Source organism: Pseudophryne corroboree, chromosome 6 (assembly GCF_028390025.1).
Source record: "Pseudophryne corroboree isolate aPseCor3 chromosome 6, aPseCor3.hap2, whole genome shotgun sequence".
NCBI classification, from domain to species: domain Eukaryota; kingdom Metazoa; phylum Chordata; class Amphibia; order Anura; family Myobatrachidae; genus Pseudophryne; species Pseudophryne corroboree.
This window is the reverse complement of record NC_086449.1, coordinates 285476878-285765235: the sequence shown is the minus strand read 5'-3', so window position 1 is coordinate 285765235 and position 288358 is coordinate 285476878. Positions and strand designations below refer to the sequence as shown.

At 46.8% G+C, this 288358-nt stretch overlaps 1 protein-coding gene across 1 annotated transcript; it reads left to right on the top strand.

Moving 5' to 3' along the window:
* The first annotated feature begins 112550 nt into the window (after positions 1-112550).
* Positions 112551-281740, top strand: ATOSA (atos homolog A). Its single transcript, XM_063926106.1, has 12 exons — positions 112551-113464; positions 200925-201109; positions 212181-212383; positions 214387-214512; positions 216532-218002; positions 219601-219717; positions 222529-222608; positions 223858-223963; positions 236718-236876; positions 237397-237465; positions 272505-272701; positions 281158-281740. Exons 1-12 carry the CDS (start codon positions 113416-113418, stop codon positions 281309-281311), a joined length of 2916 nt encoding a protein of 971 aa, XP_063782176.1. The 5' UTR covers positions 112551-113415; the 3' UTR covers positions 281312-281740.
* The last annotated feature ends 6618 nt before the right edge of the window (positions 281741-288358 follow it).

Sequence of the window (288358 nt, the reverse complement as noted above, 5' to 3'; positions counted from 1 at the left end):
GGTTTGGAACACTAGAGCACAACACACAAGAGTATAATATGGACTCTGCAGTACAACACAGGGTGGAGCGGTTTAGAACACTGGAAACAGCACAGAGGAGTGAGTGTACAGGCATCAAACGCAGTCAGAGAATCAGCAGGACAACAAGGTAACAAATATTTAAAACTACTCTGTCAGATGAGCTAGTTTAAATAGTCTGGGCCAGATGCATCATCGCTTGGAAAGTGATAAACTGGAGAGTGAAAAAGTACCAGCCAATCAGCTCCTAACTGACATTTTTCAAACAGGGCCTGTGACATGGCAGTTAGGACCTGATTGGCTGGTACTTTTTCACTGCCCATTTTATCACTCTCTAAGCGATGATGCATCTAGCCCTCTGTGTACTAGACAGTGAGAATGTAAGTGGCTGCAGGCCCAGGTACTTGATGGTGTTGTGCAGCTGCTGCTTCTCTCTCTGCTATTCTACTCCTCTCAGCGTCCTCACATATCCATGCAGTGACTTTGGTGAGGTGTCTGGCAATCGGATCCATGATAAATTGCATTTTGCGGATGTAAATGAGGCAGTTTTATAGCAGAGCGCACCCATTATGAGTTAATGCGTGCAGGCAATGTTTGCATAATTTTGCAACTAGGATGAAAAATTGCGCACCTTATTTAAGGAGGTGGATTGCATCTGTGTGAGGGTGTGTGGTCTTTTGTTGGTAGGAGAGAGAGAGCACATCAAAGCCAGTTTTTAACACCCACGATGCCGAGATACAGTTTTTTGGTCCAGCCACAAAACTCGGAAAGGTAGGTTCATGTTGAACCATGGGCAGAGCCGGCCATAGGCATAGGCAAACTAGGCAATTGCCTTGGGCATTTGATATGCCTAGGGGCATCAGCAGCTTCTGCTGATTAAAATGATAAGCAGCATGCCTATATTCTGTGTGTAGCATTTTATATGCAGATACAGCCACAGTCTCACACAGTATATAGGCATGCTGCATATCATTTTAATCAGCAGAAGCTGCTTGTGCATCCTAGCCACATAGCAATGCAAATACGTTTCATTTTCATTAAAAATAAGGTGCTTAACGTTAGCATTGAGGCAAGATTTATGAGGACACATCTGTATCCAAGCAGAGGCAGAGGTCACAGTGTTAGTGGCAGTGTGAGTGCTGTGTGCATGTGAGTGGGTTGGTTGTGCAGTAGTGTTCGGAATATGTGTAAGGAGCATTATGTGTGTCATGTAAAAATGCATTAATAATGTGCAACATATGTGTAAGGGGCACTATGTGTGTCATTATGTGTATAACGACATTAATAATGTGCGGCATATGTGTAACAGGGTACTACTGTATGTGTGTCATGTGTATAGAGGCACTAATAATGTGCAGCAAATGTGTAGGGGTCACTATGTGTGTCATTATGTGCATAAGGGCATTAATAATGTGCGGCATATGTGTAAGGGACATTATGTCTAAAAGGGCATTAATAAAGGTTGTCATAATGTGTAAAGGCATATTATGTTTATAAGGACATTAATAATGTGTCTCATGTGTAAGGGGCATTACTGTGTGGATTTATGTGTATAAATGCATTACTAATGTGTGGCATTATGTGTATAAGGTGCTCTACTATGTGGCCTGGCGTATAGAAAGGGCACTACTGTGTCATCTAATGTGAATAAGGAGCAATAGGGTGTGGTGTAATGTGAATAAGGAGCAATTCAGTATGATGTAATGTGAATAAGGGGCTCTACTGTGAGGAGTAACGTTTATAAGGTAAAGTGATACTACTGTGCGATGTAATATGAATGTGAATAAAGTTACAGTACTGTGTGGCGTAATTGGAATTGGGGTTACTATTGTGTGGCAATGCCCCTTGTCAGCAAAAACACCCCCCTATTGGGCTGTGCGCCAATTGTGCGAACTGTTCCTATTTAAAATATAGGGGGTACAAACACCAAAACAAGGACTGCTATGGGTGAGGGGTGATGGTGCTGAGAAAGAGGTGCAAGGTCAGAGGCGGAACTAACGGTGGTGCTAGGGGGCACCAGCCAAAATCTTGCCTAGGGCATCATATTGGTTAGGGCCGGCTCTGACCATGGGCCACTTATTAACATAAAATGGATGAGTACTGTCTGTTTCAACCATCCATGGTCATCCATTGCATACTGTTACTGATGGTCACTTGCTAAATCAACATCGATGTAAACCAGAAATAGGGACTCCATCTCTTGAATGAACTCCATTTGTATGAGCTATTTCATAATTCAGCATCATGCTGCATACGTCTAATTTGGTTAACAACGGGATCCATGATGATGCCATGTGTCAGAAGCGGACCCACAAAGGCTATATGCTTGTGACATGTTCAATTTTGAATTTTAGTTTATTTACTAATACTTATATATGCTTTATCTCCATAATGAACATCTGGAGTGTACAGTTGAAAAGCAAACTACAAAATCAAATTTTCTGATTTTACAGTTTGCACTTGCATACATTCGCAAACCGAAATGTGTACGAAATGTGTTTTCATTCACATGGCCTACTTTACGTACACAGCAGTATCATGGGTTTAACACATACACTATGGGGGTTATTCCAAGTTGATCGCAGCAGCAAGAAAGTTAGCAATTGGGCAAAACCATGTGCACTGCAGGGGAGGCAGATATAACATTTGCAGAGAGAGTTAGATTTGGGTGGGTTATTTTATTTCTGTGCAGGGTAAATACTGGCTGCTTTATTTTTACACTGCAAATTAGATTGCAGATTGAACACACCACACCCAAATCTAACTCTCTCTGCAAATGTTATATCTGCCCCCCTGCAGTGCACATGGTTTTGCCCAATTGCTAAAAAAAATTGCTGCTGCGATCAACTTGGAATTACCCCCCATGTGCACTGCCAATTGCCTCAATAAAGTTGATTTCAATTTTTCAGCATCATAAAGTATCTGTCCAATCAACAGCAGCCAGACTATATAAATACTGGCAATTTAGGTCAATACGCCATAGGCACAATGCAAGCTGCCGCATTTACGGTCAGGGAGATAATGCTCCCAACTGCAGTAATGGACCGCCGCATGGGCCGCACGGGCTCCTATGTGCCTAACGCTATAAAGTGTGCAGCCTACGCGGAGGTCCGTCGCAAGATCCGCGTGCGGATGGGCACAAGGTGGTACATCATGCAGCTCGAACGGTGATGGTCCACCCTCCGCCGCCACCAGCTGGAATTGTTGGGACACCTACGTGAGTGGATACACGCATGCAAGTAAATATATGCACCCGTTTTGCATACTGTAGCATTCCCATGTGAATGTGCATACTGTAGCATTCCCGCGTGAGTGTGCTCAGGCATTAGTGTGTTTATTTTGCATGTGTACATAGGGAGATAAAGGCCCTCATTCCGAGTTGATCGCTCGCTAACTACTTTTAGCAGCCGTGCAAACGCATAGTCGCCACCCACGGGGGACTGTATTTTTGCTTTGCAGAAGTGCGAACGCATGTGCAGCCGCGCAGCAACAAACACATTTTGTGCAGAACAAGACCAGCCCTGTAGTTACTTATTTTGTGCCATGATTGCTGCGATGAGTGACACGGTAATGACGTCAGATACCCACCCAGCAAACACCCGGCCATGCCTGCGTTTTTCCAAACACTCCCAGAAAATGGTCAGTTGCCACCCAGAAACTCCCACTTCCTGTTAATCTCCTTACGTTTGGCTGTGCGATTGGAATCATCGCTAGAACCAGTGCAAAACCTCAAAGGACTTTGTACCAGTACGATGCACATGCGCATTACAGTGCATATGCATGCGCAGATTAGCCATTTTTTTCACTGATCGCTATGCAGCGAACAACGGCAGCTAACGATCAACTCGGAATGACCCCCAAAGTGTCAACTTTGTAATATAAAGAATTATCTGTTCTGTTGTTATTTGTTTGTTCTTAATATTATTATTATTATTATTATTATTATTATTATTAATAGTATTATTGCTAATAGTATTATTCTTAGTAATTTTTTTTTGTGTTTTTACTAGACCAAGCATGTGCGGCATCCATTTTGAATGTTAGCATTTTGACTGAGTGAGGATTTAAAAATGATGATGCACATATTTGATAAAAATTTATAGTAAAGTACATTTAAATATTTCTTAATAATGTTTACGTAACACATGAATGTTACAGGAAAATTAAAACTGTGTTCCTCTCTCCTTAGGCAGAACACAATGATATCAAGGCATCCAAGATGAAGGCCCCTTGACTCCACCATCCCCCTTCCAAAACCCCTCCCTCTCTCCACCTTAACCCCCATCCCCCTCTCAAAACCAGGCCCGGCGCTACCCGCTCAGCGAAGGGATGCAGTGCAGGGAGGCGCTGGTGTAGAGATGTGCCCTGTGGGCACATCTGTGGTGTTGTCCCTAGCTGGGGACAGCGCTGGGGCAGCTTGTCTGTCCCCAGCGCTGGGTGCGTAACGGCGGGTGTCCGGTGCAGGGGTTACCCTTTTCCCTGCACCGGACCAGAGGCATTTGAATGTTGGCGCCCTCCGGGAGCCAATCGCGGCTCCCCGAGCGGCAGCCAATCAGAGAGGGACGCGGCGAGCCAATCGGAGCTCGCCGCGTCATAGGCCCCGCCCCCGGCGTCTGACATCAGACGCCGGGCGGGAGCCAAGGTCTCGGCGCGCGAGGGAGAGGAAAGAAGACACCGCCGGGAGAAGACGCCGGGCCGCGCCGAAGAGCGGTGAAGAGGTCCTGAGGCCGCGGAAGAGGCCAGAAGACGCCAGGCCCCTTGAAGAAGATGTCCAGCGGCGGCTGGACGCAGAGAAGAGTCGGAGGCGCCGCTGGCCAGGACGGGTCAGCGGCAGAAGACGGTGCCGGAGACCCCGGATTAGGTGAGGCCTCAGTGAGGCTATCCGTCCCCCTCCCCTCTTCCTCCCCCGACCACCAGGGACGGGCATTAGGCCCGAGGGCACAAGTCAGGCACTAGGCCTGTGGCACAGGTAGGAGATTGGAAGCCTTTTTTTTTATTAGGTGGTTTGGGCATTAGGCCCAAGCCACCCTCTCCCGGTGGCACCAGTTAGGCGGGCAGTAGGCCCGGGGGCATATCAGGCAATAGGCCTGTGCGGCATTAGAGGGCGCTAGGCCCTAGTGTAATTTGGCAGTAGGTACATATAAGGTGACCCTGGGCACAAGGCCCAGGTCACCCAACGGGCAGCAAGTTAGGCGGGCGCTAGGCCCGTGGGCGAAGTCAGGCCTTCGGCCTGTGTGCAGTTAGGGGGGCGCTAGGCCCAGCGAATCAGTGTTTCCCCGAGGTGAGTACAGGTGGCCCTGGGCGCTAGGCCCAGGCCACCCTGAGGTATTTAGGTGGGTAGGCCGTGCGGCGCCCACCCCCTTCCAGCGGCAGGTAGGGATTTAAAGGGACAACACCGTGTGATCTTGTATTCCGATATTGTGATGTATGTTGTTACCGTGCAGGGCAAAGTGTCTGTGTTTAAGTTTGTGCATAGTTTTGTTGCACCACACCCACAGAGCTAGTTTGAGGGCTCTGCCGTTGTAGTTAGTATAGGGTGTGACACTAGGTTAGAGTTAGGCCCTGCACGGCTGTTTCTCTTTGCCTCCTTACAGGGACCTGTAAGTGGAGAAGATCGGAGTGCAAGACTTGTGACGGTGAGTAGCATCCGTGTACGTTTGTCCCTTGTCTGTCCCCGAGCGCCGGAGTCAGGATTGCTCACGGACGTGAGAATCCCTTTCATCACACTACGTGCGAGAGCGCGAGTGTGTGAAAGCTGGGTGGCTGAGGCTTTGTGCCAGTGATGACCTTTCACCCAACCGGTGAAGGTCGCGGTCACCCCTGGGGTATCCCCAGTTCCAGTGGAAGAAGGGTCGATACCCCCTTTAAGGTAAACCATTCTCTCCTCAGCTCGGTCGTCGGTCAGCTCCGAGAGGGAATCGCCGTGTCCGGATCCGATTGAAGATTTCCAGGTCCGTCGAGGGTTCCGGTACCTGAAGGTGAGAGAGAGAGCGGCGCCTGGTGAGTACCGAGTCTACACCTGCACGGCAGCAGGCACCACACAGCAGCCGCACCTCTCACACTGGGACGGATAGGCGCTTCCCCTGCTCTGCATCCCTTCCCTGCTGCGCCGTCCTGTCCCCCCTCCTGCTGCTGCTGCTGCCAGTGCTGTGTCTGTCACTGTATGACAGGCACTGGCACCTGCAGCATGAAAAGCCTCCTCCCTCCCCTCACCTGTGCTGTGTGACAGCGCCGAGTACGGGACAGAAGGGGGCGGAGCTACACGGGACTGAGGGGGGCGTGGCAAAACGGTCCAGAAGGGGCGGAGCTACACGGACCAGGCTGCTGTACAGAGGGAGACTGGCTTAGGTAAGTGGAGGGTGAGAGAGAAGTGTGTGTGTGTGTATATGGTGGGTGTGTATGTGTGTGTATATATGTGTGAAGTGTGTGTGTGTGTGTGTGTGTGTGTGTGTGTGTGTGTGTGAGGTATGTCTGTGCGCGCGCTTTATGGAAGCTACTACTGGGGGGGCATTACGTATAACGACGCTACTACTGGGGGGGGGGGGGGCATTACATGTAAGAACGCTACTACAACTGGGGGGGGCATTACGTATAAGGACGCTACTACTACTGGGGGGGGCATTACGTATAAGGACGCTACTACTACTGGGGAGGGGCATTACGTATAAGGACGCTATTACTACAGGGGTGCACTACGTATAAGGACGCTACTACTACTGGGGGGGGGGCATTACGTATAAGGACGCTACTACTACTGGGGTGCACTACGTATAAGGACGCTACTACTACTGTGGGGGGCATTACGTATAAGAACGCTACTACTACTGGGGAGGGGCATTACGTATAAGGACACTATTACTACAGGGGTGCACTACGTATAAGGACGCTACTACTACTGGGGGGGGCATTACGTATAAGGACGATACTACTACTGGGGTGCACTACGTATAAGGACGCTACTACTACTGGGGGGGGGCATTACATATAAGGACGATACTACTACTTGGGGGCATTATGTATAAGGACGCTACTATTACTGGGAGAGCATTACGTATAACAATGCTACTACTGCGCGGAGCATTATGTATAAGGACGGTACTACTACTGGGGGCGCATTACGTATAAGAACGCTACTACTACTGGGAGGGCATTACGTATAAGGACGCTACTACTACTGGGGGGACATTACGTATAAGGACGCTACTACTACTGGGGGTGCACTACGTATAAGGACACTACTACTACTGGGGGGGCATTACGTATAAGGACGCTACTACTTCTAGGGGGGAATTACGTATAAGGACGCTTCTACTACTGGGGGTGCACTACGTATAAGGACGCTACTACTACTGGGGGGTATTACGTATAAGGACGCGTCTACTACTGAGGGTGCACTACGTATAAGGACGCTACTACTACTGGGGGGCATTATGTATAAGGATGCTACTACTACTGGGGGGCATTATGTATAAGGACACTACTACTACGGGAGGGGGCATTATGTATAAGGATGCTACTACTACTGGTGGGGATTATGTGTAAGGATGCTACTACTACTGGGGGGGCATTATGTATAAGGACACTACTACTACTGGGGGGGCATTATGTATAAGGACGCTACTACTACTGGGGGGGCATTATGTATAAGGACACTACTACTACTGGGCGGCATTATGTATAAGGATGCTACTATTACTGGGGTGCATTACATATAAGGACGCTACTACTACGTGTGGGGCATTACGTATAAGATTAATAAGATTGTGCTACATTGTGGCGTAATTTTAAATGGGGGTACTATTGTGTGGCCATGCCCCTTACTTGTGAGACCACACCCCTTTTCCCGGCGCGCGCCAAAGGAATATGGGAGGGTGCAAATTTATAGTTTGCAGGGGGGCGCCGAACACCCTAGCACCAGCCCTGCTCAAAACCCCTCACTTTCTCCACCTTAAGCCCCAGCCCCCTCCCAAAACCCCTCCCCCTCTCCACCTCAACCCTCATCCCCCTCCCAATCTCCATATTCACCTCCATCCCCCTTCCAAAACCACTTCCCCTCCAGCCCTCCAACGAGGAATGATAAAGAGGTGCAACAGGTTGGAGTGAATGGGGTAAGTAAGCACAATAATGCTAATTACAGGTTGAGTATCCCATATCCAAATATTCCGAAATACAGAATATTCCGAAATACGGAATTTTTCGAGTGAGAGTGAGATAGTGCAACCTTTGTTTTCTGATGGCTCAATGTACACAAACTTTGTTTAATACACAAAGTTATTCAAAATATTGTATTAAATGACCTTCAGGCTGTGTGTATTAGGTGTATATGAAACATAAATGAATTGTGTGAATGTACACGCACTTTGTTCAGTGCACAAAATTATTAAAAATATTGATTAAAATGACCTTCAGGCTGTGTGTATAAGGTGTATATGTAACATAAATGCATTCTGTGCTTAGACTTGGGTCCCATCACCATGATATCTCATAATGGTATGCAATTATTCCAAAATACGGAAAAATCCGATATCCAAAATTCTTCTGGTCCCAAGCATTTTGGATAAGGGATACTCAACCTGTATTATTATTATTATTATTATTTTTTATTATTTACAGTTTGTTATATAGCACAGCATATTCTGTTGCACTTTACAATTGGAAAAAACAGTGATAAGACAAACTGGGTAATAAAACAAAGACATACACATCTGACTAGATTGCTTCGAAATTAGCTGAATATCACTCCGTGTGTAGGGGTCCCGTCCCGGCGACAGCGATGCGCGGTCCCACTCGCCGCTATCGCCGGTGCTAGATTGGCCTGCATGCAGGCACAATCTAGCAGGTCGCTCATTTCATCGCTGGGTGAAATGAGTGGCCCCCCATGTCCGTCCCCCACCCTCCCTTCGCTCAGCTCAGCGGAGGGAGAGATGTGTAGTATACTGAGCAGTCTGTGCTAGATCACTCAGCACACATCTCTGGGGAAATCTCCCTGTCAGTATGGCCCTTTAGAGATAGGAAGGCCCTGCTTGCAGTTTACAATCCATACCTCCCAACTTTGCTGTTTTGTGGAGCGGGACACAAAGGGGTGTGGCCTATGAAAAGGGGGCGTGGCTTCGCGGGAGGACCCGCGATCGGGAGCCATGCCCCCGTTTTCGTCACTGAGGGGGCATGCCCAGCGCTCTGTGAGCCGCTGGCATGCTCCCTCTCCCTCTGACTCCACTGAATAGATGCTGTGCGCATGCACACAGCGTCTATTCACCGCTGCTCTGCTAAGCAGAGCAGCGATTGACAGAGCCTCCCAACTGACCCCCCCACCGCGGGACACTGTGGCCCGCGGGTGGGACAGCGGGACAGTCCCCAAAAAACGGGACTGTCCCGCGAAAATCGGGACAGTTGGGAGGTATGCAATCTATGGGGAATTAGGAATGCCACACAATGATAGGGACTATCTATAGCATAGCGGTCGTACCAGATTGCAAAGATAGTCCTGATGGGATGTAATTAGATATGAGTGTTTCTGAAGCTAACATGGGCGGTTCAGGAATTTGATAGGCTTGACTGAAGAGGTGAGTTTTCAGGGAACGCTTGAAAGTTTGGAGGCTAGAGGAGAGTCTTATTGTGCATGGGAGAGCATTCCACAGGGTGGGTGCTTACCGAAAAAAGTCCTGCAATTGTGAATGGGAGCGAGTGATCCGTGCAGATGAGAAATGCAGATCGTGTGCAAAGCAGAGAGGTCGAGTTGGGTGATATTTTGAGATAAGCGAAGAGATATATGTTGGTGTAGTTTGGTTAATAGCTTTATATGTGAGTAGAAGTATTTTAAACTGAATATGGTAGAATATGGACAACCAATGGAGGGACTGACAGAGTGGATCTGCAGATGCTGAACGTCTTGCTAGGAAGAATAGCCTCACAGCTGCATTCAAAATGGATTGTAGTGGTGAGAGTCTTTTCTTGGGAAGACCGGTCAGGAGACTATTACAATAATCAATGTGGGAGATAATGATGCATGGATTACAGTTTTTGCTGTGTCTTGTGTAAGATATGGTCATATTTTGGATATGTTTTTTAGATGCATGTAACATGATTTAGAGACAGAGTGAATGTGTGATACAAATGACAGTTCAGAGTCAGGATGACACCTAAGCAGCGCACTTGTGAAGTTTATTTTTTTCTTTCCTCCAATATTTCATTCTGATTTCAAATACTGATATTTTTCTCAATATTCCACTTTTTACAGGCACTGAAGTTGGAGATCGAAAAGCTGCAATCCTGGAATCAATGGGGGACCAGACAAGGGCCCTGCTGGGTAAAATTGTTCATCTAAAAAATTTATTTAAATAATGTAATATATATTTCTCTAACGTCCTAGAGGATGCTGGGGACTCCGTAAGGACCATGGGGAATAGACGGGCTCCGCAGGAGATAAGGCACTTTAAGAAAGGTTTGGATTCTGGGTGTGCACTGGCTCCTCCCTCTATGTCCCTCCTCCAGACCTCAGTTTTACACTGTGCCCAGAGGATGAAGGGCGCACTGCAGGGAGCTCTCTTGAGTTCTTTGCTACAGAAAGCATTTTTGTTTGGATTTTTACTTTTTTCACAGGGAGCACTGCTGGCAACAGGCTCCCTGCATCGAGGGACTGAGGAGAGAAGGGCAGACCTACTTAACTGATAGGATCTGCTTCCTCGGCTACTGGACACCATTAGCTTCAGAGGGGGTGAACACAGGTTCGTCCTGGGCGTCCACCCCGGAGCCACGCCGCCGTTCTCCTCACAGAGCCAGAAGAACAGAAGCAAGAAGACGTCTCAGGCGGCAGAAGCCTTCAGCTTCACAGAGGTAACGCACAGCACTGCAGCTGTGCGTCATTGCTCCACATCACCTCACACACTCCGGTCACTGTATGGGTGCAGGGCGCAGGGGGGGGCGCCCTGGGCAGCAATAATAACACCTCTTAGATGGCAAATAGGTATATACATGTACAGCTGGGCACTGTACATGTATATAATTGAGCCCCCGCCATTTTACACGATTTTGAGCGGGACAGAAGCCCGCAGCCGAGGGGGCGGGGCTTCTCCCTCAGCACTCACCAGCGCCATTTCTCTCTCCACAGAACGCTGAGAGGAAGCTCCCCGTACTCTCCCCTGTTTACACACAGTGAAGGGAGTTTAAAAAGAGAGGGGGGGGCACATAATTGGCGGATAAAGTATAATACAGCGCTGCTGGGGAAAAGCATTCTGTGTTGGTCTCCAGGTTGTTGCGCTGGGGTGTGTGCTGGCATACTCTCTCTCTGTCTCTCCAAAGGGCCTTTCAGGGGATACTGTCTTCAGAAAAAGTTTCCCTGGGTGTGTGCAGTGTGTCGGTACGTGTGTGTCGACATGTTTGATGAGGAAGGCTCGCTTAATGTGGAGGGGAAGTGCTTGAATGTCAGGTCGCCGTCGGCAATGCCGACACCGGACTGGGTGGATATGCTGAATGTCTTGAATGCAAATGTGAATCTCCTGCATAAAAGGTTAGACAAAGCTGAAGCTAGCGATCAGTCAGGTAGCCAGTCCGTGCCTGTCCCTGTGGTGCCAGGACCTTCAGGGTCTCAAAAGCGCCCCATATCCCAGGTCGCTGACACAGAGACCGACACAGATACTGACTCTAGTGTCGACTATGAGGATGCAAAATTACAGCCGAAGGTGGCAAAAGGTATTAGGTATATGATTATTGCCATAAAAGAGGTTTTGCATATCACGGAGGAACCCCCTGTCCCTGACACGAGGGTTCACATGTATAAAGGGAAAAAGCCTGAGGTCACGTTTCCGTCGTCATTTGAGCTAAGCGAATTATGCGAAAAGGCTTGGGAATCTCTGGATAGGAGACTCCATGTTCCCAAAAGGATTCTCATGGCGTATCCTTTTCCACAGAAGGATCGGATACGATGGGAATCTGCGCCTAAAGTAGACAAGGCGCTGACACGCTTATCCAAGAAGGTGGCACTGCCTTCTCCGGATACTGCTTCCCTCAAGGATCCTGCTGATCGCAAGCAGGAAATTACCATGAAGCACATTTACACACATTCAGAACTATAGTTAGGCCGGCCATGGCGTCGGCCTGCGTTTGTAGTGCTGTCGTGGCATGGGCAGACTCCTTATCTACGGAGATGGACACCTTAGATAGGGATACCATTCTAATGACCATGGAGCATATCAGAGATGCTGCCTTGTATATGAGGGATGCTCAGAAAGACATTTGTTTACTAAGCTCTAGAATAAACGCTATGTCTATTTCTGCTAGGCGGCTCTTGTGGACCCAACAGTGGACGGGAGACGCCGACTCAAAGCGGCATATGGAGTCATTGCCTTACAAGGGGGAGGAGTTGTTTGGAGAAGGCCTCTCGGACCTAGTCTCTACTGCTACGGTCGGTAAATCGAATTTTTTACCTTAAGTTCCCCCGCAGCATTCTAAGAAGGTACCACATTATCAAATGCAGTCCTTTCGTTCCAATAAAAACAAGAAGGTACGAGGATCGTCCTTCGTTGCCAGAGGTAAAGGCAAGGGAAAAAAGCTGCACTCAGCTAGTTTCCAGGAGCAGAAGTCCTCCCCTACTTCCGCAAAGTCCACAGCATGACGCTGGGGCTTTCCAGGGGGGGGTCAGTTCAAGTGGGGGCACGTCTTCGTCTTTTCAGCCACGTCTGGGTTCAATCACAGGTGGATCCCTGGGCAATAGAGATTGTTTCCCAGGGATACAGACTGGAATTTGAAGACATGCCCCCTCGCCGGTTTTTCAAATCGGCTCTGCCGGCTTCCCCGTCAGAGAGGGAGCTAGTGTTAGCGGCAATTCACAAATTGTACATTCAACAGGTGATAATCAAGGTTCCTCATCTCCAGTAAGGAGAGGGTTATTATTCATCCCTGTTTGTGGTACCGAAACCGGATGGTTCGGTCAGACCCATTCTAAATCTAAAATCCCTGAACCTGTACTTGAAGAGGTTCAAGTTCAAAATGGAATCGCTCAGAATGGTCATCGCCAGCCTGGAGGGAGGGGATTGGATGGTGTCCCTGGACATAAAGGATGCGTACCTTCATGTTCCGATTTCCCCCCCTCACCAGGCGTTTCTGAGATTTGCAGTACAGAATTGTCACTACCAGTTTCAGACGTTGCCGTTTGGTCTTTCCACTGCCCCGAGAATTTTCACCAAGGTAATGGCGGAAATGATGGTGCTCCTGCGCAAGCAGGGAGTCACAATTATCCCGTACTTGGACGATCTCCTTATAAAGGCGAGATCTCGGGAGAAGTTGCTGGACAGCGTGTCTCTGTCCGTGAAGACGTTGCAGATGCACGGCTGGATTCTCAATTTACCGAAATCCCAGCTAGTACCTGCAACGCGTCTGACCTTTTTGGGCCTGATTCTAGACACAGACCAAAAAATAGTTTTTCTTCCGGTGGAGTAGGCTCAGGAGCTCATAGCCCTGGTCAGGAACCTTTTAAAGCCAAAAAAGGTTTTGGTGCATCAGTGCACAAAGGTTCTGGGGAAGATGGTGGCTTCATACGAGGCCATCCACTTCGGCAGGTTCCATGCGAGGACTTTCCAATGGGACCTATTGGACAAATGGGCCGGGTCCCATTTACAGATGCAGAAACGGATCACCCTGTTTCCCAGGGTCAGGGTATCTCGCCTGTGGTGGCTGCACAGTGCTCACCTCCTAGAGGGTCGCAGGTTCGGCATTCAGGACTGGATCCTGGTGACCACGGACGCGAGCCTCTGAGGTTGGGGGGCTGTCGCACTGGGAAGAAATTTCCAAGGTCTCTGGTCAAGCCTAGAGACTTGTCTCCACATCAATGTCCTGGAGTTAAGGGCCATTTACAACGCCCTACGCCAGGCGGAGGAGTGGCTTCAGAACAAACCAGGTTCTGATTCAGTCGGACAATATCACGGCAGTGGCTCCAGGATTCTACGCTGGGCGGAAGGCCATGTAAGCGCACTATCAGCAGTGTTCATCCCGGGGGTGGACAACTGGGAGGCGGACTTCCTCAGCAGGCACGACCTGCATCCGGGAGAGTGGGGACTTCATCAAGAAGTCTTCACACAGATCGTGGATCGGTGGGGACTGCCTCAAATAGACATGATGGCGTCCCGTCTCAACAAAAAGCTAAAGAGGTATTGCGCCAGGTCAAGAGACCCTCAGGCGGTAGCGGTAGACGCTCTGATGACACCATGGGTGTACAGATCGGTCTATGTGTTTCCTCCTCTGCCTCTCATACCCAAGGTGTTGAGATTAATAAGACTAAGAAGGGTCAGAACAATTCTCATTGTTCCAGATTGGCCAAGGAGGACTTGGTATCCGGATCTGCAAGAGTTGCTCACAGAAGATCCGTGGCCTCTTCCTCTAAGGCAGGACCTGCTGCAGCAGGGGCCCTGTCTGTTCCAAGACTTACCGCGGCTGCGTTTGACGGCATGGCGGTTGAACGCCGGATCCTAGCTGAAAAAGGGATTCCGGAGGAGGTCATTCCTACCCTGATCAAGGCTAGGAAGGACGTGACATCGAAACATTATCACCGTATATGGCGGAAATATGTTTCTTGGTGTGAGGCCAGGGCTGCTCCTACGGAGGAGTTCCATTTGGTCCGTCTGCTTCACTTCCTTCAAATGGGAGTGAATTTGGGCCTAAAATTAGGGTCCATAAAGGTCCAAATTTCGGCCTTATCCATTTTCTTTCAAAAAGAATTGGCTTCTCTTCCTGAAGTACAGACTTTTGTGAAGGGAGTGCTGCATATTCAGCCTCCCTTTGTACCTCCGGTGGCGCCTTGGGATCTTAACGTGGTATTAAGTTTCCTCAAGTCACCTTGGTTTGAACCACTCAAAACAGTGGAGTTGAAATACCTCACTTGGAAAGTGGTCATGTTGTTGGCCTTAGCTTCTGCAAGGCGTGTTTCGGAATTAGCGGCTTTATCATATAAAAGCCCATACCTGATTTTTCACATGGATAGGGCAGAGTTGAGGACTCGTCCTCAATTTCTGCCCAAGGTGGTCTCATCTTTTCATATGAACCAACCTATTGTCGTGCCTGTGGCTACACGGGACTTGGAGGACTCCGAGTCTCTGGATGTGGTCAGGGCTTTGAAGATTTACGTGACCAGAACAGCTAGGATCAGGAAGACTGAAGCTCTGTTTGTTCTGTATGCGGCCAACAAGGTTGGCGCTCCTGCTTCAAAGCAGACTATTGCTCGCTGGATCTGTAACACGATTCAGCAGGCGCATTCTTCGGCAGGATTGCCATTGCCTAAATCGGTTAAGGCCCATTCCACTTGGAAGGTGGGCTCTTCTTGGGCGGCTGCCCGGGGGGTCTCGGCACTACAACTGTGCCGAGCTGCTACTTGGTCGGGGTCAAACACCTTTGCAAAGTTCTATAAGTTTGATACCCTGGCTGAGGAGGACCTCCTGTTTGCCCAATCGGTGCTGCAGAGTCATCCGCACTCTCCCGCCCGTTTGGGAGCTTTGGTATAATCCCCATGGTCCTTACGGAGTCCCCAGCATCCTCTAGGACGTTAGAGAATATAGGATTTTACTTACCGGTAAATCTATTTCTCGTAGTCCGTAGAGGATGCTGGGCGCCCGTCCCAAGTGCGGACTTCTTCTGCAAGACTTGTATATAGTTATTGCTTACATAAGGGTTATGTTATAGTTGGTCGGTCTTGAACCGAGGCTATGTTACTTGTTCATACTGTTAACTGGGTAGTTTATCACAAGTTATACGGTGTGATTGGTGTGGCTGGTATGAATCTCGCCCTTAGGTTACATAAATCCTTTCCTTGTACTGTTGATATCCTCTGGGCACAGTTTCTCTAACTGAGGTCTGGAGGAAGGACATAGAGGGAGGAGCCAGTGCACACCCAGAATCCAAAGCTTTCTTAAAGTGCCCTATCTCCTGCGGAGCCCGTCTATTCCCCATGGTCCTTACGGAGTCCCCAGCATCCTCTACGGACTACGAGAAATAGATTTACCGGTTAGTAAAATCCTATTTTTTCTCTCTATCTTATCTATGTCATCTATCCTCTATCTATCTATTTATCTATCTATCTATCTATCTATCTATCTATCTATTTCTCTAATTGATTTATGTATCTTTCCATATCTGTTTCTCATTTGAATATGCTGAAGTATAGTTATCTCCTCTTAAGTATAGTTGCCTCCTCTTTTGTGTAGTGTAGTATTTTTATACAAGCGTGCGATGTGGGATCGCTAAGAATCACATATGAGCATGCGAATGCATACTGTAGAGATCAGGTCTGAATTAGGCCCAAAGGTCTTTAGTTTGGCACATGATGTGCCCTGCTCTGACAACAGCATTATAGAAATAAGTCACTCATAAAAGTCATCCTTCTGCTATTAATATATAGATAAATTATAGAATCTGTTTATCATAATGTGACGATAGAACATATTTTGTATTGCTGCTTATCTCAGTGATAGAATATATTCTATTTCCACAATTGATCATTAAAATTCTGGATGGTAGTAATGAGGACTTACTGTACCACCAGCCAGTCTTGGGGCCTTCTGTGGATGGGCTTTCAGTTCCAATATTGTAGAACTTGAATTAACAAGTTTAACAGAAAATAGTGAAAATAGAAAAAAAAATATTTATGTAAAGAAATTTACTTTTGGGGGAAAAAAATGCTTTATTCAATTAAATAAAGCATTTTCTTCTTTACCACTCCCTGCAATAAAAAAATAAAAATAAAAAAAAGATAGCCACAATGTATGTATGACAGCAATAATAATTTTATAGACTTTTCTATGCTTTGTATAGGGAAGTTATTGTCAACCAAAGTTATCACCAGCGATAACCGGTGATAGCTTTTGATGACTGCGGGACTTGTTAAATAGCAAGAAGCCATATCTACTGTGAAAACAATTTTTTTTTTCTGGATTTGCTGCTCTTCTAACTGTACTAATAGACCCCTAAGTTTGCCTAAGCATGATCAGTGGTGCCAAGAGGGGGAGGGGAGAAGCTACTATTTACCTGGGCCCAGGCCTGATGGAGGGGCCCACAGGGGGCCCAAGTCCCGTCCCCCCCTTACCTGACAGCAGCAGCACTTACAGCTCTTCTCCTCAGCCCAGCACATGCTCTGTGTGCTGGTCTGTAGTGTGGCCGGGGAGGCACTTAGAGTACAATTTTTTATTTTTATTTTTCTAAGTTGCCAAGGTCACACCTACCATGAATAGGCCACACCCCCTGAAAAGTACCTGGGCCCAGCCAGGGTCTCAACTGCACGGAGTATGATCCCATTAAGAAGTAAAAACAGCTGATTTGGAAATATAAGCGCTATAACATAGCTCATTAGATATTGTCAATTTCTCTCCAGACATGGGAGGATAAAAATTCTAGCATTATATTGAAAATATTTGACAGTAAACCACTAATAAAATGACTAACAAACAAAATAGGGCTCCTAAAGTTCACTTCCCTATATGAAGAAATGTTAGACTGCATGGGTTGGGTGGGTAAAGATTTGTCATCCACAATAAGAGTCTGTAAACAATAAATGTCATGTGTAGGAACATCCTGAATAACAGATTCATAATTTAGACAAATGATTATGAAAGCAGAAGCGACAGGACAAAAACACTTGTAGGACTTTATAATACAATATAACTAGGACTAAAAGTTTTCAGTTATTATAATGGGAACATGAACTCACTAAGGTTAGTATTTAGCAATCAAGTAATTTTGTGTGAAAGCCCCTAAAAGACAGCTGTTTTCAGGGGATAACTGTGACCTTTAAGCATTCCCAGGTTGTATGAACGGGATTTCAATTCTGATAGCAAAAGTAGCCTCCATAGGTATTTAAAGGGACTGCTACACTGTCAAATTCACAAAGCCTTGGTAGGTAACACCATGTTTAGATAGCGGTAGACATAGGACAATACTAACTCATATGCAGTCTGACTCCAGTCAGGTGAACAAATCATCCAATTACATTTTCTTTCTGTAGCAAACAGGCTATTTAAACGTGCTCAGCTGGCAATCTAGTGCCAGATCTAGAAAAAAAATCTTAGTGGTACTTGGTATGCGTGCCTGCGGTGCGCATGTGTAAAAAATGGGTGTGACCACATGCCACAAGGGGCATGTCCACTCAAATTGGGGGCATCTAAATTACAAGCCATCAGTTTCTCGTCACTCTAGGAGCATTCCTTTCCATTCCGTTCCAAATGCACCTTATTGTGCATTTGGAATGCATATGGTGCATATGGTGGTTTCTCGCAACAGTGAACTTCTGAAGAAATTGATCCTCCCTGCGCAGACAGTGTGTTTAATCGATATTCTCTATTCATGTAGGAAATCCAGTGCTGAAAGTAGGGTGGTACGGGTTGGTATGGAGTACAATTAAGAAATATGGTGGTGGTACGCAGTACCACCAACCCACCGCTAGGGCATAATTTATAAGGGGCATTTTTGTAAAATGGTGTCAGTGGCATAACTGTGTGGGGCATAATAAGTAATAGGCATTGCGGTGTGTGGTATAATATGTAATAGGCATTACTGTGTGTGGCATAATGTGTAATGGGTGTTACGTGTCTGGCATAATGTGTAATGGGCATTACAATGTGTGGCATAATGTGTAATAAGCATTATGGCGTGTGGCATAATGTGTAATAAGCATTACGGTGTTTGGCATAATGTGTAAGGGGCATTACGGTGTGTGGCATATTGTGGCCATATACCCTATTGTCATGTAGCCACTCCCCTAATTTCATGTGACCACGCCCATTTTTACCATCAGTACCACTAAGAAAAAAATTCTACTTGCACCACTGAGATCACATGGTCCGGAAGATGCCTGTTTATGAGGAATATAACCAAGGTCATCGTCATACAACAGAGGTTCAACCACAATTATGCCACCTGTCACCTCCTCCCTACTGCATCTCTCAGCCACACCATCATCTGCCGTCTGCATCTCTCAGCCACACCATCATCTTCCCCCATGTATGTTTCAGCCATGCCATCATCCTCCCATGCATCTCTCAGCCATGTCCCCACCCCACTCCATGACTCTCAGCCACACCATCATCTCTTCGTCGTCTGCCCAGTGCAGCCTAACCCTAAACTCTCGGCAATCTGACAGGTTGAACCATGGCACTTACAGTGGGCATTGTGGTGTCAGTATTATGATTGTCAATATAGCAAGTATCGATTTAACATGGTAATGTTACCAGTCTTAGAAGACATGTCCTGACTGGTTATGATTATCAATCTTCTGCCATTGTCACTGTTACCATTGCTGAGTCTACCATTGTCACTAATGTTGCTGCTAATTCCTCTACTGAACGTTATTACTGAATGTCATTTTTGAATTCCATCACCGATTGCTGTATCACTGTGTTATTGTTCAGCTAATCTTTTGCAAAAAAAAACAAATTTCATTGTCTTAGCAAATGCTATTTGTATTTTTCTGTTACAGTCACCTCAGCCAATTTATCTCTGCTGACAGAGTGCTTTTTCTTTTCTCCTTATTTACATAATTACTGGGCTTCCATTTATCAAAGTGCCAAGTGTTTTTCCTTTTCATCTGGTGTGTGAGTCTTCTGCAGTCATTTATTTTAAGTTGGGCCGGGGTTTCCCAAAACAACCAGTTCTAGAGATTGCCACAATCTGCAACCCCTTTTAGAGAACAGGTTTCGGATGGAGGCAGGTTGAGTCCTAACCACGAAAATCTAACACCTTCCCAGTGGCAAACACAGGATTTCTAGATGGGGTTTCCAAATGCAATCCACAATCTCCCACTCTACGAAACAAGGAATACTGTATTAATATTTAACACTATAGATTGCCTATAATATTGGCTGTATCAAACATATTTAAATAATATAAACAAGTGGTCAGGAAAAGGTTAAACATACTGTAATAAATACACAAACATAATAGAACCGGTACTGCACTTTCTAAGCACACATTCTCCCACCTCATGGTAAGGCTTCTGTCTCTTCTTCCTGGTAACAACTCTCCAGTCCACTGCAATGATTGAGGACTGAGAACCACACACACAGACTGGGCATGTGCAGCAGCTCTGCTCTGTCCCTAACACTGCATGATGTGGTAGCAGCTCTAATAATCATATTACAGGTTGAGTATCCCATATCCAAATATTCCGAAATACGTAATATTCCGAAATACGGACTTTTTTGAGTGAGAGTGAGATAGTGAAACCTTTGTTTTCTGATGGCTCAATGTACACAAACTTTGTTTAATACACAAAGTTATTAAAAATATTGTATTAAATGACTTTCAGGCTGTGTGTATAAGGTGTATATGAAACATAAATGAATTGTGTGAATGTACACACACTTTGTTTAATGCGCAAAGTTATAAAAAATATTGGCTAAAATTACCTTCAGGCTGTGTGTATAAGGTGTATATGAAACGTAAATGCATTCTGTGCTTAGATTTAGGTCCCATCACCATGATATCTCATTATGGTATGCAATTATTCCAAAATACGGAAAAATCCCATATCCAAAATACCCCTGGTCCCGAGCATTTTGGATAAGGGAGACTCAACCTGTATATACCATTGCTATTGTCCTAATTTGAGCCACTTGCCAAGAGGAAGGGGTTTCCCCCCCCCCCCCCCCCCCTGCATTTGCCTATGCTTCCAGATATGCTGAAGTACCCGGTGATGCAAGGGCTACTGTACATACAGTATATGGAATACAAAATGCCTTGTAGCATCATAATCAATAATTCTAGATAATTGAGTTCTCATCAGAAAACTCTGACTGCCCTTATCAACATGTATGAGCTCATTAGCTAACATGTTAATGGCAGGGAGCCCCTTTTTATTGCATTACCCACCACATGTGACCAGCATTAGACCTGGAAGTCATGTGCACATCAGTTGTACATCTGAACATAATGCATACATTATTTGAACAGGGGTACTAGGAATAGCCGATCCACAAGATACTGTAGTTCACACTAGTGTACAGGGATTTCAAAAAGTCCCTCCGCAGGGACTGTGTACTAAGCAAGTCTCCCTGCAGAGAATGTGTACTAAGTAAAATTATAACAATTGTTTTTAAACACTGTGATTTCCCCTTTTATTTGTCCCTTTCTGGTCCCTATGGCTGCAGAGGAGATCAGAAGCCAGAGACAGCGCTCACTGTGGAGGGAGTTTTTGAACTCCTTGTATATGCTGATGGGCCACCAAGGCAGAATGCTTTCAAAACAAATTCCCTTTAAGCAAATATAAAAGTGGATTTTGCTTATGCCTCATGGTACATAAAAAAAATATAATCTGACGCATTTGCATTGTGAGAGTCAGTCCCTTATAAAACTAAGGGCTCTATTTAGTAAAAACTGTGAAAAAAAGGTTGCTTGTGTTTGCGGCATATTTCAAAAGTATTTTTGAGCTATTTAGTTAAACGTTGATGTTGGTACAGACCTTGCACTGAACAGCACCGAAGGAAGATGGGAGAGAGAGAGGAGACTGCTGCGCTCTTCCCTCCCCAGCACAGCACACGCTGCTGCAGACTGACAAGGGAGACCTACTGCTCCCATGCATTACAGGCCAGTGGCAGGTTAGGTGTTACATGCTAATTGTCTCCAAGCCCCGTTGTTAATTTTAGGAAAAATCACTGGGACTTGCCCTGGCACCTCGGCGACATCCCCCTGGAGGACTAATTTCCCCGAAGTTTACAATCAGCGTAATTAGGGCCTTAGTCAGAGATGGATGCAGCCGCTGCATTTGGATGCAGCGGCCACGTTCATCGGGTCTGCGCTGGCCATAGTGCACATGCGTGACCTTTCACCATGCAATTGCAGGCTGGAAGGATGCGATCGCATAGCGATTGACAGCCGCAGACGTCGGGAACGGCTCCGCATTGTTTAGTGGGCATGGTCCGGCCAACAAAGGCGCGTCCAGACTGTTTTCCGGGGCTGCGTGACATCATAAGCAACCGCTCTGAGAGAAAAGATGGCGACGGACCACCTACCAGCGCAGCTAGGCTGCGCAGGCTGGGGCCGACCTCAAATCGGTGCATTCACAATAAAACTGCGAAGCATCACGGGGCGGCGCAACACACATGCTGAGCGGCCCTGCCCTGTGCTGGGGCGGCACCCAGCATGTGAGTAGATGGACGCAGATCTTGCTACGGAAGAAAGTTCTGCATCCATTTCTGAATAACCCCCTTAGGAATTATTCACCTTCCAAAGTAGTGTCGCATCCTCGAGTGTGTGTTAGTGCATGATTGTGTGTGTGACCCCCGTTGTGTGTGTGACCCCCCCACCACCACCACCACCCTCAATCCCATGTAGAGGCAGCAGCTGGGAGAACTACATCTCCCAGCAGTCTGTAAGCATTCCAGCAGCCCCCTCCCCAGTGTAAAGATGGAGAGGAGACTACTGGGAGCCACGGGGACCACCGGACAGTTGAATATCATTTTAAATTTTTTTTTTTTACTCTCACCACCAGGTTTTCAGCTCTGATAACCCTGCAGCCATTTTTTGGGGGGGAGGGGAAGGGGGGAAGACGGGGAGGGGGGGGGGATACCACGGGTTTCAGGAGCATGTATACCCACTGGAATCCAAAATTGGTGCAAGGTAGTAGGTACACAAGGTTTTGTACCTCACTAAATCTTGTGCCCAACTGAATTCCCCCTATGTGTGCTGGTGTAGTGCAGTGTAACCCTGTGTGTGCTGGAGCAGTGTGGTGCAACCCTGTGTGCTGGTGCAGTGTGACATATTTGGCAACCGGGCTGGGTCCTTCATATATAATCACAGTATTTTGGGGGTATATGTATATACAAAATGGTGTATATGTTTATTGGGGGTTATGCGTGTGTATACAGAAGGATATATGTATATACAGAAGGGATGTATATACACAGTACATTGGTAGTATGGCGTTATGTGCATGGACTCATTGTTAAGTAGCTGCAAGTCCAGCAGAGAAAGCTGCCCCGAGCGACTGCGGCAGGCACTGAGCAGGCTATGGTGCGCTATAGGAAGGGAGAAGCAGGTCAGGGGACACAGGATTTGGGCAGCACGGGCGGCAGGCCTTTAGATTTTGAATCACAGCTACATGCACACACACAATGCGCATTAGTACACATTAATGTGTGTTATGGTGTTAACATTTGGAAAATCCTCTTCCCCATGAATAGCATAGCTCAGTGGTTCTCAAACTGTGTGCCGTAGCACCCTGGAGTGCCTCGGGACACTTGCAGGGGTGCCTTGGATTGGTGGTTCAGGACAAATTCTAATTATTTATGGTTAATGTAATAGGCAAAACCAGAGCTAGGGGCTGTCAGTCATAAAATATGTGGACAAACAGAATCAAATATTATCCCTCACCACATGACTGAACCTAAGAATGAAATATAAACACAATTAATTTAATTTAATATTTCTTTATACATTTCTCAGTAAGAAACTTTTGGCCTTGGGGTACCGTGAAAAAAATGCTGATACTCTAGAGTTCCGTGATTTAAAAAGATTTGGTAACCACTGGCATAGCTAATCACTTTCCAATTTGATACCCATCGGGTCTGTGTGTGTGTGTGTGTGTGTGTGTGTGTGGGTGGGGGGGGGGGGGGGGTGTCAAGCAGAGGTAAGTAAACATCTCTTAAGGGAAGAGAAAACTTAGCCAGATCGTCAACTTTATGCATTTTACGTCTCTATAAACACGGAGAAGAGAAGAAACACCTTTTGTCGAGCTGGAGAAAAGAGTTTTTTTTATATTTAGTAAACAGATGGGTAATCATGCCTAAAGGTGCATACACACGGAGAGATTTTGGCTATGAGAGATTTTGACTAACTTTTCCCTTGAACTGGCAGTAGGAGATTTTGACTAACTTTACCAGAGATTTTGTCTAACTATGCAAGAGATTTTGGCTATGGGAGATTTTGACTATCTCATTTAAATAAGGGGATGAGTGTCATATATAGGACGATTTTACAGGGTGGCTGGTATTTAAATAGCTGAAAGTTAAAAAAAAAATTTGCGTGGGGTCCCCCCTCCTATGTAAAACCAGCCTCGGGCTCTTTGAGCCAGTCCTGGTTGTTAAAATACAGAGGAAAAAATGAGTAGGGTTCCCCCATATTTAGACAACCAGCACCGGGCTCTGCGTCCGGTCCTGGTTTAAAAATACGGGGGACAAAAGACATAGGGGTCCCCCGTATTTTCCAAACCAGCACCGGGCTCCACTAGCCAGGGAGATAATGCCACAGCCGGGGGACACTTTTATATTGGTCCCTGCGGCCGTGCCATTACCCCCCCAACTAGTCACCCCTGGCCGGGGTACACTGGAGGAGTGAGGACCCCTTAAATCAAGGAGTCCCCCCCTCCAGCCACCCAAGGGCCAGGGGTGAAGCCCGAGGCTGTCCCCCCCATCCGTGGCCCGGTGGATGGGAGGCTGATAGCCTTTGAATAGTAATATTGTTCTTTACAGGAGGCCTACAGGTCCCAGCAAGCCTGCCCCAGCATGTTGGCACTTGGAGAACCACAAGTGCCAGCATGCCCGGACATAAAGGGCCCGCTGGCACCTGTAGTCCACCTGTAAAGAAAATATAAAAAAAAAACACAACACATTCTTTTAAAAATCCTTTATTAAACTGGGTCTTCACCTGGGGGCGGCGGCCTTTAAGCTCTTTTGCATGGCCGCCGCCTTCCCAGGGCTTCCGGCGTCTTCACCTGGGGGGGCGCCACCTCCCCAGGGCTTCTGGGGTCTTGCTCCGGCGTCTTCACCTGGTGGGCGGCGGCTGCTAAGCTCTTTTGCATAGCCGCCGCCCATCCAGGACTTCCACGACGTCTTCACCTGGGAGGCGGCGGCCTTTAAGCTCTTTTGCATGGCCGCCGCCTTCCCAGGACTTCCAGCATCTTCACCTGGTGGGCGGCGGCTGCTAAGCTCTTTTGCATAGCCGCCGCCCATCCAGGACTTCCACGGCGTCTTCAGGAGCTCTTCTCCGCTCCTCCTCCGCCGTCGGACTGACAGCCGCTGCCTCGCGCTGACTTATATAAGTCAGCGGGAGGGGGCGGGGCGATGACGCGGCGAGCCGTGATTGGCTCGCGGCGGCCATCTTGAATTTCAAAAATGACGCTGAGGCGCCATTTTTGAAACTGGTACCGCTCCGCTGCCAAACTCTGCAATAGAAAGGTAAATTTCCCCCGCCCGCACCGCTGCCGCAACCCGCCGCACCGCCACCGCAACCCACCGCCGCCGCAACCCGCCGTCGCCCACACCGCCACCGCAACCCGCCGCCGCCCGCACCGCCGCCACAACCCGCCGCCACAACCCACCGCCGCCTGCACATCGCTATCGCTGGGAAAAATCGCTGGCCTCTTAAAGTGTTAGCGATTTTGACTAACTTTTGCAGCGACATAGCCAAAATTGACTTGCCTGCACTGACTATTTTTCCCAGCGATAGCGACCTAGCGGGGACGCGCATCGCTATCGCTGGCTGTGTACACACGGAGCGATCTGCACTAACTTTCTGAGCGATTTTGACTATATAGTCAAAATCGCTCAGTTATATCGCTCCGTGTGTATGCACCTTTAGACTGTTTAAACACAGCGTTGTGGAAACAACTGTCAGAAGAAAGTGTGGTTAGGGTTAACTGTCTCTATAGCATCTACATGTTGAGACATGTCTGTGATCAACCCCAACATGTCAAATACGCATATTGACAATATGTGACACCTATTTTATACTCTTTAGAAGCTACATAATGGCTGTTAATTTGTTTATCAGTTGTATCTTTAAATGTCCCATGCATGTAATGTACTTTAAGTAAGTTATGTAAGGGGGAAATGAATCAAAGCTAATAGATACTTAAAGTGGAGTAATAGTAGCCCATACCATCCAGTGTCCCTTTAGCATTTAAATACATATACATATACATTTTAAATACAACACAATGTGGATACACCCTCTGCCCATATGCCTCTGGTGATGACACGAATGGCAGTATAAATTGTAGCTCAGATAGGAAGTGGACAGCCTTTATTTCCAGCTCCTTACCCTGATCTGCAATTTACAGTATACTACTCAGTGACGTGCGGTGGGGTGAGGCAGGTGAGGCAGAGCCTTTCCTGTCATACTAACGTTTGTGCCAGAGTTTTGACTGTATAGTACTCTGGTACTAGCCAATGACTCCTGAGCTATTTAGCTCACCGCACGATTACTACTACTCATCAACAGCAGCTTTTCAGAAAATGTATTTCACACTGTGTCCCATAAGCAAATTTGGAATAATATGTGCTTATTGAATACAAGAGGAAAATATTTTCCCAGTGATTTCTGCGGCGCTGCTGCTTCGCCTCTGGTCTCCGGAGGGTATTACAAATAATAGGTGCAAGGTGTGCAGTGTAGGCCCCCCTGGACCCCAGGACCCATGTGCACCGCACACACTGCACCCATCATAAATACGACAGTGGTACTATAACATATAGCCCACCAAGAATGTTTGTAATCTGGCTGGACCATTATGCATTAGGTAGCATCTATCCTTCTGAATCAATTCCTATTTCCTTATAGATTGTAATCTTGTGAGAAGGGCCTTCCTACCTCTATGTCTGTTATTACCCATTTTTGTTATAATACTGTGTTTTCCTAAATGTAACGTACAATGGAATGTGCTGCACTATCAGGGGTGCATCAGAGAGTAGGAGTCCTGTGTGCAGTCTCCGTCTGGGCCCCTCCTCTCTAGCCGGCAAAGCAATGGACTCTAATCATTAGGGTCACTAGGAGACCCTAGCACTGTCCCAGTATTTAGTGCACAAGCTCAGGTCTCCAGGGAAATATTGCGGTGGCGATTTTCCTATGATTTTCCTACTGCACATGTGTGAAACATCAGGAATATGGCCACGGCACTATTTTCCCAGTTTTTCTGCAGCACTGCTGTTGCCGATGTTGGACTCCAGAGGGTAAGTACAGGTTGAGTATCCCATATCCAAATATTCCGAAATACGGAATATTCCGAAATACAGAATTTTTTGAGTGAGAGTGAGATAGTGAAATCTTTGTTTTCTAATGGCTCAATGTACACAAACTTTGTTTAATACACAGTTATTCAAAATATTGTATTAAATGACCTTCAGGCTGTGTGTATAAGCTGTATATGAAATATAAATGAATTGTGTGTATGTGCACACACGTTGTTTAATGCACAAAGTTATTTAAAATATTCTATTAAATGACCTTCAGGCTGTGTGTATAAGGTATATATGAAATATAAATGAATTGTGTGTATGTACACACACTTTGTTTCATGCACAAAGTTATTAAAAATATTGGCTAAAATGACCTTCAGGCTGTGTGTATAAGGTGTATATGAAATATAAATGCATTCTGTGCTTAGACTTGGGTCCTATCACCATGATATCTCATTATGGTATGCAATTATTCCAAAATACGGAAAAATCCCATATCCAAAATACCTCTGGTCCGAAGCATTTTGGATAAGGGAGACTCAACCTGTATTGGAAAAATGGGTGCGGGATGCCCCCATGGCACACACTGCACCCATTATAGATACGCTAGTGTGTGTTATATAAAAAACTGTTAATAAATAAAAGAAACTATATTTTAATTATAAATCAAATAAATTAGCTATATCCCATATGGTTTTCAAACAGACTAATATGTATTCATAACTTTGGTTTTATTTATGACAGTATTTCAAGTCTGCTGTCATGAAAATAAATGAGTCATGTAGCATCTGTCACAATTTGGAATTGCTTATGTCTCACAGTCCTGTATAACCAGGCTTTTAGCATTTGTCTAAGAGCTGTGAAATATGTCTTTTAATGTGTGTGATGGATAGAGTAAAAATCCTGGTTTATGCCTTACTTTCTAATGAAGCTTCATTTTACCTTCAAATATAAATAGTTCAACAATTGTGTTTAGCCATTTTACTGTAAATGGTTAATATTAAAACTTATGTGATGCACAAAGTAAGAAGAATTGTAGTGCTCTAATAAACTTGCATGTAATGCTGGGGAACCATTGTTAGTGTTAGTGGATGCGGTGCGACTCAAGGCAGACGCAGGTCCCGGCCGTTGCCAGGTGACCGGGATGCTGCGTCTCTTCCAGCTGCCGGAGCTTCCGGGTCCCGCCTTGCGCTTAACAATGCTGCCGCAGGGGTGCCTGGGAGCCGCCAGGTGATTGGCAACGGGGATGACGGAGGAAGACGGCGTTCCCCGTTGCTGGGTAATCAGTGAGCGCTGTGTGTGGATGTGCAGCAGGGTAGCTGCATGGTGTTATTCATCAAGACCCCTCAGTTTTTGTTGGTGCAGTCACCAGTTATATTCCTTTCCTGTACACTCCTTAAAGGCTAGTTATAGTTCATCCTTCTGGTGTGAAACTGCCATCCCTGTGTACACTTGAATCTCTGCAATATCCAGCCCTGTCCAGAACTATGTGTGCCGCAGCATCAGGTTCAGTGTGGGCAGGGCCGTTGCAAGGTCTCCCAGCACCCTAGGCAATTCATCAGCAACCCCCCCCCCAAAAAAAATAATATAATTATTATATATATATATATATATATATATATATATATATATATATCAGAGGCGTAACTAGGGATTTTGGAGCCCAGGGCAATATCATTAAAACGAAGGTTAAAATCATGCGCGCGCGCTCCGGAAGAGGGGCCGTGGCCACTAAACAGGGGGCATGTCCCTCGGTGTAGTAATACCCCTTATACTCTCTAGTACTGGTGCCCCTTTCACCTTGTAACACACTGAATGAGCAGACATTCACCTTGTAGCACACTGAATGAGCCGACATTCACCTTGTAGCACACTGAATGAGCCAAAATTCACATTGTAGCACACTGAATGAGCCGAAATTCACATTGTAGCACACTGAATGAGCCGAAATTCACATTGTAGCACACTGAATGAGCCGAAATTCACATTGTAGCACACTGACTGAGCCAAAATTCACCTTGTAGCACACTGAATGAGCCGACATTCACATTGTAGCACACTGAATGAGCCGACATTCACATTATAGCACACTGAATGAGCCGAAATTCACATTGTAGCACACTGAATGAGCCGACATTCACATTGTAGCACACTGAATGAACCGAAATTCACCTTGTAGCACACTGAATGAGCCAAAATTCACCTTGTAGCACACTGAATGAGCCGACATTCACATTGTAGCACACTGAATGAGCCGAAATTCACCTTGTAGCACACTGAATGAGCCGACATTCACATTGTAGCACACTGAATGAGCCGACATTCACATTATAGCACACTGAATGAACCGAAATTCACCTTGTAGCACACTGAATGAGCCAAAATTCACATTGTAGCACACTGAATGAGCCGAAATTCACCTTGTAGCACACTGAATGAGCCGACATTCACATTGTAGCACACTGAATGAGCCGACATTCACATTGTAGTACACTGAATGAACCGAAATTCACCTTGTAGCACACTGAATGAGCCAACATTCACCTTGTAGCACACTGAATGAGCCGACATTCACATTGTAGCACACTGAATGAGCCGAAATTCACCTTGTAGCACACTGAATGAGCCGACATTCACATTGTAGCACACTGAATGAGCCGACATTCACATTATAGCACACTGAATGAGCCGACATTCACATTGTAGCACACTGAATGAGCCGACATTCACATTATAGCACACTGAATGAGCCGAAATTCACCTTGTAGGACACAGTGTGAACTGAAATTCACATTCTAGGCCTGAAGAGAGATGAGGCATTAAGAGGGAGAGAGGAGGGGGGCTTGGCATGAGGAGAAAGAGGCATATGGGGGGAGAGAGCGCAAGGGAGAGAGGCAATGGGGAGAGATTTCAGCAGAGGAGAGGTGCTCTGGACAGCAGTTACACATCCAGACTGTACCTTCAGGTGGGGAGGCAGCTCTGTGGTGTCACATGCTGGGCGATCCGGTATTTGCAGTGCTCAAATGTTTCTGGACCCCGCAGCCCAGCAAAACATTATGCGGCCATGGGGGGGGGATATAAAATAAGCGGGAGGAGACGCAGAATGCAGGAGGAGGCAATGCGGGAGATTAACGGGGATAGGCAGAGTTGCGCAGCGGCTGATCCAGGAGTCCAGGACAGACTCTTCAGACTTATACTGTCCTGGACTCCTGGATCAGCCGCTGCGCAACTCTGCCTATCCCCGTGAAGTGAAGAGGAGCCGAGCCCGCTTGCCTGTGTACAGCTCCGGGAGCGTGACGCTGTCACTGCGGTCACGCTCCCAGCACCAGCACACACATGACGGAGGCAGCATAGTGCGCCAGCGCGGTGCGGCGCTATAGTAACGGGCGGCAATAGCGGGGGCGGGCGGTGTCGGATGTGCCTTTCCTCCCTGGGTGAATGTGCCGCCCCCGGACATCGGGGCGGGTATGATAAGGGAGGGGGAGTTAGCGACGCAGGCGCAGCAGTGAAGGAGCAAGAGGAAAGACACTGGTGAGCCGGGACGCGGTGGCCTTACATTTTTTTTTTTTAACTCAGCACCGCCCTTAAAGTGCCGGCGCCCATAGGCAGCTGCCTAAAGCTGCCTAGTGGTAGCGCCGGCCCTGAGTGTGGGTCTTCCCACAGAGTATACTTATCTTTTCCTTGTCCTTAGCGCTCTGTCTTTCTAATTGTTACCCCTGATTACTTGTTTGCATTTCACTAACAACAGTACCATACATTACCATATTGTCTTTCTCATTATCCACTGCTTTCTTTCCTACTGTACTCTGCATTGCACCTCTTTAATCATTATCTTTGTTGTAGTACCTGTAGTCTGCCCCCCAGAACTTTTCTAGTCTTTAGTTCTTTTCTTTCTGTCCTCCTCTTTTCTACCAACAGGAATCTCTGGTCCTCTCGGGGGTAAGCTCGTACTGTCGCCAGTGGCATAAGTCCTGGCAGCATTCTAGTACCGGTTGGCATGTCTGGCCTTATGGGAAGGACGGCTGTTATTTATGTATTATTTATTAACAGTTTCTTATCTAGCGCAGCAAATTCCGTTGCGCTTGGACAAACTATAGGGAATTAGGCATTGATACTCAAGGACAGGCTCTATCAATTGCATATTTGTCAACCGCACATGCTGGTGTACTCTCTTACAGCCAGGTGTCCACATGCTGGTGTACTCTCTTACAGCCAGGTGTCCAGGGTTACTGTCCAGAAGATTGGCGTCCTTCCAACTCATCATCCTCAGTCTACCAAGATCTCCTTGTCAGTCAGCTGACACTCCGCCTCACATCACCATCAGCGGCTTCCTCAGTTTTTATCAACTGAGGAAGCCGCTGATGGTGATGTGAGGCGGAGAAACGCATATTGAACAGTGTCAGCAGATACACGGATTCACTTTATCCCCGCAAGCCCACATGGAACTACACTTGGATCTCCAGATAAGGCTCGATTGAAAGGAATTTAGCTACCAGAGCCGGGAGCCCTATTGACCAATACAGTTTCTCCATGGACGGTGAAATGGGTAAAGTTGCTCCATACTTTTAAAAATAAATACATACATGGCCAAGCACTAAATGTGCGATTAACTTTTCCTGCTTTGGAATAGAGGTTACAAACACCTCAGCAATACACACACTGTTAAAACTCATTTCTGCGAGTAAAGACTCCAACGTGTCCCAGCTGAATCTACTAATTAAAACTGGGGTTAAAATGGAATAAAATAGTGACTCTATTACCACACAGCAAGAATCTTTGCAGCATGGACATTGCAATGTTATTTTAAACTATATAAAGTTAAAGAAATTTGGCATTATAACTAGAATAATTGGAGTCTTCATATGTGCATTTTATTGTATATAACTGCATAGTCAGCAAAAATTACTTTGTTGCAGATTGAAAAGAGAATTATAAACTTTTCTGGTCCACAAAGACTGGTTGGATACAATTGAATTCAACTAAGGTAGCAATTAAATGTAACAGTCTCTGAGGACCAGAAAGGAGGGATATTTACATGGTATCCATAGAAAAATCTATTAACAAAAAAAATTTGGATTTTGGTACCTACCGGTAAATCCTTTTCTCGTAGTCCGTAGAGGATGCTGGGGTCCACATTAGTACTATGGGGTATAGACGGGTCCACCAGGAGCCATTGGCACTTTAAGAGTGTGGGCTGGCTCCTCCCTCTAAGCCCCTCCTACCAGACAGTCTAGAAACTGTGCCCGAGGAGACGACATACTTTGAGAGAAGGACTTAACACATAGTGGTGAGATTCATACCAGCTCACACATACCAGGCACGTCAAGACAACTAGCTTGAACTATACCGCAATGGCTGAAACATTACTTACCAAGTAACAATGCAGTACTCAACTAAATGAAGTGGTACTGAACCAAATAACAACAGCAGGAAAACAAAGCGCTGGGCGGGTGCCCAGCATCCTCTATGGACTACAAGAAAAGGATTTACCGGTAGGTACCAAAATCCTATTTTCTCTTAAGTCCTAGAGGATGCTGGGGTCCACATTAGTACCATGGGGATGTACCAAAGCTCCCAGAACGGAAGGGAGAGCGCGGAGGCTCCTGCAGAACTGATTGACCGAACTTCAGATCATCAGAGGCCAAAGTATCGAACCTGTAGAACTTTGCAAACGTGTTCGACCCCAACCAAGTTGCCGCTCGGCAAAGTTGTACTGCCCAGACACCCTGGGCAGCCGCCCAGGAAGATCCCACCTTACGAGAAGAGTGGGCCTTAACAGATTTTGAACATGGCAGTCCTGCCGTAGAATAGGCATACTGGATAGTGAACCTAATCCAGTGAGAAATCGACTGCTTAGTAGCAGGATACCCAATTTTCTTGGGAACGTAGAGGACAAACAGAGAGTCCAACTTCCTGTGACGAGAGGTTCTCTTCACATAAATCTTCAGAGCCATTGCGACATCCAAGGACTTTGAAGTAATTGAGGAGTCAGTAGCCACTGGCACCACAATAGGTTGGTTGATATGAAATGCCGACACAACCTTTGGAAGGAACTGCCGACGAGTCCGGAGCTCCGCTCTATCCTCATGGAAGATCAAGTAAGGGCTTTTGCATGACAAAGCCCCCAGCTCAGAGACACACCTAGCAGAAGCTAAGGCCAACAAAGTGACCGCCTTCCATGTAAGAAATTTGAGCTCCACCTCCTGTAGAGGCTCAAACAATCCAACTGGAGAAACTGCAACACCACGTTAAGGTTCCATGGCGCCGTAGGCAGTACAAAGGGAGGTTGGATATGCAGAATTCCCTTCAAAAAGGTCTGAACCTTAGGGAGGGCAGCCAATTGCTTCTGAAAGAAAATAGACAGGGCTGAAATCTGGACCTTTACAGATCCCAATCTCAGCCCCATATCCACTCCTGCCTGCAGGAAGAGGAGGAAACATCCCAGTTGAAATTCCACCGCAGAAAACTTCTTGGACTCACACCAAGAGACATATTTCTTCTAAATACGATGGTAAAGTTTAGACGTTACCCCTTTCCTAGCCTGTATGAAGGTAGGAATCACTTCTTTCGGAATACCCTTTCCGAGCAAGAATCAGGCACTCAACTTCCATACCGTCAAACGTAGCCACGGTACGTCTTCATAGGCGAATGGCTCCTGCTGCAACAGGTCCTCTCGAAGAGGAAGAGGCCTCGGCTCTTCTCGCAGTAGATTCAGAAGGTCCGCGTACCAAGCCCTTTTTGGCCAGTCTGTTGGCAATGAGAATCGCGTGAACCCTTGTTCTCCTTATGAGCTTTAGGATTCTTGGGATCAGTGGGAGAGGTGGAAACACGTACACTGACTGGAACACCCACGGTGACACCAGGGCGTCCACTGCCACTGCCTGTGGGTCCCTCGACCTGGAACAATAACGCCGAAGCTTCTTGTTGAGACGAGAGGCCATTATGTCTATTTGGGGTAGGCCCCAAAGATCTGTTACCTCCTTGAACACCTCCAGATGGAGACCCCACTCTCCCGGATGGAGATCGTGTCTGCTGAGGAAGTCTGCTTCCCAGTTGTCTACTCCCGGAATGAAGATGGCTGACAGTGCCAGCACGTGCTTTTCCGTCCAGAGGAGTATTCTTGTGACCTCTGACATTGCCGCTCTGCTCTACGTTCCGCCCTGTCGGTTTATGTAAGCCACTGTCGTTACGTTGTCCGACTGCACTTGAATGGCCCAGTTTTTTAGAAGAGGGGCTGCCTGAAGAAGACCATTGTAGACGGCTCTTAGTTCCAGAATGTTGATGGGCAGGCCGGCTTCCAGACTTGACCACCGTCATTGGAAGGTCACCCCTTGAGTGACAGCTCCCCAGCCCAGGAGGCTCACATCCATTGTTAGCAGGACCCAGTCCTGAATCCCGAACCTGTGGCCTTCCAGGAGGTGAGGCAATTGGAGCCACCAGAGGAGTGAAATCCTTGACCTTGGTGACAGACGAATTCTCTGATGCATGTGGAGGTGAGATCCCGACCAGTTGCCCAGGAGGTCCAGTTGGAAGGTCCGAGCATGAAACCTCCCGTACTGGAGAGCCTCGTAAGAGGCCACCATCTTTCCCAATAGGCGAATGCATTGATGTACCGACACCCGGGCTGGCTTCAAGACATCCCGGACCATGGATTGGATCACCAACGCCTTGTCCCGCGGAAGAAATACTCGCTGCACTTCCGTATCTAGGATTATTCCCAGAAATGACAATCTCTGGGTTGGTTCCAAATGTGACTTTGGAAAATTCAGAATCCACCCGTGACTCTGAAGCAGCCGCCTTGTGAGAACAATGGACTGCAACAGCTTCTCCCTGGAGGGTGCTTTTATCAGGAGATCGTCCAGCTAAGGAATGATGTTCACACCCTGCTTGCGGAGTAGCATCATCATTTCCGCCATCACCTTGGTAAACTGTGCTGTTGAGATGCCGAATGGCAGGGCCTGGAACTGAAAATGACAGTCCAGCAATGCGAAGCGGAGATAAGCCTGATGCGGCAGCCAGATCGGAATGTGAAGGTACGCATCCTTGATATCCAGTGATACCAGGAATTCCCCCTCTTCCAGACCTGATATCACCGCCCTGAGAGACTACATCTTGAACTTGAACTCCTTTAGAAAGGGGTTCAATGATTTTAGGTTCAGAATGGGCCTGACCGAACCATACGGTTTTGGTACCACAAAAAGGTTCGAATAATAACCCTTTGTCAGCATGTGCGGTGATACCGGCACAATTACTTGTGCCTCCTCCAGCTTTTGGACAGTGTCTTGAAGCACTGTGCTGTCCTCCAACAGAGTTGGTAAGACCGACTTGAAAAAACGATGAGGGAGACTTTGAAATTCCAGCCTGTATCCCTGAGATACAATATCTACCGCCCAGTGATCCAGGCCGGACGATACCCAGACATGACTGAACTGTCTGAGTCTCGCTCCCACAGGCCCCACCTCCGGGCCTTCCTGTCCACCGTCATGCGGAGGACTTTGGGGTACATGAAGCAGGCTTTTGTTCTTGGGAACCTGCGGCAGCAGGCTTCTTGGATTCAACCTTACCTCCTTTGAAGAAGATATTGGATGATTTGGCCTTTCTGCACTTGTTGGGACGAAACGACTGCTGCATAGCTGAGGAGAAGGATTTCTTCGGAGCAGGCGCTGCTGAGGGAAGATACGGAGACTTACCCACTGTAGCGGTTGATATCCACGCGTCTAGGGCTTCCCCAAAGAGAGCCTGGCCTGTATAGGGTAGCGACTCCATGCTTTTTCTGTATTCCGCGTCGGCCGACCACTGGCGGAGCCACAGTCCCTGACGAGCTGCAACAGACATGGAAGAAATTCCCGCAGCCATGGAACCCAGGTCTTTCATGGATTCTACCATAAAACCTGCAGAATCATGACTATTGCGTAAATACAGTGCAAACGTCATCCCTATCCATCGTATCCAAATCCTCCATTAAAGGAGCCGACCCCTTCACTATTGCCTTTGCAATCCATGCACTAGCAATAGTGGGACGCAATATGGCCCCTAAAGCAGTGTACACTGATTTCAGAGTATTATCAATTTTCCTATCTGCCGACTCCTTTTAGGCGGTAGATCCCGGTACCGGTAAAACCACCTTCTTTGAGAGTCTGGATACAGATGCATCAACAATCGGCGGGTTTTCCCACTTTTTCCTAACCTCCTCAGGGAAAGGAAAAGCTACCAGAATCCTCTTGGGGATCTGAAACTTCTTTTCAGGATTCACCCAGGCCTTTTCAAATATAGCATTCAGCTCCTTTGACGCAGGGAAGGTTAGCGAGGCTTTCTTGTTTTCAGTGAAGAAAGCCTCCTCAACCTGCTCAGGTGTGGTATCATTAACATTTAACACATCCCTGATAGCCTCTATCAACAATTGCATCCCCCTTGCAAGAGATGCGGACCCCCGCAATACATCCCTATCACCATCTGTAGTGTCAGAATCGGTATCCGTGTCGTCTTGTGTTACCTGCACAAGCGCACGTTTGTGGGGGTATATAGAGGGGTGACCTGAGGTACCTGACAAAGGCCACACAGCCATAGAGGACTGCAATACCTGGGTTGCAGATTCATTACTGGCAAGTGGCAACCCTGTCAGAAATCTGAGAAATCCAAGTTTTGATAGAGGAAAACCACTCTGGTTCCCTTGCTGGAATCTGTGCTAAACCAGTGCTGACCTGATTACATGGAATGGGATCATCCTGGGGGGATAAATCCTCTGCAGCATATGACACTGTATCCCTGGACATTGCTGCAGGTGACCACCAAACACACCACACACACACACAGGTTGGGGTAAGACAGAGTTTCCCCCCCAAGAATGGCAAGAGAGAGACAGAGATTGGAGCCAACCCACACCAGCGCTTTTTTTACAAGTAGAAACCCCTTATCTGCGCTGACTTGTGCTCCTTAATAGGATACACAGTCAATATATCGGCCTCCTCATCCCTTCTACAACCCCCTGGTACCGTAATACAGTAATCTGGAGCTGCTGTGGAAGGACCAGAATCTTCCTTCAGCTACTGCATACAGGAAAATGGCGCTGGAACGCTGCAGGGTCTGCTCTGAGGAGAAGCTCAGCCCCCTTCATGGCGCCATCTTCCCGCTCTTCAGAAGTTCAAACTGGCCTGAGGAGTTGTGCTGGCTGGGATCCCTGGACCCCGACAGGCTTGCCGACCAGTGTGAGGGGGTAGGCGCTGGCCCAGGGCGCCCCTCACAGCGCCGCACAGTGTACCATTAATACCGCGCTCCATCCCCTGTTGCCGCCATCTTCACACCAGCCCCCCGCTTGCTAGGTGACTATCTCACCACATGCTTCAGCTTTGTAAGGGGTCGGCGGCATGCTGCTGGGGTGAGCGGTTCCCCTGCGGCGGAGACCGATCAGCCCCTCTGGAGCTCAGTGTCCAGTCAGCGGAGTCAGTGGCTCAGACCCCGCAGGGCGGACGCTGCTCCCCCCTTAGTCCCACGCTGCAGGGAGGCTGTTGCAAGCAGCCTCCCTGTAAAATAAAAAACTCTAAACTTCTTTAGGAAAGCTCAGGAGAGCTCCCCTAGCTGTGACCGGCTCCTCCGGGCACATTTTCTAAACTGAGTCCGGTAGGAGGGGCATAGAGGGAGGAGCCAGCCCACACTCTTAAACTCTTAAAGTGCCAATGGCTCCTGGTGAACCCGTCTATACCCCATGGTACTAATGTGGACCCCAGCATCCTCTAGGACGTAAGAGAAATGTGTTTTTAAATTATTCTGCTGATCTGATGTCTTTGAATTTTATTTTATCTATGATATTAAAACTGAAGCAAAACTATTTTTTTTTTTCTTCATCTATACATACAGAGTGTCAGTGCTTTCAAAATTCTATTCTCTTTTCACTTCTTATTGGCTGGTTTGTGTGATGATACTTGGTTCTCCCCAGTATGTATATGCACCGGATCGTCTCGTGTGTAGGGACCACCCGATATGTCGGCCCTCGGTCGCATCGGCGATACACAACGTACCGTGTGTGGGGGCCTTTAGTTAACAAACAAACAGTTAATATACAAATACTATAATTATTATATATTTGAGGTAACACCTCTAGATAGTTCGTGTATTTTGACTATAGTATTTGAGAAAGCCATACTAAAGAGGGGGGCTCCATTGTGTGTTTGGGGTAATATTGGATATGGTGATTTAGGGCTCAAGACAGTGATGGAAAAATCTAGACATCCATTTCGCAATCACCACGAGGCAGTGGTGTTTAGTGTGTTCAGCTGGTGAAAAATTCCATTGCGCTGGTGGAGGCCGCGTGCAGCCGTAGCAGGGGTGTATAAGGTGGAGCCTCCGCTGCCCAGACCAGTCTGCAGTTCACACTTGAGACCTCACCTCTTTGGACCCGAGCCACAAAGAGCGGTAAATAGAGCTGTAAACTAGCGGCTGGGTCACAGGTGGCGTTAAGCTTATAAGGACATTTTAGATTTGAATTTGGACACACCCCTCTCACATCTACAGACTGCTACACATTAGAGCAATGTATATCCTACAATCCAACATGAATACACACTTGCCAATGTGGGATGGGGGGGGGGGGGGGGGTGTATGGAGTGATAGAGGATGCCATGCAGTGACGATTGCCCCATAACATTGTGCAGCTACAATCAATCTGTCCTCTGTTGTTTAGTCATATCTGTATGCTTTGCTGGCTGCTGGGAACAAAAATTGTAGATTGATTATACTGTTGACAACAGTCTAAATCAGGGACGTACGGTGAGGTAAATGGTTCAGGAGGCACTGGTTAGTACCAGAGCCAGATGTACATACAAGCCAAAGGGTTAATGTGGGCATTATACACAGGTGCAGCAGTATATGCTAGATGAGTATTGATTAGAGATGTGCAGAAAAGATAGGCAGGGGAGGCACTGGGGGCAGCTGTCAGCATTCTCGTGGGCCAGGATCCCAGCATCAGTATTCTAAATGCCGTGATCCCGAACACCGGGATATTAACTACATCCTTATGGCATAATGGTTAGCATTATTGTCTCACAGAACAGAGATTATGGGGGGAATCTGTTTACCTGTGAACAGCTCATAAGTAAACTTTGAGTTCAATTGCTAAACAGGGAGTAGATTTAATAACGCTCGTAAAGCAGGCATGGTGGTTCCAGATTTTATCATTTTCTAGAATGCAATAGAGAAATGATAGCTAGAATTTAGAAAAATCTACCTCTAAGACCTAAGAAATTGGGCGTGCCCTGGTACTGAGGGGTGTGGCGGCTTCACCCTCTCACAGACTATTCTACTACAGTGCATAGTCTGTGCACAGTGGCGCTGTGTGTGGTTGTGATAATGTACTCTTGCACTCTCAGGTACCTAAACAGGGTATCCGGACTCAAGGTCAACACCAATTAGGTCGACACCCATTGGTCAACAGTGGATAGGTTGACACTAGAAATAGGTCGACACTGCCATTATGTCGACATGAACAAGGTCGACATAAAAAAGGTCGACATGGGTTTTTCAGGGTTTTATTCTTTTCATTTTTTGAACTTTTTCATACTTTACGATCCAGGTGGACTACGATTGGGAACTGTAACCTGTGCCGAGCACAGTGGTAGCAGAGCAAGGCACCTTTACCGCAGCATGGCGAGCGAAGCGAGCCATGCAAGGGGACGCGGTGCATTAATTGGGGTTCCCTGTCACTTGACGAAGAAAACAACACCAAAAAATAGGATTTTAATTACCTACCGGTAAATCCTTTTCTCGTAGTCCGTAGAGGATACTGGGGTTCCATTTAGTACCATGGGGTATAGACGGGACCACTAGGAGCTATGGGCACTTTAAGAATTTAATAGTGTGGGCTGGCTCCTCCCTCTATGCCCTTCCTACCAGACTCAGTCTAGGAAACCGTGCCCGAGGAGATGGACATACTTTGAGAGATGGATATAAAGGATAGTGGTGAGATTCCGAACCAGCACACACAAACCAGAAGAAAGCTATGCAAACCCAACTTTAAACAGGAACAGCAACTGCTGAACCAACAATACTTAACCAAGTTACAGTGCAGGAAGAACGAAGCACCTGGCAGGCACCCAGTATCCTCTACAGACTACGAGAAAAGGATTTACCGGTAGGTAATTAAAATCCTATTTTCTCTTACGTCCTAGAGGATACTGGGGTTCCATTAGGTACCATGGGGATGTACCAAAGCTCCCAAACCGGGTGGAAGAGTGCTGAGGTTCCTGCAGAACCGATTGACCAAACTTAAGGTCCTCAGAGGCCAAATTATCAAACTTGTAGAACTTAGCAAACGTGTTTGAACCAGACCAAATAGCTACCTGATCCAGCCGTGAAACATAGCCGCGGTAAGTCCTTATAGAGAACGGGCCCTGTTGCAGAAGATCCTTGCGAAGAGGTAGAGGTCACGGATCTTCGAGGAGCATCTCCAGAAGGTCTGCGTACCAGGCTCTTCTTGGCCAGTCCGGAGCAATGAGTATTGCTTGAACCTTTTCTCTTTTTATTCTTTTTAGAATTTTTGGGATCAGAGGAAGTGGAGGAAACACGTGTACCATCCGATAGACCCATGGAGTTGTCAGAGCATTCACTGCCCCTGCCTGTGGGTCTATCAACCTGGAACAATACCGCTTGAGCTTCTTGTTGAGATGAGAGGCCATCATGTCGATCTGTGGATATCCCCATCGACGTGTCAAGAACCTGTACACTTCTGGGTGAAGGCCCCACTCCCCCGGTGCAGGTCGTGTCTGCTGAGGAAGTCTGCTACCCAGTTGTGTAGACACCACAGAAGGGAGATCCTGGCTTTTGGTGACAGACGGATCCTCAGGTGCATGTGAAGATGCGATCCGGACCATTTGTCCAACAGATCGAGCTGGAAGGCTCTTGCGTGAAACCTTCCGTATTGAATCGCCTCATAAGAGGCCACCATTTTCCCCAGAAGGCAAATGCATAAATGCACCGATATCCGGCTTGGCTTCAGGACATCCTGAACCATCGACTGGATTACCAAGGAACACTTTCTGCGACTCCGTGTCCAGTATCATTCCCAGGAATGGAAGCCACCATGTTGGCTCTAGGTGAGATTTCGGAAAGGTTTAGAATCCACCCGTGATCCTGGAGAAGTTTGGTTGAGAGACCAATGCTGTCCAGCAACCTCTCCCTGGATGGTGCCTTTATCAGAAGATCATCCAGGTACGGAATTATAGTCACTCCCTGTTTGCGGAGTAGAAACATCATCTCTACCAATACTTTGGTGAACACCCTTGGTGTCGTGGAGAGACCAAATAGCAGGGCCTTGAACTGTTAGTGATAGTCCTACAGTGTAAACCGAAGATAAGCCTGATGAGGCGGCCAGACTGGAATGTGAAGGTACACATCCTTGATATCCAGAGACATTAGGAATTCCCCTTCCTCCAGACCTGAGACCATCACTCCCAGAGACTCCATCTTGAACTTGAACACTCTTAAGAATGGGTTCAAGGACTTGAGGTTCAGAATCGGCCGTACCGAACCGTCCGGTTTCGGTACTACAAACAAGTTGGAATAGTGCCCCTTGCTTTGTAGATGAGGTGGAACTGAAACAATGACGTGGGTCTCTACCAGTTTTCGGATGGCATGCTGTAAAGTTATACTTGCCTCTTGTGAAACTTGTAAGCCTGATTCGATGAATCTGTGAGGTGGGAGCTCTTGGAACTCCAGTCTGCAGCCCTGGGACATAAGATCTACGACAGACAGGGGAGGGGGGGGGGGGGGGTTGCAAATCCCGCAGCTAAACATGTGTTTGCAAACTTGTGTGACTAATTCTCTGAATTTCTATTACCAGATAGGTTCAGGTATGGTTACAGGTAATTTTTAGTGTGCTGGGGGGAAATTCAGGGGTGGATTTTGTTTGTCTGTGACCCATCCCCCTTTCTAGCACCTGATATATAATTATCTCCAGGAATGACTGAGCAACTGTCATTGTTTGTCTGCTTAAATAAGATCTATGACCCAGGGGTGCCGGCACGAACTTGACCAGATGTGAATTTTAGTCAGGCTCCCACCTGACAGCCTTCCAGGCATCGCGGTCCACCATCATGCTGAAGGCTTTGAGGAATCAGAGCCTGAGCTCTGTTCCTGAGTACCTACAGTTGCTGGTTTGCGTGGTTTACCTCTTGCGCATCTGGAGGCCGTAGAAGCACCTCTGGATTCGCCCTTAAACTTGGTCATCCGAAAGGACGGTATATTTGAATCTGCATAAGCTTTTCTGGCTGGGGGAGCTGCGGAAGGAAGATACGTAAACTTACTCGCAGTAGCTTTGGAGATCCATTTGTCTAGTTCATCTCCAAACAAGGCCTCTCCTGTGAATGGTAGGCCTCCCACACCTTTCCTGGAGTCCGCATCAGCAGTCCACTGGCGTAGCCACAAGCTCCTGCGTCCTGACACTGCCATAGCGGTGGTGCGTGCATTAAGCTTTCACCATTAGGCTTTCACCATAAAGTTTGCAGAGTCCTGTATATGCTGCAGGAGTAAAACAAGATCCCCCCTAGACAAGGAATCTAATTCCTCAGTTAGGTTACCTGACCATTTAGCAATGGCTTTTGTGATCCACGCATACAATAGTGGGTCTCTGGTCCACCAGAGCAGATGTGTACAGTGATTTGAGTGTAGTCTCAATATTACGATCAGCCCTGTCTTTTAGGGAGGCTGCACCAGGGACAGGCAATACAGTTTTTCGTGACAGCCTAGAGACTGATGCGTCCACTATCGGTGGATTTTCCCATTTTGTTCTATCCTCCAAAGGAAAACGAAAAGATGAGAGCAACCTTTTAGGGATCTGAAATTTCTTATTGGGATTAACCCTCGGTTCTTCAAACAGGGTATTCAATTCCTTTAACACAGGAAAAGTGACTGATGACTTCTTTTTTACATTAAAATAAGATTCCTCAGTCTCCTCTGACACCTTATCAGGAATTTGCAGAACATCTCTGCTAGCCTCAATAAGAGCCTCTATTCCCTGTGACAGAGTAATATCCACCCCCCTCCTTTTTTCATGTCAACCATGTTCATGTCGACCTAATGGCCATGTCGACCTATTTCTAGTGTCGACCTATCTACTGTCGACCAATGGGTGTCAACCTAATTGATGTCGACCCTGGATCCCATACCCCCTAAACAGGCCCAGCTCCTTGTCCCTGACATCTCCCCACACATACATACACTTTCTCCCCCCCCCCCCCCCCCCTCCCCTACTAAAAGGTTAATTGTATTCTGACAAAATTAACTTGTGTGTGTATCATACTTGCCTACTCTCCTGGAAGTTGCGGGAAGCTCATGATTTTTGGGGTAGCCCCCGCACCCTCGGAAGAGCAGGTAGATATCCCGCATCCCGTCCGCACACTAGTAAAACGGAAGGATGGTGAGATAATCACCGGCATTCGTGTAATTTTAGCCACGCCCCTTCCCGTGGTCCTGCAAAACGCAGCATTTTCCCATTTTCTTGATGAAGTCAGCCCCTCCCCCACGAAGTTCCCTGCAGCGTCTCCTCTCCTGGTGTCTACCAGTAAGTATGGTGTATATATATGTGTACACTTGTTTGTAATTCAGACTGTAAGCTACAGTGGGACAGGGACTGATGTCAATGACAAATATTCTCTGCACAGCATTGAGTAAATGATGATGATGGTAATAATAAGAGCAATGAAGCCTGTGTGTATCCCTAAAGCGGAGTACAAACTAGACAATATAGTGGACAATGTGCCTGATATTGTCTAGTGTGTATGCACAATGTTACTGATGATGCATGCTCCCACATCGACATCGCCCGTTGGACGTACATGCAGGTCAGTTTGCAGCATGGCCACCCCCACCATCGTTGTTCATCATATGCACTTGCTGATGCCGGCCAGCCACTGCCGATATCACTGGCTACACACATTGTCTAGTATGTAACCAGCATAAGAAAAACAGTTCATTAAAAATGATACAACTGTCATAGAGAATTTATAGACAATGGAACACAATGTAGGTAAAAATGACACATTCATGCTACATTGTTATGGGGGGGTCATTCCGAGTTGATCGCTCGCTTGCTATTTTTGTATCACTGCGATCAGATAGTCGCCGCCTATAGGGAAGTGTATTTTCGCTTTGCAAGAGCTCTGCAAAAACATTTTGTGCAGTTTCTGAGCAGGTCTGAACTTACTCAGCCCTTGCGATCACTTCAGCCTGTCTGGTCCTGGAACTGGCGTCAGACACCCGCCCTGCAAATGCTTGGACACGCCTGTGTTTTTTCCAAACACTCCCAGAAAACGGTCAGTTGACACCCAGAAACGCCTTCTTCCTGTCAATCTTCTTGCGATCGGCTGTGCGAATGGATTCTTTGTTAAATCCATCGCTCAGCAATGATCCGCTTTCTACCCGTACGACGCGCCTGCGCATTGCGGTGCATACGCATGCGCAGTAGCGACCTGATCGCTGCGCTGCGAAAAACAGCAGCGTGCAATAAGGTCGGAATGACCCACTATATTTGTTTGTTTTTTTGTTTGGTCTACAACTGGAAGAAAATAAATCTGCTGTAAACTTTTGGATACAGTGTATACCAGGACCATATCAAACCATGTTTTGCTTTAAGGCATTGTTCAAATTAACCAGATTAATTATAGGTTATTTGTTTATATATAATACAACCATTTATTTTGCCCATCAGCATCATCTTAAATTCCAGTCTAATTGCACCCTTCCTGTGAAACAGCCAACAGAGATGATAATAACATCAATGAATACACATACCTTAATATTTTGTTGTTGTTCAAAATAGATAGCACGCTGCACACCCTGACCTAGAGCCAACATTCTTCTTTTGTGTACTGTGTCTAGAACTTAAACTCGCTGAGATACATGGAAATTGGTGCTTGACAGTTATTTTTATAACACAGCTGTAACATTGGTAAGTGAAAAACATAAAATAAATTAATTGTTTCTCTTCTAAAGGATTATCTGCAAGTTTTGTTTTCTTATCTGGTTACAACTTTTTTATGCAGAATACTTTGGTACAGTCTAGAGCAGAGATTTTCAACCTTTCCTGACTCGCGGCACGCCTAACAAGACTTTAAAATTCCCACGGCACGCTATCAGTTACCCATGGGGGGGGGGGGGGAACACATTAGTCCCCACAGATATCAAATACATTGGCCTCAACATTTATCAAACACACTGCCCCCCACACACACACACACACACACACACACACACACACAGTAATGGTACACACACTGCCCCCCTCACAGCCCCCACAGTAATGGCACACACACACACTGCCCCCTCCTCCCCTGTAATAGTATAGTACTCACAGCCCCACTGTAATGTCAGTCCGAAGTCCTGTATATCTGAGCTGTAGTAGGATTAGGATGAGCACAGCAGTGCAGGGCAGTCCGCACGCTGCAGCATACACCAGCACCAAGCGCGGGCGGGAATGAGACGTAGCATGAGTGACCAATCAGCACGTCACCATAGGTCACGGACTGGGCAGCAAGAGAGCTGACTGTGCTGCCCGTGCACGACGGCAGGAGAAGGATCCATGTATCTTTGGCGGGCGGCGGAGCACTGTCGGTGGGCGGCGGAGCACTGTGCAGGGCATCTCTGGTGGCCGGTGAGCCGCGCGAGCGGCAGGCTGCGGCACACCTGACAACCGCTGGCGGCACACTAGTGTGCCGCGGCACACCGGTTGAAAAACGCTGGTCTAGAGATTAACTCAAAACTGCTCAATGTCAATGTTTCAATTGACTGGTACTGCTACAACACTGTAACAACATCAATAATCAAAATGTGAAAACCACAGTGGCGCTTAAATCTATATACAATCATGAAATAACAAAATACTTCCCTTGTGTTACAGAGCAGGAACTACACAGGTAACACTCTGGTAGGTGGCAAATTTCCACATTGGTATTGCTTCAAACCAGAGTAGGGGTGTGAACACACGGGGGTATATTTACTAAAATTCGTATTTTTCTGAATTAGGTTAAAGTTCAAACACGAATGACATTGAATGTGTGAATTTGCAACTTTTTGAATTTTTTACGCCTCATTTACTATGCTGTCGTATTCTGCATTTTTGAGTTTTCCAATGTCGATGTCATTCGTATTTTCGGCCAGTGTTTTACGGGAGTGAATAGTAAAACACTGCCGTATTAACACAATGAATCTCGGCCGGATCTGTGAGATCCGTGCAGGGCTTCATTGTGCCCCTTTAAAAAAATAAAATAAAGTGTTAAAAATCAAGAAAAAAATTGCGTGGGGTCCCCCCTCCTAAGCAAAACCAGCCTCGGGCTCTTTGAGCCGGTCCTGGTTGAAAAAATATGGGGGGAAAATTGACAGGGGTTCCCCCATATTTAAACAACCAGCACCAGGCTCTGCGCCTGGTCCTGGAGCAAAAAATATACGGAGGACAAAAAGCGTAGGGGTCACCCATATTTTTTGAACCAGCATCGGGCTCCACTAGTCAGAGAGACAATGCCACAGCTGGGGGACACTTTTATATTGGTCCCTGCGGCCCTGGCATTAAATCACTAACTAGTCACCCCTGGTCGGGGTACCCTGGAGGAGTGGGAACCCCTTAAATCAAGGGGTCCCCCCCTCCAGCCACCCAAGGGCCAGGGGTGAAGCCCGAGGCTGTCCCCCCCATCCAAGGGCGGCGGATGGGGGGCTGATAGCCAAGTGTAAAAAATAAGATTTTACTTACCGATAAATCTATTTCTCGTAGTCCGTAGTGGATGCTGGGGACTCCGTCAGGACCATGGGGAATAGCGGCTCCGCAGGAGACAGGGCACAAAAGTAAAAGCTTTAGGATCAGGTGGTGTGCACTGGCTCCTCCCACTATGACCCTCCTCCAAGCCTCAGTTAGGATACTGTGCCCGGACGAGCGTACACAATAAGGAAGGATTTTGAATCCCGGGTAAGACTCATACCAGCCACACCAATCACACTGTACAACCTGTGATCTGAACCCAGTTAACAGCATGATAACAGCGGAGCCTCTGAAAAGATGGCTCACAACAATAATAACCCGATTTTTGTAACAATAACTATGTACAAGTATTGCAGACAATCCGCACTTGGGATGGGCGCCCAGCATCCACTACGGACTACGAGAAATAGATTTATCGGTAAGTAAAATCTTATTTTCTCTGACGTCCTAGTGGATGCTGGGGACTCCGTCAGGACCATGGGGATTATACCAAAGCTCCCAAACGGGCGGGAGAGTGCGGATGACTCTGCAGCACCGAATGAGAGAACTCCAGGTCCTCTTTAGCCAGGGTATCAAATTTGTAGAATTTTACAAACGTGTTCTCCCCCGACCACGTAGCTGTAATGCCGAGACCCCTCGGGCAGCCGCCCAGGATGAGCCCACCTTCCTTGTGGAATGGGCCTTGACAGATTTAGGCTGTGGCATGCCTGCCACAGAATGTGCAAGTTGAAATGTGCTACAAATCCAACGAGCAATCGTCTGCTTAGAAGCAAGAGCACCCAGTTTGTTGGGTGCATACAGGATAACAGCGAGTCAGTTTTCCTGACTCCAGCCGTCCTGGAAACCTATATTTTCAGGGCCCTGACAACATCTAGCAACTTGGAGTCCTCCAAGTCCCTAGTAGCCGCAGGTACCACAATAAGCTGGTTCAGGTGAAACGCTGACACCACCTTAGGAAGAAACTGGGGACGAGTCCGCAGCTCTGCCCTGTCCGAATGGACAATCAGATATGGCTTTTGTGAGACAAAGCCGCCAATTCTGACACTCGCCTGGCCGAGGCCAGGGCCAACAGCATGGTCACTTTTCATGTGAGATATTTCAAATCCACAGATTTGAGCGGTTTAAAATGTGATTTGAGGAATCCCAGAACTACATTGAGATCCCACAGTGCCACTGGAGGCACAAAAAGGGGGTTGTATATGCAATACTCCCTTGACAAACTTCTGGACTTCAGGAACTGAAGCCAATTCTTTCTGGAAGAAAATTGACAGGGCCGAAATTTGAACCTTAATGGACCCCAATTTGAGGCCCATAGACACTCCTGTTTGCAGGAAATGCAGGAATCGACCGAGTTGAAATTTCTTCGTGGGGCCTTCCTGGCCTCACACCACGCAACATATTTTCGCCACATGTGGTGATAATGTTTTGCGGTCACCTCCTTCCTGGCTTTGACCAGGGTAGGAATGACCTCTTCCGGAATGCCTTTTTCCCTTAGGATCTGGCGTTCCACCGCCATGCCGTCAAACGCAGCCGCGGTAAGTCTTGGAACAGACCTGGTACTTGCTGAAGCAAGTCCCTTCTTAGCGGCAGAGGCCATGAGTCCTCTGTGAGCATTTCTTGAAGTTCCAGGTGCCACGTCCTTCTTGGCCAATCCGGAGCCACGAGTATAGTTCTTACTCCTCTACGTCTTATAATTCTCAGTACCTTGGTTATGAGAAGCAGAGGAGGGAACACATACACCGACTGGTACACCCACGGTGTTACCAGAACGTCCACCGATATTGCTTGAGGGTCTCTTGACCTGGCGCAATACCTGTCCAGTTTTTTGTTCAGGCGGGACGCCATCATGTCCACCTTTGGTCTTTCCCAACGGTTCACAATCATGTGGAATACTTCCCGATGAAGTCCCCACTCTCCCGGGTGGAGGTCGTGCCTGCTGAGGAAGTCTGCTTCCCAGTTGTCCACTCCCGGAATGAACACTGCTGACAGTGCTATCACATGATTTTTCGCCCAGCGAAGAATCCTTGCAGTTTCTGCCATTGCCCTCCTGCTTCTTGTGCCGCCCTGTCTGTTTACGTGGGCGACTGCCGTGATGTTGTCCCACTGGATCAATACCGGCTGACCTTGAAGCAGAGGTCTTGCTAAGCTTAGAACATTGTAAATTGCCCTTAGCTCCAGTATATTTATGTGGAGAGAAGTCTCCAGACTTGATCACACTCCCTGGAAATTTTTTCCCTGTGTGACTGCTCCCCAGCCTCTCAGGCTGGCATCCGTGGTCACCAGGACCCAGTCCTGAATGCCGAGTCTGCGGCCCTTTAGTAGATGAGCACTCTGCAGCCACCGCAGAAGAAACACCCTTGTCCTTGGAGACAGGGTTATCCGCTGATGCATCTGAAGATGCGATCCGGACCATTTTTCCAGCAGATCCCACTGAAAAGTTCTTGCGTGAAATCTACCGAATGGAATCGCTTCGTAAGAAGCCACCATTTTCCCCAGGACCCTTGTGCAATGATGCACTGACACTTTTCCTGGTTTTAGGAGGTTCCCGACTAGCTCGGATAACTCCCTGGCTTTCTTCTCCGGGAGAAACACCTTTTTCTGGACTGTGTCCAGAATCATCCCTAGGAACAGCAGACGTGTCGTCGGAAACAGCTGCGGTTTTGGAATATTTAGAATCCACCCGTGCTGTCGTAGAACTACTTGAGATAGTGCTACTCCGACCTCCAACTGTTCTCTGGACCTTGCCCCTATCAGGAGATCGTCCATTTTCTTTGAAGAAGAATCATCATTTCGGCCATTACCTTGGTAAGGACCCGGGGTGCCGTGGACAATCCAACCGGCAGCGTCTGAAACTGATAGTGACAGTTCTGTACCACGAACCTGAGGTACCCTTGGTGAGAAGGGCAAATTGGGACATGGAGGTAAGCATCCCTGATGTCCCGGGACACCATATAGTCCCCTTCTTCCTGGTTCGCTATCACTGCTCTGAGTGACTCCATCTTGATTTGAACCTTTGTATGTAAGTGTTCAACTATTTCAGATTTAGAATAGGTCTCACCGAGCCGTCTGGCTTCAGTACCACAATATAGTGTGGAATAATACCCCTTTCCTTGTTGTAGGAGGGGTACTTTGATGATCACCTGCTGGGAATACAGCTTGTGAATTGTTTCCACTACTGCCTCCCTGTCGGAGGGAGACGTTGGTAAAGCAGACTTCAGGAACCTGCGAGGGGGAGACGTCTCGAATTTCCAATCTGTACCCCTGGGATACTACTTGTAGGATCCAGGGGTCCACTTGCGAGTGAGCCCACTGCGTGCTGAAACTCTTGAGACGACCCCCCCCCACCGCACCTGAGTCCGCTTGTACGGCCCCAGCGTCATGCTGAGGACTTGGCAGAAGCGGTGGAGGGCTTCTGTTTCTGGGAATGGGCTGCCTGCTGCAGTCTTCTTCCCTTTCCTCTATCCCATGGCAGATATGACTGGCCTTTTGCCCGCTTGCTCTTATGGGGACGAAAGGACTGAGGCTGAAAAGACGTTGTCTTTTTCTCCTTTATACGGCAATACTTCCATGTGCCGTTTGGAATCTGTATCACCTGACCACTGTCGTGTCCATAAACAACTTCTGGCAGATATGGACATCGCACTTACTCTTGATGCCAGAGTGCAAATATCCCTCTGTGCATCTCGCATATATAGAAATGCATCCTTTAAATGCTCTATAGTCAATAAAATACTGTCCCTGTCAAGGGTATCAATATTTTCAGTCAGGGAATCCGACCAAGCCACCCCAGCGCTGCACATCCAGGCTGAGGCGATCGCTGGTCGCAGTATAACACCAGTATGTGTGTATATACTTTTTAGGATATTTTCCAGCCTCCTATCAGCTGGCTCCTTGAGGGCGGCCCTATCTGGAGACGGTACCGCCACTTGTTTTGATAAGCGTGTGAGCGCCTTATCCACCCTAAGGGGTGTTTCCCAACGCGCCCTAACTTCTGGCGGGAAAGGGTATACCGCCAATAATTTTCTATCGGGGGAAACCCACGCATCATCACACACTTCATTTAATTTATCTGATTCAGGAAAAACTACAGGTAGTTTTTTCACACTCCACATAATACCCTTTTTTGTGGTACTTGTAGTATCAGAAATATGTAACACCTCCTTCATTGCCCTTAACAAGTAACGTGTGGCCCTAAAGGAAAATACGTTTGTTTCTTCACCGTCGACACTGGAGTCAGTGTCCGTGTCTGTGTCGACCGACTGAGGTAAAAGGACGTTTTAACGCCCTTGACGGTGTTTGAGACGCCTGGACAGGTACTAATTGGTTTGCCGGCCGTCTCATGTCATCAACCGACCTTGCAGCGTGTTGACATTATCACGTAATTCCTTAAATAAGCCATCCATTCCGGTGTCGACTCCCTAGAGAGTGACATCACCATTACAGGCAATTGCTCCGCCTCCTCACCAACATCGTCCTCATACATGTCGACACACACGTACCGACACACAGCACACACACAGGGAATGCTCTGATAGAGGACAGGACCCCACTAGCCCTTTGGGGAGACAGAGGGAGAGTTTGCCAGCACACACCAAAAACGCTATAATTATACAGGGACAACCTTTATATAAGTATTTTTCCCTTATAGCATTTTAATATATATATAGTCATATCGCCAAATAAGTGCCCCCCCTCTCTGTTTTAACCCTGTTTCTGTAGTGCAGTGCAGGGGAGAGCCTGGGAGCCTTCCCACCAGCATTTCTGTGAGGGAAAATGGCGTTGTGTGCTGAGGCGAATAGGCCCCGCCCCCTTTTCGGCGGGCTTCTTCTCCCGTTTTTCTGAGACCTGGCAGGGGTTAAATACATCCATATAGCCCCCAGGGGCTATATGTGATGTATTTTTAGCCAGAATAAGGTACTATCATTGCTGCCCAGGGCGCCCCCCCCAGCGCCCTGCACCCTCAGTGACCGCTGCTACGAAGTGTGCTGACAACAATGGCGCACAGCTGCAGTGCTGTGCGCTACCTTATGAAGACTGAAAAGTCTTCTGCCGCCGGTTTCTGGACCTCTTCACTTTTCGGCATCTGCAAGGGGGTCGGCGGCGCGGCTCCGGGACGAACCCCAGGGTGAGACCTGTGTTCCGACTCCCTCTGGAGCTAATGGTGTCCAGTAGCCTAAGAAGCCAATCCATCCTGCACGCAGGTGAGTTCACTTCTCTCCCCTAAGTCCCTCGATGCAGTGAGCCTGTTGCCAGCAGGACTCACTGAAAATAAAAAACCTAACAAAACTTTTACTCTAAGCAGCTCTTTAGGAGAGCCACCTAGATTGCACCCTTCTCGGCCGGGCACAAAAATCTAACTGAGGCTTGGAGGAGGGTCATAGGGGGAGGAGCCAGTGCACACCACCTGATCCTAAAGCTTTTACTTTTGTGCCCTGTCTCCTGCGGAGCCGCTATTCCCCATGGTCCTGACGGAGTCCCCAGCATCCACTAGGACGTCAGAGAAATAAAGAATATTGTTTTTTGTAGTAAAATTCCAAGTCCCAGCAAGCCTCCCCCGCAAGCCGGTACTTGGAGAACCACAAGTACCAGCATGCGGGGGAAGAAACGGGCCCACTGGTACCTGTAGTTCTACTGCAAAAAAATAACCAAATAAAAACAGTACACACACAATGATAGTAAAACTTTATTACATACATGCATACTGGCACACACACACATACTTACCTATGTTGACACGAAGCAGTCGGTCCTCTTCTCCAAGTAGAATCCACGGGTTACCTCACCTGTCAATAAAATTATACTCACAACAATCCAGTATAGATCGGTCCTCTTCTACTTGTAATCCTCGTACTTGGCAAAACAATAAAACGCAAAACCCGGACCACGCACTGAAAGGGGTCCCATGTTTACACATGGGACCCCTTTCCCCGACTGCCGGGACCCCCCGTGACTCCTGTCAAAGAGGGTCCCTTCAGCAAATCAGGGAGCGCCACATCTTGGCACTCTCCTGATTGGCTGTGCGCTCCTGAGCAGACAGTCAGGCAGCGCACGGCAGAGATACAATGTAGCGCATAGGCGCTACATTGTATCCAATGGTGGGAACACTGCGGTCAGCGGTAGACCACAAGAGTGACCTCACATAACCTCGCGGTCTACCGCTGACCGCAAAGTTCCCACCATTGGATACAATGTAGCGCCTATGCGCTACATTCTATCTCTGCCGTGCGCTGCCTGACTGCAGCCCTGGCAACAGGGACCGATATAAAAGTGTCCCCCGGCTGAGGCATTATCTCTCTGACTAGTGGAGCCCGGTGCTGGTTCAAAAAATATGGGGGACCCCTACGCTTTTTGTCCCCCGTATTTTTTGCACCAGGACCAGGCGCAGAGCCCAGTGCTGGTTGTTTAAATATGGGGGAACCCCTGTCAATTTTTTCCCCATATTTTTTCAACCTGGACCGGCTCAAAGAGCCTGAGACTGGTTTTGCTTAGGAGGGGGGACCCCACGCAATTTTTTTTTCAGATTTTAAACACTTTCCCACCCCTTCTCACTGATAAACATGCACGGATCTCACAGATCCGTGCATTACTATCAGAACACGGTAAAAAAAAAAAGCAGGTCTGTTTTAAAACTGCTTTTTTTTACGATTTGTAATTTTTTCACGGCAGTGTTTGGCTATTGCTGGCAGTGTTTGTGAAATAGAATTTTTAGTATATTACCGAGTTCTATACCTAAACAGCCGCGTTTGACCAATGGTGTATTCATTCGTATTTTTTTTCTTTGACTACCAAAAAAATACGAATGCCCTCATCACTGCCGAGATTTGAGTTTAGTAAATTCCCGAGATGACACTTTGAAGAAAAAACACCAAATCGGTCAAAATTGGGAGCTTCGTAAATATACCCCACGGTGAGATATTTACTTTTGATTTTGACTATATAGTCACCTTGCGATCCCAATTCGATCCCGATGCTCGGTCCCGCTAGGTCGGCATCGCAAGAAAAGATAGACTGTGCAGGAAAGTCAATCCTTGCTAGATCGGTGTACTATTTAGTTAATCTCACATGTCAATTACACCTCACATAAGCCAAAATCTCACATAAGCCAAAATCATAAGCACACATAGGGGGTAATTCCAAGTTGATCGCAGCAGGAAATTTTTTAGCAGTTGGGCAAAACCATGGGGGGTCATTCCGAGTTGTTCGCTCGCAAGCTGCTTTTAGCAGCTTTGCACACGCTAAGCCGCCGCCTACTGGGAGTGAATCTTAGCTTCTTAAAATTGCGAACGAAAGATTCGCAATATTGCGATAAGACATCTCTGTGCAGTTTCTGAGTAAATCGAGACTTACAGTAGAACAAGAAAAAAGGCTGTATTGTCGGTGCACAAAAGGAAGAGTGACCTGATACTCACATCCACCTCAATATTCATAAAATTTAACTTTTAATATTCTTGAATTAAAACAGTGTGACATTGACTAACACACAAACTACAGGTATAGGCGAAACATAGAGGTTAAAATTTAGACATATACAAAACATTGAATAAGTGCATGAAAGAAGTAAATGTGATTAAAGATTTAAAAATATGTGTCCGCGTGTTTATTCTAATGCCCTATTGGGTATATTATTGTTCTTAGTTTGAACCAGTGAGTTAATTTATTTGATTATCAGTAATTCATCTCTTGGATCACTTATTCATATGGCACCTGCCATGATTGTCCCACTCATGTACTGATGTTCTGGCTGACAATATGAATCAGTTTCGCTCAGCCGGTAATCGTATGCTGCTTGTCATATTCCCAGCAGTCTCATCTAAGTGCTAATAGTGCTAATGATACAGTATGCAGTTATCCACACTGTATAATTCCTCTGGAGGATGGTATCCTTTATTAAATATTACTTTGTTATACAGCCACTCGTATAAGATTTATTGCTAATATGTAAAATACCCAGGTATGATATCAATTTATTTGGTTACCAATAATTTATCTCATGGTTTACTAATTCATATATCATGTGCCGTACTTGTCCCGCTTATGTAATAATGACGGCGGCTTGGCAGTATGATTGGGCTTTTCTCAACCTGTGATCATATATTGATTAACATATTTCCAGCACTCTCAAGAGGGAGTTAATAGTACTAATAATATACAGTTATCAATAACACTAGGATTCTTTGTGGACATGTGAGATGTATGGGTCAGATATCCAACCCTTATAGATTATAATGCTTATCAGCTCAAGTGGGCTGATGATAATAGTAGCATGTACAATTAATAAATTGAATGTAAGAGATAAATATCTCTTCCACTCCTCAGTGTTAATATATTCAGATTTATGACAAATTGCTGTGTTGGTCAGCTATTCACAATTATACAGTATATCCCTGGAGGGCAGGTATGTTCGAAAGTAGGGATTAAATATCTATCATCATTGCCACCACTGAGAATATAAACATATCTGATTTACTTAATAATGCCAGTTTTGTTATTATGATTTGTATAATCTCTGTGGCATCAGTGTGTTTGCTGTGTGGTTACATAAGTTGATACTGAGGTATTTCTTATATTTGTATTTGCCAGATTGTATCATATATGTTTCAATGTGGCTACTGAGCAGCTGTGGGAAATAGCTTTGAAACAATGTTACATGTTTATCTTATAGATTGAATCACAGAAACCTCACACTACTCCCAGGTTGCTGACATGAATATGCACCACACGTCTGCTGAATTAACTCAGCCTGTATCTTCCTGATATAAAATGTGAAAGTATATAGCACTTAATATAACAATTTATCAAATCGGTTTGTCTGAGTAATCGCAGTGCAGATCCCTAGTGTTGATTACACTCGTCTGCCATTAGTACTTCACCAGAGGGAGAAGTATCAAAGACCGAGTGGTCCGCACGGACATCACAGAGTTCCGCCCTACTTCAATGGACAAGTCCTCCTTTTTGAAGAAATCTCCCGGGTGTTATAAGTGCCCTAAGTGCACGACGTGCTCGTACATGCTTACTGGAACGTCCTTTCAACATCCACATCAACCCCGGTCCTTTAAATTAAGATATTCCTTGTCGTGTACCTCCACCCACATTATATACATTATCAAATGCCCATGCAATTTATTCTATGTGGGGAAAACAATAAGGACACTCAGGGAGAGAATGGCCCTGCACCGGTCGGCCATTAAACAGGCCCTTAGTGGAAAGGGCTCGGACCAGCCAGTGGCGAAGCACTTCGTGGACAAGGGACATAAGCTGAATGACCTCAGACAAATGGTCATTGACCATGTTCCACTGAATAGAAGAGGTGGGAACAGAAATGGCTTGCTGTTGAAACTTGAGGCCAAATGGATTTTCCAGTTGAACACGATCAGCCCCAATGGTCTCAACGAGATAATGCCATGGAATGTATTCCTATGAGTGATGAGGGATCTGTCGAAGTAGTTACACCTGGCTAATTTATGTCTTTCTCTGGCAACATTGTTCAGGACCATTTATTATAAATAACATTGTTTAGGTTCTTTTCTACCATCTTTTCTCCTTTTACCTATGGCGGGTTTCAGCCGGGGGCAAGCCCGTCCTATCTTCATACATCACATCTCACTGTTAGCTACGCGTTTCTTTCCATTGATACATGGCCACTTTGACACTTCACCCAACCTACACTTCTCTAACTGCCAGCACTGTCAGACTCCCATTAACGAGACAGACCCCATTCCCTCCCCCATTTTGTCTTCCCTTTTCCCCACCCCCTACAGGTCCTCACTTTCACAACACCCAGCAGTTTCATTGCACATGGCTCATAGGCTGTCATACCGCATTTAGTCCATCATGACCTCCCTAACACACTTTCAGGTTCACATTCAACACTGTCTCATGCACTATCAGACACAGCCCCCCTCATTCAATGACACCGGACACATCTTACATCTTTTCTGTTTCATGTCATATTTTCATACACACTTTCATACACAGTCTCACGTCACGAACGGGCTCCCTTCGGTTTGATCATTCCGCTAAGGTATCACAACTATCTGACAACTGTTATACAACAAGTGTCAAAAATGTCTAGAATGCTTAGTGATCATTGGGGCACTGTAACTATGTTTCACTGTGTTTTTTTCCAGCGCGCGCTGACGCGCACTCTGTTACCCCGGTTACCATGGCTACACGGCGCCACATCATCAGGCCGCGCCAGCAGTATGCCCACACCGGAGCCAGAGGACGCGGCGGCGGGCGGCGCTTCCTTCACGGCGGGCTTCTTCTTAGGTATATAGGTAAGTGATGCTTCACTTGTTTTCACTTCTGTTCACCTTGACAAAGGGGCGTGTGAGCCCCGAAACATTGGTGGTGTTTGTGTGAATACACATTGTTTTTCAGTAAAGACTCCGAGTGCCGCAGATTCTTTTCATTGATAGACACTTCCCGCTACTGGAGGCACCGGAGCAGTATCTCCTGATGAAAGAGGAGTGCCGGTCCAATAACCAAGGTATATATATATATATATATATATATATGCTCTTTGTGTACTTTTATGTACTTTGACCTCTGCCAGAGTATACTGATACTGGTGACGCTGAGACACGCTGCTGGCCGGAGTGTGAATCGGCGCAAGTTCCAGGAGGAGGAGGAGAACAAGGTGCAGGACGGATTACTGAATGTGAAGTGGGTGCTGGTGAAGACTCGGGTGAGGACACCTGAGGTGCCGGAAGCCGGGTGCACCTCAGCTTGCGGGACAGAGGTGCAGTGAGCAAGAGCAACTGCAAGTGAAGAATATGTTGGAGACAGAAGGTGAAGCGGTGCCGCAGTAGAGGTCTCCCGCAGATAGGATAAGTATTAGCCTTACTAGTTTTTCTTCTTTTCTCTCTCTCCCCTTGTCCTTGAATTAGCAATTTCTGTTCTGCTGTTAATATTGTTTCTCTTCATAGCTAGGCCATTGTACAATATCATATTGCATAGTTTGTATTGCTTGTATTGTTCTTCAGAAGGTAAAAGGGAGTTAGTGTCAATAAAATGGGTGGGTCTGTGATTGAGAATCTCACTCAGTGCATGTCGTGCAAGGTGTATGCGCACCTGGAGCAACCAGCCCACTGTGAATACATTTGCGCGAGGTGTGTGCGAACGGTTGCTCTGGAAGCCCAGGTAACTGATCCAGAGCAAACCGTTACACGGCTGAGGTATATTCACAATCTCGAGCAAAGCTTAGATAGAACTGTGGAGGAGTTGCAGTGGGGGACACAGGTAGATAACAAGATTTATGGTAAGAACTTACCGTTGTTAAATCTCTTTCTGCGAGTGGTCCTCATGGAATTCGTTCATTAGGTTCTATGCCTTCGATACCGCCGCTTCCGAGGATGCTTCCTTTGGATGCCGGGTTCTTGTACCCGCTACAGTGCGTCCCCTCCCATAAGGAACTGTTTTAGGACATCCCCGATGTGAATCCTTGTGGAGCCCAATCTACCCCGCACCAGAAAATTAGATTTATGGTACGTACTTACCGTTGTTATATTTCTTTCTGCGAGGTACACTGGGCTCCACAAGGCGCCCACCCTGACGCACTTAGCTTCTTTTGGTTGGTATTGGCATAGCCGCTGACACTCTCTCCTGCGGTGAGTGTGTGGTGTAAATGGCTACAAGCGATTGTCTTCTCTGGCACCTGCTACTGCATTGGGCTGGTTAATGAAACTGAGCTCCTGTGCATGAGGGCGGGGTTATAGAGGAGGCGGCGCTGTGCATCTTGGGAACAGTCAAAAGCTTTGAGCCGGTTGGTGCCTCGGATCAAGATCCTACTCTACACCCCGATGTGAATCCTTGTGGAGCCCAGTGTACCCGCAGCAGAAAAACAGGATTTTAATACCTACCGTTAAATCCTTTTCTCCTAGTCCGTAGAGGATGCTGGGGTCCACTTCATGACCATGGGGTATAGACGGTTCCACAGGAGCCATGGGCACTCTTAAGACTTTTCAATGGGTGTGAACTGGCTTCTCCCTCTATGCCCCTCCTCCAGACCTCAGTTATAGGAACTGTGCCCAGGGAGATGGACATTTCGAGGAAAGAATTTACTTTAAACTAGTGGTGAGATACATACCAGCTCATACCTCAACCATGCCGCACAACATGGCATTCAACAGAACACACGCCAACAGGCATGCATCAATTACAGCAACATGCTGAAACTAATATAACACAACTTGTGTAACTCTAATAACAAAACTGCAGGTAAAGTACGCACTGGGACGGGCACCCAGCATCCTCTACGGACTAGGAAAAAAGGATTTACTGGTAGGTATTAAAATCCTGTTTTCTCATACGTCCTAGAGGATGCTAGGGTCCACTTCATGACCATGGGCTTTATACCAAAGCTCCAGTACGGGCGGGATAATGCGGATGACCCTGCAGCACCAATTGACCGAACTTGAGGTCTTCATCGGCCAAGGTGTCAAACTTGTAGAATTTTGCAAATGTGTTTGACTCCGACCAAGTAGCTGCTCGGCAAAGTTGCAATGCCGAGACCCCCCCGGGCAGCCGGCCAGGATGAGCCCACCGTCCTAGTGGAATGGGCCTTCACCGACGTCAGTAACGGCAATCCAGCCGTAGTATGAGCGTGCTGAATCGTACTTCTGATGCAACGTGCAATAGTCTGCTTGGAAGCAGGACACCAAATCTTGTTGGGAGCATACAGGACAAACAAAAACTCTGTTTTCCGTATTCGAGCTGTTCTAGTGACATAAATCTTCAAAGCCCTAACCACATCTAGAGACTTTGACTCAGTGAACGTGTCAGTAACTACTGGCACCACAATAGGTTGGTTTATGTGGAAAGATGAAACCACCTTTGGAGAAAAATGTTGACGAGTTCTCAACTCTGCCCTATCTTCATGGAAGATCAGGTAAGGTCTCTTGTGAGACAAGGCCCCCAATTCAGACACCCGCCGTGCGGATGCCAATGCCAAAAGCATCACCACTTTCCAAGTGAGAAACTTCAACTCTATCTCTTGTAGAGGCTCAAACCAATCCGATTGAAGGAACTGCAACACCATATTAAGGTCCCATGGTGCCACTGGAGGCACAAATGGAGGCTGGATGTGCAGAACCCCATTCACGAAGGTCTGAACCTCTGGAAGAGAGGCCAATTGTTTGTGGAAGAACACTGACAAGGCCGAAATCTGGACCTTGATTGACCCCAATCGGAGGCCCGCCTCCACACCAGCCTGCGGAAAATGGAGAAAACGTCCCAACTGAAACTCTTCCGTAGGAGCCTTCTTGGATTCACACCAAGACACATATTTTCTCCAAATACGGTGGTAATGTTTAGACGTTACTCCTTTCCTGGCCTGAATAAGGGTGGGGATGACTTCCTTGGGAATACCCTTTCGGGCTAGCATCTGGCGCTCAACAGCCATGCCGTCAAACGTAACCGCGGTAAGTCTTGATACACGCACGTCTCCTGCTGCAGCAGGTCCTCGCGAAGAGGAAGAGGCCGAGGATCTTCTATGAGCAACTCCTGAAGATCTGGGTACCAAGCCCTCCTTGGCCAGCCTCTGGTAATGAAGACTGCTCGAACTCTTGTTCTCCTTATAATCCTGAGCACTTTTGGGATCAGCGGAAGTGGAGGGAAGACATACACCAACCGGAACACCCACTGAGCCACTAGAGCATCCACTGCTATTGCTTGAGGGTCTCTCGACCTGGAACAATATTTCTGAAGCTTCTTGTTGAGACGAGAAGCCATCATGTCTACTTGAGGAACTCCCCCAAAGACTTGTCACCTCTGCAAAGACTTCTTGGTGGAGGCCCCACTCTCCTGGATGGAGATCGTGTCTGCTGAGGAAGTTTGCTTCCCAGTTGTCTACTCCCAGAATGAAAATTGCTGACAGAGCTCTTACATGTCTTTCTGCCCAGAGGAGAATCCTTGTCACCTCTGCCATTGCCGCACTGCTTTTCGTTCCGCCCTGCCTGTTTATGTATGCGACTGCTGTTACATTGTCCGACTGAATCTGCCCGGGATGATCTTGAAGAAGATGTACCGCTTGTTGAAGGCCATTGTAAATTACTCTCAATTCCAGCATGTTTATGTGAAGGCAGGCTTCCTGACTTGACCATTTTCCTTGGAAGCTTTCCCCCTGAGTGACAGCTCCCCAGCCTCGGAGACTTGCATCCGTTGCTACCAGGACCCAGTCCTGAATCCCGAACCTGCGTCCCTCTAGTAGGTGAGAACTGTGTAGTCACCACAGGAGCGAAATCCTGGCTTTTGACGACAGGATTATCTTCCGGTGCATGTGTAGGTGGGATCCCGACCACTTGTCACACAGGTCCCACCGGAATACCCTGGCATGGAACCTGCCAAACTGTATGGCCTCGTAGGCCGCCACCATCTTCCCCAAAAACCGAATGCACTGATGGATCGACACACTTGATGGTTTCAATATCTGTTTTACCATTTTCTGGATTTCCAGAGTCTTTTCCACCGGAAGAAATACTCTCTGAACTTCTGTGTCCAGAAACATCCCAAGAAAAGACAATCTTGTCGTCGGTTCCAACTGTGAATTTGAATAATTTATGATCCAACCATGTTGTTGGAGTATTGACAGGGAGAGTGTGAAGTTTTGTAACAACTGCTCCCTGGATCTCGCCTTTATCAGGAGATCGTCTAGATAAGGAATTATATTGACTCCTTTTTGACGCAGGAGAACCATCATCTCCGCCATCACCTTGGTGAATACCCTCGGCGCCGTGGGGAGACCGAAAGGTAACGTTTGGAATTGGTAATGGCAATCCTGAATCGCGAATCTCAGATAAGCCTGGTGAGGAGGATAAATGGGAACATGCAGGTAAGCATCCTTTATGTCTACAGACACCATGTAGTCCCCCTCCTCCAGACTGGAAATTACTGCCCTCAGTGATTCCATTTTGAACTTGAATCGTTTCAAGTAGAGATTCAGATTTTTTAGGTTTAGGATCGGTTTGACCGAGCCGTCCGGCTTCGGAACTACAAAAAGGCTTGAATAAAACCCCTTCCCTTGTTGTGACAAAGGCACCAGGACTATGACCTGATCCTGAAATAATTTTTTTGATTGCCACTGTTACTGCTTTCCTTCCTGGAAGAGAAGCTGGCAAGGTCGATTTGAAAAATCGGCATGGGGGAACGTCTTGAAACTCCAGCTTGTATCCCTGGGACACTATTTGCAACACCCAAGGATCCAGGCCAGACAGAATCCAACCTTGGCTGAACAGTTTGAGACGTGCCCACACAACCGAGCGGCCTCCCACAAAGGAGCCCCAGCGTCATGCTGAAGATTTGGCAGAAGTAGGGGTAGACTTCTGCTCCTGGGAACCTGAAGCCGCTGTGGACTTCTTTCCCTTTCGCCTTCCCCTACCTGCAAAGAAGGGGGAACCTCTCGCTTTTTTGTATTTATTGGGCCGAAAGGACTGCATGTGCGGGTGATATGTCTTTTTTGCCGGTGCAGGCGCAGAGGGCAAAAATGTCGACTTACCTGTGGTAGCCACTGAGGCTAACGCATCCAGTCCATCGCCAAATAAGGCCTCACCTTTATATGGGAGAGCCTCCATATTTCTTTTGGAATCTGCATCCGCGTTCCACTGGCGAATCCACAATGCCCGCCGAGCCGATACTGCCATGGTAGCAGCTTGTGAGCTCAAGAGTCCAATATCTTTCATCGCTTCTAGCATGTATGCGGCAGCGTCTTTGATATTCCCTAACTTAAGGAGTATCTGACACGCTTTCTGACCATTTTTCAATAGCGCGACTCACCCACGCGCAAGCAATTGTGGGCCTGAGCAGCGTACCATTGGCAACATAAATGGATTTCAATGTAGTTTCCATCTTTCGGTCTGCCGGCTCTTTTAGTGAAGCCGTGCCAGGTGCAGGGAGAATTACCTTCTTTGTCAACCTGGACAGTGCACTGTCTAACACAGGGGGTGACTCCCATTTTTTCCTGTCCTCCACCGGGAAAGGATAAACTATCTGAATTCTCTTGGGAATACGAAATTTCTTTTCGGGATTCACCAACATCCCTTCAAAAAGAGTATTAAGCTCGTGGGAAGGAGGGAAAGTGACTTTAGATTTATTTTCTTTATAGAAATAGGCCTTCTCCTGAGGTACAGGAGTGGCTTCCGTGACTTCCAGAACTTCCCTTATAGCTACAATCATATATTGTATATTTTTTGCCAATTTATGATCTATTTCTCTGGAGTCACTATCGTCGACACAAGAATCAGTGTCCGTGTTGGTATCAGTATTCACAATATTCGCAAATGGTATTTTATGTGACCCAGAGGGGTCGCCTGCGGATGGAAGAACAGAGCCCTGAAAAATCACATCCTCCACAGATTTTCTCAAGCACTCAGCATGAGATTCAGACTTATCTAATCTCTTAATATGATGCATACTATCACGTATTTCTTTCACCCATGCAGGCTCTTGGTGTGCCGGCAGCGCCACCACATTACACTTCTGTGTCCCTAAAATGGTTTCCTCCGGGGAGGAACTCCCTGCCTCTGACATGTCTTACACACGTGTACAACACACACGCACACTGGGACTTATAGGGGACAGACCCACAGTAAAATCTGTCAGAGGGACACAGTTTAGGAGCAGCCAGTTCACAACCCCAGTGCCAGTATCTAATTCCTGTGAACACAGAATGCCCACTGACATGCAGCGCTTTTTACACAGTAAAACACACTTGTAAAGCACCAAATTCGCTTGTGCCCCCCCTGTTTTGCACCCTGATACTTGTAGTCAGAAGTGAAGGAGGACCAGCGATGTCTCTGCAGCCTGAGTAGAGAGAAAATGGCGCTGAGCAGTGTGCTGGCTGCCTGAGGAAGAAGCTCCGCCCCCACAATGGCACGTTTTTACCTCAGAAAACTTTTCTTAATATTTATACTGGTGGGGGGTAGGGCTGTGCCTGGGCATCTTATGCCCCCTTTTTGACAGTTTATAGAGGTGTTTTTGCTGCCCTGGGTGCCCCCGCCCTACACCCTAAAGTGCCTGTGTATGTGGGCAGCAATGGCGCGCTGCGCTCTCGCCAGCCGCGCTGTACCTCAGCCGTCACTTTTCTTGAGAGAAGATCTGTCTTCTTCTACTCACCTGTCTTCTGACTTCTGGCTCTGTGAGTGAGCATCTAGACACGGCTAGCGTTCAGTTCCCTTCAGGAGCTAATGGTGTCCTGTCAGCCAGAAGCAGAGCCATGAAACTCTTCAGGAAGTTGGTTCCTACTTCTGCCCCCTCAGTCCCATGAAGCAGGGAGACTGTTGCCAGCAGTTCTCCCTGAAAATAAAAAACCTAACATAAGTCTTTTCAGAGAAGCTCAGTAGAGCTCCCCTGGAGTGCATCCAGTCTGCCTGGGCACATTTCTAAAACTGAGGTCTGGAGGAGGGGCATAGAGGGAGGAGCCAGTTCACACCCATTGAAAAGTCTTAAGAGTGCCCATGGCTCCTGTGGAACCGTCTATACCCCATGGTCATGAAGTGGACCCCAGCATCCTCTAGGACGTATGGGAAATAGGACTTTGGTTACCTACCGGTAAATCCTTTTCTCGTAGTCCGTAGAGGATGCTGGTGTCCATATTAGTACCATGGGGTATAGACGGGTCCACCAGGAGCTATTGGCACTTTAAGAGTTGGAGAGTGTGGGCTGGCTTCTCCCTCTATGCCCCTCCTACCAGACTCAGTCTAGAAACTGTGCCCGAGGAGACGGACATCTTCGAGAGAAGGATTTAACACAGATAGTGGCGAGATTCATACCAGCTCACACATACAAGGCACATCAAGCTAACTAGCTTGAAAAACTCAGCAACTGCTGAAACATTACTTACCAAGTAACAATGCAGTACATAACTGTACAAAGTTGTACTGAACCAGATAACGGTTGCAGGAAAACGAAACGCTGGGCAGGCGCCCAGCATCCTCTATGGACTACGAGAAAAGGATTTACCGGTAGGTAACCAAAATCCTATTTTCTCTTACGTCCCAGAGGATGCTGGGGTCCACATTAGTACCGTAGGGATGTACCAAAGCTCCCAGAACAGGAGGGAGAGCGCGGAGGCTCCTGCAGAACAGATTGACTGAACTTCAGATCATCAGAGGCCAGAGTATCGAACTTGAAGAACTTGATGAAGAGAAGGATTTCTTTGGAGCAGGTGCAGCTGAGGGAAGGAACAGAGACTTACCCGCTGTAGCCGTGGATATCCACGCATCCAAAGCTTCCCCAAAGAGAGCCTGACCTGTGCATTCCGCGTCGGCCGACCACTGGCGCAGCCCCAGTACCCGACGAGCTGAAACAGACATGGAAGAGATCCCCCCAGTCGTGGAACCCAGGTCTTTCATGGAGTCTACCATAAAACTTGCTGAATCGTGAATGTTACGCAAAAACAATTCAACATCACCCTTATCCATTGTATCCAAATCCTCAAGTAAGGTGCCTGACCATTTTACTATAGCTTTTGCAATCCATGCACTAGCAATAGTGGGACGTAATATGGCCCCCGAAGCGGTGTACTTTGTTTTAAGTTTTTATAATTTTTTCGATCAGCCGGCTCCTTTAAGGCGGTAGATCCCGGAACAGGTAAAACCACACACAGATGCGTCAACAATTGGCGGGCTTTCCCATTTTTTCCTATCCTCCTCAGGGAAAGGAAATGCCACCTGGACCCTTTTAGGGATCTGAATTTTTTTTCTCACGGTTTTCCCATGCTTTCTCAAATATAGCATTTAATTCCTTTGACGCAGGGAAGGTTAGCGAGGCTTTCTTATTTTTAGTGAAAAAAGCCTCCTCATCCTGCTCAGGTGTTGTATCACTAATATTCAATACATCCCTGATAGCCTCTCTCATTAATTGCACCCCCTTTGCAAGAGAGGCAGACCCCCGCAACACATCCCCAGTACCGTCTGTGGTATCAGAATCGGTATCCGTGTCATCTTGCATGACATGAACTAGCGCACGTTTGTGGGGGTATATAGTGGAGCATCCTGAGCTACCAGAATCCGGCCATACTGCCATAGAGTTCTGTAATACCTGGGTTGCAGATTCATTACTTGCAACCCTATCTGAAATCTGAGAAATCCAAGATTTGATAGAGGAAAACCACTCAGGTTCCCTTGCTGGAATCTGTGCTAAACCAGTGCTATCCTGATTACATGGAATGGGATCATCCTGGGAGGACATATCCTCCGCAGCATATGACACAGTGTCCCTGGACATAGCTAAAGGAGACCACAAAACACCCCACACACACACACACACACACACACACACACACACACACACACGGGAGGGCAGACAGAGTTTCACCCCCAAGAATGGTAAGAGAGACACAGAGATTGGAGCCAACCCACACACAGCGCTTTTGACTGTGCACCTTGAAAGGGTTTGTTGAACCCGAAACGCGTTGGAGAAGTCACGGTGAAGGACGGAGGACGGAGGAGCCCTGCCAGTGCATGCAAACGCTGACACGCTCGGGAATTAAAAGCCGCACGGGGAAATCAAGCCGAAGCGGCCAGAGCAGCAGCAAAGACGGGACCTGTTACAACTGCGGCGGCCGGACAGGCTGGAACATCAAGCCGCAAGAGGTACAGTTAGGGACAGTAGGGAAAGTATTACCCGCATATAGAGACTTTCCATAACAACCCGGATAAACACTGCTAATTATACCGCTAATTATCTCCGTTCTACCAATTAATTACAAAAGAGCTGTAACATTCAAAATAACCATTTTCTTTTTTAACAGGTATGTGCGTTCTACACATAATATATATACACAAGCGCTCCTAATTATCGTTTTGTCATGTGCACCTTAACAGGATACACAGTCGTATTGCAGCCTCCCCCCTCTTCTACAACCCCCTGGTACCGTGAGAGATAGCTGGAGTTGCTGTGGAGGGACCTTCTTTTTCCTGATTAGCGCTGTGCAGGCAGGATATTAGCCCTGAATGCTGCTTGGTCCGCTCTGAGGAGAAGCTTCGCCCCCAAAATGGCGCTGTCTTCCTGCTCTTCATCTGATTATACTGGCCGGAGGATTGATGCTGGCTGCGATCCTGGGACTCCGACAGGCTTTGTGACCAGTGTAGGGTGTAAGCGCTGGCCCAGGGCGCCCCTCAACGCGCCGCACCATGTACAGCTGAGCCATCGCACTCCTACCCTGCTGCCGCCATCTCCACACCAGCCCCCCGCTTCCAAGGGGGGTCGGTGTCTTACTCGCCACAATCTTCAGCTCTGTAAGGGGGTGGCGGCATGCTGCTGGGGTGAGCGATCCCCTGTGGCGGGGAGCGATGTATCCCCTCAGGAGCTCAGTGTCCTGTCAGCGGAGTAAGTGGCTCAGACCCCGCAGGGCGGACACTACTCCCCCCCTTAGTCCCACGCTGCAGGGAGGCTGTTGCCAGCAGCCTCCCTGTAAAATAAAAAACTCTAAAATAACTTTTTACTAGAAAAGCTCTGTAGAGCTCCCCTAGCTGTGACCGGCTCCTCCGGGCACATTTTCTAAACTGAGTCTGGTAGGAGGGTCATAGAGAGAGGAGCCAGCCCACACTGTTAAACTCTTAAAGTGCCAATGGCTCCTGGTAGACCCATCTATATCCCTTGGTACTAAAATGGACCCCAGCATCCTCTAGGACGTAAGAGAAATGGGATGTTTTAAAAGCACTGCTCGATAATTACACTCGTAAATTTATTCCCATGGGCAGCAAACAAAGGAGTAATAATTCCAAACCAATGTGGCTCAACAAAAATATTAAAGAATGAATGGCCAAAAAGAGGCGAGCATTCAAAAAGTATAAAGAGGATGGGAGGAGCGGCTAAAGTAGAAATGGAAAAGCTAAAAGCAAAGGAAAGTACATCAAACCCCAACATTTTTTTTTAAATACATCAACAGTAAAAGATTGAAGAAGGAGAGTATAGGCCCCTAAAAGGACAAGCTGGGAGTCTTAAGCAAACACGATAATGACATAGCGGATAACTTAAATTAGTTTTTTTCATCTGTATTTACAAGAGAGGACCAAATGCAGGGATTAACACAAAATGTTAGCAACGATAATGCTAGTCTATGACCGATTAAAAATAATTAATAATAATAAGTCACCTGGTCCAGATGGAATTCACCCAAGGGTTCTTAGGGAGCTACACTCTGAACTAGCAAGACCGCTATTTTTGATCTTCAAAGATCCACTTACATCAGGTATGGTTCCCAAAGACTGGCGTATAGCAGAAGTAGTCCCGATATTCAAAAAAGGAAGTAAATCTGTACCGGGTAACTATAGACCAGTTAGTCTTACATCTGTAGTGGGGAAAGTACTGGAAGGTATTATAAGGGATAGTATACAGAAGTTCCTTGAAGCCAATAAGGTTATTAATAGGAACCAACATGGATTTGTGAAGGATAGATCATGTCAAACAAACTTACTAGGCTTTTATGAAACAGTTAGCGCGAACCTAGATAAGGGTAAGGGGGTGGATGTAATCTTTTTAGACTTTTCTAAAGCTTTCGACACAGTACCACACATGATACTTAAGTTACAAGTAAGTAAGTATAAGTTACAAGAACTGGGGCTAGAGAGCATATATGCACTTAGGTTAGAAATTGGTTAGATAATAGGGAGCAGCGAGTTGTGGTTAATGGAACTTTTTTAAATTGGACTGAAGTACTGAGTGGTGTGCCACAGGGGTCTGTACTTGGACCACTATTATTCAACATTTTCATAAATGACCTAGCAGTAGGTCTGGAGAGCATGGTGTCAATTTTTGCAGACGATACCAAACTGTGTAAGGTTATAAATTCGGAGGGAGATGCTGTGTCTCTTTAGAATGACTTATTTAAACTGGAAACATGGTCAGCAAAATGGGGAATGAGGTTCAATACAGACAAGTGTAAGGTAATGCACTTTGGTAGCAAAAACACAAATACCAACTACATACAAAATGGGGTAAAATTAGGGGTTTCTGTGCTGGAAAATGACTTGGGTGTTCACATAGATAACAAAGTTTAGTAGCAGACCCAAAGTAGGATTGCAGCAAAGAAGGCAAAAAAGGTATTAGCATGCATAAAGCGCGGAAGTGATGCAAGGGATGAAAGTGTTATACTCCCATTATATAAATCACTAGTAAGGCCACATCTTGAATACTCTACACAATTTTGGGCACCATACTACACAAAGGATATCCTGGAACTAGAAAAGGTTCAGAGGAGGGCTACCTAGCTGATTAAGGGAATGGAGACACTGGATTATGAGGAAAGACTTCCGAGGCTAGGCATGTTTACACTGGAAAAGAGGAGATTAAAAGGGGACATGATTAACATTTACAAATATATAAGGGGACAATACACAGAGCTTGCAGGGGATCTGTTTTTGGTAAGATCAACTCAGAGGACATGTGGTCATCTGCTTAGGTTAGAAGAGAGGAGATTTCGCACACAGAGGCGAAAAGGTTTTTTCACAGTAAGGACAATACGTGTTTGGAATTCCCTGCCAGATAGAGTATTAATGGCGGACTCGGTCGATGCTTTTAAGAATGGGCTAGATAAATTTCTAATGGATAAGGATATACAGGGTTATGGTGGGTAGGTCACACACTATAATAATAATAATAATAAAAAAAAAAATATATATATATATATATATATATATATATATATAGATAGATAGATAGATAGATAGATAGATAGATAGATAGATAAAAATAGTCCTAAAAATAATACAGCGTAGGACCCTCCAAATAGGTTGAACTCAATGGACAAATTGTCTTTTTTCAACCTTAGAAAATAGGATTTTGGTACCTACCGGTAAATCCTTTTCTCTTAGTCCGTAGAGGATGCTGGGGACTCCAAAAGGACCATGGGGTGTAGACGGATTCGCAGGAGCTTGGGCACACTATAAAAACTTAAACTGGGTGTGAACTGGCTCCTCCCTCTATGCCCTTCCTCCAGACCTCAGTTAGAAAACTGTGCCCAGGAGAGATGGACATTTCGAGGAAAGAATTTATTTTTATATATAAACACGGTGAGTGTCCTACCAGCTCACACCTCAAACACACCGTAGAACGTGGCATTCAGTAGAATACCAGCCCACGGCATGAACAAAACACAGCCACATGCTGAGAGAATATGTAACACAAACCGTGTGTCCACATAAGCAAAAATAAGACCCCGCATGCCTTGGCATGAAAAACAGTAGCAACCGCCTGACAGAGAAGACACACCACCAGGGTGTAACCAAAACAATAACTGCAGACACCGTACGCACTGGGACGGGCGCCCAGCATCCTCTACGGACTAAGAGAAAAGGATTTACCGGTAGGTACCAAAATCCTATTTTCTCATACGTCCTAGAGGATGCTGGGGACTCCAAAAGGACCATGGGGATTATATCAAAGCTCCAAAACAGGCGGGAGAGTGCGGACGACTCTGCAGCACCGAATGAGCCAACAAAAGGTCCCCAAAAATCAGGGTATCAAACTTGTAGAGCATAGCAAAAGCGTTTGATCCCGACTAATAATCCGCTCGGCAAAGTTGAACCGCCGAGAGTCCTCGGGCAACCGCCCAAGAAGAGCCCATCTTACCATCAGAATGGGCTTCCACTGACTTCGGTAACGGCAATCCAGCCGTAGAACAAACATGCCAAATCGTATCACAGATTCAGCGTGTAACATACTGCATACTGCAGTCGCCCCAAGCATGCTGGGAGCATACCGGACAAACAGAGCCTCTGTTCCTCCAAACTGAGCCAAATTGGCGACCTAAATATTCAAATCCCCGGTAACACTGAGAGACTTTGAATCAGCTAATGCCTAAGTAACCACCGGCATCAAAATAGACTGATTTCTGCGAAACCCAGAAACCACTCTTTGGCAGAACTACAATCCAAGTTCACAATTCCTCTCTATCCACATGGAAGATCAAGGCTCTTGTAAGACAAAACCACCACTTCCGACTAGTGATGTGCACCGGACATTTTTCGGGTTTTGTGTTTTGGTTTTGGATTCGGTTCCGCGGCCGTGTTTTGGATTCGGACGCGTTTTGGCAAAAACTCACTGAAAATTTTTTGTCGGATTCGGGTGTGTTTTGGACCCTAAAAAACTGCTTAAATCATAGAATTTGGGGGTCATTTTGATCCCATAGTATTATTAACCTCAATAACCATAATTTCCACTCATTTCCAGTCTATTCTGAACACCTCACAATATTATTTTTAGTCCTAAAATTTGCACCGAGGTCGCTGGATGGCTAAGCTAAGCGACACAAGTGGCCGACACAAACACCTGGCCCATCTAGGAGTGGCACTGCAGTGTCAGGCATGATGGCACTTCAAAAAAATAGTCCCCAAACAGCACATGATGCAAAGAAAAAAAGAGGCGCACCAAGGTCGCTGTGTGACTAAGCTAAGCGACACAAGTGGCCGACACAAACACCTGGCCCATCTAGGAGTGGCACTGCAGTGTCAGGCAGGATGGCACTTCAAAAAAATTGTCCCCAAACAGCACATGATGCAAAGAAAAAAAGAGGTGCACCAAGGTCGCTGTGTGACTAAGCTAAGCGACACAAGTGGCCGACACAAAGACCTGGCCCATCTAGGAGTGGCACTGCAGTGTCAGGCAGGATGGCACTTGAAAAAAATTGTCCCCAAACAGCACATGATGCAAAGAAAAATGAAAGAAAAAAGAGGTGCAAGATGGAATTGTCCTTGGGCCCTCCCACCCACCCTTATGTTGTATAAACACAAACAGGACATGCACACTTTAACGAACCCATCATTTCAGCGACAGGGTCTGCCACACGACTGTGACTGAAATGACTGGTTGGTTTGGGCCCCCACCAAAAAAAGAAGCAATCAATCTCTCCTTGCACAAACTGGCTCTACAGAGGCAAGATGTCCACCTCATCATCATCCTCCGATTCCTCACCCCTTTCACTGTGTACATCCCCCTCCTCACAGATTATTAATTCGTCCCCACTGGAATCCACCATCTCAGGTCCCTGTGTACTTTGTGGAGGCAATTGCTGCTGGTGAATGTCTCCACGGAGGAATTGATTATGAATCATTTTGATGAACATCATCTTCTCCACATTTTCTGGAAGTAACCTCGTACGCCGATTGCTGACAAGGTGAGCGGCTGCACTAAACACTCTTTCGGAGTACACACTGGAGGGAGGGCAACTTAGGTAGAATAAAGCCAGTTTGTGCAAGGGCCTCCAAATTGCCTCTCTTTCCTGCCAGTATACGTACGGACTGTCTGACGTGCCTAATTGGATGCGGTCACTCATATAATCCTCCACCATTCTTTCAATGGTGAGAAAATCATATGAAGTGACAGTAGACGACATGTCAGTAATCGTTGGCAGGTCCTTCAGTCCGGACCAGATGTCAGCACTCGCTCCAGACTGCCCTGCATCACCGCCAGCGGGTGGGCTCGGAATTCTTAGCCTTTTCCTCGCACCCCCAGTTGCGGGAGAATGTGAAGGAGGAGATGTTGACGGGTCACGTTCCGCTTGACTTGACAATTTTCTCACCAGCAGGTCTTTGAACCTCTGCAGACTTGTGTCTGCCGGAAAGAGAGATACAACGTAGGTTTTAAATCTAGGATCGAGTACGGTGGCCAAAATGTAGTGCTCTGATTTCAACAGATTGACCACCCGTGAATCCTGGTTAAGCGAATTAAGGGCTCCATCCACAAGTCCCACATGCCTAGCGGAATCGCTCTGTTTTAGCTCCTCCTTCAATGTCTCCAGCTTCTTCTGCAAAAGCCTGATGAGGGGAATGACCTGACTCAGGCTGGCAGTGTCTGAACTGACTTCACGTGTGGCAAGTTCAAAGGGTTGCAGAACCTTGCACAACGTTGAAATCATTCTCCACTGCGCTTGAGTCAGGTGCATTCCCCCTCCTTTGCCTATATCGTGGCCAGATGTATAGGCTTGAATGGCCTTTTGCTACTCCTCCATCCTCTGAAGCATATAGAGGGTTGAATTCCACCTCGTTACCACCTCTTGCTTCAGATGATGGCAGGGCAGGTTCAGGATTGTTTGGTGGTGCTCCAGTCTTCTGTACGCGGTGGCTGAATGCCGAAAGTGGCCCGCAATTCTTCGGGCCACCGACAGCATCTCTTGCAAGCCCCTGTCGTTTTTTAAATAATTCTGCACCACCAAATTCAATGTATGTGCAAAACATGGGACGTGCTGGAATTTGCCCAGATGTAATGCACGCACAATATTGCTGGCGTTGTCCGATGTCACAAATCCCCAGGAGAGTCCAATTGGGGTAAGCCATTCTGCGATGATCTTCCTCAGTTTCCGTAAGAGGTTGTCAGCTGTGTGCCTCTTCTGGAAAGCGGTGATACAAAGCGTAGCCTGCCTAGGAATGAGTTGGCGTTTGCGAGATGCTGCTACTGGTGCCGCCGCTGCTGTTCTTGCTGCGGGAGGCAATACATCTACCCAGTGGGCTGTCACAGTCATATAGTCCTGAGTCTGCCCTGCTCCACTTGTCCACATGTCCGTGGTTAAGTGGACATTGGGTACAACTGCATTTTTTAGGACACTGGTGAGTCTTTTTCTGAGGTCTGTGTACATTTTCGGTATCGCCTGCCTAGAGAAATGTAACCTAGATGGTATTTGGTATCGGGGACACAGTACCTCAATCAAGTCTCTAGTTGCCTCTGAATTAACGGTGGATACCGAAACCACGTTTCTCACCGCCCAGGCTGCCAAGGCCTGAGTTATCTGCTTTGCAGCAAGATGACTGCTGTGATATTTCATCTTCCTCGCAAAGGACTGTTGGACAGTCAATTGCTTACTGGCAGTAGTACAAGTGGTCTTCCGACTTCCCCTCTGGGATGACGATCGACTCCCAGCAGCTACAACAGCAGCGCCAGCAGCAGTAGGCGTTACACTCAAGGATGCATCGGAGGAATCCCAGGCAGGAGAGGACTCGTCAGACTTGCCAGTGACATGGCCTGCAGGACTATTGGCTTTCCTGGGTAAGGAGGAAATTGACACTGAGGGAGTTGGTGGTGTGGTTTGCAGGAGCCTGGTTACAAGAGGAAGGGATTTAGTGGTCAGTGGACTGCTTCCGCTGTCACCCAAAGTTTTTGAACTTGTCACTGACTTATGATGAATGCGCTGCAGGTGACGTATAAGGGAGGATGTTCCGAGGTGGTTAACGTCCTTACCCCTACTTATTACAGCTTGACAAAGGCAACACACGGCTTGACACCTGTTGTCCGCATTTGTGTTGAAATAATTCCACACCGAAGAGCTGATTTTTTTTGTATTTTGACCAGGCATGTCAATGGCCATATTCGTCCCACGGACAACAGGTGTCTCCCCGGGTGCCTGACTTAAACAAACCACCTCACCATCAGAATCCTCCTTGTCAATTTCCTCCCCAGCGCCAGCAACACCCATATCCTCATCCTGGTGTACTTCAACAGTGACATCTTCAATTTGACTATCAGGAACTGGACTGCGGGTGCTCCTTCCAGCACTTGCAGGGGGCGGGCAAATGGTGGAAGGCGCAAGCTCTTCCCGTCCAGTGTTGGGAAGGTCAGGCATCGCAACCGACACAATTGGACTCTCCTTGGGTATTTGTGATTTAGAAGAACGCACAGTTCTTTGCTGTGCTTTTGCCAGCTTAAGTCTTTTCATTTTTCTAGCGAGAGGATGAGTGCTTCCATCCTCATGTGAAGCTGAACCACTAGCCATGAACATAGGCCAGGGCCTCAGCCGTTCCTTGCCACTCCGTGTCGTAAATGGCATATTGGCAAGTTTACGCTTCTCCTCAGACGCTTTTAATTTTGATTTTTGGGTCATTTTACTGAACTTTTGTTTTTTGGATTTTACATGCTCTCTACTATGACATTGTGCATCGGCCTTGGCAGACGACGTTGATGGCATTTTATCGTCTCGGCCATGACTAGTGGCAGCAGCTTCAGCACGAGGTGGAAGTGGATCTTGATCTTTCCCTATTTTAACCTCCACATTTTTTTCTCCATATTTTAATGTGTGGAATTATATGCCAGTATCAATAGCAATGGCCTACTACTATATATACTGTGCACAACTAAAATGCACCACAGGTATAGAATGTAGATGGATAGTATACTTAATGACGACACAGAGGTAGGTACAGCAGTGGCCTTCCGTACCGTACTGCTATATATAGTATACTGGTGGTCACTGTGTCAGCAAACTGCAAAACTAAAATGCACCACAGGTATAGAATGTAGATGGATTGTATACTTAATGACGACACAGAGGTAGGTACAGCAGTGGCCTTCCGTACTGTACTGCTATATATAGTATACTGGTGGTCACTGTGTCAGCAAACTGCAAAACTAAAATGCACCACAGGTATAGAATGTAGATGGATAGTATACTTAATGACGACACAGAGGTAGGTACAGCAGTGGCCTTCCGTACCGTACTGCTATATATAGTATACTGGTGGTCACTGTGTCAGCAAACTGCAAAACTAAAATGCACCACAGGTATAGAATGTAGATGGACAGTATACTTAATGATGACACAGAGGTAGGTACAGCAGTGGCCTTCCGTACCGTACTGCTATATATAGTATACTGGTGGTCACTGTGTCAGCAAAACTCTGCACTGTACTCCTCCTATATAATATTATACTGGTGGTCCTGACTCCCCAGTCCCCACAATAAAGCAGCACACTGAGCACAGATATGGAGTGTTTTTCAGGCAGACAACGTATAATGGTGGTCACTGTCAGCAAAACTCTGCACTGTACTCCTCCTATATAATATTAATTATACTGGTGGTCCCCAGTCCCCACATTAAAATAAAGCAGCACACTGAGCACAGATATGGAGTGTTTTTCAGGCAGACAACGTATACTGGTGGTCACTGTCAGCAAAACTCTGCACTGTACTCCTGCTATATAATACAGCTGCTCCCCAGTCCCCACAATTAAGCAGTGTGAGCACAGATATATAAGCAGCACACTGAGCACAGATATGGAGCATTTTTTTCAGGCATAGAACGGATAACTGGTGGTCACTGATCAGCAAAACTCTGCACTGTACTCCTCCTATATTATACAGCTGCTCCCCAGTCCTCCCCACAATGAATTAAGCAAAAATGCACAATCAAATTCAACAATAACGGAGAGGACGCCAGCCACGTCCTCTCCCTAATATTTGCAATGCACGAGTGAAAATGGCGGCGACGCGCGGCTGCTTATATAGAATCCGAATCTCGCGAGAATCCGACAGCGGGATGATGACGTTCGGGCGCGCTCGGGTTACCCAAGCCATACGGGAGAATCCGAGTATGGCTCGGACCCGTGTAAAAAGGGTTAGTGATGAGCGGGTTCGGTTTCCGAGAAACCAAACCCGCTCATCACTACTTCCGACACCCGCCTTGCGGACGCCAAAGCCAATAGCATGACCACTTTCCAAGAGAGATTTTTTTTTTTTTTTAAAGAAAATAATAAGGCCATACCGCCCCAAAATGGAGCCTAACTGTAGGCCTGCATCCACACCGGCTTGTAAAGTATGGATAAGAACGACCTAGCTGAAAGTCTTCCATAGGAACCATCCTGGATTCACACCAAGAGTTACGCCAAGTACGGCGGTAAGGCTTTGCCGTTACGTCTTTCCAAGCCTGACACATTGAGGAAATGACTTCACTGGGAACATCCTTCCGGCTTAGGATATGGCATTCAACCGCCACGCCGTCAGACGCAGTCGCGGTAAGTGTTGATACACGTCCTGATCTAGTTGTAACAGTTCCTCACGTAAAGGAAGAGGGCAGGAATCTTCCATGAGCAAATCATGAAAAACTGGATAGCAAACCCTCCTTGGCTAGATCGGATCTAAGAGGATCGCCTGAACCTTTGTTCTTCTTACGTTTATCACCTTCAGAAAAATGAAAGAGGAGAGGCCACATAGACCGACTAAAAAACACCCACGGTGTCACGAGGGTGTCCACTGCTATAGCCTGAGTGTCCCTTGACCTGAAACAATATCCCTGAGGCCTCTCGTTGAAGCGAGCCGCCAACATGACCAATTGCGACCCTCCACAAAAAGTTGTCACGGCTGTGAAAACTCCTCGATGATGACTGAAATTCTCCCGGATGGAGATCGCGTCAGCAGAGGAAATCTATTTCTCCTTCAATTACCTCCGGAACGAATACTGCTAATATAGTGTTTACTAGACTTTCCGCCCAACGCAAAACTGTGCATCTTCTGCCATTGCCGCTTTACTCCTTGTTCCGTCATAGCGGCTTACTTACGCCACTGCTTGCAAGTGGTCTGGCAGAACCAACATGGGCCGAACACGAAGAATACGTTCGTCGAAAATAGCTCTTAAACCAAGAAAGCTTATTACAGACGAGCTTTCCAACTTAACCTTATCTTCTGGAAATACGACCCTTGCCAGGACTGCTCCCCAGCCTCGGAGATCTGTATGCACGGACACCAGGATCTAAACTTGGAACCCGAACCTTCATCCCTCTAAAAAGAGAGAACCGAGTAGACACCACAGGAGTGATGTCATGGCCTTTAGGATTATATTCCGGTGCATGTGCAGGTGAGACCCGGACCACAATTCCAACTGGCCCCTAGAAAGCCACTCTGGCAGTAGACCTGCTCACCAAAAAAGGCCTCGTAGGGCGCACCCATCTGTTTTAGTAACAGAACATATTGATGAAGTGTCACAGCAAAGCTGATCCAACTCTGGATCCTCAGACCTCTTTCCACAGGAAAAACACCGAACATTAACCGGTCAGTATTTACTCTGAAACCCACCTCCGACAACTGTGTCGATGGAAACAACAGCCAATCCCTGTGACGAAGAACAGTCAGAGAGAAACAACGATTTGCACCTCCATACAGGGACAACCGGACAATGTCCTGAACCTGACGCACCTCTGTATGACGTAGCGTACAACCTCCCCTTCCAGAGGGGAGCGGCAAGATCTATTATAAAAAACAGTAAGGGGAACAACCGTAACTCAGAATGCTACCCTTTTGGATTCTACAAATAACTCACAGGTCCTAGTCTATTCCTGGACTAACTGAAATTAGTAGACGAGTGCTCACTGGAGTGGGAACTAGCCAGATAGACTCAGCAACAAGTGGTGGATGCGTTGGAAACAGAAAACGACATCCACTTCTGCGAACCCAACAAGGCTGCAGAACTCTTACCTTTCAACATTCCACTGTCTGCACAGAAAAGGAAAAATGAACGGTATCGAACCGGTTAAACGACTGCATCCCACAAAAGAATGCGTCACCAACCTTTGTGAAGGATGCTAACTCACGAAGTTAGACTTACCAGTTGTAGCCGCCGAGAGTGACTGAACAGAGGGCTCACCAAACAGCTGTATACCTCCCTCGAGAATCTCTCGGAGACAACCTCAGCATTTACCCGGCTACACCTCCTGCTGTCACGCGGCAGCCTGCTGCAATGTTATAAAGTAGAATCAACATAAGCAAGCTTACCCACTCTGGGTAGGGTAATTCTATCGGATGCCCCCCCGAATACAACACTCCCTCATGTGCATGCAATGCAAATAAGGTTAAAGTATAGAAATAAAATAACACTTAGCTTCCTGTGTATGATCCCTTTGCGACCGGGCTCTGCGTCGACCAGGAGTTGACTGCCGTAATGTTCTCTCCACGTCGGGAAGAGAATAATATTCGGACTCCTTGAGAGGATCGAAAACCAACTCGTCACGGCCAATCTAGAGCTTAATCAACAGAGCGATCAGCACATGAGAAGAATACCATTATTTCAGCATTCATGGATATACATAATCTAATACACAATAAAACACACATATCCTAACCATGCATATATAAACATATATCTACATATATATACATATAGATATAACCTATACGCAAGTGGATTGTACAGACCCGTCAGATCCCTAGTGACAGTAATGTGTTGTGAATGTGTATGACCATGTACTGACGTGCCCCCGATGTGGATCTACCAGGAACGTTATGGTCGACAGAAACTGAGTAAATGTCGACAGCAAGGAATAGTAAACGGGCAAAAAATAATAATAATCTTGGAACCCCGAGGAGCCTGAGGGAAGCATACATATACAATCTCAATAACACTCCCCCCACATATACCTATAAATATATATATATATATACACAAATACAGGTACAAGGCAATATCAGCCTGTTCATTTTTTTACCCAGGAAATACCGTTGATGCCGACAGGGCATCCACAAACAACTGTGTCTCCCCTAGCGTGTTTACTTGTATTTAAGCACACAAAACCAACCAGCTAATACTTAATTTTTTTTTTAATCAAGTACCGCCAAGCGTCGGCGAAGCCGACAGTTATCCCCACAGGAGCTTGTGACAAAGCCCTCACACCTGTCGACATATGTCGACTAACCGATAGTGGGTAAATAAACAGGGAAACAGTGAATTTATGTATCATAACAAGGATTATGCGTCCATTATTAAACATAATGCTATATGACACCCATATAACATTAAAACACTGTGCCCCCCCTCCTTCTTACTATACAGTAAATCTTGGTGGGGACCTGAGGAAAATGGTGCCGACTCCTCTGTAAGGGCTAAACTCCGCCCCCTCCCGGCGCGCTCAAGCCCGCTCAAACATATATACCTATATAACCTTAAATTGAGCTGGGGCTTATATACAGGGATTAACCCCCTGAATATACCTCTATATGTCCAAAGCGCAGCCCAGGGCGTCCCCCCCGCGTCCCGCACCCACGGAAACCGTTTGGTGTGTGGGAGCGATGGAGCGCAGCGCGCACACTGCGGTGCCCTGGCGGGGTGAAGACACCCGGTGTCCGGGTATATTCCCCGCCCGGGATTATTCAAGAATTGCTGCCCAGGGCACTCCCCCCCAGCGCCCTGCACCCATGGAGCTGGTGGCTGAGGAGAAAAGGCGCGCAGAGCGCTACAACACGCTGGCGGGGGTCCGGGACATGGAGCCCCGGCCCCGCCAGCTTAACCATTCACAATTACCTGCGATATGCTGCCCAGGGCGCTCCCCCCCAGTGCCCTGCACCCGTGAGAGCCGGCGGCGGGGAAGAAACGGCGCGTAGTGCGCTACACATGCTGGCGGGCGCCCGGGACACGGAGCCCCGGCACCGCCAGAGTCACACAGAGACCTGTAAACTGTCTGCCCAGGGCGCTCCCCCCCCCCCCCAGCGCCCTGCACCCGTGGGAGCCGGCGGCGGGGAGGTAATGGCGCGCAGCGCGCAGTTATATGCTGGCGGGGGTAAGAGCCACGGTGCTCAGGCACCCAAATGCTTTTATGCCAGCCATAAAAAGAAATCCGCAAGCTGCTGCCCAGGGCGCTCCCCCCCCAGCGCCCTGCACCCTGTGAGTGCGTTGGTGTGTGGGAGCATGGAGCGCAACCCGACCGCTGTACCTCCGTTACTGAAGTCTTCTGCTGTCACTGAAGTCTTCTGTTCTTCACATACTCACCCGGCTTCTTTTTTCTGGCTTCTGTGAGGGGGGTGACGGCGTGGCTCCGGGAACAAGCAGCTAGGCGCACCAAGTGATCGAACCCTCTGGAGCTAATGGTGTCCAGTAGCCGAGAAGCAGAGCCCTTGAACTAAGAAGAAGTAGGTCTGACTTCTCTCCCCTCAGTCCCACGATGCAGAGAGCCTGTAGCCAGCAGGTCTTCCTGAAAATAAAAAACCTAACATAAAGTCTTTTAGAGAAACTCAGGAGAGCTCCCCTAGTGTGTGACCCATCACTCCTGGGCACAAAGTCTAACTGGAGGAGGAGGGGCATAGAGGGAGGAGCCAGTTCACACCCAGTTTAAGTCTTTATAGTGTGCCCAAGCTCCTGCGGCTCCGTCTATACCCCATGGTCCTTTTGGAGTCCCCAGCATCCTCTAGGACGTATGAGAAACTATGTAACTATAGGTTATATATATATATATATATATATAGAAATAGAAAAATTACTGCGCCACTTGTGTTCACCAACGTTAAATAGACCTGAATATAGATGTAAACAATATTGATCTGACACTCCCTAGAAATTTAAAAGGGCATCTGCTTACCCCCTAACAGGGATGGCGGTTCCCTGTATAAGAGAATTCAATATAGTTGGGGGGGGAGGGGGTTTAGCGACCAATGGTGTCTAAAAAAGTCACACTTTAGGTGAATAATTTAAGAATAAAATACAATTTATTAATGTGTATAATTTAAAATGACAAAAACTTTTTCTAAAAAATGGGATAAAAACTATACATACAGAAATATAAAATACCAGTTAAAAGTGAATAAATAGTAAAAAGATTCCTTAACTTGGTATGTAGTCACTGCCAGATAGCCCAACGCGTTTCGTCCTTAAGACTTCATCAAGGGGTGTTGGCAGACTGGGACCAAGCATCTATTTATACCAATACTAATCTGATGTCAATTATGACATCATTTCCTGTTGATACCACATGATATTTTGTGACAGACTAAGAACTAGTCTAGTTTTAACTGGTATTTTATATTTCTGTATGTATAGTTTTTCTCCCATTTTTTAGAAAAAGTTTTTGTCATTTTAAATTATACACATTAATAAATTGTATTTTATTCTTAAATTATTCACCTAAAGTGTGACTTTTTTAGACACCATTGGTCGCTAAACCCCCTCCCCCCCCAACTATATATATATATATATATATATATATATATATATATAAAATTATATACAATATATATTATGTACAAGTGTCATACCCAGGATTAGAACCCATGACCTATTACACTGGAAGCAGACACCTTACTGGGAAAGCCTGAGAATTCTAACTGTATGAAGTTACTTGTAATTGTCAGAGAAGTAACTTCATATTGTTAGAATTCTCACATTTTCTATACAGGAGCAAATAGCTCCATCAGTTAGGTGCCTGCTTCCAGTGTAATAGGTTGTGGGTTCTAATCCTGGGTATGACACTTTTAAAATGTGCATCTATAATAAAGAGGGTGTGACTTCTAAGGTGCAGGGACTAGTGAGGGGGAAGTTGGCCATGGAAGAGATAGCGAGGGCTGTCAATTAACTTAATTGAATGGTGTTGCTGAACACAGAACAGGTGGAGAGGTGTCCCCCTACAGAGCAGGAGCCCAGCGACAGCCGACTCCGTTGCCTCCCCCAGTTACGCCTCTGCTCCAACCACCTCTCTCTCACACTCATACCCAGCCCACTCCCTCTTATATACATGTACCCCAGCTACCTCTCTCTAGCACATATATGTGTCTTTCCCAGCCACCTCCCTCTCACACATATATGCTCCTGTCGCTGCAACTTCCATCTTACATACAAACTCTAGGGTGCCATGATTAAAAAAAGTTTGAGAACCATTGCCCCAGCCACCTTCCTCTCAAACATATATGCTCCTGCCCTGCCAAAACTACCTTCTTCTCACACATATACCCCTGCTCCATCCACCTCCCTCTCACGCACATATACCCGAGCTACCTCCCTCTCACACATATAGATACCGTAGCCCTGCCTCAGCGCTGTCAGATGGAGTTTCCCAGTGTGCTACTTTGTCTGCCATGATCCGCAGTCATAATGTTGCCTTCTCCCTGACTTATGTTAAATGTGATGCTTCTTTGTGTTCCTACGTATTTGTTCATCCATTATGTCGGAGTGTTTTTTTTTCTGTTTGTTTATTGGTTCTTCCATGGTGACGCCAATTTTGTTGAGGACGTTTCTATTGAGATATCTTCATTCACAGCTGCAGAGACGGGACCCCTATGTCCCTGGGCCCAGTACTGCAGTCCCCCCATTATGGCGGCCCTGTATATTAGGGATCGTTTTTTTGCCAAAAGCTAATTAACATACCAATATAGTGTGTGGGAGGAAACTGGAGCATCTGGGGGAAATAAGCAAACATAGGGAGAATATACAAGTGCCACACAGATAGGACATTGGTCGGGAATTGAACTCATGACATCAGTGTTGTGAAGCAGTAATGTTAACCACCTGGTTTTGCAGTTGTTACGAACAGGAAGAGGCACATGTGCCTAGTACCGGGGCCGGTGCTAGGGTGTTCGGCGCTCCCCTGCAAACTATAATTTTGCGCCCCCATCCCCAATTATCAGAGTGTGCTAGGGTCAGGGATACAGGAGAGACTCCCTTCCTCCCCATCAGGGCCAGCTGTAGACCTTGTTGTGCCCAAGTGAACGTTTCTTTTGGTGCCCCCTATTCAAAACAGGGATAGTGCGCGCCAAAGGGGCGCAGCAAAAATATAGGGGTGTGGCCACAGAATAGTACCAATTCACATTACACAGCACAGTAGTGTTTGTCAGTCACATTACACCACACAGTATTACCCCTTATACACGCCAGGTAAAGCCCATTATACACGTTATGCCAAGTAGAGCCCCTTTTGCACATTATGCCAGGAAGCCACTTATACACACTGTGCCGGGTAGCCCCTTATACACACTGTACCAGGTAGAGCTCTATAGAGAGTGAATGTTTGTGTGTATATGTGTACGTGTGTTTGTGTGCCGCTGCCTGTGTCCCTGCACTCACCATCCTGCACTTAAAACAGCCACTGCCCCATCCCAATTATCAGAGTGTGCTGGGGGCAGGGTCACATGACAGAACCCCTCATCCTCAAGTACAGTATTGGAGTGTACAGGGCTCAGTGACAAAGGACTGGTCAACTACAAACACACTACCACTCACCCCAATTATCAGAGTCTGCAAGAAGTCGGTGGCTTCCTCTTATGGGTGATCAGTGGGGCAGACAGTGGACAGGCATAGGGTTGATGCCATGGGCTGGGTGAAGGGGCAAACATGGCCTCTTGCTCCAGCAGGTCCTGGAGGTTGGTGTCAGGGTTTTGGAGAGCCAGGACATAAAGGTGCAGTAGTGCCGATCAGGAACTCTTTGGTGGCAGAGCTAAGAACACGCTGCTTCTCCTCGGCCGTGGGTGTATGCTCCAGCAAGGGGATGCTAAACTCCAGAGGGGGAGGGGGGGGGGGTGGAGGGGTTCCAATGGCTGCGGTTCCTTGCTGCCAGCGTTACTGCTGCCTGAATGTGACAGTCGCTGTGTAATGCTGGACCTGAGCAGGGGGATGATAAACGCTGGAGAGGGGTGGTTTGCTAACTGCCACTGCTGCCAAAGTGTGACAGGCGCTGGCAGCAGTAAGCATCAGCAAGAGCAAGATCACAGAGCGGGCAGATCGCCTCTCCAACCCGGCGCCTCCCTGCTTTGCAGACCTTGCTGAGCGGGTAGCGCCGGGCCAGCCTAGTACATTGCAATAATGACTTTGCATTTTAAATTAATTTCAGGGACAGCTTATGATCTTTAGAGATGTGCGGCTGGCACTTTTTGTGTTTTGGTTCTAATTCCACTTTCGTGTTTTGGTTTTGGCTTGGTTTTGCCAAAACCACCCTTTCGTGTTTTGGTTTCGGATCTGGATGATTTTGAAAAAAAACAAACATAAAAATGGCTAAAGTCACAGAATTTGGGGGTGATTTTGATCCTACGATATTATTAACCTCAATAACATTTATTTCCACTCATTTCCAGTCTATTCTGAACACCTCACAATATTGTTTTTAGGCCAAAAGGTTGTACCGAGGTGGCTGTATGACTAAGCTAAGCGACACAAGTGTGCGGCACAAACACCTGGTCCATCTATGAGTGGCATTGCAGTGTCAGACACGATGGCAGATATAAAAAAAAGGCCCCAAACAGTACATGATGCAAAGAAGAAGAATAGGTGCAATGAGGTAGCTGTATGACTAAGCCAAGCGACACAAGTGTGCGGCACAAACTCCTGGCCCTCTAGGAGTGGCACTGCAGTGTCAGACAGGATGGCACTTTTAAAAAACTAGGCCCCAAACAGCACCTCATGCAAAGATGTAGAAGAGGTGCAATGAGGTAGCTGTATGACTAAGCCAAGCGACACAAACAATTGGCCCATCTAGGAGTGGCACTGCAGTGGCAGACAGGAGGGCAGATATCCAAAAAAAAGGCCCCAAACAGCACATGATGCAAAGAAGAAAAAGAGGTGCACCGAGGGTTGCTGTATGACTAAGCTAAGCGACACAACCACCTGGCCCATCTAGTAGTGTCACGCAGTGGCTGAATGTCGAAAGTGGGCCGCAATTGTTCGGTCCACTGACAGCGTCTCCTGCACGTCCCTGTCATTTTTCAAAAATTCTGCAATTGGTGGACTTATACGGCAGTACCCCAGGACTAATACAGCAGTACCCCTGGACTCATACGGCAGTGTCAGACAGGATGGCACTTTTAAAAAACTAGGTCCCAAACAGCACCTCATGCAAAGATGTCGAAGAGGTGCAATGAGGTAGCTGTAGGACTAAGCCAAGCGACACAAACAATTCCAACTGGAATTATATGTCTAAATCACTGGAATTAAATGGCAAAATCACTGGAATTATACGTCCAAATCATTGGAATTATACTGCAAAATCACTGGAATTATACTGCAAAATAACTGGAATTATACGTCCAAATCACTGGAATTATACGTAAAAATCACTGGAATTATACGTAAAACTCACTGGAATTATACGGCAAAATCACTGGAATTAAATGTCAAAATCACTGAAATTAAATGGCAATATCACTGGAATTAAACGGCAAAATCACTGCAATTATACGTCCAAATCACTGAAATTATACGGAAAAATCACTGGAATTGAATGGCAGTACCACTGGACATATACCGAAGTGTCAGACAGGACGGCACTTTAAAAAAATAGTCCCCAAACAGCACATGATGCAAAGAAGAAAAAGAGGTGCAAGATGGATTTGTCCTTGGGCCCACCCATGGCACCCATATGTTGTATAAACAGGACATGCACACTTTAACAAACCAATCATTTCAGCGACAGGGTCTGCCACACGACTGTGGCTGAAATAAGTGGTTTGTTTGGGCCCCCACCAAAAAAGAAGCAATCATCTTCTCCACATTTTGTGGAAGTAACCTCCTACGCTGATCGCTGACAAGGTTACCGGCTGCACTAAACACTCTTTCGGGGTACACACTAGAGGGGAGGGCAACTTAGGTAAAATAAAGCCAGTTTGTGCAAGGGCATCCAAATTGCCTATTTTTCCTGCCAGTATACATACGAACTGTCTGACATGCCTACTTGGATGCTGTCACTCATATAATCCTCCACCATTCTTTCAATGGTGACAGAATCATATGCAGTGACAGTAGACATGTCAGTAATCGTTGGCAGGTCCTTCAGTCCGGACCAGATGTCAGCTTTTGCTCCTGACTGCCCTGCATCACTGCCAGCGGGTGGGCTAGGAAATCTTATCCTTTTCCTTGCAGCCCCAGTGGTGGGAGAAATTGAAGGAGGAGCTGTTGACGGGTCACATTCCGCTTGAGTTGACAATTTACTCACCAGCAGGTCTTTGCACCTCTGCACACTTGTGTCTGCCGGAAAGAAAGGCTTTAAACCTAGGATCGAGCACGGTGGCCAAAATGTAGTGCTCTTATTTCAACAGATTAACCACCCTTGAATCCTGGCAAAGCGAATGAAGGGCTCCATCCCCAAGTCCCACATATTTAGCAGAATCGCTCTGTCTTAGCTCCTCCTTTAATTTCTCCAGCTGCTTCTGCAAAAGCCTGATGAGGGGAATGACCTGACTCAAGCTGGCAGTGTCTGAACTGACTTCACGTGTGGCAAGTTCGAAGGGTTAGAGAACCTTGCACAATACGGAAATCATTCTCCACTGCGCTTGAGTCAGGTGCATTCCCCCTCCTTTGCCTATATCGTATTTGGATGTATAGGCTTAAATGGCCTTTTGCTGCTCCTCCATCCTCTGAAGCATATAGAGTGTTGAATTCCACCTCGTTACCACCTCTTGCTTCAGTTGATGGCAGGGCAGGTTCAGGACTGTCTGCTGGTGCTACAGTCTTCGGTACACAGTGGCAGAATGTCGAAAATGACCCGCAATTTTTCCGGCCACCGACAGCATCTCCTGTACACCCCTGTCATTTTTCAAAAAAATCTGCACCACCAAATTAATTGTATGTGCAAAACATTTGCCCAGTTGTAATGCATGCACAATATTGGTGGCGTTGTCCGATATCACAAATCCCCAGGAGAGTCTAAGTGGGGTAAGCCAATGCGCGATGATGTCCCTCAGTTTCCGTAAGAGGTTGTCAGCAGTGTGCCTCTAACGGAAAGCGGTGATACAGAGCGTAGCCTGCCTGGAAACGAGTTTGGATTTGCGAGATGCTGCTACTGGTGCCGTTGCTGCGGGAGGCAATACATCTACCCAGTGGGCTGTCACAGTCATATAGTCCTTAGCCTGCCCTGTTCCGCTTGTCCACATGTCCGTGGTTAAGTGGACACTGGATACAACCGCATTTTTTAGGACACTGGTGACACTTTTTCTGACGTCTGTACATTCTCTGTATCGCCTGCCTAGTGAAGTGGAACCTAGATGGGATTTGGTATCGGGGACACAATACCTCCATCCAGTGGCGTACTGTGGGAGGCAGTGGAGTCGGCTGCCGCCGGGCTCCTGGCCACAAGGGGGCACATCTCCTCCCCTGCCTGACGATCGCTCGCTTCTATTGCAGACGGAGGAGCTGTGTCAGTGACACGGAAGCTGCCTCCTGTGTATACACTGGCACTGGCTGCAGCTAGGGGGAGCTCCAGAGCGCAGTTCCTCCCGGGCCCTGCCAGTTAAGCAAGCCAGCCCGGAGAAGCTCTCTACTCCTCTGTCAGTCTCATGGTAGCCAAAGGTAGGCACTGTGTGGGGGGTGGGGGAGAGGTGTAGTTGGGGGTGCTGGGGGGGGGGGGCTTTAATAAATGTTGGAAGCACTGTGTTTTGTGTGTGCATGTTTTTAAGTGAGGTGTGTGTGTGTGTGTGTGTGTGTGTGTTTTTAAAGAAAGTTGTGTGTTCAAGTAAAAGAGGCATGTTTGTGAGAGGCATGTGTGTGTGTGAGTGGCATGTGTGTGAGAGGCATGTGTGTGTGTGTGAAAGTGAGAGGCATGTGTGTGTGTAAGTGAGTGTCATGTGTGTGAGAGGCATGTGTGTGTGTGTGTGTGTGTGTGTGTGTGTGTGTGTGTGTGTGTAAGTGAGTGGCATGTGTGTGTGTGTGTGTGTGTGTGTGTGTGTGTGTATGTGTGTGTGTAAGTGAGAGGTATGTGTGTGAGAGGCAAGGATTAAAGGAGGCACAACCTGGTCCTGGTACACGCTACCTTACAAATATATGGAGGGGTGTCTGTTTCTGAATGTGTGTGTGTGAGAGGCATGTGTGTGTGTGTGTGTGTGTGTGTGTGTGTGTGTGTGTGTGTGTGTGTGTGTGTGTAAGGCATGTGTCTGTGTAAGTGAAAGCGGCGTGTGTGTTTTTAAGTGGAGGCATGTGTGTGTGTGTGTGTGTGTGTGTGTGTGTGTGTGTGTGTGTGTGTGTGTGTGTGAATGCGGCGTGTGTGTGTGTTTTTAAGTGAAGGAGGCGTGTGTGTGTGTGTGTGTGTGTGTGTGTGTGTGTGGAAGAAGCATGTGTGTTTTTACGTGAAAGCAGCGTGTGTTTTTAAGTGAATGAGGCGTTTGTGTATTTTTTTATATATATCTAGTGTTCACGCTAGGTGTCTTTCACAGGGCGCTGCGCCCTGCCCCTTTTTTAGACAGCTGAATCCCGCCACGGCCCGTTTTTGTGCGCCCTGCCGCCCCGCTGTTTGCTGCCCGCCGGACCTCGCCACGCCGCCGGACCCAGCCGTGCGCCGCACGACCGGGTAAGCACATGAGAGTCCCCCACGGCCCGCCCCACCCATCCGTAGCTGTCAGCCGCCACTGTCTCAGCCTTGCGCTGACACAGTGACAGACAGCATCTCCCCTCCTCTGCGAGACTATAGGTCTGTTCATGATCTGGTGTGACAGGAGGGCTGGGTTTGCCTCTCTCGCCGAGGCAAACCCAGCCCTCCTGTGTATGAATGTTTAAAAGGACTCGGAGACACCAGGGAGGATCAGCAGGTCGCCATCTTTAATGCAGCACCGCAAGTGTGGCGGTGATCAGCGCTCCCCCTCTGTGTCCTGGGCTAAATTTACCTTGTAAGTACTACAGTTGTAAACTTCAATCTCAGTGCTCTCTACCTGGTGCAATGTGTCTCGGTGCTCTCTACCTGGTGCAGTGTGTCTCAGTGCTCTCTGCCTGGTGCAGTGTGTCTCAGTGCTCTCTGCCTGGTGCAATGTGTCTCAGTGCTCTCTGCCTGGTGCAATGTGTCTCAGTGCTCTCTACCTGGTGCAATGTGTCTCAGTGCTCTCTACCTGGTGCAATGTGTCTCAGTGCTCTCTACCTGGTGCAATGTGTCTCAGTGCTCTACCTGGTGCAGTGTGCCTCAGTGCTCTCTACCTGGTGCAGTGTGCCTCAGTGCTCTCTACCTGGTGCAGTGTGCCTCAGTGCTCTGCCTGGTGCAATGTGTATAATGTGCTCTATCTGGCGCAGTGTGCCTCAGTGCTCTCTACCTGGTGCAGTGTGCCTCAGTGCTCTCTACCTGGTGCAGTGTGCCTCAGTGCTCTGCCTGGTGCAATATGTATAACGTGCTCTACCTGGCGCAGTGTGTATAGAAGGTTCTACCTGGTGCAATGTCTATTAGGTGCACTACTGTGTGGTGTAATGTGAATTGCCACTATTATGTGGCCACGCCCCTTCCCCATGAAACATTGGGGGTCATTCCGAGTTGTTCGCTCGCAAGCGGATTTTAGTAGATTTGCTCATGCTAAGCCGCCGCCTACTGGGAGTGAATCTTAGCATCTTAAAATTGCGAACGATGTATTCGCAATATTGCGATTACACACCTCGTAGCAGTTTCTGAGTAGCTTCGGACTTACTCGGCATCTGCGATCATTTCAGTGCTTGTCGTTCCTGGTTTGACGTCACAAACACACCCAGCGTTCGCCCAGACACTCCCCCGTTTCTCCGGCCACTCCTGCGTTTTTTCCGGAAACGGTAGCGTTTTTTTCCCACACGCCCATAAAACGGCCTGTTTCCGCCCAGTAACACCCATTTCCTGTCAATCACATTACGATCGCCAGAACGATGAAAAAGCCGTGAGTAAAATTCCTAACTGCATAGCAAATTTACTTGGCGCAGTCGCAGTGCGGACATTGCGCATGCGCATTAAGCGGAAAATCGCTGCGATGCGAAGATTTTTACCGAGCGAACAACTCGGAATGACCCCCATTGCCCCTAAATTTTTGCTGCGCGCCTTCGGCGCGCACTGTCCGTGCTTTAGCCTATACGAATGGGAGCACCAAGCATTATAGTATGTACCTAAGTTTACCTATCTAACTTAAAAATGTGCCCTCCTGAATGAAAAATGTGCCCTCCCCGTGATCAGCACCCTGCCCTAAAAAAATCCTAGAGTGAACACTAATTATATCGGCACACCGCTGCGCCAAAGCATCTCCATCAACTGGCGGGTGAGGGAGCACTGTAGGTTTACTATAAAGGTATGCTGGAGTTTGTTTTATTGTAATGACTGACTTGGAGTGCATCCACTTTCTATGTGTATCTATATTACTATTGGGAAAGGTACCTGAGCACGCTGCTACTGTTCACCCGGAGTTCCGGATAGCTACATATGGTATGTGTGTGTATATGTAGGGGGGCACCAACATTTATCATGCCTCCGGGTGACTGGGACGAACTTACGCCACTGCCTCCATCAATTGTCTAAATCCCACTGCACTAATGGTGGATACCGGACACATGTCTAACACCAACATAAGTGTCAAGGCCTCAGTTATCCACTTTGCAATAGGATGACTGCTGTCATATTTCATCTTCCTCACAAAGGACTGTTGGACAGTCAATTGCTAAGTTGAAGTAGTACAAGTGGTCTTCCGATTTTCCCTCTGGGATGACGATCGACTCCCAGCAGCAACAACAGCAGTGGCAGCAACAGCAGGCGTACCACTCAAGGATCCTCCGGAGGAATCCCGGTTAGGAGAGGACTCACCAGTTTTGCCAGGGATATGGCCTGTAGGACTACTGACGTTCATGGCTGAGGAGGAAGTTGACATTGAGGGAGTTGGTGGTGTGGCTTACAGGAGATTGGGTACAAGAGGAAGAAGGGATTTAGGTGTCAGTGGACTGCTTACGCTCTTACCCAAAGTTTCACAACTTGACACTGACTTCTGATGAATGCGATGCAGGTGACATATAAGGGAGGATGTACCTAGGTGGTTAACATCCTTACCCCTACTTATTACAGATTGCTTGACACCTGTTGTCCGGATTTGTGGAGAAATAATTGCACACCAAAGAGGTGGCTTTTTTGGTATTTTGGCCAGGGATCACAATGGGCTTCTTCATCCCACGGACAACAGGTGTCTCCCCCGGTGCCTCATTTAAATAAACCACATCACCATCAGAATCCTCATCATCAACTTCCTACTCAGCGCCAGCATCACCCATATCCTCATCCTGGTGTATTTCAACAGTGACATCTTCAATTTTAATATCAGAAACTGGACTGTGGGTGCTCCTTCCAGCACTTGCAGGTGGCGTGCAAATGGTGGAAGGAGCCACCTCTTCCAGTCCAGTGTTGGGAAGGTCAGGCACCGCAACTGCCGACACACTTGGACTCATGGATTTGTGATACCATCTCACAACGCACAGTTCTTTTCTGTGCTTTTTCCAGCTTAACTCTTTTAATTTTTCTAGCGAGAGGATGAGGGCTTCCATCATCATGTGAAGCTGAACCACTAGTCATGAACATAGGCCAGGGCCTTCGCCGTTCCTTGCCACTCTGTGTCGTAAATGGCATATTGGCAAGTTTACGTTTCTCCTCAGACCATTTAAATTTCTTTTTTTGGGGTCTTTTTACTGAACTTTGGCTTTTATATGCCCTCTACTATCACATTGGGCATCGACCTTGGCGGACGACGTTGATGGCATTTCATCATCTATGTCATGGCTAGAGGCAGCAGCTTCAGCACTAGGAAGAAGTGGTTTTTGATCTTTCCCTATTTTATCCTCCAAATTTTTGTTCTCCATTCTTTTTCTGGAGTTATATAACACAATATGTGGCACAGGAGCACTGGACAAATGGCAGCAGAGTATATCACTGTGACTGCCTGGTCACTGGAATGACTGATGGTTGATGCACAGGACACTACCACTGGTCTGATGCAGGACAACACAGCGACACTGTAAGGGACTTATTATTATACAGAAGCACTGGACATATGGCAGCAGAGTACTCCACTGTGACTGCCTGGTCACTGGAATGACTGATGGCTGATGCACAGGACACTACCACTGGTCTGATGCAGGACAACACAGCAACACTGTAAGGGACTTGTTATTATTATACAGCAGCACTGGACATATGGCAGTAGAGTATACCACTGTGACTGAAGCGGAAATATATATATCAAGTATATATACAGGCGCTGTGATGGGTGGCTTGTCCTAGCAGCTGTATGGATAAGGGGTAGTCAAGCCCTTTTAAAGACAAGGTAAATAAAGAAAAAATAAGATTTTACTTACCGATAAATCTATTTCTCGTAGTCCGTAGTGGATGCTGGGACTCCGTCAGGACCATGGGGATTAGCGGCTCCGCAGGAGACAGGGCACAAAAATAAAAGCTTTAGGACTAGGTGGTGTGCACTGGCTCCTCCCCCTATGACCCTCCTCCAAGCCTCAGTTAGGATACTGTGCCCGGACGAGCGTACACAATAAGGAAGGATTTTGAATCCCGGGTAAGACTCATACCAGCCACACCAATCACACCGTACAACTTGTGATCTGAACCCAGTTAACAGTATGACAAACGTAGGAGCCTCTGAACAGACGGCTCACAACAATAACAACCCGATTTTTTTGTAACAATAACTATGTACAAGTATTGCAGACAATCCGCACTTGGGATGGGCGCCCAGCATCCACTACGGACTACGAGAAATAGATTTATCGGTAAGTAAAATCTTATTTTCTCTGACGTCCTAGTGGATGCTGGGACTCCGTCAGGACCATGGGGATTATACCAAAGCTCCCAAACGGGCGGGAGAGTGCGGATGACTCTGCAGCACCGAATGAGAGAACTCCAGGTCCTCTTTAGCCAGGGTATCAAATTTGTAGAATTTTACAAACGTGTTCTCCCCCGACCACGTAGCTGCTCGGCAGAGTTGTAATGCCGAGACCCCTCGGGCAGCCGCCCAAGATGAGCCCACCTTCCTTGTGGAATGGGCCTTGATAGATTTAGGCTGTGGCAGGCCTGCCACAGAATGTGCAAGTTGAATTGTGCTACAAATTCAACGAGCAATCGTCTGCTTAGAAGCAGGAGCACCCAGCTTGTTGGGTGCATACAGTATAAACAGCGAGTCAGATTTTCTGACTCCAGCCGTCCTTGAAATATATATTTTCAATGCCCTGACAACGTCCAGCAACTTGGAATCCTCCAAATCGCTAGTAGCCGCAGGCACCACAATAGGCTGGTTCAGGTGAAACGCTGAAACCACCTTAGGCAGAAACTGAGGACGCGTCCGCAGTTCTGCCCTGTCCGAATGGAAAATCAGATATGGGCTTTTATACGATAAAGCCGCCAATTCTGACACTCTCCTGGCTGAAGCCAGGGCCAGTAGCATGGTTACTTTCCATGTAAGATATTTCAAATCCACCGATTTGAGTGGCTCAAACCAATGGGATTTGAGAAAATCCAAAACTACATTAAGATCCCACGGAGCCACTGGGGGCACAACCGGGGGCTGTATATGTAGTACTCCTTTTACAAAAGTCTGGACTTCAGGAACTGAAGCCAATTCTTTCTGGAAGAAAATCGACAGGGCCAAAATTTGAACCTTAATGGACCCTAATTTGAGGCCCATAGACAATCCTGTTTGCAGGAAATGTAGGAATCGACCCAGTTGAAATTCCTCCGTCGGGGCCTTCCTGGCCTCACACCACGCAACATATTTTCTCCAAATGCGGTGATAATGTTGTGCAGTCACCTCCTTCCTGGCTTTTACCAGGGTAGGGATGACCTCTTCCGGAATGCCTTTTTCCCTTAGAATTCGGCGTTCAACCGCCATGCCGTCAAACGCAGCCGCGGTAAGTCTTGGAATAGACACGGTCCCTGCTGAAGCAGGTCCCGTCTTAGAGGTAGAGGCCACGGATCTTCCGTGAGCATCTCCTGAAGTTCCGGGTACCAAGTTCTTCTTGGCCAATCCGGAGCCACGAGTATCGTTCTTACTCCCCTTTGCCGTATAATTCTCAGTACTTTTGGTATGAGAGGCAGAGGAGGAAACACATACACTGACTGGAGCACCCACGGTGTTACCAGAGCGTCCACAGCTATTGCCTGAGGGTCTCTTGACCTGGCGCAATACCTGTCCAGTTTTTTGTTGAGGCGGGACGCCATCATATCCACCTTTGGTTTTTCCCAACGGTTCACAATCATGTGGAAGACTTCTGGATGAAGTCCCCACTCTCCCGGGTGTAGATCGTGTCTGCTGAGGAAGTCCGCTTCCCAGTTGTCCACTCCCGGAATGAACACTGCTGACAGTGCTATCACATGATCTTCCGCCCAGCGAAGAATCCTTGCAGCTTCTGCCATTGCCCTCCTGCTTCTTGTGCCGCCCTGTCTGTTTACGTGGGCGACTGCCGTGATGTTGTCCGACTGGATCAACACCGGCTGACCCTGAAGCAGGGGTTTTGCCAGGCTTAGAGCATTGTAAATCGCTCTTAGCTCCAGTATATTTATGTGAAGAGACATCTCCAGGCTTGACCACACTCCCTGGAAGTTTCTTCCCTGTGTGACCGCTCCCCAGCCTCTCAGACTGGCATCCGTGGTCACCAGGACCCAGTCCTGTATACCGAATCTGCGGCCCTCTAACAGATGAGCACTCTGCAACCACCACAGAAGAGACACCCTTGTCCGTGGAGACAAAGTTATCCGCTGATGCATCTGCAGATGCGATCCGGACCATTTGTCCAGCAGATCCCACTGAAAAGTTCGTGCGTGGAATCTGCCGAATGGAATCGCTTCGTAAGAAGCCACCATTTTTCCCAGGACTCTTGTGCATTGATGCACAGACACTTTTCCTGGTTTTAGGAGGTTCCTGACAAGTTCGGATAACTCCCTGGCTTTCTCCTCCGGAAGAAACACCTTTTTCTGAACCGTGTCCAGAATCATTCCCAGGAACAGCAGACGTGTCGTCGGGGTCAATTGAGATTTTGGAAAATTCAGAATCCACCCGTGCTGTTGCAGCACTACTTGGGTTAGTGCTACTACGTCCCCCAGCTGTTCTCTGGACCTTGCCCTTATCAGGAGATCGTCCAAGTAAGGGATAATTAATACGCCTTTTCTTCGCAGAAGAAACATCATTTCGGCCATTACCTTGGTAAAGACCCGAGGTGCCGTGGACAATCCAAACGGCAGCGTCTGAAACTGATAATGACAGTTTTGCACCACGAACCTGAGGTACCCTTGATGTGAAGGGCAAATTGGGACATGCAGGTAAGCATCCTTGATGTCCAGGGACACCATAAAGTCCCCTTCTTCCAGATTCGCTATCACTGCTCTGAGTGACTCCATCTTGAACTTGAATTTTTGTATGTACAGGTTCAAAGATTTCAGATTTAGAATAGGTCTTACCGAGCCGTCCGGCTTCGGTACCACAAATAGTGTGGAATAATACCCCTTTCCCTGTTGTAGGAGGGGTACCTTGACTATCACCTGCTGAGAATACAGCTTGTGAATGGCTTCCAATACCGTCGCCCTGTCTGAGGGAGACGTTGGCAGAGCAGACTTTAGGAACCGGCGAGGGGGAGACTTCTCGAATTCCAACCTGTAACCCTGAGATACTACCTGCAGGATCCAGGGGTCCACCTGTGAGTGAGCCCACTGTGCGCTGAAATTCTTGAGTCGACCCCCCACCGCCCCTGAGTCCGCTTGTAAAGCCCCAACGTCATGCTGAGGGCTTTGCAGAAGCCGGGGAGGGCTTCTGCTCCTGGGAGGGAGCTGCTTGGTGCACTCTCTTACCCTTTCCTTTGCCTCGGGGCAGATATGACTGTCCTTTTGCCCGCTTGTTCTTATAGGAACGAAAGGACTGCGGCTGAAAAGACGGTGTCTTTTTCTGTTGGGAGGGGACCTGAGGTAAAAAGGTGGATTTCCCGGCTGTTGCCGTGGCCACCAAATCCGATAGACCGACCCCAAATAATTCCTCCCCTTTATACGGCAATACTTCCATATGCCGTTTGGAATCCGCATCACCTGACCACTGTCGCGTCCATAAACTTCTTCTGGCAGATATGGACATCGCACTTACTCTCGATGCCAGAGTGCAAATATCCCTCTGAGCATCTCGCATATAAAGAAAAGCATCCTTTAATTGCTCTATAGTCAATAAAATACTGTCCCTATCCAGGGTATCAATATTTTCAGTCAGGGAATCCGACCAAACCACCCCAGCACTGCACATCCATGCAGAGGCGATGGCTGGTCGCAGTATAACACCAGTATGAGTGTATATACTTTTCAGGGTAGTTTCCAGCCTCCTATCAGCTGGATCCTTGAGGGCGGCCGTTTCAGGAGACGGTAACGCCACTTGTTTTGATAAGCGTGTGAGTGCCTTATCCACCCTAGGGGGTGTTTCCCAGCGCGCCCTAACCTCTGGCGGGAAAGGATATAATGCCAATAACTTCTTTGAAATTAGCAGTTTTCTATCGGGGTTAACCCACGCTTCATCACACACTTCATTCAATTCCTCTGATTCAGGAATAACTACAGGTAGTTTTTTCAGACCCCACATAATACCCCTTTTTGTGGTACTTGCAGTATCAGAGATATGCAAAGCCTCCTTCATTGCCGTGATCATATAACGTGTGGCCCTACTGGAAAATACGTTTGTTTCTTCACCGTCGACACAAGATTCGGTGTCCGTGTCTGGGTCTGTGTCGACCGACTGAGGTAAAGGGCGTTTTACAGCCCCTGACGGTGTCTGAGACGCCTGGACAGGTACTAACTGGTTTGCCGGCCGTCTCATGTCGTCAACTGATTTTTGTAACGTGCTGACATTATCACGTAATTCCATAAACAAAGCCATCCATTCCGGTGTCGACTCCCTAGGGGGTGACATCACCATTACCGGCAATTGCTCCGCCTCCACACCAACATCGTCCTCATACATGTCGACACACACGTACCGACACACAGCAGACACACAGGGAATGCTCTTATCGAAGACAGGACCCCACTAGCCCTTTGGGGAGACAGAGGGAGAGTTTGCCAGCACACACCCAAGCGCTATAAATATATAGGAGCAACCCTACAGAAGTGTTGTTTCCTTTATAGCAGCTTAATATAACAATATCGCCAAAAAAGTGCCCCCCCTCTCTGTTTTTTTACCCTGTTTTTGTAGTGCAGTGCAGGGGAGAGTCCTGGGAGCCTTCCTCGCAGCGGAGCTGTGCAGGAAAATGGCGCTGTGTGCTGAGGAGATAGGCCCCGCCCCCTATTTCGGCGGGCTCTTCTCCCGGTGTTTGTGAGACCTGGCAGGGGTTAAATACATCCATATAGCCCCAGGGGCTATATGTGATGTATTTTTAGCCAGAACAAGGTATTATCATTGCTGCCCAGGGCGCCCCCCCCCAGCGCCCTGCACCCTCAGTGACCGCTGGTGTGAAGTGTGCTGACAACAATGGCGCACAGCTGCAGTGCTGTGCGCTACCTCATGAAGACTGAAAAGTCTTCTGCCGCCGGTTTCTGGACCTCTTCACTTTTCGGCATCTGCAAGGGGGTCGACGGCGCGGCTCCGGGACCGGACTCCATGGCTGGGCCTGTGTTCGATCCCTCTGGAGCTAATGGTGTCCAGTAGCCTAAGAAGCCAATCCATCCTGCACGCAGGTGAGTTCACTTCTTCTCCCCTAAGTCCCTCGTTGCAGTGAGCCTGTTGCCAGCAGGACTCACTGAAAATAAAAAACCTCATAACTTTTTCTAAGCAGCTCTTTAGGAGAGCCACCTAGATTGCACCCTGCTCGGACGGGCACAAAAACCTAACTGAGGCTTGGAGGAGGGTCATAGGGGGAGGAGCCAGTGCACACCACCTAGTCCTAAAGCTTTTATTTTTGTGCCCTGTCTCCTGCGGAGCCGCTAATCCCCATGGTCCTGACGGAGTCCCAGCATCCACTAGGACGTCAGAGAAATATATATAAGCTTTTTTAAATTAACATTAAATACATATTGCTTAGATCTTACTGTGTCAATTAGCGCTGTATATTTTTCTTTATATACCACTGTGACTGCCTGAAATTGATATCTGGTCACTGGAATGACTGATGGCTGATGCACAGGACACTACCACTGGTCTGATGCAGGACAACACAGCAACACTGTAAGGGACTTGTTGTTATTATTATACAGCAGTACTGGACATATGGCAGTAGAGTATACCACTGTGACTGCCTGGTCACTGGAATGACTGATGGCTGATGCACAGGACTGATGCAGGACAACACAGCAACACTGTAAGGGACTTGTTATTATTATACAGCAGCACTGGACATATGAAAGCAGAGTATACCACTGTGACTGCCTGGTCACTGGAATGACTGATGGCTGATGCACAGGACTGATGCAGGACAACACAGCAACACTGTAAGGGACTTGTTATTATACAGCAGCACTGGACATATGGCAGTAGAGTATACCACTGTGACTGCCTGGTCACTGGAATGACTGATGGCTGATGCACAGGACACTACCACTGGACTGATGCAGCACAATACACCACCACTGAACTGATGCAGCACAACACAGCAACAATGGACCAGACATATGCAGCAGCAAGAGGACACAACCACTGTGACTGGACAAATGCTGCACAAGACACGGACACTGAGAGAACGGAGACACATCCTCTCTCTACACTCTCCAATGCCGGAGTGAATATGGCGGGGATGCACGGCTCCTTATATGGAATCCAAATCCCGCGAGAATCCAACAGTGGGATGATGACATTTTGCCTCGTTCTGGTTTCCGAGTCAGGCGGGAAAACCTGAGCCTGACTCGGATCCGTTCTCGAGTAGCGAAGTTCAGTATGGCTCGGTTCTTAGAGAACTGAACACACTCAACTCTAATGATCGTGCAGAGGAATCTGTACCCTCTGTGCAATTAACTTTTTCCATTGATCACAGGGCCTAATACAGAGTTGATTGCAGCAGCAAATTTGTTAGCAGTTGGGCAAAATCATGGGGGTCATTACGAGTTGTTCGCTCGTTATTTTTTTCTCGCAACAGAGCGATTAGTCGCTAATGCGCATGCGCAATGTCCACAGTGCGACTGCGCCAAGTAAATTTGCTATGCAGTTAGGTATTTTACTCACGGCATTACAAGGTTTTTTCTTCGTTCTGGTGATCGTTGTGTGATTGACAGGAAGTGGGTGTTTCTGGGCGGAAACTGGCCGTTTTATGGGAGTGTGTGAAAAAACGCTACCGTTTCTGGGAAAAACGCGGGAGTGGCTGGAGAAACGGAGGAGTGTCTGGGCGAACGCTGGGTGTGTTTGTGACGTCAAACCAGGAACGACAAGCACTGAACTGATTGCACTGGAAGAGTAAGTCTCGAGCTACTCAGAAACTGCACAGAGAAGTCTTTTCGCAATATTGCGAATCTTTCGTTCGCAATTTTGATAAGCTAAGATTCACTCCCAGTAGGCGGCGGCTTAGCGTGTGCAAAGCTGCTAAAAGCAGCTTGCGAGCGAACAACTCGGAATGAGGGCCCAAGGGGGTCATTCCGAGTTGTTCGCTCGGTAAAAATCTTCGCATCGCAGCGATTTTCCGCTTAATGCGCATGCGCAATGTCCGCACTGCGACTGCGCCAAGTAAATTTGCTATGCAGTTAGGAATTTTACTCACGGCTTTTTCATCGTTCTGGCGATCGTAATGTGATTGACAGGAAATGGGTGTTACTGGGCGGAAACAGGCCGTTTTATGGGCGTGTGGGAAAAAACGCTACCGTTTCCGGAAAAAACGCAGGAGTGGCCGGAGAAACGGGGGAGTGTCTGGGCGAACGCTGGGTGTGTTTGTGACGTCAAACCAGGAACGACAAGCACTGAAATGATCGCAGATGCCGAGTAAGTCTGGAGCTACTCAGAAACTGCTACGAGGTGTGTAATCGCAATATTGCGAATACATCGTTCGCAATTTTAAGATGCTAAGATTCACTCCCAGTAGGCGGCGGGTTAGCATGAGCAAATCTGCTAAAATCCGCTTGCGAGCGAACAACTCGGAATGACCCCCCATGTGCACTGCAGGGGGGGTAGATATAACATGTGCAGAGAGAGTTAGATTTGGGTGGGGTGTGTTCAAACTGAAATCTAAACTGCAGTGTGAAAATAAAGCAGCCAGTATTTACCCTGCACAGAAACAAAATAACCCACCCAAATCTAATCTCTCTGCAAATGTTATATCTGCCACACCTGCACTGCACATGGGCCCTCATTCCGAGTCGTTCGCTCGGTAATTTTCTTCGCATCGCAGCGTTTTTCTGCTTAGTACGCATGCGCAATGTTCGCATTGCGACTGCGCCAAGTAAATTTGCTTTGAAGATAGTATTTTTACTCACGGCTTTTTCTTCGCTCAGGCGATCGTAGTGTGATTGACAGGAAATGGGTGTTACTGGGCGGAAACACGGCGTTTTATGGGCGTGTGGATAAAAACGCTACCGTTTCCGGAAAAAACGCGGGAGTGGCTGGAGAAACGGAGGAGTGTCTGGGCGAACGCTGGGTGTGTTTGTGACGTCAAACCAGGAACGACAAGCACTGAACTGATCGCAGATGCCGAGTAAGTCTGAAGCTACTCTGAAACTGCTAAGTAGTTTGTAATCGCAATATTGCGAATACATCGTTCGCAATTTTAAGAAGCTAAGATTCACTCCCAGTAGGCGGCGGCTTAGCGTGTGTAACTCTGCTAAAATCGCCTTGCGAGCGAACAACTCGGAATGAGGGCCATGGTTTTGCCCAACTGCTAACAAATTTGCTGCTGCGATCAACTCTGAATTAGGCCCACAACCTCAAAACCTGAGACTGTGCCTGCAGATGAGGGGTTGTAAGCAAATAGGGGACTGATGCTCCTCAAATCACAGGCACAAATTGTGTTCATTACATAAACCACGATTTGCAAAGCTGCAACTAGTTGAAGATGCATGCCAGTAAGCAGAAGTTACATATGCTTCTGGCTAATGCCAAGCGCACTTCACAGACACTTATGGCTCACTTGCATCCAGGTTTTTAGCCATTTGTTTTATGTATATTCACTATTATGCATGAATTAAACTTATAAAAATAACATATGTAATACAGCAGAAGCAATGACCCATTTTGCACATGGGAAACAATAAATACACTCTGCGTAATATCATAAATAAGATTTTAAACCTACCGGTAAATCTTTTTCTCGTAGTCCGTAGAGGATGCTGGGGACTCCGTAAGGACCATGGGGATAGACGGGCTCCGCAGGAGACATGGGCACTTTTAGAAAGACTTTGGATCTGGGTGTGCACTGGCTCCTCCCTCTATGCCCCTCCTCCAGACCTCAGTTAGAGAAACTGTGCCCAGAGGAGACGGACAGTACGAGGAAAGGATTTTAGTTAATCCAAGGGCAAGATTCATACCAGCCACACCAATCACACCGTATAACTTGTGATATACTATCTAGTATGAAAAAACAACATAGCATCGGTCCAAAACCGATGAAACTATAACATAACCCTTATGTAAGCAATAACTATATACAAGTCTTGCAGAAGTAGTCCGCACTTGGGACGGGCGCCCAGCTTCCTCTACGGACTACGAGAAAAAGATTTACCGGTAGGTTTAAAATCTTATTTTCTCTAACGTCCTAGAGGATGCTGGGGACTCCGTAAGGACCATGGGGATTATACCAAAGCTCCCAAACGGGCGGGAGAGTGCGGATGACTCTGCAGCACCGATTGAGCAAACAGGAGGTCCTCCTCAGCCAGGGTATCAAACTTATAGAAATTTGCAAAGGTGTTTGACCCCGACCAAGTAGCAGCTCGGCACAGCTGTAGTGCCGAGACCCCTCGGGCAGCCGCCTAAGAAGAGCCCACCTTCCTAGTGGAATGGGCCTTAACCGATTTTGGTAACGGCAATCCTGCCGTAGAATGCGCCTGCTGAATCGTGTTACAGATCCAGCGAGCAATAGTCTGCTTTGAAGCGGGAGCGCCAACCTTGTTGGCTGCATACAGGACAAACAGTGCTTCTGTCTTCCTGACTCTAGCCGTTCTGGCCACGTAAATTTTCAAAGCCCTGACCACATCAAGGGACTCGGAATCCTCCAAGTCACACGTAGCCACAGGCACGACAATAGGTTGGTTCATATGAAAAGATGAGACCACTTTAGGTAGGAATTGAGGACGAGTCCGCAATTCCGCCCTATCCATATGGAAAACCAGATAGGGGCTTTTATGTGATAAAGCCGCTAATTCCGAAACTTGCCTAGCCGAAGCCAAGGCTAACAACATGACCACCTTCCAAGTGAGATATTTCAACTCCACCGTTTTAAGTGGTTCAAACCTATGTGACTTAAGGAAACTTATCACCACGTTAAGGTCCCGAGGCGCCACCGGAGGTACAAAAGGAGGCTGAATATGCAGTACTCCCTTCACAAACGTCTGTACTTCTGGGAGAGAGGCCAATTCCTTTTGAAAGAAAATGGATAAGGCCGAAATCTGAACCTTAATAGATCCTAATTTTAGGCCCAAATCCACTCCAGTTTGTAGGAAGGGAAGAAAACGGCCCAGATGGAATTCTTCCGTAGGAGCATTCCTGGCCTCACACCAAGAAACATATTTTCGCCATATTCGGTGATAATGTTTTGATGTCACGTCCTTCCTAGCCTTTATTAGTGTAGGAATGACCTCATCCGGAATACCTTTTTCCGCTAGGATCCGGCGTTCAACCGCCATGCCGTCAAACGCAGCCGCGGTAAGTCTTGGAACAGACAGGGCCCCTGTTGCAACAGGTCCTGTCTTAGAGGAAGAGGCCACGGATCTTCTGTGAGCATCTCCTGCAGATCCGGATACCAGGCCCTTCGTGGCCAATCTGGAACAATGAGGATTGTTCTCACTCCTCTTTTTCTTATTATTCTCAACACCTTGGGTATTAGAGGAAGAGGAGGAAATACATAGACCGACCGGAACACCCACGGTGTCACTAGGGCGTCCACAGCTACCGCCTGAGGGTCTCTTGACCTGGCGCAATACCTTTGTAGCTTTTTGTTGAGACGGGACGCCATCATGTCTATTTGGGGCAGTTCCCACTGACTTGCAATCTGCGCGAAGACTTCCTGATGAAGTCCCCACTCTCCTGGATGTAGGTTGTGTCTGCTGTGGAAGTCTGCTTCCCAGTTGTCCAATCCCGGAATGAACACTGCTGACAGTGCGCTTACATGATTCTCCGCCCAGCGAAGAATTCTGGTGGCTTCCGCCATCGCCACTCTGCTCCTTGTACCGCCTTGGCGGTTTACATGAGCTACTGCGGTGACGTTGACTGACTGGATCAGAACTGGTTGGTCGCGAAGTAATGCCTCCACTTGACGTAGGGCATTGTATATGGCCCTCAGTTCCAGGATGTTGATGTGGAGTCAAGTCTCTAGACTTGACCAAAGACCTTGGAAATTTCTTCCCTGTGTGACTGCTCCCCAACCTCGGAGGCTCGCAGCCACCACAGGAGAGATACCCTGACTCTGGGGGACAGGGTGATCCGCTGATGAAATTGTAGATGTGACCCGGACCACTTATCCAGTAGGTCCCACTGGAAAGCCTCGCATGGAACCTGCCGAAGGGAATGGCTTCGTATGATAGAAACATAGAATTTGACGGCAGATAAGAACCACTTGGCCCATCTAGTCTGCCCATTTTTTTTATCCTTTAGGTAATCGCAACCCTCTTTGAACCTTAATTCCTTGTAATGATATTCACATGCCTATCCCAAGCATGTTTAAACTGCTCCACAGTCTTAGCCTCTACCACCTCTGATGGGAGGCTATTCCACTTATCCACTACCCCTTCTGTGAAATAATTTTTCCTTAAATTTCCCCTGGACCTGCCTCCCTCCAGTTTCAGTGTATGTCCTCGAGTTCTAATACTTCTCGTCCTTTGAAAAATGTTTCCCTCCTGAACTTTGTTAAAACCTTTGGTATATTTGAAGGTTTCTATCATGTCTCACCTTTCCCTTCTCTCCTCCATGCCACCATCTTTCCCAGGACTCGAGTGCAGTGATGCACTGACACCTGTTTTGACTTCAATAAGTTCCTGACCAGAGTCAAGAGTTCTTGAGCTTTTTCTGTCGGAAGAAAAACCCTTTTCTGGTCTGGAATATTGAGAATCCAGCCGTGTTGCTGTAACACCTTCAGTGAAAGTGATACGCTGTTCAGCAACTTCTCCCGTGATCTCGCTTTTATGAGGAGATCGTCCAAGTATGGGATAATTGTGACACCCTGCTTGCGCAGGAGCACCATTATTTCCGCCATTACCTTGGTGAAAATCCTCGGGGCCGTGGAAAGCCCAAACGGCAACGTCTGAAATTGGTAATGACAATCCTGTACCGCAAATCTCAGGTACGCCTGATAAGGAGGATATATGGGAACATGCAGGTATGCATCCTTTATGTCCAGAAATACCATAAAATCTCCCCCTTCCAGGCTGGCGATGACCGCTCTGAGAGATTCCATTTTGAACTTGAACCGTTTTAAGTAAAGGTTCAGGGATTTTAAATTCAAAATGGGTCTGACCGAACTATCCGGTTTCGGGACCACAAACAGAGTTGAGTAGTATCCCTTCCCTCTTTGAAGCAGGGGAAACTCGACCACCACTTGTTGAAGACACAATTTGTGAATCGCATGTAACACTATCTCCCTTTCTAGGGAAGAAGTCGGTAGTGCCGATTTGAAAAACCGGCGAGGGGGCACCTCTTCGAATTCCAGCTTGTATCCCTGAGAAACAATTTCTATTGCCCAGGGATCCACCTGTGAGTGAACCCAAATGTGTCTGAAAAGTCGAAGATGTGCCCCCACTGGAGCGGACTCCCTCAGGGGAGCCCCAGCGTCATGCAGTGGATTTTGCAGAGGCCGGGGAGGACTTCTGTTCCTGGGAACTAGCTGTGTTGTGCAGCTTTTTCCCTCTGCCCTTACCTCTGGCAAGAAAGGACGATCCACGTACTCTTTTACTTTTATTTGAACGAAAGGACTGCATTTGATAATGAGGCACTTTCTTAGGTTGTGAGGGAACATAAGGCAAACAATTCGATTTACTTGCCGTAGCTGTGGAGACGAGGTCCGAGAGGCCTTCTCCAAATAATTCCTCACCCTTGTAAGGTAAAAACTCCATATGCCTCTTTGAGTCGGCATCACCTGTCCACTGTTGGGTCCATAAGACTCGCCTAGCAGAAATAGACATAGCGTTTATTCTGGAACTTAGTAAACTAATGTCTCTTTGAGCATCCCTCATATATAAGACAGCATCTTTTATATGCCATTGGGTCATTAAAATGGTATCCTTATCAAGGGTCTCAATTTCCGCTGATAAGTAATCTGTCCATGCTGCTACAGCACTACAAACCCAGGCCGACGCAATTGCCGGTCTGAGTATCGTACCAGAATGTGTGTAAATGGACTTCAAGGTAACCTCCTGCTTGCGGTCAGCAAGATCCTTGAGGGTAGCCGTATCTTGGGATGGCAGCGCTATCTTTTTTGATAAGCGTGTCAATGCTTTGTCTACCCTAGGGGAGGATTCCCACCGTATTCTGTCCTTTGGCGGGAAAGGATACGCCATAAGAATCCTTTTGGGAATCTGCAGTTTTTTGTCTGGAGTTTCCCAAGCTTTTTCGCATCATTCGTTCAGCTCATGTGAGGATGGAAAGGTGACCTCAGGCTTCTTTCCTTTATACATGTGTACCCTCGTGTCAGGGACAGGGGGTTCCTCTGTGATATGCAAAACATCTTTTATTGCAATAATCATATATCGAATACATTTAGCCAGTTTTGGCTGTAATTTTGCATCATCGTAGTCGACACTGGAGTCTGAATCCGCGTCGGTATCTGTGTCAACTATTTGGGATAGTGTGCGCTTCTGAGACCCCGAAGGTCCCGGCGACATTGGGACAGACATGGTTTGACTTCCTGACTGTTCCCTAGCCTCAGCTTTGTCTAATCTTTTGTGCAATAAATTTACATTAGCACTTAAGACATTCCACATATACATCCAGTCAGGTATCGGCGCTACCGACGGAGACCTTACATTCATACACTCCCCCGCCTCCTTAGGTGAGCCTTCAACCTCAGACATGTCGACACACGCATACCGACACACCACACACACACACACACACACACACACACACACACACACACACACAGGGAAGCTCTTTTCTGAAGACAGGTTCCCCACCAGGCCCTTTGGAGAGACAGAGAGAGAGAGTATGCCAGCACACACCCCAGCGCTATATGACCCAGGAAAAACACGGAATGCTTACCCAGTAGCGCCTTTATGTATGTATATGCGCCAATTATGTGCCTCCCCCCTTCCTCTTGAAAACCCTCTGTCACCGTAAGCAGGGGAGAGTCCGGGGAGCTTCCTCTCAGCGCTGTGCTGTGGAGAAAATGGCGCTGGTGAGTGCTGAGGGAGAAGCCCCGTCCCCTCGGCGGCGGGCTTCTGTCCCGCTCAAAATTCTTAAAAACATGGCGGGGGCTCTTTATGTACATGTACAGTGCCCAACTGTACATGTATATATGTACTTTTGCCACAGGAGAGGTTTATAATGCTGCCCAGGGCGCCCCCCCTGCACCCTTAGTGACAGATGTGTGTGAGGTGAATGGGAGCAATGGCGCACAGCTTCACTGCTGTGCGTTACCTCTATGAAGATCAAGAAGTCTTCTGCCGCCTCTGAAGTCTTCTTTTCTTCTCATACTCACCCGGCTTCTATCTCCCGGCTCTGCGAGGAGGACGGCGGCGCGGCTCTGGGACGGACGGCGAGGGTGAGACCTGCGTACCAATCCCTCTGGAGCTAATGGTGTCCAGTAGCCTAAGAAACAGAGCCTTGAAACTCAGAGAAGTAGGTCTGTGTCCCTCTCCTCAGTCCCTCGATGCAGGGAGTCTGTTGCCAGCAGGCTCCCTGAAAATAAAAAACCTAACTAAAATACTTTCTGACAGGAAACTCAGGAGAGCTCCCTGAAAGCACCCAGTCTCCACTGGGCACAGTATCAAAACTGAGGTCTGGAGGAGGGGCATAGAGGGAGGAGCCAGTGCACAGCCAGATCCAAAGTCTTTCTTAAAGTGCCCATGTCTCCTGCGGAGCCCGTCTATCCCCATGGTCCTTACAGAGTCCCCAGCATCCTCTAGGACGTTAGAGAAATCAGTTTTAATGCAATGTCCGCCAACAAGATGTAGTTATGTGACCGGCGGTCTCACATTACCTCCCCTACATCCCGCCCCCTCACTAGCCCGACGGTTGGCAGCCGACCACCAGGGACTACTCCCATTCCCCGCTAGTGGCTTCTTGCACTCGCACACACCAATTACAACTGGTTATACACAGTGGCAGCTGCAGCTCAGACCACATATAGCAAGGGGGGGGGGGGTTAAATCTTGGATATAAGCTTTATAGCATACCTCCCAACTTTGAATGTTCCTAAATCGGGACACTCCGCGCGTCCCGAAAAGGGGCGTGGCCTCGTATGGGAGGGGCGTGGCTACAACCGAGTGGGCGTGGTCACACGCCGTGGGTCCGTTTTAGTCATTTTGGGGGCGTGCCCAGCGCTCCCTGAGCAGCTGGGCAGCCCCCGGCTCACTCCCTGCACTGAATAGATGCTGTGCGCGTGCGCACAGCATTTATTTAGAGATCACTTGCTGCTTTGCAGAGCAGAGCAGCGGGTGATCAAAGCCTCCCCAACTGCCCCCCCGCCCGCGGGACACTGTGACCCGCGGGAGGGACAGTGGGACAGTGTCTGAATAGCGGGACTGTCCCGCTGAAATCGGGACAGTTGGGAGGTATGTTTATAGTACTTGCACTGTTGTAAAACGTGTGCTGGGTGTCCTCAGGGATCAGCAGCGCCGCCGTGTGCATAACAGCTACCATTGCACTTCCTGGGATAGAGTTCTCAGCTTCTCCTTTCTGTATAGCCTGACCCCAGACTACTGTTAAACACAGCGGTGTTGCTGATCCCCAGGGCCAGCCAGCCGCACATGTCTTATAACCAACAGTAAAGGTACTGTAAAGCTTAGAAATGAGTATTAGCCTGTCCCTCCCCCCCTCCCCATATATGGTCTGAGCTGCAACTCCCAGGCAGCAACAACCACTGGTTATACGGGATCAGTATGTGATACTGCCGCAAGGAATGCCGAATGTCAGGATACCGACATTGCCAACCCGTGCGCCAGTATGCCGGCAGGGGAAACGAGTGCACCTTTGATCGCCACAGGTTCTATTCTCCCTATATGGGTGTCTACAACTCTATGGGGAATCACCTACCCCACCGGTGTTCCGGCGGTGGTATAGTACCCCAGTCGGGATCCCGGTGTCGGTATTGCGACAGCCGGGATCCTGACGGGCGGTATGTTAACCGCATACTGGTTATACAGTAGAAACAAAGGCGTTTTGCATATAGTGTTTGTGTGTGTGCATACCCTCCAACTGTACTTTTTGGGCTGGTACAGTAGCGTATTTTTATGGTCTGTAATGACAAAAAAAGGGGCTTTGTAGCGGGTGCAGTGTCTCCATATTTATTTTGATTTATATAGCAGCGCTGCGGGCCACGCTCCATTTTCCTGTGGCTATGCCGCCTTTCCTCATTTGTACCGGTGTCTAGCTAGGAGATGTTGGAGGGTATATGTGTGTGTGTGTAGAAGCAGGCTCACATCGCAACGGCATCATTTATGCCTAACCAACAAAGAAAGCACCAGTAAGTGTGTGGTCGGGACATTTGCAAACAATCATAAGTGGATCTCTAGTGCTGGTGACGATCATCATCATCATCATCAATATAAAATTACAACTGTCCCTGACCACCTGCAAATACAGTTTTACATGCATATATGTGTTTCCCAGTCTACATGTGTTCAGGATTGAGCACACATGCCCATACTTTACATGGCCTCTGTTAAAAAACACTGCCATCCTGGCGCAGGCAATATTACACAATCTGCATAAGTATGCTCCACTTGTTCTGGGCAAGTGCTGAGTGAATTCACGCAAGATACACTACACCAACTGGCTTAGTACTCACCCTGAAACAGGCCCTATGTTTAAATAATAAATTGTCTAAAATCTGCACCTCCTTCACAAAGTACTTCTGTGTGCGACATACATCCCAAGATTAACTACATAAGAGTTGGAGGCTTATATCATTCTTATTCTAAGTGATCAGACACACACAGAACCTTAGGAGAAACACATAGGGTTATATTCAATTGATGTTGGATCCTTTCCGACGGAAAGGATCCGACATCTTTTTTAAAGTCGTATTGACATTGTCAGAAACGGGGCTAAAACCTGTCGGATTTGGCAGTGGAATCCGACAAAACACGTGGATCCGTCGAACCACGTGTTTTCCAACAAGTCGGAATTCCCGATTTATCGGAAAAAAGCCAGCCCCATTGAATAGGTCGGAACACCTTCCTACCTAAAAAAGTCGGAAACTGACGTCTTTCCGACAAGACGGCAGTTTTCGACTACAATTGAATACACCCCATAGAAGCACATTATTGGGCTAATTCTGAGATGCATGCAAGGCTTAATGCACTTGCATCTTGCAGAATACTAGGCATGCACCAAAGAAAGAAATCAGCTTATGTGCATGTGTCTGATAAGCAGAGGCAGAACTCTGGGAGGCAACGGAGTCATCTGCCGCCGGGCTCCTGCTCTGAAGGGGGGCACCTCTCCTCCCATTCTGTGACACCATTGTATTAAGTTAATTGATATCTGTCGCTGTCTTTTCAGTGGCCGACTTCCTCACTGGTCCCTGCACCTTACAAATCACACCCTCTTTATTATACTGAATATACATATTTTACAAGGGTCACACCCAGGATTAGATACCATGACCTATTACACTGGAAGTAGTCACCTTACTGATGAAGCTGTTTGCTCCTGTATAGGAAATATGAGAATCTTAACTATATGAAGATACTTCTCTGACAATTACACGTAACTTTATATAGTTAGAATTCTCATGATTCCTGTACAGGAGCAAATAGCTCCATCAGTAAAGTGTCTGCTGTCAGTGTAACAGGTCATGGGTGCTAATCCTGGGTATGACTGCTAAGAATTGTGTGATTTAAAATAAAAGACAAATAAATGTATAAATACAGTATATACTTTTTTTCAGAACACTACACACACACACACACACACACACACACACACACACACACACACACACACACACACATTTATCTTAATATAGGAAATAGGGGGGTCACCAATATTTATCTTGCCTCCGGGCAACTGGGACGAACTTACGCCACTGCTGATAAGGTATTCGGAAAGGAATGGAGATTGCTAGTGTGTACAGATTGAGCCTTCTGGTGCCCACACACAGTGCGATTCTCGCATGCTATATGATCATTTTAGTTCAAATAGCATTGCGTCTAGTTCAAATCGCACTGTGTGTATTGTCCCTTGCGATGCGATGCGTGCTCCCGTCTAGTCCATATCTCAAGGCAAAATAGTATGTGCAGGCAGGTATTTTTGTACTACATTGTATATAGGCCCTCATTCCGAGTTGATCGCTCGCTAGCTGCTTTTAGCAGCAGTGCAAACGCTAGGCCGCCGCCCTCTGGGAGTGTATCTTAGCTTAGCAGAAGTGCGAACGAAAGATTAGCAGAACTGTACAGGAAAAATGTCATGCCGTTTCTGAGTAGCTCCAGACCTACTCCTATCTTGCGATGACTGCAGTCTGTTTAGTTCCTGGTTTGACGTCACAAACACGCCCTGCGTTCGTCCAACCACTCCCCCGTTTCTCCAGCCACTCCTGCGTTTTTTCCTGGCATGCCTGCGTTTTTTAGCACACTCCCTGAAAACGCTGAGTTGCCACCCAGAAACACCCACTTCCTGTCAATCATACTACGAACACTCGAGCGACTGAAAAACGTCGCTCGAGCTTCTGTAGAACTGCAAACTTTTGTGTGAAAGTACTTAGCGCATGCGCATAAATGCCGTTTTTTCAACTGATCGCTGCGCTGCGAAAACGGCAGCGAGCGATCAACTCGGAATAAGGGCCATAGGCCCTCATTCCGAGTTGTTCGCTCGCTAGCTGCTTTTAGCAGCATTGCACACGCTAAGCCGCCGCCCTCTGGGAGTGTATCTTAGCTTAGCAGAATTGCGAACGAAAGATTCGCAGAATTGAGAATAGACATTTCTTAGCAGTTTCTGAGTAGCTCGACACTTACTCTGCCACTGCGATCAGTTCAGTCAGTTTCGGTTTGACGTCACAAACACACCCAGCGTTCGCCCAGACACTCCCCCATTTCTCCAGCCACTCCTGCGTTTTTCCCAGAAACGGCAGCGTTTTTCCGCACACACCCATAAAACGGCCAGTTTCCACCCAGAAACACCCACTTCCTGTCAATCACACTCCGATCACCAGAACGATGAAAAATCCTTGTTATGCCGTGAGTAAAATACCTAACTTTTGTGTAAAATAACTAAGCGCATGCGCTCTGCGAACCTTGCGCATGCGCAGTAAGCGACTAATCGCAATATACCGAAACTCGGCAACGAGCGAACAACTCGGAATGAGGGCCATAGTACATAGTAGTGTATTCAAAATTGGATGTAGTTCAAATAGCATACCCTACTTAGTCCAAACCACATAGCACACATTATATAGGCTCAAATCGCACCCAGCACAAATAGCACCATGTGTGGGCCCCATTCCATTGACGGACCACACTAGCGGTGAAATGTGTATTTATTGGCAGTAACTGGACAACACCCATGCGGTAGTATGGAACTCTTTTGTGGGAGTATTGGCTAACTTTGGCGCTCATAGCTGTGATTTGGTAAGCATACACACTAATAGGCCGCTCGGTATGTCTGTGCAGACATCACAACTGGGCAGCCATATGAATTTGCCTGTCCAGCTATGATGTCAGTACCTGCAGCCAGTATAGAGGGTCAGTGGGTCACCCGTAAACACAGCAAGACGAGATATAGTAGCATTGGCTGTGCTGCTGGGCCGGTCTGATAGGTCTGTGAGCAACGCTATTCACAGACATGTCGGGGTGCACTTACCCGCCGATGACCTACAGATATATCGCCCGTTCAATGGATGGGCCGATATATTAAATATTTGTCAGCATGTGCCCAGCCTAAGGGAGAAATGTACTAAGCAGTGATATGCATGGAGAAATGCGCCAGTGGAGAAGTTGCCCATGGCAACTTCTCAGCTGCTCTGTATATTTAAAGTATGCATATTATACATGTTACTTCAATGTTGATAGGTTGCCATGGGCAACTTCTCCACTGGCTCACTTCTCCACTCTTTTCCCCCTAAGTGCAGGTACTAATGATGACGGCTGTAGACAGATGTAAGGTGGGCGCTTCTATCACCATAATGTCATAGGCAAGCATCCATGAGCAGAGAATTGGCTACGGTCAGAAGCAGCCCCTGAAGCTGTATTATTACAATGAAGCACTGTCTGGCTAGGTATAGCAGCTGAGAGATGGCAGCTTCCACCCAGTGCCCACAGGCAGGTGTCACTCTGTACGTGCCGGAGCCTCTGCACCTCCTCAGCTAGCGCCGCACTCCTCGCCGTGATCACCCCTTACTGCGCCCTTCCCCAGCATCGCCGCCGGCAGCACTAACACCTGACGGTTCTCACGGTCCGGTTACCACGGCAACCTCAGGGCTCTCGGCTGAGTCTCAGTGCCAGAGGAAGTGACGCCAGGGGATTGGCTGTTGTTGGGACACGTGACCCGTCGGGCCGCAGTACAGACAGTGTTGTGACAGTCGGGTGAGAGGAGCTGGGCGGTGGGGGCGCCGAGCCAGGGTGACAGGAACCGCGGCAGCCGCGCAGGGAGTCCCGGGCAGACACTCAGCCTCCGACCAGTGAGCACGTTGATGAGTGCAGCCTCCCGAGTGCCCCCCAGCTGCCCATGTCCCAGCGGGGCTCTGATGGTTTGGGCGGTCGCGCAGCACACTGAAGCCGGGGGTAGAGGAGGACAGTGCCGCGGAGGGGAGATGGAGCCCTGGGACAGCGTGCGGCAGAGCCTCGGTTACATGTAGCGGGCGGGGGTATGACGAGGAGCGGGGTGACGATGCTGTAATACCAGTCGGGGAGAGGGAGGATGGCCGTGGGATTAGCTCGGGAGGTCAGTGAGTGACTGCTGCTGCTGAGGGGAGCGGGGGCCGCGCACGGTGCCGGGAGCGGGGGGGAGGCAGCGGATCAGCCCCCAGTGACCCCGCGGCGGCTGCGACCTTGCTGATCGCATATTGATTAACCGAAGTGACAACAATGTGTCAGCTGTGAGCCGGGGGAGGGGTCAGCTGTGTGGATGGCACGGAGGAGACGTGGCTGCCTGGCGGTGACCCGATCCGGGTGACTCACCCGCTGATCACACAGCCCGCGGGCTTTCCTCCCAGTCTGTGTGTGTGAGAGGATGGTGAGAGCAGCCTTGAGTGTATAAATAGACAGTGCCAGGAGAGGGCCGGCCGGGCATCGTCCCCATTACCCTCTCCGGGCAGCCAGGTGTGAGGGGCATCGGTGAGGAGGCCGGTCCCCGGTGAAGAGACCTCGTCAGTCACTCATGAGACCCTCTCCCTGTGGGACAGACGGCAAGATGAAGCCAGACAGAGGTAACCTCACTGCTGTGTCTGATACCCCCCTTACCCCTGTCTGTGCCCCCTTCCCCCCTCAGCAGTACCCACACACAGCACAGGAGCCCCAGGCGTGTCATCCCCTGCCTGTTGGGTGTAGTAGTTCAAATGGTTCACGTGAAACAGCTTCTGTGCTACTTACCTGTCTGCACCCAACTGGGCAGTTCCAGACCCACAGTGGCCTGAGGAGTAACCTGGCACCTGTGGCTAGGAGATGGCACACATCGCCCTGTATATGTCTGGGCAGTGGGTTTGTCTGCTCAGGTGCATTTATCCATAGCCAACCATAAGATAGTAGGGAACAGCTATTTTCTTTGTGTCTTCCCTGGCACAGGCAGTAAGGTTCGCTAATTCATTGCAACATTCTGGAGCTGTGTGGTTCCAGGTGCTCAGCTGTGAGAAGGGATTAGCTTCCTTTCCTTCAACAGGATTAAACTCCTGGTATGAGGTCAAATATATTTTGCTTTAAAGGAAATATGTAGCTAGATCATATTAGAGAGTATAGCATTTAAGCAGCTATTTACATTTCTATTGGCATGTCTTATATTATTAGACTTGCCTCAAATGCTTGTGTTCTTGATTTCCCCCCTTCACTCCCTCCAGTTGTTTCACATATTTAAAACACATCTACATATAAAGCTGAATCCTTTACTGTCTCAGTACAATATTGTTTAGTAATGAAGCCATGTGCAACCCTCTTAATTGTCTTTGTCTTGTAAATGGGGTGCCTTTTGTAGCTGTTGTTTGTCTCTGGCACTGATAGAAACCAAATGTATTTGCCTATTGCACCACTTAAACACTAGGACTTGTGACTTCATTGTTTGTTTAAAGATGTTATTTTGACTTAAATACGTCTATTTTTAAGATGTTGCTTACATTACATTACTTAGAATTGAAGACTGTTTTGAATCCTCTATCTGGAGAGGCCTGCAGTACAATGGTGCCAGAAGGCTCTATAAATTTCGAAACGGGTTGTATTTATTTATTTGTTTTTCTTCTGCTGTGTGAGAACAGCGCTGACCAAACATACTGCAAGATCAGTGTCAGACTTTATTTTGTGGGACACATCCAAATGATTATTTTTTGCCAGTCCTCCCTGTGGCTGCAGTCGAGTTCCAGGTTGTACAGAACAGTAAAGCTCTTCTTTATGGGGCGTCGGGTTACTTCACACTGAGACTTCAGGCAACTAAGAGTTAAGCAAATGAATAGCTGAGCTGGCAGGTTGTGTAGTATTCTGAGGAGCAGCTGATCTGTACAAAAGCAAGCTTGTCTTGAGTGGCAATGTCGAATCTAGATCACATTACAGTAGTTAAAAGTTGTGTATCAACACAATCTCACAATCCATAAATAACCCAGCTGCCTAGATTTACATTGGAGTGTCTTGTGTGACAATAGAGCATTAAATGGACTTATAAAGCAGTAAAGACAGATGCCCTTTGTAGCAGTTTGGTTAAGTCATTGTGTGCCAGCAGAGCCACTGAAGCAACAGTATATGACTTGCACGATAGTTTTTGTTTTTCTTTACCGGTTTACAACATAGTTTATATCTATTTTTTTTATTTAGTCGTGTGGCATATTAACCTGTGCAAATGTGTTTTGCAACAGTATAATAGCCCACATTTTCTGCATTCACAACCAGACCTGTAAGGGCATACACATATAATTACCTCAATTATTTAATTATAGGACATCAGATGTACATGGCATGGCACAATATAAATTAATGAGTAACTGACATTTAATTGAGTTAGACCTTACTAACATCCCTTATTTGGTGTAATATATTTGTACATGCCTGACAGTAACAACAGTAAGTTGTATGTTTGGTTCGATTTGCAGCTTTTTTGGGGTATGTGGAAAAACAGCCTAGCGTTTCCTCTAGACTTATTTAGAGTAGCTTATAAATAGTGTAGGTCTATAAATATTCAGGGTAATATGACCAGAACATGTACACTTCTTGACCTAATAATTCTGGCCTGTGGTCAGAGTGTTTTGTTGTTTTACCTTGGCTTACCTTGTCCTGGTGTTGTTAGAGTTACGCAATTTATGTGCCCTGTTGATTTAAACATGAGCTCTTTGTGTAGATCCGTTGTTTCTGCATTACAATCTCGTATGAAAGCTTTTCAAAAGCTTTTTTGTGAGTCATGTACCAAACTCTCTCTCTTCCCTTCTTATACAGGATCCCCTTGGCTCTCCTACTCTCTTCCCTATCAGACCGTATCGTGTTCCTTAAGTTCGTAGCCTAGATATTATCCTTGACTCCCCTATCTCCACTCACTGCTTGCCGCTTCCAGTAGCTCTAGAATTGGACCATATCTCCTTACCAATAATGCCTCCAAACGGTCATCCCATCACCCCCACCTCGGAAGTATCACTGGTCATAACCAGGGAGCATGGACCCTGGTTAGATAACTCAGGTTGGCCCATGTACACCAACACAATACCTGGGTTTTCCCCTGAGAAAGGGCTATTACATTGCAGGTCACCTGCAGTTTCCAAAACAAGTGCAGTCTCCTTTAACTGTTAATACATTCATAGAAACAGATTCAGATTTGTATTTATGGCTTAAAATAAACGACTCCAATCTCTGAAATGACCTTTAGTTATTCTGAGGGTATAGCACATGCCTTTTCTGTAGGCAGAAATTTATAAAAGGCCACTATACTGCCCCCCTTATCAAAGGTCTTGCATTTCTCAATCAAACACAATAGTAATATACTGTACAATTAGCATTAATTCCATTATTTCACCATAATCTTTCTGTGCATCACATTCCAAGGTCCTCTACAAATGACAATGATGGAGATAAATGAAATATACAATGATCATATAGAAACATATGTACAAAGACAGAATAAGAAAGTGCTGGTCAGAGCTCACAGCCTAAAGGACAACTAGAAACTTTGAAGCGAGGCATAGTAGTTGATACTGAGTTCCACACTGCGACCGCTTTAGCATCTTTAGCTATAGTCGCGTATGCAGCTATATCTTTAATGCTAATATAAGCCCTTTCCCTGGTGTACAAGTGTGCATCTGAATATGTGAGGCCTGAGTCACCCACTTTGACCATCATTAAGATGCTGTAATACCGCCTGATGCGTCTTTAGGCGCAACCAACGGCCTCATCTATGGAAGGTGCAATTTCCCATCTGAGTACAGCCTTCAATGTGAGTGGTTAATCATCTGTGTACACAACCACTTCAGCCACACTCCCATAACACACCATAAGGCAGTTTATCTCAGTGGAACTGCTTAGCCATCTCCCTGTCACATTCCAAGAACGGCTGGTACATTTTCAAGGCATTTCTGAGATTGTGCGTCTTCCTGACATCTACAACTCTGTGTGTATGAACTCTGGACACATGTACAGCGTGGCCTAGATTCATGTGCAGTAGCAAAAAAATTGCTCATCTGAATTCCAACATCAGCATAGCGTGGTACAGTAAGTACATTTCTGCAGCGGGGTACACTGTGTTCCACAGGATGTAGAGTTGGATCTTGATCCAGAGGCACCAACAGGCTAAAGCTTTGACTGTTCCCAGGATGCATTGCATGGCCTCCTCTATAACCCCGCCTCCGGACACTGGAGCTCAGTTTGTAAGTTGGTGCCCACTTAACGGGGGTGGGGGCTGCGCTAGGCAGTCCTGAAAAGAGCTTTTTAGAAGACTTCAAGGGCCGCAGCACTTTCTATGTCATTATGACATGCTGTACTGTGGCTCCATCACCTCCCCAGCAGCGCTGCATACTCCCGCGGCCGGTTCCCGGGTACTTGCAGCGGAGGTTTCCCCCGGTCCACAGGCACACCACCGCTGATGCTCTTCAGGATCACGTGGCTGCACATCAGGGAGGAGGTAAGAGGGTCCCCCAGGTGGGACCCGCCGGTAAATCGCGATCCGGTCACGATCCTAGGAGACGGAGCGCGCCGCTGGCGTGGACACTGTACTGCACAGGGACCCCACTATATGCACCAGGACAGGGAGCACAGGTCGGATTTTAAAAAATCCGTTTTACATAGGTTCCACAGTACCAGGTGGTGAGGACCAGCATAGGGGATAAGGCGCTGCCCTGTAGCCCCTCCACCAGCTCCGGGCACCATCTACTGCTGGTGTTCCCGCCCTGGAGCTGCATTTCACTCTCCCTCACTCCCTGACAGATTTTGGCGCCATTTTTACACAAGTAGCTGCGGCTGATCTCCGGGACTGCAGGGCAGTGTCTCCTCTGTAAATCCGCCTGCCTCATCAGCGCTGTGAATTTATAGTCATTTAAGTATTCTACATGTTATTTTAGACAGTGTTAGTTAAGAACAAGTGTACTTCTACCTGTATATTTAGTACAAGTGTTCTGAGATATTCATCCAGTATCTACTGCGCATTGTTTTTTTTTTTTTTATATATATATATATATATATATATATATATATATATATATATATGTGTTTTACTTGTCTAGTGCAGTTTTATTGTTTATCTGAAATAACTCCTGCATTGTACCTGTGACTGAGTGTGCCTGTAGCTGCTGTGTGGATTTCATTCTGTGTATCACACTTATTGCTATCACTATATTCTGTACCCTTGGGGGCTAGGTTCGTCAGGGTCTTATGTATAGTGCTACACAGTATATACTGTCTTGTGTTTTTTACTGTGTAATTCAGTCACCTCATACCGCTTTAATTCTCTGTTTGTGTCCTGTATTTACTGTCACATACATCAGGGGGTTATTTGCAGGTGTTGCTTGTCTGGCTATGTTGTACTGTTACGCTCTAAGGCTACATTCCCTATAATGTCTGCCACACAGGGCGGGAGATCCGCGGATGCTTCTGCATCATGCAGTGCTTGCACCACAGATTTACCCGAGGGGGAACTTTTAGCTGATGGTTCAGGTACTGGGTGCCATACATCTCCCAATCGGCCCACAGCGCCTGTGGCCAATCAGGAACCACCTTGGGCAGCGTTCTCAAGTATGCTGAATACACTGGTGACACGTCTTACGCCCCCTGTGGGGCCTCCTGTGCCCTTGCAGCCACATATTGTCCCTGTGGTTAATCCGCCCTGGGCGGACACTCTGTCTACCCAGATACAACAATTAAATCAATCTTTGGTTAGACAAAAGTCTACCCCACACCCATCTGGGGTCAAGGGGTCATCAAAGTGGGCCGCTTCCTCCTCACAAACCACTAATATTTTAGATAATTCTTCTGATGAGGATGTGGAATATACTGATCCGTCAGACACTGATACAGTCACTTCTGACGAGGAACCTACAACTCAAGTTGATGTTCCTTATCTAGTGGAGGCTATTAAGCTGATTCTACAAATTGATGATGAGGTAGATCCCACAACTCCGTCTAAGAAACCTGATAAGTTCAAACGTCAGAAGGTTATAAAAGTAGTCTTTCGACATGGTAGAGTGCGCTCAATTTCATTCCCGCCCTCTGCAGAGGTTAATCCTTTCCAAATGGGATGGCCTGCCTCATCGGATCAGGTCTCAAATGATCTCCATGACTCCGGAGGTTCGTCTGTCACTGAGCTGGTGGCTACAGGACCAACAGTTGAGCGGGGGGCCGACCCGTCTGGATCCCCAACTGGGTCCTACTGACTACGGACACCAGTCTGCGGGGTTGGGGCGCGGTGCTAGTGCAACACTCTCCAGGGTCAGTGGACCAAGGACGAATCTCTCCTCCCGATAAACATTCTGGAATTGCGGCCAGTGTTCAATGCTTTGAATCTTGCCTTGCCTCAGGTACAGAACAGACCTGTTCACGTACAATCAGACAACGCCACCACGGTGGCATACATAAATGATCAAGGCGGCACTTGAAGCCGCATGGCAATGATGTGCAAAAATCCTTCATTGGGTGGAACGCCATCTGCCAGCAATATCGGCAGTGTTCATTCCCGGAGTCCTCAACTGGGAAGCGGATTTCCTCAGTAGTCAGGCAGTGCACGCCGGAGAGTGGAGTCTTCATCAGGAAGTCTTTCAACTCCTAGTGGACAAGTGGGGCCTACCAGATGTAGACCTGATGGCGTCTCGACACAATCACAAGGTTCTGGTCTTCGGATCAAGGACAAGGGATCCTCAAGCAGCGTTCGTGGGCACACTGCCAATTCCATGGACCTTTTAGCTGCCATACGTGTACCCTCCAGTGTCACTCCTGCCCAGGGTACTGCGGAAATTCAAGCAAGAAGGAGGAATACTACTTCTAGTCGCTCCAGAGTGGCCCAGACGGCATTGGTTCTCAGACCTGCAGGGTCTATCGATCGAACGTCCTCTTCTACTTCAACGCCCAGACCTCACTGTTCAGGGCCCTTGTGTCTATCCAGACCTGACCAGGCTGGCTTTGACGGCGTGGCTCTTGAAGCTTCACTCCTGAGGGAGGATAAACGAAGGATTCTCAGGGGCGGTTATCCAAATTGTGCTGAAGGCCCGCAAACCGGCTTCTGCACAGATTTATTACAGGGTCTGGAATTCTTACTTCACCTGGTGTGCTGCTAAGAATTACGACGCATACAGTTTCAGAACTTCCAGACTTTTGGCTTTTCTGCAACAAGGCCTGGACTTAGGCCTTTGTTTGGCCTCCCTCAAGGTTTATATTTCTGCCTTGACGGTGTGGTTTCAGAGGAAGATTGCGTCTATTCCTGACGTTCATACCTTCACTCAAGGCGTTTTACGGATCCAGCCTCTCTATGTCCCTCCTGTGGCTCCATGGGTTCTGTCTGTTGTCTTGAATGCCCTACAAGAGTCTCCAATTTGAACCTCTTGAATCTGTGGACCTTAAATATCATACGCTTAAGGTCGTGTTTCCGCTGGCTATTGCCTCTGCTAGGAGGGTGTCGGACTTAGGAGCTTTGTTCTGTCATCCGCCCTTTCTGATTTTTCACCGTGACTGGGCAGTTCTCTGAACTCGCCCTGGTTATTTGCCTAAGGTGGTGTCATCTTTTCACCTTAACCAGGAGATGGTGGTTCCGGCTTTTATCTTTTCTGGTTTGTCCTCCAAAGAGCGGTCTTTGGATGTGGTACGGGCTCTCCGTATTTACGTGGAGAGGACTGCCTCTCTCAGGAGGTCCGATACCCTTTTTATACTTTTTGGTTTTCACAAACGTGGCTGGCCTGCAAATAAGCAAACCTTGGCCAGATGGATTAGAATGGTGATTGCACAAGCATATGCACAGGCTGGTCTTCCAGCTCCTGCTGCTATCAAAGCCCATTCTACTCAGTCTGTTGGACCTTCTTGGGCGACACGCAGTGGCGCGTTCGCTGAACAATTGTGCAAGGCGGCTATGTGGTCCTCGGTGAACACGTTCATTAAGTTTTATGCCTTTGATACTACCACCTCCCAGGATGCATCCTTTGGACGCCAGGTTCTTGTGCTCGCTACGGTGCATCCCCTCGCATGAGAAACTGCTTTAGGACATCCCTGATGTATTCCCTGTGGAACACAGTGTACCCCGCTGCAGAAAAGGAGATTTATGGTAGACTTACCATTGTGAAATCTCTTTCTGCGAGGTACACTGGGTTCCACAGGGCGCCCACCCTGACGCACTTGGCTTCTTTGGGGTTGTATAGCATTAGCCGCTAGTCCCTTCTCCTGTTGTGAGAATGTGGTTCTAGGTGACTAACATCTGCTGTCTCTTTTACATGCTACTGCATTGGACTAGTTATCGAAACTGAGCTCCAGTGTCCGGAGGCGGGGTTATAGAGGAGGCCATGCAATGCATCCTGGGAACAGTCAAAGCTTTAGCCTGTTGGTGCCTCTGGATCAAGATCCAACTCTACACCCCAATGTATTCCCTGTGGAACCTAGTGTACCTCGCAGAAAGAGATTTAACTATGGTAAGTCTACCATAAATCTCCTTATCAATATTAATATGACGGCAACTTTATTTACAAATGCAGTAGAAATATATTGCTATTAATAGATATAATACCAGTGTTTTTATAATGTTGTTAAAAGTAGGTACTTTGTTTATAGAAAAGTCTTGACATACGTTTGATGCACTCCCTCCATGGGCCATTTATTTCACCTTTATATTCCCTGGGCTAACTCTATTTCCACTGTGGGCAGAGGTATCTGCTCTGCAAAAAAATTGCCCTAAATAATATAAATCTGCCACTTTGCATAAAACCACCTGCAGGCAATAACATTACAACGCATCATACTTGGTAGATCTGATGTAAATAGCTGTAACCCATACTGTTAAAAAATGCATATTTGGTCGAATGGTCCATAAGTAACCATGTCAAACTTAATAATGTCAACAGATTCACAATGCCGACATCTGAAATGTTGACCGTTTCAGGATGCCATCAGGAGGGTGAGGGTTAGGCTGCGGGGGAAAGTTAGACATAGGGAGAGGAATACTCACCGGAATGCTGCGCCATCTGAGGTCTGCACGGGAAGTAACTGTCACATCGCCGTCTGGACCCAAAAGAAGACGCTGGAGCTTGCGAGGGGAGATAAGCCACTAGACCACCAAGGATGGTTTGTTGACGGTTCTTGTCAACATATCCAGGTCAACATGCTGTGTGTCAACCGATCATACCACACCCAAAGAAATGACCCATATTGCTTTGTCTAAGTAATCTTTCTACCTAGAAATGTTGGAATCCCTGGTTGCAATGGAGTATGGTTGCTTATCACTGCTCCAGAAAAACCAGATCATTACAATTTGTTCAGTGACCTAGTTACTCAGCACCTTTGCCAAACACCTTTGGAATTGTGTTCATGTGGGCAGCTTAAAATAAGACTGCAACCACAATTTTTGTAAGCAAAACTTGTTCCTGAGTGCTCAATGGTTTCGGTGGAACTCTTCATAGTGACTGTGTCTAGTCCCTTTATGCTGTGCCAACATGGTTCAATGGCATTGATAACCCTGGATCTGCATAACATTACATTGCCTGCAACCGGATGTACTGTGGGCATCCCAGGAATAAGAAGTTTGTGGCTCTGTTACCAGGAGGAGTGAGTGGGTTCTTGTTGATATTATTTGGGTAGAGATCCATTTAAAGGGAATTCCAGCTAACTTGTATGTTTGCTTTTTTTCTGCGTGTGTCTCTTTATTTTGTTGACATCTTGTGATCTTAATTAATACCACACCACATCCAGCACACTTAAGTGAGATGAACACATTTCCTCCCCCTTACTTAGAGTCTGAACTGTTTCTTTTCCACCAGCCTGCAAATTTAACATATACCTACTGCAAGTAGTATGGGTGTCTTTTATTTTTTGTAATTTTTTTTTGAATTTGTAATTTTTTAATCTTTAAGGATCTTTACTAATTGAATGCAGTATTCTGTGGATATCTTAGTAGATGAAGTGTTCCCTTAACTAAAGGCATAGTGCATGAAACACTGTGTTCACTTTGACAGATGACTGTGCTTGCATAACAAGTCAGAAAAGTTTGATAACGGCTTCGTGTAAATGTGCTCACTGTTCTGCTTCTGGTTTACCAAAGTTCTGACTGTGCTAACAGATCATTTGTTTGTGACGTCAGTAACTGCAATGCACAGCAGTGGCCAGTAGGTCACTGATTATGACCGGTGTTACAATCAGTGGCGCAAGTAGAAATTTTTGTCCCCCAAGCCAAAACATTCTCTGGTGCCCTTCGACCCATAACTGCCACTAGTAAAGTGATGAATCTGGCGCATGTGTGTCGCAAAAGGGGGCGTAGCCTTGTGGAAATAGGTGTGGCTTAGCTTAAAGGGGCGTGGCATTGCAGGAAAAGACTACCTTATACCCCAGTTTTGCAACCTGCACGCCCAGACGTTGGCAACCATAATAATAATTATAAAAATAAATATAAATAATCCTGTTTCATGCCCCTTACATTATTTCTTATTTTTCCTCCTTATAGTAATGCCCAGTATACATTATGCCACATACTGCAATGGACCTTAGACATTATGCCACACACCATAATGCCCATTACACAATATGCCACACACCATAATGCCCATTACACAATATGCCACACGCCATAATGCCCCTGACACATTATGCCACACACCGTAATGCCTATGATATGCCACGCATCGCAATGTCCGTTATACATTGTGCTACACACTGCAATGCCCCTGCGACATTATAGCACATGCAATGCCTGTGATACAGTACACCACACACCGTCATGCCTGTTACACATACGTAATGCCCGTTATACCTTATGCCACGCATCGCAATGTCTGAGATACATTATGCCACACCGCAATGCCCATTACACATTAAGCCCTACAGTAAGGATTCTAATTACTTTTAAATTACCTGCTCGTTGCCAGGGGTTTCATGCTCTTGTTTCCATGCACGGTGCTAAGGGTTTTCATGCTCAGGGTGTCATGCTCTTTGCCAGGGGTTTCATGCGCTAGGTGTTATGCTTGTTGCTAGGGTATCATGTGCTGGGTGTCAAGCTCGTTGCTAGGGGTTTCATGCACTGGGTGTCATGCTCATTGCTAAGGGGTAATGCTTGTTGCCAGGGATTTCATGAGCTGGGTGTTATGCTTGTTACTAGGGGGTAATGCTTGTTGCTAGGGCTGTGCCAGATGTTGCTAGGGCAGTGCCAGATCTCCATCCCCCCCACAGTGCCAGATAAAAATATGCCCCCATAGTGGCAGAAACACATATGCCCCCAGTGCCAAATATGCCCCCCCAGGGCCAGCTACACACCCTCCCCCCTGCTGCTGTGCTGTCCAGGAAGGAGGGTAGTGGTACAGTCCAGGGAGGAGCCAGAGGGCACAGCGCGCATCTCTCCTGTGTCTCCGGTGGCGTGTCTGTCAAATGAAGTGCCGGTTTGTGAGCTAATCAGAGCTTGCGGACCGGCAGCTGCGGCTCCTGATTTGCTGTCAGTCCGCGAGCTCTGATTGGCTCACAAACCGGCACTTCATTTGACACACACAGCCGCCTTCGGAGACCCAGGAGGGACACAGGAGAGGCGGGCGCTGCGCCCTCCAGCTCCTTCCCGCACTCGCAGCATAGCGGCAATCAGTGGCGGTGCCCCCACAGCCCTGCGCCTCCAAGCCTCCGCAGTGGCTGCAGGGGATGGTAGTTACGCCACTGGTTTCAATTTGGTTTTGTGCTCACCCTGATCTGTGCAGAAAAATAGAACATTGCGAGGCTGTTTTCAGCAGAACGATGTTAGGGGCATTTGCCCTGGCCCACCAATAGAGGGGGACACACACAATTAAATTACCTGGTAATGGAGTCTGGATTGGAGAGACCTAAAAGAGGTCCTATTTCAACCTTCTGAGGCCGAATTCGCCATTGCATGCAGTTTGCGCACAATGTGCTATTCAAGTAATTGAGAGATTATTTGCAAGTGTGAAAAGGTCTGAAAACCTCTATGGCACATACATTACATAGAGTGTACGCACAGACATGCTGTTGCATTCAGGTCAGACGGTATCAGAAATGTGGTGGAAAAGTGATGGGTATTCCAGGGCGGTGGCTGGGCGCTGGCTAGAGGTGCATGCAAAAATGAGCCGTTCAGTGGGCTGCTTATGGGAGTATCGTTGGCATGTCAATACAAACAGCTGCATTCACAGATGCACAGGCATAAGAGAGCATGGTCAGACGGAGAAAATGTACCTGGCATGTGGTGGCATATAAGGATGCACCAAGCGGTATTACAGGTGCAAAAAGTGGGTGTCTCTGTCCTTGCACATTCGGCCACACTGATGTACACAAGGGAAGGAGTTTGTAAGCCATTTGCATAAACTCGCAGATGGGTCACCACCAATGAACGCTGCTGCGTTGGCTTTTTTGTGCGAATCACAATCAGTCCTCTAATGTTTCAGGAAAACAAAAGACCCCTTGTTTTAAAGAGGTAGCTGTTTCAATGAGTTTGAACGTATTAACTCGGTGTTAGGATTTCATTCTTAATCACAAGTCTTATCATTAACCAAATCATAAATCTGAACCTACTGTACTGGATGTTTAAGCTATGAACAAACATTAACTCCTACCAAGCTTTTCACTGCTTTCTGGGGGGGAAAAAAAAGAAGAAAACTTGATGCCCTTTACTTTTGGTTGACAGTTGTTAATTCTGCATAATGTCTTTCAAAAGGGGCCTTGTGACTACTCATTTCTTAAGCTGGGCCTGGTTTGGATGTAATCAGCTTGCAGTTCGGCAGTAGCTGAGCCGAATCTACCAAATTCAGTTGAAATTATTATATATTACTGGGTGCAAAACATCCTTCATCAGCTTCATGAAAGGTCTCTATGCAGCCAATGGGGCCATTTGAAAGTTGAGGTCTACAAACATCAACCAAGAACCATTAATGAACTAAAGGATGCTATACGGCAAAAAATGAAAATATCCTATTCAAAACCAATTGAAAATAAACTGGATTACATTATGTACTAAAATTTTGCCATGTATGTATAGATGCGTGTATGTATAGGTGTGTGTTTGTGTATATATCCACCTTCCTAGAAAGAATTTGCATACAGTACTTTTAGATATATCAGACTCTATAAAATGAGTGGAACGCCCTTGCTTGTTTTGGAATCACTGCAGTTTTTGTACAATTACTGAAGCATGGGGTGCAGTGTACCTGTTCAATGATAACTCCACCATTTATTTCATCAATATTTACACAATTCTGCCCCCACGTTTGGGAAATAATGGCCTCTCCTGTTAGTTGAGAGCATTATTGCTTTGAAACTTGATTGCTGTTGGGTAAGTGAACTAGTCTATGGTAATACAGTAGGTCTCTATGGACATACAGATATGGCTTTAGTAATGGGGTTGGTTGTCTACACTGCAGTTTCACTTGCTATGTATTGAGGGCAGATTTGGTTTGAATGGAATGAACAATAAGTGGAATTACTCTTTTAAAAACTTTAGACTGTGCATATTTCTCACTGCAAGCTCTATCAGGGACCTGTTAAAACTTGTTTGCTCATACATAAATAAAAAATTAACTAACCCGTAAAAAGGTATTAAGGTGCTCTCTTTGATTTAATTAATCATGTCTCTCCCCACTTGTACTTGGTAATGGATCAATGGGTCAACATGGATTAGGTCGACATTTAATAGTTCGGTCACTATTGGCCGACATCAACCTGGTCTACACTTTAAAATGGTAGACAAGGAACATGTCGACACACAAAAAGGTTGACATGACATTTTTACACATCTTTGGTTTCGTTTTTTGCGTGACGTGACCAGGAACCCCAATTAGTGGACCACGTCCCTTTTGCTGCTGGCAGGTTACTATTCCCAATCGTAGTCCCACATGGATGGTAAAGTATGAAAAAGTCATGTCAACCTTTTCCTGTGTTGACCGTGTCAGTGTCAACCAATAGTGGTCAAACAATTCATGTTGACCTACCATCCGGATACCCTTGTACTTCATGTAGTTAGGATAAAACTCCTAGATCCATTATGTCATATTTAAATTACAAGTTTGATATTATCCTACACATTTTACTTGCCATTTGAATGTCTTTGTGTTGTGTTTGCAGTGTCGGACTGGGGCATGTAGGGCCCAACGGGGGGATGCAGTAGTAGGGGCCCATGTTAGGGGTGTGGCCTGTCACCTCATTGGTTTGACTAACCATTAGAGAGTGCAACGTCTGGGCCCCTTCATTAATATACAGTAAATTCATCTGCTGCATGCATGATAATGTACCAGATTAATAACAGCAATGCACTGTAGAAAATACACCATAGTCCAGTATAAGGTAACATATGTATAATGTATAATTCAAGCGCACAGTCTGGAACCTGATCCTTAGAGCAGAAGGTGGCCCCCCAGGCAGTAGGGCCCACCGGTGGTTTCCCCTGTACCCCTGTGGGCCAGTCCAAGCCTGTGTGTTTGCATGTGTTGGGTATTTACAGGTTGTGCATGTTTAGCTTCTTTTGTAATTCAGGTCTCCTGTGGGAGAATGCACCATAAAATCCTGTGGGAGAATGCACCATAAAATAGATTTTATTTTTTTTGCATCCCTATTTTTAAACTTAATATCTGTCATCTTGTTACTAACTCTCAAATTCCTTATTTCGGTGGTTCCCAAACTGGGTGATGTAGCATTTGCAGGTGGTACCATGGGTTGGTGGTTCAAGACCAAATGGGGTAGATGTATTAAACCTGGAGAAGTAATAAAGAGAAAAGTGATAACACACCAGCCAGTCAGATGTAATTTTTCAGACCCAGCCTGTTACTTGACAGTTAGGAGCTGATTGACTGGTGCGTTAACACCTTCCATTTTATCACTTCTCCAGGCTTAATACATCTGTTCCTTTATTTATGGTCTATGTTATAGGTAAAACCAGAGCTGGCGGCTGCCAATCATACATTATGTGGACAAACAGAAGTGTTAACTCTGTCTACTACCACTTAACTGAACTGAAGGATGAACTGCAAGCACAGTTTTCAGAATTTAATACTTTTTACGGAATTTCGCAATAAACTTTTGGTTTAGGGTAGCCATAAAAGAAGTGCTGATACTCTAGGGCGCCATGATTCAAGAAAGTTTGTGAATCGCTGCCCTAAATCTTCATACCTCAGCCACCACTTTCTGGCTACAATGGTCTCTCTCCATGACCGCCAACTAGAAGCACATACTGGCTATGGACAGCTAAGTTATGCCTTCATGTTAAAGTTCACTAGTGGAGGAGTCCAGCGCACACATGCTATCTCTCACAACAGATCACCCTTAATTGTAAGGGGGGAATTTGTTTTCCCGGGCGCTCAAAGTGATGGGCACCCGTTGGAACAATTAATTTGGCGCCCATTACTTTGCACATTTCTTTTCGCCACCTTAGTAGTTTGCGAGAAGAAATGTCTCCCGCAGCTAATGGGCACCCAATCAGAGCACACTGTAAAACAATTGAATTTTCCCTTAAGAGTCTTTTCATACTAGGATGAAGGATGCGACCGCAAGGTGATTGACAGCGCCGGTCGACATGGCGTTTGGAGGGTACGGTCCGGACAATGCAGGCGCGTCCGGACCATTTTTGGGGCGGCTGTGTGATGTCATACAGCCCCTCCCAAAAAAATCAAAGGGTGCTGGACCCCCTGACAGCACAGCCAGGCTGTGCAGGCAGGGCTCATCCTCTAGTTAATGTGTTCCCAATTTAATTGTGAACACATCGTGTGTTGGCGCCACTCGCGTGCTGGACGGCCTTGCCCTGTGCCGGGTGGCCTCAAGCATGAGAGTAGATGGACGCACATCTTGCTGTGGAAGCAAGATCTGCGTCTATCTACGAATAACCCCCAATACTTGTTAATATCATATTCCACTTAATATGTAAATGTTTGGTATACCTTCACAATGTTGACAGTGAGGATTAGGCTGCGATGAGGGTTAGGATCATCAATACTCACCACTGCTACATACTGTACATCATCACTCTCCATATGCGGTGTGTCGACACTCAACATGTTAAGATTCATGTGTCAACAATGTGTTGAGAAATTATATCACTACCAAATCCTATATAATAAAATGCTAACGCGGCTCCTCACCTCTATGGAGGGAATTAGTGATTTGCGCACCGGCGGCCACTAGATGGCGTCTAACTGAGCAGTTCAAGCTGTGCTCCGTTCAGGCGCACACAGCCTCTGTTGCTGACATTACTGTTATGATGATCTGTCATTTTGACAAGGATTTTCAATTGAGTTTAGTCTCTAGCCCCCATACACACTAGACGAGAAAGTAGAAGATATCACTCAGAAGGGCCAATCTGAGCGAGATCTTTTACAATTTTGTCTAGTGTGTACACTCAATGTCATTAACGATGCGTGCTCCCGGGCATCGTTAACGATCTCCTCCCTTGTCTGAACATATACAGATGAGTGAGGTCCTCAGCGTCGTGCCCCGCTCCCCTGCCGTTGCTCCCTTCCCCGCTGGCATTGGCAAGTGTGTATGCACTTGCCGGTGCCGGGTCCCCGCCGTCGCCGATATCTGCATCGGCGGGAACTTGATTAGTGTGTATAGTCCTTTAGTCACTTACTTAAAATTGTAGCTGGTTTATAGTCACATTTTAGTCTTTATATTTTGCTTTGTTTAGACTAGATGTAGTCAGTGGGTCTCAGTTTTCATTTTAGTTTAATTTTAGTCAATGTTTTAGTCATAACTTTTGCAAACATTTTAATTATACTGTAATGGATTTTGCTGAAGAATATTTCTCTAAAATTCTCTTGAGATGTTTTCATAACTTAGTGTTTAATAATCTAGGCTCAGTAGGCTGAGAATGTGTTACATACTGAGTCTGACTTACAACACCCATATGTCCTATACAAATTGATGTATTAAAGACCCTATTCAGCGTCGGTTGTAGTTTTGCTAAAATAGAAAAACTGCAACTTCTATCACTTGCTTGCTGGGGGCTCCCCAGCATGCAAATGGCCACCAGTGATGTGATCGCAATTCAGTTGCATCACTGAATTAGGAATGGCCCACCCCCTGCCTGGGCAGCCTAGCTACTAAGCCAGGCACAGAGCATCCATGTTTCCCATCGCAGCGGCCGAGTGTGATGTCACGCGGCCGCGCCCCGAAAAATACCTGTTTTTGCTGCAACGCCGCATCCCCACCCCGACCTCCCCACGAACGCCTCTACCTGTCAATCAGGAATTTGCATTACTGAGATGTGATTGCATCTCCATGCACGCGTGCGCACCACAAACAAGTGCAATACACAATCCTATTTCCTTAACAGTAGGTCATATTTATTTTCTGCAGATATCTAGAACACATAATTGTACTTTAAAATGCTAAAACTCCAGTATACTTCCAGTATTAATTTTATGAAGGATTTTACATCTAGTTTATAGTATTACTGGCTCTTTTATTTTTGTGTGTGTTTTATGCTTTGTCTTAGTAAAGATTTAGTCAGTGGATCTCAGTTTAACATTTTAGTTTAACTTTAGTCTTATTTTAGTCCTGAAATAAGCTGCAGAATACTTTTAGTCCAAATTTTTGTCAACAAAATTAACACTGACTGAAGTGATGACATTTATTACGCAGTGCTTGTAAATATATTCTTACAAGAGTTTAACAGGGACATAATGTATACTCCTAGTTGTAGACAGTGGGAATATTGGAAGTTATACTTTGATTTTCTCTTATAAAAGCCGTATACTTACAGCCTTTATAGAAAATAAAGATCTTACATTTACAGTTAAAGTAAAAATTACCTACAAGTGCTTTCGTGGCAAACCGAATATCAACAAAAACTTTTACTTCCCTTGAAGGTTTATAGTGAAGGAAAATACAGAGTTCACCGGAGGAGAAACACAAACACCACACTGACTGCCTAAGTAGCAGGAAACCATAGAAACCTCTTTATAGCAAGGAGGGTTTAAGGATAAGGCCTGGCCAATCACATTCCAGATTCTGTTGCTATGCACATTTTTTCTCCCCTCTCTTTACCTCCTTTGTGAAAAGCAAATGTCTAGAGCAGCACTTGGTGAAAACGTTCTACAAGCTGCATTTGGACCTTACAGATAGTGCTTGTGTAGCCACTTACAGCAGGACACTTGTTCTACAGTGTTGTGTACTATGGAAACTAAGGGCTGCATAACAAAGGTGTGTAATGAATAGACACTAGGTGATCTCCTCTTTGTTTGATTACAGAAGTGTATTTATTAACTCCTTATAAACCATTGCTCTGTATAAGAGTTTTAGAATTATTATGTATCTTGTTACTTTTGTGTGTGCTTTCAGAATTGATTACAACAGGCATACATCATATGCTTCTGTTGGTGTACAGTAAACAGATGACTTTAATATGGTAAACAATTTGCCATCTTTGTCCTAGTATACCACATAAATGGCTACATATTATTACTCTATTATGAATAAAGGCTATTGACAACAACATGCCATAGGCTGCCATATATAATTAACACTTTGAAAACTAGATGAATTCTCATTTTGTTTGTACTGCATAGGAAGGGTAGTCTGCTTGCTGAAATATATTATAGACGTTTATTTATACAGGACCTACATATTTCACAGCATACAGTAGCTCAGATTAATGATTGGAACGTAACCATATTAAAACACTATGCATTCAGGCTTCGCCCCAAGAGAGCTTACAATCTAAAGTGATCGTGCTTGTAGAATTTCAGGCTGCCTGGAATAGATTTGTCCAAGGCTCATAAAGATTAATATTACCCAGGAATAATAATGTACAGGCTGTGTATGAAAAATGTGAGGGGCTGATTGGTTGGTAGTTTATCTGTCTCCACACTCCAAGGCTTAGTACATCTGCCCCTTAAATATTAAATTAGCAGCATTGTTGATGATAGCGAGGTGCCAGACTAATGGTCAGGACGCCATTCTCTCGCGACCGCTAAAATTGCAGATATGTCCTCACACCCAATTAGTTGTAAGCCTCCATTATGCCTTGAAATTGTGGGTTTTTGTATGCAGCAGTATGGTACTGTGAACAAAAATATGCAATTTTGGGGCTTCTGATAGTGCGGCATAAGTCTGCGCTCACTTTACGAGCCAGCTCACTGCTTATTGACCCCCTAATTTGCGATGTTGGCGTACCTTAATTATTGTTGTATGTACCTCGCCAATAATTGCATATAATTTTTTTTTGCTTTTGCTGTTGGATATGCCTTCAACAGATCTGCCAGGGCAAAGCGGTCACCATACCACTAGTAGGGACGTCACAATGCCGACGTTGGAATCCCAACTAGCTGGGAAATACCGATAACACAACACCCATAGAGGGAGAATAAATCCTGTGGCGAGCGCAGCGTGGCGAGCGCAGCGAGCCTGCAAGGCACGCCTGTGGTCGGAATCCTGCTGTCTGTATACTGATGGCCTGGGATCCCGCCTGCTGGGTTTACATACTGATCCCCTGCTAGGGTCTACAAATGGCTGCATTAGTTACTGCAGGTGGCATGCAGAGCAGCTTGATCACCATCCCTTTTTTTTTTACAATATAGACCATGTGCTCACACAGAACTTTTATATTTTGCATCAAGTACAAAGAAAGCGACCGACGTGTATATTTTGTAGTGCGCTACAATATATGATCTCACTGTCTTTTTTTTTTTTTTTTTTTTTTTTGGGGGGGGGGGGGGTGGCAGCGAATGTGATGAGAGGGAGACTGTATGGGGAAGAACTTTGCGTCTGCAAAAGAACGTTTATTCTGCACCAGCTCCTAGCTTTGGGTCTCTCCCTATTTTTTAGTGGTACCCGATTTGCATCTCCGTGTTTCACTTATGCAGAGGAGGACTTTACCAGTCACACGGAGCATTGTAATAAAAAGCTTTACACAGACAATTGCCACATGTAATAGAAACAGCTCTGCTGTCTCCTTAACTAATTTATGCCTTAAACGGAGTGTAAACAGAGCAATATGTCTAATATATCTATATATCTATATAAACAAATCTATTTTTAGCATCAATAATGTTTATTAAAATTTTCAGAAGGTGGGAGTACTGAAGAAAAAGGGAAGGGGAGGATATAAGGAATCACATTGACACTGGATTATCTGTTTTCTATATGGATTTTGTCAATCAACCATACATTTAAAGTATACAATATATATGATTGAGACAAAATAGCCAAATCATCAATCACTAGAGATTGCTTTTAAGGTACTGTGTGTAACAAGGCAGCACTCTTCCCATCAGACACATTCCTGCCACTCGCTTTACTAACGGTGAGGGGGCAGCGGAGGAGTATGGGATGCTTAAAGTTTCCATTTGAAAAGCATATTGAGTTTTGCAAAATGATTTTATGTTTGGAAGGAGGAGACTGACCATTCCAAATTTGCGAAATAGCGTCGTTAACGGCAATCAGAATATGACCCAACATATACCAATCATGCTTAGGTAGGTTTGAAGAGTAGACAGGAAGAAGGGCCAATGAGGGTGACATTCGGAATTTAACATTAAAGACTTAAAACAACTATGCAGACACCCATCGCCACAAGGACTGTATCATGGTACACCTACCCCCCCCCCCCCCCCCCCCCCCCAAAAAAAAAGGGAGAAAGAAAAAACATGAAGAATGTCCCCTAATTCTGGACAATTCAACCAACAATTTTTTTGATTGGAAAAGCCATATTGTAGGAAGCTTAGCTAGAGGAGAGTATAGCATGTAAAGTAATATGAATTGCATCTGTAAGTGATTGTAAAATTTAGTTTGTGGGCAGTAAGGTACATTGATTCCCATGACTGGGTTGTCTTTGTTACCTGAAGTGTTAAAGGGTAAATGTACCCTCTAAATATGGGGGGAAGAGTGGGGGAAGACCCAATGAGCAGGTTACCTTTAGCATACTGGAAATCCAATGGCTTGCATGTAAATAGGTAAACAATTCACTGGGGGGATGTGGGGGGGGGGGGGGGTGTAGATGGTATTGAGCCTGGAGTTGAGGGAAGGGGACTATAGAGTTAGCTCAGAGAATCAGGAACTCAAGAAATATTACATGTCTACCAGATAGGGATGTGAGAGGGCTTCTAGGGAGGCTGGTAAGAAGAGGCGTTTAGATGATGACAATTTATTGTTCCACATCCTGTGTGAATCTACAAATGCTTTAGGAATAGTGGACTTTAAAGGGTGGAATTGTGTAGGGGTCCAAATCAACTCAAGCATTGGAAATGTACTACCGGTGCCCTTTCTAGATTAACTCTGGGTTTTGAGTTGGGAGGTAACGCCCAATCAATGATTTGCTACACCAAGCATGCAGTATGATACAGTGACTGGTTAGAAACTGTCACCCCTCCTTAATTTTTGGACATGGTTAGGCAATGATAGGCCATTCATGGACTTTTGCCATTGCAGATATTGGTCAAACTTAATTTGTGCACCTGGCCTAGGTAATGTTTAGGGACCCTGATAGGGGATAGTGTAAAACAAATACATTTCGGTAAGACCATAATTTTAAAAGCTGGTAATCTGTCCAACCAAGAGACCTCAAAGCCCAACCAATTCTAAAATAATTTACGCGATAACCGCTATTTCTCTAACGTCCTAGTGGATGCTGGGGACTCCGTAAGGACCATGGGGAATAGACGGGCTCCGCAGGAGACTGGGCACTCTAAAGAAAGATTTAGTACTATCTGGTGTGCACTGGCTCCTCCCTCTATGCCCCTCCTCCAGACCTCAGTTAGAATCTGTGCCCGGACAGAGCTGGGTGCTCCTAGTGGGCTCTCCTGAGCTTGCTAATAAGAAAGTATTTTAGTTAGGTTTTTTATTTTCAGAGAGCTTCTGCTGGCAACAGACTCTCTGATACGTGGGACTGAGGGGAGAGAAGCAAACCTACTTACTGCGGCTAGGTTGCGCTTCTTAGGCTACTGGACACCATTAGCTCCAGAGGGATCGAACACAGGACCTGACCTTGTCGTCCGTTCCCGGAGCCGCGCCGCCGTCCCCCTCGCAGAGCCAGAAGACAGAAGCCGGCAGAAGCGGAGAAGACATAGAAATCGGCGGCAGAAGACTCCTGTCTTCACATGAGGTAGCGCACAGCACTGCAGCTGTGCGCCATTGCGCCCACACTAACCCACACACACCGGACACTGTAGGGCGCAGGGAGGGGGCGCCCTGGGCAGCAATTGATACCTCCTGGCGAAAGCTGCATATAGACAGTTGGACACTGTTATATGTATGAGCCCCCGCCATTTATTTTACAAAAAATCGCGGGACAGAAGCCCGCCGCTGAGGGGGCGGGGCCTTCTTCCTCAGCACTCACCAGCGCCATTTTCCTTCCACAGCTCCGCTGAGAGGAAGCTCCCTAGGCTCTCCCCTGCAGAATCACGGTAGAAGGGTAAAAAAGAGGGGGGGGGGGGGCACATAAATTTAGGCGCATTAATCATAATACAGCAGCTACTGGGTAAACACTAAGTTACTGTGTAATCCCTGGGTTATATAGCGCTGGGGTGTGTGCTGGCATACTCTCTCTCTGTCTCTCCAAAGGGCCTTGTGGGGGTCCTGTCCTCATTTAGAGCTTCCCCTATGTGTGTGGTGTGTCGGTACGCGTGTGTCGACATGTTTGACGAAGAGGGCTATGTGGAGGTAGAGCAAGTGCAGTTGACTGACGTGTCGCCGCCGACGGTACCGACACCTGATTGGATGGATATGTGGAAGGTGTTAAATGATAATGTAAACTCCTTACATAAAAGGTTGGATAAAGCTGATACCTCGGGCCAGTCAGGGTCTCAACCCATGCCTGATCCTACAGCGCAGAGGCCCTCAGTGTCTCAAAAGCGCCCACTATCCAAAATGGTTGACACAGATGTCAAACACGGATTCTGACTCCAGTGTCGACGACGATGATGCAAAATTGCAACCGAAAATGACAAAAGCTATACGTTACATGATTATAGCGATGAAGGATGTTTTACACATATCCGAGGTAAACCCTGTCCCTGACAAGAGGGTTTATATGTATGGGGAGAAAAATCAAGAGGTGACTTTTCCCCCTTCACATGAGTTAAATGAGTTATGTGAAAGAGCGTGGGATTCCCCAGATAAGAAAGTCCTGATTTCCAAAAGGTTACTTATGGCGTACCCTTTCCCGCCAGAGGACAGGGTGCACTGGGAATCCTCCCCTAGGGTAGATAAAGCTCTCACACGCTTATCTAAGAAGGTGGCCCTGCCGTCGCAGGATACGGCCACCCTAAAGGATCCTGCAGATAGAAAACAGGAAATAATAATAATAATAATAATAATAATTTTATTTATATAGCGCTCTTTCTCCAACAGGACTCAAGGCACTTTACAGACATCAAAAACAATACACATGATACAGAGGATTTAAGTAATACAGCAATAGATAAGCCACACAGACATAAAAGAAAACCTTAAGCACACAGAAAGCATAATGCAGGATTGGTGTAGGCATTTTGGGTAATAACTTCCAAGGGTTGTGTATACCACCCTCACAGGTACCAAGTGCGGCAGCCATCTTGGGCGCTCAGCGTAGGATTACCCAGGGTGGAATAGTCTACCCCTAGAAGAGATGACACAAAATGGGGGTGATTTCAGAGTCCTACAGTTTAGAGTAGGGTTCCAACAAAACCACAAGGTCCATGTATTTTTCATCCCATCCCCAAGTGTACCATATGGGGCAGCCATGTTGGGCGCACTTTGAAGGTTACACTGTGGGAGGTGAGCCATACAAGGGCCAAGTTCATATATGGGAAAACTGATGCTTATGTCGTAGTATGTACCCTGCATGTAGGGCACAATGGAAAGGTGTGCAATCAGTGGAGGTTAACATTACAGGAAAAACACATGGTGGGGTGGAAGCGAGCTATTAAAGGGGGAAAAAAAAAAAAGTATCCTGAAATCTGTTTATACACATTCAGGGACTCTACTGAGGCCGGCAATTGCATCGGCGTGGATGTGTAGTGCTGTAGCAGCGTGGACAGATAATCTGTCTGAGGAAATGGATACCTTCGACAGGGATACCATTATGCTGACCCTGGGGCATATAAAAGACACTGTCCTATATATGAGGGATGCCCAGAGGGACATTTGCCTACTGGGCTCTAGAATTAATGCAATGTCAATTTCTGCCAGGAGGGTCCTGTGGACTCGGCAGTGGACAGGTGATGCCGACTCCAAAAAACACATGGAGGTGTTACCTTACAAGGGTGAGGAATTGTTTGGGGACGGTCTCTCGGACCTGGTTTCCACAGCTACTGCTGGGAAGTCAAACTTTTTGCCATATATTCCCTCACAACCTAAGAAAGCACCGTATTACCAAATGCAGTCCTTTCGCGCACAAAGAAGCAAGAAGGTCAGAGGTGCTTCCTTTCTTGCTAGAGGCAGGGGTAGAGGAAAAAAGCTGCACCTTACAGCTAGTTCCCAGGAACAGAAGTCCTCCCCGGCTTCCACTAAATCCACCGCATGACGCTGAGGCTCCACGGGTGGAGCCAGGAGCGGTGGGGGCGCGTCTCCGACATTTCAGCCACCAGTGGGTTCGCTCACAGGTGGATCCCTGGGCTATACAGATTGTGTCTCAGGGATACAAGCTGGAATTCGAGGTGATGCCCCCTCAACGTTACCTAAAATCGGCCCTGCCAGCTTCCCCCATAGAAAGGGAAGTAGTGGTAGCGGCAATTCACAAGCTATTTCTCCAGCAGGTGGTGGTAAAGGTTCCCCTTCTTCAACAGGGAAAGGGATACTATTCCACAATGTTTGTGGTACCGAAACCGGACGGTTCGGTCAGACCTATATTAAATTTAAAGTCCCTGAACATTTATCTGAAAAGATTCAAGTTCAAAATGGAATCGCTCAGAGCGGTCATTGCAAGCCTGGAAGAGGGTGATTTTATGGTGTCTCTGGACATCAAGGATGCTTACTTGCATGTCCCCATTTATCCGCCTCATCAGGAGTACCTCAGATTTGTGGTACAGGACTGTCATTACCAATTCCAGACGTTGCCGTTTGGGCTCTCCACGGCACCGAGAATATTTACCAAGGTAATGGCAGAAATGATGGTGATCCTGAGAAAGCAAGAAGTCACAGTTATCCCATACTTGGATGATCTCCTCATAAAGGCGAGGTCGAGGGAGCAGTTGCAGATCAGCGTAGCGCACTCTCAGGAAGTGTTGCAACAGCATGGCTGGATTCTGAATATCCCAAAGTCGCAGCTGATTCCTACGACGCGTCTGCCCTTTCTGGGCATGATTCTGGACACAGACCAGAAGAAGGTGTTTCTCCCGACGGAGAAGGCTCAAGAGCTTGTGACTCTAGTCAGAGACCTCTTAAAACCGAAACAGGTGTCGGTGCATCACTGCACGCGAGTCCTGGGAAAGATGGTGGCATCGTACGAAGCCATTCCCTTCGGCAGGTTCCATGCGAGGATCTTTCAATGGGATCTGTTGGACAAATGGTCCGGATCGCATCTTCAGATGCATCGGCTGATCGCCCTGTCCCCCAGGGCCAGGGTGTCTCTTCTGTGGTGGCTGCAGAGTGCTCACCTTCTCGAGGGTCGTAGGTTCGGCATACAGGACTGGGTCCTGGTGACCACGGATGCGAGCCTCCGAGGGTGGGGGGCAGTCACTCAGGGAAGAAACTTCCAAGGGTTGTGGTCAAGTCAGGAGGCTTGTCTGCACATAAATATCCTGGAACTAAGGGCCATATTCAACGCCCTGAGCCAAGCAGAGCCCCTGCTTCGCAAACAACCGGTGCTGATTCAGTCAGACAACATCACCGCGGTGGCTCATGTAAACCGCCAGGGCGGCACAAGAAGCAGAGTCGCGATGGCGGAAGCCACCAGGATTCTTCGGTGGGCGGAGAATCACGTGCAAGCACTGTCAGCAGTGTTCATTCCGGGGGTGGACAACTGGGAAGCAGACTTCCTCAGCAGGCACGACCTTCACCCGGGAGAGTGGGGACTTCATCACGAAGTCTTCATTCAAATTACAAATTGATGGGAACTGCCACAGGTAGACATGATGGCGTCCCGTCTCAACAAAAAGCTACAACGGTATTGCGCCAGGTCAAGAGACCCTCAGGCGATAGCTGTGGACGCCCTGGTAACACCGTGGGTGTTCCAGTCGGTCTATGTGTTTCCTCCTCTTCCTCTCATACCCAAGGTGCTGAGAATCGTAAGAAGAAGAGGAGTGAGAACAATACTCATTGTTCCGAATTGGCCAAGAAGGTCTTGGTACCCGGAACTGCAAGAAATGCTCACAGAGGACCCATGGCCTCTGCCTCTCAGACAGGACCTGTTGCAATAGGGGCCCTGCCTGTTCCAGGACTTACCGCGGCTGCATTTGACGGCATGGCAGTTGAACGCCGGATCCTAGCGGAGAAAGGCATTCCGGAGGAAGTTATTCCTACGCTGATAAAGGCTAGGAAGGACGTGACCGCAAAGCATTATCACCGCATATGGCGAAAATATGTTGCTTGGTGTGAGGCCAGGAAGGCCCCTACAGAGGAATTCCAACTGGGCAGATTTCTGCACTTTCTACAGTCTGGAGTGACTATGGGCTTGAAGTTGGGATCCATAAAGGTCCAGATTTCGGCCCTATCCATTTTCTTTCAAAAGGAACTAGCGTCTCTTCCTGAAGTTCAGACGTTTGTTAAGGGAGTGCTGCATATTCAGCCCCCTTTTGTGCCACCAGTGGCACCTTGGGATCTCAACGTGGTATTGGGTTTCCTGAAATCCCACTGGTTTGAACCACTTAAGACCGTGGAGCTAAAGTATCTCACGTGGAAGGTGGTCATGCTATTGGCCTTAGCTTCGGCTAGGCGTGTGTCAGAATTGGCGGCTTTGTCATGTAAAAGCCCCTATCTGGTTTTTCATATGGACAGGGCAGAATTGCGGACTCGTCTCCAATTTCTGCCAAAGGTGGTGTCATCTTTTCATTTGAACCAACCTATTGTAGTGCCTGCGGCTACTCGTGACTTGGAGGATTCCAGGTTACTAGATGTAGTCAGGGCTTTGAAGGTTTATGTAGCCAGAACGGCTGGAGTCAGGAAAACTGACTCGCTGTTTATCCTGTATGCCCCCAACAAGTTGGGTGCTCCTGCTTCAAAGCAAACCGTTGCCCGCTGGATCTGTAACACGATTCAGCAGGCTCATTCTGCGGCTGGATTGCCGCATCCAAAATCAGTGAAAGCCCATTCCACAAGGAAGGTGGGCTCTTCTTGGGCGGCTGCCCGAGGGGTCTCTGCTTTACAGCTTTGCCGAGCTGCTACTTGGTCGGGTTCAAACACATTTGCAAAATTCTACAAGTTTGATACCCTAGCTGAGGAGGACCTTGAGTTTGCCCATTCGGTGCTGCAGAGTCATCCGCACTCTCCCGCCCGTTTGGGAGCTTTGGTATAATCCCCATGGTCCTTACGGAGTCCCCAGCATCCACTAGGATGTTAGAGAAAATAAGATTTTACTCACCGGTAAATCTATTTCTCGTAGTCCGTAGTGGATGCTGGGCGCCCGTCCCTAGTGCGGACTTTCTGCAATACGTGTATATAGTTATTGCTTGATAATGGGTTATGTTATGTTGGCATCCATTGTTGATGCCCTGTTGTTGTTCATACTGTTGACTGGATAAGTGTATCACAAGTTATACGGTGTTATTGGTGTGGCTGGTATGAGTCTTACCCGGGATTCCAAAATCCTTTCCTTATAATGTCTGCTCTTCCGGGCACAGTTTCCTTAACTGAGGTCTGGAGGAGGGGCATAGAGGGAGGAGCCAGTGCACACCGGATAGTACTAAATCTTTCTTTAGAGTGCCCAGACTCCTGCGGAGCCCGTCTATTCCCCATGGTCCTTACGGAGTCCCCAGCATCCACTACGGACTACGAGAAATAGATTTACCGGTGAGTAAAATCTTATTTTTGTTTGTGATATGGATACCACAATAATACCCCTTTCAGACAAAAATGTCTGAAAGTCCCGGCAATTACCTGGCATTTCAGTGCCGCGTAGTTTTGCCGGCATCTACCTGACCCTCCCCCCCCCCCCCCCCTTTCACACAGACATGCAAAGTACCGGGTCGAGAATTTCGACCCGGTAATTTGCAGATCAACACGGGTATTTTGTCTGTGGGAAAGAGTCAACCTGTGTCATAATTCCCGTGTCTCCGACCCTGGTAAATTCCAGGGTCCAAGTCCCGGGATTTACAACTTGGGTTGACCCTTTCACACAGAAAAAGGACCTGTGCGTTTCATGAAATTACCAGGTGGAACTGCTTCACCTGGTAATTGAATTTTCTGTCTGAAAGGGATATTAAGGAAAAAGTCAGTCTTCAAGTGATATCTGTAGCAAGATTTTAGTTGAGACAATGGCTCGCTTGATATGCTAAAAGGTAAGGCATCTGTGTAGTTAGTGTTTAATTTATACAAGGAGCAATACTATAGTTATCAATGATTTAGTACAGGGCAGGCACAGAAGTATCCAGGCTGGTAACGGATAAGAGAACATCGTCAGCAAATTGACATACTTATGAGCAGATGAGGCCACAGTAATAACTGGAAAAGACTCCAGGTGCTGTTTAGTAGCGACAAAGGGCTCATTTGCCTAAAATATACAATAGGGGCCAGTAAAGTGGGGGGTTTTCCCTTGCTTAGGTATTGTTATAATCGGGAACTGGACTACGGGTTGACATACATTAGGTCGATACACATATGGTCGACACACTCTTTTTTTTGTTTGGACTTTTTCCATCCTTGACTATCTTTGTCACACATCATACCTTTAGTAACCTTGTGGCGAGCAGAGCGAGACACTGTGCCAGAAGGGGTGAGCACAGTGAACACGCAAGGGGACTCTTTTCTACAAATGGTGGTCTTAGATGAAAAAAACTATCCTCACCAACCCCAAAAATGCAAAAGAAAAAAAGGATCAACCATTGTCATGTCGGCCTTTTGTCCATGTTGACCTTTCATATGTTGACCTTATACCTGTTGACCATATGGGGCGACCTAATGAATGTAGATGATATTTCTCTAACGTCCTAGTGGATGCTGGGGACTCCGTCAGGACCATGGGGAATAGCGGCTCCGCAGGAGACGGCACAAAAGCAAGCTTTTAGGATCACATGGTGTGTACTGGCTCCTCCCCCTATGACCCTCCTCCAAGCCTCAGTTAGGTTTTTGTGCCCGTCCGAGCAGGGTGCAATCTAGGTGGCTCTCCTAAAGAGCTGCTTAGAAAAAGTTTTTAGGTTTATTATTTTCAGTGAGTCCTGCTGGCAACAGGCTCACTGCATCGAGGGACTTAGGGGAGAGATTTTCAACTCACCTGCGTGCAGGATGGATTGGAGTCTTAGGCTACTGGACATAGCTTCAGAGGGAGTCGGAACACAGGTCACCCTGGGGTTCGTCCCGGAGCCGCGCCGCCGATCCCCCTTACAGATGCTGAAGATCGAGGGTCCGGAAACAGGCGGCAGAAGGCTCTTCAGCCTTCATGAAGGTAGCGCACAGCACTGCAGCTGTGCGCCATTGTTGCTACACACTTCACACTGAACGGTCACGGAGGGTGCAGGGCGCTGCTGGGGGCGCCCTGGGCAGCAATATTTAATACCTTTGATGGCAAAGAATACATCACATATAGCCATTGAGGCTATATGTATGTATTTAACCCAGGCCAGATATCTCAAAACCCGGGAGAAAAGCCCGCCGAAAAGGGGGCGGGGCTTATTCTCCTCAGCACACAGCGCCATTTTCCTGCTCCGCTCCGCTGTGAGGAAGGCTCCCAGGACTCTCCCCTGCACTGCACTACAGAAACAGGGTAACAAAGAGAAGGGGGGCATATTTTGTCGATATTTATATATTTAAAGCGCATATAACAAAAACAACACCTTTTAGGGTTGTTTATATACATTTTATAGCGCTTTTGGTGTGTGCTGGCAAACTCTCCCTCTGTCTCCCCAAAGGGCTAGTGGGGTCCTGTCTTCGAAGCATTCCCTGTGTGTCTGCTGTGTGTCGGTACGTGTGTGTCGACATGTATGAGGACGATGTTGGTGTGGAGGCGGAGCAATTGCCGGTAATGGTGATGTCACCCCCTAGGGAGTCGACACCGGAATGGATGGCTTTAATTATGGAATTACGTGATAATGTTAGTACATTACAAAAGTCAGTTGACGAAATGAGACGGCCGGAAAACCAGTTAGTACCTGCTCAGGCGTCTCAGACACCGTCAGGGGCTGTAAAACGTCCCTTACCTCAGTCAGTCGACACAGGTACCGACACAGATGAATCTAGTGTCGACGGTGATGAAACAAACGTATTTTCCAATAGGGCCACACGTTATATGATCACGGCAATGAAGGAGGCTTTGCAGATCTCTGATACTGCAGGTACCTCAAAAAGGGGTATTATGTGGGGGGTGAAAAAACTACCTGTAGCTTTTCCAGAATCAGAGGAATTGAATGACGTGTGTGATGAAGCGTGGGTTAACCCAGATAGAAAACTGCTAATTTCTAAGAAGTTATTGGCATTATACCCTTTCCCACCAGAGGTTAGGGCGCGCTGGGAAACACCCCCTAGGGTGGATAAAGCGCTCACACGTTTATCAAAACAAGTGGCGTTGCCGTCTCCAGATACGACCGCCCTCAAGGATCCAGCAGATAGGAGGCTGGAAACTACCCTGAAGAGTATATACACGCATACTGGTGTTATACTCCGACCAGCAATAGCCTCAGCCTGGATGTGCAGTGCTGGGGTAGTGTGGTTGGATTCCCTGACTGAAAATATTGATACCCTGGATAGGGACAGTATTTTATTGACTCTAGAGCAATTAAAGGATGCGTTTCTTTATATGCGAGATGCTCAGAGGGATGTTTGCACTCTGGCATCGAGAGTAAGTGCGATGTCCATATCTGCCAGAAGAAGTTTATGGACGCGACAGTGGTCAGGTGATGCGGATTCCAAAAGGCATATGGAAGTATTGCCATATAAAGGAGAGGAATTATTTGGGGTTGGTCTATCGGATCTGGTGGCCACGGCAACTGCCGGCAAATCCACTTTTTTACCTCAGACCCCCTCCCAACAGAAAAAGACACCGTCTTTTCAGCCGCAGTCCTTTCGCTCCTATAAAAACAAGCGGGCAAAAGGACAGTCTTATCTGCCACGAGGCAGAGGAAAGGGTAAGAGAGGGCAGCAAGCAGCCCCTGCCCAGGACCAGAAGCCCGCCCCGGGTTCTATAAAGCCATCAGCATGACGCTGGGGCTTTACAAGCGGACTCAGGAGCGGTGGGGGGTCGACTAAAGATTTTCAGCAATCAGTGGGCTCGCTCACAGGTGGACCCGTGGATCCTGCAGATAGTATCTCAGGGTTACATGTTGGAATTCGAAAGATCTCCCCCTCGCCGTTTCCTAAAGTCTGCTTTACCAACGTCTCCCTCAGAAAGGGCGACGGTATTGGAAGCCATTCACAAGCTGTATTCTCAGCAGGTGATAGTCAAGGTACCCTTCCTACAACAGGGAAAGGGGTATTATTCCACACTATTTGTGGTACCGAAGCCGGACGGTTCGGTAAGACCTATTCTAAATCTGAAATCCTTGAACCTGTACATACAGAAATTCAAGTTCAAGATGGAGTCACTAAGAGCAGTGATAGCGAATCTGGAAGAAGGGGACTTCATGGTGTCCCTGGACATAAAAGATGCTTATCTGCATGTCCCAATTTACCCCTCACACCAAGGGTATCTCAGGTTCGTGATACAAGACTGTCATTATCAGTTTCAAACGCTGCCGTTTGGGTTGTCCACGGCACCTCGGGTCTTTACCAAGGTAATGACCGAAATGATGGTTCTTCTACGAAGAAAAGGCGTATTAATTATCCCTTACTTGGACGATCTCCTGATAAGGGCAAAGTCCAGAGAACAGCTGGAAGTCGGTGTAGCACTAACCCAAGTAGTGCTTCAACAACACGGGTGGATTCTGAATCTTCCAAAATCTCAATTGTCCCCGACAACACGTCTGCTGTTCCTGGGAATGATTCTGGACACGGTTCAGAAAAAGGTGTTTCTCCCGGAGGAGAAAGCAAGGGAGTTATCCGAACTTGTCAGGAACCTCCTAAAACCAGGAAATGTGTCAGTACATCAATGCACAAGAGTCCTGGGAAAGATGGTGGCTTCTTACGAAGCAATTCCATTCGGCAGATTCCATGCACGAATATTTCAGTGGGATCTGCTGGACAAATGGTCCGGATCGCATCTGCACATGCATCAGCGGATAACACTGTCACCAAGGACAAGGTTGTCTCTCCTGTGGTGGTTGCAGAGTGCCCATCTGTTAGAGGGCCGCAGGTTCGGCATACAGGACTGGGTCCTGGTGACTACGGATGCCAGCCTACGGGGCTGGGGAGCAGTCACACAGGGAAGAAACTTCCAGGGTGTATGGTCAAACCTGGAGACGTCTCTTCACATAAATATACTAGAGCTAAGAGCAATCTACAATGCTCTAAGCTTGGCGAAACCGCTGCTTCAGGGTCAGCCGGTGTTGATCCAGTCGGACAACATCACGGCAGTCGCCCACGTAAACAGACAAGGCGGCACGAGAAGCAGAAGAGCAATGACAGAAGCTGCAAGGATTCTTCGCTGGGCGGAAAATCATGTCATAGCACTGTCAGCAGTGTTCATCCCGGGAGTGGACAACTGGGAAGCAGACTTCCTCAGCAGACACGACCTTCACCCGGGAGAGTGGGGACTTCATCCGGAAGTTTTCCACATGATTGTGAACCATTGGGAAAAACCAAAGGTGGACATGATGGCGTCTCGCCTCAACAAAAAACTGGACAGATATTGCGCCAGGTCAAGAGACCCTCAGGCAATAGCTGTGGACGCTCTGGTAACACCGTGGGTGTACCAGTCAGTGTATGTGTTTCCTCCTCTGCCTCTCATACCAAAGGTACTGAGAATTATACGGAAAAGGGGAGTAAGAACAATACTAGTGGCTCCGGATTGGCCAAGAAGAACTTGGTATCCGGAACTTCAAGAGATGCTCACGGAAGATCCGTGGCCTCTACCTCTAAGAAGGGATCTGCTTCAGCAGGGACCTTGTATGTTCCAAGACTTACCGCGACTGCGTTTGACGGCATGGCGGTTGAACGCCGGATTCTAAAAGAAAAGGGCATTCCAGAGGAAGTTATTCCTACCTTGATTAAAGCTAGGAAGGAAGTGACCGCACAACATTATCACCGCATTTGGAGAAAATATGTTGCGTGGTGTGAGGCCAAGAAGGCCCCAACGGAAGAATTTCAATTGGGTCGATTCCTACATTTCCTGCAGGCAGGATTGTCTATGGGCCTCAAATTGGGGTCTATTAAAGTTCAAATTTCGGCCTTATCAATCTTCTTCCAGAAAGAATTGGCTTCAGTGCCTGAAGTACAAACTTTTGTCAAGGGTGTACTACATATACAACCCCCAATTGTGCCTCCAGTGGCACCGTGGGATCTAAACGTAGTTTTGGAATTTCTCAAATCTCATTGGTTTGAGCCTCTCAAATCGGTAGATTTGAAGTATCTTACATGGAAAGTAACCATGCTATTGGCCCTGGCTTCAGCCAGGAGAGTTTCAGAGTTGGCGGCTTTATCGTACAAAAGCCCATATCTGATTTTCCATTCGGACAGGGCAGAACTGCGGACACGTCCTCATTTTCTCCCTAAGGTGGTTTCGGCTTTTCACTTGAACCAGCCTATTGTGGTGCCTGCGGCTACTAGCGACTTGGAGGACTCCAAGTTACTGGACGTTGTCAGAGCATTGAAAATATATATTTCAAGGACAGCTGGAGTCAGAAAATCTGACTCGTTGTTTATCTTGTATGCACCCAACAAGATGGGTGCTCCTGCGTCTAAGCAGACGATTGCTCGTTGGATCTGTAGCACAATTCAACTTGCACATTCTGTGGCAGGCCTGCCACAGCCTAAAACTGTAAAAGCCCACTCCACAAGGAAGGTGGGCTCATCTTGGGCGGCTGCCCGAGGGGTCTCGGCATTACAACTTTGCCGAGCAGCTACGTGGTCAGGGGAGAACACGTTTGTAAAATTTTACAAATTTGATACTCTGGCTAAAGAGGACTTGGAGTTCTCTCATTCGGTGCTGCAGAGTCATCCGCACTCTCCCGCCCGTTTGGGAGCTTTGGTATAATCCCCATGGTCCTGACGGAGTCCCCAGCATCCACTAGGACGTTAGAGAAAATAAGAATTTACTTACCGATAATTCTATTTCTCGTAGTCCGTAGTGGATGCTGGGCGCCCATCCCAAGTGCGGATTGTCTGCATTACTTGTACATAGTTATTGTTACAAAAATCGGGTTATTATTGTTGTGAGCCATCTTTTTTAAGAGGCTACTTCTTTGTTATCATACTGTTAACTGGGTTCAGATCACAAGTTGTACGGTGTGATTGGTGTGGCTGGTATGAGTCTTACCCGGGATTCAAGATCCTTCCTTATTGTGTACGCTCGTCCGGGCACAGTACCTAACTGAGGCTTGGAGGAGGGTCATAGGGGGAGGAGCCAGTACACACCATGTGATCCTAAAAGCTTGCTTTTGTGCCCTGTCTCCTGCGGAGCCGCTATTCCCCATGGTCCTGACGGAGTCCCCAGCATCCACTACGGACTACGAGAAATAGAATTATCGGTAAGTAAATTCTTATTATACCACACCCTTTATAATCTGGGCTTCTAATGTTTCAGCAGAGAAAGAAGCCCCGTCCAGTAACAAAGTTAAAAAGGTATGTAAGTGTGGGAAATTTCAGTTGCAATGTGTTTTGTAGAAAGAATTTGTGAAAACATCCAGGCCAGATGCCTTAGCTATAAGAAGTGATTTAAATCCCAATGAGAATATCTTGTTCTGATCATGGGACATTAAGGTAGTCCAAGACATCAGATTGTCTGAGGCCCTCTAGTAAAGCAGGAATTGAACAAGCAGTCAGCTGAGGAGTAACAGTGTCTTAACGCAAATTATAGTGTGCAAATACATCTGCTATGGCTGACTGGTTAAGTCATTTCTCCCCTTCAGGTGTTAGGATATAATTCTATTCCTAATCTGAGGCTTGAGTAATTTACGAGCTAAGAATTTCCCTTATATATTGCCTGGATTGTAAAACTTCTGCTGATGCTTCCTCTGGGCACATCTCATGAAGGCTGTAAACAATTTTTGTAATTGATTTTTAATGGACACCAGTTCCCTTTTGAGGAGGCGAGATGGTCTAGCACAGTTCAGCCATTCAACCTGCTCTAGTCACTGGTCTAAATCAGACTGTAGCTGAAGTTATTGCCTGGAGCCAGTCTGGATAGCTACACCACGTAACACCACCTTAAGGGCGCACCAGTATATGGTGACAGATGTATCTGCAGAGAAATTTGTAGCTTGATAGAAGGTAATAGTGTCTGCCATTGCCCTGTACACCTCTGGAGATGACATCAAACACTCAGGGAATGCCACGAAATGCACACTCCAACAGGTGGAATACAGGAGGAGAGAAGTGCAGCAGTTTATTACCAGAAACCTTCCCGGGAAGGTGTTGGACTGTGCTCGTGCTGGATTTTTTGCGATTTTATATGATGTGTATACTTTTTATAAAGACTTTTTTTTTAACCGCCTGCTGTGGATATTGCTTTTACTGGGGACACGAAGAAGATCTGCTAAAGATACCATATATGAATGCGAGGCAGAATTTGAATGTAATGGTGTGTACACAAGGTGAGATTTTCTCTTACGTCCTAACGGATGCTGGGGTCCACATTAGTACCATGGGGTATAGACGGGTCCGCTAGGAGCCATTGGCACGTTGAGAGTTTGAGAGTGTGGACTGGCTCCTCCCTCTATGCCCCTCCTACCAGACTCAGTTTAGAAAATGTGCCCAGAGGAGCCGGTCACAGCTAGGGGAGCTCCATACCGGTAGTAGTTTTTCTAGTTTTAAATTATTAGAGTTAGGCACAGGGAGGCTGCTGGCAACAGCCTCCCTGCTTCGTGGGACTTAGGGGGGAAGGGGGGGGGGGGAGTAGTGTCCAACCCTGAGATGTTAATGGCCACTATCTCCGCTGACAGGACACTGAGCTCCTGAGGGTGATGATCGTTAGCCGCCCCAGGCGACCACTCACTCCCACAGCATGCCGCCACTCCCTTGCAGAGCCAGAAGATTGAGGTGTCGAGTGAGTCACCGGCGCCCCGACAAGCGGGGAGCCGGTGTGAAGATGGCGGCAACAGGGTAGGAGCGCAGTACTAACTGTGCTTCGGAGGCTCAGCGTTACATCAGTGCGGCGTCAGTGGGGCGCCCTGAGCCAGCGACGAAATACCCTACACTGGTCACTACTGGGCTTTCAGGGACCACGGTAATATTGATTGCCACAAAACCTCCGGCCAGTATAAAATTCAAAAGTGCGGGAAGACGCGCCATCAGCAAGGGGGTGGAGCTTCTCCTCAGAGCGGACCCAGTGGCGTTCAGTGCCATTTTCCTCCATGCAGTTCCAGTGACAGAGACGCTGACAGGGGAGTGCTGTCCCTCCACATGGCTCCAGCTATCATGTGCGGTACCAGGGGGTTGTAGAAGGGGGGGAGGCTGTGTATATTACTGTGTAGTCGATTAGGTACACAGTCAGCACCAGGTATTTCTGTTATTACCTAAGTAAAGCGCTGTGGGTGTGCTGGCTCCAAGCTCTGTGTTTCTCTGAAGGTACTTGGTGGGGAAACTGTGTGTCTGACATTTTCCTGTGTGTGTGGATGTATGTTTTTTCACATAGCCATGTCCAGGGATTCTGTGTCTTATGCTGCGGAGGACATTTCTTCTTCTGAGGAATCCATTCCATGTACCCAAGATTGCAATGTCTTGTCCCAGATCCCTGTTAATGAGCCAGAATGGCTGACTTCTATTAAGGGCTAGGGTAGCTCATACTGACACTGAAACTCAGGTTTTAAAGAGTTCTATGGCTGTTTGGTCAGGTTCTGCTCCTATATCTTATAAATCCTCTAACATATACCCACAGAAACGTGCACTTGCCCAGATTATGCAAGATGACATGGATACCGACTTTGACACGGCAGACGGTGATGGGGATGTGCTGAGGTGGGCGGCATCTCTGGCTATGAGGGTGCAGCTCATGATTGAGGCCATGAAAGATGTATTAAACATTGCTGATACACCACCTGAGCAGGTTGAGGAGGCTTTCTTCACAGATAATAAGAAAGCCTCGCTAACCTTCCCTGCGTCAAAAGAATTAAACGCTTTATTTGAAAAATCCTGGGAAACCCCGGAGAAAAAAAAATCCAGATCCAAAAAAGTTTTCTGATTGCTTTTCCCTTCCCTGAGGAGGATAGGAAACAATGGGAAAACCCACCCATAGTTGACGCATCTGTCTCCAGACTGTCTAAAAAGGTTGTTTTACCTGTCCCTGGATCTACCGCGTTAAAAGAACCGGCTGATTGTAAAATTGACACTACACTCAAATCCATATACACTGCTTCAGGGGTGGCATTAAGGCCTGCTATTGCCTGTGCATGGATTTCTAAAGCTATAGTAAAGTGGTCAGGCACGTTACTTGAAGATTCAAATAAATTGGATAAAAGTGACGTTGAATTGTTTTTACGTAACATTCAGGATTCTGCAGGATTTATGGTGGAATCCATGAAAGACCTGGGTTCGATGGCTGCAGGGATATCTTCCATGTCTGTCTCGGCTCGCAGGGGATTTTGGCTGCGCCAGTGGTCTGCAGACGCGGAATCCAGGAGAAGTGTGGAGAACCTACCCTACACAGGTCAGGCTCTATTTGGGGAAGCGTTGGATGCATGGATCTCCACAGCAACCGCTGGTAAGTCACCCTTTCTTCCTTCAGCTACGCCTTCTACGAAGAAACCCTTTTCTTCATCTGCATCGCAGTCCTTTCGGCCCGCTAAAACAAAAAAGTCCAAGCACCCTACCACCTTTTTTAGAGGTGGTCGTGCAAAATCCAAAAAACCTGCATCTGCGGGCTCCCAGGACCAGTAGCCTGTGTCTGGTACCTCAAAATTCTCAGCATGACGGTGGACCGCACAGCCTGGAAGACGGATTGGTGGGTGCGAGACTCAGACGTTTCAGCCACATCTGGGTGTCGTCCGGCCAGTACAAGATATTGTGTCCCAGGGGTACAGACTGGAGTTTCAAGAACTTCCTCCTCACCGATTCTTCAAATCAGGCTTGACAGCATTGCTGACAGACAGGGCTATCCTACAGGAAGCCATCCAAGAGTTGGATAAGTCACAGGTCATTATCCCAGTTCCATCTCGTATGCAAAACAAGGGTTACTATTCAAACCTGTTAGTGGTACCGAAACCGTATGGTTCGGTCAGACCGATTTTGAACTTGAAATCGTTAAACCCTTACCTGAGGTAGTTCAAATTCAAAATGGGATCTCTGAGAGCGGTGATCTCAGGGCTGGAGGAGGGAGAGTTTCTGGTGTCCTTGGACATCAAGGATGCGTACCTCCACATTCTGATTTGGTCGCCACATCAGGCTTATCTCAGATTCGCACTGTTAGACAGTCACTATCAGTTCCAGGCACTGCCATTCAGTCTCTCCACGGCACCGAGGGTGTTCACCAAGGTGATGGCAGAGATGATGGTTCTCCTCCGCAGACAGGGAGTGAATATAATTCCATATCTGGACGATCTGCTGATAAAGGCATCGCCCAGGGAGAAGTTGTATCAGTCCATTGCTCTGCTAAAACATCTACTCCGGGAACACGGTTGGATCCTGAACCTTCCAAAGTCACATTTGGAGCAGACAAGGAGATTGTCTTTCTTGGGCATGATCCTCGACACGGAAGTGCGGAGGGTATTTCTACCGGTGGAGAAAGCATTGGTGATACAATCAATGGTCCGGGATGTCCTGAAGCCAGCCCGGGTATCTGTTCATCAGTGCATTCGCCTTCTGGGGAAGATGGTTGCCTCCTATGAGGCTCTTCAGTACGGAAGATTTCATGCACGGCCCTTTCAACTGGATCTCCTAGACAAGTGGTCTGTATTTCACCTACACATGCACCAGAGGATACGTCTGTCGCCGAAAGCAAAGATTTCACTCCTCTGGTGGCTGCAAATGCCTCACCTTCTGGAGGGTCGTAGGTTCGGGATTCAGGACTGGATCCTTCTAACCACGGATGTAAGCCTCAGGGGTTGGGGTGCAGTCACTCAGGGGGAAACCTTCCAAGGAAGGTGGTCAAGTCTGGAATCCTTTCTTCCAATAAACATTCTGGAACTCCTTCAAGCGGCGCACCTTCTGCGACATCGGGCCATTCAAGTACAGTCGGACAATGTAACGACGGTGGCCTACATAAACCGATGGAGGGATAAAGAGCAGGGCTGCTATGTCAGAGGTAACAAGAATCCTTCTCTGGGCAGAAGAGCACACAGTGGCGTTGTCAGCAATATTCCTTCCAGGAGTGGACAACTGGGAAGCGGACTTCCTCGGCAGGCACGATCTCCTTCCAGGAGAATGGGGCCTTCATTCAGAGGTGTTCACAGACGTGACCAGTCACTGGGGCGTGCCTCAAATAGACATGATGGCCTCACGTCTCGACAAGAAACTTTGGAGGTACTGTTCCAGTTTGAGAGACCCACAAGCAGTGGCTGTGGATGCCCTGGTAACTCCGTGGGTGTTCAGGTCAGTGTATGTGTTCCCTCCACTTCCACTTATTCTAAGAATTTTAAAACTTATAAAGAGATCAAGGGTTCAGGCAATTCCGATTGCTCCGGACTGGCCAAGGCGAGCTTGGTAGGTGGATCTTCTGGATTTACTGATGGAGGATTCAAGGCCCCTTCCTCTTCGCGAGGGTCTTCTGCAACAGGGGCCGTTCGCTTATCAAGACCTATCACGGCTACGTTTGACGGCATGGAGGTTGAACGCCAGATCTTAGCCCGGAAGGGTATTCCGAGAGAGGTTATTCCTACCCTGATATAGGCTAGGAAAGGAGTAACGTCTAAACATTATCATCGCATTTGGAAAAAATGTGTCTGTGTGTGAATCCAAGACGTTTCCTATGGTGGAGTTTCAACTTGGGCGGTTTCTCCTCTTCCGGCAAACAGAGGTGGATATGGGCCTGAGGTTGGGATCCCTTAAGGTCCAGATTTCAGCTTTATCCATTTTCTTCCAGAAACAATTGGCTACCATCCCTGAGGTTCAGACTTTTCTGAAAGGGGTTCTGCACATCCAACCTCCCTTTGTGGTGCCGATGGCACCCTGAGATCTTAACATGGTGTTGCATTTCCTGCAATTGGATTCGTTTGAGCCTTTACAGGAGGCTGAGGTCAAGTTTCTCACGTGGAAGGCTGTCACTTTGTTGACCTTAACTTCTGCTCGACGGGTGTCGCAATTGGGGGCTATGTCCTGTAATAGCCCCTACTTAATCTTCCATGAAGATAGAGCTGAGCTCAGGACGCTTCAGCAGTTGCTTCCAAAGGTTGTGTCGGCTTTTCATATCAAACAACCTATTGTGGTGCCAGTAGCTACTGACTCCTCAATTGCAGCAAAGTCCTTGGATGTTGTGAGGGCTTTGAAGGTCTATGTGAAGAGGACTGCCGTCACAGAAAATCGGACTCTCTGTTTGTCCTGTATGATCCCAAAAGACTTGGGTGTCCTGCTTCTAAGCAGACGCTCTCTCGCTGGATCAGGTTCACTATCCAGCATGCGTATTCTACGGCAGGATTGTCATGTCCAACATCTGTTAGGGCCCACTCTACTCGTAAGGTGGGTTCTTCCTGGGCGGCTGCCCGGGGTGCCTCTGCTTTGCAGCTTTGCCGAGTGGCTACTTGGTCTGGGTTGAATACGTTTGCTAAGTTTTACAAGTTCGATACTTTGGCCTCTGAGGACCTGAAGTTTGGTCATTCAGTTCTGTAGGAGCCTCCGCGCTCTTCCTCCTGGGAGCTTTGGTACATCCCCCATGGTACTAATGTGGACCCCAGCATCCTCTAGGACGTAAGAGAAAATAGGATTTTAATTTACCTACCGGTAAATCCTTTTCTCCTAGTCCGTAGAGGATGCTGGGCGCCCGCCAATCGCTTCGTGATCCTGCAGTGGTTACTTAGTTCAGTACTGTTACTGGTTAAGTAATCTTGTTCAGCCGTTGCTGAGTTTTCAAGCTGGTTAGCTTGGTTTGCCTTGTATGTGTGAATCTCGCCACTATCTGTGTAATATCCTTCTCTCGAAGTTGTCCGTCTCCTCGTGCACAGTTTCTAGACTGAGTCTGGTAGGAGGGGCATAGAGGGAGGAGCCAGCCCACACACTCAAACTCATAAAGTGCCAATGGCTCCTAGTGGACCCGTCTATACCCCATGGTACTAATGTGGACCCCAGCATCCTCTACGCACTACGAGAAAAGGCTTTACCGGTAGGTAATTAAAATCCTATTTTTTCTTACGATTTTGACTATATAGTCAAAATCGTAAGGAAAGTTAGTGCAGATCGCAAGGTGAAAGTCACCTTGCGATGCCGATGCGCGGTCGGCATCGCAAGCCTAGATAGACTGTGCAGGCAAGTCAATTTTGACTATCTCATAGTAAAGATAGTGACAATTGACACTTAGCCAAAATCGCACATAGTCAGTATCGCAAGCACAGTCATTATGTGCTTGCGATACCAACCTAGCTTCTATCGCATAGAGAGAATCAGGGTTATCCCAAATCTCACCATATGTACACACCTTAAGTGTTCTCGTGTGTATATGTTAAGCTGCTACACAGTGTATTGTGACGGGGTGTATTCCAACCAGTATCAGAGGGTGAAAAGATACGTTTAGGGTTCTATGGGTGAGAATTTAAAAGTATGTTTGTTTTTAAAAGATAAAGAGTTTTCAAGGTGTATCAGTAAAGGAAGTCCTTTGCTATGAATTCTGACATATTGGTGCAGCGCTATCTTCATTGACTTTCTCCATTTGAAGTGTGCTACCAAGTGAACTTTTCAAAAGGTGTTTTGGGAAAGAAGTCCCTGAACGTGAATTTTTATACTTTGGGTGCAGCGCAAATGTCCTCTGACTTTCGTATTTAAATTGTATTATAAGGTTTTATGTGGGTATTACCTTCTGTCAGTGATTTGCAGCAGTACCCATATAGCGCGGATACTCAGAAATTTTCTCTTGCTGCTACTTATGTGCCAGTCGGCTAACCATTTGATGCCAGCTTCAATTTCTGGAAGAAATTATATATGAGGTAGAATCAAAGTGCACCAGTAGCTTGACCGGGAAACCTCAACGGTAAGAGGTGAGAGATATCTTCTCAAAGAGCAGCAGCGATGGAATGGAACGGATCTCATTTGGCTAAGGTGTACGTGGTCAAATTTAGAAAGTGCCCTCTGCTTGTCTGGCCGCTCTTAGGATACTTTCTCTTACGTCCTAGAGGATGCTGGGGACTCCGTAAGGACCATGGGGTTTAGACGGGCTCTGCAGGAGACATGGGCACTCTAAAGACTTTAGATGGGTGTGCGCTGGCTCCTCCCTCTATGCCCCTCCTCCAGACCTCAGTTGGATCCTGTGCCCAGAGGAGACTGGATGCACTGCAGGGGAGCTCTATGGAGTTTCTCTAAAAAAGACTTTTTTTAGGTTTTTTATTTTCAGGGAGCACTGCTGGCAACATCGTGCATCGTGGGACTGAGGGGAGAGAAGCAGACCTACTTAAATGATAGGCTCTGCTTCTTAGGCTACTGGACACCATTAGCTCCAGAGGGTCAGAACACAGGTCTCATCCTCGTTGTCCGTCCCGGAGCCGCACCGCCGTCCTCCTCACAGAGCCGGAAGATAGAAGCCGGGTGAGTATAAGAAGAAAGAAGACTTCAAAGGCGGCAGAAGACTTCTGATCTTTACTGAGGTACCGCGCAGTAAGGGTGCAGGGCGCAAGGGGGGGGGGGGCCCTGGGCAGCAATTATAAACTTCTAGGGACACTGGCATATATATATATATATATATATATATATATATACATATATACACATACTGCGGAGGCAGTATATTACAGAAACCCCGCCAGTATAAAGATTTGAGCAGGACCGAAGCCCACCGTGGGGGCGGAGCTTGATCCTCCAGCACTAACCAGCGCCATTTTCTCCACAGCACGCTGCAGAGAAGCTGGCTTCCTGGACTCTCCCCTGCTGAACACAAGTACAGAGGGCACAAAAGAGGGGGGGGGCACATTTATTTGGCGCAGTGAGTGTAATATATATATAGGCGCTGTACTGACTGGGATTTTATTCCAGTGTCCGGTGGCGCTGGGTGTGTGCTGGCATACTCTCTCCTGTCTCTCCAAAGGGCCTTATTGGGGGACTGTCTCCATATAGATATATCCCTGAGTGTGTGGGAGTGTTGGTACGTGTGTGTCGGCATGTCTGAAGCAGAATGCTCATCTAAGGAGGAGGTAGGGCAGATGATTGTGGTGTCTCCGTCGGCGACGCCGACACCTGATTGGTTGGATATGTGGAATGTTTTAAATGCAAATGTGTCGTTATTACATAAGAGATTGGACAAAGCAGAGTCCAGGGAAGGAACAGAGAGTCGATCCATGGCTTTGGCTGTGTCACAGGGCCCTTCAGGGTCTCAGAAACGTCCCCTGTCCCACGTAGCAGACACTGATACCGACACGGATTCTGACTCCAGTGTCGACTACGATGATGCGAGGTTACACCCAAGGGTGGCCAAAAGTATTCATTATATGATTATTGCAATAAAAGATGTTTTGCATATCACAGATGACCCCTCTGTCCCTGACACGAGGGTACACATGGTTAATGAAAAGAAACCTGAGGTAACCTTTCCCTCATCTCATGAGCTGAACGCTTTATTTGAAAAAGCTTGGGAAACTCCAGACAAGAAACTGCAGATTCCCAAGAGAATTCTTATGGCGTACCATCTCCCCGCGCAGGACAGGTTACGGTGGGAATCCTTGCCCAGATTGGACAAGGCTTTAACGCGCTTGTCCAAAAAGGTGGCGCTACCATCTCCGGACACGGCAGCCCTCAAGGATCCTGCTGATCGCAGACAGGAAACTACCTTAAAATCAATTTATACACATACGGGTTCCTTGCTCAGACCGGCAGTAGCGTCGGCATGGGTATGTAGCGCAGTAGCAGCATGGGCAGATAATTTGTCATCTGACATTGACACCCTAGATAGGGATAGCATTTTATTGACCTTAGGTCACATTAAAGACGCAGCCTTATATATGAGAGACGCTGCGAGAGACGTTGGGCTGTTAGGTTCAAGAGCCAACGCCATGGCTATTTCTGCTAGGCGAGCTCTGTGGACCCGCCAATGGATGGGTGATGCCGACTCAAAGAGACATATGGAAGTTTTACCTTACAAGGGAGAGGTTTTATTTGGGGAAGGTCTCGCGGACCTGGTTTCCACAGCTACCGCGGGTAAATCTTCTTTTTTGCCTTATGTTCCCCCACAGCAAAAGAAAACACCACAATATCAGATGCAGTCCTTTCGGTCGCATAAGTCCAGAAGAGGTCGGGGCTCTTCCTTCCTCGCCAGAGGTAAGGGTAGAGGGAAAAGAATGCCTGCTACGGCTAGTTCCCAGGAGCAGAAGTCCTCCCCGGCTTCGACTAAATCTACCGCATGACGCTGGGTCTCCACTGAGGGAGTCCGCGCCGGTGGGGGCACGTCTTCGACTCTTCAGCCAGGTCTGGGTTCTGTCAGACGTGGATCCTTGGGTGATGGAAATTATATCCCAAGGCTACAAACTGGAATTCGAAGAGGTGCCTCCTCGCCGATTTTTCAAGTCGGCTTTGCCAGCTTCTCCCCCAGAGAGGGAAATAGTTTTAGCTGCAATTCAAAAGCTGTATCAACAGCAAGTGATTATCAAGGTTCCCCTAGTCCAGCAGGGGAAAGGGTACTATTCAACCCTGTGTGTGGTCCTGAAACCGGATGGCTCGGTCAGACCCATTCTGAATCTAAAATCCCTAAACCTGTACTTGAAAAAGTTCAAATTCAAGATGGAATCGCTGCGGGCAGTTATCTCCAGCCTGGAAGGGGGGGATTTTATGGTGTCACTAGACATAAAGGATGCATGGGCTTTCCACGGCCCGAGGATTTTCACCAAGGTAATGGCAGAAATGATGGTGGCCCTGCGCAGGCAGGGAGTCACAATTATCCCGTACTTGGACGATCTCCTGATAAAAGCGAGATCGAGAGATCAATTGCTGAAAAGCGTGTCGCTCTCCTTGAGAGTGCTGCAGCAGCACGGCTGGATTCTAAATCTGCCAAAGTCACAGTTGATTCCAACGACTGGGCTATCTTTCTTAGGCATGATTCTGGACACTGAACAGAAGAGGGTGTTTCTCCCAATGGGAAAATCCCAGGAACTCCAGAACATGGTCAGAGACCTTCTAAAACCAAAAAGAGTGTCAGTCCATCAATGCACTCGAGTACTGGGAAAAATGGTGGCGGCCTACGAGGCCATCCCCTTCGGCAGGTTCCATGCGAGGACATTTCAGTGGGACCTTCTGGACAAGTGGTCGGGGTCCGATCTACAAATACATCAGAAAATAAGCCTGTCCCCCAGGGCCAGGGTGTCTCTCCTGTGGTGGCTGCAGAGTGCTCACCTTCTCGAGGGTCGCAGGTTCGGTATTCAAGACTGGGTTCTGGTGACCACGGACGCGAGCCCCCGAGGATGGGGAGCAGTCGCACAAGGAAGAAATTTTCAGGGACTATGGTCAAGCCAGGAGGCTTGTCTACACATCAACGTACTGGAATTGAGGGACATATACAACGGCCTACGACAAGCGGAGAATCTTCTTCGCGACCTACCGGTTCTGATTCATCAGACAACGTCACAGCCGTGGCTCATGTAAACCGCCAAGGCGGGACAAGGAGCAGAGTGGCAATGGCGGAAGCCACCAGGATCTTCGCTGGGCGGAAAATCACATAAGCGCTCTGTCAGCAGTCTTCATACCGGGAGTGGACAACTGGGAAGCAGACTTCCTCAGCAGACACGATCTCCATCCAGGAGAGTGGGGACTTCATCAAGAAGTTTTTGCGGAGATAACAAGTCATTGGGGACTTCCTCAAATAGACATGATGGCGTCACACCTCAACAAGAAGCTTCGGAGGTATTGTCAGGTCAAGGGACCCTCAGGCAGTAGCAGTGGATGCCATGGTGACACCATGGGTGTTTCAGTCGGTCTATGTGTTCCCTCCTCTTCCGCTCATCTCAAAAATATTGAGAATCATAAGACGAAAAAGAGTGCAGACGATACTCATTGTTCCAGGTTGGCCTCGAAGGGCCTGGTATTCAGATCTTCAGGAAATGCTCACAAAAGATCCATTGCCTCTTCCTCTCAGGGAGGACCTGTTGCAGCAGGGGCACCGCGTGTTCCAAGACTTACCGCGGTTACGTTTGAAGGCATGGCGGTTGAACACCAAATCCTAGCTGGGAAAGGTATTCCGGAGGAAGTCATCCCTACTCTGATAAAGGCTAGGAAGGAGGTGACGGCGAAACATTATCACCGTATCTGGAGGAAGTATGTATCTTGGTGTGAAGCCAAGAATGCTCCTACGGAAGATTTCCATCTGGGCCGTTTTCTCCACTTTCTACAGACAGGAGTGGATATGGGCCTAAAGTTAGGCTCCATTAAGGTACAGATTTCGGCCCTATCAATTTTCTTTCAGAATTCATTCTCTCCCAGAAGTCCAGACTTTTGTAAAGTGAGTGCTGCACATCCAGCCTCCTTTTGTGCCCCCAGTGGCACCATGGGACCTTAACGTGGTGTTACAGTTACTAAAATCTCACTGGTTTGAACCTCTTCAAATGGTTGAATTAAAATTTCTCACTTGGAAGGTGGTCATGTTGTTGGCCATGGCATCTGCAAGGCGGGTGTCCGAATTGGCGGCTTTATCTCACAAAAGCCCCTATCTGATTTTCCATGTGGATAGAGCAGAGTTGAGGACTCGTCCTCAATTTTTGCCTAAGGTGGTTTCATCGTTTCATATGAACCAACCTATTGTGGTACCTGTGGCTACGGGTGACTTGGAGTATTCCAAGTCCCTTGATGTGGTCAGGGCCTTAAAAATTTATGTAGCCAGGACGGCTAGGGTTAGGAAAACAGAGGCACTGTTTGTCCTGTATGCAGCCAACAAGCTTGGCGCTCCTGCTTGTAAGCAGACTATTGCTCGCTGGATCTGTAACACGATTCAGCAGGCTCATTCTACGGCTGGATTGCCATTACCAAATTCGTAAAGGCCCATTCCACTAGGAAGGTGGGCTCTTCTTGGGCGGCTGCCCGAGGCGTCTCGGCATTACAGCTTTGCCGAGTGGCGACTTGGTCGGGTTCAAATACTTTTGCAAAATTCTACAAGTTTGATACCCTGGCTGATGAGGACCTCATGTTTGCTCAATCGGTGCTGCAGAGTCATCCGCACTCTCCCGCCCGGTCTGGAGCTTTGGTATAATCCCCATGGTCCTTACGGAGTCCCCAGCATCCTCTAGGACGTAAGAGAAAATAAGATTTTAAACCTACCGGTAAATCTTTTTCTCCTAGTCCGTAGAGGATGCTGGGCGCCCGTCCCAGTGCAGACATATTTCTGCAAGGCTTGAATATAGTTATTGCTTACATAAGGGTTATGTTACAGTTATGATCAGTCTTTGGCTGATGCTGTTTTGTTCATACTGTTAACTGGTTGCGTATATTCCATGTTATACGGTGTGGATGGTGTGGGCTGTTATGAATCTTGCCCTTAGATTAACAAAAATCCTTTCTTCGTACTGTCCGTCTCCTCTGGGCACAGTTCTTTAACTGAGGTCTGGAGGAGGGGCATAGAGGGAGGAGCCAGTGCACACCCATCTAAAGTCTTTAGAGTGCCCATGTTTCCTGCGGAGCCCGTCTATACCCCATGGTCCTTACGGAGTCCCCAGCATCCTCTACGGACTAGGAGAAAAAGATTTACAGGTAGGTTTAAAATCTTTTTTTCTTTACTGTAGAAGAAATTAACTGACATCAAAGTATCTCTGGGATAGTTGCCTATCCCGACTTTCGACCTTGGTAAGCAGTGAACACAATCAGGCAGAAGATCCTGTGTTGTAGTTGAGGGCAGAAGCTTTTTAAACAACTTGAACTTAAAATTCCACATTACAGACTGAATCAGGGATGGCTTAAATTTTTATGTTATTCCACCCAATCTATCTTCCAAGTCCGCCATTTTCTCACAGGGAAGACTCTTTATATTGGAGCTCATATTGGGCTGTGAGTAGATGAGCTTCTACGTCTGTCCATGGGCCCACAAGTTCGTTAACCACTTGCCTGGCATGGTCGAATCATTTCTGACCACACCGGGCAGTGTTTTATCTGATCTGGTCGCAAAAGATGCAACCAGTCAGATACATTGTGTGGGCAGTTGCAGGAAGAGACCTTCCCGCTGCTGCTGCTCTCAGAGGGACCTTCCGGTCCTTCTGCTACCCTGCGCCCTCCCCCAGCATCTGCCGCGTGGCCAGTCACTACTGATCGGTCATGGCCCCCCACCCAGCGGCTGCAAACATTAGAAGCCACTGGGGAAATGTAAATTAATCCCCCCCCCCCCCTCCCCAAGCCCTCCCATTGTGTACCTGGTGGCTGCTTAGATGGAGATCAACGTCACGATGTTCTGATGGTGATGATCCGATGTTTAAAAAAAATACAATATTTAATAAATATAAAAAAAAACATGAAAATATCTTTTTTTTTTTTTTTTTAATAAAATCATTTTGGATGAGTTTAAAAACATGATCTTCACCTAATTCACTTATAAAACCCCCCAAAAAGAAATGTAAATTTCAGAAAAATAAAATTGTCAGTCACTTAAGTGGTTAAGGAGAGCCTGCACTGATGTTTCCATATCAGCCAGCATATCCGCTCGGAAGGCTGCAAGCATTTGAAACATCGTCTGGGTGGTTAGTGAAGCACCAGGATCCAGGTCCAAACCCATGTCTGCAGGAGCTTTTAGGGAACTGGGTAGCAGGTGTAGGAGCCAACCTGGATGTTGGTGAAGATGGCCCACCTTGCTTGAGAACTGGGATAGCGGGAATGAACAGGAAACCGAATCTTAGAATTTTCCCCCAACTTTGACGGCATTCTAGCAGGTTATGTGATCAGATGATAAACGTGGGTGAAAAGTTCAGGAGGCGGCGAGGACTGGATGTGGGTAATATAGGTTATTGCATGGATGAGAGTGGTATTATTAAAGGAGAGCTGCAAAGTGGAGGTGGGCACTAGTTGAAAGAGACAAATTGTATGAGGAGAAGTCCTACAGGATATAGTCTCCTTTAACACATTCCAAGGGAATAAGCTGCAATATGTATCACTGATATGGAAGTGCGGGCCCCCCTGTAGTAAAGGAGCGTGGGAAAAACATGCGTATGAAACCCCATAGAACCACCACAAGTTGGCAAGCCCCAGATCAAAATATTACAATTAGTAATGCAGCCATCAGCCAAGGTAATGAGCAGGCCAAGAGCTAGCATAGCTGGTATGAGACCAAGGTGGTGTGTGCCCTGTTTATTCCAAGGTAATGAGCAGGCCAAGAGCTAGCATAGCTGGTATGAGACCAAGGTGGTGTGTGCCCTGTTTATTTGGATCTCAGAGCACAAATACTAGTGAGAGGGATCCCAGCAGGTCTAGTGGATAGGTGCACAAATACAGGGGGCCATTGGAAGGTCTGACTCCTGCTGCTACCGCAATCACCTCTAGTTGCAGTGATGTCAGTCCCATCTCGAGGCCACGGCTTCCCTTTGGGTAGTAGGCCCTGGTTCCGAAAGCACTCTGATCGGTCCACGGAGGAAACCCAGTGGGCCATAGAAATGATAGGGGCACTGCATGTAGAGACTGGGGATGGGGAAGCTTCACAGCAGTGGCTAAAAGTGAGGCTGAAGGAGCTTGGTGGAGAAGCGTCCTTTCAGATTGCATGCCAGATCATGCCCCTAAATTAAGCAGTCATTTATGAGACTAGCGGAGCTTATTTTGTTGTAAGAGGACAGTCATTGATTTGACTATTACCATTTTGCACAGTGTTCATGTGAACACTTTTCCACACTTCTGGTTTGTGGAGCCATGCACCTGGATGCGCATGGGAGGGACCATCTAAAAGCAGCGGAGCAAATTATATATGTTTGTGGCACACCTTGGGTGTGTAATACTCCTTTCAGACACAACCTGTGCCAGGGATGTTGCTAGGACAAAATGGGCCCTAGCTTCTTGTGAAAGGATCAGCCCGGGTTGTGTGTTCCGGGATCTCTAGCCTGTTGTTCCTGGGACTGATCCGGCTCGACTGCGGTGTGAAAGGGAGGACCCGGGATACTCTGCCCAGTTTCATTAATGTCTGTGTAACAGTAACCTGGGTCGACCCTATTCACACCGACACATAACCCGGGTTGGCCAGGCAATATCAGACCTGAAATCCCTGGTACTTGCTTCGGTGTGAAATGGTCTGAAATGGTTATCAGCACTGCTTGAAACCATGTTGATTATCTTGGATGAGAACTGGATTTAGGTCTGAAAGTGGAATCAGTAGAGTTTGGTATACAATAAACCATATTATTGACCCCACATGAACTGTGCCTCTAATGATTGCAGTTATACATGCTATTCTGTTTTTTACAGAGCAATGCATTTTGGACAAAATATCATTGAAATATGTCGTACCTTGTATATATTTCCTAAGGAGACTTCTAAAGTATTGTATTTCTGGACATTTATTTATTTATTAACAGTTTCTTATATAGCGCAGCATATTCCGTTGCGCTTTACAATTAGAACATACAATAGGACATACATGTACAGTAAAATTACAACATGAAACACTGCAGTCTCTTGGCATGCATGTTATTATTGTTGCACGCACAAGGATTCCTGCTGACAAAAGTTTCAGAGCATCTAATGTATTCACTCTGCCACCTTTACAGCAGGGCATGTTATTCTACCTCTTTGTGATAGCTATATTCTGTAATCTCCATTAACAATACAGCAGCAGTGCTTTTCCTGACAAGTGCTATTATGTGGGACTGGAACAAAGTTATTCATGTAGGGTTCCTGTTTCCTTCCTAGCAGACAGGTGAGTTGTAACCAAATCAAGTGAGAAAAAAAGCAAAGCAAACATTAGCACTTGAAAATTGAGCTAGACACAGAAATAACCCAGAAAATAATATGTACTGTAGCATAAATAAATGGGGTAGGATGTGGTGGAAGTAGTTGGATGTACCAATAGAAAAGAGAGCAGTTTCTTTAAAATATGCTCATTAAATGAAAGATTTTTTTTATTTTTTTATTCTTTTTTTATTTTTTTGATGATGGGGATAATACAGGTTGAGTATCCCTTATCCAAAATGCTTGGGACCAGAGGTATTTTGGATATCGGATTTTTCCGTATTTTGGAATAATTGCATACCATATTGAGATATCATGATGATGGGACCTAAGTCTAAGCACAGAATACATTTATGTTTCATATACACCTTATATACACAGCCTGAAGGTAATTTTAGCCAATATTTTTATAACTTGGTGCATTAAACAAAGTGTGTCTACATTCACACAATTCATTTATATTTCATATACACCTTATACACACAGCCTGAAGGTCATTTAATACAATATTTTTAATAACTTTGTGTATTAAACAAAGTTTGTGTACATAGAGCCATCAAAAAACAAAGGTTTCACTATCTCACTCTCACTCAAAAAAGTCTGTATTTCGGAATATTTGGATATGGGATACTCAACCTGTAGTAACAAATGAAGATGCATATAAAAAGTTGGTGTGAATATGTCACTTAAAGAAAATTGCCTTAAATAAATTCTAGGAATCAGATGATTCTCTGCCAGTTGCCTGCTCATTAGAAACTAGGCAATAGAGAAACATACATGAATGCAGCCTATGATCTCAGTGCTACTAAAATGGGATGCAGTCAGTATACCGGCTGCCGGCATCCCGGTGTGCAAGAGACCAACACCGGAATCCAGAGAGCCAGTGAAATACTGACACATGGAATGCTGACACACACTCGGTATTCCCACACGGTTGGTGGGTCCACAGCACCAACCGAGTGGGAATAGAACTTGTGGCGAGCAAAGCGAGCCGCCAGGCCCGATGCGTGGCGAGTACAGTGAGCCCGCGAGGGAATTCTCTGCCGGCAGACGGGATGCTGGCTGTCACTATAAGGACTGCCGGGATATCGTATGTATTACAGTAAAATGCATGTAAAGTGGTTTGACTCTATGAACCATTGTTCTGATGTCACCATGCTAACAGCCGCTTTTACTACCATTTATTAACCTTCCAGTGTTTTTAATGGATTGTGTCCTATGTTTTGTTTTTAGTTTACCATGGCATACTCATTGGGAAAGCCTACACAGGGCTGTTTCTAGCCAATTTGGCTCCCAATGCGAGATTTTAAAATGCGCCTCCCCATGACATAAAAAAATGTGCCCCCCCCCCCACACACACACCTAGATAAAAAAAAAAAACTTGCGCGCGCACTCGGCAAGGGGGCGTGGCCTCATCTAAATGGGTGTGGCCTCGTCTGAAAAGACTACCTCACAATCCAGTTTTTGACCCTGCTCCAACAGATCACGACCACCACAGGAAAAAAAAATTCTACCATATTAAGCCCCACACAGTAATGCCCCCTGCACCATATTATACCACACACCGCAATGCCCTTGATACATTAAATCCCCACACTACGGCAGGCAAGAGTCCCCATTTCACACATTATGGCAGGTGTCCCCATTTTTCACATTGAGAGAGAGAGAGAGAATACTTACAGAGGCGATTACCGCTCTTCGGCCCGCCTCACCAGTCACTCCTCGCGCCGGCCTTTCCCTCTTCCTAACTTGGATCCCCCTCTGTACTCCGCTCGGGGGGGGGGGGGGGGGGGGAGTTTCGCGGAGTGACGGGGTTGCGTCGTGACGTAACGACGCAACCGCGTCATTCCGTGAAACTCCGCCCCCCCGAGCGGGTTACTCGGAGAAATAGGAGGGGGAAGCAGGGAGCCACAGTTAGTGCCGCGGCGGGCGCCCAGTGTGGTTGCACCTCTCGCCTGCCCCAAGAAACGGCCCTGAGCCTACACTGAGTTCTTAATTGTTAGTGTTTACATATTTGTGCTTGGCATGCATATTTAGTAGTGTTATCCGCTAATATAGTGCGACTGGGTATGTGGCCTAATAGTGTTGATTGTTAAACAGGTGCTGCTATCATAACTTGATGGCTCAGTGGAGTGTTTTTGAAAATTCTGCACAATGTGTTTCAAGATGGGTATCCCTTTTTCAAGATCCAACTTGAGAAATGGATACTTATCCCGAAACGTGTTGTGTGGAGCTTTTATAAGGACCTCCCTTCCACCCTAGCCACCAACAGGGACTTGCTTTTTCATCAGACAGTGAATCAGGTCTTTTTCGCTTGCTTTTTTTAAACATGCTTCAACTTCAGCATAACTCTTGTAGGAGACGGGGGGGGAACTTTGGAGGCGACTTTTGTATTTGAAGTTTTCATTTGTTGTTGATCTTGTGTGGGCATTTATGTACTGTGTTTAATAAATTGCCTTAACAGGTATATGCAAAGTACACTTTATTATTCCACATGCTATTATATAAGTCAGTGGAGACCAGTTTGGGGAGACCGCTGAAAGGTTGTACAATTAGGCACATCTTTAATTTTATTCCTGTAAGAATAATACCATAAGGGGGACCTTTGGAATCTCTCCCCTCTTCTTGGAGAAGGGACATTAAATACCCATCTCTATTTTCATCTGAATTTTGCACAAAAAGGGAACTTTATCCAAATGTGTTACATTATGTTTGTTATTATTTCTTTTTGTATCTATCTATGAGACTACATATTCTGGATAACTCGGTGCCAGACCACTCTTTGGGGGTCATTCAGACCCAATCGCTGCTGTGCGTTTTCACTCAGCAGCGATCGGGTATGAACTGCGCATGCGTGTGCAATGCGCAGGCGCGAGATCCCCCCCCCCAGCGACGGGGAGCGCAGGACAGCGACGAGATGGCCGAAGAAAGTGATCGCACCGGCGATCACAAAAAGATTGACAGGTAGAGGCCGTTTGTGGGTGTCAACTGACGCAGGCGTGTCCAGCCGTTTTGAAGGGAGGGTTCCTGACATCAGCTCCGGGCCGGATCTTCTCACTGGAAGAGTAAGTCCAGAGCTATGCAGAGACTGCACAAACTTTTGTTTGTGCAACTCTGTGCACATGCATTTGCACCCCTGCACAGCGATTACCCTCTCCCCCTGTAGGCGGCGACTACCTGGTCGCAACAGTGCAAACAACGCCTGCTTGCGACCAGGTCTGAATTAGGCCCTTTGTCCAGTACAGTATATGAAGTAAGGTGATTCACTTCTACGCAGTTTGGTGCTTTGCATATCATTCTCTGGTGTATTATGCATGTTGGTTTCCACACTATGTAGTTTCTGTTTGAGGTTAGATGGCTGTCGACAGCCATCGGTAGGTATCATGGGGGTAATTCTGAGTTGATCGCAGCAGCAACTTTGTTAGCAATTGGGCAAAACCATGTGCACTGCAGGGGAGTTAGATATAACATGTGCAGAGAGAGATAGATTTGGGTGGGGTGTGTTCAATTTTGCAATCTAAATTGCAGTGTAAAAATAAAGCAGCCAGTATTTAACCCACCCAAATCTAACTCTCTCTGCAAATGTTATATCAGCCCCCCTACAGTGCACATGGTTTTGCCCAACTGCTAAAAAATTTCCTGCTGCGATCAACTTGGAATTACCCCCCATGTTGGCTGTTGTGCTAATAGATGTGTATAGTTTGCCTCCAGCAAAGTCTTCTAATGATTTCTATTTCTTTTGAACACTTCGTAGAAAGCTCATAATGTAAGCAGTACATGTTTCATGTATAGCTGCAATCTACTTTGCATATGGCATACAATTCACAAGTGAGCCTAATTTTTGGCTTAATTCATACCTGAAAGGTGCAAATTCAAGTTGCATTTCTTCACAAAACACTTAACCTGTCATTACTGCCATTTATGTACTTTAGTAAGAGCCCAGTACTTATGACAGTAAGTTCTCCCATAGAACGAGCATTGTGCTGATCCGTCTGAAATTCGCTATACTTTGTAGTCTGAAGTCCAAACCTTTGGTGCACTCTGATGTTTACCGAAACTATGTAAGTATCTTCAACAGGGCCGAATCTAGACCTTGTGGCGCCCAGGGTGGAAAAAAATAGGGGCGTGGCTTCATGGAGAAGGGGTGTGGTCAGTTATGCCCTCAGTAGTTGTGCCCCCTGTAGCTGTGCCCACAGTAGTATTGCCTCCCTGTAGAGTTGTGCCCCCAGTAGTATTGCCCCCAGTACTGTGCCCCCTCTAGAGTTGTGCCCCCTAGTTGTGCCGCTTACAAAAAAAAAAATATAAATTAATACTCACAATCCCCGCTCCTGCTTCCTGACCGCTGCTGCCCTCCGTCTCCGGCGCCACTCCTCGGATCTATGGAAGAGGATTTTTGCCCGGAAGGCGGCGCCCCGGGCAAAAATCCTGCTTTCCCGTAGCAAGATCCGCTACTGATCTTCAACTAATTGGAGGGAGTTGGCGGTGTAATTAACAGTTAGCTCTAGTTCCATAGAGCCTGATTTGATACATTTAATGAATTCACCTTCTAACGTTAGTGGTTACAGGTCTGACATATACAGTTTGTGGCATTTAATTCCCTGGATTTTGTTTAATTTGCTTAATATCTCATTGCTATACATAACCAGTGTGCAATTTCCATATGCTATACCTGGTATAATGTAAATCTGTGAATCATGAAGAAGTGCTCATACCTTGTTGAATATCATTACGCAAACTAGATGGAACTGGAATGTACTGTAAATACTGCTCTGTGCTGATTACTTAGCAGGATTAGAGATGTTGCTGAAGGTGAAATTGGATGTATAACCTCTGGCATTAGTACCCAGCACTGTTTTGTTAATCAGAGAGACTGGGAAGTGTTCTTGACTAAAGGTCTAAGACCACAATGCTATGATGGTTGCAGCTCTATTATTTGTATATTTGGGATATTGTGTCTAAAATGCTGTTATGTGAAGCTTTGGCTTCTGTCCTTGGCTCAGTGATAAAGGGAATCCACAGCTGCTTTCGGCTCATCAGGTCTAAATGAATGGCTTCTGTGAAATGTGCAAGACCAGAGGACTACAGAGCCCTGTGTGAATACATTTAGCTGTGTCTTTCTTTATTTTTTGTGGGGGGAAGGGGGGGGGGTTATATCTACATGCCTGTGTTTTGACAGATTAAGAATTATTATTTTCTGGTTTCTCAATATCCACAGTAACATAACATACCTCTGAACATGACCCTCTCCAGGAGGGACGCAATGCTCTGCTCCTGGACTTCCCTCTTAATTTATGATTGCCATCACCTGTGCTGTAAAGGGGGGTACTCACGGAGCGATAATCTAAGCAATCTGACTAGATTGCTTAGAATTTAAGCATTATCGCTCCGTGTTTACCCCCTACAGTGATAGCGATGTGCAGCCCCGCGCATCGCTATCGCTGGTGCTAGATTGGCCTGCATGCAGGCCAATCTAGCGGGTCGCTCACTTCACCTGCTGGGTGAAATGAGCGCCCCCCCTCCCCCCGTCTCCCCCCGCATGCTCAGCACAGATCGCGCATGCTGAGCGGCGGGAGAGTGTGTGCTGAGCGGTTCGCTCAGCACACATCTCTCCCACATCGGCCCGTCTATATGGGCCTTTACACCTTTCTTATCCATTACCCTGTTCAACACAGGTGGCGGCAATCACAAATTAAGAGAAAAGTCCAGAAGCAGAGCATTGTGTCCCTCCTGGAGAGGGTCATGTTGGGTGGTATGGCATAATCCATTTAGTGTTGGCAAATCTCTAATGTGGCTGCATAATAATGATTCATATAAATAGTTAAAGGAGTGGTTACTCAAATGCCTATGTACTGGCAGCTTGGGAATATACAAGCCCATATTGTGTATGCCAGCAAGTCGGTCCTTGTTGCCCAATAGCTGGAGGTGTAGGTTCCACAGCTCTGGTCTAGGCACCTTTTGTTGTACATTCTGCATTTGAGCTGTACAGATGCACTTAGCTGCTGAACAGTGCAAAACACCTCCCCCAAACATTCTTCTCAATTTACTCAATGGTTTGATTCGGGTGGTATTCAGTATGCCTGCTGTTGGGATCCCGGTGCTCAGTATACTGGCGCCAGAATCCCGAAAGTCTGCTTACCGACAACTATTCTCCCTCTTGGGGGTCCACGACCCCCCTGGAGGGAGAATAAATAGTGTGGCGCGCGTATCGCTCCACCATGCCCGAAGCGAGCCCGCAAGGGGCTCTTTTGCGCTCGCCCAGCTGTCGGTATGCCGGCGGTCAGGATCCCGACGTCTGTATGCTGTCCGCCGAGATCCCGACTGCCGGAATACCATACTGCACCCGTTTGATTCATCTGATCCTGATTTGTCCAGTTTAGTGTAAAGTATAACAAACTTATGCTGGGCATACACTGTTCAATTTTTGGCCCGATTAGCCAATAAACATCTGATCTGGGTGATATTTGAACCTGATTATCGGTCTGTTATACATGCGGAATTGTCTAGTATGTCCAATAGATCTGATAATCTGTCAGTCCCATTTGGAAAACATTTCCTCTGTCCATTCACTGGGGAGGAATGGGGAAAGTTGAATAAATACCATATTTTCCTGATTACCAGTGTTGATCTCCTGTTAAACAGTGATACATAGTGACAGATGTGTACTAGTTAGCTAAGTGAAACAACTTGAATGTTTATAAATAATGAAGTATGTCCACCATTTTCAATCTCTCTGCAACAAATTATAATGTTGGGAGGGGTTTTTCTATAACTTGGCAGAAAGAGTGTGATGGGAGTGGCAGGGCTTCTGTAACTGGGAGGGGTGTAGTATGGTATGCTGACGCCGGGATCCCAACAGCCGGCAAGCTGAATACCACCCACTGGGAGTGCAGAGTTTTATTTAGAGGGTACTTCTGTAGTTGTACTGGCAGAGTTTAATTGAGAGTGCTGTTTCCCTGCCTGGGCAGTCGCTGGTTGAGTGATTTTCTTTGCGTACTTGCTGCACACAAGTACTCTGTGTGGACTTGTTATTCATACACTGTAATGGTGTCACAGTAAAGGAGCATGCACACTAGAAGATATTTTCCAGCGATTTAAGTGATAACAGCGCTTTTGAACGATCTATCGTTCAAATCATCTGGTGTGCACACAAAGAATAATGGGGCAGATGTATTAACCTGGAGAAGGCATAAGGTAGTGATAAACCAGTGATATGTGCAAGGTGATAAAGGCACCAGCCAATCAGTTCCAATATGTAAATTAACAGTTAGGATCTGATTGGCTGGTGCCTTTATCACCTTGCACATATCACAGGTTTATCACTTCCTTATGCCTTCTCCAGGTTAATACATCTGCCCCAATGAATGATGCGCGCACCAGCACTCGTTTGAAGCAGGCTGTTAGTCATCCATGCATGTAGCTCAATCTTCAGTGCATCGCTGGTGAAATCGCTCATATTGGTATTTGTGTACGCAACAAACAATGGGGCAGATTTATTAAGCTCAGTGAAGTGATAAAGTGGAAGGTGATAAAGGACCAGCCAATCAGATCCTAACTTCCATGTTACAGACTGGGTTTGAAAAACGACAGTTAGGAGCTGACTGGCTGGTGCGTTATCACCTTCCACTTTATCACTTCACCAGGCTTAATAAATCTGCTCCAGTGTCCAGTATGAGCGATTTGACCAATGTCACTCCCAGGACCGTATGCAATCAATTTGCCGGCTGTCGGGATCCCGGCGGTCAGGATACCGATGCCGGAATCCTGACGGCTTACAATGCCGACAGCCGGAATCCCGGCGCACAGGGGCTATTCCCACTCGTGGGTGTCCACTACACCCGTAGAGTCAGTATAGAACCTGTGGCGAGTGCAGCGAGCCACCAAGCCTGCAAGGGGACTCTTAGTGCTCGCCCCGCTGCCAGCATTCCGGCGGGTGGGATGCCGCTGTCGGGATCTTAACAGCCGGCATCCCGCCCGCCGGTAAATGATATGTAACCCTCCAGGGACCCTCCCAGGTTCCATTTTGCACAGCACCTTGCGGACCAGAGCAGAAACGCAACGCAGTCAGCAGCTCCAAGTTTACACTGCCCCACCAAAGCAAATGTTCTACTAAAGTTCACACTGCCCCACCAATGTATTAAACCCACTGATGTGTGCACTGGCCACCACTAATTATAGGTCACTGTAATGTCACATACAAGCTTCACAAACGATTCCCAGCAAATCGTTCGTTATTCAGATTGTTTGTATAGTGTGTGTACACTCAATATCGTTTGTCAGGGACTCCGGGAAGTTCAAAGGAAATCTTCCAAATTGTTAATCTTTCAAGTCTTCTAGTATGTATGGGCCTAAAGGGCCATATACACTTAAAGATGTAACTGAACGATATAAACGCTCTCGTTCATTAATGAACGAGAACTCGTTCATATCGTTAAGTGTGTAGGCACCAACGAAGAACAATTCGCAGCCCCGCGCTCGTTCATCGTTGGTGCCGGGTCGCTTATGCATGCAAGCCAATATGGACAATCTCGTCCATATTAGTTTGTGCTGCTATGGAGCCAGGTGACGGGGGAAGTGAAGAAACTTCACTCCCCCAATCACTTCTCCCCCGCTGCCTGTCGGCCGTCGGGCACATCGCTGTGTGTGTAGGGCCCTTCACACACAGAGCCAGCCCTGACTAATTTGGTTTCCGTGGAATTTTAAAAAATGTGCAGTCTATCACTTGGGAGGCCTCCTGGAGCAATATATAGTCTATGCTTTATATTATGACCTTCTCCTAAAGTTGATGGAGTAGCGAGTTAATACTGTATTAATAGTCTCAGTGGCATGTCTGTTTTGGGGGTTTAGTAGTGGTCCTTCTAAGGTATTTTGAATAAAAAGCTCCTCTGAACCCATCACCTACATGTTCATGTGTGTTTCCACTTTTAAGGTGGATAGAAATGGAACCACCATAGCTTATCATTGGAGAGTAGAAGCCAGTAACCTGTCAACTTGTCTGATTGTGTAACGGCTAGCCTGCTCAAGTTTCTTGCGTTCCAAGCGAAACACTGCAAACAACTGCAGCGAAGTAGTATATCAGTGTAATGTACTGATACCTTTGCTGTCCATACTGTAATGAATTGCACAGCTTGGGGGGTTACATGAGAAAATAATAGACGCTGTCATATCTCTATGCAGTTCTTTTTCCCCAGCATTTTTCTGTGCTTGCTGTTAGAGAAACACTCTTGTGGATGAGTACAAAGCTAAACGTAACCGAGGGATGATGGTAAATAAATGGAATATAGGTCTTTGCATCAAAGTAATTATATGGTGGACGGGCGGTGCTGGACTGTACATCCTAATTCTAGGCATAAAGAGAGATGCTACCATGCTGAGGCTTGTAGTGCCACACAGAAAAACAAGATAATGTAGGCGTACTCTCTAAACACTAAGGGGTTTATTTACTAAAGTGTGTGTTTTTAGAAGTGGAGTTGTTGCCCATAGTAACCAATGAGATTCTACTTCTCATTTATCTAACACCTTTAGAATCTGATTTGTTGCTATGGGCAACATCTCCACGTCTAAAAACCTGCACTTTACCAAAGTTCTGAGGGGTATATTTACTAATCAGAACAGTTGTAATAAATTCTGCAATATAACATGTAGAAAAATTGAGGTTCATAGAATAATTTTTATCACCTACCACGACCCAGTGATCTCATCAGATGGGTCCCCCCGCTCCAGCACACCCAAACTGCCCCAAAGCAGACTAGTGAGAAGCAGTAGTTAAAGTGTTAAAAGGTGTTACATTAGTAAGAAGTAGCAGCTATGTGCAAAACTGTCCCATAGGTGAGAAGTAATAATTAGGGTGTAAAAAGTGTTACATCAGTAAAAAGCAATTTAGGTGCTAAAAAATACTATATTAAGGGCGGTATTCAATTCTTTTCACCCCCTTCCACACCCGTTCTGTTTCTGCTGTCTGGCGTGGTATAATCATTTCAGCTTGCTACACCTGGGGTAGCGAGGGCGCCCAACCCTTTACGCAGCTAAACCTGATTACTATGGGCACGATATGCCTGATAACGATGATCACTTTAGAAAGGAGATTGGGTGTGATATAACATTTGAATATCGCCCTAAGTGTTACAATATGATGTAGCAGTTTGTTCCCTCTGTGGGGGAGCACAGATACGATTCTTCTCCGCCTGTGGCATGATGGTCTTTGCCTTGCTCCCATAGGTCAGTGTGCTGCAGTAGTCATCTGTAGGACTGACGTGTGCCCCCATGACCCTCCTACTTTTGACACTCGGCGCACCCTTTAACAGCCAGGTCAGCTTGCTGTCGCAAAAATATATGTGGCTGCCTGGTGTGTCACGCAGCGCCATCGTGCATATTCTGAGTGCAAGAAGGATATGGTCGATGTAACTTCCTTCTTCCATGGTCTGGCCGCTGTTCTTAGTCTGGCCCGCCCGCTCTGATCCGGCCAGGGCAGCCTTGTACTGCCTGGTTGTGCGCATGCCATTACTGACCATTTGCTTCATTGTGACCTGTAGCACTGCATGGGATTGTGATGAATACTTACTAGCAGCCGTGGCTGCTTCCAGATGCCACTTATTCCCCTTCTGGCGATGCGTGCTCCCTTGGGTTGTCAGCGACATCCTCCGTCTACCCTACATGCTGGCTGACAGGGGATGTCGTTAGCGAAGGACATGCTGCCAAATGCAGCACGGCCACCGCCGTCACTCTATTGGCAACTGTGTATGCACTTGCTGATGCCGGGTCCCGTCGCTGGCGATGTCATGGGGTAACACACATAGGGGTATATGCAATTGCGGGCGAATTGCGGCAATTTTTTGCCCGTTTTTTAATTCAACACAATTCGACCGTCGATTTGACATATTCAATAAAAAAACGGATTCGACAGTCCCGCTGTCGAAAAACGGCTGATTTGACGGATTTTGATTAGATTTTTAAAAATGGTAAAAAAAATGGTAAAAAAACCTGGAAAAAAATTGCGTGGGGTCCCTCCTCCTAAGCATAACCAGCCTTAGGCTCTTTGAGCCGGTCTTGGTTGCCAAAATACGGGAAAAAAATGACAGGGGATCCCCCGTATTTTAACAACCAGCACCGGGCACTGCGCCTGGTCCTGGTGCAAAAAATACAGGGGACAAAAAGAGTAGGGGTCCCCCCGTATTTTTTGGACCAGCACCGGGCTCCACTAGCTGGACAGATAATGCCACAGCCGGGGGTCACTTTTATACAGCGCCCTGTGGCCGTGGCATTAAATACCCAACTAGTCACCCCTGGCCGGGGTACCCTGGAGGAGTGGGGACCCCTTCAATCAAGGGGACCCCCCCCAGCCACCCAAGGGCCAGGGGTGAAGCCCGAGGCTGTCCCCCCCCCATCCAAGGGCTGCGGATGGGGGGCTGATAGCCTTGAGTAAAATGTAAGAATATTGTTTTTTGCAGAAGAACTACAAGTCCCAGCAAGCCTCCCCCTGCAAGTCGGTACTTGGAGAACCATAAGTACCAGTATGCGGGGGGGAAACGTGCCCGCTGGTACCTGTAGTTCTACTGCAAAAAAAATACCCAAATAAAAACAGGACACAGACACCGTGATAATACAACTTTATTTCACACATGCCGACACATACATACTTACCTATGTTGACACGCCGACTCTGGCCACGTCTCCGTCTGTCGACGTCCGGGGTACCTGAAAATAAAATTATACTCGCCTAAATCCAGTGTCCTGTGATATATGTAATCCACGTACTTGGCAAAACAAAAAAACGCATACCCGCTCCAGGCGGACTGAAAGGGGTCCCATGTTTACACATTGGACCCCTTTCCCCGAATGCAGAGACCCCCCCGTGACTCCTGTCACAGAGAGTCTTTTCAGCCAATCAGGTAGCGCCACGTCGTAGCACTCTCCTGATTGGCTGTATGCGCGTCTGAGCTGTCAGACAGCGCATCGCACAGCCCCCTCCATTATCTTCAATGGTGGGAACTTTGCGGTCAGCGGCTGAACGCGGGTAACGCCACCGCTGACCGCAAAGTTCCCACCATTGAAACTAATGGAGGGAGCTGTGCGATGCGCTGTCTGCCAGCTCAGACGTGCAAAGCCAATCAGGAGAGTGCCACGAAGTGGCGCTTCCTGATTGACTGAAGGGACCTTTCTGTGACAGGAGTCACGGGGGGTCTCTGCATTCGGGGAAAGGGGTCCCATGTGTAAACATGGGACCCCTTTCAGTCCGTCTGGTTCGGGTTAATGCGTTTTGTTTTGTTTTTTGCCAAGTACGTGGATTACAATAAAAGAACCGGACACTGGATCAGGTGAGTATAATTTTATTTTCAGGTACCCCGGACGTCGACATTGGAGACGAGCCCAGAGTCGGCGTGTCAACATAGGTAAGTATGTGTGTCGGAATGTATGTAATAAAGTTATACTTTCACGGTGTCTGTGTCCTGTTTTTATTTGGGTATTTTTTTTGCAGTAGAACTACAGGTACCAGCGGGCCCGTTTCCCCCCGCATGCTGGTACTTGTGGTTCTCCAAGTACCGGCTTGCGGGGGAGGCTTGCTGGGACTTGTAGTTCTTCTGCAAAAAAACAATATTCTTCCATTTTCAACAAGGCTATCAGCCCCCCATCCGCAGCCCTTGGATGGGGGGGACAGCCTCGGGCTTCACCCCTGGCCCTTGGGTGGCTGGGGGGGGGGGACCCCTTGATTGAAGGGGTCCCCACTCCTCCAGGGTACCCCGACCAGGGGTGACTAGTTGGGTATTTAATGCCACAGTCGCAGGGCGCTGTATAAAAGTGACCCCCGGCTGTGGCATTATCTGTCCAGCTAGTGGAGCCTGGTGCTGGCCCAAAAAATACGGGGGACCCCTACTCTTTTTGTCCCCCGTATTTTTTTGCACCAGGACCAGGCGCAGAGCCCGGTGCTGGTTGTTAAAATACGGGGGATCCCCTGTCATTTTTTTTCCCGTACTATTTTGGCAACCAGGACCGGCTCAAAGAGCCCGAGGCTGGTTATGCTTAGGAGGGGGGACCCCACGCAATTTTTTTTCTGTTTTTTTACACCATTCCATTTTAAAAAAAATTACTGTCTAAAAGCACTGTTGTCAAATTTACAATCTTCAATTGAATATACTTTTGTCGAAATGCCGCATTTGTACCATTGCAGAAATGTCGAATTTGACAAATGTCGAATTTCAAAAAGTCGAATTTGGAATGGCCGTTTTTTTGGCGAAAAGTACTGTATTGCATTGTCAAATATTTTTTTTTTGGCGAAAATGTCCCGTTTTTCAACATTTTCGGGAATTTGACCGCAATTGCATATACCCCATCGTCTAGTGTGTACCCAGCATTAGTCTCTATGCAGTTAAATGGAGGAATGCGCAGAGCGACCTGTGAAATAATGAAACATTGCTTAAATACAATATATTACAGATGGAGCCAGTGGTAATACCACAATGCAGTAGTAAACACTCAAATTGCAGCTACATTATGGAAACACAGGCATATTTTCAATTTTACAGACAGAACATATTAACTCCATATACAAAATATTATAGAAGATCCCTAGATGTTGGTGAAGGCACGGTCTTAGGGGGATCCTCTCCTTCTGCACCTTAGCTATAATCTTGCTTGGTGGAGGTGGTCAGGGATTTTTACAATATTGAGCTATTAAACTTTTAGTAGTTATCAGTATATGACCTACCACATAGTTTTGTTTCAGAATATCTACGGGATAGGCTAGAATTGATGGCTAACCTTGACACTCCAGCTGTTGTTGAACTACACATCCCAGCATGACCTGCATCAGTTTTAGCAAAGCCAGGTAGCAAAACTGTAGCAGGGCATGCTGGGATGTGTAGTTCAATAACAGCTGGAGTGTCAAGGTTAGCCATCACTGGGCTAGATGCATAGCAGTTAACAGAGAGGGTTGTATTATATAATCATTAACTTTAGAAATTCATTTCTCTATCGTCCTAAGTGGATGCTGGGGTTCCTGAAAGGACCATGGGGAATAGCGGCTCCGCAGGAGACAGGGCACAAAAAAGTAAAGCTTTACTAGGTCAGGTGGTGTGCACTGGCTCCTCCCCCTATGACCCTCCTCCAGACTCCAGTTAGATTTTGTGCCCGAACGAGAAGGGTGCAATCTAGGTGGCTCTCCCAAAGAGCTGCTTAGAGAAAGTTTAGTTTAGGTTTTTTTCTTTACAGTGAGTCCTGCTGGCAACAGGATCACTGCAACGTGGGACTTAGGGGGAAAGTAGTAAACTCACCTGCATGCAGAGTGGATTTGCTGCTTGGCTACTGGACACCATTAGCTCCAGAGGGATCGAACACAGGCCCAGCCGTGGAGTCCGGTCCCGGAGCCGCGCCGCCGACCCCCTTGCAGATGCTGAAGCGTGAAGAGGTCCGGAAACCGGCGGCTGAAGACTCCTCAGTCTTCATAAGGTAGCGCACAGCACTGCAGCTGTGCGCCATTTTCCTCTCAGCACACTTCACTGGGCAGTCACTGAGGGTGCAGAGCGCTGGGGGGGGGCGCTCTGAGAGGCAAATATAAACCTTATACAAGGCTAAAAATACCTCACATATAGCCCATAGGGGCTATATGGAGATATTTAACCCCTGCCTGACTGGAAAAATAGCGGGAGAAGAACCCGCCGAAAAAGGGGCGGGGCCTATCTCCTCAGCACACGGCGCCATTTTCTGTCACAGCTCCGCTGGTCAGAACGGCTCCCAGGTCTCTCCCCTGCACTGCACTACAGAAACAGGGTAAAACAGAGAGGGGGGGCACATTAATGGCTATATATATATATATTAAAGCAGCTATAAGGGAGCACTTAATATAAGGATATCCCTTGTATATATAGCGCTTTGTGGTGTGTGCTGGCAGACTCTCCCTCTGTCTCCCCAAAAGGGCTAGTGGGTCCTGTCTTCATTAGAGCATTCCCTGTGAGTTTGCGGTGTGTGTCGGTACGTGGTGTCGACATGTATGAGGACGATATTGGTGTGGAGGCGGAGCAATTGCCAAATATGCAGATGTCACCCCCCAGGGGGTCGACACCAGAATGGATGCCTTTATTTGTGGAATTACGTGATGGTTTATCTTCCCTTAAACAGTCAGTTGAGGACATGAGGCGGCCGGACAATCAATTAATGCCTGTCCAGGCGCCTCAAACACCGTCAGGGGCTGTAAAACGCCCTTTGCCTCAGTCGGTCGACACAGACCCAGACACGGGCACTGATTCCAGTGACGACGGTAGAAATTCAAACGTATTTTCCAGTAGGGCCACACGTTATATGATTTTGGCAATGAAGGAGACGTTACATTTAGCTGATACTACAGATACCGTAAAACAGGGTATTATGTATGGTGTGAAAAAACTACAAACAGTTTTTCCTGAATCAGAAGAATTAAATGACGTGTGTGATGAAGCGTGGGTTGCTCCTGATAAAAAGTTGATAATTTCAAAAAAGTTATTGGCATTATACCCTTTCCCGCCAGAGGTTAGGGCGCGCTGGGAAACACCCCCTAAGGTGGACAAGGCGCTCACACGCTTATCCAAACAAGTGGCGTTACCCTCTCCTGAGACGGCCGCACTTAAGGATCCATCAGATAGAAAGATGGAAGTTATTCAAAAGAATATATACACACATGCAGGTGTTATACTACGACCAGCTATAGCAACTGCCTGGATGTGCAGTGCTGGAGTAGTTTGGTCAGAATCCCTGATTGAAAATATTGATACCCTAGATAGGGACAATGTTTTACTGTCGTTAGAACAAATAAAGGATGCATTTATCTATATGCGTGATGCACAGAGGGATATTTGCACACTGGCATCTCGGGTGAGTGCTATGTCCATTTCAGCCAGAAGAGCCTTATGGACACGACAGTGGACAGGCGATGCGGATTCAAAACGTCACATGGAGGTTTTGCCGTATAAAGGGGAGGAGTTATTTGGAGTTGGTCTATCAGACTTGGTGGCCACGGCTACTGCCGGGAAATCCACTTTTTTACCTCAAGTCACTCCCCAACAGAGAAAGGCACCGACCTTTCAACCGCAGCCTTTTCGCTCCTACAAAAATAAGAGAGCAAAGGGCTTGTCGTACCTGCCACGAGGCAGAGGAAGAGGGAAGAGACACCAACAGGCAGCTCCTTCCCAGGAACAGAAGCCCTCCCCGGCTCCTGCAAAAACCTCAGCATGACGCTGGGGCCTCTCAAGCGGACTCGGGGACAGTGGGGGGCCGTCTCAAAAATTACAGCGCGCAGTGGGCTCACTCGCAGGTAGACCCCTGGATCCTGCAGATAATATCTCAGGGGTACAGGTTGGAATTAGAGACGGATCCTCCTCATCGTTTCCTGAAGTCTGCCTTACCAACCGTCTCTTCCGAAAGGGAGAGGGTGTTGGAAGCCATTCACAAGCTGTACGCTCAGCAGGTGATAGTCAAAGTACCCCTATTACAACAAGGAAAGGGGTATTATTCCACTCTATTTGTGGTACCGAAGCCGGATGGCTCGGTAAGGCCTATTCTAAATCTGAAGTCCTTGAACCTCTACATAAAAAAGTTCAAGTTCAAGATGGAGTCACTCAGAGCAGTGATAGCGAACCTGGAAGAAGGGGACTTTATGGTATCCTTGGACATCAAGGATGCGTATCTACACGTTCCGATTTACCCCGCACACCAGGGGTACCTCAGGTTCATTGTTCAAAACTGTCACTATCAGTTTCAGACGCTGCCGTTCGGATTGTCCACGGCGCCTCGGGTCTTTACCAAGGTAATGGCCGAGATGATGATTCTTCTTCGAAGAAAAGGCGTATTAGTTATCCCATACTTGGACGATCTCCTAATAAGGGCAAGGTCCAGAGAACAGCTGGAGACAGCTTTAGCACTATCTCAAGAGGTGCTAAGACAACACGGGTGGATTCTGAATATTCCAAAATCCCATTTAATCCCGACAACTCGTCTGCTGTTCCTAGGAATGATTCTGGACACGGTTCAGAAAAAGGTTTTCCTTCCAGAGGAAAAAGCCAAGGAGTTATCCGATCTGGTCAGGAACCTCCTAAAACCAGGAAAAGTGTCAGTACATCAATGCACAAGAGTCCTGGGAAAAATGGTGGCTTCTTACGAAGCAATTCCATTCGGCAGATTCCATGCAAGAATATTCCAAAGGGATCTGTTGGACAAATGGTCAGGGTCGCATCTGCAGATGCACCTGCGAATAACCCTGTCACCAAAGACAAGGGTGTCACTTCTGTGGTGGTTGCAGAAGGCTCACCTATTAGAAGGCCGCAGATTCGGCATTCAGGATTGGATCCTGGTGACCACGGACGCCAGCCTGAGAGGCTGGGGAGCAGTCACACAAGGAAGAAACTTCCAGGGAGTATGGACGAGTCTGGAAAAGTCTCTTCACATAAACATTCTGGAACTAAGAGCAATCTACAATGCTCTAAGCCAGGCGGAACTTCTCCTGCAAGGAAAGCCGGTGTTGATTCAGTCGGACAACATCACGGCGGTCGCCCATGTAAACAGGCAGGGCGGCACAAGAAGCAGGAGTGCAATGGCAGAAGCTGCCAAGATTCTTCGCTGGGCGGAGAATCACGTGATAGCACTGTCAGCAGTGTTCATCCCGGGCGTGGACAACTGGGAAGCAGACTTCCTCAGCAGACACGATCTTCATCCGGGAGAGTGGGGTCTACATCCAGAAGTCTTCAACATGTTAATAGACCGTTGGGAAAGACCAATTGTAGACATGATGGCGTCTCGCCTCAACAAGAAACTGGACAAATATTGCGCCAGGTCAAGAGATCCACAGGCAATAGCTGTGGACGCACTGGTAACTCCTTGGGTGTACCAGTCAGTGTATGTGTTTCCTCCTCTGCCGCTCATACCAAAGGTATTGAAGATCATACGGCAAAGAAGAGTAAGAACAATACTAGTGGTTCCGGATTGGCCGAGAAGGACTTGGTATCCGGAACTTCAAGAGATGCTCACGGACGAACCGTGGCCTCTACCTCTGAGAAGGGACCTGCTACAGCAGGGTCCCTGTCTTTTTCAAGACTTACCGCGGCTGCGTTTGACGGCATGGCGGTTGAACGCCAGATCCTAAAAGGGAAAGGCATTCCAGAAGAAGTCATTCCTACCTTGATTAAGGCACGGAAGGAAGTCACCGTGAAACATTATCACCGCATTTGGCGAAAATATGTAGCGGGGTGCGAGGATCGGAGGGTTCCGACGGAGGAATTCCAACTGGGTCGTTTCCTACATTTCCTGCAATCAGGATTATCTATGGGTCTCAAATTGGGATCCATTAAGGTTCAAATTTCGGCCCTGTCAATATTCTTCCAAAAAGAATTGGCCTCTGTCCCTGAGGTCCAGACTTTTGTCAAGGGAGTACTGCATATACAGCCTCCTGTGGTGCCTCCGGTGGCACCGTGGGATCTAAATGTAGTTTTAGATTTCCTCAAATCCCATTGGTTTGAACCATTGAAAAAGGTGGATTTGAAATATCTCACATTGAAAGTGACTATGTTACTAGCCCTGGCCTCTGCCAGGAGAGTATCTGAATTGGCGGCTTTATCTTATAAAAGTCCTTATCTAATCTTCCATTCGGATAGGGCAGAACTGCGGACTCGTCCGCATTTTCTCCCTAAAGTGGTATCAGCATTTCATCTGAACCAACCTATTGTGGTGCCTGCGGCCACTAGCGACTTGGAGGACTCCAAGTTGTTGGACGTTGTCAGAGCCTTAAAAATATACATTGCAAGGACGGCTGGAGTCAGAAAATCTGACTCGCTGTTTATATTGTATGCACCCAACAAGTTGGGCGCACCTGCTTCTAAGCAGTCGATTGCTCGTTGGATTTGTAACACAATTCAACTTGCACATTCTGTGGCAGGCCTGCCACAGCCTAAAACTGTAAAAGCCCACTCCACAAGGAAGGTGGGCTCATCTTGGGCGGCTGCCCGAGGGGTCTCGGCATTACAACTCTGCCGAGCAGCTACGTGGTCGGGGGAGAACACGTTTGTAAAATTTTACAAATTTGATACCCTGGCAAAGGAGGACCTGGAGTTCTCTCATTCGGTGCTGCAGAGTCATCCGCACTCTCCCGCCCGTTTGGGAGCTTTGGTATAATCCCCATGGTCCTTTCAGGAACCCCAGCATCCACTTAGGACGATAGAGAAAATAAGAATTTACTTACCGATAATTCTATTTCTCGGAGTCCGTAGTGGATGCTGGGCGCCCATCCCAAGTGCGGATTATCTGCAATACTTGTACATAGTTATTGTTAACTAATTCGGGTTATTGTTAAGGAGCCATCTTTAAGAGGCCCTTTCTGTTGTCATACTGTTAACTGGGTTTAGATCACAAGTTGTACGGTGTGATTGGTGTGGCTGGTATGAGTCTTACCCGGGATTCAAAATGCCTCCCTTATTGTGTATGCTCGTCCGGGCACAGTACCTAACTGGAGTCTGGAGGAGGGTCATAGGGGGAGGAGCCAGTGCACACCACCTGACCTAGTAAAGCTTTACTTTTTTGTGCCCTGTCTCCTGCGGAGCCGCTATTCCCCATGGTCCTTTCAGGAACCCCAGCATCCACTACGGACTCCGAGAAATAGAATTATCGGTAAGTAAATTCTTATTTTAAACACCTTATACCATAGTTGTTGGACACATTGACAAGACCAAAATATATGAAATATGTCGCCATGGACTGTTCCTCCAACAAAATTTGGATTGTGATGGTCACATCTTAAAAAAAAATTAGTGGAGTAAGGAACAATCTATGGAGTAGTTTAAATTGTAATTCAGTGTAATTACAACATTTAGAAATAAAATGTGCATTGAGATAAATTGTTTCCAATTGTTTAATTGTAGATGTAGTAACACTTTTGCACTTTGCTGCTATTTCTTTCTAATGTAACACCTTTTAATACTTTAACTGCTACTTCTCAGTGAGATACCTTGGCGCAGTTGGGTTGTGCTGGCCCGGGGGTCCCATGGTCTGGATTTTAACGTGAATATTAGGGACCCACCTGATGATATCACCTGGCCGTGGTAGGTGGGCCCTATTTTTGTCCACAAGTGATGCTAAAAACCTCAATTTTACTATGTTAGATTGCAGAGTGTGGCGCTGCATGTAATGATACCATCGCAAAGTGATTAAGTGATTGACTGGAAGTGACTGTTTGGGGGAGTAAACATGGAGTTAGTGGGGAGTGGTCGTAAGATCGCAGGCGTGTCATGGCCATTTTCAGGATATGTGTCTGACATAAGCTGCAAGCTTTAGCATATAAAAGCATGGCGCATGCATGACTACTGCCACGTCCAGTCTGCATAGCCATAGACCTACTCAAGCAGTCGATGTTTCCCTTTCTTGCATATAAGCTGCATATGTGTACACAATCGCAAATGAGTTGCAGTCGCTCCAGTGGGTATCTCTCAATTTCTGGGTGGCAGCAGAGCCGGCCTTAACCAATATGATGCCCTAGGCAAGATTTTGGCTGGTGCCCCCTAGCACCACCGCTGGTTCTGCCTCTGACCTTGCACCTCTTTCCCAGCACCATCACCCCTCACCCATAGCAGTCCTTGTACCCCCTATATTTTAAATAGGAACAGTTTGCACATTTGACGCACAGCCCAAAAAGGGTAATCTTCTTGCTGGGAAGGGGCATGGCCACACAATAGTAACCCCAATTCCAATTACGCCACACAGTACTGCAACTTTATTCACATATTATCTTGCGATAGTGTTCATAATTCATATTACATCCCACAGTAGTATCACTTTACCTTATAAACGTTACTCCTCACAGTAGAGCCCCTTATTCATATTACATCACACTAAATTTCTCCTTATTCACATTACACCACACCTTATTGCTCTTTATTCACATTAGACGACACAGTAGTGCCCTTTCTATACGCAACGCCACATAGTAGAGCACCTTATACACATAATACCACACATTAGTAATGTATTTATACACATAATTCCACACAGTAATGCCCCTTACACATATGAGACACATTATTAATGTCCTTATAAACATAATGCACCTTACACATTATGACAACCTTTATTAATGCCCTTTTACACATAATGTCCCTTACACATATGCCACACATTATTAATGCCCCTATACACATAATGACACACATAGTGCCCCCTACACATTTGCTGCACATTATTAGTGCCCCTATACACATAATGACACACATACAGTAGTACCCTGTTACACATATGCCGCACATTATTAATGTCCTTATACACATAATGACACACATAGTGCCCCCTACACATTTGCTGCACATTATTAGTGCAACTATACACATAATGACACACATTCCGTAGTATCCTGTTACACATATGCCGCACATTATTAATGCCCTTATACACATAATGACACACATAGTGCCCCCTACACATTTGCTGCACATTATTAGTGCCCCTATACACATAATGACACACATACAGTAGTACCCTGTTACACATATGCCTCACATTATTAATGCCTTTATACACATAATGACACGCATAGTGGCCTTTTACACATATGTTGCACATTATTAATGCATTTTTACATGACACACATAATACTCCTTACACATATTCTGAACACTACTGCACAACCACCCCACTCACATGCACATAGCACTCACACTTCCACTAACACTGTGACCTTTGCCTCTGCTTGGATACAGATGTGTCCTCATAAATATTGCCTCAATGCTAACGTCGGGCACCTTTTTTTTAATGAAGATGCATCTTATTTGCATTGCTGTGTGGCTAGGATGCACAAGCAGCTTCTGCTGATTAAACTGATATGCAGCATGCCAATATACTGTGTGAGACTGTGGCTGTATCTGCACATGAAATGCTACACCCAGAATATAGGCATGCTGCATATCATTTTAATCAGCAGAAGCTGCTGATGCCCCTAGGCATATCAAATGCCCTAGGCAATTGCCTAGTTTGCCTATGCCTATGGCCGGCTCTGGGTGGCAGCTTCACTTGCCAATATCAGCAATTGCATTGCAGAGAAAACCGCACTTGCAGCTGCATTTGTGTACTTCTATGAATCAGGCCCAGAGTTCATACATCCAGCTTGTAAAGGTTTTTCCTTCTGGTTTATTACAGACCAGAAGCAAGTTATCGCTTCCTTTTGTTCTGCTGGAGACAATTGCAGTACAAGTTAAATAATTCATTGAAGCCGAATCATAATAGTGGTAGTATGACCATATGCAAAGGTCGCATGTTCTGTTTCTGGTATATTGCATCATATGGAACGTACTTAAGTGTACCCGGATATAGTGAGGATTTATTTTTGTAAGATGTTCCCATCTATAATGAAATTGTGAGGTATGTCACTGAACAGGTAACTGGTTCATGGTGTCCGTATTAATAATGAGTTTTTCCACAATAAATGACTAGGCAATTTTCAGGGGAGATATTATGAAAGGCTTATGTTATTTATCTTCCTTTCTGTAACGCTCCATTTTAATTTCCAGATCCTCTTTGCTGTTAACTGTGTGTTTTACTTGGTAAATACCTCAGGGAATAAAATGATTGGATGAGTGGATTAATTACTTCACTGCCAATCCATCTGTAGTATCCACAATTATAGACTCTAGCCCTGACTGCGTTCTAATCTTCACTGGAGAATTAGTATAACCTTTTGAGGTTAATACCTGTTTGCCCTGTTTTTAACTAAATTTCCTTACATGGTGGAGCTAGTATTACCATAAACTCCTTCCTATCAGCAACCAACATTTTCCATTGAGATTATTTGTGCAAGTAAAGTTATAATGTATATCTTCAGTGTCTTGTATGGGATCCGTATACTGTACTATACTCTAATACAGCGAACATATGTAAACAACACTATATAATGTCTCAATTAGCTGTGCACTGCTAGAAGTATGTATATATATGTATGTGTATAATATATATTTTGCACAATTATGGATGACATACCTTGTAGTGTAGGCAATACAACGATCAAAAGCTAGTGTAAGGGTATACTAGCAGGCTGTGTTGTGGTATACTGCACCGAGTTCATCACATGCTTCATCAAACTCACTAGAGCACTATGGCAAGTGATACTGCATAAAGAACCATCTGTTTTCAGACTAAACCTGTTCTGTCTGTATGTGAAAGCTCTTACAGCTTTGTAAAGGAAGAGTTAACCCTGAGGCAAATGTTTAGCAGGCCCTGGAGTAACAGATGGGTTAAACAAGCACATACATGATTTTATATATTCAGCGTGTGCGTGTGTGTGTATATATGTGTATGTATGTATATATGTATATATATATATATATATATATATATATATATATATATATATACATGTACGTATGTGTGTGTGTACTAATTTCTCTAACGCCCTAAGTGGATGCTGGGGACTCCGTAAGGACCATGGGGATTAGCGGCTCCGCAGGAGACTGGGCACAACTATAAAGAAAGCTTTTAGACTACTGGTGTGCACTGGCTCCTCCCACTAAGACCCTCCTCCAGACCTCAGTTAGATTCTTGTGCCCGGCCAAGCTGGATGCACACTAGGGGCTCTCCTGAGCACCTAGAAAGAAAGTATATTTAGGTTTTTTTATTTTCAGTGAGATCTGCTGGCAACAGACTCACTGCAGCGAGGGACTAAGGGGAGAAGAAGCGAACCTACCTAACAGGTGGTAGTTTGGGCTTCTTAGGCTACTGGACACCATTAGCTCCAGAGGGATCGACCGCAGGACCCGACCTTGGTGTTCGTTCCCGGAGCCGCGCCGCCGTCCCCCTTACAGAGCCAGAAGCACGAAGAAGGTCCGGAAAATCGGTGGCAGAAGACTTCAGTCTTCACCAAGGTAGCGCACAGCACTGCAGCTGTGCGCCATTGCTCCTCATGTACACCTCATACTTCGGTCACTGATGGGTGCAGGGCGCTGGGGGGGGGCTCCCTGAGGGCAATAAATAACACCTTGGCTGGCAAAATATACATCATATATAGTCCCAGAGGCTATATAGATGTAAAATTACCCCTGCCAGTATCACAGAAAAAGCGGGAGAAAGTCCACCGAAAAGGGGGCGGGGCTTCTCCCTCAGCACACTGGCGCCATTTTTCCCTCACAGTTCCGCTGGAAGGAAGCTCCCTGGCTCTCCCCTGCAGTCTGAGAATACTACAGAAGGGTAAAAAAGAGAGGGGGGGCACTAAATTTAGGCGCGGTATAGATATATATATGTAATATATATAAAAAAGCAGCTATAGGGAAAACACTCATTGATAGTGGGATCCCAGTGTTATATAGCGCTCTGGTGTGTGCTGGCATACTCTCTCTCTGTCTCCCCAAAGGGCTTTGTGGGGTCCTGTCCTCTGTCAGAGCATTCCCTGTGTGTTTGCGGTGTGTCGGTACGGCTGTGTCGACATGTTTGATGAGGAGGCTTATGTGGAGGCGGAGCAGATGCCTGTAAATGTGATGTCACCCCCTGCGGGGTCGACACCTGAGTGGATGGTGCTGTGGAAGGAATTACGTGATAGTGTCGACTCCTTACATAAAAGGTTTGACGACATACCTAATGTGGGACAGCCGGCATCTCAGCCTGTGCCTGCCCAGGCGTCTCAAAAACCATCAGGGCCTCTAAAACGCCCGCTACCTCAGATAGTTGACACAGATGTCGACACGGATACTGACTCCAGTGTCGACGACGAAGAGACTAATGTAACTTCCAGTAGGGCCACACGTTACATGATTGAGGCAATGAAAAATGTGTTGCACATTTCTGATGTTACCCCCGGTACCACAAAAAAGGGTATAATGTTTGGAAAGAAAAAACTACCAGTAGCTTTTCCTCCATCTGAAGAGTTAAATGAAGTGTGTGAAGAAGCGTGGGCTTCCCCTGATAAAAAGATGGTAATTTCTAAGAGATTACTAATGGCGTACCCTTTCCCGCCAGAGGATAGGTCACGCTGGGAAACATCCCCTAGGGTGGATAAAGCGCTCACACGCTTGTCAAAGAAGGTGGCACTACCGTCTCCGGATACGGCCGCCCTGAAGGAATCTGCTGATAGAAAGCAGGAGGCTATCCTGAAATCTATATATACACACACAGGTGTGATACTGAAACCGGCTATAGCTTCAGCCTGGATGTGCAGCGCTGCTGCTGCGTGGTCAGATTCCCTGTCAGAAAATATAGATACCCTAGACAGGGACACTATTTTGCTGAACGTAGAGCATATAAAAGACGCACTTTTATACATGAGGGATGCACAGAGGGATATTTGCCGGCTGGCATCCAAAATTAGTGCAATGTCCATTTCTGCCAGGAGAGGGTTATGGACTCTGCAGTGGACAGGTGATGCAGATTCCAAACGACACATGGAAGTTCTGCCTTATAAGGGTGAGGAATTGTTCGGGGATGGTCTCTCGGACCTCGTTTCCACATCAACAGCTGGGAAGTCTACATTTTTGCCCCATGTTACCTCACAACCAAAGAAAGCACCGTATTATTAGGTACAGTCCTTTCGGCCCAATAGGGGCAAGCGGGTTAAAGGTGCGTCCTTTCTGCCCAGAGGCAGAGGTAGAGGGAAAAAGCTGCAGCATACAGCCAGTTCCCAGGAGCAAAAGTCCTCCCCCGCTTCTTCTAAGTCCACAGCATGACGCTGGGGCTCCACAGGCAGAGCCAGGTACGGTGGGGGCCCGTCTCAAGCATTTCAGCAATCAGTGGGCTCGCTCACGGGTGGATCCCTGGATCCTTCAAATAGTATCTCAGGGGTACAAACTGGAATTCGAGACTTCTCCCCCCCGCCGTTTCCTCAAATCTGCCTTGCCAACCACTCCCTCAGGCAGGGAGGCAGTGTTACAGGCAATTCAAAAGCTGTATTCACAACAAGTGATAGTAAAGGTGCCCCTACTTCAACAAGGAAGGGGTTACTATTCCACAATGTTTGTGGTACCGAAACCGGACGGTTCGGTGAGACCCATTTTAAATTTGAAATCCTTGAACACGTATATCAAAAAATTCAAGTTCAAGATGGAATCGCTCAGGGCGGTTATTGCAAGCCTGGACGAGGGAGATTACATGGTATCGCTGGACATCAAGGATGCTTACCTACATGTCCCCATTTACCATCCTCACCAGGAGTACCTCAGGTTTGTGGTACAAGATTGTCATTACCAATTCCAGACGTTGCCGTTCGGTCTCTCCACGGCTCAGAGGGTCTTTACCAAGGTTATGGCGGAAATGATGATACTCCTTCGAAGGAAGGGAGTTTTAATTATCCCGTACTTGGACGATCTCCTGATAAAGGCGAGGTCCAGAGAGCAGTTGTTGGTAGGGGTAGCACTATCTCGGGAAGTGCTACAACAGCACGGCTGGATTCTAAACATTCCAAAGTCACAGCTGGTCCCTACGACACGCCTGCTGTTCCTAGGGATGGTTCTGGACACAGAACAGAGAAAAGTGTTTCTCCCGGAGGAGAAGGCCAAGGAGCTGTCATCTCTAGTCAGAGGCCTCCTAAAACCAAAACAGGTGTCGGTGCATCACTGCACGCGGATCCTGGGAAAAATGGTAGCTTCCTACGAAGCGATTCCATTCGGCAGGTTTCATGCAAGAACCTTTCAGTGGGACCTGTTGGACAAGTGGTCCGGATCGCATCTTCAGATGCATCGTCTGATAACCCTGTCTCCAAGGACAAGGGTGTCTCTGCTGTGGTGGCTGCAGAGTGCTCATCTTCAAGAGGGCCGCAGATTCGGCATACAGGACTGGGTCCTGGTGACCACGGATGCCAGCCTTCGAGGCTGGGGAGCAGTCACACAGGGAAGAAACTTCCAAGGACTATGGTCAAGTCAGGAGACTTCCCTGCACATAAATATTCTGGAACTAAGGGCCATTTACAATGCCCTAAGTCAGGCAAAACCCCTGCTTCAAAACCAGCCGGTACTGATCCAGTCAGACAACATCACGGCAGTCGCCCATGTAAATCGACAGGGCGGCACAAGAAGCAGGACGGCAATGGCAGAAGCCACAAGGATTCTCCGATGGGCGGAAAATCACGTGTTAGCACTGTCAGCAGTGTTCATTCCGGGAGTGGACAACTGGGAAGCAGACTTCCTCAGCAGGCACGACCTCCACCCGGGAGAGTGGGGACTTCATCCAGAAGTCTTTCAAATGATTGTAAACCAGTGGGAAAAACCACAGGTGGACATGATGGCGTCCCGCCTAAACAACAAGCTAGAAAAATATTGCGCCAGGTCAAGAGACCCGCAGGCGATAGCTGTGGACGCTCTGGTAACACCGTGGGTGTACCGATCGGTTTAGGTGTTCCCTCCTCTTCCTCTCATACCAAAGGTACTGAGGATAATAAGGAGAAGAGGAGTAAGAACTATACTCATTGTTCCGGATTGGCCAAGAAGAGCGTGGTATCCGGAACTTCAAGAAATGATGTCAGAGGACCCATGGCCTCTACCGCTCAGACAGGACCTGCTGCAGCAGGGGCCCTGTCTGTTCCAAGACTTACCGCGGCTGCGTTTGACGGCATGGTGGTTGAACACCGGATCCTGAAGGAAAAGGGCATTCCGGAGGAAGTCATTCCTACGCTGATAAAAGCTAGGAAAGAAGTAACCGCGAACCATTATCACCGCATATGGCGAAAATATGTTGCGTGGTGTGAGGCCAGGAAGGCCCCAACGGAAGAATTTCAGCTGGGCCGGTTCCTGCACTTCCTACAGTCAGGGGTGACTATGGGCCTTAAATTGGGTTCCATTAAGGTCCAGATTTTGGCTCTATCGATTTTCTTCCAGAGAGAATTGGCTTCACTACCTGAAGTTCAGACTTTTGTTAAGGGAGTGCTGCATATTCAGCCCCCTTTTGTGCCTCCAGTGGCACCTTGGGATCTCAACGTGGTGTTGGATTTCCTAAAGTCACATTGGTTTGAGCCACTGAAAACCGTGGATTTAAAATATCTCACGTGGAAAGTGGTCATGTTGTTGGCCTTGGCTTCGGCCAGGCGTGTTTCAGAATTGGCGGCTTTGTCATGTAAAAGCCCTTATCTGATTTTCCATATGGATAGGGCAGAATTGAGGACTCGTCCCCAGTTTCTCCCCAAAGTGGTATCAGCTTTTCATCTGAACCAACCTATCGTGGTGCCTGCGGCAACGAATGACTTGGAGGCTTCCAAGTTGTTGGATGTAGTCAGGGCCCTAAAATTTTATGTTTCCAGGACAGCTGGAGTCAGGAAGACTGACTCGCTTTTTATCCTGTATGCGCCCAACAAGTTGGGTGCACCTGCTTCTAAGCAGACTATTGCTCGCTGGATCTGTAGTACGATTCAGCTTGCACATTCTGCGGCTGGACTGCCGCATCCTAAATCAGTAAAAGCCCATTCCACGAGGAAGGTGGGCTCTTCTTGGGCGGCTGCCCGAGGGGTCTCGGCTCTTCAACTTTGCCGAGCTGCTACTTGGTCAGGGGCAAACACGTTTGCTAAATTCTACAAATTTGATACCCTGGCTGAGGAGGACCTTGAGTTCTCTCATTCGGTGCTACAGAGTCATCCGCACTCTCCCGCCCGTTTGGGAGCTTTGGTATAATCCCCATGGTCCTTACGGAGTCCCCAGCATCCACTTAGGACGTTAGAGAAAATAAGAATTTACTCACCGGTAATTCTATTTCTCATAGTCCGTAGTGGATGCTGGGCGCCCATCCCAAGTGCGGATTGTCTGCAATACTTGTATATAGTTATTGCTTAACTAAAGGGTTATTGTTGAGCTATCTGTTGAGAGGCTCAGTTGTTATCATGCTGTTAACTGGGTATTGTATCACGAGTTATACGGTGTGATTGGTGTGGCTGGTATGAGTCTTACCCGGGATTCAAAATCCTTCCTAATTGTGTCAGCTCTTCCGGGCACAGTATCCTAACTGAGGTCTGGAGGAGGGTCTTAGTGGGAGGAGCCAGTGCACACCAGTAGTCTAAAAGCTTTCTTTATAGTTGTGCCCAGTCTCCTGCGGAGCCGCTAATCCCCATGGTCCTTATGGAGTCCCCAGCATCCACTACGGACTGAGAAATAGAATTACCGGTGAGTAAATTCTTATTTTTTGTTGGAAGCCAATTAACCTACCAGTATATTTTTGGTTTGTGGGAGGAAACCGGTGTACCCAGAGGAAACCAATGCAAGTACCCGGAGATTATACAAACTCCACACAGTTAGGGCCATGGTGGGAATCGAACACATGACCTCAGTGCTGTGAGGCAGTAATGCTAACCATAACACCATACGTACTGCTATATATATATATATATATATATATATATATAACTGTTAGCGTAGTATGAGTGTTATGAAATGTCTTCTTACTGTCGCTAATATACCGTACATGCAACACATTCTTAAATTGCTTTTGTCATTTGATCGATTGCATCCATCGGATGTAAAATTACCCATGAAAACAATAAGCTTTTCTTATTCCATGTCACTCGATTAATTTATTTTTGCCAATCTCTGCTTTCATTCAGCAACCACGGCAGTTTGCGGCAGCTCTAAACCTTGCATATAGTAGAATACTGGAACAGGAAATTTCATCCATGTAAAAATGCTGGTTTTAATTACCTAGTTAAACTCTAACTGCTATATATTTAAGGTTTCCTTTTGCTTCTGCGCAGTGCCTTACTTAATAAGAGACCCTCCACCGGATTTGTGCCACAGGTAGCCATTTCTCTAGATTTCTTTATTGGGTGTTGGTAGCCTTTTCGCATTGTTTGTCAAAACATCGGTTTCATGAGCCATAAACATTTAAATAAATAAGTACAGTTTACAGATCATAGTGCACTTCTACTGTGACTGAGCTACAATGGATAATGTCATAGATCTTTGCTTTATCACAGTCAGAATTACCAGTGGTTTGGAAGGGATAGGTAGAATGACTTGCAGCTTTCCCATTGCTTTGTTTAGTTATAACACCAACCATAGAAACAAAGCTGGCCTTTCCTATGCTTACTCATAACACTGAGATACCACCAGACACTCTCATCTACTGTACATCTGTGGCCCTCCAAACTGCTCAGCATTTCCAAATCTTTGTTACAGGAGGGTTCGGAACAGCAGAGATACAAGTTAGGGGTTTGTAGTGTTCATATTTCCATTTGTCCTTTGTAAAATAACTGTATGCTTTTGCAGACGTAAAAGATGATTGTTTTTAATAGATAACTAAAGACTTCAGCCCTCACTGAACAGTGTTTGCTAGATACAGAATAGTTTGTGATCTGTTTATGACTTGTAATAATAAACAGACGTTTTCACCATGGGAGAAAATATTCTATGAAGACATAATGTTGATATACTAAATTGAAGTTGCCCTCTAATCTTCGGAGATCGAGGCGACTTTCTTTGGAGCGCTTGTAACTAATTGTAGGGATAACAGGCTATTTCTTTTTACTAAAGGATTTGGTGGCTGCAATTACCTTTCCTAACACCTAATGGATCTATTAGACTTGGGGTATAAGAATATTTGTGATGCAGCCATCACAGCAGAACTGTCCCCCGTTATTGTCTATAACCCATCTGGTTTGAATGTTGTGTTTTTATGTCCACTGTATAAGTATGATTAAGCGCCTGTGCTTCTTGTTAGGGATTTACTTTGTTCTGAGTTTTCTCTCCACCAGCTGGTCCCAGCGTTGTGCCAGCTCACGATTGGTTTAGCAGTCTGACACAGACTGCAGCCTACACCACTGGCAATTCTCCCAGCAAATACATGATCATGTTGGCATGATAAATATCAAGCAGTGTAATCAACCTGTAGAGTGATTTGTTTCTTATGTCAAGTTGTGTGTGTTTATTTACTTTTAAGATTTTTATGACGCAAAAAAGGTTTTCTATGCACCTCCATTTATCCGGGTAGCAGTTAAGGGATCCGCTAAATATCCTTTATCTCTTGTTCCACCACATTTGATCCCAATGTCACTCAAGTCCCCAGTTTGGAAAAGACTATAAAGAAGCAGCCGATCAGCCTTTATGTCTGCAACAGGTTTATCTCCCAGACTCGCACGGTAAATTATTCAGACAGATGTTTAGGTCTAAAGGCCCGTTTTCGCGGGCCGATGTGGGAGAGATGTGTGCTGAGCGAACTGCTCAGCACACATCTCTCCCACCGCTCAGCACAGCGCGATGTGTGCTGAGCAGCGTGCGGGGGGAGACTGGGGGGCCGCTCATTTCGCCCAGCGGGTGAAGTGAGCGACCTGCTAGATTGGCCTGCATGGCAGGCCAATCTAGCACCAGCGATAGCGATGCGCGGGGCTGCGCATCGCTATCGCTGTGGGGGCTACACACGGAGCGATCATGCTTAAAATCTAAGCAATCTAGTCAGATTGCTTAGATTATCGCTCCGTGAGTACCCCCCTTTAACTTCAACCTTATCAGGGTTTTACCATATATATCATAAAGGTCAGGGGGGGGGGGGTTATTCAGAGATGGATGCAGATTTTGCTCCTGCAGCGAAATCTGCGTCCATATACTCACATGCTGGTGGCCGCCCAGCACAGGGCAAAGCTGCCCAGCATGTGTCGCGCTGCCACGCGATACGTTCGCAATTTAATTGGGAACACATTGAATAGAGGTAGAACCTTGCCTATGCAACCTGGCTGTGTAGGCAGGAGCAGTGCCGCCATGTTTCTATACTCTGGAAACGCAGGCGACGTCATAGGTCGGCCCCAAAAATGGCCATGACACACCTGCGTTTCCTGATCTCCACCCCTTAACGCTGCGTCACCGCCCCCTGGATGTCTGTTGCCTGTCAGTCATCATGTGATTGCATCTGGGTCACGCACGCTCACAATAACTGGTGCGCCTGCGCAGACCCTATGGACGCAGCTGTGTCCAACTCTAAATAATGGAAAGTGATAGGCGCAAAACACATATAAATGAGTCCTTACATCTGATATAGATGAATGTAAGAGAGTCCCCTTGTAATCCCTTTAGAGAGTGTTTGTAGATGTCCTCTGTAACGTCCTCCAAAGTGTAGTCTCTTATCTCAAGACAAAAAGCAAATCATAGGGCAGACCAATTTGGAAAAGACGGGACAACAAATTTATTTCACAGAACACTCACAGTAGGTAAAAGAATACAAGGCATATAACCACACGCAAAGGTGGGTATCAGGGTGCTAACAGCTGGAAAAACGAATTACCCTCCCAAGAAGAAACACTGGAGAGTCTGGACTTCTACAGCGTATCAGAAGGAAAAAAGGTCATCCAAGGAAGACAGCTCCACTTCTCCACACCTGCATTCTCCACCACCAGCATTAAGCTAGTGGTACCAGGTGTGGAGAAGTGGAGCTGTCTTCCTTGGATGACCTTTTTTCCTTCTGATACGCTGTAGAAGTCCGGACTCTCCAGTGTTTCTTCTTGGGAGGGTAATTAGTTTTTCCAGCTGTCAGCACCCTGATACCCATCTTTGCGTGTGGTTATATGCCTTGTATTCTTTTACCTACTGTGAGTGTTCTGTGAAATAAATTTGTTGTCCCGTCTTTTCCAAATTGGTCTGCCTTATGATTTGCTTTTTGTCTTGAGATAAGAGACTACACTTTGGAGGACGTTACAGAGGACATCTACAAACACTCTCTAAAGGGATTACAAGGGGACTCTCTTACATTCATCTATATCAGATGTAAGGACTCATTTATATGTGTTTTGCGCCTATCACTTTCCAATTCCTTGTGCACCAATTATTTGTGGAATTTTTGTGAAAGGTTCCAGTGTTAGTGGTCGGCTGCACACACATTATTGGCAGCGCATGGTGTTTTAATTTGTTTTTTCAACTCTGAATAATGCACAATGTGAAAATGGTTTTATGACCCATTATGTACTATGTGGTACATAGTAGGACAGTCCTGTTCTTTCAGGATTAAAGTATGAAGTGTGGTAATTGCATGAAACTCAGTTTAGTGAGTGTTTTGTCATCATTTGTGATTTAATGAAACATTCTGTAGTAATTCAGAGTTATGCTCACTGTACAGAAAGGTTGTCCTGAAAAGCCTTAGACTAAGCAATGTTACATTGTACAGCTGTAGGTCTATGTGTAATACAGTATGCCAGCCACCATGCCAGCTGTTGCTTCATCTACTGCCTAGTGTCATGATTCAGACCGGAGCTTGTACAGTAACAAAGGTGTCTCTGTAGATTGCTTATGAAGTCCTCTGATTCATAAAGAAACAAATTATTCTTTCAGTACAGATTACATTTACCAGGTTTAGAGAAATACTTTTTTGCCAGGTCATTAAGTGTTTGTGTCGGTGTGTGAGTAACATAGATGTAGCTTTTGTAGCAGCAGTTTTGAGATTTTTTTTTTTTTCTTCTTATCCTTTTTGGTTAGTGCAATGTTAGTGCTTTTTGTTTATTAGATTCATTTTTTAATTTGTCTATTTATGATCACATTTTCTCATGCACCCTGTTTTAACTTATTATAGGTTCTGTCAGCTGTTTTCCTTGCTGCTTTACAACAGGTGTGCTTCGTGGCTGCCTCACCTTTTTAAAGCGAAGTTGCTGTGAGCTTTAAACCAAGTAGCATACCTAAAGTTTAATACCAATGTGATATTTTTATGGTAATTATTTTGAGCAATAAAGTAGGACCTGCAGTAAAGTGGGGTCCCCTGTAGGGGGCTGCAGTCTTAAATGCATTGAATACATGAACTAATAACCCCACTGTTTATTATTGTTAGTTATGATAGTCCGTGCAGAGCCTCTGTGATTTATATTCAACAATCTGGCCACACACTGTGTTGCACCCCAAATCTAGTAATGGTGAGTGCCTTGGATTAGTGCTTTATATAGATAGTTCTCTACTTCTCCAAGGATACTGGATGTCGGGAGCGTAGCCAGACCTTTGTGGGCCCCATAGCAACATTTTGAGGGGGGCCCCTGTCCCAGTGCTTTAGAGAGACAGCTCACATGCCCCTTAGTAGTGCCCTTGTTCATTTTCTGAACCATAGTACTGCCTTCGTTAATGTTATGCCTCATAGTAGCGCCCAAATTTATTTTATGAAACAAAGTAGTTTCCTAGTTCACATTATGGCAGATGTATTAACCTGGAGAAGGCATAAGGAAGTGATAAACCAGTGATATGTGCAAGGTGATCAATGCACCAGCCAATCAGCTCCTGTTAATTTGCATATTGGAGCTGATTGGCTGGTTCGTTTATCACCTTGCACTTATCACTGGTTTGTCACTTCCTTATTCCTTCTCCAAGTTAATACATCTGCCCATTGTATGGCTGCCAGTACACATGCAACACAATACCCCCCAATTCATGTTATGACTATCACGTTAGTGTCCAAAGTTCATATTATGCCACATTACAGTGCCCCCAGTTCATTTTGTACCACATCACAATAAGCCGGTCTAGGGGCATAACTAGATTTATTGTAGACCCAAGGTCAACATTTGTAAAGGTCCCTATGTACCACCCAAAGGTGAAAATGTGTATAACACATGTAACTTTGACAGGGAGGGCCCCTCTCTGCTCTGGGCCCCATAGCACCTGCACTGCCTGTACCTATGTTAGCTATTCCCTTGCTGGACATTTGTAGAATGCCTGGATCTCCTAGCAACTTCTCTGTACAGATATACAGTGGTGGCCAAAATTGCGGACACTTTCTGAAATTGTAATGTTTTTCAACTTCGAATGCTTATAAAAACTGTTACACCTCATGCAGTGCAGTGATTAATATATCAAATGAAAGGAAATGTAATGCTGAATTCAACACAATAAACAGAGATCAAATATTTACATTACAAGGGAAGTTATGCAGTGAAAACAACACTTAGGGTGAAAATCCGTGTGTACTTATGATGTCACTGTCCTATCAGTATTTCGTTGGGTATCCTTTATTTTTCAAGACCGCAGCACAGCGACGTTGCAATGAGCCAACCAATGTTTGGAGCTCTTCCTTCTTTATTATGTGGTGCCATGAGACAATTATAGCCTCAATTAATTATCTTTTATTGAATGGACGCCACGGATGTACCAGTTTTTTCAAACGGAACCACAAATGTTCTATGGGGTTCAGGTCTGGGCTGTTTCCTGGCCATTCCAGCACTTGTATGTCATTCTCTGTGAACCACTGTTTGCATATCCATGCAGTGTGGCAGGGAGCTGAATCCTGCTGGAAAAAAATGGGGCATTATCTGGAAAAAGATCCCTGATAGATGGTAGAGGTTTTCGTTGTAGGATGATGTCAATGTACTTTCTGCTGTTCAGTGTGCCAGCTATGACATGAAGGCGGCCTACAGCATCTGCTGTCATACATGCCCAGATCATAACACTTGTAGGATTCTTTGTCGTTTGAATGCAATATGGATGTACCTCTTCCCCCATGCAACGTCTCACATATTTTCTCCTATCACTACCAGATATCGATATCTTAGTTTCGTCACTCCATATCACTTGTTTCCACTGACCTTCTGTCCATGCATTGTGTTCTTTTGCCCATTGTATTAGTATCTGCCGCTGCTTTTTATTCAGGAATGTTTTTTTCACGGGGATCCTAGCTTTTAGGCCAACCTCCGTTAGTCTTCTCCGTACTTTTCTTGCCCTGACAAAAACACCAGTTGCACTCAGTTCACTGCTAATGGCCGCAGGTGACATCCATCTGTCCCTGATGCAAATTCTGTCCTTTTCTTCCCATAATAAAGCGGGCCACACACATCTAAGGATTTCCAGCCAACCAATTAGTTGGCATGAAAATTTGGTAATGTATGTGAGCAAGTGACAGTCGTCCATTTGCTTCCAAATCCTGGAAAATGGTCATTTAAACAAATCTGTAAAATGAAATGTCTGAATGACCTACACTGACAGATTTTTTTTTCCCAACCAGCCAAAAAGATATATCTTTTTTTAGATGTATGGCCGTCTCAAGTCTCCAGCAGCTGCATTTTTATTTGCCTTATTTTAACATAATTCCTTCTTGTCTGTTATCAAATAAGGACCACAGGGCTAGTTTTCATAATTCTTTGTAAACTGCCTATCTACTTGTTTAATGTGGGCACACATATTTAGGTTGGGTTGTTTGGCCTATTTGCTGACCAGAGCAATTTCCATTTTGGACCGACACAAGAGTTTGGCAGTTAAACCAAACTGTCGTATCCCCTAGGCCTATAGTAGTGCAGTCGGAAGATGGCATAACCCGCCATGTTACCAATCTGATTGCATTTTGGAGCAGAAAGGTTTGAAATCCAGAAAAATGTCCCTCTTTGGTGGTCAGTGGGGCCACACTTGGGGATATTGGTCTACTTTGTTCTAGAGCTACTAAACAGCCCAACAAATGTGTGTTTTGCTTTTACTATGTGATATCAATGGCTGTCTCCATCTTCGTGCTCTTCCTTTTGTAGTGTTAAAGAACCGCTAAACAAGTAGTACAAATTGTATTTCATAAAGAGCATCTACTACTATCAAAAATAAGTGTAATAGTAGCAGTAAGGTATTTAGGATGAATATGGTGCTATTGTATGTGTATAGCACCATCTCTTAGTTTAATCCATATTAATGTAATTTGTGGCTAACAAAAATATTTTACAGTAAAATGGAGATGAAGTGCAGACAATGCTTGCAACATGCCCTTGTGCCACTGTGAGTTTGCCTCTAAATTGTACGTTTTAGCTAGTAGCCCTATAGTCTTGTGTATTAAACTACCATAAGTACTGCTGATGTGTGCACTACTTCACTCAGAGTTGAATCAGTCCCTATGTTTTCTGTATATGCTACAGGAGTTTGGTGCTTACTGCAGAAGCTCCTTATATGTTCTGGCCAAAAGGCTCTCCCTACTGCTAGGTGTGATCTTGGTTCACTTTTAAAACCCTGTGTTCTGTTCATTCATGTATATCTAATGCCAGGATTTTATATTAGGATACTCTTGCAGTACAAAAGCGTTTTGTATAAAATGATATTTCATGAATGGAAAAGTTCTGCTTTGTTACTGTTGCAGATATTTTCCCTGTTCATTTCCAGTTCTGATGTTTTTGAATAATGTGATTTTTTGTAGACTCTTTGGACGAGTTCTTTGAGTATGAGGCGGAGGATTTCCTGGTGTACCTTGCTTTACTGATTACAGAAGGTCGCACGCCTGAGCATTCAGTGAAAGGCAGGACAGAAGGTCTCCACTGTCCTCCAGCACAGTCTTGTCAATCCGAACCCAGTAAGCATGAATGCAGTGATAAGTTGGCACAGGTGAGTGTGTAATATCTCACTACTCTTATAGTAAAGTATTGTAGCGAATCTTGTTATACAGGTTGAGTATCCCTTATCCAAAATGCTTGGGACCAGAGGTATTTTGGATATGGGATTTTTCCGTATTTTGGAATAAATGCATACCATAATGAGATATCATGGTGATGTTACCCAAAACTAAGCACAGAATGCATTTATGTTACAAATACACCTCATACACACAGCCTGAAGGTAATTTTAGCCATTATTTTTTATAACTTTGAGCATTAAACAAAGTGTGTGTACATTCACACAATTAATTTATGTTTCATATACACCTTATACACACAGCCTGAAGGTCATTTAATACAATATTTTGAATAACTTTGTGTATTAAACAAAGTTTGTGTACATTGAGCCATCAAAAAACAAAGGTTTCACTATCTCACTCAAAAAAGTCCGTATTTCGGAATATTCCGTATTTCGGAATATTTGGATATGGGATACTCAACCTGTATTAGCTTACCCTGGGCATCTGCTACATCTATTACTTGTCTGCTCAGTTACACAGGGAATAATTGTTTTCCACAAGAGCTGTCATTGTGATTGTATTTGAGTTGTGGGTTTATTTTTTTGCATTTGGTGCCTCAGTTTAGAAAGATAAATCCCCGACATAACTACTAATGTCCATCTTATTACAAAGACAGTAGTTATCCTGGGTTTTTGTGACTATAGTATGCCCTCATTTTCAGCCATTTGTACATTTTTTTAATATATATATTTAGTGACTTGTCTAATCTTTAATATAAATGTAAAGGATATTTAAGTTATTCAATAGACTGTAAGTCACCACAACATCTACTGTCGTCAATAAAAAAACAAAAACAGTGCAGCCTCCTAGTTTAAATTTTAGGATACCAAGGGATAACTGCCCTCTTGGGCCTGAGATACATATCAGGCCAGTCTGCTGCTCTGTATGATTCTCATTGCTGGGAATGTCCCACCAGTGGGTTTCAGTATGTTTTGTTGATGGTTGAAATGTTGACGGTAATCATATTGACTACATATGTCGACAGGTACTCCATGTTGACAGAGTACATGCCAACATGCTCATGGTGTTGACACAGTCAGTTTGCAAGATGTCGACATTTTAAAAGCGGAGTTTTACATCCATGTCTAGCATCCTTGGATGTTGGCACATGGAAAGTGTAAAACCTAGTAAATGTGTGGACAGAGGACCAGGGTGTGCCTTACACAGCTGCTAGGATGAGACACCCTACCACACCGCCCAGGAGAAGGTACTCGCTGATTTGGTTGATGAGCAGAAATTCAGTCTGGGACCAGATGCTGGAACCAGAATAAGCCGAGTGAGTAATCTGCTTAGGTTCTGGGTAGCCTACATTTTTTGAGTGTTGTGGAGAACCAGCAAAGTGTCAGTTTTCTGAACGTTGAAAGTCCCTTATTTATGTGCACATAAAATAAAGGAAAAAAAAGTTAAAACAATCCCTTATCAGAGCTGGCCAAGGCAGCTCCATAGAAAACCTGCAGAAAACTAGAGTGGGGGAAGGAATTTCAATCCTCATAGTTTACCTATTAATTGCCCTGCATCTGTGCCCACAGCACAGCTCATGGTAACAGTGTCCCCCAGATACGATGAAGGAGATGGAGTTATTTCTAAATGGTGCACTGACCATTGTATTGTGTAATAAAACTTAACTTTAATTGGTATAAATTGAAAATGGTAAAAGGAAGCAAAACATTACATGGAAAAGTGATTCAAAATAGGGAAAATACAGTATGTGAAATTTGTGATTTAGATGTGTTTGTCCAAATGGTCAATTATCTTTGGGGAATCATCAGATTGTTACTGAAAATGTAAATATTGTTGTAATTCACTAATGATTTTTTATGTTTTTGTTTTAATAAATAATTTTAAGCAATCCACCAGTTTTTAATATTCCGTCTACTTATTCAAGTGAAAATGTCTAGATATGATAATATAAGGAATGCATTTTCTCTAACGTCCTAGTGGATGCTGGGGACTCCGTAAGGACCATGGGGAATAGACGGGCTCCGCAGGAGACATGGGCACTTTAAGAAAGAATTTGTATTCTGGTGTGCTCTGGCTCCTCCCTCTATGTCCCTCCTCCAGACCTCAGTTTGAATCTGTGCCCGGACGAGCTGGGTGCTGTTCAGTGAGCTCTCCTGAGCTTGCTGTAAGAAAGTATTTTGTTAGGTTTTTTATTTTCAGGGAGCTCTGCTGGCAACAGACTCCCTGCATCGTGGGACTGAGGGGAGAGAAGCAGCCCTACTCTCTGCAGATAGGTCCTGCTTCTTAGGCTACTGGACACCATTAGCTCCAGAGGGATCGTACACAGGATCTCATCCTCGTCGTCCGATCCCGGAGCCGCGCCGCCGTCCCCCTCGCAGAGCCGGAAGACAGAAGCCGGGTGAAAGAAGCAAGAAGACTTCGAAATCGGCGGTAGAAGACTCCAGTCTTCACTAAGGTAGCGCACAGCACTGCAGCTGTGCGCCATTGCTCCCACATACTCCAGTCACTGTAGGGTGCAGGGCGCAGGGGGGGGCGCCCTGGGCAGCAATTAGGACCTCTTGGCAAAAGTTTGACATATATACAGTTGGGCACTGTATATATGTATGAGCCCCCGCCATAATATTGTACATAAACGCGGGACAGAAGCCCGCCGCTGAGGGGGCGGGGCTTCTTCCTCAGCACTCACCAGCGCCATTTTTTCTCCACAGCTCCGCTGAGAGGAAGCTCCCCAGGCTCTCCCCTGCAGATACACGGTAGAAGAGGGTAAAAAAGAGAGGGGGGGCACATAATTAGGCGCAAAAATCAGTATTACAGCGGCTACTGGGTTAACACTAAGTTACTGTGTGATTCCTGGGTTATATAGCGCTGGGGTGTGTGCTGGCATACTCTCTCTCTGTCTCTCCAAAGGGCCTTGTGGGGGAACTGTCTTCAAAAAGAGCATCCCCTGTGTGTGTGGTGTGTCGGTACGCTTGTGTCGACATGTTTGACGAGGAAGGCGATGTGGAACAGAGCGGGAGCAAATGAATATGATGTCTCCGCCGACGGCGCCGACACCTGATTGGATGGATATGTGGAAGGTTTTAAATGATAATGTAAATTCCTTGCATAAAAGGTTGGATAAAGCTGAAGCCTCAGGACAGTCAGGGTCTCAGCCCGTGCCTGATCCTATGTCGCAGGGGCCGTCAGGGTCTCAGAAGCGCTCACTATCCCAAATTGTTGACACAGATACCGACGTGGATTCTGACTCCAGTGTCGATTTACGATGATGCTAAAATACAGCCAAAATTGGCTAAAGCCATCCGTTATATGATTATAGCAATTAAGGATGTGTTGCACATCACAGAGGAAACCCCAGTCCCTGACAAGAGGGTTCATTTGTATGGGGAAAAAAGGCAGGTGGTGACCTTTCCCCCTTCACACGAGCTAAATGAGTTATGTGAAAAGGCTTGGGAATCTCCAGATAGAAAACTGCAGATTTCCAAACTGATGCTTATGGCGTACCCTTTCCCGCCAACGGACAGGTTACTCTGGGAATCCTCCCCTAGCGTGGACAAAGCTTTGACACGCTTATCCAAGAGGGTAGCCCTGCCGTCACAGGATACGGCCACCCTAAAAGATGCTGCGGATAGAAAGCAAGAGGGTACTCTGAAAGTCCATTTATACGCATTCAGGTACCTTACTGAGGCCAGCGATTGCGTCGGCCTGGGTGTGTAGCGCTGTAGCAGCATGGACAGATACCCTATCTGAGGAACTTGATACCTTAGACAAGGATACTATATTAATGACCCTGGGGCATATAAAAGACGCTGTCCTATATATGAGAGATGCTCAAAGAGACATTAGTATACTGGGTTCTACAATAAATGCTATGTCGATTTCTGCCAGAAGGGTCCTGTGGATTCGGCAGTGGACAGGTGATGCCGACTCAAAAAGGCACATGGAGGTGTTACCTTACAAGGGTGAGGAATTGTTTGGGGAGGGTCTCTCGGACCTGGTCTCCACAGCTACTGCTGGAAAGTCAAATTTTCTGCCATATGTTTCCTCACAACCTAAGAAAGCACCGTATTACCAAATGCAGTCCTTTCGATCACAAAGAGGCAAGAAAGTCCGAGGTGCGTCCTTTCTTAAACAAAAGGGAGAAAGAAGAAGGCTCTTGTGTGGGCGCACTCATTAATGGTAGTTAAATAACTAGAATGAATAACACTAGGTTGATTAGTCAGCAGATAAAACAAAATTTATTTGGAAATATTAAGAATATAATTGCCCCTGGTTGAGGAGATGTGAATGATCCCAGATAAAAATGTTCTGGTCCTGCCTCAGGAAATGAGATGGAGAGGGGTAGAGACACTGCAAGTCATAAACCCTTTCTCACCCGGCCAGTACAGATGATCTGTATTAATGAGATCAATTAAGTCAATTGATTTTAGATTCTGTCATAATCCTAATGAAGGAATAACAGTTGTTTGGCAATAAGTAATAATAGAAACAAATCAAAGGATATACCAGGGTAAAGAAAGAAAAGGATAGGAACAAATGGTGATGCTGCTGTTGGAGTCACATACCACACATCATATGCAATGATTGATGTTCTACAACACTGAGTATTCCCTGTGAGTCTCCACCTCAGGTACTAACTCAGCCCACACTGTTTCGCTTCCAAGATCGGACGAGATCGGGCATTGGCAGTGTGGTTTGATAGTAGAAGGATTTGGTCAGACGTCCAATGAGAGTGCACCTATATAGGGGGGGATAATTAGCTGGGTCTTATAGATATAGTGTGGATCTGCTTTTTGTGTTAGGCAGGAGACATCAAGTCCCACACCGGTGGTATTGTGTCCCTGGATCACAAATGAGAGTCCACGGAAAAGGAAGATATATGGATTTATGAGAAAAAAACGAAGATATATAGATTTATGAAAAAAAAAAAAAAACCCTAAAAAGGATAATGGAGATCAATTAGGCTGTAGTTATTAGGAACGGGTGATAAAAATTACCCGTCCGTATAGATACAAATGGATAAAGAAACACGGATCAAAATTTTTTTTTATATATATGTGTACATTGGTACTGGTGTAAGGAACAGAAAATATGTCAAAGATAATTGTAGATACAAATAAATAGTACTGGTATATGCAATGAAATAATCACTAGTGACATGGGTGTCATTAGAAACACTTTGTGTGAATTGGAGCTGTTATAATCATTAGGATATAGGGAAATAGACATGAAATTCTCATATAACCCATGCAGCAATATGACAACAGGATCTGCAGGAGGAAAGTCAAAGAAGAAGTGAGCAAGCCCCACAGGGGTGAAACATGTTTTCCATTCCAATGGGTCCTGTTTTGTCCAACTGCAAGTGATTCACTCCTAGCCTCAGGTCAGATCATTCCATCCTGCCATTTTGGGCAAATTTTTGCCCAGCTGTCATAGAAATTGTATCCATATCCGTGCAGCTTCATTTATGCCTTTTTCCAGGCTTATGCATCTTAGTTTATTGCATCAGGATTAAAAACTGCATTTTATAGGAAAGAAATACTGCATTCTTCTTTGACTTTCCTCCTGCAGATCCTGTTGTCATATTGCTGCATGGGTTATATGAGAATTTCATGTCTATTTCCCTATATCCTAATGATTATAACAGCTCCAATTCACACAAAGTGTTTCTAATGACACCCATGTCACTAGTGATTATTTCATTGCATATACCAGTACTATTTATTTGTATCTACAATTATCTTTGACATATTTTCTGTTCCTTACACCAGTACCAATGTACACATATATATAAAAAAAAAATTTTGATCCGTGTTTCTTTATCCATTTGTATCTATACGGACGGGTAATTTTTATCACCCGTTCCTAATAACTACAGCCTAATTGATCTCCATTATCCTTTTTAGGGTTTTTTTTTTTTTTTTTTTTTTCATAAATCTATATATCTTCGTTTTTTTCTCATAAATCCATATATCTTCCTTTTCCGTGGACTCTCATTTGTGATCCAGGGACACAATACCACCGGTGTGGGACTTGATGTCTCCTGCCTAACACAAAAAGCAGATCCACACTATATCTATAAGACCCAGCTAATTATCCCCCCCTATATAGGTGCACTCTCATTGGACGTCTGACCAAATCCTTCTACTATCAAACCACACTGCCAATGCCCGATCTCGTCCGATCTTGGAAGCGAAACAGTGTGGGCTGAGTTAGTACCTGAGGTGGAGACTCACAGGGAATACTCAGTGTTGTAGAACATCAATCATTGCATATGATGTGTGGTATGTGACTCCAACAGCAGCATCACCATTTGTTCCTATCCTTTTCTTTCTTTACCCTGGTATATCCTTTGATTTGTTTCTATTATTACTTATTGCCAAACAGCTGTTATTCCTTCATTAGGATTATGACAGAATCTAAAATCAATTGACTTAATTGATCTCATTAATACAGATCATCTGTACTGGCCGGGTGAGAAAGGGTTTATGACTTGCAGTGTCTCTACCCCTCTCCATCTCATTTCCTGAGGCAGGACCAGAACATTTTTATCTGGGATCATTCACATCTCCTCAACCAGGGGCAATTATATTCTTAATATTTCCAAATAAATTTTGTTTTATCTGCTGACTAATCAACCTAGTGTTATTCATTCTAGTTATTTAACTACCATTAATGAGTGCGCCCACACAAGAGCCTTCTTCTTTCTCCCTTTTGTTTATGCATATGTCACTGGCTCTGGGCGCACCCCCAAACTGGACATTATATTAAAGATTTTACTTGAAAATTGTCCAAATTTGGTTTTTCTGTAATCAAAAACTATTTTCAGACCGGTGCCGGGTCGCCCCCTTTGTGCGTCCTTTCTTGCCAGGGGCAGAGGAAAGAAGCTGCACAACACAGCTAGTTCCCAGGAACAGAAGTCCTCCCCAGCTTCCACTAAATCCACCGCATGACGCTGGGGCTCCACAGGCGGAGCTAGGCCTGGTGGGGGCGCGTATCCAAAATTTCAGCCACATGTGGGTTCACTCCCAGTTAGATCCCTGGGCGATAGATATTGTGTCGCAGGGATACAAGCTGGAATTCGAAGAGATGCCCCCTCACCGATACCTCAAATCGGCCCTGCCAGCTTCCCCCCTCGAGAGGGAAATAGTGCTAACTGCAATTCACAAATTGTATCTTCAACAGGTGGTGGTCAAGGTTCCCCTCCTTCAACAAGGAAGGGTTATTATTCGACCATGTTTGTAGTACCGAAACCGGACGGTTCGGTCAGACCCATATTGAACTTAAAATCCCTGAACATATACCTGAAAAGGTTCAAGTTCAAGATGGAATCGCTCAGAGCGGTCATCGCAAGCCTGGAAGGGGGGGGATTTTATGGTGTCTCAGGACATAAAGGATGCATACCTTCATGTCCCCATTTATCCACCTCATCAGGCGTACCTCAGATTTGTGGTACAGGATTGTCATTACCAATTTCAGACGTTGCCGTTTGGTCTCTCCACGGCACCGAGAATATTTATCAAGGTAATGGCGGAAATGATGGTACTCCTGCGGAAGCAAGGGGTCACAATTATCCCATACTTGGACGATCTCCTCATAAAAGCGAGGTCGAGAGAGCAGTTGCTGATCAGCGTAGCACGCTCTCTGGAAGTGTTACGACAACACGGCTGGATTCTAAATATTCCAAAGTCGCAGTTGATTCCTACGACTCGTCTGCCTTTCCTGGGCATGATTCTGGACACAGACCAGAAAAGGGTTTATCTCTCGATAGAGAAGGCTCAGGAACTCATGACACTGGTCAGAGATCTATTAAAACCAAAACAGGTGTCGGTCACGAATCATGGGAAAGATGGTGCATCGTACGAGGCCATTCCCTTCGGCAGGTTCCATGCGAGGACCTTTCAATGGGACTTACTGGACAAATGGTCCGGATCACATCTTCAGATGCATCGGTTAATCACCCTATCCCCCAGGGCCAGGGTGTCTCTCCTGTGGTGGCTACAGAGTGCTCACCTTCTCGAGGGCCGCAGATTCGGCATTCAGGTCTGGGTCCTGGTGACCACGGATGCAAGCCTCCGAGGGTGGGGGGCAGTCACACAGGGAAGAAATTTCCAAGGTCTGTGGTCAAGTCAGGAGACTTGTCTTCACATCAACATCCTGGAACTAAGGGCCATATACAACGCCCTACGTCAAGCGGAGACCCTGCTTCGCGACCAACCGGTTCTGATTAAGTCAGACAACATCACCGCAGTGGCTCATGTAAACCGACAAGGCGGCACAAGGAGCAGGGTGGCGATGGCGGAAGCCACCAGAATTCTTCGCTGGGCGGAGAATCACGTAAGCGCACTGTCAGCAGTGTTCATTCCGGGAGTGGACAACTGGGAAGCAGACTTCCTCTGCAGGCATGACCTCCACCCGGGAGAGTGGGGACTTCATCAAGAAGTCTTCACGCAGATAGCAAGTCGGTGGGAACTGCCACAGGTGGACATGATGGCATCCCGCCTCAACAAAAAGCTACAGAGGTATTGCGCCAGGTCAAGAGACCCTCAGGCGATAGCTGTGGGTGTTACAGTCGGTTTATGTATTTCCTCCTCTTCCTCTCATACCCAAGGTGCTGAGAATCATAAGAAAAAGAGGAGTGAGAACAATACTAATTGTTCCGGATTGGCCAAGAAGGACTTGGTATCCAGATCTGCAAGAAAAGCTCACAGAGGAACCGTGGCCTCTGCCTCTAAGACAGGATTTGTTGCAACAGGGGCCCTGTCTGTTCCAAGACTTACCGCGGCTGCGTTTGACGGCATGGCGGTTGAACGCCGGATCCTAGCAGAAAAAGGCATTCCGGATGAGGTTATTCCTACGCTGATAAAGGCTAGGAAGGACGTGACGGCTAAACATTATCACCGTATATGGCAGAAAATATGTTGCTTGGTGTGAGGCTAGGAATGCCTCCACGGAGGAATTCCAGCTGGGCCGTTTTCTTCACTTCCTACAGTCGGGAGTGACTTTGGGCCTAAAATTGGGTTCCATTAAGGTCCAGATTTCGGCCCTGTCTATTTTCTTTCAAAAAGAACTGGCTTCTCTGCCTGAAGTTCAGACGTTTGTAAAGGGAGTGCTGCATATTCAGCCCCCTTTTGTGCCTCCAGTGGCACCTTGGGACCTTAACGTGGTGTTGAGTTTCCTGAAGTCACACTGGTTTGAACCACTTAAAACTGTGGAGTTAAAATATCTCACGTGGAAGGTGGTCATGCTATTAGCCTTGGCTTCGGCTAGGCGTGTGTCAGAATTAGCGGCTTTGTCACATATAAGCCCCTATCTGGTTTTCCATATGGATAGAGCAGAATTGCGGACCCGTCCACAATTTCTGCCTAAAGTGGTGTCATCTTTTCATATGAACTAACCCATTGTGGTGCCTGTGGCTACTCGTGACTTGGAGGATTCCGAGTTACTAGATGTGGTCAGGGCTTTGAAGGTTTATGTAGCCAGAATGGCTAGAGTCAGGAAAACTGAGTCGCTGTTTATCCTGTATGCATCCACCAAGCTGGGTGCTCCTGCTTCAAAGCAAACTATTGCTCGCTGGATCTGTAACACGATTCAGCAGGCTCATTCTGCGGCTGGATTGCCGCTACCAAAATCAGTAAAAGCCCATTCCACAAGGAAGGGTGGGCTCTTCTTGGGGGGCTGCCCGAGGGGTCTCGGCATTACAGCTTTGCCGAGCGGCTACTTGGTCGGGTTCAAACACTTGTGTTTGCTCAATCGGTGCTGCAGAGTCATCCGCACTCTCCCGCCCGTTTGGGAGCTTTGGTATAATCCCCATGGTCCTTACGGAGTCCCCAGCATCCATTAGGACGTTAGAGAAAATAAGATTTTACTTACCGGTAAATCTATTTCTCGTAGTCCGTAGTGGATGCTGGGCGCCCGTCCCAAGTGCGGACTTTTTCTGCAATGCTTGTATATAGTTATTGCTTAAATAAGGGTTATGTTATAGTTGCTTCGGGTTGGTCTGATGCTCTGTTGTTGTTCATATTGTTAACTGGGTGGGTTTATCACAAGTTATACGGTGTGATTGGTGTGGCTGGTATGAGTCTTACCCTGGATTCCAAAATCCTTTCCTTGTACTGTCGGCTCTTCCGGGCACAGTTTCTCTAACTGAGGTCTGGAGGAGGGACATAGAGGGAGGAGCCAGAGCACACCAGAATACAAATTCTTTCTTAAAGTGCCCATGTCTCCTGCGGAGCCCGTCTATTCCCCATGGTCCTTACGGAGTCCCCAGCATCCACTAGGACGTTAGAGAAAATGCATTCCTTATATTATCATATCTAGACATTTTCACTTGAATAAGTAGACGGAATATTAAAAACTGGTGGATTGCTTAAAATTATTTATTAAAACAAAAACATAAAAAATCATTAGTGAATTACAACAATATTTACATTTTCAGTAACAATCTGATGATTCCCCAAAGATAATTGACCATTTGGACAAACACATCTAAATCACAAATTTCACATACTGTATTTTCCCTATTTTGAATCACTTTTCCATGTAATGTTTTGCTTCCTTTTACCATTTTCAATTTATACCAATTAAAGTTAAGTTTTATTACACAATACAATGGTCAGTGCACCATTTAGAAATAACTCCATCTCCTTCATCGTATCTGGGGGACACTGTTACCATGAGCTGTGCTGTGGGCACAGATGCAGGGCAATTAATAGGTAAACTATGAGGATTGAAATTCCTTCCCCCACTCTAGTTTTCTGCAGCATCCACTACGGACTACGAGAAATAGATTTACCGGTAAGTAAAATCTTTTTATTATTCATACAGTGTGTGTGTTCAATTAGGGACTGTTATGTATTTACTAGTAAGCCTCTAATTTAATATAATAAATGACCAAGATAAATATGCTGTTAAAGTGTTAGGAAATGAGGTCTCTATGGCATGGTAGATGGGCTTCCACTGTTTGATTAAAATGCGTATTAAACGCCTCACTTTAATCTAATTTTCTACTCCAAATACTATGTTGCACCCTTTCTGTTTCAGTGCCGTCAAGCTAGAAAAACTAGGTCTGAGGTCACTCTTCTGTGGAGAAATAATCTTCCCATCATGGTTGAGGTGATGCTGCTCCCAGACTGTTGCTATAGTGATGAAGGCTCTGGCACGGAGGGGAATGATGTAAATGATCCTGCAATGAAACAAGATGCCCTCTTGCTGGAAAGGTGGACCCTGGAGCCGGTTCCCAGGCAGTATGTTACTTTTACTAACATAAATGGTTTACCTGAGGGGACTTGGCATTTTCTTCTTTATTTCTGTGTATTGGTGGTACTTCCAGAGATTATAGCAATAAAAACAATGGGAATGTAATCATTTAACTGCAGAGAGTGAATATTTTATTTTCAAAAGTATGCACTGTATGAAGGTAACCAGGCTTGCGTAAGGCAATATAGATTCCTTTAAAACGTTACAAGGGCTGTCATGTTTGCTTTACTTCTAATACGTTTGTCTATGTAAATAAAGACTATTGGGCTGCTATTGCCCCTTTTTCCAGCAAACAGGGCTGAAATCAGGTGGTACTGTTAGACTTTCATTGAGGCCTCGTAGTCATGGCACTTTTTACAGGAACTGTGTTGTCAGTGATACATGGTTACAAAAAATCAGGAAGACGTCTCGGCATTTAGATCTTCAGTATCTTATAGAGAACCATGTGCTTCTAAGGGATACTGTCAAAATCCTGATGCTCAAAATTCAGATAGATCACTGAGATGAGGATTAGGGTTAGACTGCTTGGGGGATGAGGGCGGTTAGGGTTAGGCAGCATGAGGGGACAGTTAGGGTTAGGCTCGGGAGGGGTGTGATAGGGGTAGGGGTTAAATACCTGGGATCTGGTCTGAAGATCGACAGTGTCTAGGTTGACCACTATAGGTCGACAGTCACTAGGTCGACAGGGTCAGAAGGTCGACATGTTCTAGGTCGACAGGTCAAAAGTTCGACATGAGTTTTTTTTTTTTTTTAAATCATTTTTTTAAAACGTTTTCATACTTAATGAGCCACGTGGACTACGATTGGAACGGTAACATGTGCGCGAGCCATGCGAGGGGACACGGTGCACTATTTGGGGTTCCCGGTCACTCTATGAAGAAAACACCAAAAAAAAACCTTGTGTCGACCTTTTGACCGGTCAACCTAGAACATGTCGACCTTCTGACCCTGTCGACCTAGTGACTGTCGACCTAAATATTGTCAACCTAGACACTGTCGATCTAATGATCCACACCCAAATACCTACTTGGAAGCCGCATGCAGTCTCAGTGGCAGGATTCCTTTGTTGGCATTCCAACCGCCAGGAATTCATACCCAACACATTAGAAAAACCAGAAGTGCATATTTTAGAGAATATTTAAAATGTTACGGAGTATAAAATGTTGCTTATGCCAAATTTATTTCTGTATATTTGCAAAACTTTAGGATCAGACTGTTAAAAATTGCTTGGCAATTTATTGCATGCTTGTGAATTGCAGCATGTAGCCAGGAAACGCAACTAAACCTAACTCCGGGTACACATTATGGGACAATAGCATCCATGGCATCAGGCAGTGCTATGTATTGTCCCATTGGTCATGTCGTCTGCTAAAGTACACATCTTTCGGATGTGTATCCGGCATTACGCCATGTACACACTTTGCAATATGTTGTCCGATGTATTGTATTGTACACATTACAAAGTGTGTACGGCCGATCGCACGTTCCCTTGGACATCTTGTCGGTCGTGTTGATTGGCCAATGGAATGCTTCAAGGAAGGACAGCATGTAGCTACATGCGTACGTGCGGTGAATAACGCTATATCATGCATCACACATCTTGTACAGGCGGCGCGATATATCGTACCATCGGTACTGCTGTCAGCTGGGGTGCACATTGTACTGATGTGTACTTAGCCTTACTCTTGTCATAATAGTTAGTGTGGCCGGGTACACATGAGAATGATATGTACCTCAGCTGCATGAATCAACAGGCTGATATATCGTGCCTCCTGTACACGCAGTACGATGCGATGGATGATGGCGTGATGTTTCTTTGCTCACTACATTACAAATGCATACCATTGTTCCCTGGGTCATGGTGTATTCAACAAATTTAGATGGTATGAAGGTTAAACATGTAGTACAAACATTTTGGTTGTGTTTTTTTTTTTATGTTTTTCATTTTATTAAATGCAATTATTACTTTAAATGTTTTGTGTGTTGCTAGGAGTGGAGATCGTTTCATTGAAGAGAAGACACTACTGCTGGCTATCCGTTCCTTTGTTTTCTTTTCCCAGTTAAGCGCCTGGTTGAGTGTTTCCCACGGGGTTGTGCCACGAAACATCCTGTATCGGTAAGCTGAAGTTTCTTTAAACAATAATTCACTGTTTCAAAAACCTTCCAAGCTCCTAGACATATAGAGATATTCTGTATTACAGTCCTATCAACCTGTATTGATCCGGTGACAAACAAAAAGTGCTATTTTGATGGGGGGTTTTCATAGGTGACTTAGAGCGCTAATTTGTAGGTGTGTTTTGTTGGGGGAGAATTCTGGAAACCGGTCCTATGCAAATATGACGTTTCCCATAGCAGCAGTCTGATAACAATTGTTTGTGTCTTCCTGAACGATAAGTATGTAATTTGCTGCTATGGTCAACATCACTTCCCTCATTGTGCTGCATGGTACTGTTCATACGTTTAAGGATAACTCCTGTCCCTAATCTGGCCCCCTAATGGGAGTTATTCTCTGCAAATTACGTTGTAGCTAACATTTAAAAACCTGAAACAGGTGTTCTCTCCATCATGTGAAAGCGTCAACTCTCTCATATGCTCTAGTATGTTTGTGATTTTGGTCACAAAGATCAAATCCCGAGCATCATTAAAAGTGTATTTATGATGTCATGAGTATTCTTCCCTTGAATGAGCACTTGTAAATTTGGGTACAGCTAAACGTTGTCTTACATTTTATTATAGCTGTGATTACTAGAGCGCTTAAAGAAAAGGGCCTAAAGTTCAGTGGTGCAAGTAGAAAAAAATTCTTAGTGGTACTGTGCGTGCGCCAAAAAATGGGTGTGGCCAATGAAAATAGGGGCGTGATACACATATGACCCCAAAAGTTTAGTGCCAGATACACATATGCCCCCAATAGTGCCAGATACACACATGCCCCCAATAGTGCCAGATACACACATGCCTGCACAATGCTAGATATGCCCGCACAGTGCAAGATACACATATGCCAGATATGCCCCCACGGTGCCAGATACACATATGCCCTGACAGTGCCAGATACACATGTCCCCACGGTGCCAGATATGCCCCCATAGTGCAAATCACCGTTGTTGTTGTTGTCGCTGCTGCTGACTGGGGCCGGCACTCTGCTGCTGCTGCTGTCGGGGAGAGTAGAGCACAGCACGCGCCTCTCCTGCCCTCAGTCCAGTCTCCTCCTGCGGTGTCCTGTATCTCAGATTCTGGCGCCGGTCCGCGAGCCAATCTGATCTCATGGTCAGGCAGCAGCGGCTCCTGATTGGCTGCCGGTCCGAGATCTCTTATTGGCTCACGAACCGGCGTTTGCATCTAATCCACCCTGCCGGACTCTGAGTCAAAGGGGGAGAAACCACCAGCCTGTCTGTGCACTGACTGACTGGGCAGGCAGGAGAGGAGAGGCGCATGCTGCGCTCTCCTCTCTCCGACACGGTGTCTGCAAGGTGGCGGCTGGGCGGTACTGCGTACCGGCTGAGAATTTCTTACCAGTAGGCAGTACCGCCATACTTGCAGCACTGCCAAAGTTACACAAATAACCGTCACAGTATGGATTCAACAATGGTTGTCCTGTATGGTGGGGGAATATAGAAAACACTTGTTTGAGCAGCTGTGTGGGGCGTAACAAATAGTGAGAATACAGACTTTGCAGTTCTAAACTAACTCCGTGATACTCCCACCCTCTGCTGAGGCTCTGACAACACCTTGCAGTTTCTCACTTGATAAAGCTTTTATCAGCTCTGTGCAAAACACATGTTTGGCAGGAAACAGTGGTTTTCCCCCATTTGCATTTTGTAACAGCTGAAGTATCAGGGTTTCCTTATCTGTGACGTGCACATTACTTTACATGTCACAGACTTAATTCATATAATGGCTACAAAATTTGGATGAGCATTAAGTTTTTTTCATTATTGTGATTTCATTTTTAAAATTCCAAATTTCTGAAAAGGCCAAAATTGTCCTGTATACACATAATATCACCATTGTGTATTGCAATAAAGAGAAATGACAGGCATTACATATAATTATTATGTACAGTAGGCTAAACCATTATCTGTGAGTGTGAGTAGATACCAGAGTGCTTAATGATCTGCTTTGTATATGCTTACAGAGTGAGTGCAGCTGATGGAGAGCTACAGTGGAATTTTACTCATTCACCAACTGTACATGTGTTTCCCGTTCCTAATGTATCTCACAACGTGGCCTTGAAAGTCAGTGTCCAGTCTTTGCCTAGACAATCCAGTTATCCAGTGTTGAACTGTAGCATCCACAGCAGTCTTAGCGTCTATGAAAAGAGATTCTCGTCACATGAGCAGAGTGGTCCTCCGCCTCGGGAGACACGGGAGAACAGTCAGCACAGTGCGCCCAGCTCTCAGCATACATGTAGCAAGCAGACATGGACTGTTGAGCCTGGTGGATTGCTGCAAGCTAGAACAAGCCTTAGCATGAATCTCTCTCTTCCTGGTAGAAGCATGAAGTTAATTCCTGAAGTTAGTAATGGCTATGACATTGGAACGTCACCATCTAAGATTCAGTGTTTCAGTATGATGCGGGATCCAAAGGCAGCACCACAAGGATCGCCTATCAGAAACTTCAAGTCGTTATCTTTGGTTGATGTGCCCAACAATTCACACCCAAGCCAGCCAGCAGAAACCAATCCCCTGATAGGCACGCTAATTCAAGAACGTCAGGAAGTCATAGCAAGAATTGCACAGCATTTGCTAAAGTGTGATCAGTCATCCTCACACATATCTACTCGTTCCTTCAAAATGCATGACTCCAACCCCTTATGCTCCAAAATATTCAGAATTCCATGTGAAGATGAAAACGCTAACAAGATAGACCGAGAAACACCTGTCGTATGTAATCCCAGTTCAGACTTGAATCTAACACCCGACAACCAGGAAAGAAAACTGAAAAACGATTCCGATATACACATCACTTCCTCCCAACATCCTGCTGAAGATAGTACCTCACCAAAACCACAGGCAAGAAGGAGACTCATTTTAGTTCAAAGCAATGAACCCATTTCAAGCACATTTCAACATTCTCTTAGTAAACATACCCCACCTGCACTCTCAGTGTCCAGTAAAGAAAATGTGATCAAGCTGCCGGAAAGAGGAGACCTAAAACATAGCGGGCAGGCTGAAAAAATCATCAGTAAAGGAACTCTGCATCACATCTCAAACCACAGCACCACAAATATCCACATTTCCAATAACAAACAAACAAACACAGTTGAAAATAGAAACCCTGACTGTGTACATCTCGACAACCACAAAAACTGTTCACGAAATGCAGTGGCTCTGAAAACCGGTTATGTTTGCCAAACGGCAGAGCCTAAATGTACCGAGAACATAAGGAAGGCACAAGGGTCTGATCATAACACACAAATTCATAGCACTGGAAATTATGTCAAGAAAGACAGAGAGGGACTGAAATGCAAAGAGACCCAGGACAAGCTGAAAACAAGTCATGATGAGAATGAGGATCCAGCAAAGTGTGACTGTGATAAACAAGAGCAGGGGAAAGGCAGCGGGAGCTGTTTGAGATGTGAGCGGCTGAAGAATACAGAACAAGCAGTACGTATATATAAACAGAAATAGATTTCAGGTTTGGGTATATAAACAAATGCATGCTGATGTAAGAGATGGCTATTCTCTGGAACTTTATTTCAGAGCTATATAATAGAATAAATACAGTATAAATATGAAGCACATCAAAAAAGGCTGCCAAAAGTAAACCAATGTATTTTTAATATGGAATCAAAGACCTTTTTACAATTCATTTAGTTCCCAGTATGCGTCTGATCTTATGGGAATGTTCCACTAGTTTTGGGTTGGCTGAGGGTAGTTGGTATTGCACAGCCCCACTTTTCAGTCTGTTTGTTATAGTGTGGGCAACTACCATTTGTGTGATTCCACTGTATTGTACAGCCAGCAGAAATTATATCTGGCTCTGTAGTGGAAGACAGCTGCCAACATCCAATCAGAAGTCTCCTATGATTTCCAGTGTTTCAGATCTCAGTGTTGTCAGACAGGCTAGTCTCCAGTAATGCCTCCTCTGCTTCCATGCTGCAATCCAATACAAAGTGGCGCAAAATAGAACAAAGGTGGAAAATGTTTTAAGTAAACTTGGATACAAATAAAGAGACTGGAATGCCAGTGATGGAAAAGGACTTGGTGGTTCTAGTGGTGAAAGCAGAGTAGTAGTACACAATAAAAAGAGAGAGTGCAGGTGCACACTGGAAATACTAAGTGCTAATCAGATAATAGTAGCACATGATGCCAACCAGTTGCTGCAAAAGCAGATATAAGTCTATGTATTGCATGCTATAAGTCACTAGTTAAACCTCATATAAATGGTATATTATATTTAAATATCAAGTAAGATAGAGTATAGTCAACTATAAATGAAAGATCATGTCACCATGTGCTTAATTGTTAGGAAGTGTGAAGGTGGTTAAGCTGTTAAGCCTTATAACATGAGGTAGTGATGGAACTGCATTGTTCTCAGTGTCCGGCTGTTGTTTTCACTACAGTTTCCTTATTGGCATAATTCAACCACATCCTCATTCAGTTCAGTGAAAATGTAAAAAATGTATTTTAATAAATCTGTAAAGGATATGTCCTCCCGTTAAGTACACTTTTATCCACCAAGCAAATTGTGAATCCCATGCCAGACACACTTACAGTTCAGGGGCACACACAGCTGTGGGTTCATTTGTAAAACACTATCTCGCTGTTGGACTGAGTACTCCAAATTATGGAGGTCTGGGGCACACCCGCACCTCTGCTAGTCTATGATAGGAGGAGAAAACATGGTGACAAAATTGCTCTACATTTATCTTGCAGTATTTTCGCTCTCTAAAGGACACATCCGATTAGGTGGCATTTTAGCTTTTCTGTGGTTGTTGCACTGTTCAGAACACTAGAGGGAGCGTAACCATTTAACTAAAAAATTAACTTGGATCAGTTTACCTCTGTTGTAAAACTAGGGCTGAAGAAGCTGAGAGAAAAAAAATAAGTTAGTGTTTATCTTTATATAATTGATTAACCCTTTAGAATCATATAATTGATTAACCCTTTAGAATCATTCATGTAATTATACTTTAATATTTTTGGCTAAGGAGAGTTACCTGACCTATATATCGAAAATTTGTCTTTGGTGTCTCCCCTAGAAATTGGTACCACTGCGACCTTCTAATAATTGGAGGAAAAAGGGTTTTCATTCTCTGGATGGGATCTCTACGAAAGCCTTCCACCCCTGCACAGGTTTACCTTTACTCTCAAGTCCTGTAAGTTGTTTTACATATTTATCAACAGTTATTTATTACCAGTCATTTATATAGCGCACACATATTCCGCGGCGCTTTACAGATAATTTTTGTCCATTCAGTCCCTGCCCCAGTGGAGCTTACAATCTACATTTCCTATCACATGTACATGCACACACATTTTTATTTTGTTGGGATCCAATTAACCTACCAGTATATTTTTGGATTGTGGGAGGAAACCGGAGTACCCGGAGGAAACCCACGCAAGTACGGGGAGAATATACAAACTCTGCACAGTTAGGGCCATGGTGGGAATTGAACCCATGACCTCAGTGCTGTGAGGCAGTAATGCTAACCATTACACCGTCCGTACTGCCATCCATAATTATATTCAGAGTAGCCATGTATGTGTGTGCGAGTTTATAAAGAAGCATATCAGGTTTTCTTTGGAGCTCCTTGTTCATTGCATTGATAGCCCCAATTATAAAGCGCAACGGAATTTGCTGCGCTATAAAATAAACTGTTAATAAATAATAAATAAATGCAATAACATTCTGGAGAAGATAATGAGCTCTTCAGTTCCACTGTCTACTACACTGAGTCTTGGGACCTTATTTCTGCAGACAATGTTCTTTTCTGGGGTAGTGAGCACCTTGGGGACATTTCTGTTGGTAACCAAACAATCATAGAAATCCCTTTTCTCCTGATCAGATGTATTATGCGTTCGGTCATATTAAATATTATTAATAAGTTCTGTTCCTTTTAAAAGTCCAAATTCCATAAATATTATGTTGAATCATCTGCATTTTATTGTGGGCCATATTTATGTTCGTAAGGGAAGCAAAAAAGAAAGCAACTGGGCAAAACCATGTTGCACTGCAGGTGGGGCAGATGTGACGTGCAGAGAGATTTGGGTGGGGTGTGTTCAAACTAAAATCTAAATTGCAGTGTACAAGTAAAGCTGTCTAACGTTTGTGTGCTACATGTGAAAGCAGCCAGTATTTACCCTGCATAGAAATAATATAAATGTATTTGCTCCCCTTGTATTGCAACATGGTTTTTCCAGACCGTTACGTGCATTTTTACTTTACTTACAAAAATGAATCAGGCCCTGTTAAAAGTTCTAGTTAAATTAAATAGTCATCATTATCATTTTAATTGGATATGGCACTAGATATATTTAAGACCTGTTCTTGGTTGTCCTTACATCTTACTTACAGACTATACCTGTTCTGTGAATTTCTATAGAAATGGGTTAGTCTTTGGTTTGCAGTAGATTGCCCCCAAAATCAGTGTTATTTCGTGGCTGCTATTGGTAGTGTCACGAAATAGAGCGCACTTGTGTAATCTGGACAGGAAACCATGCTTTTGTTAGTCTTGGGGGTCTAGTCATGAAGCAGTGAAAAGAGTGGAGAAGTTGCCCATGGCAACCAATCAGTGTTGAGGTAACATAAAGTTAATTCTATAAAATTATACATAGTAGCTGATTGGTTGCCATGGGAAACTTCTCCGCTGTCTCACTTCTCCACACTTTTCACTGCTTCATGAATAGACCCCTTGGGGAAAAACACTTGTGTAAGGGCTTTTTTTAATAATGTTTTACTCTTCTATACTGTTCAGTCTCCCACGTTGTAGTCATTTAGTACAGATGTGTCCTCATTTAGTGGTTGTCCGTACGGCGTATGTCAAGCAACTGAGATGCTGCGGGAGGAATAGAGTACTAGATTTCTCTTTAAATTTTGCGTCATGTTTGTAGATGCAGCAAAAAAAACCTCTCGGCTTAACAGAGATGCTAGGCTTCAACTTTATTGGCAAAGGACTTTGTTTCACATGCATATGAAATCACAGATGAAGCACAACTGAAATCGGCGTGGAAAAAAGCCACGGATGCTTACACCACAGCCCTTTTTGCACAAATTCAGACCCGCTTATAAAATTGATCAGTGCAAGCTAGCAATGTAGTTTTGTTGCTCCTATTTATTTTATTTATGTGAATAAGACGCAGATTTTGAAAGAGAAGGACACGCGGCGAGAGGGGCTATTTGGCACAACTGACACAACAGTAAGAAAGGACACATCTGTAGTAAGGATGCCCTTGGACCTTGCTCCATTTATTTTGTAACTATTCTGTATAATTTGAAAAGGGATTGTTCATTTGTGTTCTTAAATTGTATAATCCATTCTAAATAATTTTGTCTGTTTTTTATTTTACTTTTATTTAAATGTATGTGTAGATTAGGGTCCAAACCTTGTTCATACACTGGGCACCAGCATGGCGTTATCCTGCCACTGGAAAGAGCGGCCTGTGTTTTTAAATATTTCAAGTATACCTGCCATATGCAGAAGGCTTGCTAGTGTGAATTTATTATCAATGTAAATGAAATTCAATTAAACCAATTTGTTCAACAAGACTACAAACTCAGTCCAAGGTAAAGTTCTATTTTGGACCACCCATCTGTAGATCAGATGCCCTCCCCAACTGTAGTACTTGGTTTGTCTAGAACCAATATTACGGTGAGTTCACAGAGTAGAACTTGGTAGAACTTTTCTTTGAAGACTGTTTGATTGATAGTCCTGCACTGCAAGTTCACAGCTGTTTTTGGCTTCTGCCTTCTAATAATGTTGGGTACATTACAAACCCTTCATTGAAAGGACTCAATAATATTATCTATGTACATCTTCACAATATCGAAGATGTTGTTAATTGAAACAATCTGAGACGCAGAATGCATGGACATTAGGTTATTTGTAAATTGGGCGTGTGAGCTGTTACCTGCGATGTTCTCTGGAATTCAAGATTTACCAGATGAAAGAATCTTATTTATTACCTAGGTTCCACAAAGAAAAACACAGTCGGGTTATTTTGATCTGGACACTTCCATACTGCAATTTAAAGGGTTAGCTACAAAGAGGTATTTATTTGTGTTTTTGTTTGAAAATACAGAAACTTTGTGTATGGTAATTTATTGTAATAGAGACGGCTATATAGGAAACTAATTACCTATGTTTTTGGACAAATTAAATTCTGTTAGCATGTTTTTGATTTTAGAGAATTCATGTAAGCTCTGTAGAATGTGTTATGTAGAGTATATATTACCAAAGTTTCCATGATTGTATGCTAAGGCCATGAAGACAGACTATCCTAAAAAGAATCTCTACTGCTGTGCCTGTAGCAGGGAAGGTTATTTTACAGACAGAAACAGTATATGGCTCACTAACTGCAAAAAGACCCTTTTATGTGTAGATTATTATCTCCATAATTACGCCTTACTGGTGATTCTAGCGCTAACTTGGTGTTGACATCCTTGCAAGATAGCGCAGCTATAAGCAGCATAACAACTATGAGATGGATTTTGTCTCCATGGTACATCCTGGCATTTGCAGCATAAGAAGAGTCAGTAAATTGCAGTACAGCACATTATGGTGACACAGGGATACCTTACAAGCATTGCTGAGATTGGTCCCTGAATCAAATAGTTGTTATGTTATGTTGTCAGAGCATTCCGACTCTGCGGTCAGTGCAGGAGTCTGCATCTAGGTAAGTGACAGCAATAACAACTTTGATGCATGAACTCATTTAGAGGCACATCATGCAGTTGTATTATGCGCTTCCTACATACAGCAAAGGCAGACTGTGTTCACAAAACGGATGTGTGATCATTTTTTATGTAGTTGAAGTTTGAACAACCAGTCTTATTGGAAAACTATAATATACTTGTGGCTATTTGTAACATTGAAACTAACTTGTCATCAAGTCATATGTCTTACTACTTCTTTACATGGTGCCATGTAAAACAAAAACCTGACTATAGCACCTGGAGACTAGTCTGCTGACAAACACACCACACACACACATACATAATGTGTGTTTCCTGATATTACTGACGCTTCCCTATTGTATTAGTAGGATGGTCACTGCAGCAAATGTCTGGAGCTGATTAAGTTTTTAGTGTTATGTTAAAATAGTCAAATACATTATTTTTCCAAATTATGTAGCCATTCACTGGTGAGCAAAAGAAGTTCTGGATTTCCTTTCAGATGGCTAAGTTCCAGTTCACAATAGTTCTGTGATGCTGGGCTTTATGCAGATAGCTTTTTGTTACTGAGGTTTGTCTGTTCTTGAGGTTGGTATCAGATGATCTCCCATTGTATCCCTAACAGACAGCGTCACTGTGAGAAAGCGGAGGCTGGTGCAGAACGTACAGACAGACAGCTCAGTTGCAGCGCTCCACCTGCTCCTTGCCTGAGCCTTCTGGGAAATTTTGAGGTGTGTTTTAGACCTGGATGAGTAATAGTAGTATAGGTAAAAACCAGAACTACTTTGTGGACACTCTTCAGCTAGTTTTTGTATACAGTTACGTATTGGGCTTCCCTAGATTATTTTTATAAAGGAACCTTGACTATGCCCTCAGTCCGCCCGCTGGTCCCCCCCCCCACCCCACCCCCCAATGTCCTGTCTCCTGTCCCCCTCTCTGTTTGTTGCTCTGTACCACCCCGTTCCCAGTGACCTAGTGGGTCTTCCTCCTAGCTAGGTAAGGTCTATCCCATCTCCCTAGCAGTGGGTGTCGTTGCACGGGTGGAATGCGCCCTGGCCGCCACTGCGCATGCATGTGAGAGAGGACAAACTTCAGTAGATTTGTTTTGTAGCACAAGCATATTAAGAAGTGCTTTACATAGAATCCCTGCTTGCAGTTTATTTCACCGCAAGAAACATATACTAGGGCCAACTTAGGGCCTAGTCAGAGAAGTACATGCTGCAAGTGCGATTTTGTCCCCAAAGCAACTGCTGATATCGGCAAGTGAAGCTGACGGACAGAAATTAAAAGAAGCCCACTGGAACTACGGCAACTCATTTGCAAATTGCACACACATACGAATGAACAAGGAACATGGGGCTTAGGGTAGACCTATGGCTACGCAGACTGTTCCCGGCAGTAGTCATACATGCGCCATATTTTCGTACATTAGGGCTCACAGCTGACGTCAGATATGCACTGAAAACGGCCATGACACGCCTGTGCTTTTACAACCACTTGCCGTTAACACCCCCAAATCTGTAACTTCCTGTCAATCACTCTGCGATGGAATCCTCTTTGCGTGCGGATTCACAGCGGCACCTTGACATTTGCGCAATACGAACGCAGCACAGATGCAGTCTGCCGATAATTGCTCAGTTACATGGAACTTTGGCTTTGCGTACTTTTCTGAATCAGGCCCTTAGTTAGAACCCAGATAACCCACCAAATTGTAATCCAACACTCTGCAGCTAGGTTTTTTTGTGTGTGTTTTTTCTTCATATTTTTCTGCCATGTATAATCAAATCCTATCCATTCACGTTATGATTGTATAGAAGCATATACAGATGTGTCCACTTACATCTTTGCTTTTTTACAAATTTGGCCCAACATGCAAAACACGGCTAAGCTGTTTTTCATGAGTAGCAAGTGGATGAATTTTTAAATTTTTGTTTGTCATAATAGAACACATATAAAATAAGAATTTACTTACCGATAATTCTATTTCTCGGAGTCCGTAGTGGATGCTGGGGTTCCTGAAAGGACCATGGGGAATAGCGGCTCCGCAGGAGACAGGGCACAAAAAGTAAAGCTTTAGGATCAGGTGGTGTGCACTGGCTCCTCCCCCTATGACCCTCCTCCAAGCCAGTTAGGTACTGTGCCCGGACGAGCGTACACAATAAGGGAGGAATTTTGAATCCCGGGTAAGACTCATACCAGCCACACCAATCACACCGTACAACTTGTGATCTAAACCCAGTTAACAGTATGATAACAGCGGAGCCTCTGAAAAGATGGCTCACAACAATAATAACCCGATTTTTGTAACTATGTACAAGTATTGCAGATAATCCGCACTTGGGATGGGCGCCCAGCATCCACTACGGACTCCGAGAAATAGAATTATCGGTAAGTAAATTCTTATTTTCTCTATCGTCCTAGTGGATGCTGGGGTTCCTGAAAGGACCATGGGGATTATACCAAAGCTCCCAAACGGGCGGGAGAGTGCGGATGACTCTGCAGCACCGAATGAGAGAACTCCAGGTCCTCTTTTGCCAGGATATCAAATTTGTAGAATTTCTCTATCGTCCTAAGTGGATGCTGGGGTTCCTGAAAGGACCATGGGGAATAGCGGCTCCGCAGGAGACAGGGCACAAAAGTAAAGCTTTTACAGGTCAGGTGGTGTGTACTGGCTCCTCCCCCTATGACCCTCCTCCAGACTCCAGTTAGATTTTTGTGCCCGGCCGAGAAGGGTGCAATTCTAGGTGGCTCTCATAAAGAGCTGCTTAGAGAGTTTAGCTTAGGTTTTTTATTTTACAGTGATTCCTGCTGGCAACAGGATCACTGCAACGAGGGACAGAGGGGAGAAGAAGTGAACTCACCTGCGTGCAGGATGGATTGGCTTCTTGGCTACTGGACATGAAGCTCCAGAGGGACGATCACAGGTACAGCCTGGATGGTCACCGGAGCCACGCCGCCGGCCCCCTCACAGATGCTGAAGCAAGAAGAGGTCCAGAATCGGCGGCTGAAGACTCCTGCAGTCTTCTTAAGGTAGCGCACAGCACTGCAGCTGTGCGCCATTTTCCTCTCAGCACACTTCACACGGCAGTCACTGAGGGTGCAGGGCGCTGGGAGGGGGGCGCCCTGGGAGGCAAATGAAAACCTTTAAAAAGGCTAAAAATACCTCACATATAGCCCCAGAGGCTATATGGAGATATTTACCCCTGCCTAAATGTACTAAATAGCGGGAGACGAGCCCGCCGAAAAAGGGGCGGGGCCTATCTCCTCAGCACACGGCGCCATTTTCTGTCACAGCTCCGCTGGTCAGGAAGGCTCCCAGGTCTCTCCCCTGCACTGCACTACAGAAACAGGGTATAACAGAGAGGGGGGGCAAAATAAATGGCAATATATATTAATATAAAAGCAGCTATAAGGGAGCACTTAATCATAAGGCTATCCCTGTCATATATAGCGCTTTTTGGTGTGTGCTGGCAGACTCTCCCTCTGTCTCCCCAAAGGGCTAGTGGGTCCTGTCTTCGTATAGAGCATTCCCTGTGTGTCTGCTGTGTGTCGGTACGTGTGTGTCGACATGTATGAGGACGTTATTGGTGTGGAGGCGGAGCAATTGCCAAATATGAGGATGTCACCTCCTAGGGGGTCGACACCAGAATGGATGCCTTTATTTGTGGAATTACGGGATAGCGTCAACTCGCTTAAGCAGTCGTTTGCCGACATGAGGCGGCCGGACACTCAATTAGTGCCTGTCCAGGCGCCTCAAACACCGTCAGGGGCTGTAAAACGCCCCTTGCCTCAGTCGGTCGACACAGACCCAGACACAGGCACTGATTCCGGTGGTGAAGGTGACGAATCAACCGTATTTTCCAGTAGGGCCACACGTTATATGATTTTGGCAATAAAGGAGATGTTACATTTAGCTGATACTACAGGTACCACTAAACAGGGTATTATGTGGGGTGTGAAAAAACTACCAGTAGTTTTTACCGAATCAGAAGAATTAAATGACGTGTGTGATGAAGCGTGGGGTGCCCCGATAAAAAACTGCTAATTTCAAAGAAGTTATTGGCTTTATACCCTTTCCCGCCAGAGGTTAGGGAGCGCTGGGAAACACCTCCTAGGGTGGACAAAGCGCTAACACGCTTATCAAAACAAGTGGCGTTACCCTCTCCTGAGACGGCCGCACTTAAAGATCCATCAGATAGGAGGATGGAAAATATCCAAAAAGGTATATACACACATGCAGGTGTTATACTACGACCAGCTATTGCGACTGCCTGGATGTGCAGTGCTGGGGTAGTTTGGTCAGAGTCCCTGATCGAAAATATTGATACCCTGGACAGGGACAATATTTTACTGTCGTTAGAACAAATAAAGGATGCATTTCTTTATATGCGTGATGCACAGGGAGATATCTGCACACTGGCATCACGGGTAAGTGCTATGTCCATTTCGGCCAGAAGAGCTTTATGGACACGACAGTGGACAGGCGATGCGTAGAGGAGTTATTTGGGGTCGGTCTATCGGATTTGGTGGCCACGGCTACGGCCGGGAAATCCACCTTTCTACCTCAAGTCACTCCCCAACAGAAAAAGGCACCGACCTTTCAACCGCAGCCCTTTCGTTCCTTTAAAAATAAGAGAGCAAAGGGCTATTCATATCTGCCACGAGGCAGAGGACGAGGGAAGAGACAGCAACAGGCAGCTCCTTCCCAGGAACAGAAGCCCTCCCCGGCTTCTACAAAAGCCTCAGCATGACGCTGGGGCTTCGCAAGCGGACTCGGGGGCGGTAGGCGGTCGTCTCAAGAATTACAGCGCGCAGTGGGCTCACTCGCAGGTAAATCCCTGGATCCTGCAGATAATATCTCAGGGGTACAGGTTGAAATTAGAGACAGAGCCACCTCGCCGTTTCCTGAAGTCTGCTTTACCAACGTCCCCCTCAGAAAGGGAGACGGTTTTGGAAGCCATTCACAAGCTGTATTCTCAGCAGGTGATAGTCAAGGTACCTCTTCTACAACAAGGGAAGGGGTATTATTCCACTCTTTTTGTGGTACCGAAGCCGGATGGCTCGGTAAGGCCTATTCTAAATCTGAAGTCCTTGAACCTGTACATAAAGAAGTTCAAGTTCAAGATGGAGTCACTCAGAGCAGTGATAGCGAACCTGGAAGAAGGGGACTTTATGGTATCCTTGGACATCAAGGATGCGTATCTCCACGTTCAAATTACCCCTCACACCAGGGGTACCTCAGGTTCGTTGTACAAAACTGTCACTATCAGTTTCAGACGCTGCCGTTTGGTTTGTCCACGGCACCTCGGGTCTTTACAAAGGTAATGGCCGAGATAATATTTCTTCTTCGAAGAAAAGGCGTATTAATTATCCCATACTTGGACGATCTCCTAATAAGGGCAAGGTCCAGAGAACAGCTAGAGATGGGTTTAGCACTATCTCAAGAGGTGCTAAAGCAGCACGGATGGATTCTGAATATTCCAAAATCCCAATTAATGCCGACAACTCGTCTGCTGTTCCTGGGGATGATTCTGGACACAGTTCAGAAAAAGGTTTTTCTTCCCGAAGAAAAAGCCAAGGAGTTATCTGACCTGGTCAGGAACCTCCTAAAACCAGGAAAGGTGTCTGTACATCAATGCACAAGAGTCCTGGGAAAAAATGGTAGCTTCTTACGAAGCAATCCCTTTCGGCAGATTCCATGCAAAGGGATCTGTTGGACAAATGGTCAGGGTCGCATCTTCAGATGCACCTGCGGATAACCCTGTCGCCGAGGACAAGGGTATCCCTTCTGTGGTGGTTGCAGGAGGCTCATCTATTGGAGGGCCGCAGATTCGGCATGCAGGATTGGATCCTGGTGACCACGGATGCCAGCCTGAGAGGCTGGGGAGCAGTCACACGGGGAAGAAATTTCCAGGGAGTGTGGTCGAGCCTGAAAAAGTCTCTTCACATAAGCATTCTGGAACTAAGAGCAATCTACAATGCTCTAAGCCAGGCGGAACCTCTGCTTCAAGGAAGACCGGTGTTGATCCAGTCGGACAACATCACGGCAGTCGCCCATGTAAACAGACAGGGCGGCACAAGAAGCAGGAGGGCAATGGCAGAAGCTGCCAGGATCCTTCGCTGGGCGGAGAATCACGTGATAGCACTGTCAGCAGTATTCATCCCGGGCGTGGACAACTGGGAAGCAGACTTCCTCAGCAGACACGACCTTCACCCGGGAGAGTGGGGACTTCATCCAGAAGTTTTCCACATGCTATTAAACCGTTGGGTAAAACCAATGGTGGACATGATGGCGTCTCGCCTCAACAAAACACTGGACAGATATTGCGCCAGGTCAAGAGATCCGCAGGCAATAGCTGTGGACGCGCTGGTAACACCTTGGGTGTACCAGTCGGTATATGTGTTTCCTCCTCTGCCTCTCATACCAAAGGTATTGAGGATTATACGGCAAAGAGGAGTAAGACTAGTGGCTCCGGATTGGCCAAGAAGGACTTGGTACCCGGAACTTCAAGAGATGGTCACGGACGATCCGTGGCCTCTACTTCTGAGAAGGGACCTGCTTCAGCAGGGTCCTTGTCTTTTTCAAGACTTACCGCGGCTGCGTTTGACGGCATGGCGTTTGAATGCCAGATCCTAAAAGGAAAAGGCATTCCGGAAGAAGTCATTCCTACCTTGATAAAGGCAAGGAAGGAAGTCACCGCGAAGCATTATCGCCGTATTTGGCGAAAATATGTTGCGTGGTGCGAGCAGCGGAGTGCTCCGATGGAGGAATTTCAACTGGGTCGTTTTCCTACATTTCCTGCAATCAGGATTGTCTATGGGTCTCAAATTGGGATCTATTAAGGTTCAAATTTCGGCCATATCAATATTCTTCCAAAAAGAATTGGCCTCAGTCCCTGAGGTCCAGATTTTTATCAAAGGAGTACTGCATATACAGCCTCCTGTGGTGCCTAAGGTGGCACCGTGGGATCTAAATGTAGTTTTAGATTTCCTCAAATCCAATTGGTTTGAACCACTAAAGAATGTGGATTTGAAATATCTCACATGGAAAGTGACTATGTTACTGGCCCTGGCTTCGGCCGGGAGAGTATCTGAACTGGCGGCTTTGTTTTATAAAAGCCCTTATTTAATTTTCCATTCGACATAGGGCAGAGCGGCGGACGCGTCCGCATTTTCTCCCTAAGGTGGTATCAGCGTTTCACCTGAACCAGCCTATTGTAGTGCCTGCGGCTACAGACGACTTGAAGGACTCCAAGTTGTTGGACGTTGTCAGAGCCTTAAAAATATACATTTAAAGGACGGCTGGAGTCAGAAAATCTGACTCGCTGTTTATACTGTATGCACCCAACAAGTTGGGTGCACCTGCTTCTAAGCAGTCGATTGCTCGTTGGATTTGTAACAAAATTCAACTTGTACATTCTGTGGCAGGCCTGCCACAGCCTAAATCTGTTAAGGCCCATTCCGCAAGGAAGGTGGGCTCATCTTGGGCGCCTGCCCGAGGGGTCTCGGCATTACAACTCTGCCGAGCAGCTACGTGGTCAGGGGAGAACACGTTTGTAAATTTTTACAAATTTGATACCCTGGCAAAGGAGGACCTGGAGTTCTCTCATTCGGTGCTGCAGAGTCATCCGCACTCTCCCGCCCGTTTGGGAGCTTTGGTATAATCCCCATGGTCCTTTCAGGAACCCCAGCATCCACTTAGGACGATAGAGAAAATAAGAATTTACTTACCGATAATTCTATTTCTCGGAGTCCGTAGTGGATGCTGGGCGCCCATCCCAAGTGCGGATTATCTGCAATACTTGTACATAGTTATTGTTAACTAATTCGGGTTATTGTTTAGGAAGCCATCTTTCAGAGGCTCCTCTGTTATCATACTGTTAACTGGGTTTAGATCACAAGTTGTACGGTGTGATTGGTGTGGCTGGTATGAGTCTTACCCGGGATTCAAAATCCTCCCTTATTGTGTACGCTCGTCCGGGCACAGTACCTAACTGGAGTCTGGAGGAGGGTCATAGGGGGAGGAGCCAGTACACACCACCTGACCTGTAAAAGCTTTACTTTTGTGCCCTGTCTCCTGCGGAGCCGCTATTCCCCATGGTCCTTTCAGGAACCCCAGCATCCACTACGGACTCCGAGAAATAGAATTATCGGTAAGTAAATTCTTATTTTTACAAACGTGTTCTCCCCTGACCACGTAGCTGCTCGGCAGAGTTGTAATGCCGAGACCTCTCGGGCAGCCGCCCAAGATGAGCCCACCTTCCTTGTGGAATGGGCCTTAACCGATTTAGACTGTGGCAGGCCTGCCTCAGAATGTGCAAGTTGAATTGTGTTACAAATCCAACGAGCAATCGACTGCTTAGAAGCAGGCGCACCCAACTTGTTGGGTGCATACAGTATAAACAGCGAGTCAGATTTTCTGACTCCAGCTGTCCTGGAATATATTTTCAGGGCCCTGACAACTTCTAGCAACTTGGAGTCCTCCAAGTCCCTAGTAGGTGCAAGGCACCACAATAAGCTGGTTCAGGTGAAACACTGACACCACCTTAGGGAGAGAACTGGGGACGAGTCCGCAGCTCTGCCCTGTCCGAATGGACAAACAGATATGGGCTTTTTTGAGAAAAAACCACCAATTTGACACTCGCCTGGTCCAGGCCAGGGCCAAGAGCATGGTCACTTTTTATGTGAGATGCTGCAAATCCACATATTTGACTGGTTTTAAACCAATGTGATTTGAGAAATCCCAGAACTACGTTGAGATCCCACAGTGCCACTGGAGGCACAAAAAAGGGGTTTGTATATGCAATACTCCCTTGACAAACTTCTGGACTTCAGGAACTGAAGCCAATTCTTTCTGGAAGAAAATTTACAGGGCCGAATTTGAACCTTAATGGACCCCAATTTGAGGCCCATAGACACTCCTGTTTGCAGGAAATGCAGGAAACGACCGAGTTGAAATTTCTTTGTGGGGCCTTCCTGGCCTCACACCACGCAACAAATTTTCGCCACACGTGGTGATAATGTTGTGCGGTCACCTCCTTTCTGGCTTTGACCAGGGTAGGAATGACCTCTTCCGGAATGCCTTTTTTCCCTTAGGATCCGGCTTTCCATCGCCATGCCGACAAACGCAGCTGCGGTAAGTCTTGGAACAGACATGGTACTTGCTGAAGCAAGTCCCTTCTTAGCGGCAGAGGCCATAAGACCTCTGTAAGCATCTCTTGAAGTTCCGGGTACCAAGTCCTTCTTGGCCAATCCGGAGCCATGAGTATAGTTCTTACTCCTCTACGTCTTATAATTCTCAGCACCTTAGGTATGAGAAGCAGAGGAGGGAACACATACACCGACTGGTACACCCACGGTGTTACCAGAACGTCCACATCTATTGCCTGAGGGTCCCTTGACCTGGCGCAATACCTGTCCCGTTTTTTGTTCAGACGGGACGCCATCATGTCCACCTTTGGTATTTCCCAACGGTTTACAATCATGTGGAAAAAACTTCTCAATGAAGTTTCCACTCTCCCGGGTGGAGGTCGTGCTGAGGAAGTCTGCTTCCCAGTTTCCATTCCCGGGATGAAAAACTGCTGACAGTGTTATCACATGATTTTCCGCCCAGCGAAAAGTCCTTGCAGTTTCTGCCATTGCCCTCCTGCTTCTTGTGTCGCCCTGTCTGTTTACGTGGGCGACTGCCGTGATGTTTTTCCCATTGGATCAATACCGGCTGACCTTGAAGCAGAGGTCTTGCTAAGCTTAGAGCATTATAAATTTACCCTTAGCTCCAGTATATTTATGTGGAGAAAAGTCTCCATACTTGATCACACTCCCTGGAAATTTTTCCCTTGTGTGACTGCTCCCCAGCCTCTCAGGCTGGGCTCCGTGGTTACCAGCATCCAATCCTGAATGCCGAATCTGCGGCCCTCTAGAAGATGAGCACTCTATAACCACCACAGGAGAGACACCCTTGTCCTTGGATATTGGGTTATCCGCTGATGCATCTGAAGATGCGATCCGGACCATTTGTCCAGCAGATCCCACTGAAAAGTTCTTACGTGAAATCTGCCGAATGGAATTGCTTCGTAGGAAGCCACCATTTTTACCAGGACCCTTGTGCAATGATGCACTGTTTTTAGGAGGTTCCTGACTTGCTCGGATAACTCCCTGGCTTTCTCTTCCGGGAGAAACACCTTTTTCTGGACTGTGTCCAGAATCATCCCTAGGCACAGCAGACGTGTCGTCGGGATCAGCTGCGATTTTGGAATATTTAGAATCCACCCGTGCTGATTGTAGCAGTATCCGAGATAGTGCTACTCCGACCTCCAACTGTTCCCTGGACTATGCCCCTATCAGGAGATCGTCCAAGTAAGGGATAATTAAGACGCCTTTTCTTCGAAGAAGAATCATCAATTCGGCCATTACCTTGGTAAAGACCCCGGGGTGCCGTGGACAATCCAAACGGCAGCGTCTGAAACTGATAGTGACAGTTCTGCACCACGAACCTGAGGTACCCTTAGTGAGAAGGGCAAATTTGGGACATAGAGGTAAGCATCCCTGATGTCCCGGGACACTATATAGTCCCCTTCTTCCTGGTTCGTTATCACTGCTCTGAGTGACTTCATCTTAATTTGAACCTTTGTAAGTGTTCAAAAAAAAATTTTTTAGAATAAGTCTCACCTAGCCTTCTGGCTTCAGTACCACAATATAGTGTGGAATAATACCCCTTTTCTGTAGTAGGAGGGGTAATTTAATTGTCACCTGCTGGGAACACAGCTTGTGAATTTTTTCCCATACTACCTCCTTGTCGGAGGGAGACTTGGTAAAGCAGACTTCAGGAGCCTGCGAAGGGGAAACGTCTCGACATTCCCATCTGTACCCCCGGGATACTACTTGTAGGATCCAGGGGTCCTGTACGGTCTCAGCGCCATGCTGAGAACTTGTCAGACGCGGTGGAACGCTTCTGTTCCTGGGAATAGGCTGCCTGTTGCAGTCTTCTTCCCTTTCCTCTATCCCTGGGCAGATATGATCTTATAGGGACGAGAGGACTGAGGCTGAAAAGACGGTGTCTTTTTCTGCAGAGATGTGACTTAGGGTAAAAAACGGTGGATTTTCCAGCAGTTGCCGTGACCACCAGGTCCGATGGACCGACCCCAAACAAGTCCTCTTCCTTTATACGGCCATACTGTGCCGTTTGGAATCTGCATCACCTGACCACTGTCGTGTCCATAACATCTTCTGGCAGTTATGGACATCGCGTTTATTCATGATGCCAGAGTGCAAATATCCCTCTGTGCATCTCGCATATATAGAAATGCTCTATAGTCAATAAAATACTGTCCCTGTCAAGGGTATCAATATTTTTAGTCAGGGAATCCGACCAAGCCACCCTAGCTCTGCACATCCAGGCTGAGGCGATCGCTGGCCGCAGTATAACACCAGTATGTGTGTATATACTTTTTATTATATTTTCCAGCCTTGTCAGCTGGTCCTTGAGGACGGCCCTATCTATAGACGGTACCGCCACTTGTTTTGATGAGCGTGTGAGCGCCTTATCCACCTTAAGGGGTGTTTCCCAACGCGCCCTAACTTCTGGCGGGAAAGGGTATACCGCCCATAATTTTCTATCGGGGGGAACCCACGCATCATCACACACTTTATTTAATTTATCTGATTCAGGAAAAACTATGGTAGTTTTTTCACATCCCACATAATACCCTCTTTTGTGGTACTTGTAGTATCAGAAATACGTAACACCTCCTTCATTGCCTTTAACGTGTGGCCCTAATAAGGAATACGTTTGTTTATTCACCGTCGACACTGGATTCAGTGTCCCTGTCTGTGTCTGTGTCGACCGACTAAAGTAAACGGGCGTTTTAAAACCCTTGACGGTGTTTTTGAGACGTCTGGACCGTACTAATTGTTTGTCGGCCGTCTCATGTCGTCAACCGACCTTGCAGCGTGTTGACATTATCACGTAATTTCCTAAATAAGCCATCCATTCCGGTGTCGACTCCCTAGAGAGTGACATCACCATTACAGGCAATTGCTCCGCCTCCTCACCAACATCGTCCTCCTACCTGTCGACACACACGTACCGACACACAGCACACACACAGGGAATGCTCTGATAGAGGACAGGACCCACTAGCCCTTTGGAGAGACAGAGGGAGAGTTTGCCAGCACACACCAAAAACGCTATAATTATATAGGGACAACCTTATATAAGTGTTTTCCCTTATAGCATCTTAATATATATATAAGCATATCGCCAAATTAGTGCCCCCCCTCTCTGTTTTAACCCTGTTTCTGTAGTGCAGTGCAGGGGAGAGCCTGGGAGCCTTCCCTCCAGCCTTTCTGTGAGGGAAAATGGCGCTGTGTGCTGAGGAGATAGGCCCCGCCCCTTTTTCGGCGGCCTCGTCTCCCGCTCTTAACGGATTCTGGCAGGGGTTAAATATCTCCATATAGCCTCCGGAGGCTATATGTGAGGTATTTTTAGCCAAAATAGGTATTCATTTGCCTCCCAGGGCGCCCCCCTCCCAGCGCCCTGCACCCTCAGTGACTGCCGTGTGAAGTGTGCTGAGAGGAAAATGGCGCACAGCTGCAGTGCTGTGCGCTACCTTTAGAAGACTGAGGAGTCTTCTGCCGCCGATTCTGGACCTCTTCTTACTTCAGCATCTGCAAGGGGGCCGGCGGCAAGGCTCCGGTGACCATCCAGGCTGTACCTGTGATCGTCCCTCTGGAGCTGATGTCCAGTAGCCAAGAAGCCAATCCATCCTGCACGCAGGTGAGTTCACTTCTTCTCCCCTAAGTCCCTCGTTGCAGTGATCCTGTTGCCAGCAGGACTCACTGTAAAATAAAAAACCTAAGCTAAACTTTCCTAAGCAGCTCTTTAGGAGAGCCACCTAGATTGCACCCTTCTCGGCCGGGCACAAAATCTAACTGGCTTGGAGGAGGGTCATAGGGGGAGGAGCCAGTGCACACCACCTGATCCTAAAGCTTTACTTTTTGTGCCCTGTCTCCTGCGGAGCCGCTATTCCCCATGGTCCTTTCAGGAACCCCAGCATCCACTAGGACGATAGAGAAAGTAACATATTAAAGAAGCAAATTAAGAAAAATCACAAGGCATGGCTAAATCTCTGAGTCTATGGCATGCAAAACTGTGCCATATATGGCGGGATATAGCAAAGATGTATGTGGACACATCTGTAGTTACATTACAGTAATTGATCAGTTACAAAAGGCTTTTGGACTTCATCAGCAAAGTCAGGCTAGAGTGGCTTCTAGTCTTTTTCTGAGCAAGGTTCTCCACAAGACTAGCTCAGTGCTGTACATTAAGTGTACAGTGTACATTAAGTGCTGCTTGTTTGTAGAAGTGGTTTAGCATGGGAGAGGAGAAAGGGAGGTTTCATAGTTGCCTTTCTCATTTAGATGGAGTTTTAACATGTTAAGTCGTTTTACTTTCACTAAGTTTGATATTCTTCACCTAATTTTCAGGAATCAGTCTTAAATTATCGTTTTGAAACTCTGGGCACAGTTGAAGGTTTTACAGCAGACGTTGGGGCAAGCGGAGTCTTCTGCCCAACACACATGACTTTGCCTGTCGACGTGTCTTTCTTCAGTGTTTCAGAGGACAATGCTCCCTCCCCGTACATGGTAAGGCATAGTTAAGGGACCATAAACCTAAATACTTATGGTTGGGAAGCACAGATTTGTTAATGGAGTTGAGAGATAAGCACGTAGTTATAGAAGTTGGACTTAGCCAGAATGATGACAAGGATAAATATGTTTTATCTGCACTGTTGTAAAATACCTAGAAAGGCTTCTGTACAAAATTTTTTGTGTGTATTCTACACAATCCATTAGAGAAATTATTTTGGAAGTGTCACACACACAATTGTAGCATTAGAGGGGATCCTATAGCAGCCACTTACCTCATCAGACCTAGTGGGTAACATACAACCTACACCTTAATCTCCCTCCTATCCTATGAAAGGATCAGGCGGATCCATCATAGGGCTACAGTGCTTAGCATCTGAGGTACAGAACAGGAAGTGCCAGTAATGATACAATATTCATGAGAATTTTTACACTGTCGCTTATAAGGAAATGTTATTGTAAATTGATATCTTATTAAACAACAATCGTTGTTTAAACATGTTTTCTTCTGCCTCAGGGTAACATTACACTGGAGTCTCTTGGCAAAAGGGGTTATCGCGTACCTCCCTCTGGAACCATACAAGTGGTATGTGTAATTACAGTTTCTTTTTCAAGTATAAACGTATGTTTATTGGGAATTTATGATTTTGGGGCTGATTCCGCACAAAGCAAAATAAAGGTGTAACCCCCGCATGTAAAGTAATTAAATGTATTTGCACCCCTTATATTGCAACATGGTTTCTCCAGGGGCAAAGCTGCTCCATTGTGTTGCTTTGCTCCCAACTCAGTCTGCCCCTTTATCAGCAGATCAAGAAAATCTAAGGTCATGGCCTAAATGTAATTGTGAAATTGTTGCCATCTAATGGCCTGATTCTGAGTGGTGCACACAGCAGCCGTGGTTGTGTATATTCACACTGCACATGTGTCCCAGTACCTCGCAGCATGACCTGTAGACAAGTCGCACGGATCTCAACTTATGGATGGGTGGCTGTCAATGAAGCGGCAACTAGGCTTGTGTACATATTCTGATGTGAAAATGGGTGTGCAGTGGGCGTGTATGTGGAGTTACAGTGTGATTCCGAGTTGTGCACATGCTGCTTTCTGACTGATCATCTGCAACCGGCATAGCCCAGTGCAAGTATGGTTGGTATTGATGACTACGGTTTTTTGCTGTAGATGTTGTTGGGGTTGTGCAACCGCATGCTACGTGTGATTCTAAATAGCTGTGGGCCTCCGATTGTGTTTTCCATCACACAGTGCGGCCGGAGATGTGATCACATTGCGTGCACCTCAGAATCGGGCCCTAAGATGGGTGAATCAAGAGGTTTTCTCATTTACATCAGATTATTGTATTATTCTTCCTGCTGAAGAATATTAATATTTGCCCATGCTGCACCCCTTCAGTGGAACGCGCTCCCCCGCTCCATTAGACTCTACCTGACCTTGCAAAGCTTCACACAGTCACTAAAAACCCACCTATTCATCAAAGCATACCCTTACGATGCATAACCTAGTCCTGAGGCTGCTCCTCCATCCCCCTGCCTCATGCCTTGAACACCACTGCTTTGCTTACATACTGTAATTAGGCTTCCTCCTGCTTGCTTGCACCTCATGTCATCTGTCTGTCGGTATCCGGTTGATAAACGGTGTCTAGTTAGACAATCAATAGATAGACACCATATGTTAGACAGACATTAGGTCGACAGGGCAAAAGGTTGACATGAAAATGGTCGACATGAAAAAGATAGACAATTTTTTTACAATTTTTTTTCTCTAACGTCCTTGAGGATGCTGGCGACTCCGTAAGGACCATGGGGAATAGACGGGCTCCGCAGGAGATAGGGCACTTTAAGAAAGCTTTGGATTCTGGGTGTGCACTGGCTCCTCCCTCTATGTCCCTCCTCCAGACCTCAGTTTTACACTGTGCCCAGAGGAAGATGGGCGCACTGCAGGGAGCTCTCTTGAGTTCTTTGTTACAGAAAGCATTTTTGTTTGGATTTTTACCTTTTTCACAGGGAGCACTGCTGGCAACAGGCTCCCTGCATCGAGGGACTGAGGAGAGAGGGGCAGACCTACTTAACTGATAGGATCTGCTTCCTCGGCTACTGGACACCATTAGCTTCAGAGGGGGTGAACACAGGTTCGTCCTGGGCGTCCACCCCCGGAGCCACGTCGCCATTCTCCTCACAGAGCCAGAAGAACAGAAGCAAGAAGACGTCTCAGGCGGCAGAAGCCTTCAGCTTCACAGAGGTAACGCACAGCACTGCAGCTGTGCGTCATTGCTCCACATCACCTCACACACTCCGGTCACTGTATGGGTGCAGGGCGCAGGGGGGGGCGCCCTGGGCCGCAATAATAACACCTCTTAGATGGCAAATAGGTATATACATGTACAGCTGGGCACTGTACATGTATATAATTGAGCCCCCGCCATTTTACACGATTTTGAGCGGGACAGAAGCCCGCCGCCGAGGGGGCGGGGCTTCTCTCTCAGCACTCACCAGCGCCATTTCTCTCTCCACAGAACGCTGAGAGGAAGCTCCCCGGACTCTCCCCTGCTTACACACGGTGAAGGGAGTTTAAAAAGAGAGGGGGGGCTTCTGTAGCACCCCCTATTTTTAAAGATCGTAGATTCCCCCTAGGTTATTTTGCTAATGGGCCTTTTAAGAGGAACGGTGTGGCTATATTATTTAGAGACTCAGTCTCCTTCATTTTGCACTCTCAGTTAGCTGATAAAAATGGCCGGTACCTTATACTGAGCGGCCTTTTAAATGACAAGCCGGTCACCCTGGTCTCGGCATATGCCCCAAACTCAAACCAAGTAGCTTTTATCCGAAAGTTATGTGTGGCTATTCAGAGGATTCGTACGGGCTCCCTTTTGCTCATGGGAGATTTTAATTTAGTTCTTGATCCTAAGTTGGACAGGTCTCCTAGAACCGCTCCCCCCGCCTCCGCCTCCCCCAATGCCAACTCCTTAGCTTTTCGTAACCTCTTGGCTGAATTTGATCTCTATGACATATGGCGAGTACAAAACCCCACAGGGCGGGAGTACACCTACTATTCCCCCGTCCACAACTCTTACTCCCGTATTGATTTTATATTTTCGGACAAATGGACCCTCCAGTTCGCCAGATCCTTAGATATTCTCCCTATAACTTGGTCGGACCATGCCCCGCTGATTCTTAAATGGAGTGTAGCTTGCCAACACTCTCCCCCCCGCCCGTGGAGATTCTCTCCACATTTGCTGTCCAACCCAGTCTCAAAAAAAATTATAGTTGACAGTATTTCATCTTATATGGAATTTAATTCCCCCTCAGACACGTCCACCCTGAACTTCTGGTGCGCATTTAAAGCTGTCATACGGGGAGCAGCGATTCAGGCGGGAGCACAGCTCAAGAAACTCAACCTACAACGCCAGGTTGATCTAGAGCTCAAACTGAAGGAACTAGAGGACAAAAACCAATCTAAACCTACGAAATCTTTACAGAAGCAGTTAGTCGATATTAGATCTCAACTCCAGACATTACTAATGGCGCGCACCCAGGCTTCCTTGAATAGGATACGCCAGAAGTTTTATCTAACGGGGAACAGGCCGGGGAAAATGCTGGCCCGGAAGCTTAGGGCTCAACAGGCTCGGAATAGAATCAAACTCATTATATCACCCACAGGCACCAAAATTTCTAACCCAAGAGAGATAGCGAATCAATTTGCCAAATTTTACTCTCAACTTTATAACCTCGCGTCAGACCCTGCCACCCCGCAACCTACCCCTTCCTCTATCAACTCCTTTTTAGCGGATTTAAACCTTCCACATATCTCAGATGATCAACTAGCATTACTGAATGCCCCATGGTCCCTATCAGAAACCCTCCAGGTGATCAAGTCCCTCCCTCGAGGTAAGGCACCTGGCCCTGATGGCTTTATTAATGACTTCTATGTTTCGTTCCAAGACCTCCTAGCTCCCTCTTTGGTGGCAGTCTACACCGATATTACCTCACAGGGCACCATCCCTCAGGAGCTGCTCGAAGCACGTATTGTCACGATCCCTAAACCAGGCAAAGATGCGACCTTTTGTCAAAATTATCGCCCCATTGCGTTACTGAATGGGGATGTTAAAATATATGCTAAATTAATCGCCTCTCGATTGAACGCCCTCCTCCCCTCCCTGATACATCCGGACCAGGTTGGCTTTATCCCGGGAAGACAGGTGTCCGACAATACACGCAGGGTATTCAACCTTGTCGATTCTCTAACCCCCAAGCAAGGTCTCCTACTGCTGTCTTTGGACGCAGAGAAGGCCTTTGATCGCTTAAACTGGTCTTATATGCGAGAAGTCCTACTAAAATTTGGCCTACGTGACCATATCCTCTCGTCAATATTAGCTCTATATAGCTCCCCGACGGCCCGGGTATTCAGTAATGGTTTTTTATCTAGTTCTTTTCCAATCTATAATGGTACCCGCCAGGGCTGCCCTCTCTCACCTCTCATATTCGTTTTGGCCATAGAACCACTGGCGGCTAGGCTCCGTGCGGACCCGCAATTCCCTGGACTGAGGTTGGGCGTCACGTCACACAAACTATGTCTGTTCGCAGATGATGTCCTTTTATTTGTAACAGATCCAGCCACAACACTCCCCCACTTACACAATGTTTTAGATAGGTACTCTGCAGCATCGTATTATAAATTAAATGCCTCCAAGACGGATGCTTTGCCCATTAATCTCTCTAACTCTTTGCCCCTACTACGTGCTAAGTATCCATATAATTGGCAAACATCCTCGATACGATATCTGGGTATATATATCCCTCCATCTTCCTCTTCTGTATTTGAGGTCAATCTTCCTCCTCTGCTGTCCTCCCTTCAGTTGTTTACCAAATCATGGCTCAACTATGAGGTTTCGTGGATGGGCCGGCTGGCCGCATTCAAGATGTCGCTGCTCCCTAAATTAATGTTCTTGTTTCGCACTATTCCTTTTATCTTCCCCAAGAAGTATCTAGATAAAGCCACTACAATCCTCACTAATTATATATGGTCTTCGCGACCGCCTAAACTTGCCCGCGCGAGGATGTCTCTACCAAGGAGAGTAGGTGGCCTGGATATGCCCAATCTATCACTGTACCAGGAGGCCTCCCTTCTGGCCCAGATTAAAGAATTCCACAAAAACGTGCCTCCGGGGTGGACGTGTTTAGAGGAGGAGACCTGCCCCCGTTTTCCCCTGAAAGATCTTTTTTCGATCCCTAGAATCCTTCGCCCACGGAGCTTAAACCTCCTCCCCTCTACCCGAGCCACGCTCCAGGTTTGGGACAAATTGTCTGCGGCCCTATCCCCTTCATATCATAATTTCTCCCTGATATCGCTACGTACGGTGGCCGCCCTGGTCCCTAATCTTAACCTGGTGGGCTGGAGGTCCAGGGGGATGGAGGTCCTGGGGGACTTGTTTAATGGATCTGTGCTCGCCTCCTTTTCTGATTTACAGGGACGCTTCTCTCTGCCTGACTCTGAGAGGCTTCGTTATTACCAAATACAGCACTGGTGGACTAGCCTCCACCTCTCCCCCTCCCCACTGTCACCTGGTATTCAGCAGGCTATAGGCCGATTCTCCAGTACCACTTCTAGAGGGGAGATCTCCTTCTGGTATAAAACATTGCTCTCATTACTCCCTGCTCCTAAATCTAAAGCCCAAATCAGGTGGGAGGCAGATGTGGGATGTGTTCTCCATGATTCTCAATGGCAACGCATTTTTTTGTCATCTTTTACCATGTCTAAATGCCTGAATCACTCCGAAATGCATGTTAAGCTACTTCATAGATTATACCTTACACCGGAAAGGCTCCATACGATCTGGCCTGCATGTTCGAAGTTTTGTTGGCGCCTATGCGGAGAAGTGGGCCACCTCTTCCATATTTTTTGGTCATGCCCCCATGCCCAGACGTACTGGACAGAGATATTTGGCCTTATCAATAAAGTTTTGAATCTCGACCTGTCCCCCTCTCCCCTTATAATTGGAAACAGGCCACGATGCCTCCGTTGTCGAAGGTAATACACAAAATACAACTGCACTTCTTGATGGAGACTGAACACATTCCATACTCCTTCACTGCCAAATCTCCCTTGGTGCGCTGGATGCCTTGGCATCTGTTTACCACGGAAGGTGAAGGTGCTGCATTGATGTTACGTCCCCTCACTCCTGGACAGCCCCCTCCTAGCCCCATTGGCTGATGAGGCCTCCCCCCCCCCCCACTCCTAAGACCACAATGAACCCTTATTTGGGTTGTATTTATAGCGAGCCCATTGCCATCCTTCCATCTCTATAAATACCTTTCTTTTTCTCTTTGTTTTTTTTTTTGTTTTGTTTTGTTTTCCTTACGATGTACCTGTGTGATCGACTTTGAACTGTATGCACTTGTTTGCACATGTCTACTGTAACGTTCTTTTATATGTTTATGTACCTACTTCCCTCTCTCTTCCTTTTGTACCCCTGTTTGCAATGAAAAAAAAAAATTCAATAAAAACTATTGATGATAAAAAAAAAAAAAAGAGAGGGGGGGGGGGCACATAATTGGCGGATAAAGTATAATACAGCACTGCTGGGGAAAAGCATTCTGTGTTGGTCTCCAGGTTGTTGCGCTGGGGTGTGTGCTGCCATACTCTCTCTCTGTCTCTCCAAAGGGCCTTTCAGGGGATACTGTCTTCAGAAAAAGTTTCCCTGGGTGTGTGCAGTGTGTCGGTACGTGTGTGTCGACATGTTTGATGAGGAAGGCTCGCTTAATGTGGAGGGGGAGTGCTTGAATGTCAGGTCGCCGTCGGCAACGCCGACACCGGACTGGGTGGATATGCTGAATGTCTTGAATGCAAATGTAAATCTCCTGCATAAAAGATTAGACAAGGCTGAAGCTAGGGATCAGTCAGGTAGCCAGTCCGTGCCTGTCCCTGTGGTGCCAGTACCTTCAGGGTCTCAAAAGCACCCCATATCCCAGGTCACTGACACAGATACCGACACAGATACTGACTCTAGTGTCGACTATGAGGATGCAAAATTACAGCCGAAGGTGGCAAAAGGTATTAGGTACATGATTATTGCCATAAAAGAGGTTTTGCATATCACGGAGGAACCCCCTGTCCCTGACACGAGGGTTCACATGTATAAAGGGAAAAAGCCTGAGGTCACGTTTCCGTCCTCATTTGAGCTAAGCGAATTATGCGAAAAGGCTTGGGAATCTCCGGATAGGAGACTCCATGTTCCCAAAAGGATTCTCATGGCGTATCCTTTTCCACAGAAGGATCGGATACGATGGGAATCTGCGCCTAAAGTAGACAAGGCGCTGACACGCTTATCCAAGAAGGTGGCACTGCCTTCTCCGGATACTGCTTCCCTCAAGGATCCTGCTGATCGCAAGCAGGAAATTACCATGAAGCACATTTACACACATTCAGGAACTATAGTTAGGCCGGCCATGGCGTCGGCCTGGGTTTGTAGTGCTGTCGTGGCATGGGCAGACTCCTTTTCTACGGAGATGGACACCTTAGATAGGGATACCATTCTAATGACCATGGAGCATATCAGAGATGCTGCCTTGTATATGAGGGATGCTCAGAGAGACATTTGTTTACTAAGCTCTAGAATAAACGCTATGTCTATTTCTGCTAGGCGGCTCTTGTGGACCCGACAGTGGACGGGAGACGCCGACTCAAAGCGGCATATGGAGTCATTGCCTTACAAGGGGGAGGAGTTGTTTGGAGGAGGCCTCTCGGACCTAGTTTCTACTGCTACGGCCAGTAAATCGAATTTTTTACCTTATGTTCCCCCGCAGCATTCTAAGAAGGTACCACATTATCAAATGCAGTCCTTTCGTTCCAATAAAAACAAGAAGGTACGAGGATCTTCCTTCGTTGCCAGAGGTAAAGGCAAGGGAAAAAAGCTGCACTCAGCTAGTTCCCAGGAGCAGAAGTCCTCCCCTACTTCCGCAAAGTCCACAGCATGACGCTGGGGCTTTCTGGGGGGGGGGGGGGCACGTCTTCATCTTTTCAGCCACGTCTGGGTTCAATCACAGGTGGATCCCTGGGCAATAGAGATTGTTTCCCAGGGATACAGACTGGAATTCGAAGACATGCCCCCTCGCCGGTTTTTCAAATCGGCTCTGCCGGCTTCCCCGTCAGAGAGGGAGCTAGTGTTAGCGGCAATTCACAAATTGTACATTCAACAGGTGATAATCAAGGTTCCTCATCTCCAGCAAGGAGAGGGTTATTATTCATCCCTGTTTGTGGTACCGAAACTGGACGGTTCGGTCAGACCCATTCTAAATCTAAAATCCCTGAACCTGTACTTGAAGAGGTTCAAGTTCAAAATGGAATCGCTCAGAATGGTCATCGCCAGCCTGGAGGGAGGGGATTGGATGGTGTCCCTGGACATAAAGGATGCGTACCTTCATGTTCCGATTTTCCCCCCTCACCAGGCGTTTCTGAGATTTGCAGTACAGGATTGTCACTACCAATTTCAGACGTTGCCGTTTGGTCTTTCCACGGCCCCGAGAATTTTCACCAAGGTAATGGCGGAAATGATGGTGCTCCTGCGCAAGCAGGGAGTCACAATTATCCCGTACTTGGACGATCTCCTTATAAAGGCGAGATTTTGGGAGAAGTTGCTGGACAGCGTGTCTCTGTCCGTGAAGACGTTGCAGGGGCACGGCTGGATTCTCAATTTACCAAAATTCCAGCTAGTACCTGCAACGCGTCTGACCTTTTTGGGCCTGATTCTAGACACAGACCAAAAAAGAGTTTTTCTTCCGGTGGAGAAGGCTCAGGAGCTCATAGCCCTGGTCAGGAACCTTTTAAAGCCAAAAAAGGTTTCGGTGCATCATTGCACAAAAGGTTCTGGGGAAGATGGTGGCTTCATACGAGGCCATCCCCTTCGGCAGGTTCCATGCGAGGACTTTCCAATGGGACCTATTGGACAAATGGTCCGGGTCCCATCTACATATGCAGAAACGGATCACCCTGTCTCCCAGGGCCAGGGTATCTCTCCTGTGGTGGCTGCAAAGTGCTCACCTCCTAGAGGGTCGCAGGTTCGGCATTCAGGACTGGATCCTGGTGACCACGGACGCGAGCCTCCGAGGTTGGGGGGCTGTCGCACTGGGAAGAAATTTCCAAGGTCTCTGGTCAAGCCTAGAGACTTGTCTCCACATCAATGTCCTGGAGTTAAAGGCCATTTACAACGCCCTACGCCAGGCGGAGGAGTGGCTTCAGAACAAACCGGTTCTGATTCAGTCGGACAATATCACGGCAGTGGCTCATGTAAACCGCCTTGGCGGTTTACAAGGAGCAGAGTGGCCATGGCAGAGGCGACCAGGATTCTGCGCTGGGCGGAAGGCCATGTAAGCGCACTATCAGCAGTGTTCATCCCGGGGGTGGACAACTGGGAGGCGGACTTCCTCAGCAGGCACGACCTGCATCCGGGAGAGTGGGGACTTCATCAAGAAGTCTTCACACAGATCGTGGATCGGTGGGGACTGCCTCAAATAGACATGATGGCGTCCCGTCTCAACAAAAAGCTAAAGAGGTATTGCGCCAGGTCAAGAGACCCTCAGGAGGTAGCGGTAGACGCTCTGATGACACCATGGGTGTACAGATCGGTCTATGTGTTTCCTCCTCTGCCTCTCATACCCAAGGTGTTGAGATTAATAAGACTAAGAAGGGTCAGAACAATTCTCATTGTTCCAGATTGGCCAAGGAGGACTTGGTATCCGGATCTGCAAGAGTTGCTCACAGAAGATCCGTGGCCTCTTCCTCTAAGGCAGGACCTGCTGCAGCAGGGGCCCTGTCTGTTCCAAGACTTACCGCAGCTGCGTTTGACGGCATGGCGGTTGAACGCCGGATCCTAGCTGAAAAAGGGATTCCGGAGGAGGTCATTCCTACCCTGATCAAGGCTAGGAAGGATGTGACATCGAAACATTATCACCGTATATGGCGGAAATATGTTTCTTGGTGTGAGGCCAGGGCTGCTCCTACGGAGGAGTTCCATTTGGTCCGTCTGCTTCACTTCATTCAAATGGGAGTGAATTTGTGCCTAAAATTATGGTCCATAAAGGTCCAAATTTCGGCCTTATCCATTTTCTTTCAAAAAGAATTGGATTCTCTTCCTGAAGTACAGACTTTTGTGAAGGGAGTGCTGCATATTCAGCCTCCCTTTGTATCTCCGGTGGCGCCTTGGGATCTTAACGTGGTATTAAGTTTCCTCAAGTCACCTTGGTTTGAACCACTCAAAACAGTGGAGTTGAAATACCTCACTTGGAAAGTGGTCATGTTGTTGGCCTTAGCTTCTGCAAGGCGTGTTTCGGAATTAGCGGCTTTATCATATAAAAGCCCATACCTGATTTTTCACATGGATAGGGCAGAGTTGAGGACTCGTCCTCAATTTCTGCCCAAGGTGGTCTCATCTTTTCATATGAACCAACCTATTGTCGTGCCTGTGGCTACACGGGACTTGGAGGACTCCGAGTCCCTGGATGTGGGCAGGGCTTTGAAGATTTACGTGACCAGAACAGCTAGGATCAGGAAGACTGAAGCTCTGTTTGTTCTGTATGCGGCCAACAAGGTTGGCGCTCCTGCTTCAAAGCAGACAATTGCTCGCTGGATCTGTAACACGATTCAGCAGGCGCATTCTACGGCAGGATTGCCGTTACCAAAATCGGTTAAGGCCCATTCCACTAGGAAGGTGGGCTCTTCTTGGGCGGCTGCCCGAGGGGTCTCGGCACCACAACTGTGCCGAGCTGCTACTTGGTCGGGGTCAAACACCTTTGCAAAGTTCTATAAGTTTGATACCCTGGCTGAGGAGGACCTCCTGTTTGCTCAATCGGTGCTGCAGAGTCATCCGCACTCTCCTGCCCGTTTGGGAGCTTTGGTATAATCCCCATGGTCCTTACGGAGTCCCCAGCATCCTCTAGGACGTAAAAGAAAATAGGATTTTACTTACCGGTAAATCTATTTCTCGTAGTCCGTAGAGGATGCTGGGCGCCCGTCCCAAGTGCGGACTTCTTCTGCAAGACTTGTATATAGTTTATTGCTTACATAAGGGTTCTGTTATAGTTGGTCGGTCTTGAACCGAGGCTATGTTGCATGTTCATACTGTTAACTGGGTAGTTTATCACAAGTTATACGGTGTGATTGGTGTGGCTGGTATGAATCTCGCCCTTAGGTTACATAAATCCTTTCCTCGTACTGTTGATATCCTCTGGGCACAGTTTCTCTAACTGAGGTCTGGAGGAGGGACATAGAGGGAGGAGCCAGTGCACACCCAGAATCCAAAGCTTTCTTAAAGTGGCCTATCTCCTGTGGAGCCCGTCTATTCCCCATGGTCCTTACGGAGTCCCCAGCATCCTCTACGGACTACGAGAAATAGATTTACCGGTAAGTAAAATCCTATTTTTTTACATGTCTTTGGACTATTTCATACCTTCTCTATCCATGTCAGCATAAAGTTGATTATAAATCGCGAGGCGAGCGGACGCCTCTCTACAATTGGGGTCCCAGATGACAAAACTATCCACACAAACCACAAAGGTGCAAAAAACATGGTGTCTACCTTTTTTGTGTCGACCCTCTGACCCTGTCGACCTTTTGTTCTATCATGTTGACCTTTTGACCCTGTCTACCTTTTGACCCTGTCAACCCAATGTCTGTCTAACATATGGTGTCTATCTATTGTAACTAGACACTGTCTATCTATCGACCCACACCCTGTCTGTCGCCCCTTCCCACTAGATTGTTAGTTCTTCAGAGCAGGGCCCTCTTTCCTCTTGTTGTCTAAGCCCTCTTCTCGACACATTTCACTCGTAGCTCTCTCCTACTCAGTGACCATCTTTACCCGCTTTTTCTCCTGCTGGTAAAGGCTCATCTCCATCTATGGCCGCCAGCCCCAAATAGTACGATGATTACTCCCTCGATACTTCATCTTAGCTGTATTATGTTTTAAGAATTGTGGTGCTCTTTGTTACCTGTACTCTATTTTTGTTATTTATTTACTGTAATGTTAAGTTTTGTCTCCCTGTACTGTCCTTTGTACGGCGCTGCGAAACACTTGTGGCGCCTTATAAATAAAATGTAATAATATTATTACATAGCTCACGTTTCATTGTATTTCTCTTACGTCCTAGAGGATGCTGGGGACTCCGTAAGGACCATGGGGTATAGACGGGCTCCGCAGGAGACATGGGCACCTAAAAGAACTTTCTAGTATGGTGTGCACTGGCTCCTCCCTCTATGCCCCTCCTCCAGACCTCAGTTAGATCTTGTGCCCAGAGGAGATAGGGTGCATTACAGGGAGCTCTCCTGAGTTTTCTGTGAAAAGAATTTTGTTCGTTTTTTTATTTTCAGGGAGCTCTGCTGGCAACAGACTCCCTGCATCGTGGGACTGAGGGGAGAGAAGCAGACCCACTTCTTAAGAGTTTAAGGGCTCTGCTTCTTAGGCTACTGGACACCATTAGCTCCAGAGGGAGTCGGAACACAGGTCTCACCCTGGGGTTCGTCCCGGAGCCGCGCCGCCATCCTCCTCACAGATGCCGGAAAAAAGAAGCCGGGTGAGTATTAGAAAAGAAAGAAGACGTCAGGCGGCAGAAGACTTCAGATCTTCCTGAGGTAAGCGCGCAGCAGTAAGCTGCGCGCCATTGCTCCCACATAACACACATGGCACTGATGGGTGCAGGGCGCAGGGGGGGGGCGTCCTGGGCAGCAATAAACCTCGTTTTGGCACAAAAGGATGTTATTAGGCTGCTGAGGCAGTAAATAAACGATTCCCCGCCATTATTTTCAGATACAGAACGGGACCGAAGCCCGCCGCTGGAGGGGGCGGAGCTTGATCCCTCAGCACTAATCAGCGCCATTTTCTCCACAGAAGCTGCAGAGCACGCTGGCTCCCCGGACTCTCCCCTGCTGAAGAGCTCAGAGGGCTGAAAAAAGAGAGGGGGGCACATAATTGGCGCAGTGAGTGGGGGAAATCAATTTATATATATATATATATATATATATATATAAAAGCGCTGTCTGGGTTTTCCTGGGTCAGTTTTGCGCTGGTGTGTGCTGGCATACTCTCTCTCTCTGTCTCTCAAAAGGGCCTTCTTTAGGGAATTGTCCCCTTATAGTTATATCCCAGTGTGTGTGGGGTGTCGGTACATGTGTCGGCATGTCTGAAGCGGAAGGCTTATTCAAAGAGGAGGTGGAACAGATGAGTGGTGTGTCACAGTCGGCGGTGCCGACTCAGGATTGGATGGATATGTGGCATATGTTAAATGCAAGTGTAGCTTCACTACATAAAAGGCTGGACATAGCAGAGTCCAGGGTGTCGACTGGTGTTCAATCTGCGGATGGCACCGACTCACAGGACCCGTCGGGGTCTCAGAAACGTCCCTTCTCACAAATAGGGGACACGGATACCGACACGGACTCTGATTCCAGTGTCGACTATGATGAAGCAAGATTGCACCCCAGTGTGACAAAAAGTATTCAGTGCATGATTATTGCAATTAAAGATGTTTTACATATCACTGATGAGCCCTCGGTGCCCGACACGAGGATACACATGTTTAAGGGAAGGAAACAGGTTATGAATTTTCCTCCTTCCCATTAACTAAATGAGTTGTGTGGAAATGGGAAACTCCAGATAAGAAGCTGCAGATTCCCAAAAGGTTTCTTATGGCATACCCTTTCCCTTCACAGGACAGGGTACGTTGGGAATCCTCTCTCACAGTGGACAAAGCCTTAACACGCCTTTCCAAGAGGCGCTACCATCCCCTGACACAGCGGCCCTCAAGGACCCTGCGGACCGCAGGCAAGAGACTACATTAAAGTCTATTTACACACATACTGGTACTTTGCTTAGACCGGCAATTGCGTCGGCATGGGTATGTAGTGCAGTAGCAGCGTGGACAGATACCCTGTCAGCTGACCTTGATACCCTTGATAGGGATACAATTATGTTAACATTAGCGCATATTAAGGACGCAGTCTTATATATGAGGGACACTCAAAGAGACATTGGATTACTGGGTTCGAGAGCCAATGCTATGGCTATTTCGGCAAGAAGAGCCTTATGGATCCGCCAACGGACGGGGGATGCAGAATCAAAAAGGCATATGGAGGTTTTACCTTACAAAGGTGATGTATTGTTTGGGGACGGCCTCGCGGACCTGGTCTCCACAGCTACCGCGGGTAAGTCTACCTTTCTCTAACGTCCTAGTGGATGCTGGGGACTCCGTAAGGACCATGGGGAATAGACGGGCTCCGCAGGAGACAGGGCACTTTAAGAAAGAATTAGGATACTGGTGTGCACTGGCTCCTCCCTCTATGTCCCTCCTCCAGACCTCAGTTAAGGAAACGAGCTGGGTGCACCTTAGTGAGCTCTCCTGAGCTTGCTAATAAGAAAGTATTTTGTTAGGATTTTTTATTTTCAGAGAGATCTGCTGGCAACAGACTCTCTGCTACGTGGGACTGAGGGGAGAAAAGCAGCCCTACTCACTAGAAGATAGGTCCTGCTTCTTAGGCTACTGGACACCATTAGCTCCAGAGGGATCGTACACAGGAACGCACCCTTGGTCGTCCGATCCCGGAGCCGCGCCGCCGTCCCCCTCGCAGAGCCAGAAGACAGAAGCCGGCGTGAGAAGCAAGAAGACTTCGAAATCGGCGGCAGAAGACTCCAGTCTTCATCTGAGGTAGCGCACAGCACTGCAGCTGTGCGCCATTGCTCCCACACTAAACCCACACACTCCGGTCACTGTAGGGTGCAGGGGGGGCGCCCTGGGCAGCAATTGGGTACCTCATGGCAAAAGCAGCATATATATACAGTTGGGCACTGTATATATGCATGAGCCCCCGCCATTATTTTACACACAAAACGCGGGACAGAAGCCCGCTGCTGAGGGGGCGGGGCTTCTTCCTCAGCACTCGCCAGCGCCATTTTCTCTCCACAGCTCCGCTGAGAGGAAGCTCCCCAGGCTCTCCCCTGCAGAAACACGGTATAAAGAGGGTGAAAAGAGAGGGGGGGCACATAAATTTGGCGCAAAAAACTGATATACAGCAGCTACTGGGTTAACACTAAGTTACTGTGTGATTCCTGGGTCATTTAGCGCTGGGGTGTGTGCTGGCATACTCTCTCTCTGTCTCTCCAAAGGGCCTTGTGGGGGAACTGTCTTCAAATAGTGCATCCCCTGTGTGTGTGGTGTGTCGGTACGCTTGTGTCGGCATGTTTGACGAGGAAGGCTATGTGGAAACAGAGCGGGTACAAATGAATGTGGGGACAGCGCCGACACCCGATTGGATGGATATGTGGAAGGTTTTAAATGATAATGTAAATTCCTTGCATAAAAGGTTGGATAAAGCTGAAGCCTTGGGACAGTCAGGGTCTCAACCCATGCCTGATCCTACAGCGCAGAGGCCGTCAGGGTCTCAGAAGCGCCCACTATCCCAAATTGTTGACACAGATATCGACACGGATTCTGACTCCAGTGTCAATGGCGATGATGCAAAGTTACAGCCTAAAATGGCTAAAGCCATCCGCTACATGATTATAGCAATGAAAGATGTGTTACACATCACAGAGGAAACCCCAGTCCCTGACCAGAGGGTTTATATGTATGGGGAGAAAAGGCAAGAGGTGACCTTTCCCCCTTCACATGAATTAAATGAGTTATGTGAAAAGGCTTGGGAATCTCCAGATAGGAAAATGCAGATTTCCAAACGGATGCTTATGGCGTATCCTTTCCCGCCAACGGACAGGTTACGCTGGGAATCCTCCCCTAGGGTGGACAAAGCTTTAACACGCTTATCCAAGAGGGTAGCCCTGCCATCACAGGATACGGCCACCCTAAAAGATGCTGCAGATAGAAAGCAGGAGGGTATCCTGAAATCCATTTATGCACATTCAGGTACCCTGCTAAGGCCGGCAATTGCGTCGGCCTGGATGTGTAGTGCTGTAGCAGCGTGGGCAGATACCTTATCTGAGGAACTTGATACCTTGGACAAGGATACTATAATACTGACCCTGGGGCATATAAAAGAAGCTGTCCTATATATGAGAGATGCCCAAAGAGACATTAGCCTACTGGGATCTAGAATAAATGCTATGTCAATTTCTGCCAGAAGGGTCCTGTGGACTCGGCAATGGACAGGCGATGCCGACTCAGAAAGGCACATGGAGGTTTTACCGTATAAGGGTGAGGAATTGTTTGGGGACGGTCTCTCGTACCTGGTCTCCACAGCTACGGCTGGAAAGTCAAATTTTTTGCCATATATTCCCTCACAACCTAAGAAAGCACCATATTACCAAATGCAGTCCTTTCGATCACAAAGAGGCAAGAAAGTCCGAGGTGCGTCCTTTCTTGCCAGAGGCAGGGGTGGAGGAAAGAAGCTGCACAATACAGCTAGTTCCCAGGAACAAAAGTCCTCCCCGGCTTCCTCTAAATCCACCGCATGACGCTGGGGCTCCACAGGCGGAGCCAGGCCCGGTGGGGGCGCGTCTCCGAAATTTCAGCCACAAGTGGGTTCACTCTCAGGTGGATCCCTGGGCTATAGAGATTGTGTCTCAGGGATACAAGCTGGAATTCGAAGTGATGCCCCCTCACCGTTACCTCAAATCGGCCCTGCCAGCTTCCCCCATAGAGAGGGAAAATAAGAATTTACTCACCGGTAATTCTATTTCTCGTAGTCCGTAGTGGATGCTGGGAACTCCGTAAGGACCATGGGGAATAGCGGGCTCCGAAGGAGGCTGGGCACTCTAGAAAGATTTATGACTACCTGGTGTGCACTGGCTCCTCCCACTATGACCCTCCTCCAAGCCTCAGTTAGGACACTGTGCCCGGACGAGCTGACATAACAAGGAAGGATTTAGAATCCCGGGTAAGACTCTTACCAGCCACACCAATCACACCGTACAACTCGTGATACTATATCCAGTTTGGCAGTATGAAAAACAACTGAGCCTCTCAACAGATGGCTCAACAATAACCCTTTAGTTAACAATAACTATTTACAAGTATTGCAGACAATCCGCACTTGGGATGGGCGCCCAGCATCCACTACGGACTACGAGAAATAGAATTACCGGTGAGTAAATTCTTATTTTCTCTGACGTCCTAGTGGATGCTGGGAACTCCGTAAGGACCATGGGGATTATACCAAAGCTCCCAAACGGGCGGGAGAGTGCGGATGACTCTGTAGCACCGAATGAGAGAACTCCAGGTCCTCCTCAGCCAGGGTATCAAATTTGTAGAATTTTGCAAACGTGTTTGCCCCTGACCAAGTAGCTGCTCGGCAAAGTTGTAAAGCCGAGACCCCTCGGGCAGCCGCCCAAGATGAGCCCACCTTCCTTGTGGAATGGGCATTTACAGATTTTGGCTGTGGTATGCCTGCCACAGAATGTGCAAGCTGAATTGTACTACAAATCCAGCGAGCAATAGACTGCTTAGAAGCAGGAGCACCCAGCTTGTTGGGTGCATACAGGATAAACAGCGAGTCAGATTTTCTGACTCCAGCCGTCCTGGAAACATATATTTTCAGGGCCCTGACAACGTCTAGCAACTTGGAGTCCTCCAATTCACTAGTAGCCGCCGGCACCACAATAGGCTGGTTCAGGTGAAATGCTGACACCACCTTAGGGAGAAATTGGGGACGAGTCCTCAACTCTGCCCTATCCATATGGAAAATCAGATAAGGGCTTTTACATGATAAAGCCGCCAATTCTGACACTCGCCTGGCTGAAGCCAAGGCTAATAACATGACCACTTTCCACGTGAGATATTTCAGATCCACGGTTTTTAGTGGCTCAAACCAATGTGATTTTAAGAAACTCAACATCACATTGAGATCCCAAGGTGCCACAGGAGGCACAAATGGGGGCTGAATATGCAGCACTCCTTTCACAAATGTCTGAACTTCAGGTACTGAAGCTAGTTCTTTTTGAAAGAAAATCGACAGAGCCGAGATCTGTACTTTAATGGAGCCTAGTTTTAGGCCCATATCCACTCCTGCTTGCAGGAAATGCAGAAATCGACCTAGTTGAAATTCCTCTGTTGGGGCCTTATTGGCCTCGCACCATGCAACATATTTCCGCCATATGCGGTGATAATGCGTTGCCGTAACATCTTTTTTCCTGGCCTTAATAAGCGTAGGAATGACTTCTACCGGAATACCCTTTTCCTTTAGGATCCGGTGTTCAACCGCCATGCCGTCAAACGCAGCCGCGGCAAGTCTTGGAACAGACAGGGCCCCTGCTGTAACATGTCCTGTCTGAGCGGTAGAGGCCACGGGTCCTCTGAGAGCATCTCTTGAAGTTCCGGGTACCACGCTCGTCTTGGCCAATCCGGAACCACGAGAATTGTGTTTACTCCTTGCTTTCTTATTATTCTCAATACCTTTGGAATGAGAGGCAGAGGAGGGAACACACAAACCGACTGGTACACCCACGGTGTCACTAGAGCGTCCACAGCTATCGCCTGAGGGTCCCTTGACCTGGCGCAATATCTTTTTAACTTTTTGTTGAGATGGGACGCCATCATGTCCACCTGTGGTTTTTCCCAACGGTTTACCAGCATCTGGAAGACTTCTGGGTGAAGTCCCCACTCTCCCGGGTGGAGGTCGTGTCTGCTGAGGAAGTCTGCTTCCCAGTTGTCCACTCCCGGAATGAACACTGCTGACAGTGCTAGTACATGATTCTCCGCCCATCGGAGAATTCTTGTGGCTTCTGCCATCGCCATCCTGCTTCTTGTGCCGCCCTGTCGATTTACATGGGCGACTGCCGTGATGTTGTCTGACTGGATCAGCACCGGCTGGTGTAGGAGCAGGGATCTTGCTTGACTTAGGGCATTGTAGATGGCCCTTAGTTCCAGAATATTTATGTGAAGGGAAGTCTCCTGACTCGACCATAGTCCTTGGAAGTTTCTTCCCTGTATGACTGCCCCCCAGCCTCGAAGGCTGGCATCCGTGGTCACCAGGACCCAGTCCTGTATGCCGAACCTGCGGCCCTCTAGAAGATGGGCACTCTGCAGCCACCACAGTAGAGACACCCTGGTCCTTGGAGACAGGGTTATTAAGCGATGCATCTGAAGATGCGATCCGGACCACTGGTCCAACAGGTCCCACTGAAAGATTCTGGCATGGAACCTGCCGAAGGGAATTGCTTCGTAAGAAGCCACCATCTTTCCCAGGACCCGTGTGCAGCAATGCACTGATACCTGTTTTGGTTTCAGGAGGTCTCTGACTAGAGATGACAACTCCCTGGCTTTCTCCTCCGGGAGAAACACTTTCTTCTGGACTGTATCCAGAATCATACCCAGGAACAGTAGCCGTGTCGTCGGAACCAGCTGTGACTTTGGGATATTCAGAATCCAGCCGTGCTGGTGCAGCACCTCCTGAGATAGTGCTACTCCCACCAACAACTGTTCCTTGGACCTCGCTTTTATTAGGAGATCGTCCAAGTACGGGATAATTAAAACTCCCTTTTTTCGAAGGAGTATCATCATTTCCGCCATAACCTTGGTAAATACCCTCGGTGCCGTGGACAGGCCAAACGGCAGCGTCTGGAATTGGTAATGGCAATCCTGTACCACAAATCTGAGGTACTCCTGGTGAGGATGGTAAATGGGGACATGCAAGTAAGCATCCTTGATGTCCAGGGATACCATGTAATCCCCCTCGTCCAGGCTTGCAATAACCGCCCTGAGCGATTCCATCTTGAACTTGAATTTTTTTATGTACGTGTTCAAGGATTTTAAATTTAAAATGGGTCTCACCGAACCGTCCGGTTTCGGTACCACAAATAGTGTGGAATAATAACCCCGGCCTTGTTGAAGTAGGGGTACCTTGATTATCACCTGCTGGGAATACAGCTTGTGAATTGCCGCTAGCACCGCCTCCCTGTCTGAGGGAGCAATCGGCAAGGCAGATTTTAGGAACCGGTGGGGTGGGGACGCCTCGAATTCCAGTTTGTACCCCTGAGATACTATTTGCAGGATCCAGGGATCCACCCGTGAGCGAGCCCACTGATCGCTGAAATTCTTGAGGTGACCCCCCACCGTACCTGGCTCCGCCTGTGGAGCCCCACCGTCATGCGGCGGACTTGGAAGAAGAAGCGGGGGAGGACTTTTGCTCCTGGGAACCTGCTGTTTCCTAGCAGAAATGGACAATGCACTTACTTTAGATGCCAGTCGGCAGATTTCCCTCTGTGCATCTCTCATATATAAGACTGAGTCTTTTATATGGTCTATGGTTAACAGGATCATGTCTCTGTCAAATGTGTCAATATTTTCTGACAGTTTATCTGACCACGCAGCGGCAGCACTGCACCTCCAAGCTGACGCAATAGCTGGCCTAAGTATAATGCCTGAGTGTGTATATACAGACTTCAGGATCGCCTCCTGCTTTCTATCAGCAGGTTCCTTGAGGGCGGCCGTATCCGGAGACGGTAGTGCCACCTTTTTAGACAAACGTGTGAGCGCTTTATCCACCCTGGGGGGTGTTTCCCAACGTGACCTATCCTCTGGCGGGAAAGGGAACGCCATTAGTACCTTCTTAGGAATTACCAATTTTTTTTCAGGGAAAGCCCACGCTTCTTAACACACTTCATTTAATTCATCTGATGGGGGAAAAACTACGGGTAGTTTTTTCTCCCCAAACATAATACCCTTTTTAGTGGTACCTGTAGTTATATCAGAAATGTGTAACACCTCTTTCATTGCCTCAATCATGCAGTGAATGGCCTTAGTGGGCATCAGGTTAGACTCATCGTCGTCGACACTGGTGTCCGTATCCGTGTCGACATCTGGGTCTGCTTGCGGTAGCGGGCGTTTTAGAGCCCCTGACGACCCATGCGACGCCTGGGCAGGCACGAGCTGAGAAGTCGGCTGTCCCACATTTGGCATGTCGTCAATTTTCTTATGTAAGGAGTCTATACGTGCACTCATTACTTTCCATAAGCTCATCCACTCAGGTGTCTGCCCCGCAGGGGGTGACATCCCTTCTAAAGGCATCTGCTCCGCCTCCACATCATTATCCTCATCAAACATGTCGACACAGCCGTACCGACACACCGCACACACACAAGGAATGCTCCGAATGAGGACAGGACCCACAAAAGCCCTTTGGGGGGACAGAGTGAGAGTATGCCAGCACACACCAGAGCGCTATATAATGCAGGGACTAACTGAGTTATGTCCCCTATAGCTGCTTTTTCTATATATTATATACTGCGCCTAAATTTAGTGCCCCCCCTCTCTGTTTTTACCCTGTTCTGTAGTGTAGACTGCAGGGGAGAGCCAGGGAGCTTCCTTCCAGCGGATCTGTGAAGGAGAAATGGCGCCAGTGTGCTGTGAGAGATAGCTCCGCCCCTTTTCCGCGGACTATTCTCCCGCTTTTTTCCATATTCTGGCAGGGGTATTTTCCACATATATAGCCTCTGGGACTATATATTGTGGAATTTTTGCCAGCCAAGGTGTTATTATTGCTTCTCAGGGCGCCCCCCCCCAGCGCCCTGCACCCTCAGTGACCGGAGTATGAAGTGTGTATGAGGAGCAATGGCGCACAGCTGCAGTGCTGTGCGCTACCTTGGTGAAGACTGATGTCTTCTGCCGCCGTTTTTCCGGACCTCTTCTTGCTTCTGGCTCTGTAAGGGGGACGGCGGCGCGGCTCCGGGACCGAACACCAAGGACTGGGCCTGCGGTCGATCCCTCTGGAGCTAATGGTGTCCAGTAGCCTAAGAAGCCCAATCCGGCTGCAAGCAGGCGAGTTCGCTTCTTCTCCCCTTAGTCCCTCGCTGCAGTGAGCCTGTTGCCAGCAGGTCTCACTGAAAATAAAAAACCTAAATCTATACTTTCTTTCTAAGGGCTCAGGAGAGCCCCTAGTGTGCATCCAACCTCGGCCGGGCACAAAATCTAACTGAGGCTTGGAGGAGGGTCATAGTGGGAGGAGCCAGTGCACACCAGGTAGTCATAAATCTTTCTAGAGTGCCCAGCCTCCTTCGGAGCCCGCTATTCCCCATGGTCCTTACGGAGTTCCCAGCATCCACTAGGACGTCAGAGAAATAGTGTTATCTGCAATTCACAAATTGTATCTCCAGCAGGTGGTGGTAAAGGTTCCCCTCCTTCAACAGGGAAGGGGTTGCTATTCGACAATGTTTGTGGTACCGAAACCGGACGGTTCGGTCAGACCCATATTGAATTTAAAATCCCTGAACATATACCTGAAAAAGTTCAAGTTCAAGATGGAATCGCTCAGAGCGTTCATCGCAAGCCTGGAGGAGGGGGATTTGATGGTGTCTCTAGACATAAAGGATGCTTACCTTCATGTCCCCATTTATCCGCCTCAGCAGGAGTACCTCAGATTTGTGGTACAGGATTGTCATTACCAATTCCAGACGTTGCCGTTTGTCTATCCACGGCACCGAGAATATTTACCAAGGTAATGGCAGAAATGATGGATCTCCTCATAAAGGCGAGGTCCAGAGAGCAGTTGCTGATCAGTGTAGCACGCTCTCGGGAAGTGTTACAACAGCACGGCTGGATTCTGAATATTCCAAAGTCGCAGCTGATTCCTACGACGCGTCTGCCCTTCCTGGGCATGATTCTGGACACAGACCAGAAGAAGGTTTTTCTCCCGATAGAGAAGGCGCAGGAACTTATGACACTGGTCAGAGACCTCTTAAAACCAAAACAGGTGTCGGTGCATCACTGCACGAGAGTCCTGGGAAAGATGGTGGCTTCATACGAGGCCATTCCCTTCGGCAGGTTCCATGCGAGGACCTTTCAGTGGGATCTGTTGGACAAGTGGTCCGGATCGCATTTACAGATGCATCGGCTGATCACCCTATCCCCCAGGGCCAGGGTGTCTCTTCTGTGGTGGCTGCAGAGCGCTCACCTTCTCGAGGGCCGCAGATTCGGCATTCAGGACAGGGTCCTGGTGACTACGGATGCAAGCCTCCGAGGGTGGGGGGCAGTCACACAGGGAAGAAATTTCCAAGGTCTGTGGTCAAGTCAGGAGACTTGCCTTCACATCAGTATCCTGGAACTAAGGGCCATATACAACGCCCTAAGTCAAGCGGAGACCCTGCTTCGCGCCCAATTGGTGCTGATTCAATCAGACAACATCACCGCAGTGGCTCATGTAAACCGCCAAGGCGGCACAAGGAGCAGGGTGGCGATGGCGGAAGCCACCAGAATTCTTCGATGGGCGGAGAATTACGTACGAGCACTGTCAGCAGTGTTCATTCCGGGAGTGGACAACTGGGAAGCAGACTTCCTCAGCAGACACGACCTCCACCCGGGAGAGTGGGGACTTCATCAGGAAGTCTTCACGCAGATTGCAAGGAGATGGGAACTGCTACAGGTGGACATGATGGCATCCCGCCTCAACAAAAAGCTACAGAGATATTGCGCCAGGTCAAGAGACCCTCAGGCGATAGCTGTAGACGCACTGGTGACACTGTGGGTGTTCCGGTCGGTTTATGTGTTTCCTCCTCTTCCTCTCATACCCAAGGTGCTGAGAATCATAAGAAAAAGAGTAGTGAGAACAATACTCATTGTTCCGGATTGGCCAAGAAGGACTTGGTATCCAGAACTGCAAGAAATGCTCACAGAGGACCCATGGCCTCTGCCTCTAAGGCAGGATCTGTTGCAGCAGGGGCCCTGTCTGTTCCAAGACTTACCGCGGCTGCGTTTGACGGCATGGCGGTTGAACGCCCGATCCTAGCAGAAAAAGGCATTCCGGATGAGGTTATTCCTACGCTGATAAAGGCTAGGAAGGAGTGACGGCTAAACATTATCACCGTATATGGCGAAAATATGTTGCTTGGTGTGAGGCCAGGAATGCCCCTACAGAGGAATTCCAGCTGGGCCATTTCCTTCACTTCCTACAGTCGGGAGTGACTTTGGGCCTAAAATTGGGGTCCAATAAGGTCCAGATTTCGGCCCTATCTATTTTCTTTCAAAAAGCACTGGCTTCTATTCCTGAAGTTCAGACATTTGTAAAGGGAGTGCTGCATATTCAACATCCTTTTGTGCCTTCAGTGGCACCTTGGGATCTTAACGTGGTGTTGAGTTTCCTGAAGTCACACTGGTTTGAGCCACTTAAAACCGTGGAGTTAAAATATCTCACGTGGAAGGTGGTCATGCTATTAGCCTTGGCGTCTGCTAGGCGTGTGTCAGAATTGGCGGCTTTGTCACATAAAAGCCCCTATCTGGTTTTCCATATGGACAGAGCAGAATTGCGGACTCGTCCACAATTTCTGCCAAAAGTGGTGTCATCTTTTCATATGAACCAACCTATTGTGGTGCCTGTGGCTACTCGTGACTTGGAGGATTCAGAGTTACTAGATGTAGTCAGGGCTTTGAAAGTTTATGTAGCCAGAACGGCTAGAGTCAGGAAAACTGAGTCGCTGTTTATCCTGTATGCATCCAACAAGCTGGGTGCTCCTGCTTCAAAGTAAACTATTGCTCGCTGGATCTGTAACACGATTCAGCAGGCTCATTCTGCGGCTGGATTGCCGCTACCAAAATCAGTGAAAGCCCATTCCACAAGGAAGGTGGGCTCTTCTTGGGTGGCTGCCCGAGGGGTCTCGGCATTACAGCTTTGCCGAGCAGCAACTTGGTCGGGTTCAAACACTTTTGCAAAGTTCTACAAGTTTGATACCCTGGCTGAGGAGGACCTTATGTTTGCTCAATCGGTGCTGCAGAGTCATCTGCACTCTCCCGCCCGTTTGGGAGCTTTGGTATAAACCCCATGGTCCTTACGGAGTCCCCAGCATCCACTAGGACGTTAGAGAAAATAAGATTTTACTTACCGGTAAATCTATTTCTCGTAGTCCGTAGTGGATGCTGGGCGCCCGTCCCAAGTGCGGATTTCTTCTGCAATACTTGTATATAGTTATTGCTTAAATAAGGGTTATGTTGTTTGCATCAGGGTTTATCTGATGCTCTGTTGTTGTTCATACTGTTAACGGTGTAAGTTTATCACAAGTTATACGGTGTGATTGGTGTGGCTGGTATGAGTCTTACCCTGGATTCCAAAATCCTTTCCTTGTACTGTCAGCTCTTCCGGGCACAGTTTCCTTAACTGAGGTCTGGAGGAGGGACATAGAGGGAGGAGCCAGTGCACACCAGTATCTTAATTCTTTCTTAAAGTGCCCTGTCTCCTGCGGAGCCCGTCTATTCCCCATGGTCCTTACGGAGTCCCCAGCATCCACTACGGACTACGAGAAATAGATTTACCGGTAAGTAAAATCTTATTTTTTTACCTTTTGTTCCCCAACAGCAAAAGAAACCTCCACAATATCAGATGCAGTCCTTTCGGTCGCATAGATCCAGAAGAGGTCGGGGCTCCTCTTTCCTCGCCAGAGGTAAGGGTAGAGGCAAGAGGACACCTGCTGCGGCTAGTTCCCAAGAGCAGAAGTCCTCCCCGGCTTCCGCTAAGTCCACCGCATGACGCTGGGGCTCCCCTGCGGGAGTCCGCACAGGTGAGAGCGCGCCTTCGACTATTCAGCCAAGTCTGGGTTCAGTCAGACGTGGACCCTTGGGTGATAGAAATAGTCTCCCAGGGTTACAAGCTGGAATTCGAAGAGGTGCCCCACGTCGATTTTTCAAGTCGGCCTTACCAGCTTCTACCCCAGAACGGGAAGTAGTGCTGGCTGCAATTCAAACGCTGTGTCAACAGCGAGTGATTATCAGGGTTCCCCTGAGCCAACAGGGAAAAGGGTATTATTCGACCCTGTTTGTGGTCCCGAAGCCGGATGGTTCGGTCAGGCCCATTTTAAATCTAAAATCCCTAGACCTGTACTTGAAAAGATTCAAATTCAAGATGGAATCGCTCCGAGCGGTGATAGCTTGCCTGGAAGGGGGGGATTTTATGGTGTCACTGGACATAAAGGATGCTTACCTTCATGTCCCCATATATCCCTCTCATCAGGAGTACCTGAGATTCACGTTACAGGATGGGTCATTATCAGTTTCAGAAAATGATGGTGATCCTGCGCAAGCAAGGAGTCACGATTATCCCATACTTGGACGATCTCCTGATAAAAGCGAGGTCAAGACAACTACTGGAGAACGTGTCACTCTCTCAGAGAGTGCTTCAGCAACAGAGTTGGATTCTCAATCTGCCAAAGTCACAGTTGGTTCCGACAACTCGACTGACGTTCCTAGGCATGATACTGGACATGGAACAAAAGAAAGTTTTCCTCACGTGGGAAAAAGTCCAGGACCTCCAGAACATGGTCCGAGACCTGCTAAAGCCGAAAAGAGTGTCAGTTCATCAATGTACTCGGGTTCTGGGGAAAATGGTGGCAACTTACGAGGCCATTTTCTTCGGCAGGTTCCATGCAAGGACGTTTCAATGGGATCTTCTGGACAAATAGTCCGGGTCCCATCTACAATTATCAAAAAATAACACTGTCCCCCCAGGGCCAGGGTGTCTCTTCTATGGTGGCTGCAAAGTGCTCACCTTCTAGAGGGTCGCAGGTTCGGCATTCAGGACTGGATCCTGGTAACCACGGACGCGAGCCTCCGAGGATAGGGAGCAGTAACCCTAGGAAGAAATTTTCAGGGACTGTGGTCAGACCAGGAGTCCTGTCTACACATCAACGTGTTGGAACTAAGGGCCATATACAACGGCCTTCGACAAGCGGAGGGTCTTCTTCGCAACCTACCGGTTCCGATTAAATCGGACAATGTCACAGCAGTGGCTCATGTGAACCGCCAAGGTGGGACAAAAAGCACAGTCACAATGGCGGAAGCCACCAGGATTCTTCGCTGGGCGGAAAATCACGTAAGCGCTCTGTCAGCAGTCTTCATTCCGGAGCAGACTTCCTCAGCAGACACGATCTCCATCCAGGAGAGTGAAGACTTCATCAAGAAGTCTTTGCAGAGATAACGAGTCTCGGGGGAGTTCCTCAAATAGACATGATGGCGTCACGCCTCAACAAGAAGCTGCGGAGGTATTCTGCCAGGTCCCGGGACCCTCAGGCAATAGCAGTAGACGCTCTGGTAACACCATGGGTATTCCAGTTGGTCTATGTGTTTCCTCCTCTTCCTCTCATCACAAAAGTGTTGAGGATCATAAGATGAAAAAGAGTACAGACAATTCTCATTGTTCCAGACTGGCCTCGAAGGGCCTGGTACTCAGATCTTCAGGAGATGCTCACAGAAGATCCTGGGCCTCTTCCTCTGAGAGAGGACCTGTTACAGCAGGGGCCCTGTCTGTTCTAAGACTTACCGCGGTTACGTTTGACGGCATGGCGGTTGAACGCCGGATCCTAGCTGAGAAGGGTATTCCGGAGGAGGTCATACCTACTCTAATAAAGGCTAGGAAGGAGGTGACGGCAAAACATTATCACCGTATCTGGCGGAAATATGCCTCTTGGTGTGAAACTAAGAATGCTCCTACGGAAGATTTCCATCTGGGTCGTTTTTTCTCCACTTCCTACAGACAGGAGTGGATATGGGCTTAAAGTTAGGATCTGTTAAAGTACAGATTTCGGCCCTGTCGATATTCTTTCAGAAGGAATTGGCCTTACTTGATTTTTCATGTGGATAGAGTAGAAGTGAGGACTCATCCTCAATTTTTACCTAAGGTGGTGTCTTCATTTCATATGAAACAACCTATAGTGGTGCCTGTGGCTACGAGTGACTTGGAGGATTCCAGGTCCCTGGATGTAGTCAGGGCCTTAAAGATTATGTAGCCAGGACGGCTAGAATTCGGAAAACAGAAGCATTGTTTGTCCTGTATGCTGCCAACAAGATTGGCACGCCTGCTTTGAAGCAGACTATTGCGCGCTGGATCTGTAAAACGATTCAGCAGGCTTATGTTACGGCTGGATTGCCGTTACCGCATTCAGTAAAGGCCCATTCCACTAGGAAGGTGGGCTCTTCATGGGCGGCTGCCCGGGACGTCTCGGCATTACAGCTTTGCCGAGCAGCGACTTGGTCGGGTTCAAACACTTTTGCTAAATTCTACATGTTTGATACCCTGGCTGATGAGGACCTAGCATTTGCTCAGTCGGTGCTTCAGAGTCATCCGCACTCTCACACCCGATTGGGAGCTTTGGTATAAACCCCATGGTCTTTACGGAGTCCCCAGCATCCTCTAGGACGTAAGAGAAAATAAGATTTTAAACCTACCGGTAAATCTTTTTCTCCTAGTCCGTAGAGAATGCTGGGCGCCCGTCCCAGTGCGGAAAATCTGCAAGACTTGTATATAGTTATTGCTTACATAAGGGTTATGTTACAGTTAGAATCGGTCTTGGACCGATCCTGTCGTTTGTTCATACTGTTAGCTGGTTATGTGTATTCCAGGTTATATGGTATGATTGGTGTGGGCTGGTATGAATCTTTCCCTTAGATTAACAAAATCCTTTCCTCGTATTGTCCATCTCCTCTGGGCACAGTTCTCTAACTGAGGTCTGGAGGAGGGGCATAGAGGGAGGAGCCAGTGCACACCATACTAGAAAGTTCTTTTAGGTGCCCATGTCTCCTGCGGAGCCCGTCTATACCCCATGGTCCTTACGGAGTACCCAGCATCCTCTACGGATTAGGAGAAAAAGATTTACCGGTAGGTTTAAAATCTTATTTTTACTTCTGGGGCTTTTGCAAACATAATTCCTGTATTAAATCTACTCTCTTCCCAGTAATCATAAACCACATAATAGGCATTTTGTAAACTAAAAGGCTCTGTCCATATCCATTTCAGATGTTACTCCATGCTATGTAAAGCCAGGTAGTGCCAAAAGGTGATCCTCTGAAATCTTAAGATAGGGTTTTGCTGGAACCCTACTAAATAGAGCATATGATGGTGATCCCAATGTAATGACTCTGCTAAGTAGTGTTATTTGGAAAAGAAGGATTGAGTACAGGTGTCATTTTAAAGTGGAGAACCTGTTTTAAGAATATCTCTGTCTTCTGGCATGTCATCAGTTCTGTATCGCCCATATAACTTGTAACTTTACGATGGACGTCTTCAAAGCCATAGGACAACAAATAGATATGTCAGCTGCCATAACACTATTGGCAGGGATGCAGCACATGTATAACCTGGGTGCTGTACTGTACTTGCATGGGCAGAAGCGACCCTTGCTCTACTCTTTTGAGTGGGGGCCCAAGAGGGTTAGAACAGCATCAGTGGATCTTGGTGATTCATTGGTCCATCGCTCACTACAGCTGCATGTTTGTGGAGTACTGGATTCAGGGGATTTAGGGCCTAATTCAGATCTGATCGCAGCAGCAAATTGGTTAGCTAATGGACAAAACCATGTGCACTGCAGGGGGGGCAGATATAACATGTGCAGAGAGAGTTAGATTTGGGTGTGGATTGTTTAAATTGAAATCCCTATTGCAGTGTAAAAATAAAGCAGCCGGTATTTACCCTGCACAGAAACAAAATTACCCATCCAAATCCAACTCTCTGCACGTTATATCTGCCCCCCCTGCAGTGCACATGGTTTTACCCATTCGCTAACAAATTTGCTGCTGCGATCAGATCTGAATTAAGCCCTTAGTCTTTTTGTTTAACCTAGTTTTGCATGGTCAGACCCGTTCTATTTGACATCTTGTGTAATGTAAGCAAGTTGTTCAAGAGAATTTTAGTTTTTTTCAACGGCGTGGTGCACTTGCTCTTCATTTTTGAAGGAAGTCTCTGTTTGCAATGACCATAGAATGTTGTGTGCACTATACATTATCTCGCCAAAAAAAAAAAAACATTTCAGGTTAATGTGGCCCAAGTTTTTAATGTCCTATCATGGTTGTTGAAAAATGGAAAGTTGATAATGTATTTCATAGTGTCATTTTATTAAGGAGGGCGAATGTGAACCCCTGATGCCAAGCACGCCTCCGCTTACTTTTGTTACAGAGATCAAGTTTACTTTTCTCTGACGTCCTAGTGGATGCTGGGAACTCCGTAAGGACCATGGGGAATAGCGGCTCCGCAGGAGACTGGGCACAACTAAAGAAAGCTTTAGGACTACCTGGTGTGCACTGGCTCCTCCCACTATGACCCTCCTCCAGACCTCAGTTAGAATCTTGTGCCCGGCTGAGCTGGATGCACACTAGGGGCTCTCCTGAGCTCCTAGAAAAGAAAGTATATATTAGGTTTTTTATTTTCAGTGAGATCTGCTGGCAACAGACTCACTGCTACGAGGGACTAAGGGGAGAAGAAGCGAACCTACCTGACTGGAGATAGTTTGGGCTTCTTAGGCTACTGGACACCATTAGCTCCAGAGGGATCGAACACAGGACCCGACCTCGATCGTTCGGTCCCGGAGCCGCGCCGCCGCCCCCCTTACAGAGCCAGAAGCATGAAGATGGTCCTGGAAATCGGCGGCAGAAGACTTCGGTCTTCAACAAGGGAGCGCACAGCACTGCAGCTGTGCGCCATTGCTCCTCATGCACACCTCACACTCCGGTCACTGATGGGTGCAGGGCGCTGGGGGGGGGGGGGGCGCCCTGAGCAGCAATATGAATACCTTGGCTGGCAAAAAATCACAATATATAGTCCCAGAGGCTATATATGTGATAAATACCCCTGCCAGAATCCATAAAAAAAGCGGGAGAAAAGTCAGCCAAAAAAGGGGCGGGGCTATCTCCCTCAGCACACTGGCGCCATTTTTTCTTCACAGTGCAGCTGGAAGACAGCTCCCCAGGCTCTCCCCTATAGTTTTCAGGCTCAAAGGGTTAAAAAGAGAGGGGGGGCACCAAATTTAGGCGCAATATTGTGTATACAAGCAGCTATTGGGGGAAAAATCACTCAGTTATAGTGTTAATCCCTGCATTATATAGCGCTCTGGTGTGTGCTGGCATACTCTCTCTCGGTCTCCCCAAAGGACTTTGTGGGATCCTGTCCTCAGTCAGAGCATTCCCTGTGTGTGTGCGGTGTGTCTGTACGGCTGTGTCGACATGTTTGAGGATACGTGGAGGCGGAGCAGATGCCGATAAATGTGATGTCGCCCCCTGTGGGGCCGACACCAGAGTGGATGGATAAGTGGAAGGTATTAACCGACAGTGTCAACTCCTTATGTAAAGGGCTGGATGACGTAACGGCTATGGGACAGCCGGCTTCTCAGCCCGCGCCTGCCCAGGCGTCTCAAAGGCCATCAGGGGTTCAAAAACGCCCGCTACCTCAGATGGCAGATACAGATGTCGACACGGAGTCTGACTCCATTGTCGACGAGGTTGAGACATATACACAATCCACTAGGAACATCCGTTGCACTCGGCAATGAAAAATGTGTTACACATTTCTGACATTAACCCAAATACCACAAAAAAAAAAAAAAAGGGGGTTTATGTTTGGGGAGAAAAAGCAGCCAGTGTTTTGTTCCCCCATCAGATGAGTGAATGAAGCGTGGGTTCCCCCGATAAGAAACTGGTAATTTCTAAAAAGTTACTGATGGCGTACCCTTTCCCGCCAGAGGATAGGTCACGTTGGGAGATATCCCCTAGGGTGGATAAGGCGCTCACACGTTTGTCAAAAAAGGTGGCACTGCCGTCTTAGGATACGGCCACTTTGAAGGAGCCTGCTGTTAAAAAGCAGAAGGATATCCTGAAGTCTGTATATACACACTCAGGTACTATACTGAGACCTGCAATTGCCTCAGCATGGATAGTGCTGCTGCAGCGTAAAAGGTCTGATACCCTGTCAGATAATATTGATACCCTATACAGGGATACTATTTTGCTAACCATAGAGCATATTAAAGACGTCGTCTTATATATGAGGGATGCACAGAGGGATATTTGCCGGCTGGCATCCAAAAGTTAATGCAATGTCTATTCTGCCAGGAGGGTATTAGGGACCCGGCAGTGGACAGGTGATGCTGACTTTAAAAGGCACATGGAGATTCTGCCTTATGAGGGTGAGGAATTGTTTGGGGATGGTCTCTGGGACCTCGTATCCACAACAACAGCTAGGAAGAAATTTTTTTACCTCAGGTTCCTCACAGCCTAAGAAAGCACCGTATTATCAGGTACAGTCCTTTCGGCTTCAGAAAAGCGAGCGGGTCAAAGGCGCTTCCTTTCTGCACAGAGACAAGGGAAGAGGGAAAAAGCTGCACCAGACAGCCAGTTCCCAGGATCAAAAATCTTCCCCCGCTTCATCTGAGTCCACCGCATGACGCTGGGGCTCCACAGGTGGAGCCAGGTGCGGTGGGGGCACGTCTCGGGAACTTCAGCGACCAGTGGGCTCGCTCACAAGTGGATCCCTGGGTTCGGCACGTAGTATCACAGGGATACAAGCTGGAGTTCGAGGCGACTCCCCCTCGCCGTTACCTCAAATCAGCCTTGCCTGCTGCCCTCGAGGAGAGGTAGTACTGGCGGCAATTCACAAGCTGTACTTCCAGCAGGTGATAATCAAGGTACCCCTCCTTCAACAAGGCCGGGGTTACTATTCCACAATGTTTGTGGTACCGAAACCAGGCGGTTCGGTGAGACCCATTCTAAAATTGAAATCCTTGAACACTTATATACGAAGGTTCAAGTTCAAAATGGAATCGCTCAGGGCGGTTATTACAAGCCTGGACGAGGGGGATTCCATGGTATCACTGGACATCAAGGATGCTTACCTGCATGTCCCCATTTACCCTCCTCACCAGGAGTACCTCAAAATTGTGGTACAGGACTGTCATTACCAATTCCAGACGTTGCCGTTGGTCTGTCCACGGCACCGAGGGTATTTACCAAGGTAATGGCCGAAATGATGATACTCCTTCGAAAAAAGGGAGTTTTAATTATCCCGTACTTGGACGATCTCCTTATAAAGGCGAGGTCCAGGGAGCAGTTGTTCGTCGGAGTAGTACTATCTCGGGAAGTGCTACAACAGCACGGCTGGATTCTGAATAGTCCAAAGTCGCAGCTGGTTCCTACGACGCGTCTACTGTTCCTGGGTATGGTTCTGGACACAGACAAGGAAAAAGGGTTTCTCCCGGAGGAGAAGGCCAAGGAGTTGTCATCTCTAGTCAGAGACCTCCTAATACTGATACAGGTGTCGGTGCATCAATGCACGCGAGTCCTGGGAAAGATGGTAGCTTCTTGCAAAGAAATTCCATTCGTCAGGTTCCAGGCAAGGATCTTCCAGTGGGATCTGTTGGACAAGAGGTCCGGGTTGCATCTTCAGATGCATCAGCTGATAACCCTGTCTCCAAGGGCCTGGGTGTCGCTGTTGTGGTGGCTGCAGAGTGCTCATCTTCTAGAGGGCCGCAGATTCGGCATACAGGACTGGGTCCTGGTGCCCATGGATGCCAGCCTTCGAGGCTGGGGGGGCAGTCACACAGGGAAGAAACTTCCAAGGACTATGGTCAAGTCAGGAGACTTCCCTACACATAAATATTCTGGGACTAAGGGCCATTCACAATGCCCTAAGTCAGGCTAGACCCCTGCTTCCACACCAGCCGGTGCTGATCCAGTCAGACAACATCACGGCGGTCGCCCATGTAAACCAGCAGGGCGGCACAAGAAGCAGGATGGTGATGGCAGAAGCCACAAGGATTTTCCGATGGGCGGAAAATCATGCGTTAGCACTGTTAGCAGTGTTCATTCCCGGAGTGGACAACTGGGAAGCAGACTTTCTCAGCAGGCACGACCTCCACCCGGGAGAGTGGGGACTTCATCCAGAAGTCTTCAAAATGATTGTACACCGTTGAGAAAGGCCACAGGTGACGTGATGGCGTCACGCCTCAACAAAAAGCTAAAAAGATATTGCGCCAGGTCAAGGGACCCTCAGGCGATAGCTGTGGACACTCTGGTAACACCGTGGGTGTACCAGTCGGTGTATGTGTTCCTTCCTTTGCCTCTCATACCCAAGGTATTGAGAATACTAAGAAGGAGAAGAGTAAGAACTATACTCGTGGTTCCGGATTGGCCAAGAAGAGCCTGGTACCCAGAACTTCAAGAAATGATCTCAGAGGACCCATGGCCTTTGCCGCTCAGACAGGACCTGCTGCAGCAGGGGCCCTGCCTGTTCCAAGACTTACCACGGCTGTGTTTGACGGCATGGCGGTTGAACACCGGATCCTAAAGGAAAAAGGCATTCCGGAGGAAGTCATTCCTACGCTGATTAAGGCTAGGAAAGATGTGATCGCAAAATATTATCACCGCATATGGCAAAAATATGTTGCTTGGTGTGAGGCCAGGAAGGCCCCAACGGAGGAATTTCAACTGGGTCGATTTCTGCACTTCCTACAGTCAGGAGTGACTACGGGCCTACAATTGGGTTACGTTAAGGTCCAGATTTCGGCTCTGTACATTTTCTTCCAAAAAGAACTGGCTTCACTGCCTGAAGTTCAGACTTTTGTTAGGGGAGTGCTGCATATTCAGCCCCCGTTTGTGCCTCTAGTGGCACCGTGGGATCTCAACGTGGTGTTGGATTTCCTGAAGTCGCATTGGGTTGAGCCACTTAAATCCGTATAGCTAAAATACCTCACGTGGAAAGTGGTCATGCGGTTGGCCTTGGCGTCGGCCAGGCGTGTATCAGAATTGGCGGTTTTGTCATGCAAAACCCCTTATCTGATTTTCATATGGATAGGGCGGAATTGAGGACTCGTTCCCAATTCCTTCCTAAGGTGGTATCAGCTGTTCATGTGAACCAACCTATTGTGGTGCCTGCGGCTACGTGGGACTTGGAGGACTCCAAGTTACTGGACGTAGTCAGGGCCCTGAAACTTTGTTTCCAGGACGGCTAGAGTCAGAAAAACTGACTCGCTATTTATCCTGTATGCACCCAACAAGCTGGGTGCTCCTGCTTCTAAGCAGACTATTGCTCGCTGGATCTGTAGCACGATTCAACTTGCACATTCTGCGGCTGGACTGCCGCACCCTAAATCTGTAAAAGCCCATTCCACGAGGAAAGTGGGCTCTTCTTGGGCGGCTGCCCGAGGGGTCTCGGCTTTACAACTTTGCCGAGCTGTTACTTGGTCGGGTTCAAACAATTTTGAAAAAGTCTGCAAGTTTGATACCCTGGCTGAGGAGGACCTTGAGTTTGCTCATTCGGTGCTGCAGAGTCATCCGCACTCTCCCGCCCGTTTGGGAGCTTTGGTATAATCCCCATGGTCCTTACGGAGTTCCCAGCATCCACTAGGACGTCAGAGAAAATAAGATTTTACTCACCGGTAAATCTATTTCTCGTAGTCCGTAGTGGATGCTGGGCGCCCATCCCAAGTGCGGATTGTCTGCAATACTTGTATATAGTTATTGCCTAACTAAAGGGTTATTGTTATGATCCATCTGTTAGTGAGGCTCAGTTATATTTCATACTGTTAACTGGGTATAATATCACGAGTTATACGGTGTGATTGGTGTGGCTGGTATGAGTCTTACTCGGGATTCAAAATCCTTCCTTATTGTGTCAGCTCTTCCGGGCACAGTATCCTAACTGAGGTCTGGAGGAGGGTCATAGTGGGAGGAGCCAGTGCACACCAGGTAATCCTAAAGCTTTCTTTAGTTGTGCCCAGTCTCCTGCGGAGCCGCTATTCCCCATGGTCCTTACGGAGTTCCCAGCATCCACTACGGACTACGAGAAATAGATTTACCGGTGAGTAAAATCTTATTTTTTCCTTGAGCTGCTGTTTCATGTGTTTGTATATTGAAGTCCCATGTTTAGCACCATCCCCTTGTATTTCAGACCTTATTTAATCCAAACAAAACTGTGGTGAAGATGTTCGTGGTGAAATATGACTTGCAAAAGATGCCAGCCAATCACCAGACGTTCCTGCGGCAGAGAACATTTTCTGTTCCTGTAAAACGGGAGAGGAAGGGGACAGGTCCTGAGAACAACATCAAGACAGAAGAGCGAACATTGCGTTACCTCATTCACCTGAGGTAATTCCCCTTTGTTGCAACTTTCCTTTTAATATCTTCAATTTATAACACTTACAAGCTTATGACGCTCTTTGTCAGTATTACATTTTAAAATAATTCATAATTTTTATTTATATATATATATATATATATATATATATATATATATATATATATATATATATATATTTATACTTCATTTTTTTGTTTGTTTTTTGTGTATATTACATATATATAAGTCATGGAAATACAATTCTGGCCAACATTATTGGCCAGAACTATATGTTCTTATATAAAAAGGCATGTAATGAAGCAGCTTTGGTCTACAGAGACTCATGTTTGGCACAGCATAGTTGCCCATTTTATTACTGAAAATGTTAATAAAAACTGTTGTTTAAAAAAATAATAATAATAATTTGTAAGAGCAATAGTAGAAAAAACTATATAAATGTAAAGATTGCCCGGCAAAATTTATGGCGCCCTTTAGAGCAAGTCAAATCAATTTGGAAAGAGAGCTAGATTAGAAATTAGTAACAGTGATAAAATATCAGTGCTGACTTGAATTAGATAATGAATGACAGGGCCACTTTTTATTCTGTTTCTTTGCCACAATGGTGAAGACAAGAGAGCTGTTTGAGAGTATCAGAAGTGGTAGTTTCACCAAACACAAGACCTTGGCATCCTTGTTTTAACAATGCGCAATGTTATTAAGACGTTTCCTTTCATGGAACTATGAAGAACCTCTCTTGATGTAGGGGCAAGGAGGAAAATTAGTGAGAGAAGTCTTCGAAGGTTGGTACGAATTGTAGTAAAAAAATAAAAAAACACTGCATAAAACATCCAAATAGCTGAAGGTTGACCTGGAACAATCTGGAGTGATGGTTTCTTGGCGATAATAGCATCCTACTTACGCTTAAACATTGAAGATCCATAAAATTGTGGGGTTATTTTGAAGTCTCTGGTACGGTAGGCTTTCACCATATTAAAGGGATCATGAAATTAAAGGATTATCAAGGCATTTTTAAGTGGTATTCTACTGTTTCCATGCATGATTTGGTGGGTCAGCTAGCAGTTTCACTGGTTCTCCCGCCCTCCTCCTCAGCAACTACTGGGTGTCCCCAACAGGCCTCTTCTCCTCTCTGAGAACCATTCTCAAAGCCAGCCTAGTTCAGGGTTTGTCCCAATCTATACAGTGGTTGCTACAAGTCTCCAGCTCCATACAACATATGCTGGAACCCTCGGCTCAACGCAAGACTCTCTGCCGGGATAGTTCTACGCCTCTCCACACAGGCTATCATTCCCATTCGGACAGTTCCTCAGATATGGAAGAGGTATTGTCCCAACTATCAGAAGTTGACTATTCTTTAGCTCAGGGAGCGCACATTGCTCAAGTGGAAGTCGACGCTTTGGTAAAAGAGGAAACTGGCGATTTTCCCTCTCTGCCCAGCTAGAGGATCTCTTGGCGAAAGCTTGATTGCACACAAACAAGAAATTCTTAGTATCCAAGTAAGGTTGGCCACGCTTCTTTTTTCCAGTGTGGCTTCTCTCAAGGACCCCACTGAGGAAGTTTAAAGAATTTTCTAAAAACCAAACAACTTTTTGCTAATTCCAGGGCTTCCTTACGCCCAGCCCTCGCTTCAGCCTGGGTTGCCAAAGCCTTATGTAGTTGGGCGGATTCCCTAGAGGAAAGGAACCGCTCCGGAGCTCCTGTCCATAGTGGATACCCTCAGAGAGGCGGGTACTTATCTGGGTGAGGCAGCTATTGTCTAGGGCAGACTTTTTCAACCAGTGTGCCGTGGCACACTAGTGTGACGCGACCAGTTGCAAGGTGTGCCGCGGAGCCAGAGCAGCATCCTGCACCTTCAGAGTGAACTGTTGGCCCGGGCTCTTCTTAGAGGATTAGTCGTGCTCCGGCCGTGACCTACAGTATGCCTTGAAGACGCGGCGTTGTGATATCACAGGTCACGGCCGCCGCATCTCACCACCCAGCCAGCCCACCCACCTGCATACACATCTTCCAGATCTTGCCTGCATACACAGCTTTCCTTGCCCACCCACATCCACACCTGCCCGACCGCCCGCTGCTCAGTATTCGCAGCACTCCACTATGAACAACCCCCGCCACTGAGGGACAGGGAGGAGGACAGCTGACCGGTAGGGGCTAATATTTGTTATTTCTCTAACGTCCTAGTGGATGCTGGGGACTCCGAAAAGGACCATGGGGAATAGCGGCTCCGCAGGAGATTGGGCACAAAGTAAAAGCTTTAGGACTAGCTGGTGTGCACTGGCTCCTCCCCCTATGACCCTCCTCCAAGCCTCAGTTAAGATTTTGTGCCCGAACGAGAAGGGTGCAATCTAGGTGGCTCTCCTGAGCTGCTTAGAGTAAAAGTTTAAATAGGTTTTTTTATTTTCAGTGAGACCTGCTGGCAACAGGCTCACTGCATCGAGGGACTAAGGGGAGAAGAAGCGAACTCACCTGCGTGCAGAGTGGATTGGGCTTCTTAGGCTACTGGACATTAGCTCCAGAGGGACGATCACAGGCCCAGCCATGGATGGGTCCCGGAGCCGCGCCGCCGGCCCCCTTACAGAGCCAGAAGAGTGAAGAGGTCCGGAAAATCGGCGGCAGAAGACGTCCTGTCTTCAATAAGGTAGCGCACAGCACCGCAGCTGTGCGCCATTGCTCTCAGCACACTTCACACTCCGGTCACTGAGGGTGCAGGGCGCTGGGGGGGGGCGCCCTGGGACGCAATGAAAATACCTTAAATGGCTAAAAATACATCACATATAGCTCCTGGGCTATATGGATGTATTTAACCCCTGCCAGTTTTCCACAAAAAAGCGGGAGAAAGGCCGCCGAAAAAGGGGCGGAGCCTATCTCCTCAGCACACAAGCGCCATTTTTTCCTCACAGCTCCGTTGGAGGAAGGCTCCCTGACTCTCCCCTGCAGTCCTGCACAACAGAAACAGGGTAAAACAAGAGAGGGGGGGCACTAAATTGGCATATTAATATATACAGCAGCTATATTAGGGAAAAACACTTATATAAGGTTATCCCTGTGTATATATATATATATAGCGCTCTGGTGTGTGCTGGCAAACTCTCCCTCTGTCTCCCCAAAGGGCTAGTGGGGTCCTGTCCTCTATCAGAGCATTCCCTGTGTGTGTGCTGTGTGTCGGTACGCTGTGTCGACATGTATGAGGAGGAAAATGGTGTGGAGGCGGAGCAATTGCCTGTGTTAGCGATGTCACCCCCTAGGGAGTCGACACCTGACTGGATGGTCTTATGGAAAGAATTACGTGATATTGTCGGCACTTTACAAAAGACTGTTGACGACATGAGACAGCCGGCAAATCAGTTAATACCTGTACAGGCGTCTCAAACACCGTCAGGGGCTATAAAACGCCCGTTCCCTCAGGTCGATACAGACACTGACACGGACACTGACTCCAGTGTCGACGGTGAGGAAACAAACGTATTTTCCAGTAGGGCCACACGTTACATGATCACGGCAATGAAGGAGGTTTTGAACATTTCTGATACTACAAGTACCACAAAAAAGGGTATTCTGTGGGGTGTGAAAAAACTACCCGTAGTTTTTCCTGAATCAGATGAATTAAATGAGGTGTGTGATGAAGCGTGGGTTTCCCCCGATAAAAAAAAAAAATTATTGGCATTATACCCTTTCCCGCCAGAGGTTAGGGCGCGTTGGGAAACACCCCCTAGCGTAGATAAGGCGCTCACACGCTTATCAAAACAAGTGGCGTTACCGTCCCCTGATACGGCCGCCCTCAAGGAACCAGCTGATAGGAAGCTGGAAAATATCCTTAAAAGTATATACACACATACTGGTATTATACTGCGACCAGCAATCGCCTCAGCCTGGATGTGCAGTGCTGGGGTGGCTTGGTCGGATTCCCTGACTGAAAATATTGATACCCTGGACAGGGACAATATATTATTGACTATAGAGCATTTAAAGGATGCATTTCTATATATGCGAGATGCACAGAGGGATATTTGCACTCTGGCATCAAGAGTAAGTGCGATGTCCATTTCTGCCAGAAGAGGATTATGGACGCGACAGTGGTCAGGGGATGCGGATTCCAAACGGCATATGGAAGTATTGCCGTATAAAGGGGAGGAGTTATTTGAGGTCGGTCTATCGGACCTGGTGGCCACGGCAACGGCTGGAAAATCCACCTTTTTACCCCAAGTCACCTCGCAGCAGAAAAAGATACCGTCTTTTCAGGCTCAGTCCTTTCGTCCCCATAAGGGCAAGCGGGCAAAAGGCCACTCATATCTGCCCCGGGGCAGAGGAAGGGGAAAAAGACTGCAGCAAACAGCCTCTTCCCACGAACAGAAGCCCTCCCCCGCTTCTGCCAAGTCCTCAGCATGACGCTGGGGCCTTACAAGCGGACTCAGGCACGGTGGGGGCTCGTCTCAAGAATTTCAGCGCGCAGTGGGCACACTCGCAAGTGGACCCCTGGATCCTGCAGGTAGTATCTCAGGGGTACAAATTGGAATTCGAGACGTCTCCCCCTCGCCGGTTCCTGAAGTCTGCTTTACCAACGTCTCCCCCCGACAGGGAGGCGGTATTGGAAGCCATTCACAAGCTGTATTCCCAGCAGGTGATAATCAAGGTACCCCTCCTACAACAGGGAAAGGGGTATTATTCCACGCTGTTTGTGGTACCGAAGCCGGACGGCTCGGTGAGACCCATTTTAAATCTGAAATCCTTGAACACTTACATAAAAAGGTTCAAGTTCAAGATGGAGTCACTCAGAGCAGTGATAGCGAACCTGGAAGAAGGGGACTATATGGTGTCTCTGGACATCAAGGATGCTTACCTCCATGTCCCAATTTGCCCTTCTCACCAAGGGTACCTCAGGTTTGTGGTACAGAACTGTCACTATCAGTTTCAGACGCTGCCGTTTGGATTGTCCACGGCACCCCGGGTCTTTACCAAGGTAATGGCCGAAATGATGATTCTTCTTCGAAGAAAAGGCGTCTTAATTATCCCTTACTTGGACGATCTCCTGATAAGGGCAAGGTCCAGAGAACAGTTAGAGGTCGGAGTAGCACTATCTCAAGTAGTACTACGACAGCACGGATGGATTCTAAATATTCCAAAATCGCAGCTGATTCCGACGACACGTCTGCTGTTCTTAGGGATGATTCTGGACACAGTACAGAAAAAGGTGTTTCTCCCGGAGGAGAAAGCCAAAGAGTTATCCGACCTAGTCAGGAACCTCCTAAGACCAGGCCAAGTGTCAGTACATCAATGCACAAGGGTCCTGGGAAAGATGGTGGCTTCTTACGAAGCGATTCCATTCGGCAGATTCCACGCAAGAACTTTTCAGTGGGATCTGCTGGACAAATGGTCCGGATCGCATCTTCAAATGCATCAGCGGATAACCCTGTCTCCAAGGACAAGGGTGTCTCTCCTGTGGTGGTTACAGAGTGCTCATCTCCTAGAGGGCCGCAGATTCGGCATTCAGGATTGGGTCCTGGTGACCACGGATGCCAGCCTGAGAGGCTGGGGAGCAGTCACACAGGGAAGAAATTTCCAGGGCTTGTGGTCAAGCATGGAAACGTCACTTCACATAAATATCCTGGAACTAAGGGCCATTTACAATGCCCTAAGTCAGGCAAGACCTCTGCTTCAGGGTCAGCCGGTGTTGATCCAGTCGGACAACATCACGGCAGTCGCCCACGTAAACAGACAGGGCGGCACAAGAAGCAGGAGGGCAATGATGGAAGTGGCAAGGATTCTTCGCTGGGCGGAGAATCATGTGATAGCACTGTCAGCAGTGTTCATTCCGGGAGTGGACAACTGGGAAGCAGACTTCCTCAGCAGACACGATCTTCACCCGGGGGAGTGGGGACTTCACCCAGAAGTCTTCCACATGATTGTGAACCGTTGGGAAAAACCAAAGGTGGACATGATGGCGTCCCGCCTCAACAAAAAACTGGACAGATATTGCGCCAGGTCAAGGGACCCTCAGGCAATAGCTGTGGACGCTCTGGTAACACCGTGGGTGTACCAGTCAGTGTATGTGTTCCCTCCTCTTCCTCTCATACCAAAAGTACTGAGAATCATAAGAAGGAGAGGAGTAAAGACTATACTCGTGGCTCCGGATTGGCCAAGAAGGACTTGGTACCCGGAAATTCAAGAGATGCTCACGGAAGACCCGTGGCCTCTACCTCTAAGAAAGGACCTGCTCCAGTAGGGGCCATGTCTGTTCCAAGACTTACCGCGGCTGCGTTTGACGGCATGGCGGTTGAACGCCGGATCCTGAAGGAAAAAGGCATTCCGGATGAAGTCATCCCTACCCTGATCAAAGCCAGGAAGGATGTAACCATACAACATTATCACCGTATTTGGCGTAAATATGTTGCGTGGTGCGAGGCCAGGAAAGCCCCTACAGAGGAATTTCAACTGGGTCGGTTCCTGCATTTCCTGCAAACAGGACTGTCTATGGGCCTCAAATTAGGGTCCATTAAGGTTCAAATTTCGGCCCTGTCAATATTCTTCCAAAAAGAACTGGCTTCTGTTCCTGAATTTCAGACGTTTGTCAAGGGAGTACTGCATATACAGCCTCCTTTTGTGCCTCCAGTGGCACCTTGGGATCTCAATGTAGTTTTGGGATTCCTAAAATCACATTGGTTTGAAACACTCACCACTGTGGACTTAAAATATCTCACATGGAAAGTGGTAATGCTGTTAGCCCTGGCTTCAGCCAGGCGTGTCTCAGAATTGGCGGCTTTATCCTATAAAAGCCCTTACCTAATTTTTCATACGGACAGGGCAGAATTGAGGACTCGTCCTCAATTTCTTCCTAAGGTGGTTTCAGCATTTCACTTAAACCAGCCTATTGTGGTGCCTGCGGCTACTAGGGACTTGGAGGATTCCAAGTTGCTGGACGTAGTCAGGGCCCTGAAAATATGTTTCCAGGACGGCTGGAGTCAGAAAATCTGATTCGCTGTTTATCCTGTATGCACCCAGCAAGCTGGGTGCTCCTGCTTCTAAGCAGACGATTGCTCGTTGGATTTGTAGTACAATTCAGCTTGCACATTCTGTGGCAGGCCTGCCACAGCCAAAATCTGTAAAAGCCCATTCCACACGGAAAGTGGGCTCATCTTGGGCGGCTGCCCGAGGGGTCTCGGCTTTACAACTTTGCCGAGCAGCTACTTGGTGAGGGGCAAACACGTTTGCTAAATTCTACAAATTTGATACCCTGGCTGAGGAGGACCTTGAGTTCTCTCATTCGGTGCTGCAGAGTCATCCGCACTCTCCCGCCCGTTTGGGAGCTTTGGTATAATCCCCATGGTCCTTTCGGAGTCCCCAGCATCCACTAGGACGTTAGAGAAAATAAGAATTTACTTACCGATAATTCTATTTCTCATAGTCCGTAGTGGATGCTGGGCGCCCATCCCAAGTGCGGATTGTCTGCATTACTTGTACATAGTTATTGTTACAAAAATCGGGTTATTGTTGTTGTGAGCCATCTTTTCAGAGGCTCCTTCTGTTATCATGCTGTTAACTGGGTTCAGATCACAAGTTGTACGGTGTGATTGGTGTGGCTGGTATGAGTCTTACCCGGGATTCAAAATCCTTCCTTATTGTGTACGCTCGTCCGGGCACAGTATCCTAACTGAGGCTTGGAGGAGGGTCATAGGGGGAGGAGCCAGTGCACACCTGCTAGTCCTAAAGCTTTTACTTTGTGCCCAGTCTCCTGCGGAGCCGCTATTCCCCATGGTCCTTTCGGAGTCCCCAGCATCCACTACGGACTATGAGAAATAGAATTATCGGTAAGTAAATTCTTATTTTTAGTTCTCCTGTGGGGAACAATAGGATTTATGTGGGGAGAATAAGGATTTATGGGGGGAACAATGTGAATAATTCATGTGGGGAGCAATAGGATTTATGTGGGGAGCAATGTGATTGTTTTTTCTGTGTAGGCCAATGTGTTTGTTTGTTTTGTTTGTTTGTTTGTTTGTTTGTTTGTTTGTTTTACTGTGAGGGCCAATGTGTGTGTTTTGTTTTTTTCTGTGGGGAACTGATGGTGTGCCTTGGCAATTTTAAAATATTGTTCGGTGTGCCGCGAGTAAAAAAAGGTTGAAAATCACTGGTCTAGGGGATACTTGCTTCTAAGGTCTCCGGTACTCCGGTTTCCTCCCACAATCCAAAAATATACTGGTAGGTTAATTGGCTTCCAACAAAAATTAACCCTAGTGTGAATGTGTCTGTGTGTACATGTGATAGGGAATATAGATTGTAAGCTCCACTGGGGCAGGGACTGATGTGAATGGACAAATATTCTCTGTAAAGCGCTGCGGAATATGTGTGCGCTATATAAATAACTGGTAATAAAGAAATAAATAGACCACACACCCTTTTAATAAGTATCAATCTTGTCTCCTAATTTCTATATACTAAAGTGCAAGATTCTACTAACTATCCATTTTACATTTAGGTTCCAGAGTTCCAAGTCGGGAAAGATCTACCTCCACGGAGATGTAAGACTCCTATTCTCTCGCAAGTCTATGGAAGTTGACAGTGGGGCAGCGTATGAATTGAAATCCTACATAGAAACTCCAACAAACCCTCAGTTTTCAGCAAGGGGCTGAGCAAGCCACAGCAGAGAGAATCCTCTGGATGAATTAAAATAGCTTGATTACATACTGCAAAGTGACATCTGAGACTTTTGGTCTGAACGTAGGTGACAAAAAAATGGACCAGCTCCAGAGGTTTTCTTCACTGCATTCTGTGTATTTGATGTAGACTGGAAATGAATAGAAAGTCCTAACCCATTTTTGTTTTATTTTTTTTGTTGTTGTATGTAATACCACTTGATTAGGTGTGTGCTGCATTAGCAATTCTTCCTGTTTAGTTTAGTGTTTACACATTTTATTTTGTTTATTTAATATTTAATGTTTCATTTAGTATAATGATTGTCCGTTTTGTCTCTGTGTTTTGCTGTAGCACAAAACCTATGTAAAATCATACAGTGTATTTTTGACAGTAATATTGAAATCTAAAATATATACAAATCTTTAGTTCAGTGTTCAATTATTTTTTGTACATTTAAACATTACCATTGCGTTTATTCAGACAACTCAGTGGCGCAGCCAGTTTTTGAAGCGAGAGAGTAAAAAATAGTTGTCAGATGTTTATTTGAAACAAAGTTTATACTTTTTTTTTATTTTAGTTAAGAAAATTTTGGCAAAACACTATTACAGCAGGACGGTAATGTAATGTGGGTAAAGTCTCCATCAGGCAGCCAGTCAGATTTTTATTCCAATAATTAGGAGTAGGTTGTCCAAGGGAGACTACAAGGTGGGAAGGGAATAGTAAGCAATTGGAAACTTCATTTACAGTGGTGATTGTGTTTGGAGAGTGTGCTTTAAGGCCCCCATACACTAAAGCGATATTGCTCCTTTTGGCACTATATCAACACATCAGGCCGACGTATCACAAGTAAGTGAATCGTGTGAGGCGCACTCCCAGGGGTCGTAAGAAGGGCTTTCAGATCTTACCTGCAGTAGGTAAGATCTGGCCCTGTCGTTTGCGATGAGGGTGCTTAATATTAGATCGCATGCGGTAAGTAAGTCCAGCAGTGGCTGGTGGGGAGTTTAAGGGGTATCGCATGCGACAGAACCTTGCTCTAGTCTAGTGTAGAGGGGCCTTTGGACTTTTGGATTGGAGATCAAGAAGAGCCCATGGTAAGATTGTGAGCTGTGTGTCTAGAACTGAGGTTTAGGTAGGAAGCAGCCAGCTCATGGCAGGATATGTCAGGCTCTCAAAGATTAATATAAGCAAGAGCCACATCTTCTGTTACATAGAGAGCTGCAAGCGACTGTTTTCAAGGCTGTTGCCCTCTGCACTGAAAATGTTCAAAGAAGGATCACAGATTTGGGAGTCTGAGGTCGCAATGTGATGGGGCATTTAGTTGCCTCTGAAGTGCTAGAACAGTTTCTGAGATGCAGGAGCAAAGAGGAAAAGGAGCAAGGGTCTGGAGTCTACATCTGTTCAGACTACCAGTATGTTCGAGATTGTAAGTTGTTCCTGCAGCTGCCACATGGGTGACATTGTTTCGGGGACTTGATGATGGTAATCCCAATGTAGCATATAACTGATATCAACCAAGGGAAGGCCACGGAGAGAAGGTCAGCAAGCAGGCCAAAAGACTGTTAAAAAGATTTTTGTGTCTGAACCTGACTGGAATGACCTTGAATGGAAACCCCACCCCTATTTCGCTGTTTCGACCAAATGTGACAATTAGGCCAACTACGCAACTGAGGTAATTGCAGAATGTTCTGACCAATAAAATTGCAAAGTAAATTGAAAGGGTTTATATTGGTATAAAATTTTCAACAAATAATGGTGTTTCCTCACAGCCACCCTCTCTTATTTCAGTTTATATCCTCCATCTGTCCATCTATAATAGTGTGCAAGAACACCACAGCCTTATCCTCTGTGTATTCAAATCCGTTTTATTTCAAAACAAATCTAAAACATATGTAATAGGGTGTGAGAATCAGAAAGTGAGAGATTTTGGTAAAATTCTCCTGTTTTTTTTTTAAAGTGGCAATCAGCAAAATCAGGTTGATTTTGCCATTTAAATGATTGCCACTTTAAAAAAACAGGAGCATTTTACCAAAATCTCTCACTTTCTGATTCTCACACCCTATTACATTTCTCCCATAGACTCTTGCATTTACCCTGTATATGGAATTTTAAACATTTAATTGTACCTGGAATGGGGCAGGTATGAGGGGAAGGTAGGAGAAGATAACTGCATAAAGGTAGTCTACTAAGATGGGTACACAGTGGTAGAAGATGGGTTATATTGTAGTCCTAAAAGGAGACATTTGTCACCATACATATTTATAATGGTAAAGGTTTGACAGCTCTTGCAAGGAGCTTGAATGTGAATATATACAATTCACCAAAATATTAAAACCATCATAAGGCAGAGTGAATAATTGATTATTTTGTTACAATGGCACCTGTCAAGGGCTGGGATATATTAGGCAGCAAGTAAACACTCAGTTCTTGAAGTTTATGTGTTGAAAGCAGGAACCATGGGAGAGCGAAAGGATCTCAGTGACCTTAACAAGGGACAAATTGTGATTTCTAGACAACTGAGTCAGAGTATCTCCAAAACAGCAGGTCTTGTGGGGTGTTCAGTATGCAGTGGTTATTACCTACCAAAAAGTCCAAGAAAGGTCAACCGGTGTACCAGCATGGGAAGCGAAGGCTGGTCGTCTGGTTTTACCCCCAAAAAAGAGTTACTGTTGCACAAGTTGCTGAAAAAGTGAATATTGGCTATGATATGATTGAAATGATCAGAACGCATAGTGTATTGCAGCTTGCTGCATACCCACAGACTGGTAAAGTGCCTATGCTGACCCCTATCCACCACCAAAAGTGCCTACAATGGGCATGTGAGCGTCAGATTCACACAAGGAGCAAGAGAGGAAGGTGGCCTGATCTGACGAATCACATTTTCTTTTACATCATGTGGACAGCCAAGTGCATGTGCGTCATTTACCTGGGGAAGAGAAGGTACCAGGAGGCATTATGGGAAGAAGACAAGCTGACAGAGGCAGTGTGTTGCTCTGGGTAATGTTCGGCTGGGAAACGTTATGCTATTCATGTGGATTTTACTTTGACACATACCACCTACTTTAACATTGTTGCAGACCATTTCCAAACCTTCTTGGCAACGGTATTCCCTGATGGTTGTGGCTTTTTTTCAGCAGCATGATACACCTGCTACACTGCAAAAAATTGATCAGGAATGGTTTGAGGAACAAAGAGTTCAAGGTGTTGATTTGGCTTCCAAATTCCCCAGATCTTAATCCGATCGATTGTTTAGAACTTTGAGGGGACAGGAACGGGCATCGACGCTCTGTTTTAGTGGCGTGCTCCAGACAACAGAGGCATGTGCAGACAGTTGGAGGGGCAGGACGCGGTGGCTGCGTGATGACGCACGTAGCCACTGCGACCCTTAACATGGCAGGTAGCTGTCTGCTTTCAAGGCTAGATTGCGCAGGCAGAGGGCTATTCGAAACATGCGAAAGTATCACCGCCGTGCGATTCTTTCGTGGGGGGCAGGATCCGGTATGCGGGGCGGACTTGTCCTGTTCTGGGCGTCCCCCCGCATATCCAAGAAATTGATCGTAGATGTGTGTTTTCTCGAAATACAGAAAGAAATACAGCTGAAGCCTCAATGCGCACACAAACACACACACACAATATGGGTAGAAGCTTTGCATATATAAATTTCAGAATAAAAATGAAATTTAGACATATCAGTAATTCATTTTTCTCTAACGTCCTAGTGGATGCTGGGGACTCCGTAAGGACCATGGGGAATAGACGGGCTCCGCAGGAGACATGGGCACTTTAAGAAATAATTTAGATTCTGGTGTGCTCTGGCTCCTCCCTCTATGTCCCTCCTCCAGACCTCAGTTTTGAATCTGTGCTCGGACGAGCTGGGTGCTGTTCAGTGAGCTCTCCTGAGCTTGCTGTAAGAAAGTATTTTGTTAGGTGTTTTTATTTTCAGGGAGCTCTGCTGGCAACAGACTCCCTGCATCGTGGGATTGAGGGGAGAGAAGCAGCCCTACTCTCTGCAGATAGGTCCTGCTTCTTAGGCTACTGGACACCATTAGCTCCAGAGGGATCGTACACAGGATCTCACCCTCGTCGTCCGATCCCGGAGCCGCGCCGCCGTCCCCCTCGCAGAGCCGGAAGACAGAAGCCGGGTGAAAGAAGCAAGAAGACTTCGAAATCGGCGGCAGAAGACTCCAGTCTTCACTGAGGTGGCGCACAGCACTGCAGCTGTGCGCCATTGCTCCCACACTAAACCCACATACTCCGGTCACTGTAAGGGCGCAGGGGGGGGGGGGGGGCGCCCTGGGCAGCAATTAGAGACCTCTTTGGCAAAAGTTTGCATATATACAGTTGGGCACTGTATATATGTATGAGCCCCCGCCAAAAATTGTACATTAAAGCGGGACAGAAGCTCGCCGTCGAGGGGGCGGGGCTTCTTCCTCAGCACTCACCAGCGCCATGTTTTTTCTCCACAGCACCGCTGAGAGGAAGCTCCCCAGCCTCTCCCCTGCAGTTACACGGTAGAGGAGGGTAAAAAGACAGGGGGGGGGGGGGGGGGCTCATAATTAAGCGCAAAATTCAATATAAACAGCAACTACTGGGTTAACATTAAGTTACTGTGTTATTCCTGGGTTAATAGCGCTGGGGTGTGTGCTGGCATACTCTCTCTCTGTCTCTCCAAAAGGCCTTATGGGGGAATTGTCTTCAGATGAGCATTCCCTGAGTGTGTGGTGTGTCGGTACGTGTGTGTCGACATGTCTGAGGTAAAAGGCTCCCCTAAGGAGGAGATGGAGCAAATGGGTGTGTGAGGGTGTCTCCGTCGACAATGCCGACACCTGTTTGGATATGTGTAATTAAGTGCTAAGATGAATTTATTGCACAAAAGATTAGAGAACAGACAGGGAATCTACCCATGTCTGTCCCTATGTCGCAGAGACCTTCAGAGTCTCTCAATGATCACTATCCAAAATAATAGACACTCATATCTGACTCCAGTGTCGACTACGATAATGCAAAGTTACAGCCAAAATGGCAGAAAAGTATTCAATATATGATTATTGTAATAAAAGATGATTTGCATATCACTGATGACTCATCTGTCCCTGACACAAGGGTACACATGTTTAAGGGGAAGAAAGCTGAGGTAAATTTCCCTCCTCTCATGATGAAAAAAAGCGTGAATATCCAGACAAGAGACTGCAGTTTCCCACAAAGAATTCTCAGGGAGTATCCTTTCCCTACTAGGGCCAGGATACGATGGGAATCTTCCCCTAGGGTGTCACGTTTGCCCAAAAGGTAGCCCTGACTTAACAGCTATCCTCAGGGATCCTGCAGATAGTGTGCACATTCTGGTACACTACTCAGACCGGCGATTGTGTCGGCATGGGTTTATAGCGCTGTAGCAGCGTGGACAGGTACCTTATCAGCAGAGATTGAGACCCTAGTATGTATATATATATATATATATATATATATATATATATATATATATATATATATATATATATATATATATATAGAGAGAGAGATATATATATATATATATATATATATATTAAAGATGATGTCTTAAGACATATATATATAAATAAGACATGCCCAAAGAGACATTAGTCTACTGGGTTCTAGAGTCAACGCTATGTCGATTTCTGCTTGACGTGTCCTGTAGAATATGCAATGGACAGATGATGCCGACTTCAGAGGCATATGGAAGGCTGAGGATTGTGTGGAGAAGGGATCTCGGACCTGGTCTCCACAGCTGTAGCTGGTAATTCTGATATTTTGCCTTATATTCCTGCACAGCCTAAGGAAAGCACGACATTATCAAATGCAGCCTTTCGAACACAAAGAAACAAGAAAGTCCGAGGTGCGTCCTTTCTTGCCAGAGGCAGGGGCAGAGGAAAGAAGCTGCACAACACAGCTAGTTCCCAGGAACAGAAGTCCTCCCCGGCCTCTACAAAATCCACTGCATGTCGCTGGGGCTCCACAGGCGGAGCTAGGCCCGGTGGGGGCACGTCTTCGTAAGTTCAGCCACAAGTGGGTTCACTCCCTGTTGGATCCCTGGGCAATAGATATTGTGTCTCAGGGATACAAGCTGGACTTTGAGGAGATGCCCCCTCACCGACGGCCCTGCCGGCTTCCCCCCACGAGAGGGAAATAGTGTTAACTGCAATTCACAAATTGTATCTTCAACAGGTGGTGGTCAAGGTTCCCCTCCTTCAACAAGGAGGGGGTTATTATTCGACCATGTTGTGGTCCTGAAATCGGACGGTTCGGTCAGACCCATATTGAATTTAAAATCCCTGACCATATACCTGAAAAGGTTCAAGTTCAAGATGGAATCGCTAAGAGCGGTCATCGCAAGCCTGAAAGGGGGAGATTTTATGGTGTCTCTGGACATAAAGGATGCATACCTTCATGTCCACATTTATCCACCTCATCAGGCGTACCTCAGAATTGCGGTACAGGATTGTCATTACCAATTTCAGACGTTGCCGTTTGGTCTCCACGGCCCCGAGAATATTCACAAGGTAATGGCGGAAATAATGGTGCTCCTGCGGAAGCAAGGTGTCACAATTATCCCGTACTTGGACGATCTCCTCATAAAAGCGAGATCAAGAGAGCAGTTGCTGAACAGCGTATCACTTTCTCTGGAAGTGTAACGGCAACACGGCTGGATTCTATATATTCCAAAGTCGCAGTTGGTTCCTACAGCTCATCTGCCTCTCCTAGGCATGATCCTAGACACAGACCAGAAAAGGGTTTATCTCCCGATAGAGAGAGCTCAGGAGCTCATGACACTGGTCAGGAATCTATTAAAACCAAAACAGGTGTCGGTGCATCACTGCACTCGAGTCCTGGGAAGGATGGTGGCATCATACGAGGCCATTCCCTTCGGCAGGTTCTATGCGAGGACCTTCCAATGGGACTTACTGGACAAGTGGTCCGGATCACATCTTCAGATGCATCGGTTAATCACCCTGTCCCCCAGGGCCAGTGTGTCACTCCTGTGGTGGTTGCAGAGTTCTCACCTTCTAGTGGGACGCAGATTCGGA

What these genes read in the sequence shown, in the direction of transcription:
- ATOSA (XM_063926106.1), top strand. Translation starts at nt 113,416, where the DNA reads ATGAGACCCTCTCCCTGTGGGACAGACGGCAAGATGAAGCCAGACAGA. An exon ending in TGAAGAATACAGAACAAGCA is followed by an intron (nt 218,003 to 219,600) that starts GTACGTATATAT and finishes TGTCTCCCCTAG; the next exon opens with AAATTGGTACCACTGCGACC. An exon ending in CGTTACCTCATTCACCTGAG is followed by an intron (nt 272,702 to 281,157) that starts GTAATTCCCCTT and finishes TTTTACATTTAG; the next exon opens with GTTCCAGAGTTCCAAGTCGG.